Source organism: Cervus elaphus, chromosome X (genome assembly GCF_910594005.1).
Source record: "Cervus elaphus chromosome X, mCerEla1.1, whole genome shotgun sequence".
In the NCBI taxonomy this organism is placed as follows: domain Eukaryota; kingdom Metazoa; phylum Chordata; class Mammalia; order Artiodactyla; family Cervidae; genus Cervus; species Cervus elaphus.
Window position 1 is genome coordinate 46,966,859 of NC_057848.1, and position 288,358 is coordinate 47,255,216.

General features: G+C 37.9%; 2 protein-coding genes and 3 pseudogenes across 13 annotated transcripts; 2 read left to right on the forward strand and 3 right to left on the reverse strand.

Annotated features, from left to right (window-relative positions):
- Nucleotides 1-29,267: 29,267 nt before the first annotated feature.
- Nucleotides 29,268-70,638, forward strand: LOC122689327 (X-linked inhibitor of apoptosis). 5 transcript variants are annotated; one of them, XM_043895663.1, is made up of 8 exons: nucleotides 29,277-29,395; nucleotides 29,657-29,783; nucleotides 48,804-49,712; nucleotides 51,157-51,256; nucleotides 52,635-52,713; nucleotides 53,372-53,414; nucleotides 59,695-59,895; nucleotides 66,075-70,638. In XM_043895663.1, exons 3-8 carry the CDS (start codon nucleotides 48,836-48,838, stop codon nucleotides 66,266-66,268), a joined length of 1,494 nt encoding a protein of 497 aa, XP_043751598.1. In that variant the 5' UTR covers nucleotides 29,277-29,395; nucleotides 29,657-29,783; nucleotides 48,804-48,835; the 3' UTR covers nucleotides 66,269-70,638. The 5 variants fall into 5 exon arrangements, with proteins under 5 accessions (XP_043751596.1, XP_043751598.1, XP_043751594.1 ...); XM_043895661.1 differs by lacking the exon at nucleotides 29,657-29,783 and having other exon boundaries at nucleotides 29,268-29,395; XM_043895659.1 differs by lacking the exon at nucleotides 29,277-29,395 and having other exon boundaries at nucleotides 29,468-29,783; nucleotides 48,809-49,712.
- On the reverse strand, nucleotides 29,435-45,604 carry LOC122690285 (annotated as a pseudogene).
- Nucleotides 63,322-63,483, reverse strand: LOC122689328 (annotated as a pseudogene).
- A 36,236-nt stretch (nucleotides 70,639-106,874) lies between the features above and the next one.
- Nucleotides 106,875-236,231, forward strand: STAG2 (stromal antigen 2). Of its 7 annotated transcripts, XM_043895185.1 has the most exons (35): nucleotides 107,755-107,769; nucleotides 108,065-108,195; nucleotides 155,785-155,928; nucleotides 159,551-159,629; nucleotides 162,837-163,001; nucleotides 168,593-168,689; nucleotides 172,922-172,998; nucleotides 174,793-174,997; nucleotides 176,943-177,094; nucleotides 179,363-179,436; nucleotides 180,559-180,682; nucleotides 181,456-181,554; nucleotides 181,652-181,731; nucleotides 186,320-186,427; nucleotides 187,304-187,415; nucleotides 196,886-197,003; nucleotides 197,426-197,529; nucleotides 198,495-198,587; nucleotides 198,727-198,816; nucleotides 199,386-199,589; nucleotides 201,713-201,783; nucleotides 202,107-202,194; nucleotides 202,287-202,367; nucleotides 204,184-204,276; nucleotides 206,270-206,444; nucleotides 210,727-210,866; nucleotides 213,770-213,871; nucleotides 216,329-216,477; nucleotides 218,088-218,216; nucleotides 221,772-221,995; nucleotides 224,851-225,040; nucleotides 225,131-225,241; nucleotides 228,576-228,702; nucleotides 229,667-229,744; nucleotides 234,302-236,231. In XM_043895185.1, the coding sequence occupies exons 3-35, from the start codon at nucleotides 155,885-155,887 to the stop codon at nucleotides 234,323-234,325; spliced, it is 3,807 nt and encodes a 1,268-aa protein (XP_043751120.1). In that variant the 5' UTR covers nucleotides 107,755-107,769; nucleotides 108,065-108,195; nucleotides 155,785-155,884; the 3' UTR covers nucleotides 234,326-236,231. The 7 variants fall into 7 exon arrangements, with proteins under 7 accessions (XP_043751117.1, XP_043751123.1, XP_043751119.1 ...); XM_043895182.1 differs by lacking the exons at nucleotides 107,755-107,769; nucleotides 108,065-108,195 and adding an exon at nucleotides 106,875-107,191; XM_043895184.1 differs by lacking the exon at nucleotides 108,065-108,195 and having other exon boundaries at nucleotides 107,633-107,769.
- A 13,353-nt stretch (nucleotides 236,232-249,584) lies between these two features.
- LOC122690733 lies at nucleotides 249,585-250,655 on the reverse strand (annotated as a pseudogene). Its single transcript, XR_006340088.1, has 2 exons — nucleotides 250,121-250,655; nucleotides 249,585-249,936 (listed from the first exon to the last, which is right to left on the reverse strand). The product of XR_006340088.1 is annotated as a 40S ribosomal protein S4, X isoform-like (transcript).
- Between the last annotated feature and the right edge of the window lie 37,703 nt (nucleotides 250,656-288,358).

A 288,358-nucleotide genomic window follows, 5' to 3' on the forward strand; every position in this document is an offset into this window, starting at 1 on the left:
GGGCTCTCTCATCGTTTACCAAGCTCTGTGCAAGGATCTATGTTGAGGTCTGATTGGGGTGGCCCTTCTCAGAGTGTCCTGAGTAATGACTTGGGCATGACTCATGTTCTGATGTTTCCTGCCATGCCAAATGGGGGTGTGTGGACTTAGCCCTATAAACCCTCTGAGGTTGTATTGTCTGTCTGGCTCTTGTTCTTGTTTGGATTCCAATCTGGCCCTCAGTGTGTTATGCTTTGGTATGAGAATGGGTTCTGGCCTGGCAGATGGCTATTACATGGAGGTCTGGTTCTCAAGTAAGAGCTGGCTCCTTGTCTGAGCCTGGTGTGTGGGTCTGAGCAGTGAGCAGTGATCTGAGCAGGACAATGTCAAGATGTATTGAAGACTGAATGGGTTTCATGAGATACGGCTGTCCCCACATGTGGTGAAAGGTGATCTATGTATGTAGTGTGGCCAGCACACAAGCTTTCACTTCGGCTTGTGGAGTAGTGCTGGGAACACTTGCATGGACTGCCTGCCAATGTATTGGCTAGCAGTGAGATACAGAGAGAAGTTGGCCCTAAAGGGTTATTAAGCTCTGTTATGTATGTCAGCCTTGGTCTGAGTTTGGGTGGGGGAAGGCCTCGTGGTTTTTTAGCTATAGGTTCAGCCCCAGGAAGGGGACATATTATAATATAGGAAGTCCCCTATATACATTCCAACAGGGCATTCATAAGTCCATTTGTTCATAAGTCCAACAAAGTTAGCCTAGGTACCCAACTAACACAATTGTATTAACCCAACTAACAAAGTTAGCCTAGGTAACCAACTAACACAATAGCATTGTACTGTAATAGGTTTCTAATACATTTCACACAAACAGGACATAAAAAGCAAACAAAAAATAAAACACTTTTAATCTTATAGGACCTTGAAAAGTACAATAGTGCAGTACAACAGTCATACAGGGGCTGGCATGGAGTGAACAGGCAAGAAGAGTCACTGACTTCAGGAGGGAGAGGAGGTGGGAGATGGCAGAGCTGGAGGATCATCAGCAACAGGAGAGGGAGGGCAAGCTGCAATTTCACTCATGCCTGATGTTGGTGGAACGCATGTTTACATCTTTCAAAGTTCGAAACTTGAAGGTTCGTATGTAGAGGACTTCCTGTATGATGAGTGGTGGCAGGATATGGGTCCCTTGTCTGGGTGGATGCTACACATCCCATCAGCAGTATGACCAATGTGCCCATTTCTGATGGAAGAGCATAAACTACTCCTCCACAGAGCAGGTTCATTTTGAAGCAACTATGGTTTTCACACACAATACTTCATTCTTCCTATATCAGTCAGATCAACAGCTTTAACTTGCAAGTCAGGCTGTCTTCCCCAACATTCATTCTGCCCGGGTACTAAGAAGTCTGGATAACGAACAAGTAGTGAGGACCTTCCCTTTCACAGTTCTCATGAACTCTTTACCTTTCCTCTTTGTCTTCTCTACCAGTCACTCCTGTGACATCCCCAGTGGTATTTTTGGAAACCCAGAGTACACTTATTGTCCTGGTGGTACCAGCTCTCAAGAGAGTACATTTCGCTTGTGTGCTGGATTGAATAGTGTCCCCCCCCCCAAATTCATATCCATCTGAAACCTGTGAATGTGATGTCATTTGGAAATAGGGTCTTTGCAGAGGTAATCAAGTTTAGATGAGGTCATACTGAGTTAGGATAGGCCGTAAATCCAATATGATGAGTGTCTTTATAGGAAGAGATGTTTTGGGCACAGACACAGAGAGGAGAATGCCATGTGAAGACAGAGACTGGAAAGATGCATCACAAGCCAAGGAATGCTGACAACCATCGGGAGTTAAGAGACCAGGAAGGGTACTTCCCCAGAGCCTTTGTAGGGAGTGTGGCTCTGCTGGCACCTTGATTTCAGACTTCCAGCCTCCAGAACTGTTGGAGAATAAATGTTATTTAAAACCACTCAGTGGAGAAGGAAATGGCAACCCACTCCAGTATTCTTGCCTGGAAAATCCCATGGACAGAGGAGCCTGGTGGGCTATAGTCCTTGGGGTCACAAAGAGTCGGACACGACTGAGTGACTAACACTATGCAAACATAGCACTTAACTTTATGAAGGGGACTTTTAGCTGACATGGGAAGGAATGAAGTAGAAAATGTGTACAATTGGCCCTCTTCATCCACAGGCTCCACATCTGCGAATTCAACCTATGGCAGATCTACATATGCAGGATCCCATGGATTTCATGCATATGGAGCAAAAAATATATAAGTGGGCCTGTAAATGTTAGCTTCCCAGATGGCACTAGTGGTGGAGAGCCTGCCTGCAATGCAGGAGATATAAGAGACACAGGTTGGACCCCGGGTCAGGAGGGTCCCCTGGGGGAGGGTGTTCTTGCCTGAAGAGTCCCGTGGAGAGAGGAGCCCAGCGGGCTATGGTCCATGGGGCTGCACAGAATCGGACACAACTGAAGTGTCTTAGCATGCACGCATAGATATTAGCAGCTCTACCATCCAATAAAGGATGCTACTACTTGAAGCTAGAACTAGTGTCTGTGCTCAAAATGAAGTTTTCTGCAATAAATTTGCAGTTTCCTTTAAGGTTTCCCCGCCCCCCCCCCCCAAGAAGCCTAGACATTAGGGATGGAACTAATTTGTTCATGGGAAAAAAATAATAAAGTGCTTTCACTGCCTGCTGTGAAAAAAAAAAGAAAAGAAAAGAAAAACACTTAGTTTCAGGTAACTTGTTACAGCAGCCATAAGAAACTGACATGTTGTTTCTATTTCTTTTCCCTTAGCCACTGCCTAAATGGCAAGGATTTCTTTTATTTAATTATTTTTGGGTGCACTGGGTCTGTGTTCCTCTGCAAAGGCTTTCTCTAGTTGTGGTGTGCGGGCGTCTCATTGCGGTGGCTTGTCTTGTGGAGCACAGGCTCTGGGCTCACAGACTCAGTGCTTGTGACACGTGGGCTTAGTTGCTCTGTTGCTTGTGGGATCTTCCCACACCAGGGATCGAACCCATGTCCCCTGCATTGGCAGGTGGATTCTTAAGCACTGGATCACCAGAGAAGTCCTGAGGATTTCTTTTAATTTCTCTAGTTATGCTCCTCTTTGGACTGTGCTGTGCTGTACTTAGTCGCTCAGTCATGTCCAAATCTTTGCAACCCCATGGACTGTAGCCCGCCAGTTTCCTCTCTCCTCTTTAGACAAGTGAGTATAATTTAACCATCTGGATTTCATCAAACATCTACATCTGTTAAGCAACTGGGACTGCTAAAATATTACCAGTGCATGTTAGCCAAAAAAGTGAAAGTGAAAAGAAAGTGAAAATCACTGAGTTGTGTCCAACTCTGCAACCCCATGGACTATACAGTCCATGGAATTCTCCAGGCCAAAATACTGGAGTGGGTAGCCTTTCCCTTCTCCAGGAGATCTTCCCGCCCTAGGAATAGAACCGGGGTCTCCTGCATTGCAGGCAGATTCTTTACCAGCTGAGCTACCAGGGAATCCCTATTTTAAATAGGATTGATATTGCTTTTATAGAGTAACAAATGAATTTGAAAATTTACCACCGATTTAAAGCACAGGAAATCTTTTTTTTCTAAGAGAGAAAGTATTTAAAAAATTCCTGGGGGGTTGGATGCATGAGACAAGTGCTCGGGGCTGGTGCACTGGGAAGACCCAGAGGGATGGGATGGGGAGGGAGGGGGGAGGGGGGATCAGGATGGGGAATACATGTAAATCCATGGCTGATTCATGTCAATGTATGGGGAAAACCACTACAATATTGTAAAGTAATTAGCCTCCAACTAATAAAAACAAATGAAAAAAAAATTCCTGGGGAAGTGTCTTGCATCAATCCTGCTTGCTCTGGTTTCTCCTCTTATTGATTTTAATAGCATAGTTTTAATCCATTTTCTGTAAATAAATTCACTTCTTATTTTAGAGAGTTACTATGTTCTCATTTAGAATTAAATTTCTAGCAATTACTTACTTGGATTTTAGGTATTATATTTGATGGAGAGGAACCAGATATATAACTTATTCTTCCATCTCCTTCTTTTCTTTTTTATAGTTATTTTCTAGCCTACAAAACATTCTCCCTTTTTTTGCTTCATTCCATATCAAACACTCCAACAATATGCCTTCTACTACCCTAAATTTCCCCCTTCTCATCTCCTTTTGCCAGTCCCCTGCCCTGTCCCAATTTCTCTACTCCCTCTTCGTACCTACTAAGCGCTGTTAAAGAAACTGTCTAAATCATACTACCTGGATTCTATACAAAGTCAGGCTCCAAGATGCCCTAATGGGTCTTAATGAATGGCCTTTGGAGTCCAACTCGGGAAAGGTATAACCTTTGGGTCTAAGGCAACCCCCTGGCTAACAAATGGTTTGTCAGGATCCCTACCTCACTTCGGGCTTCCCAAGTGGCACTAGTGGTAAAGAACATGCCTTCCAGTGCAGGAGACATAAGAGATGCCGATTCCATCCCTGGGTCGGGAACATCTCCTGGAGGAGGGCATGGCAACCCACTCCAGTATTCTTGCCTGGAGAATCCCATGGACAGAGGAGCCTGGTGGGCTACGGTCCATAGGGTCACAAAGAGTTGGACACAACTGAAGCGACTTAGCACGAACATGCCTCACTTAAAAGTCACTGCTTAAGTTATGCGATGTGACGAATCCTCAGTTTATCCCCTGGGCTTTAGTAGCTTGCTTGTCTCTCCTTACTCAGATCCTAGTTACCTATCTGTTCACTAATCCATCGCTGAGTGCTGAACCTTGCCCAATATTTATCAGTTGCCTTGACTACTGCCGTGCCCAGCCAGGACTTTGACTTTTCCACAAGGAGCTTTTTAAAACATCAAATTATCACACACACAAAAAAAACAAACATCAAATTATCAAGCCACACACTGTGCTAAATGACTCACATCCACTATCAATGTTTTTTTTTTTTTTGGCTGCCCTGGCTGGCATGCAGTGTCTTAGTTCCCAGATCAGGAATTGAACCTGCATTCCCCTGCAGTGGAAACACAATATCGTAAGCACTGGACTGCCAAGGAGGTCCCTCACATCCACTATCTTGTTTAATGCTCACAACACTCATGTGAGGTATGAATTACCCCCCAACCTTCAGCCAATGACTGTGCCTTCCATTACACAGAAAAGATTGAGGACATCCACATAAGCTTCCCCAATTTCCTTCTTCTTGACCTCAAAGTCTCTCATTCTCTAGATCTTCAACTGCTTTCCTTCCTTTACTTCCATGATGAAAACATGCCAACTGGGGAGAGGCAGAAACAGAGGGGCAACTGAGAGATAGAAATGGTCAATCCACGGTCTCAAGGAATACAGACCTTCATGGAGTCCATGAAGATCAGCAAAGATGTCTAAAAGGAAGCACCAAGAGCCTGCCGAGGAGGTTCAGAAAGCTGTCATCTAAGGAGATTTTGAAATCGGAAGACAAGGAAAGAGCTCAATAAGGTTTGGTGGATTAAGAGTGTAGCATTTCTTGTGGGGCACCTACTGACTTCTGAAAACACCCTTCTTTTTCATGTGGAGTCAGCCAATGTGTAGAGACTTTCAGTCTTCACCTTTTTCAAGGCACTACTTGCCAACTTAATCACTCAGATGGTTTTGATTGTATCTCTGCAACTACCACTTCTACCTTGATAGCTCCAGACCTTCATGAGTTTCCCCATAATGATTCCAAAAGTCCAAGTTCCCCTCTGTAGTCAAGCACCTCAGCCTGCCTTAGCTTTGAGGAAAGTCAATAAAACCCTCTTTACAGCCAATCATATTTGGCCACCATCCAAGATGAAGCCCCTGATCATCTATTCTCTCTCTTCCTTTAATCTCCATCCTGCTCTGTACTTCCGTGAAAGTGAAAGCCATTCGGTCGTGTCTGAGTCTTTGCGACCCCTTGGACTATACAGTCCATGGAATTCTCCAGGCCAGAATATTGGAGTGGGTAACCTTTCCCTTCTCCAGGGGATCTTCCCAACCCAGGGATCGAACCAGGGTCTCCCGCATGGCAGGCAGATTCTTTACCAGCTGAGCTATCAGGGAAGCCCTCTGTACTTAGGTACTGCCCAAATTCCCACCACACTTCTCCCACCCAGACCTTTCCACTTGGCCCTAGGGAATTCTCATTCAAAGATAGACAGACTCTCTTCCAGGGGAACTCTCCCACTTTCTGGCCTTGAATTAAACATGGTCCTCCCCGCAAGATACCACTTCCATTGCACCTCCCTCCAGTGAACAATGCTCGTTCCTTTATTATTCACATATTACAGTTGGTATTCTCCTATGTCATCACTGCTTCCAAGCCCATAACTCTTTCAACATTGCTTCCTTAAAGTTTATACCATCCATTTTCTCTTCTTCATTGCCATAGTCTAATAGCTTCCTGGCCAGCCTCTCTCTCTCTCTCTGTCTCTCTCATTGGTTGAATATGTTGACACTTGACTCACAGTCTTCCTCTGTAACAAACTGGCTACCAACTTGGGCAACTTCAGTGTTCCTATCAACAAGCATCCATCTTAGGCACCTAGTGTTTTTTGGGGAGGGGTGATTCTAAAAAAACAGCATTTGAACAGCCTCAGCTGACTAAACTTTGTGGTTTCTTGATGGTTACTCAATATGAAATGTCTCCATTTGGACAGAAACTCAGCCTTGTTCAGGACAGAGAGTGCAGGATGATTGTAGTTGAGTAGAGTTTCAATAGATCTGAATTTTTCTCTGAAGCAGACTCAGTCTCCGAGTATATGAGATGGTGAGGTTTCTGGGGAAAGCAAGAGTTGCAGCAGACTGAATCTAGGCTTATCTGGTGGGTGGCACAATATTCAGATCACTCTATTACAAGAGACTACCCTCTCAATTAAAGCTTCATGACGTTGATAAGTAAAAAATGTGATTTCAGTAAATATTTCCTGAGCCTCTGCTATGACCCAGGAGCTGAGAAAAGAAAAATGGAGAAAAAAAATCCTGACCCCATTGCTTACATCGGTTCATAAATGCTTAGCATAAATCACTCATATGTCAAATTGAAATAGTGCTATGCACTTCACAGAATTGTTGTGACTTTTAAATGAGATAATTCATATGAGGCAGATAGCTCAATAAATGCTAAGTAAATGGTAAAAGCATGGGGCTCCTGTGAACTCTTCTGCACCTCCTGAGTGTGACCACCAGGTGTCAGCCTCCCCTAGCTAAACCCTAGCAGGCCAAAGGTGACCCGGTCATCTACCCTCTCCAAGAGGAGAGGAAGGCACAAAGGACTTGACAACTATTTGCTCCTCACCTATTCCTGATCAGAGCTACTTAGGTGCAGAAATTTCTTAGTACTGATTTCAGGTGAGGACTTGGGTGTCCACAGAGTAAACCCAGTTGGAAGGGTTCTACAGTCTCCCTAGGCACCACAAGGTGGAAATGACCAAGATCTGGTCAAGGAGAAACAGAAAAAGGACATTAAAGGCAAAGAGGGGGCAAAGCCAAGCCAATTCAGGAAAAGGCTAAGGAGAGAATGAAATCGGAGGATGAAGTGACAGACAGAGTGGGAAAGATAAAACTTTTCTTATTCCATCACCTCTCCAGGGCCTTGCCAAAGCCCTCCAGCATTTAAGCCACCAGCAACCCGAAACTCCCACCTCCCAGGCTCCTGCCACACGTCAAATCCCTTTTAAATCCTTGTAATCCCACTGATTCTCTAGCTGGCTTTCTCTCGGATATATTTCAGAGAGGAGCTTTCCAGTCCCTGGCAAAGAACTCATCATTCTTTTTGAGCCCCTGTAGTTTCTACTTTGTATCTGAGCTGCCATATTTTCCAGACTTCCCTGTTCTCCTCATTAGAAACTATATTTCCATTTTTTGAAAGAAGCTTTCTTCCTCCTTACAATAGCCTCTTTGACTTTGCCAGTTAACCAAGTTGCATATTTTGTTTCCCCAGTGCCTAGTATTTTTGATCGTTGGCATATATTTGCTCAGGCTTCCAATACTGTATTTTTTAAATAGCCCACAGGCTTCCTGTGGTGTATTGACTTTTTGAATGTTAGTCTTAATTTTTCCTGATGTCCTGTAACATGTGGCATACCCAAACAGGAATAGGCCTTGTTCAGACACCATCCCGAAGCAGAACTGTTGACTTGGTGTGCTCTCTGTGGACAGAAACTGGCCTGCAACTGGTTTTCAGGTCCAACCACCAGTTAAGAGCTCTTTCCTTCACATAGAAAGAGGTCTTTGCTCAGGAATTTCTTAAGGGGAAAAAAAAAAAAAAACCTAAGGAATGAATTGAGAAAATCGAACCTATACTCTATGTAAAAAATTTGAGAGCGATATATGTGTGCCAGTTGCTCAGTCGTGTCCAACTCTTCGTGACCCCATGAACTGAAGCCCACCAGGCTCCTCTGTCCATGGAATTTCTCCAGGCAAGAATATTGGAGTGAGTTGCCATTCCCTTCTCTGGGGAATCTTCCTGAGCCAGGGATCGAACCCAGGTCTCCTGAATTGCAGGCAGACTCTTTACCGTCTGAGCCACCAGGGAAAAATAAAATCTAAAGTATACTGCATTTAATGTAAAGACAAACTTGTGAACTACCTCTAATTCCTTGTCTCCCTTAGCAGTGTTGGCAAAGGAAAGTGAATCCATTTCTATGGCAACACAAGGATTCTAGGAACTAACGTATCCAGTTACCTGAAAAACCTCAACTTGGATTTCCTCCAAATCATGATCAATCCAGGTCATTGCCAGATCACTTAAAAGAGGCCTGGGACCTTCCACTCACCCAACTGCTACTGTTTCTATCCATTGTCAATAGGGAAATAGCCTTATTAGGGAAATAACTCTGCTATGGTGACATTGCACGTAACCGCATAGGCAAGGGCTTGGACTATCTGAGCTTTGGCAGAATGCCTTTTATCCTCCTGGAACACAGGAGGATAGGAGGCCTGTAAGGAGCTCCTACAAAGCCATCTCCCACTGGCCTGCCTACCCACTGTGGGAGGCTGTCATGAGATTGTTTCTCATGCCCACCCTGGTTCTGATGATGTATGGAGCTTTCTGTCTTACACCTTCATAACACACCTACAAGAATATAAAACCCCAAGTGACGCCTCGGCTCCTCGGGACAACTTGTTCTAGTGTTGTCCTTTCTAGTGGGAGGGAAGGATCACAGAGAACTGGCACCTTAGGCTTATCCTTTTTGCTATCTACTTAAGGAGTAAAATGTCTAAATCTAGAAATGACTCGCTGGAGCTTATCAGCAAATAAATCTGGCCTTGGTCTTGGCTTGTCTCTTGTGTGAGCTTGACAAGTCTTGAGCCATTGCACACAACTAAGCTGTGACTGTTCCAAAAGTATGTGGGTTGAGGCCACAGCTGATTCCATTGATAAGATCTGAGTCCTCCTACTTGCTGGAGGCTCTTGCTGTTTCTAACACTAAGTGTGTGTGTGTTCAGTTGTGTCCGACTCTGCAACCTCATGGACTATAGCCTGCCAGGCTCCTCTGTCCATGGAATTCACCAGGCAAGAATATTAGAGTGGGTTGCCGTGCCCTCCTCCAGGAGATCTTCCCGACTCCAGGGATCGGACCCTCATCTCCTATATCTCCTGCATTGGCAGGCAGATACTTTATCTTTGGGAAGCCAGAAATTTGACACTCCTCCCCGTCAGGGAGTCAGACCCCAGTTTCCCACATGACAGATGGGGATACTCACCACTATACTAATGAGGAGTGGGGCTACAAATAGATCCCCTTCTGTACACCTCAGCTAAGATGGCCTTCGAGACACAATAACATCTCCAGCATTTTTTTTCTTATTTTTAAAAATGGAGATGTAATTTACATAAAATTATAGATTTTATTTTTAATGAAGGGTTTGTATTTTTATTTACTTCTTTTTTTAATATTTATTTATTTGGCTGTGTTGGATCTTAGTTGCATCATGTGGGATCTTTCTTTGCTGCACAAGGACTCTCCAGGTGTGGCACTCAGGTTTAGCTGCTCTGAGGCATGTGGGATCTTAGTTCCCCCACCAGGGTTGGAACCCACATCCCCTGCACTGCAAGGCAGATTCTTAACCACTGGACCACCAGGAAAGTCCCTTAATATACATTTCAAGTGTATTTCTTGATGAGTTTTTGACAAATATATATACCCACATAAGAATCTCTGCTGTCAAGATATAGAACATTTTTATCACCTCAAAAAATCCCCACTCAAACTTGCAAATAGTAGATAAATAAGTCCTAGAGATCTAATCCACAGCATAGTGATTATAGTCATCAATACTGTATTATAAACTGTGAAATTGCTATGAGACTAGATTTTAATTGTTCTCACAACAAGAAAGAAAGAATAATTATGACATAGAGGAGTTAGCTAACACTACGGTGGTAATCATATTAAAACATATAAATGTACCAAATGACATATTATACACCTTAAACTTACACATTATATGACAACTATATCTCAAATTTTTAAAGTTCCCACTTGCCCATTTCCAGTCAATTACCACCACTATCCCCCAAGGGGCAACCACTGTTTTGATTTCCATTTATAAATGTTTCATATATTGGAGTAATGATAATCCTAGGTTGGCCAAAAAGTTCATTTGGGTTTTTCACACACATCTGGGGCTTCCCTATTGGCTCAGACAGTAAAGAGTCCACCTGCAGTGCAGAAGACATGAATTCAATCCCTCGGTTGGGAAGATCCCCTGGAGAAGGAAATGGCTACCCATTCCAGTATTCTTGCCTGGATGATCCCATGGACAGAGGAGCCTGGTGTCCATGGGGTTGCAAAGAGTCAGACCTGACTGAGTGACTAAGCAGGCAATAAAAGCATCTAATAATAAATATTTCATATAAATGGACTTATAATTTATGAACTCTTGTATATGGTTTCTTTTGCGCAACTTTATGTTTCTGAGATTCTACAGGTTGTTGTATATATCAGCAGTTTCTTATTTTTAATTGCTGAGTAGCATTCCATTGAATGGATGGGCCACAGTTTCTTTATCCATTCACCCAATGATGGACAATTGAGTTGTTTATTAACAAAATGGCTTTGATTATTTGCATATAATTCAACATTGTTTTGAATCCTGGAGAAATGCCCATATCTTCTTTTCCTTTTATTGTAGAATACTTCAAACATTCAAACAAATATAGAGAATAGTAAAATAATAATAAGATATCTCTGTAACCCTCCATTCATTTTTTTCCCCTTTTATATAGACTTTATTTTTTAGAGCAGTTGTAGGTTCCCAGAAAAATGAGCAGAAAGTACAGCATTCTTGTATACCCCTTGCCCCATGGATACATAGCTTTGCCTGTTATCAACATCTCTCACCAGGGCAGTACATTTATTACAACTGATGAACCTACATTGACACAGTACAGTCCCCCAAAGTCCATAGTTTACATTAGAATTCACTCCTGGTGTTGTACATTGTATGTGTGTGTGTGCTCAGTCACTCAGTTGTGTCCAACTCTTCGAAACCCAATGGACTGTAGCCCACCAGGCTCCTCTGTCCATGGAATTTTCCAGGCAAGAATCCTGGAGCAGGTTGCCATTTCCTGGTCTAGGGGATCTTCCTGACCCAGCAAATAAACCTGCATCTCCTGCATTGGCAGGTGGATTTTTTTTTTTTTTTTTACCACTGAGCCACCTGGGAAGCTCTATACATTGTATAGAGTTGAACAAACGTATAATGACATATACATACGTATATCACCTTGTTCTGTCAACTGAGAGAGCTTAATAGCAATGAGAATCCAGTAGCAACAAGAACATCTAACACCCAGATCTTGGTTTCTAATACCAATAAAAGCAAGGAGGGCTCCATAGAGAAATGACTAATTCTAGAATTGGGCCAAGAAATATACAAGAAGAACCTGGATCATCTTGTAGTGCCAGAAAGTAAGGACATGGTAGAAAAAAAAACACACACAAAGAAACAAAGAACCTATGCAATGATGATAAAGTGAAAGAAGTCGCTCGGTCGTGTCCGACTCTTTGCGACCCCATGGACTGTAGCTCGCCAGGCTCCTCCTTCCATGGGATTTTCCAGGCAAAAGTACTGGAGTGGGTTGCCATTTCCGTCTCCAGAGGATCTTCCCGACCCAGGGATCAAACCTTATAATGCGGGTCTCCCGCATTATAGGCAGACGCTTTACTGCCTGAGCCACCAGGGAAGTCTTTGGCCTCTGGCTATGATGACGCAATGATGCAATGATGATGAAGGTATACTAAAGGGACACAGGAGTCAGATAAATGAATTCCCTTTAGCCAAATCGAGAACAATTTGAGCAACCAAATAAAGTGGTATTTATCCATTAGTCTATACTGATATAAATAAATGATTGAATAAATAAATAAATGGAGGAGAAGGACTAAATATCACATGCAGAAAATTTCAAATAATTTGTGTAGGTATTCCACCCTCACAGAGATAGAGCATGACTACCTACTCCTTATTGTGGGCTAAGCATAATGACAACCTTCCAAAGAGTACACTATGGAAAAGGTCTCAAACGAGTAACTTTACAGTGAAGTAATCTGAAAAATACTACCTCAGCCAGGTGATCAAGATCAGCATCAGCAGTGCTAAGTCGTGTTGATAATGTGTTCCCTTCAGATGGCGTGATGAGAATAAGACTTTACCTTTATGTCCTTCCTCCTCAAAATACATAACCCCAGTTTAATCATGAGAAAAATATCAGACAAATCCCAATTGAGGAACATTCTACAAAATACCTGAACAGTACTCCTCAAAACAGTACTGTACCAGTACTCCTCAAAAGTAAGAAAAGTTTAGGAAAATATCATAGGTAAGAAGATTATAAGCAGACCTGACAACTAAAGGTAATGTGGTAAACTAGATGGGTTCCTGGAAGAGTAAAAGGACATTAGGTAAAAACTAAGGAAATCTGAATGAGATATGTACTTATTTAATAATAATGTACCAGTGTTGATTCATTACTTGTGACAAATGTACCTACAAGAACTTAATAATAGGGGAAACTGAATGTGTACTAGTATATGTTACCTCTTTGTATTGTGTTTGAAATTTTTCTTTAAATCTAAAGCAGTTCTAAAATAAAATGTTTACTCTTTAAAAATGTTGCAAATCCAGTTGTAGGAACATTCTGCAGAACCAATTTGCCTATTGTATAGCACAGGGAATATAACTGATATTTTATAGTAACTAAATGGAGTATAATCTATGTAAATATTGAATCACAGTATTGTACATCTGAAACCAATAAAATATTGTAAATCAACTATACTTCAATAGAAATAAATAGATAAAAATAAATAAAGTCTCTAAAATCTAAAAATAAACAAAAACAAATTTGCCTAGACTCTTCAAAAAAGTCAATGTTATGAAAGGCACAAAAAAGGTAGTGGAACTTTACTAGATTAGAGACTAGAGGAAATGACAACCAAATATAATGTGTGACATTTGAGTGGATTCTAGATGGAGTTTAAAATAACACTAAAGGACATTATTACAATAATTGGAGAAATTTTAATACGGATGGTAAATGAGATAATAGTAGGATGACAAGCATTAAAATGCCCTGAATGTGATCAGTATATTGTGGCTATGTAGAAGAATGCCTTTACTTTAGGAAATACATGCTGAAGTGTTTAGGAATTAAGTGCAATTTGCTCTCAAATGACTCAGAAAAGGAGTACTGTATATTTACACATAGATAAAGCAACTGTGGCAACATGCTTACAATTGATAAGGGGTGTGTTCCACTCTTCTTGCAACTTAGTATTTTAAAGGTTTCAAAATAAAAAATTAGGAGGGATAATCATGTTGCAAAGAATATTTTTGCACATATCTTCTTGGGCACATGAAACTCTAGGTTATACTTAGAAGTAGACTTTCTGAGTCATAAATATGAGCATCTGTAGCTTTACTAGATTTTGCTTAATTACTTTCCAAAGTGGTTGTCTCAACTTATATTTCCTTTACATTTCACTACATCTTCACACAACACTGTCAGTTCTCATTTATACCAATCTGATGGGTGTAAGTGTCATATTATTGCTTTTCCCCCAACATTTTGTTATAAAAAAATTAAACACATAGTAAAGATTTTTTTTTTAAAATATGCAGTGAATCCGGGTGGTGGCTATATGGGCATTTTGTCCTAGTTGCTTTATCACATATCTATCCATCCCTCTATCCATAATTCAATGTATCATATTTTATAACATATTTAGAAGAAAATCGAACACATCAGTATACTTCACTCATAAACATGTCAGCATGCATATCATTAATGAGAATTCATATTTGCTTATATATTCTTAAGGTAAAATTTATTTACTGTGGAATGTTCAAACCAGAATAATATATTCACTGAGTTCTAACAAATGTATATACACCTGTGTGACCCAAACCTCCATCGAAATATAGAACAGTATCGTCATCCCTAGGAAGTTCCATAATTCCCCTCCAAGTCAATCCCTGGTCCCACTCCCACCAGGTAACACTATTCTGTTTTCGTTTTCATGATAGATTAGTTTTTAATCTGTTCTAAATATAATAGGTACTCTTTTGTGGAAAATCTCCTTCAGTCAGCATGATGTTTGTGAGATCCACCCAGGTTGCTGTATCTGTCACTAGTTTGCTCCTTTTTATTGCTGAGTAGAATTCCATTGTATGCCACAGCTTGTTTATCCATTTTTCTGGTGATGGACAATTTGTGTCTTCTCTGTGTTTGGCTTTATAAATAAGGCTGCTAAGAACATTCTTGCCAAGTCTGTTTGTGGACATATCTTTTCATCTCTCTTGGGCTCTTATTGTTTTAATCTGCATGTCTCTGATTACTAATGAAATTGAATATATTTTCATATTAAGCATCTTTCATTTTATACATTATCTACTTGTATGATTTGTTCATTTTTCTGTTGAGCTGTTTGTCCTTAATTTTTTAATTAATTTTTATTGGAGTATAGTTGCTCTACAATATTGTTAGTTTCTGCTGTATAGCAAAGTGAATCAGCTACATACATACATATATCCCCTCTGTTTTGGACTTTCCTTCCCATTTAAGTCACCACAGAGCATTTTTTTTTTTTAAGAAATTCTTCATTTGGATGATAATTTTGTGTCTCTTACATGTTGCAAATATCTTGTCTTTCCATTTTGTTTATGGGATGTATTCTTATGCAGAAGTTTTAAATTTTAATATAGCCAAATTTAAAACTTTTTCCTTTACATTTAATACTTTATCCATCTTGTCTATGACACTGATCTTTGGTCTAACGTACATATTCCCTGGGGCTTCCCAGGTGGCGATAGTGGTAAAGAACTCACCTGCCAATGCAGGAGATGTAAGAGATGTGGGTTCGATCAGTGGGTCGGGAAGATCCCCTGCAGAAGGGAATGGCAACCCATTCCAGTATTCTTGCCTGGAGAGTCCCATGGACAGAGGAATCCAGTGGGCTACAGTCTATGGGGTCACAAGGAGCTGGACATGACTGAAGTGAGTTAGTACACAAGCACACTCACATTCCCTAGGGGTATGTGAAAACTTTAATGTATTTAATATGGATGACTTTGAAGGAATGGATTTCTAGATATTCAACTTACATAGTTATTCTTTCTTAAAACTGAAATATTTCAGAATACCTGTGTAGTGGCCTCATTCTGGGTCTCTTTATTTGTCTTTCCTTTCACAAAAGCCTGTATTCATTTTCCCTAACCTGAATTTAATATTATTCATTGTCCCAAGTAGAAAACCTCTGGTGAGTCAAACAAAGAGGCAAATCAAAATATTTGTGTTAAAAAAATATATATATATAAAGAATATATATATATATATATATATATACACACACACACATACATATATGTGAAATTATAGAACAGGGAAAATAAATTCACAGTGAAAGCAATCAGAACAGTGGTTGCTTTTGGGGTGGGATTGAAGATTGACTGCCTCAAACAAACAAAACCACAAAAGCAAATAATATTCATGTTGAAGTATTAAGGGCTAAAGTGTAGAAATGCCTGAAACTTATTAATATTTTTGAAATGCATTAAAAACATAAGATGGATTAATGGACGGATAGAGGGCTGGGTAGATGGAAAGACTATTGTTGTTCAGTCACTAAGTTGTGTCTGACTCTTTGTGACTCCCTGGACTGTAGCATGCCAGGCTACCCTGTCCTTCACTATCTCCTGGAGTTTGCTCAAACTCATGTCTACTGATGGAAAGATAGGTAATAAAGAAAATGTAGCAAAATGCTAATTACAGTATCTAGGTGCCAAGAATATGGATTCAGTTCAGTCGCTCAGTCGTGTCTGACTCTTTGTGACCCCATGAACCACAGCACACCAGGCCTCCCTGTCCATCACCAACTCCCGGAGTCCACCCAAACCCATGTCCATTGTGTCAGTGATGCCATCCAACCATCTCATCCTCTGTTATCCCCTTCTCCTCCTGCCCACAATCTTTCGAGCAACAGGGTCTTTTCAAATGAGTCAGCTCTTCACATCAGGTGGCCAAAGGATTGGAGTTTCAGCTTCAACATCAGTCCTTCCAATGAACACCCAGGACTGATTTCCTTTAGGATGGACTGATTGGATCTCCTTTCAGTCCAAGGGACTCTCAGGAGTCTTCTCCAATACCACAGTTCAAAAGCATCAATTCTTTGGCACTCAGCTTTCTTTATAGTCCAACTCTCACATCCATACATGACTACTGGAAAAACCAAGAATGTGGATACTTGTGTACAATTCTATCAACTTCTCTTTCTGTATAATTTATTTTTTTGGCTGAGCCATGCAGCATGTGGGAACTTTGTTCTCCAGTCAAGGATCGAACTCACACCCCATGCATTGGAAGAGCAGAGTCTTAACCACTGGACCACCAGAGAAGTCCCCTCTATTTGCTTTTAAATTTCCATAATAACATATTAGAGGAGAGGAATAACATGTAAAAAACTACTGATGTTCAAGAATTCTCCTCTAATCAAACTTTTGTGTCTTTCGCTGCTCCTAAGAGGTCGATGAGAACAAAGCAAGAAGAAAAAAAAAAAAAAAAAAGAACAAAGCAAGAAGAGTTTGGGTAAGAAACACTGAAGATGGTAATGCCTTATTTCATCTAGGCAACATCTATCTTAGAATTAGAATTCAGAAATGAGATAGTTTTTACAAGGAATGCATTAACACATTTTTATTTGAGTTTCAAACAGACTTTTTAAAACAAAATAAGTCTCATTTGACTTTTTTTTTAATAGAACTGATGCTAACAATTAGAATATATGGTGGGCATTTTACGTAAACTGCATAAACTTAAATCAGCAGCTCCCACAAGTTTTGAAGAAAATAAATTTAAAGCACAAGATAAAGCAGAATCATTTTATTTTAAAATACTATATTAACAAAAATTCGTTCAAATTAACAGTATTTTCGTTTTCCAACCCTTTCTGAACATATCAGGCTAAATAAGTTTCCTCTAAGCAAAAAAGCAAATAGCTGTAGTTATCTAAAAAGTCATCTAAAAAGTCTTTTTGGTATAGCTAGTAGAAATTTAGAAAGTGAATGGCTCTAGTAAAAGAGTAATAAATCCGTTTGCAAATCAGGTGGTTTCCAATCCTTTGCTTCCAACAAATTTGAAGGAAAATCTAATTAGGAAGTCAGACAGCAGATCATAAAAAGACATTTCTGATAGATCACTATGTGATTCTGGCAAACAACTCAGAGTTCAAATAATCAAATTACATTGCTATTACTATACTATTAGTCCTTATATTCCTATATTCTTATATGTTTGAGCAAGTTTCTCAGAGTGTCTATCTATAAAAATAAAAACATTTTGGTTGCCATTTCCTTCTCCAGGGGATCTTCCCAACCCAGGGATCGAACCCGGGTCTCCCACATTGCAGGAAGACGCTTTACCATCTGAGCCACCAGGGAAATAAAAATAAAACAGAATTGAAACTGAATTCTCATTCTAGCAAGAAGTAGTATTCATCCATACATACATGAGAGGAAAAAAACCCAGCTCATTCAAGAGTGCATTTTCATATTGGACTTTTTATGTTTTCAATTCATCAAAATGTCTAAAATATTCATGTTTTGAGAAATTTCATACCAATAATAATGGTTGTGAGTGAAAGTCGCTCACTGACTTTTTTCAGATACGAAAAGTTGTATCTGACTCTTTGCAACCCCATAGACTATACAGTCCATGGAATTCTCCAGGCCAGGATATTGGAGTGGGTAGCCATTCCCTTCTCCAGGGCATCTTCCCAACCCAGGGATCAAACCCAGGTCTCCCACATTGCAGGTGGATTCTTTACCAGCTGAGCCACAAGGGAAGCCCTAATAATGATGGTTACAATAACTCAATCCAGAGAATCATTTTTTTTATTATTACTTTTTTGGGGGCCACGTGGCATGGCTTGCAGGATTGTAGTTCCTTGACCAGGGATCGATCGAACTCATTCTGTTGCAGTGGAAGCCAGGAATCTTAATCATTGGACCACTAGGGAAGTTCCTCACAGAAATTTCTAATAGTTAAAAACTTATAGGACATAGCCTAAAATTTTATTTTATATACACATTTTTTTGCTGCAAAGAAAATAAGGTAATCAAAAAAAGACTTGTAAGCAAAAAATATATCACATTAAGATAAAATTCTATGAGAAAAGTGGAATGGAAAAATGAAGTGAAGACAAAAATAGATATAAATTTTCTGTTAGAGAAGCACTTATTCCTTTAATTTTCGTGACAATGAGTATGAAATCACCATAGTATTTAGATTGCATCTAAAATAACCACGGATTTATTTTTTAATGCCAACATTTAGAATACATTGGAAATTATATCCTTTGTAATTATTTTAACTTTATAATGAAAACATTTTTCTGTCACGTTAAGCACATGAAAGAAGATGCATAATTTTTCAAAATTCTTTTAGAGATATGAGAGCAAAAAACACAAAAATCACTAGTCTAAAAAATCTTTTTCTACCCTATGGTGCACTTATAATCTCTTAAATTTTCTATAAAAATGTAAAAGCTTTGCTTCTTATATTTATATCTCTAATCAATTTGGAATTGATTTTTTTGTAGAATGTCAAGTAGAGAAATATATTTTTCCCAAAAACAAAGCCCTGGTAGGCACAGCATCATTTCTTGACTGGTCGATTTATTCTTTCCTCACTTATTTGTAATGCCACCTTGGTCGTATATCAAGTTTCCATACAGAAACATGTGGGTCTATTTCAGCCATTTCTTTCTATTTCATTGGACTCTTTGCCTCTGTGTGAACCACATCACATTGTCTAAATCACTATAGCCTTTACAATAAGTCTTGATATCTAGAAGGGCAAGTCCCCACAAGTTTTTCTTCCTCAAAAGTGTCTTAGCTACTCTTTGCTGTTTGATTTTCCATATGAGTTTTAGAATTAGTTTGCCAAATTCCATTAAAATTTCTGTTGGAATTTTTATTGGGAAATGCACAGGATCTAAATTTAGATTCATTTGGGAAAATTATCTTCATGATACTGAATTTTCCAATCCATGAATTTTGTGGTGGCAAAGACAGCTAGTTGTCTGCCCAAAATTCATTCTCTTTTCCTTCCTAACAGAACTCTGATTTATTTTGGGTGGAAATGTACCCAGATAAAAGAACACATGTTTCACTCTCCCTTGCAGCTAGGAATATTCAAAGAAGTGTAAGTGCAAGTCCCATAAGGTTTCTGGGAAGGGTCTTTAAAGGGACCTAGCTCAGATGGGAAGACATGACTCAAACTCAGCTTCTGCCTTCTTCCTCTCACAAATATCCCATTTTCACAACTCTTGAAACCATGCCATTACACTCCATTCACACCACCACTGCCTCTGCTGGGACCTTCCTCATTTCCTGATTACTGCATTCACTCGCCTCCTAAGTCATCTCACCACCACTTCCCTCTGCCCCACCCATCCTCTACTTTACTATACCAGGGTGATTTTTCTAAAACCCACTTCTCATCATTTCACTACCCTATTTAAAACTTTCTTGATGGTTCTGTTGCCTCCAGAAGTGGTTCTCAAACCTGGCTGGAAAGCAGATTTGGAAAGCACCAAAATCAACTGGAAAGCAGGGGGAAACTTTACATCCTTCCCAAACATAGCCCAGGGCTTCCCCGTTGGCTCAATGGTAAAGAATCCGCCTGCTAAGCAGAAGACATGGGTTTGATCCCTGGGTTGGAAAGATCTTCTGGGGGAGGAAATGGCAACCCATTCCAGTATTCTTGCCTGGGAAATCCCACGTACAGGGGAGCCTGCAGACTACAGTCCATGGGGTCGCAAAGAGTTGGACACGACTTAGCAACTAAACACACACACACACACACACACACACACACACACACACACACACACACACACACACACACACACAGAGCCCACATTCACTGACTATGAATCACAGGAGGAAGGTGTGTCCCTTGCAAATCAGTAGTTTCAAAAAGTTCTTCAGATGATTCCAATGCATCACCCTGTTTGGGAACCACTGACTTACATGATAGAAGCCAAATTATTCAATGTGCTGCAAGGTGTTAGGGATTGAACTGTGACTCCCCAAAATTCGTATGTTGTAGTCCTAACCCCCCAGTACTCAGAATATGACTGTATTTGGAGATAGGGTCTTTGAAGAGGTAATTAAGTTAAAATGAGGTGGTTAGGGTGGGCCCAAGTAAAATATGACTGAAATCTTTATGAGGAGAGTAGGAAAAAAAAAAAAGAGGAGAGTAGGATACAGACACACCAAGGGGGAAGACCATGTGGAGATACAGGGAGAAGAAGGCCATCTGCAAGCCAAGAGGAGAAGTTTCAGAAGCAACGGAACCTGCCGCCATCTTCATCTCGGACTTCCAGCCTCCAGTACTGTGAGGAAGTGCACTTCTGGTATGTAGGCCACCTAGTCTGTGGTATTTTGCTATGGCAGCCTGAGCAGACAAAAACACAAGGGTTTAATCCTGGCCCTGGCTACCTCTCTAGAGCCTCACTCTGTCAGGCTCCATCATCACCTACCCAACACCTCCACCACTTACGAGTTTTGAGACCTTGGGCAACCTAACCTCTCCGTACCCACTTTTCTTATCTGTGAAATGATCATTTATGTAAATGCATTTAACACAATGTGAACATATAAAAGGCTTCCCAGTTGGTACAGTGGTAAAAAAAATCCTCTTGCCAATGCAGGAAATGCAAGAGACATGGGTTCTACCTCTGGGTCAGGAAGATCCCCTAGAGAAGGCTACCCATTCCAGTATTCTTGCCTGGGAAATCCCATGGACAGAGAAGCCTGGTAGGCTACTGTCTGTGGGGTCGCAAGGAGTTGGACACGACTGAGCGACCAAGCAGGCACACATGAACATATAAAATATTCAATAAATAGTTAGTGGCTACATTCTAGCCTAAAAGAATCTAGCCATTCTCTAGATGGATGCTGTCTGGTTTTGCTTCTGTGACTTAGCACATGCAGACATGTCTGCTTAGAATGTCTTTCTCTCACTGCTTCATCTAGCTGTCTCCTGGTTGTCCTTTGAAACTGAATTCCTGGTGCAGCCAGCTCTTCCCCATGTCCAGACCCTGTGCTTGCCTCTGCTAGGTGAGAAGCCACTGCAGGGTCTCAAGGTGGAGGACCGACCTGGTCTGGCTAATTAACTTCTACATGCCAGGTACCATTCTAGGTTCTGAGTCAAAACGAGCATAAAAAGAACTCTTAGCTCATAGGGTTAGTGAGAGGATTAGAAGAGATAAAGTGTGCCAAGCACTTAAGACAGTGCCTGACATATGGCAAACACTCAGCAAATGCTATTATTATCTATCTATATTCAGTACACTACCTCACATCCACTGACGTCTTTGGCCTCTTGCTCAGTCTTACACTCTAAACACAAATCCCACAACTGCCCTGGTGATGACCCCTGCAAGAGGCTAGCCTCTCTCCAGGACCTCAACTCCAGTAGCTTTCAACTTTCACCTCTATCCTACTCCAGGCATACTGTGACAACGTCCTGACCTCGACTTTGTTGTTAGATTTTTGCAGACTGAATATTAGATAAACATATGAATAGATTCATATATAGAAAGCTCAGGTGGAATTTTCCATTAGCTTAAGACTGTGCTCTTGTTTCAAACAAACAAGCCTCTTCTCTATGACTGGGTCCCCGGCAGACGAAGGCAGAGAAGGGGAAGGGAAGACTGGTTGGAGATGCTGGTTTTGCCAGCACAAGATAAGGGCAAATCACCTTTATGACTCCTCAAAGAGAGGAAATTACAGTCCCAGTCTTAGTGAAAACAAGGAGCGAACAAGAAGTTAGTGATCAAGAAACCGGAGCAAAAGTCAGGAGACTGAGGGCAGTTACGGCTAATAGATACTGTCCAACATGAATGACCTTCACAAAAGCTTTTTTCTGAGGATGAGTCAAGAGTAATCCTATGCGGGTATGTTGCAGAGAAGAACCAATTCTGACTCCATGCTGGAACTGTTTCTTTGACTTGCTTTCATTGCTCCTATTACTACAATCATACACAATGGCCTGCCTCAAAGGACCCTGCCCCTCTGCCTGACTGTTTAAAGTGTCTTTGTTCAGCTCATAGAGAGATAATCTGGCCTTGCCCATTTGTGAGTGGCTGCAAGAAAGAAGAGATTAACACACCTCTTCCAAAAGCTGCCCCTTCCTGGAGATGTTTTGCAAGACTGAAGACCCTTTTTACTTGACTTCCCCACTGTCTCTCCCCCTCTATTCTGCCTTTTGACTTTAGTTCCTCATTGTTTTTCTCTCTCTCGCTCTATAAAAGAAGCTGGCATCCAGACCCCAACAAGATGGTTACTTTGAGACATTGCTCTGCCATGTTCTCAGTCAGCCGACTTTCCAAATAAATTCGTATTCCTTACCTCAACACCTCATCTCTCAGATTCATTGGCCTGTGGTGTGGTGAGCAGAGAGTTTGGACTTGGTAACAGTTATACATTCCTTCCTGCCAGAAACTGCTACATAAAATTGATGGCTCCAAGGGCAAGGCTCACCCCACCTCCTTTCACTCAAGGTAATTCTCTTCTGTATCTATTTTATTTATTTGGACAATCACTTATAACTTCATTTGCAAAAAGTATTCTAGTGCTAAAGGCTTCCCTGGTGGCTCAGTGGTAAAGAATCTGACTGTCGATGCAAGAGATGTAGGTTTGCTTCCAGGGTTGGGAAGACCCTCTGGAGAAGGAAATGGCAACCAACTCCAGTTTTCTTCCTGCAAGATCCCATGGACAGAGGAGTCTGGGCTGCTAGAGTCCATGGGATGCAAAGAGTTGAACATGACTGACTGAGCACACATAGCACACACATTCTAGCACTAAACCTTTGCCGTTTCCCTCAGTAGATAACTACATAGTTTACTTTCCACAGAAGCCAGCTGCCATTGACGTATGGTGATCATTCTCAACATTCCTCTCACCTTATCTACATCTCATGACTTGAGCCTCTTAGCATGTATCCTTTTTCCTCTTCAAGGCTAAGGCCATTACTCATGGTTGATCCCATATCTTTCTCATTTCCTCTGAGTTTTTGTGCCATCAAATTTCCTTTTTCCTATTATGTTAAACCATATTAAATTGCTGTTTGGGACATTTACCAATGGTGGAATATTGGCAATTTCATATAGTTCAGACTAATATAGCTTTGTTCTTTCCCTCTCTAAATTTTCCTTCTCCTCAACCAAAAACAATAACAACAACAAAAAATCCTTGGACAGGTTAGAGTAACCTCTCCATGGATTGTGGTTTTTCTAACTTCACACCTGTATGTGTCCCTAAATATAAAACCTAGATTATTATACCCCAGGTATATCTGCCTTTGGTGTTCACATCTCCCAACTGACAACGCACCCAAGTATTTACCAAGGGTCTGGCATGTTTATGAAATTTTTGTTCACTCATTCCACAAATATATTCTGCATATCTACACTGTTGCAGACACTATTCTAAGCACTTGGAAAATCAGTGAACAAAACAAAGACCTTTGTTCTCTTAGAGCCTATATTCTAGCAGGGGTGGGAGGAAGGGAACATGCAATAAACATAATCAGTAAGATAACCAAATAGCATGTTAGAAAGTAAAAGATGCCAGAGGTAAAAAGACAAAATAGAGAAGGGAAGGGAGACAGGGAATACTAAGAGGAGAAGTTATAATTTATTTGTTAAAATATAGTTGATTTAGAATATTGTCTTAGTTTAAAGTGTACAGCATAGTAATTCATTGTTTTGTTTTTTACAAATTCTATTCCATTATGGGTTATAAGATTACTCAAAAACTTCCTGTGCCATATAGTAAATTCTTGTTGCTTACCTATTTTATGTATAGTAATTTGTATCTATTAATCCCATGCCCCTAATTTGTCCCTTCTCCCCTTCCTCTCCCCTTTGATAACCATAAATTTGTAAGTCCATTTCTATTTTGTATATAGATTGATTTGTATTATTTTCTAGATTCCACATATAAGTCATATCACATATTATATCATTTGTCTTTGTCTGGCTTACTTCACTTAGTATGATCATCTCTAGGTCAGTCCATGTTACTGCAAATGGCAATATTTCATTCTTTTATTCCATTATATGTATACCACATCTTCTTAATCTAATCATCTGTTGATGGACACTTGCATTGCTTCCATGTCCTGAATATTGTAAAAAATGCTTCTATAAACATAGAGGTGCATGTATCTTTTCAAATTAGTGTTTTTGTTTTCTCTGGATATGTCTCCAGGAGTTAGATGGCTGAATTATGCAGTAGTTGTATTTTTAGGTTTATTTTATTTATTTTTTTTGCCATGCCACAAGGCTTGAGGGATTTAATTCCCTCACCAGGAATTGAACCCAGGCCACTGCAGTGAAAGTACTATGTCCTAACCACTGGACCACCAGAGAGTTCCCTATTTTTAGTTTTTTAAGTATACTCCATACTATTTTCCACAGTGGCTGCACCAATTTACATTCCCAACAATGTGTGAGGGTTCCCTTTTCTCTACATCCTCTCCAACATTTGTTATTTGTAGACTTTTTGATCATAAACATCCTGACCAGTGTGAGGTGTTAACTCATTGTGGTTTTGATTTGCACTTCTCTAACAACGAGTGATGTTTAGCATCTTTTCAGGTGCTTGCTAGCCATCTGTATGTCAAAAAATTCTAATTTTTAATGTGGTGGCTATGGTAGGTCTTACTGAGAAAGTGACAACCAAGCGAAGACTTTAAGGGAATGAAGGATAGCCATGGAGATATCAGAGGGAAGTGTTTCAGGTAGAGTAAAGAGCAAGTGTAATGATCCTGAGGCAGGAAAGCTAATGGGGCAAGAGAATAGAGTAGTAGGATATGAGGACATAAAGGTAGGAAGGATCCTAATTGTGTAGGGCTTTTGTATTTGTTATACTGTTGTTGTTCAGTCGCTCAATCATGTCTGACTCTTTGTGACCCCATGGACTGCAGCACACCAGACTTCCCTGTCCTTCACTATCTCCCGGAGTTTGCTCAAACTCATGTCCATCGAGTTGGTGATACCATCCAACCATCTCATCCTCTGTCCCCCCTTCTCTTCTTGCCCTCAGTCTTTTCCAGCATCAGAGTCTTTTCCAATGAGTAGGCTCTTCACATCACGTGGCAAAATTATTGGAGCTTCAGCTTCAGCATCAGTCCTTCCAATGAGTATTCAGGGTTGATTTCCTTTAGGACTGACTGGTTTGATCTTGCTGTCCAAGGGACTCTCAAGAGTCTTCTCCAGCACCACAGTTCGAAAGCATCAAACTGCCTAGTGACAAATTGTCCTAAAATTTTGTTTTTTAAAACAAAACACAGGAATTCAAGAGTGGCATGGCTGGCAGGTTCTGGCTCTGAGGTTTTGTCTGGAAGAATCCTCCTCCAAGGTGGCTTACTCATGTGGTTGGTTGGCAAGCTGGTGCTTGTTTTGGGTGGGAGTGGAGGAGATGAGAAGGGGAGGACTCAGCCTTTTGCCACGTGGGTCTCTCTAAATGCTGTTTGAGTATTCTTATGACATGGCAGCTGGCTTCCTCCAGAGCAACCAATCCAAGAGACAGCAAGGCAGAAATCACAATGCCCCTTATGACATAGCCTTTGTGATACACTCTCACTCCCACTGTATTCTATTGGTTACACAGATGAGCCCTAGTTCATTGTAGATGAGACTACCCAAGCATGTGAAGAGCAAGAGGTAAAGATTATTGGATATCATCTTAGTGGCTGGCTACCACAGCCTTTGTAGGCCATTATAAATCTGTGGTTTTTACTTTGAGTGAAACAGGGAATGAATAGAGGGATGTGAGCAGAGAAATACAATAATCTGACTTCTTGGGATAATACTTTCAAGAAAGATCAAAGGATCATTTGAGGATGCAGGTAATACTTAATGATCTCCCCTTGACATGAAACATTTTCATTCAGAACCTCTCAACTCACTACACTAACCTGTAAGGGAGCCCACGTTTGTGAAACATGATTCATCTGTCAGTTTAATTCATCTGTCTGTCCCTACAGCATATTTGTTGGTCCCTAACAGAAGCAGAAGATATTAAAAAGAGGTGGCAAGAATGAACAGAAAAACTACAAAAAAAGATCTTAATGGCTCAGATATCCATGATGATGTGATCACGCCCCTAGAGCCAGACAACCTGGGGTGCAAAGTCAAGTGGGCCTTAGGAAGCATCACTATGAACAAAGCTAGGGGAGGTGATGGAATTCCAGTTGAGCTATTTCAAATCCTAAAAGATGATGCTGTGAAAGTGCTGCACTTAATATGCCAACAAATTTGGAAAACTCAGCAGTGGCCACAGGACTGGAAAAGGTCAATTTTTCTTTCCAATCCCAAAGAAAGGTGATGCCAAAGAATGTTCAAACTACCACACAATTGCACTCATCTCACAGCTAGCAAAGTAATGCTCAAAATTCTCCAAGCCAGGCTTCAACAGTACATGAACTGAGAACTTCAGATGTTCAAGCTGGTTTTAGAAAAGGCAGAGGAACCAGAGATCAAATTGTCCAAATCCGTTGGATCATGGAAAAGCAAGAGAATTTCATTGACTACACCAAAGCCTTTGACTGTGTGGATCATAACAAACTGTGGAAAGTTCTGAAACAGATGGGAATACCATACCACCTGACCTGCCTCTTGAGAAATCTGTATGCAGGTCAAGAAGCAACAGTTAGAACCAGACATGAAACAACAGACTGGTTTCAAATTGGGAAAGGAAAAGGTCAAGGCTGTATATTGTCACCTTGCTTATTTAACTTATATACAGAGTACATCATGTGAAATGCCGGACTGGATGAGGCACAAGCTGGAATCAAGATTACTGGGAGAAATATCAGTAACCTCAGATATGCAGATGAAACCCACCTTTGTGGCAGAACATGAAGAGGAACTAAACAGCCTCTTGATGAAGGTGGAAGAGGAGAGTGAAAAAGCTGGCTTAAAACTCAACATTCAAAAAACAAAGATCATGGTATCTGGTCCCCTCACTTCATGGCAAATAGATGGGGAAACAATGGAAACAGTGGCAGACTTTATTTTCTTGGGCTCCAAAATCACTGCAGATGGTGACTGCAGCCATGAAATTAAAAGACGCTTGCTCCTTGAAGAAAAGCTATGACCAACCTAGATAGCATATCAAAAAGCAGAGACATTACTTTGCCAACAAAGGTCCATCTAGTCAAAGCTATGGTTTTTCCAGTAGTCATGTGTGGATGTGAGAGTTTGACCATAAAGAAAGTTGAGCTCCGAAGAATTGATGCTTTTGAACTGTGGTGTTGGAGAAGACTCCTGCGAGTCCCTTGGACTGCAAGGAAATCAAACCAGTCAATCCTAAAGGAAATCAGTCCTGAATATTTATTGGAAGGACTGATGCTGAAGCTGAAACTGAACCTCCAATACTTTGTCCACCTGTTGTGAAGAACTGACTCATTGGAAAATACCCTGATACTGGGGGAAAAATGAAGGCAGGAAGAGAAGGGGACGATAGAGAATGAGCGGGTTGGATGTCATCATCAACTCAACGGACATGAGTTTGAGCAAGCTCCCGGAGTTGGTGATGGACAGGGAAGCTTGATGTGCCACAGTTCACGGGGTCGCAAAGAGTTGGACACGACTGAGCAACTGAACTGAGCAACATATTTGCAATAAGTCTAGGTTATGATCAGGAATTTATGTACATAGATTTCTTTTGTTTTTCTTCCTTTGGCTTTCCTTCTTCCCTGTTCATTTTCCCTTCATCTCCCAATCCCTTTCCCACTCCCTTTGAAACCATTTATCTCAGATCAGGACTTGCACTCATGTGCTGGTATTTGAAACCAGCCAAAACCCAAGGTACCTGGTTTCAGAACCTAATGAAGCTCAGGTTCTTGATGTCTCATCACAGAAAGAATTCAGTGCGAGACACAAGTGATAGGTAAGATGCAGATTTGTTCAGATTCAGAGAGAAGCCCACTCCACAGACAAGAGTTTGGGCCATTGCAGATGGGGGTGCGGCCACAAAATGTGTCTTGGTTAGTTTTTATGGGCTGGGTATGTTAATGAGAGGGAAGATTATTCCAGCTATTTTGGGGAAGGGGAAGAGATTTCTAGGAATTCGGCCACAGCCCACTTCTTGGTCTCATGGCACTGTCATGGCACCTCTGGGTATGTCATTTAGTTTGCTGATTGAGGATCAGCCTAGTTGAACTCAACAGTTCTACTATCTTAGACCCATTTGATTCTAATCAGTTTATGTTATCTAATCAGCCTCTTTCAAAGACTGTGCCCTGCCCCTTTCCCTCCTGTTATGCTATCGTCTTTTTCCTTTCACCTCCAGTTCTTGAACACAGGTCATATTCTACTCCCAGTTGCCTTGTTTATTAGTTGAGTGCTATTGGGGCACTTAGCATCTCTGGGCCTCAATTTCCCCTCTTAAAAATTGGTTTACCAAGAGAGTGCCTCCCTTCGAGGATTGTCAAAATTACAACAAAGAAGTCACACGCCAAGCACATTAAGTGGTCCCCAGCAGGAACTGGACATGTTCGCTCTCTTTATCTTTTCAGCCTTTTACCTCTATTACTCCTTCACTCCAGGGCTCAGCAGGTAAAATCCGTGGGAAAAATACCTCGAGGCCAAAAGAGGAAACACTGGAGCTGGGGGCGGGGACTACGAGGTGTGCACTGCGCGTGCGCGCCCTCCCTGTCAGGTTCTGGTTTCTAGGCGGGCGTGGGGGGCGGGGCAGGTGGGGTAAATAGGGCTCCGTTTGTGACGGTTGCCCCCGCTAGCCCGGGGGTGTGGCGGGACCTCGGCGGAGCCGCGGGCGGGCTGGCTCAGCGCAAATCGAGGGCTGGAGGGGTAAGTTGGAAAATGGCGGAGGGGGAAGAAGGAGGGGCTTCACTGAGCAGGAGGCTGGCCTCGCGGCGGGGGGCGGAGGCCCGAAGACTTTGAGGGGCTCGGCGGCGCGGCTGGGGCGGGAGACGGCCGGGCCGCGCCGCGCCGCGTGCCTTGTCTCTTTGAGGCCTTGGCGTGGAGGCACTTTGGATTCCGCGACTCGTGGTTCCTCCGCGCGGTGGGCGGGCGAGGGAGGGAAACGAAGGGACTTCCGTTTCCTTCTAGGCTGGGGCCTGGCCGCAGAGAGGAGTTGGCACTTCCAGATTGGGGCTTGGGCCGCCCCTCCTCCGGGACCCTCCCCTCGGCACCGCGCGGGGCGCCTCGGGCGATCTAGGCCGGCTCTCCTGGCGCGGTGGGTACTGCCCGGACGGGCTTCCGCCTCCCTCCCCTTTCCTGTCCTCCCCTCCCCTCTCCTCCTCTCTCCTCGTCTCTTCTCCCCTCCTTCTCCTTGGGCCCCGCGCTGCGAGGGAGGGCAGGAGGGCAGCCCCTGCCGGGCGCCAGTGGCCTGCCCGGGGTACGTGCCCAGGTTCCCGGGTCTGGCGAAGAAAGGCGTGGGTGGCTTCAGGCCGCCGGCGTGCCTCCTCAAACCCCGTGACCCCTAAGGTAAAGCGAGTCAAAGAACTTTTTTAAAAAAATGATCAAAGGGGGCCCCCCGCCCCCCGCCATCTGGTGCCTGTGCCAGGTATGGAGCTGGGTGGAGTGTGTCTGGTAAGGGCGTGTGAACAGAAAGAATAGAAGCCAAAGACCTTCCGGAAGAGGAAATTAGCTAGTAATTCTTTCCAACCTTTGTCACCTCCCCAGCATATTCTGTGAGTAAAACAAAATTCAGTCTAACTTTCAGTTTCATTATTTTAACTCCATAATACACTTAATTGTTTTCTCATCGGGAGGAGGGAGAGTGGTTATTGCTGACACTAAGCAACAGCCCTCTCCGCCTCCAAAAAAAGAAAAACGTCAATCAAAGCTTTGTGAAAAACCTATCAGGTTTTAATAATCTACTACTTTGTTTTCGGATATAATTGCATCACTACTTATGTCACAAATATGCTACCATGATAGTTAATGACAGAGAAATGTACTCTTGTAAGGTCGGAGGTTTGTTTCTATAGTGTTTCTTTCTTTTCTCTTTTTTTTACTTAACATTTGTTATATCCAGTTCAAGAGAATACTGTGACAGCCATCTTAGAATTAGCACACTTTAGAACTGGAAGGGGTCTTAGTCCACCCATGATACTTAGAAAAGCAGAAACTAAGGCATAGGAAGATTTCATGGCTTGCCTAATGCTAGTCGATTCCTTACTGTTGCTCTTTCTGTGCAACTGCTCCACTTAGCCTCCAGTCAAAAAAATGAAGATGTATTCAGTGCACATTTCTGAAGCATATACCACTTTGTGCCATACAGTGTGCTACCTACTTAAAGTGTATTTAGCATGCTTATGAAGCCAGTGCTTGTTGTATTTTTCTTCATCATTCAAGAAGTGATAATAGGTTAAAAAGATTTATACATACACACACGTCTAGATGTATGTGCTCAGAAAAGTTCATGAAGGATGTACAAGGAAAATGGAGGTTGGAGAGAGGGTTTTTATTTTGCACCTCACGTGTGACCTAATGTACTGTTTGAATTTCTCACCGTGAACAAGTATTGATTTTAAAGCTAAAAACAAGTTTTAAAGTTTGCACACATACGTATATCAGTATAAACAAGTATCAATGGTATGGGTATATATATTTATATACCTATATGTATTTATGTATCAGTGATTTGTAAAATCCAGAGAGGCTCATGTCAGCCCAACTGGCAAAGCAGGCCTGATTATCTGATGCTCATATTTCATCTTTGGTTTTCTCCTATTGCTCCTAATGTAAGAGGGTAACAATATTGTATTTTATTAGTCTTTATATAGTTTTGGAAAATGTGCTAAGCTTTTAATTATTGAATAATTAACAAATTATAACATTCAGGATATCAAATTTGACACAAAAAATTCTGAATGTAGAAATCTTTGTAAAAGTCATATAAAAAAATTAAGACAGTAAAGGTCCCTGGTAATTAGTAGTTCAGCTCTTTTATTACCAGGTTAAGACACAAGAAAAAAAGTGAGAAAAAGAAAAAAAAAAGAAAAAAAGTGAATTGCCCAAGGTCATAGATCTAATTATTAACAGAGCTTGGACTAGAGTCTAGGTCCTAGTCCAGTGCACCTTGTACTACACCTGTAATTTTATTGCTTTCTAGTGCGTTCGATGAGTCCAACAAGGGGAAGAAGGGAATACTGACTAAAAGTCAGGTCCATTTCACTAGATAAGAATTACTGTAGTTAATGACTCAGTTAACTTGTATAGAGCTTGAAATATTTAACTAACATAAATGTTCCCTTGTATTTGGTTGTAAACATTAACTTGTATAGTGCTTGAAATATTTCACTAACATAAATGTTCCCTTGTATTTGGTTATAAACATTAACTCATTTAGTAAATTGTTTGTGTATATTATAAATGCTTAGAGACTCCAAGTGTGAAATAATGATATTTTCCTGTTTTTGTTTGGTCTCATATTTAAATCTGGTAGCTGGTACTAACAGATTAAAAAAACAGCGCTGATTTATTAAAAAGAAAAAAAACTTACTGAGCACCTACAATATATGCCAGGTATTGTACTATGTGGTAGAATCCCAAAGATGAATATGGCAAAATAGATGCCCTTGTTCTCTTGAGGATGGGAGATTATCATGAGCTGTCATGTCTCAAACTTTGTGGTCCAATCTGGTAATAGTATTACAGAAGGTAATCTGTAGCACTGTTAAAGGTCATTGTGTGAGTAGATTTGAGGAGATAAAAACAGTAGTGGTAAAATAAATTGATACTGAGTTGAACAAATATTATTTTCACATCTTAGAAGTCATGTGGTACAGTGGAAAGAGCCTTAGATTGAAAGCCTGAGTTCCTATGTTGACTTTGTTTCTGATTAGCTGAGGGATTGTGAGCGAATCATTCAACCTCTTTGCCTCCTTGTTTCTTTTTCATAAATTTTAAAGTATATTTGTTCCACTTAATTCAAAGCATGAAAAGAGCATTTGGAATATTATCTATTATAAGAGAAATGTATCTGCCTTAAGAACTTGGGGCCAAACTTAAGTTATATGTTTATCTACTCTGCATATACTTAGTAGGTTCTCCTTTGTGTGATAAAAGCATATTTATGTCCATTTTGTAGGATTTGGCATGGACCTTTATTTTTAATTATGATATAGTTGTAGCTGTGCTATTTGATACATTTGGGGATTTGATTTGGTATAATTGGTACCCAGTCTTTGTTATGGATACATGTGATTCACTGTCATTCTGATCTGCTTCTATAATACATGAATATTTTCAAGAATATGGGTTGAGGTAAAACGCGAGGTTTACCTGCATTGACTGGGAATAACTTGAACTCAGATGGTCAGACGGAGGTTGAACTGAGTGAGTTAAAGCTAATGTCCTAAACTGGGCAAAGCTGGTGCCACTGTGTATTCTCTGGTATATCTGTAAATTCTTATATATGGTTTGAACTTTTATGCTTATTCCTGTAATGATTTTGTTGACCTCATAACAGACTTCTCAGCATATATTGCTATGTGATGTGCCTTTTGTGGCTCCACCTATTTTTTCAAGCCTTGAAAGGGCCCAGAGCCTAACATTTTTTACCTTACTGGACTACCCTTTCTACAAATAATCCCGATAGTAATTTCCTTATACCTTTTGTTATTGTTTAGTTGCTCAGTCACGTCTGACTCTTTGCAACCCGATGGACTGTAGCCCGCCAGGCTTCTCTGTCCATAAAATTCTCCAGACAAGAATACTGGAGTGGGTAGCCATCCATTCCCTTCTTCAGGGGATCTTCCTGACCCAGTGATTGAACCCACGTCTCCTGCATTGGCAGGTGGATTCTTTACCATTGAGCCACGAGGGAAGCCTCCTTATACCTAGATTGGTCATAATCACTGGGTATGCATTTTTACTGTCATTTACTGGCCACATGATTTTTGATGAGTAACAACCAGTCAGAAAATCACTGTTTTCCAATATTTCAAATGGGTGTAGGATGTGTAGGTTAAATTAGCTACCACACATGAAAAAATTGTAGATTGTAAAGCACATTACATATTTTAGTTATTATCAGAGGTAACATGCTAGAAAAGGATGGGCTGTGGAATCACACAAGTTCCTGGTTAAATTCTGACCTTTGAAACAAATAAGATTAGAAACTTAGTTTCAATTCAGCATGTTTTAGTAGATTAGAGAAAATGCATATAGTTAAAATGATGGGATAGAGGGAAATGAAAATTGGTTTATAGTGTTTAAAACACATGGAGCATTCATTAAATATGTTGTACTGTTTTAATGTGGCTTGTCACTGTAGTAACGTTTCCTTCATTTTGTGTCATTTTTTAACTTAATCCCAATGGAAGACAAACCTACTAAATGTTTGCTTAGAGACAACAGAGTGGCTTTTAGAAAGAGTACAGAATTTTTGCTGGGAAAAAGAAAAGATGTTGCCCTTTATCAAGAACTTAATTCGGCACTTGCTTGTGATCCCAACATGATCATGGAAGAGAATACTTAATCCTGAGAAAGACTTAAGGTAGTTACTATCCATTCACCAAGTCATTTATCAGAAGAACCTCAGAACGGCATTTGTGGAACCATCTGATTTTTTTCCAGTACCGCATCCTGATCACTCTGTCAGCATAGGTTATCTGAGCGAGTATCAAATAGAATAAGGTCTGATTACTGTGGGCTTCGTCAAATCATTTAATTTCCTTATGCTTTAATTTCCTTATCTGAAAATGAAAAAGTGATTTCTATTATCCTGCTAGCACAAACATAAGTAAATTATGTTGAGTAAGTTTTGCTCTTGGATGTCAGCAAATATAATGATTTTACTTTTCCGTGTTCTTGATTCTGAGCTGCCCTTTTGTAAAAATTATTTCAGGGAAATTTTTGGCTGAAGATCAGGGGAGACTGCTTTCTTACCAGTGCCCAAAATTATTTTCTTAAGGTATTGAGTGAACAAGTTTAGAACTCCAGCAGTAGATATCACTCAGACATTTTTCAGTGAAATCTTTTATTTTCAACTCAAGTTAACAATAAGCAGTCAGGTATTATTATTACCAATGTTTCTCATCCTTCTCTGCTAATGATTTACTGCTACCCAGGCAGTGGACCAAAAGATGTGTTCATGCCAACCACTTGTACATAACCTGGTTACTGCTTTTATCTCTGGGAGTTGACCTGTATCTTCTCTTTTTTTTTTTTGGCCTTGCCACAGCATGCAGGATCTTAGTTCCCCAACCAGGGATCAAACTTTGCCATCTGCTGTGGGACCCTGGACTCTTAACCACTAGACCACCAGGAAAGGACCCTTTGTTTTAACTTGATAATTGACAATAATATTACAAAGTAGCAAGTTGACAAATTCTCAGAATAGGCAAAAAGATAAGGACTTAAGAATAGGTTCTTCCCTCTCCTTGTTACAAGTTATAAAAATTATTTTCTGTGAAAAAAGAGCCAAAACCTTGCAATAGCAGGCCCCACTAACGATAGCTTACCAGGCCATTTTATTCACAGATGAAGGAAACATTGTCATATGGCAGATAGCCAAATAACACCCCCAGCCTGCTGGGCACAATTGTATAAAGGACCTTGACTAATCAGGAGTCCAACTGCTTTTTTCTTTTAATTAGAATCTATTTGCTGGATAAAATTTAGAAAATTAAGAGAATCCTAAAGAAGAAAATTAAAGTCAGTAATCTCGGTACCCAGAAATAATAACCACAGTAGAGTTTTAATGTGTAATTTAACCTAAATCTTTATATATCGCTCTGTCGTGTCCGACTCTGTGACCGCATGGACTGTAGCCTGCCAATCTCCTCTGTCCATGGAATTCTCCAGACCAGAATACTGGAGTAGATAACCATTCCCTTCTCCAGGGTATCTTCCCAACCCAGGGATCAAACCCAGGTCTCCCACATTGCAGGCGAATTCTTTACTAACTGAGCCACCAGGGAAGGCCCTTATACATTGGTATTTTTTATAATTGGGATTATACTAGATAATATTGTTTTATAACCAGCTTTTTTCACTTAATACAGCATCATGAACACATATTTGTGTCCTTTATTAGTAGTCTACAACTTAAGATTTTAAAGGTTGCCTAGTCTCTACATTAAAAAAGTGTTGTCCTCTTTTGTTGGAAATGAGGTTTTTTTAAAAAATAAATATTGCTGTATTGAACATCCTCATATACATATTTTTTAAAAACATCCTTGATCATTTCCTTAGTGTTAATGCTTTAGTACTAGAATGGCTGGTTCAGAAAGTAACCATATATTTAAAACTTTTAGAATGTATTGTCCGATTGCTCTCTAGAAAAGGTGTACCAGTTTTTAGTTCCACCAACAAGAATGACTGTTGTCCTTTATCATCTCATCCGCTGGATTTTTATTGTTAGTGATGGCAGTCTCTGCCAGAATGTACAAAAATGGTATCTTTTGAAATGTTTATTTCTTTGATCACTCATGTTATTTAACATCTTTGCATGTTTGTTCGCCATTAGTATTTGCTACTTATAAATTTGTTTTCTATTGAGATGTTCTTTTTTTTTCCATATATTAATAAGAGCTTTCAAGCTTTAAGACTATTCCTAGTCGAAAACAAAATAGATAAAAAATAAGTGGTGATAGGACACACTGCTGTGTGAGATCACTTTAATGTTGATGTTAAAAACAAACAGGGGAGGGGCGATCAGGATGGGGAACACATGTAAATCCATGGCTGATTCATGTCAATGTATGACAAAAAACCACTACAATATTGTAAAGTAATTAACCTCCAACTAATAAAAATAAATGGAAAAAAAAAAACAAACCACCAAACAAACAGGAACTTCCCTGGTGGCCCAGTGGTTAAGACTCCACAATCCCAGTGCAGGGGGGCAGTGGGTTCAATCCCAGGTCAGGAACCTAAGATCCTGCATGTCACACAGTATTGCCAACATTTTTAAAAATGCAAATGAACAGGAGGACATTAAGTCCAACATATTTTATAGTAGTAAAAACTTGTTAGCTTTAGAAAAGCCTGGCAGTGAAGGTGCGTAACTGTGTGTGTGTGTGTGTTAACATTTGTGTTTTTTAAAATGCTGTAACACATCTCCGGAGGTATGTAGGAGAAACTGGTAAGAGTGATTGTTTCTAGGAAGGGAACTGGAGGTTTAAGGTACAGGGGTGGAATGGATGCAACTTTTGTACCTCTTGAATTTTATCATGTGTGTATTTTCTCTTTTTAAAAATATACATCTAAAATTCATGTTCAGCATATGAAATTGTGAGGTTATGATACATTCATATAGTCAGATACTAGTCATCCAGTTAAAATAATGTTCTAATCTATATAAAAATTGATGTGAAAAAAAATTGATGTGGAGAGATGCTTATGATATATTTTTAAGTAGAAAAAAGCAAATTATAAAAATACCATATAAGTCCTCTTTAGAAATATTTATAATGTGCATGTATACATGTACGCAGAAAAGGGTCTTAAAGGATAAACATATTAAAGTATTCATAGTCTGAATAATAGGCCTCTTTTTTCCCCTCTTTTAAAAAGGAAAATCCTTGTTTGTATTAAATATTGGGTTGGTATCCATCATGAGATTTTGTCTTTCTGCCTATTCCGATTTTAGCATAGGTTTTTTTTATCTATTAATAGGCTCTGAATATGCATAAACAGTATTAATCTATGCTGTGGATCTACAGTTTGGGCTATAGATGGTTTGTTTTTGAATCAAAGACTTGATTAACAAGCACTGTAAATTGTCTTAAGTACTGAACAGTTTTCAGCAACATGGAAGAGGTGATACTAGTGATTTTGAACCTTCTTATGATATTAAGTGAATTCTTGAGCCCCAAATCTGTGTATTCTTCATTCAAAAAAAAAAACATTCTTTGAGGGAGCACAGTCCCATGATTTATTGAAGAAAAGATGATGGAATACCTTACTGTGGGTCCATTCTGAGAGAACTATACCTGTGGAGTTAATTATTATAAATAATTTAGCAAAGATTGGAGGTCTAGGCTCAAATTTAAGTATTACTATGACTTTCTAAATTAAGTGTAGAACATGTAATTGATACTCCCTTTGTTGATTCTCAGCATGGCCTTTGCGGTATTTACAGAAGTAGGCTTCATGATCAAGCATATATTGTAGTCAGCAGTATTAATAAGTTGATGTTATTGACTGAGCTTATGGGCTAAGTGCTCCTTAATGCCATTCAGTTATTTGAATGCTCTAGTGCTTAATTTTAGGGAGAGAACTTTTGATTTGATTAAATGTAATTAACCTCAAAAATGTTCTATTGACCATTTAACTTAAATGAAAATATGCTTCATGGTTTGAGAACCTAGTAGTATAAATTAACAATTTGACTAAAAGTTGAATTTTTGTGTAAATGTATCATAATATAAAAACTGAATTTTAAAAATCTGGTTTTTTAAAATACACCCTTTTGTTGAGGGCAAGTAGATTTTTAAAACTCAGCTTTTTAATACTATGTTATATTTATGTAGATACCTCTTTTTAGATACTACAATTTTGTAAATCAAAATGCTATTTCTAAACAGGGAACTAACTTAATACTTTAAGATCATTATAAGAGGGATTGACCTCCACTGGGTCAGGGAGAATGTTGCTAGTTTGATGAGATCTCTATGCTGGATCTTCTATAGGGGCAAGAAACAACTGATGAAAAAAATCTTACAATATTTCTACACATAATGAGCAAAGAGAGAATCTTAAGACAAATTTTAAATTATGATGGTGTTTTGGGTTAGCACACATAAGATTTTTATTGTATTACTATGAAAAATTTTATGAATCTTATATTTTTAAAATGTGATTTGAGTTGTACTGTTTACATAATATGCATATATTTCCTATTTTGGTCACATTTCCTGGTCACAGTGGCATATTAACAATTTTTACTACTTGCAGTGATTTCAAGAGTCCATTGGAGGTGGTGGGTAGAATGTGTAATAGTACCAGCTGTGACCAAATAGAGGTGGTTCAACATTCATTCTTTTGCCCAACATTGATTAAGCACTACTGTGTCACTCATTGCTTTAGGAATTGGGAATACAAATGTGATAGGGCAGAGCCCTTGCCATAAAGGACCTTCATTCTAACAATATAGTTACACTTATAAACATACACTGGAGAAGGCAATGGCACCCCACTCCAGTACTCTTGCCTGGAAAATCCCATGGACAGAGGAGCCTGGTAGGCTGCAGTCCATGGGGTCGCTAAGAGTCGGGCATGACTGAGCGACTTCACTTTCACGCATTGGAGAAGGAAATGGCAACCCACTCCAGTGTTCTTGCCTGGAGAATCCCAGGGACAGAGGAGCCTAGTGGGCTGCCATCTGTGGGGTCGCACAGAGTTGGACACGACTGAAGTGACTTAGCAGCAGCAGCATAAACATACACATATGCAGTCATTATTCAGTCTTGTTCTAGTACAACTTGGGTCTTCAGCAAATTATTTAGAGGATATGCTGAGGGCACAAAGAGTAGTCATTCCCTACTAGGGTTTTCAGTGGATGAATCAGCAAAGGTGTCATAGATGAAATTCTAAAAACATATGTCTTCTGAGTTTTAAACAGGTGTGTGTGTGTGCGTGCGCGCACGCTCAGTTGTGTCTGACTGTGTCACCCTATGGACTGTAGCTCACCAGGCTTCTCTGTCCATGGAGTTCTCCAGGCAAGAATACTAGAATGGATTGCCATGCCCTCCTCCAGGAGATCTCCCTGATGCAGGATCAAACCCGCATCTTTACATGTCTCCTGCATTGGCAGGCGGGTTCTTTACCACTGTGCCACCTGGGAGACCTTTAAACAGATGCCCTTATTCAATTACATAATGTGTTTCAGTTGGCATGGTAGTACTGCAGTGGGAGCTAATAGGGTTATATTGCTTGCTTACAGTTTTTCATGTTTATAACATCATTGTTTTAGTTTCTTTGGGCTGCCATAATAATGTACCACAAACTGAGTGACTTAAAACAGCAGAAATTTAGGGACTTCCCTGGTGGTCCAGTGGTTAAGACTCCGAGCTTCCACTGTAGGGGGAACTAAGTCCTTGTTTGAGGAACTAAGATCCTACATGCTATGTGACCAGAAAGAAAGAAGGAAATTTATTTTTGCACAGTTCTGGTAACTAGAAGTCTGAAATCAAGGTGTTGGCAGGGCCATGCTGTCCCTGAAGCTCTGGGGAGAACCTATTCCATGCCTTTCTCTTAGCTTCTGGTATTGCTGTCGACCCTTGATGTTTTCCTTGGCTTGTCAGTACATTAAGACTCCAGTCTCTGCCTCTGTCTTCACATGGCCATCTTCCTTGTGTTTCTTCTCCGTTTTCAACAAGAATATCAGTCATATTGGATGACGGCACCCTAATGACCTCATCTTAACTTGATTGTTTCTGCATGGACCCTATATCCAAATAAGGTCACATTCCTAACCAGTGGCTTAGGGCTTCAAAATATCTTTGAGGGGGCACAATTCAACCCATAATAACCACTTAATTCCTTTTTACTGTGCCACATCAATATAGTTACTTAAGAAATGCTTTTTTATGATGAGGTTAACAAGGCCCTTGGTTGCAGGGATAATATTAAGTATTTTTAGTTCATTAAATGAGCCTATAGTGATTGATGAATTTCTCCCAGAGACCAGAAGGGTGAAACACAGGCAGGCTGTAGAGATCTCTGAGCTCAATAAAAAAAAGATGAAAGTTTTTGCTGCTTATTTGTTAAGGAACAGCAAACAAACAGTGATTTGTTATTCAGGTGCTCCTTTGACTTTAAAAGATTTAATACGTATTTGTAATAGTTAATTTTCAGTCATCAGAGATAGTTCCCTAGTATATTATCTTAAATAATTAAATTTATGTAAATCTTCAAAGCTACTTTCTTCATTGTCTTGTACACACATGAAACTGCTTGTTAATTTTTTTCTAAGGTGCTGTGGTAACTGAAACTCATCATATTATGGAATAGATTTTTTAAATTACTTTTGCCATAGTAATTGCCTACCAAATAGAATTCAGTTTAAGAAATTACTGTTAATCTTCATTTCAAGTAAGACAGATTTTTATTAGTAAGCTTAATACTTAAATACATTTTGGAGTAGTGTTCTGGTATTTATTTTTTGTTTGTTTTTTTCATTTATTTTTATTAGTTGGAGTGTTCTGGTATTTAATATCACAAAAGTATTTCCCTGCATGGGATTTTTTTCAATTAATCAAAAATTTATTTCATTTTTTTTACCATTTAGAGAAGCTATCTTTCAAAAGGGAATCATTTGATTCTTCATTGTTTTAATAGCACACAACTGTCATAAACATGTCCATACTAGCCTTATTTTGAGATGAATTGTTAAATAGCTTTGGGGGGAATTATTCATAGACCACAGGGAACTTTGTAATATTCTTAATTTCTATGTGCCTGCATTATTACAGTGCTTACGCACACTGTACAATGATAAATACCAAAGAAATCAGGCAAAGAATGAAAATTGGCAGCCTCACCCTGACTTGTCATAAGTGGATGTGGGGGAAATAAATAGCCCAATAAAAATAATATAGGTAGACTTTACTTGTCAATGGTAAATACCACAGCTTTCTCTTAAAGTGTAGGCAATGTTCCTAGAATAATCCCACTGAAGAAAATCCAAAATCTTTACATAAAAAAGTGCACAAGTTTGTCCTATGTGTAAAAGTCTTTAAGTGCATTTTATATCCAAAACAATTTGCACTACTTGAATACAGATCTTCCTCAACTTATAATGAGGTTGCATCCCAATAAAACCATCCTAAGTTGAAAGTATCATAAGCCAAAGATGTATTTTATACATCTAACTTACCAAATGTCATAGCTTAGCCTGTCCTACCTTAAATGTGCTCAGAACACTTACATTAGCCTACAGTTGGGGAAAATAATCTAACACAAAGCCTATTTTATAATAAAATGTGGAATGTCTCATGTAATTTATTGAATACTGTACTGAAAGTGAAAAATGGAATGTTTGTATGGGTAGAATTATGAGTCTATCAGTTGACCTTCGTGATTGCCTGAACTGACTGGGAGCTGCAAGTTGCCCTGCTGCCCAGTATCACTAGAGAGTATCAGACTGCACTAGCGCAGGAAAAGATCTGAATGTGTATCACTTTCACACCATTATAAAGTGGAAGAATCATGTCAAACCATTGTAAGTGGGGGCCATTTGTACCTTAAAAAAGTTCAGAAGCCTACCAACATATATATAGTAGCACACACCCAAAACAAAAGGAATGCTTTTCCAGTGAGATTGGGAATGAGGATAAGAATTAAAAAAGAGCATCTCCTGTATTACCGGAGTCAATAAAATTAGCTGATTATATAATCTATAGGATAGACAAGCATCAATGTGAAAAACTCACAGAATTTCATAATTCAGGAACATAGCTTCAGTGCTTCATAATGTAGAAAGAAGCTCCTAAGAATAGCCAATTGGTTTGATTTCTTAGAAGTCAGAAAAAATGCATTTCAGAAAAGGATTTGTAACAGATAACAGCAAACTAACACAATATTGTAAAGCAATTATCCTCCAATTAAAAATATAATAAAATTAGCACAAGAACAACATTAAGAAATAAAAATACTGGGGGGATTCTGCAGTGGTCCAGTGATTAGGACTCTGCGCTCTCACTGCCCAGGGCCCAAATTCAATCCCTGGTCAGGGAACTATGATTCCCCAAGCCTGGGGAATGGCCACACCTCCTCCCCCCCAAATACTGGGTACACAGGAACTGAGGTCCTCAGAGTACCAAAAATATCTAAAGAGAATCAGACTTCACATTAGAATTTAAAGAATGTAGTTACAGGAAAAACTAACTGGAATCTTTGTAATAGGTTAAATATTTAACTCTTTCGAACAGAAATAGTCCTCTCACATAGTTCTAAAAATGTACTGTAGCATCTAGTTTTCTATATCAAAAGCACATAATTTCATTAGCTGAGCTCCTGTTGTTTTAGACTTAAAATCACCTCTGATCCACCAAAGTTTGTACTAACAGTTACCAAACTAATTAACATTTAAACAGCTTTATTGAGATGCAATTCACATACTATAATATTAATTTTGAAGTGTACAGTTCAGTGATTTTAATGATCAGAGTTGTACAACCACCATTGCAGTCTCAGTTCAGTCACTCAGTGCAACCCCATGCACGCCAGGCCTCCCTGTCCATCAACAACTCCCGGAGCTTGCTTAAACTCATGTCCATCGAGTCGGTGATGCCATCCAACCATCTCATCCTCTGTCATCCCCTTCTTCTCCTGCCTTCAATCTTTCCCAGCCTCAGGGTCGTTTCCAATGAGTCAGTTCTTTGCATCAGGTGGCCAAAGTATTGGAGCTTCAACATCAGTCCTTCCAATGAATATTCAAGACTGATTTCCTTAGTATTGACTGGTTGGATCTCCTTGCAGTCCAAGAGACTCTCAAGAGTGTTCTCCAACACCACAGTTCAGAAGCATCAGTTCTTTGGCACTCAGCTTTCTTTACAGTCCAACTCTCACATCCATACATGACTACTTGAAAAACCATAGCTTTGACTAGATGGACCTTTGTTAGCAAAGTAATGTCCCTGCTTTTTAATGTGCTGTCTAGATTGGTCATAACTTTCCTTCCAAGAAGCAAGCGTCTTTTAATTTCATGGCTGCAGTCACCAACTGCAGTGATTTTGGAGCCCCCCCACCCAAAAAATTAGTCTAATTTAGAATATTTTAATTACTCCACAAAGAAACCCAGTAACCATTTGCATATTTCTGATTCTCCTCCTCACCCAGCTGTAAGCAACCACTAATCTATTTTCTCGTTCTATTTATTTTAAGAAATTTTAAACCTACATTATTGTTCTCATGCCTTTTCCAGGTCATTGGCTCAGAGGTCTAAACGTTCTTAAATTAGCCAAATTTACAAGTCAGACATCCTCACTCAGAAAACATTCAGCATTCAAATGATGGTTTCGTGATGTTCCATCTTATAAGTTTTTGATCTGGAACATGTGTTTCAAATTCTGTCCGCACCACTTTCTAGGAGTGCTAAACTCATTTAATTAAAAGGAATAAAACCATTCTGTCCAAACTCAAAACTGAGTTTGTTCTATTTGGGTTAACCATTTCCAGGCTTTCAATAATAAGAACAGCTTTAGGAATCTAGCATGGTACACCACTATCTTCAATAATAATGTCTTCATCGTTTGGCTCAGTATTTTGGTTCAATCTGCTGTGGATAGCCAAGAAAGCTATTACAAGTAAATTGGCCAGAGCTGCCAGAAGTCCTACTGTTCCTAACATTGTTCTCCTGTTTACTTGTCTTGCTATCATGATGAAGTTGTGACTGTTTGTAGTCATCCTGTTATTTGATCAAAACTCTTCGCTGGGGAATTCCCTTGCAGTCCAGTGGTTAGGACTCCATGCTGCCACTGCAGGGGGCACTGGTTCGATCCCTGGTCAGGGAACTAAGGTCCCATGTACCATGCAGCCAAAAAGAAAAACCTGAATCATTGTGCTGTACATCTGAAACTAACACGACATTGTAAATCAACTATACTTCAATAAAATTAAAAAAATAAAGCTCTTCTCTGAAGCTTCTATACCACTAACCTAAAACGTCATTAGCAGGTGATAGTCCTGTGCTGTGAGCCAGACCTCCTGGAACAAGCCAGGGTATAACGATCCATGGGACCCACTCTAAGCCATATAGTGTCTCCTTTAAGCTCAAACCATCCCAGCTATAGAGCACCAGAGAATGGTCAGTGTTGTGTTTATAAAGATGAACTAGTCCTATGATGTGTTTCTGGGGGAATATCCACATCTGTAATGGAAGATACATCTTAAGTCTTGGTGCATACCAATGACTAGATCTGGCTTTTTTCTTTGGTTGATGGAACATACGTTAAAACATTTTCCTTCTTCATTAGCATGTCAGTACCAAAGGTACTGTTTGCTTCTTTCTGTTTTTCTGTATAAAAATCCTAAGCAGCAGGTTGGTTGTTGAAATCGCTTTGTGATAATTATCATCTTTATATATAGATGGTAAGTCTCCCTGGTATAGGCTAATAAAATGTCATCATTAGGTATCTTAAGAACATGTTGCAGTAATCCATGAAACTCCGCAAAATGTCCAAGTTTTGCTCTTTGTGTTGAAAACGGACAAAATTTGGTGCCAGCCTGCTCTTCTCCAGGCTGCCTGGGCGGCTGCGGTCAGGCTGAGTGCAGGAGCTCCAGCCCAGGAGTCCGCCACTCCCCAGAGGCACCTGCAGAGGAGGCTTGGGTCTCAGTGCTGGGCTCCGCAGGGCGGCTGGGGCCGCCTGTCCCTGTGGTGGCTGGAGGCACAACTCCGTCCTCCCTCCCTCTGCTTTGGTGCGTGCAGAGCCCTGGCGGAGGGCGATGAGGGGGCAACCAACCCATCTGCCTCTTTTCTCTCAGCTGCGTCCCCCACAACCAGGCCTGTGGTGCCAACCAGAGAGAAGTTAGGCGAAAATATTATCGGATACATTTTGGAGAAAAAGATCACCTTAAAATATTTTATGCATATATTAAAAATTACCTCCAGGTGTTGTTCATGAGTATGTATTTTTGCACAGCTGCAGTCTGATATACATCCTACTTTATATCCTTTACCTGTGTAAAATAACCTTTATTCTGTATATTTGACAACTTTAATAATAAAAACCTGAGGGAAATAGAAACTCTTGTATTGTGTGCAGATACCAGGTAGGTAGGTTTTCTGTTTTTCCCTCCCCTCCAACTCCCCATAGTCCCACATTATTGCTAGAGTAGCAGTCAATCTCCTCTCTTTGGCACATGCCTATGGCTATCTTTACCCAGTTGACTAGGCTAAATATATATATGTATGTGTGAGTATAAATATGCATACATATAATATACATGTTTGTATACATATGTGTGCACACATGTATATGTATGGGTATATGTATATTTTATGTATGTACAGGTATATGTATGTGTATTTTGTGTATGTATATGTATAGGTGTATGTATATTTTAAACACATCTCACCATGTTGAAATCTTCCATACCCCTTGTATAAACATATACCACTGCCTGCTGATTCTTTTTATGCTAATGTTGGCTTTCAGAGTGCCATTTTTCTTAACCACTGTTCCTGCAAGGTTCCTGACTGCCTAGCCCCTTTATGTCAAAGCTTTCTCGGACATCTTTCTCTCTGTGTAAGAGAGAAAGTAAGAGTGCCTTCTTACTTTCTGCTTACCCAGTTCGGAGTCAAATTTTGCTTTCACAAAGAAGCCTTAAATTATCTCAGCATACTTTATTGCACTCAGCCCTTTTCACATCCAAAACCTTCTCATTCATACCTCACTTTCTCTCTATTCACAATTCCTCTGCTCCACATATACTTATTTTCTAAATATCATCTTTCCCACCTTCATTTCACTTAAATCCAGTTTTTAAAAATCATCTCTCTTCCCTTTCTTTTGGTACTTTTTTCCAATCTCAAGGTTTCTGTCTTTTGTCAGTTTTTCTCCTTTTTAACTCTTAACCTTTCTGGTAGTGGTTTTCTCACTCTTCTACAAAAGCCCCCACTCTGATAATGTATATGCAGTGTTCAGTTGAGTGGCTCTGAATAAATACCTGCTTTTCAAACAAGAGAAATCTAAACTATTAGCATGGAAATAACCCCTGGGAAGATAAGGTCTCCACTTAAAAGCTTCAAATAGAAATTCTCCTGCTGGTGTTGAATGATGGAGCTTTATCTAATAGTATCTGAAATAGAATGACTACTTGAACCACACAAAATATTCACCATTATGAAATGAAAATAGATCATTGGTTTTACATTTCTGTCTGTTTTGACTGACCTGAGAAACAAAACTTACCACCTCAGAGAAGATAACTTTCGTATGTCTGAGATTGTATTCAGCATTAATTCTTCAGGATAATTATAGACTTAGAAATGCTTAATCCTGTCTCCTGGTCCATGCCAAAGTCCCTTCCAGTGATGAGAGGAACTCAAAATCTACAAGGCAACCCAATCCATTTTATACTGATATTGATTGTTGTAACTATTCATCCATCCCTGTACTGGGTTAAAATGTATTGACTGTAATACATATTAGCTAACTCTAATTTTGCCCTCAAGGTAAATAGAATTTGGATCCCTTTTCTACATGACAGCCTTTTAGATCTCTCAAGGTAGTTATTCTGTCCTCTCCACCGCTTTCCCTACAATTTTCTTTTCCCTTGGAGATAAATACTTGACTCTTTCAACTATTTCTCATAGGATACCACTTTCATCATCTTGATTGCTCTCTATGGATGTTGTATTTTGTTAATGTCCCTTCTAAAATGTTCAGAACTAAAAATAATACTCAGTATGTAGCTGAATTGAATCTGAATATTGCACATCTGGACATGAATGCAGACTGAAGTTGTTTCAAGTGTTTTAGCTGCCATGTAATGTTGGCTCATGATGAATTTGTAATTAACTAAAATCCCAAGATTTTAATCTGGAGATTTCCCTTCGTATGACTTCTTTCCAAACCAGGATTCCATCTTCCTTTAGGTGTACAACAGATTTTTAAAGTCAGAATGTAAGGCTTTACACATATCCCAATTTTATCTCATTAGCCTGTCAGCTTCCCTTGGTTTATTTGAATTTTGATTTTTATTGTCAAGCTTATGCTGATTTAAGAGTCTTAAAGCTATCTGGGAAACAGTCAAAAGTCGTGGAGACTATCTTCCAAAAATTGTTGTATGCACATATATCTCAGCTCTTGAGGTGTATATGAATTAATATAATATCTTCCAGACCCAGGGATCAAACCCAGGTCTCCTGCATTGCAAACAGATTCTTTACCGTCTGAGCTACCAGGGAAGCCCTGTATGAATTAGTGCCAGTGTAAATTAAGTCCAGGAGGACTGAAGTCCACTGCCAGCCTGCAAGACAGAAGCCTTGTGTTGAACATTAACTCCAAGAGAGATGAAGTTCAAAACATACTGTGCCAACATAATGCCAAAAGAGCTGTTAGTTCTTCCCAAGAAATCAGTTACTATATATATATATAAAGTAGAAACAGTCATTGTGACCATTCCTTTATTTTGCCTTTGACAGGCATATACAGGGCACTGTATCATGAATAAAGTGAGATTCTGAAGAACCAGGTTTGCCTGGGGCAACTCTGATCTGTACCTCTTGTCCCAATGTAATTACTAGTAACATCATTCACTTTTAAAAGAGTTCAGGTTTAGAGGATAAATTATTTTGGCCACTCTTCTCATAACCCAACCAGTTCATTTTAGTATTTTATCTTGGTTAAATATTACAGAGCTGTAATTTGGCAGCTCTAATGAGGCTGCAGTCGTATTTCTTTTCCATTTGAACAGATTGTTCCTTGTCCGTGGGCAATTTTTTTTTCTTTTTTTTTTAACACGTATTCCCCATCCCGATCCCCCCTCCCACCTCCCTCTCCACCCGATTCTTCTGGGTCTTCCCAGTGCACCAGGCCCAAGCACTTGTCTCATGCATCCCACCTGGGCTGGTGATCTGTTTCACCGTCCGTGGGCAATTGATAGCAAAAGTAACTGCAATTAAGCTCTACATGTGTTTAGTATTTTTCGTGAATCACCCTCTAGAGGGCACTGTTACATACATTTGAAATGATCCAGTTCCAACAAAAGTGGACTCTTATTTTACCTGAAAATCATAAACACTTGATGCTCTTAAAGAACACATTGGAACCAATGTTGTGAGTAAAACTTATCTTTTGCAAAGCAGTAGAGAAATATTAAAAATTACTTCATTAACATTCTGAGCATTTTTTTTCATTGTAAAAACTGAATTTTGATGCCTTGAATATACAGTGATTCATTATAACAATTATGCATGGACTAAAGAATCTGCATATTTTATGCTTTCATGTTTTTCCTAATTAATGATTTTACATGGTTAATAATTTCAACATATTCTGCATCACATAGTTTCATGTTTATATAAAATAAGCACTATAAAATGAATAGTTCTGATCTACTTGTTTAAATATTACTTTCCTTTAAAAGAGAAAACAAAAATGCTGGTTTTTACTTTATGACCTGAATCATGTGATAATGTATTCATAGAATTCTAGTATTTATAATGTTTCTTAGAGATGGTGTGATTACTTTTAAGTCATTAGTGGATAATTTGTTAGCTCCTAATAATCAAAAGTATATTGCCTGTGTTTCACATTTTAGATTTCCTAATGTAATGTTCTCTTTTTAGAAAAGGTGGACAAGTCCTATTTTCAAGAGAAGATGACTTTTAACAATTTTGAAGGATCTAAAACTTGTGTACCTGCAGACATCAATAACGATGAAGAATTTGTAGAAGAGTTTAATAGGTTAAAAACTTTTGCTAATTTTCCAAGTAGTAGTCCTGTTTCAGCCTCAACGCTAGCACGAGCTGGTTTTCTGTATACTGGGGAAGGAGACACCGTGCGGTGCTTTAGTTGTCATGCAGCAGTAGATAGATGGCAATATGGAGACTCAGCAATTGGAAGACACAGGAAAGTATCCCCAAACTGCAGATTTATCAATGGCTTTTATTTTGAAAACAATGCTGCACAGCCTACATTTTCTGGTGTCCAAAATGGTCAGTACAAAGCTGAAAACTATCTGGGAAACAGAAATCATTTTGTTTTAGAAAGGCCACCTGAGACTCATGCACAGTATCTTTTGAGAACTGGACAGGTTGTAGATTTATCAGACACCGTATACCCAAGGAACCCTGCCATGTGTAGTGAAGAAGCTAGATTAAAGTCATTTCAGAACTGGCCAAACTATGCCCACTTAACCCCAAGAGAGTTAGCTCGTGCTGGACTCTACTACACAGGTATTGACGATCAAGTACAGTGCTTTTGTTGTGGTGGGAAGTTGAAAAATTGGGAACCTTGTGATCGTGCATGGTCAGAACACAGGCGACATTTTCCTAATTGCTTCTTTGTTTTGGGCCGGAATATGAATATGCAAAGTGAATCCGATATCATGAGTTCTGATAGGAATTTCCCAAATTCAACAAATGCTCCAAGAAATCCAGCCATGGCAGATTACGAAGCACGGATCATTACATTTGGGACGTGGATGTACTCAATTAACAAGGAGCAGCTTGCAAGAGCTGGATTTTATGCTTTAGGTAAACTTTATTATAAAACTAGGCTAATAAATAACTTTCCAACTGTCTCAGGGCTCCTAAAAAGTAAATAGGTGCCATTTGCCCCCCAAACTGGTAATATTTAGGTGTAAGCTGGCATGGTTAATTTATGTTAGTATTCTGTGAACTCTTATGTTGAATCTGTAATATACCACAGGAATTTATGTGGAAAAGACTACCATGTTATGAGTAATATGTATCTTTGTGTAACTGTCTTTTGGAGAAGAATGACATGCAAAAGATGATAGATATCCCTGCTAGAAGAATAGGTCTGATAGTAATACTGACTATAATTTATTGCACAGCTGTATGTGCTCAGTAGATGTATTACATGCATTTTCTCTGTGCCTCACAACAGCCCTGTAAGAAGAGTTAACATTAGAGAGTTTACCTTGGCTGATGTTAAAAGTGATACCTGCCTTTTGTACATAGACTATATACTTGAAAGCAGCCCTATATATTTGAAAGATGTCTTATTGCTTAAAATGAGCACTTTTCAAATGGACTGCTGTAGACATGTCAGTTGGAGAAGGAAATGGCAACCCACTCCAGTATTCTTGCCTGGAAAATCCCAGGCTTTTTACAGAAGAGCCTGGTGGGCTACAGTTCATGGGGTCGCAAAGAGTCAGACATGACTGAGTCAGCACAGACATGTAAGTAGGGAAGGAAAGGCCATCAGTGTGATGGCTTCCAGGAATATTCAGAAAAATTATACCATTATGTATCTAACCCATTTACTTTAAAATTGAATAATGCCCCAAACCAAAATATGGAGTATTTCTATATTTTATTTACTTAGTATCATATGACAGTCTTGAAAGTTTATTGTCATATAGCTATAACCTTAGAGAAATTTATCCTGTAATTTCATTATATTCAACTTTATTATTAAAGTTCTATAGTTTGAAAAAGTAAGTGTAGTATTGATGACCCCAAATGACATGTTGTTAATAAAGTAATTACAAAGTTTTTACATAAAAATTGGGGAATTTTTATCTCCTGTAAGTGTTAGTCGCTCAGTCATGCCCCACTCTTTGTGACCCTATGGACTGCAGCCCACCAGGCTCCTCTGTCCATGAGATTTTCCAGGCAAGGATCCTGGAGTGGGTTGCCATTTCCTTCTCCAGGGGATCTTCCCAACCCAGGGATCAAACCCGGGTCTCCTGCACTGCAGGCGGATACTTTACCGACTGAGCTACAAGGGAAGCCTCCTGTAAAATACCTCAAATTGAATCAGTAAATTTAGTGTGTGTTTCCTCCTCAAATGATCTTATCTATTACTTAGGTGTGAATTCAGATGTCTGCTTTTAAGGTGTGAGCTTTTCATGTAATTTAGAAATGCTTAATTTGATAGTATTTAAAAGGCTATTCTTGTGTGAGGTTGTAATTGCACAAATACATGTGTTTTTACTTGTGTGTTTCTTAGGTGAAGGTGATAAAGTAAAGTGTTTTCACTGTGGAGGAGGGCTAACTGATTGGAAACCCACTGAAGACCCTTGGGAACAACATGCTAAGTGGTTTCCAGGGTAAGATATTTAAATGTTCATTACGTGACAGGCAGATTGGCCAGTGCATGTGCAGCGGGAAGACTTGAATAACTTTTCACCTCAACTATTTTTACCTTCACCAATGGCTTGAAATTCACACCATGTTTATAAAAACGGGGTCAACTACTTTATATACATTAAAAAAAACACCTAAGCCTTTTCCAGTGACCAAAACATTCATCATTTATATATCATACCTGTGACATTCAGATGATGCTGAATTAGGAATATATGCTTTTATTGTTGTTGGAAGTAGGCTCTTTAATGATGGGCATGAGAGCCCATGTTATCAAGGAGATTCCTTAAGAACCCATCACACCCCCTAGCAAATATTACTGAATCTCACTGATTCTAAGACATACAGTTGTTCACATTTTCAGCTCTGAAGTCAGGACACATCTGGTGGTGGGTCATAATTTAATTGGCAGTGGTGATACACAGTATAGTAGTATACATGTATGCATATTACACATAGTATAATCATGCTGCTTACGGTCAGTGGCATCTTAGAATGATGGCATATTCTAAGTGTCTCTCTGCCATCTTGCCTCTTTAAGGCACACAGATGTGTAGTGTACAGTGATGTGAATTTTTGGCCTACAAAATAGTACAACTTAAAACTTCAGAATGATTTGGAAGTAAGTCTTAACCTTAAACACTCTTGAAAGGCTGAAAGCCTAAAAGATTCCTTTAAAATGTATAATTGGTTAATCTCTAAATTAAACTCGTTAAGATGAACTATTTAAGACTTGTTTTTAAATGTCAAGGTGCTAGTTTAATAACTTGTTTAAAAGCTGAACGTTCTCAAGTTGATATTTTTGCTCTACTAATATTAGCAAGGAGATCCAACCAGTCCATCCTAAAGGAGATCAGTCCTGGGTGTTCATTGGAAGGACTGATGGTGAAGCTGAAACTCCAATACTTTGGCCACCTCATGCGAAGAGTTGACTCATTGGAAAAGACCCTGATGCTGGGAGGGATTGGGGGCAGGAGGAGAAGGGGATGACAGAGGATGAGATGGCTGGATGGCATCACCCACTCAATGGACATGAGTTTGAGTAAACTCCGGGAGTTGGTGATGGACAGGGAGGCCTGGCGTGCTGCGATTCATGAGGTCGCAAAGAGTCACGACTGAGTGACTGAACTGAACTGAACATTAGCATATTAAGATAACAAAGGGAACATTTTTTAACATTAAAATGATAGTTGGATAGTGAATTGAGTAGCATTTTATTTTGTGGATCTTTAGAAATATTAAAAAGCAAGTTAATAGAATTAAGATGATTAAGATTCTATCTTTACTTATACTTTACTAATTGATGAGCTACTAAAGTTTAACCTTCTTTTATTTGTTTAGCTGTAAATATCTGTTAGAAGAGAAGGGACAAGAATATGTAAACAATATTCATTTAACCCATTCAATTGAGGAGTCTCTGGTAAGTCACATATTGTAGAATACACATTTTCAAATATTATGTAATTTATTTTGCGCATTTCTTGGTGTAAAATTCACAGTATAGTATTTTAAATTAATAATGTATGATGAGCCTAAATGGGAGATCTTGAAGAGTGCTTGTTTTTCTCAAGCTGAAGCAAATTTGTGAAAAGGAGATCAGGATGAACCGAATTAAGTATCACTGTAGGCGAAAACGGACTTGAAGAACTAAAACACTTAAATCCCTCAGCCTTCTGAAATTAGACTTGTATAATGTGTTTTGTACTGATAGTTTTTAACTTTTCACAGACAGTATTTAAAATCTCAAAAACATACCTAAATTGATAGTGTGGCCTGGGGTGGTTAAGGCATCAGTACTTTGTGGAAAGAGCTCTGGACTAGAATGGGACACAAGAGTTGCCATTATGGCCCTGCCATGAACTGTTTAATCTCCCTGAGCCTCAGCTTCTTGTCTGTAAAGTGAGTGGACTGGAATCTTTTAACTTCCAGCTTCATCAGGCTATGCCTCTTGTGAATATTCATATGTTGAATTGGAATAAAGCTAATTTATAAATTCATGATAAACATAATTTTTCAAATTGAGGTAATTGCCTTCTACCAAAAAGAATTCTAACTTATAATTCTTATTTGTATTTTAGGCGGGAACTGCTGAAAATGCACCATTGTTAACTAAAAGAATTGGTAAATATACTTTTTAAAATATTTTAATTTCATTGCCAATTTGTTGCAGTTATTATTTATAAGGTAGAAAGGTAAGCCGATTTTTTCCAGGTATTTTTTTTGAGATAAGATTGCTATAAACTTAAGAATTAATGAAGTGCCTATACATTTCAGTTCAGTCGCTCAGTCATGTCTGACTCTTTGCGACCTCATGAAGCACAGCACGCCAGGCCTCCCTGTCCATCACCAACTCCCAGAATCCACCCAAACCCATGTCCATCAAGTCAATGATGCCATCCAACCATCTCATCCTCTGTCGTCCCCTTCTCCTCCTGTCTTCAATCTTTCCCAGCATCAGGGTCTTTTCAAATGAGTCAGCTCTTCCCATCAGGTGGCCAAAGTATTGGAGTTCCACCTTCAACATCAGACCTACCAATAAACAGCCAGGACTGATCTCCTTTAGGATGGACTGGTTAGATCTCCTTGCAGTCCAAGGGACTCTCAACGGTCTTCTCCAACACCACAGTTTAAAAGCATCAGTTCTTTGACACTCAGCTTTCTTTATTGTCCAACTCTCACCACCATACATGACCACTGGAAAAACCATAGCCTTGACTAGATGGACCTTTGTTGGCAAAGTAATGTCTCTGCTTTTCAATATGCTGTCTAGGTTGGTCATAACTTTCCTTCCAAGGAGTAAGCGTCTTTTATTTTATTTTTTTTTCATTTATTTTTATTAGTTGGAGGCTAATTACTTTACAATATTGTAGTGGGTTTTGTCATACACTGACACGAATCAGCCATGGTTTTACATGTATTATAAGCGTCTTTTAATTTCACGACTGCAGTCACCATCTGCAGTGAATTTGGAGCCCAGAAAAATAAAGTCAGCTACTGTTTCCACTGTTTCCCCATCTATCTGCCATGAAGTGATGGGACCGGATGCCATGATCTTAGTTTTCTGAATGTTGAGCTTTAAGCCAACTTTTTCACTCTCCTCTTTCACCTTCATCAAAAGGCTCTTTAGTTCTTCCTTACTTTCTGCCATAAGGATGGTGTCATCTGCATATCTGAGGTTATTGATATTTCTCCTGGCAGTCTTGATTCCAGCTTGTGCTTCTTCCAGCCTAGCGTTTCTCATGATGTACTCTGCATAGCAGTTAAATAAGCAGGATGATAATACACTGCCTTGACATACTCCTTTTCCTATTTGGAACCAGTCTGTTGTTCCATGTCCAGTTCTAACTGTTGCTTCCTGACCTGCATACAGGTTTCTCAAGAGGCAGGGCAGGTGGTCTGGTATGCCCGTCTCTTTCAGAATTTTCCACAGTTTATTGTGATCCACACAGTCAAAGGCTTTGGAATAGTCAATAAAGCAGAAATAGATGTTTTTCTGGAACTCTCTTGCTTTTTCGATGATCCAGCGAATGTTGGCAATTTGATCTCTGGTTCCTCTGCCTTTTCTAAAACCAGCTTGAACATCTGGAAGTTCACAGTTCACGTATTGCTGAAGCCTGGCTTGGAGAATTTTAAGCATTACTTTACTATCATGTGAGATGAGTGCAATTGTGCTGTAGTTTGAGCATTCTTTGGCAGTGCCTTTCTTTGAGATTGGAACGAAAATTGACCTTTTCCAGTCCTGTGGCCACTGCTGAGTTTTCCAAATGTGCTGGCATATTGAGTGCAGCACTTTCACAGCATCATCTTTCAGGATTTGAAATAGCTCAACTGGAATTCCATCACCTCCCCTAGCTTTGTTCGTAGTGATGCTTCCTAAGGCCCACTTGACTTCACATTCCAGGATGTCTGGTTCTAGGTGAATGATCACACCATTGTGATTATCTGGGTCGTGAAGATCTTTTTTGTACAGTTCTTGCTGTGTATTCTTGCCACCTCTTCTTAATATCTTCTGCTTCTGTTGGGTCCCTACCATTTCTGTCCTTTATTGAGCCCATCTTTGCATGAAAGATTCCCTTGTTATCTCTAATTTTCTTGAAGAGATCTCTAGTCTTTCCTATTCTATTGTTTTCCTCTATTTCTTTGCATTGATTGCCGAGGAAGACTTTCTTATCTCTGCTTGTTCTTCTTTGGAACTCTGCATTCAAATGGGTATATCTTTCCTTTTCTCCTTTGCCTTTAGCTTCCCATCTTTTCACAGCTATTTGCAAGGCCTCCTGAGACAGCCATTTCGCTTTTTTGCATTTCTTTTTCTTGGGAACGATCTTGATTCCTGTCTCCTGTACAGTGTCACAAACCTCCATCCATAGTTCATTGGGCACTCTGTCTATCAGATCTAGTCCCTTAAATCTATTTCTCACTTCTACTGTATAGCATAAGGGATTTGATTTAGGTCATACCTGAATGGTCTAGTGGTTTTCTCCACTTTCTTCAATTTCAGCCTGAATTTGGCAATAAGGAGTTCGTGATCCGAGCCACAGTCAGCTCCCAGTCTGTTTTTTTCTGACTGTATAGAGCTTCTCCGTCTTTGGCTGCAAAGAATATAATCAATCTGATTTCAGTATTGACCATCTGGTGATGTCCATGTGTAGAGTCTTCTCCTGTGTTGTTGAAAGAGGGTGTTTGCTATGACCAGTGCCTTCTCTTGGCAGAACTCTATTAGCCTTTGCCCTGCTTCATTCTGTACTCCAAGGTCAAATTTGCCTGTTATTCCAGGTGTTTCTTGACTTCCCACTTTTGCATTCCAGTCCCCTATAATGAAAAGGACGTCTTTTTTGGATGTTAGTTCTAGAAGGTCTTGTAGGTCTTCATAGAGCTGTTCAACTTCAGCTTTTCGGCATTACTGATCGGGGCACAGACTTGAATTACCGTGACATTGAATGATTTGCCTTGGAAACGAACAGAGATCATTCTGTCGTTTTTGAGATTGCATCCAAGTACTGCATTTTGGACTGTCTTGTTGACTATGATGGCTACTCCATTTCTTCTAAGGGATTCCTGCCCACAGTAGTAGATATAATGGTCATCTGAGTTAAATTCACCCATTCCATTCCGTCTTAGTTCACTGATTCCTAGAATGTCTACATTCACTCTTCTCATCTCCTGTTTGACCACTTCCAATTTTCCTTGATTCATGGACCTAACATTCCAGGTTCCTATGCAATATTGCTCTTTACAGCATCAAATCTTGCTTCTATCACCAGTCCCATTCACAACCGGTTGGCCTTAGGAAGTATCACTATGAACAAAGCTAGTGGAGGTGATGGAATTCCTGTTGAGCTATTTCAAATCCTAAAAAATGATGCTGTGAAAGTGCTGCACTCAATATGTCAGCAAATTTGGAAAACTCAGCAGTGGCCACAGGACTGGAAAAGATCAGTTTTCATTCTAATCCCAAAGAAAGGCAATGCCAAAGAATGCTCAAACTACTGCACAATTGCACTCATCTCGCATGCTAGTAAAATAATGCTTAAAATTCTCCAAGCCAGGCTTCAGCAATACGTGAACTGTGAACTTCCAGATGTTCAAACTGGTTTTATGTACGGGGAACATTCGTTCAGAGGTTGAACAGATTTTCCAAGTTCGAGAGGAACAACTGTAGGCTGTACATTTTCATTTCTGTTAAAATCCCCCAAAAAAGAGTTAAGTGAATTTTTGTCAACAGAGTTTCTTTGGTTAGCCAAGATCATGAATCCAGTGTCCTGTTGACATGCTGTTACCATGATCAGCCCTAACCTACCTGTTCCTTATTGGATGCCTCTTTTTGCCTTCCCCAGCTTCTTCATAAAGGGATGTGGTTTGGTTTGTTTATATCCTATTGCCTTGTTAGAAAGGTAGAGATATTTTTTTAATCACAAAGATTGTTTACTCATCATAGACATCTTTACAAACTAAAAGTGTGCAAAGAAAGATGTTAAACAAGAATGATATTATTATCCAACTTTTCAGAGAGGTTAAGTGACCAGCCCACAGTTGCATTAGTGGTCTTCAGAATCCTACATCACACTACAGACCTCATTCTCAACCTAGTCATCGTGTTTTAAATATAATAGTTTAGTTTTAAAATATGTCTGGTGATTCCCCATTCCCTATACTCATGTTGTTGTTGTTAATTACTAAGTTGTGTCTAACTGTTTTGCGACCCCATGGACTGTAGCCCACCAGTCTCCTCTGTCCATGGGATTTCCCAGGCAAGAGTAGTGGAGTGGGTTGCCATTTCCTTCAGGGGATCTTCCTGACCCAGGGATCAAACCCACATCTCCTGCATTGGCAGGCATGTTCTTTACCACTGAGCCACCAGGGAAGCCCTCCCTATACTTAAAGTATCATCTATTTAGTATCTTAAAGATTAAAAGACAAAAAAAAAAAAAGATTAGAAGACAAGAGAATACTATATATGTACATATATATGCTTTTGACTGAGACTCTTGCTCTGGTTTAGGATTAGTGTTTTTAGTTGATTTGCATTTCCCTGATATCTAACAATGTGGGGCATTTTTTTCATATGCTTTTGGGCCATTTGTATGTCTTCTTTGGAAAAATGTTCATCTCCTTTGCCTTTTTTTTAGTTGGATTACTTGATTTTTTATTATGGACTTGTAATAGTTCTTTATATATTTTAGTTTTTTATACATATAAGTCCCATGTCAAGTATATGATTTGCAAATATTTTCTCCCATTCCATAGGTTGTCTTTTCACTTTCTTGTTAGTGTCCTTAAGAGTTTTATGCTTTTAGCTCTTAAATTCAGGTCTGTGATCCATTTTGAGTTAATATTTTGTATATGGTATGAGGGAGAGGTTCATCTAACCATCACCCAGATCAAGATACAGAACATCTCTACCACCCTGGAAAGCTCCTTCAGGCTCCTTCACAATTGATATTTACCCTCAAGTTATATCCTGACTTCTATTACCATAGATTAGATTTGAACATCTTAAAAATGTAATCATGCAATATGTACTCCATTGTCTCTGGTTCATCATTATGTTGATGTTTTGCTTATCATGTCTATGTGATTGATCCATGTTGTCTGTGGCAGTACTTCATTCTTCTTCCTTGCTGTTTAGTATTTGAATATACCACAATTTACTTATCCATTCACCTGATAAATGACACTTGAGTTGTTTCCAGTTTGGGGCTGTTATAAATAACACTGCTATGAATATTCTTGTGTATGTCTTTTGTGGGTATATGTACTCATTTTTAATACTGAAGAGTGGATAATTCCTGAAGGCCTAGTGGTTAGGACTTGGCACTTTCACTGCTGGGGGGTGGGGGAGGGAGGAGGGCATGTTCAATCCCTGGTCAGGAAACTAAGATCCCTCAAGCTGCACAGCTTGGAAAAGAAAAAAGGAAAAAAAAAATACCCAAGAGTGAAAGTGATGAGTCAGAGGATAGAAGTCTCTTTTAGCACATCACTACACAATCTGGTAAGATTAGTTTTCGTCAGGCAGACAAAAGATTAAGAACTTTGCCCAGGGAGGAGAGTGAACAAAGACATGAAGTCAAAGCAGAGAGACTGTCTCCTCCTGGAACTAGAAGTAATTCCTTTGATTTACACCTAGGAATTGGAAGGCCAAGAGCTCTACTAAGCTCTTCCCAGGTGGCTCAGTTGGTAAAGAATCCACCTGCCAATGCAGGAGATGCAGGTTGGATCTCTGGGTCAGGAAGGTCCCCTGGAGAAGGGCATGGCAACCCACTCCAGTATTCTTGCCTGGGAAATCCCATAGACAGAGGAGCCTGGCAGGCTGCAGTCCATGGAGTTGCAAAGAGTGGACACGACTTAGCGACTAAACACCACCACCACCACCACAGTCTGTAGTCCTACCTTGAGTGTCCTTAAAGTGAGTTTGTATTAGGTTTCTTGCCTTATCTAGTCCACCCCACTCAACTGCAGAAACTAAGTCTGAGAGATAGGAAACTGATACATTGAAGGTCACAGACTGGAACTTCTTCTATTTGCCATGATTTTTTCAAAATAATTGTGGTGACTTGGTAAAGACGTCCACAGTTTCAGAATTTTTGAAGCACTTAACCCTTTTTGTACCTGTTTTACCTTGTCTTGTACTGTTTATCATAGTCTTTAAAGCACCTAATCTCAATTCCTAATACTACAAATACATACTCATTGTACTTTCAACTATTTTAAGATTCTGAAAGTGATTCTTCAGTGCCTAAATATTTCTAAATCCTGTTCCCAAAGCAGCTTTGGTTTGCTGGTTTGGTTTTGATTTTTTTGCTCGTTGCTTAAATTTTTCTTCTTAATGATACTCTGCTATTGAGTTGTGTTAATGAAAATAATTAAAGTCTGTGATTTTTTTCCTCACCAATTTTCATTTCAGATGATACAATATTCCAAAATCCCATGGTACAAGAAGCTATACGAATGGGATTCAGTTTCAAGGACATTAAGAAAACAATGGAGGGGAAAATTCAGACATCTGGGAGCAACTATAAATCACTTGAGGTTCTGGTTGCAGATCTAGTGAATGCTCAGAAAGACAATACACAAGATGAATCAAGTCAGACTTCATTACAGAAAGGTATGCATGCCTGTGTTGTAAAAGCAAGACACACCTAGTATTTCATTATGGATAGTATCTTATATGACTATGTGGCCCATGTATTTCCCCTTGGATAAATGTTTTTTTAAACTTTTTATTATGAAAGATGTCAAACATACTCAAAAGTGGAGAGAACAGTATAATGAACCCTCAGATACCCATCAGCCAGCTTCAATAATTGTCAACACTTTTTCAATCTTGCTTCCTTTCTTCCCCCAACTTTGTTTTTTGCTGTAGTATTTCAGAGTAAATCCCAGACATCCTGTATACCACTTGCCTATAAATACTTCAATAACTAGGGACTTTTTTTTTTTTTTAACATGACCTTAATACTGTGTGTTAATCTGCTCAGACTGTTATAACAATACCATAGACTGGGTGGCTTAGACAGCAGACATTTGTTTCTCATACTTCTGGAGGCTGGGAAGTCCAAGGTGCAGGCAGATTTGGTTCCTGGTGAAAACTCTCTTCTAGGCTGGCAGATGGCTGCCTTCTCTGTGTCCTCGCTTGGCCAAGAGAGATAGCATTCTGCTTTCTGTTCCTCTTATAAGAACATTGATCCCATCATGGAGTCCCATCATCATGACCCCATGTAAACCAAATCACCTTTCGAAGGCCCTACCTCTAAGCACCATCACATAGAGTGTGAGGGCTTCAACGTGAGTTTTGGAGAGAAAGACATTTAGCCCATAATATACTATTGTCACACTTAACAGAATTAACAGTAATCCCATAATATCATCTGAAATTCAGTTGATTTTAATTTTCCTCATCATCTTAAAATGTTTTTACATTTGATTTGTTCTGATCAGGATCCAAATAAGATCTACTGATCTATTAATTTTTAAAAGTGTAAGTTTATGCTCTATTTTAGGTAAAGAACAACAAAGGCTAACTTTTATCATTTCGTGTAGATTCTAAGTTTTGTAGTTGAAACTGCTTGGATTTAAGAGTGTTTTGCAACTTTCCACATGATATAAATATGTAAAAGGGTCATACTGCTAAATAGAGCTTGAATTAAATGCATTTTAATACTGTGATTCATATACAAAGTGTGTTGAATAATGTAGAAGTATATAATCATTCTCTAGCTTTTGACCACCTCTACCAAAAAATCAGAATTCTCCAAGTGCTAATGAACTTAAAAGTTCACTTATTTTGCTCTTTACATTCAAGACCCTTTTGATCTTTAAGTTATTTCAGATGCTTTTGAAACATTATTCAGATAATCAACTAAGTCATAAAGCAGTATAATATTGATGAGTTTTAAATTACTCTAGTTGGTGTAGAAGATTCAGCAGAAAGTAGACTACTCTTTTCCTTAAAGATACATTTATTTAAAACCTATAATAGCTCCTCTTGTCTTGGCGATGGTGAAACAAATCATTTACTTTGTGATACAAGTGACTGTGTCATTTTCCCCTGCATCTTCACCACATCTCAAACTTAATTTAAGTTTGACAGTAAGGTGTTAGTTTTTATACCTGAAGGTGTTTACAGCAGAAAGACTTAGTGGGTTGCAGTAGGAAGAGAACAAAGGACAGGGTGCATCGGGGGATGTCTCTATTCAACAGGAGTTTGTGGGAGGTTCTCATCATTACTGAGATTACAAGCCGGGGTCGTGTGGGAAAGAGGGCCTAAGTTAATGCCAGTTCTCAAGGGCACACGTTAGAATTCATCAGTTGACGTCTCCTTAGTCTCACAAAATTGAGAGGCAGGTCATTGATACAGGCAAGCTTTTCATGAGGGGGCTGCTGTCTATTTCTCCTCCCAAAAGCTGATGAGGAAAACTGGCACTAAGATCTTTTAATTCTGTACAAAATAGAGGGTGGGCCTAATTGAAGTAAAAGCAGATGAAATTTATTAGAAAAAAATATAATGTTATTGTTACTCACTAAGAAATCCTAGATTCAATACTAGCTTTTATACCATTGTCTCTGTAACAGAGAATACCCCAGTCTTCTAAAGTGAAGTTGCTCAGTCGTGTCCGACTCTTTGTGACCCCATGGACTGTAGCCTACCAGGCTCCTCCGTCCATGGAATTTTCCAGGCAAGAGTACTGGAGTGGGTTGTAAAGATAGTACCAAATTAGTATCTTTTCCCCTTTCTTTTTAAAAATGGCATTGTATGATATAAAGCCCTTTACTTCATGTGTGTGGTAAGACACTTATTTTAATCCTTACATATATATGATAGAACGTAATGTAAAAATCAAATAACCCATGCACATTTCTTATCAGTCTGTCTTTCCACATAGATCTGCTCTGATTGGAACATGAATAACATCAGTTTATTCTACAAGTGGTTTATATTAATGTAGTAAAAATATTAGCAGATACCATGAAAAATTATCTAGCTATTGCCTTTATTGCTATGTGCCAGGTACCTCCCAACCTAGAAGAGGGTTTTGTGGCACGTAGAAGGGGAAGGGTGGCTCAGGAAAAGATGTAGAACCCAGTGGTTACTCTTTAGGCTAGAGTGAAGTAAAAAACTCTTAGTCTGGAAAAAAATGCCCAGAGCATCACCATCTCAAGTAAGTGTCTGTATGCACTGTAATATGGAACTGTAAACAATCAGAACCAATCAGAACCAAAGGAACCTTAAAGATCCTATAATAGTTTTCATTACTTCAGAGAAAACTGAGGTGCTGATGAACTGTTACTCAAGATCACACAGATAGTTGGGAATAAAATTCCGGTTTCCTGACTTACGATCCAGTGTTGTTGTTTTTGTTTTTTTTTTTTAATTGTGGGTAATTCCCTGGTGGTCCTATGGTTAGGACTTGACACTTTTAGTACCAAAGACCCAGGTTCAATCCCTGGTCCAGGAGGTAAGATCCCACAAGTCACGTGGTGTGGCAAAAAAAAAGATAAATGCACATAAAATTTACCCTCTGAGCCATTTTTAAGTGTACAGTTCAGTAGTTTTAAGTACATTCACATTGTTGTGCAGTCAATCTCCAGAGTTCTTTTCATCTACAAAACTGAAACTCTTTATCTATTAAACAGCTTCCATTTTCCCGTTCCCCTGGCAGCCACCATTCTGCTTTCTGTCTCTGTAAATTTGACTACTGTAGGTATCTGATTCAATGTCCTTTTTTATTCATTGTAGCATCACATGCAAAAGTAATGTGTAAATTAATTGTTTTCTTCTTCATAATTTTTTTTTGGATTACAAAGGTACTTTTATAAAACACTTCAAAGGGGTAGTCCCCTCACCCCCAGGACTGGCCTGGGGGAGAGAGACTACCTGAGAGGAGGGAACCCCAAAAGAGACCTGCTGTGGACTCCGGGCAAAAGGAATGCCTGGGTACTGGGGGCTGTGAGCGTGACAGGAGGAAGTGTAGTGGGACAGGCTCCAGGCACACAGGCGAAGTGCGAGAAGATTGGACAAAAAGCCACAAAGTTACCTGGGTTGCTTCTTTTCATTTGCCTTTTTCAGCTTTTGCTGCCTGATCTCCGAGTCCTTCTGCTTGTGGACCACAGCAGAAAGCTTGTCATCTCAGTGTTTTCTCTTAACCAAGTCACTCTGCTTTTCCATATTCCTCTGGCAGGCTGGCTTTCGCTGGTTACCACAGTCTTGGTGATGGCAGAAATATACACTATTCTGACTTTTTTGGTCAGATGCATCCATATAATATAAATCAGTTTATAATGCCATCCCTTTACTTTTGTTTTTTTGCTTTGCCCCGAATGCCTTTTTCCTGTTTGTATACCTAATCTTATTCCCCATTGCACCCCCTATTCCCTAAACCCATTTCTTGAATTTGTCCTTCAAGGCTCAGCTCAAAGGTCACTCTTTGAAGTTTCCCCAAAGACCCATAGCACACTTCGCAGCGTCCTCTTCTCTACTCTCTCTGTTAAAGAATTTGTAACGTTGTTTTGGAACTTTTTCTGTCCCCTCCTATCTGTTAGGCTTCTTGAGGACAGGCAGTTTATCTTTCTTATCTCTATGTTCCATATTTGAGTTTTGAATTATGCCCAGGAGGTTGCCTTTTAAGAAAAAAAGGGATCAAATAATCCTTTTCTCCATGACTAGCCAAGAAAACCTTACTGAAGCAATTCTGGTATCTTTTTCCCGGTTAAAACCTTTCACTGGCTCTGGGGCCCTCGGTGTCAAGTCCAAACCCCTTTACATGGGTTACCAGATCCTTCATGACCAGGCTCCTGCTAACCTTCTCCAGCCTCATGCTATAGTCTCATGCTAGTTCCCCTTTACATTCTCTTCCCAAACCTTACCTGTGCACCTGCAGGCCTCATTCTGTTTCTCTCCTTGGAGCCTGCCTATATCATTTCCTCTGCCCAGAGCCCTCTTCTCCCACTGCTCTTGTCCCCCAAGGTCTAAGGCCTTCTTCCTCTCTTAGTTTACTCCTACTTATCCTTTAGGACCCAATTTAGGTATAATTTTTTTCTGGAAGGCCTTCCCTCTGTGTTTGTGTACATGGATACACAGCCTTCCTACATTCTTCATAACATATTGTAATTACTTTAATCATTACATTGTATTATAATTTCCTGCCTGCTTGTGTTCCTGACTTGTCTATGAATAGATTAGGAGCCCAGGATCCATATATGTGTTAATCTATCTCTAATGCCTAGAACCTAGCTAAGTGTTCCATAAGCATTTGTTGAATAAAATTAAACCACTATTTCCCAAACTTGTTTTCAAAATAGTGTTCCCCAGAATGTTAAGAGATGTCATGAAAAAGGAGCTCTGTAGTTAAATAGGGAATGCATTTTGAATTTCTAAGAGGGCATATATGCTTTATTATACTGCCCTCAACTTGATAGCCATGGTTCAGAAATGCCAGTGTGCTCAACACCAGAAATATTAGATTGAGTGAATGGGGCCCAGGAATCTATTGTTTTTTTTTTTAATGCCCCTAGTCATTCTCATGTGAAGCTAAATTTGGAAACCACTGGTATACAGTGATCACAAAGATTGTTAAAATATGTAATACATTTGGAATCATGCCTAGCACATAGTAGAAGTGCTGTATTACTTTTTTTTTTTTTTTATAGGAAAGACTTTTAATACCAAGAGTAAGAAGGGATAGTGCCTACTAGACAACCAAGTAGTCCTTCTCTAGGCTACAACCCCGTACCCCCATAGTCCCCACTATCACCCAAGGGAGGAAGCCAGGGGAGTAGCAGGGTCTGGAGACTTGTCAAGGTGCATCCTCAGACTTCTGAGCACAGGAATGGCCTGGCAGGTGGTGGTCCAAAAGGCAGGCAGGGAGGAAGGAAGGGGTGTCTTGCATTACTTTTAACTGCTGCTATTACTGATGTTGTTGTCATAGTTATATATGATTGTGAAACATATTCTTGTGCCACATTTGTTAACATTTCTCAAAACTAAGTTTGACAAAGGCTGAATTAAACAAGAACTTCAGTGCCACCTGTATATTGATAACGCCCAGGTTTCTATCTTTAGCCCTGATTTCTTCTGACCTTAAGACTTAACTCTCCGATCACCTACTGGACATTTTTATATGGATGCCCTGCAAACACTTCAGAAATATCTTAAAAATCCCAAACCTGCACCTCCATTTTTATTTCCTGTTGGCACTACCATCCCCTTGTCAGCCATGCTAGAAATCTTTTTTTTTTTTCATGCTAGAAATCTTGAAATCAACTTTATTTCCTTTTTCTTCCTCACCCTTCACATCTAATCACTAAATCCTACTTGTCCTATTTCATAAGTGGCCCTCCACTTCCATCTCTCCATTTCTGGAATAAGCCGTGCCCTTTCAATATGCTGCTACTTTTACCTAACCCTTGCTTCTCTGCTTAGCAAATTGCTGTTTTTAAATGTCACTCTTCCATTTCCCCCCTTCCCCACCCAACAGCCACCAACCTGTGAAACCTTCCCCACCTAACCTGAACAGAACTTGTTCTGTTGCCTTGTCCCAGAGCACTTTGTCTGTAACTTTATTACAGCACTTATCACTCTGTACTTTGTGCTTACTTCTGTAGCTTCAGCTCACATCCTTCTCTCCCACTAGCCTGTGAACTGCTTAAGAGTAGATGCCATGTGTGAGTTATCCCATCTCCTGACACTTGACCAGCGTTCAGCACATAGTAGGGGTTCACACTGTTTCAGTGAATTTAACCAACTCAGAAAGTCTAAAATTAACACGTTTTTTTCTCTTTGTACAGACATTAGTACTGAAGAGCAGCTAAGGCTCCTGCAAGAGGAGAAGGTTTGCAAAATCTGTATGGATAGAAATATTGCTGTCGTCTTTATTCCTTGTGGACATCTGGTCACTTGTAAACAGTGTGCTGAAGCACTTGACAAGTGTCCCATGTGCTACACAGTCATTACTTTCAAGCAAAAAATTTTCATGTCATAATCTAACTACAGTAGGCGTCTTATGTTCTTATTACCCTGATTGAATGTGTGATGTGAACCAACTTGAAGAAATCAGCATTGAATTCCATTAGCATTTGCTGCAAAGTAGGAAGAAAATGTAAACTGCGATGTTATAGTTGGCAGTCTAAATTTTGAATTTCTGGATTTTTCAGGATGTTAACTGTATTAGCTGTTCTATTTTTTTCCCACTGTTATTTAATTGAAACCCTAGACTAAGAAGCATCATATTGTAACTGATCACAATGTGTGTTTTATAGTACACTTAGTTTTCTAAATGTAAGTGAATTAATCAATTGAATTTTTCATTCATTTTGGATAGGCTTAACAAATAGAGCATTCTGTATGAATGTGGAGATTAGAGTTAATCTCCCCAATCACATAATTTGTTTTGTGTGAAAAAGGAATGAACTGTTCCACACTGGTGGAAAGATGGAGATGATTTTTAGATGTTTGTGTTTTAGGATTTTGTCTATTTTCTTTTAAATTATATGCATGTACTTGGGTGGATGATTTTTTTTAATGATTTTGCCATTGTTAAAAGGGTATTTAATGATTGAATACCATTTAGCCTACATGTACTGACATAAAAAGACATCAGAGGTATATCAAGTGGCAAAACACTATGTGTAGAATGAGCCAAGTGAAGGTGTGTGTATTTTATATACGTATAGAACAGAAGATTGGAAAGATAGGCACCAAACTGTTAAATGTGGTTTCTCTTGAAAGGGGGTGGGGGGATGGGTCCCAGAGGGGCTTTATAAGGGCCTTTCACTTTCTACTTTTTTCATTTTGTTCTGTTTGAATTTTTTATAAGTATTATTACTTTTGTAATCAAAATTTTTAGAAAGTATTTTACTGATTTAAAGGCTTAGGCATGTTCAAACGCCTGCAAAACTACTTATTGCTCAGCTTTAGTTTTCCTAATCCAAGAAGGCAGGGCAGTTAACCTTTTTGGTGCCAATGTGAAATTTAAATGTTTATATGTTTTTCCTGCTTTGTGGATGAAAAATATTTCTGAGTGGTAGTTTTCTGACAGGTAGACCATGTCTTCTCTTGTTTCAAAATAAATATTCCTGATTTTGTAAAATGAAATATAAAATATGTCTCAGATCTTCCAATTAATTAGTAAGGATTCATCTTTAATCCTTGCTAGTTTAAGCCTGCCTAAGTCACTTTACTAAAAGATCTTTGTTAACCCAGTATTTTAAACATCTGTCAGCTTATGTAGGTAAAAGTAGAAGCATGTTTGTACACTGCTCGTAGTTATAGTAACAGCTTTCCATGTTGAGATTCTCATATCTTGTATCTTAAAGTTTCATGTGAATTTTTACCGTTAGGATGCTTAAGATGTATATAGGATAAAATGTCAAGTCTTCACCTAAGTTTTTTGTTTTCTTGTCTAGTAATAGTAGCAGATACTTCTGGAATGTTCTCCCAAGATCCTTAAAAACTTCTTGGAAACTATAAAATACTGACAAGAAAAGAAGAATAGTTTTTTGACTATTAAAGAGAAAATAAAGCTTGAGTAAGAATCAATATAGGTTAAAAAGATAAAAGTTTAAAAACGCCTCATAGAACACCCAGGCAAAGATCCTCACAACAACCTGTTGTAGAGGTGAGTGAGGCATTTTACTGTAGAGAAAAGTTTGAGAGTAAAACTGTCAGTAGTTATATTTTTTTGTATTTTCTAAGAGAAAGAGTATTGTTACGTTCTCTTAACCTCTGTTAATTACTACTTTGATATTCATTTAAAGCATTACAAATTTAAATGAGAATTTTTAAAGTCAAATAATGACCGTCCTGTTTTTGTTTTACTATGTAAATCCTCAGTTCTTTACTTTTGGACTTCCTTCCACTTAGATTTAGTTATATATTCATTAAAAGTTAAACTTTATATGTATAATCTAAGCTTTAAATTTAAACAAATTACAAGGGGAGAAAAGTGTTAAAGGTTTAAAAATGTGTTTTCCAGGACACGTCAGCTCCAAGTCAGGTAGTTGGTTCAATCTAGTTGTTGTCCAAGGACTGAATTGCTTTAACATAAGGTTTTCCAGTTCTGGGAGCCTCAGTTCTTTAAAACTCTTAAAACTTGTATGTTTAGACTTAAGCAAGACCTTTTTTCTCCCCATGAGCTGTGAAATTTAATGCATGAAGCTGATGTGGCTAACAAGTTTATTTTAAGAATTGTTTAGAAATGCTGTTGCTTCAGCGCTCCAACTTCTAATCAAATTTTTAAAGACTTACCAATGTTTGCCTGTGTTTGCACTATGAAAAGCACTGGATCCTTCCCATCTCTTTGTACAAAGAATGATCACTTGCAAGGTCAAAAATACAGCCAGAAAAAAAAATACAGCCAGATCCAAATCTCAGCCTCCCCCTTCCCCAAATAGTTCTCAGTATCTCCATGTAGACTTCCTTTTCTGTATAAAGTTCACTCTAAGATTTCAAAGGCACCGCCTATTTTACTACATCTTAGTCATGTGAAGTCAAGTTTTATAATAAATAGTTGTCTTTATTCATAATAATCTGGTGTGTTGATCAAAAGCCTTGTCTTAATTTTTGAGAAATGAGTTTAGTGTTTATAAATTCCAGTTTATTAAGTAATGGCTTTGTATTACCTTTCCTCCTAGATTTTCATTTATTTTCCCTTGGGTTAGGGGCTAAGATGGAGTAGGGTGGGTGTAGTGAATGTATGTGATGTGATTTGGCCCTGTGTATTACAATCTTTTGTTGTTTTATCATTTAAATGTTGGTAGTTTTCTTCTTGGTTTTCATTTTAGTGGATAAAATTGGTATTTTGAATGGAGACTACCACCACAGCATTAGTTCCACATATTGTACCCTTTAGACTGAAATCATTGTTTTATTTCCTGATTACCCAGTTGGTTGAATATGGGGGAAAGGGGTGGAGGGATTGGAGAAATAGGATAGGTTGTATATTGTTTCCATTAGAGAAAGAAGAAAATGGGATGGAATATTTGACAGATATGGTTTTTAGCCACATCTGGTTTAGAAAAGAGGAAAAGAGGTAACCATTTCTTCATCTGTGAATTGCAAATAGTACCTGTCTTACAAAATTATAAGGGTTGAAGGAGACCGTATGTGTAAAATACTTGTTATAAATGTTAATTCCCTTCCTGACACTTTTTTACCTTCCATGGATTTGCCTTGACTCTGGAAATTAGGGCTAAAACTTAGATAATAACTCTTTCACTGACTCTTAATTCATCTTTCTCATTGTTTGTCATAGTTAAGATGCAAATTACAGTACACAAGTAGGTCAAATCCTTAAAAATATTTAAATTCCTTTTTTAAAAACTTGAAAAAATATTACCAAATTTAGTTGAGCTTTTCTAATAGAAACAATTGGCTTAGTCCCACTTTTATAATCAGTTTCAGTTTGACTTAGCACAGTGTGCATTTCACTTGCAGCATAACAGAATCATAGGATGTCAGCTAGAAGTGACCTTAGAGAGTATCTAATTCATCCCCCCCTTTTTTTTCTCTTCTCTTCTTTTTTTTGGCATTTATTTATATTAGTTGGAGGCTAATTACTTTACAATATTGTAGTGGTTTTTGCCATACAAAGATGAACCATCTGAGGCTCAAAGGTGAAATGATTTGTTCAAAGCTCCATAGCTAATTAGTGATAGCCCAGACTGGGACATATTTTGACGGTGAAAAACTTCAAGCTACCTCTCTAGGGAGGTCTCAAATGTTTATTTTTTCAACTATTCTTTGTTCTATACCATAAAATTCACTACATATTAAATGACACTTTATAACTAATACAGTAGGACAATCTTAAATACATATGGCTTCAAATTGTACAATACTGCATTAATGTTTTGGTGGTAAGATTCTATTTTGAAGTCTAAAGTTTGTAGAAATGCGTATAGATTTTTTTTCATTTACTACATTCTTCTTGTGTATCATTAATTGTGTATCATTGTGTTTGTGTATCATTTAAAATTACTGTGTAAGTATATTTTGTCATTCTGTCTATGCTTAGCAACAAATTTGCACTTTTTATTTGATGTAGCAAAGGCTTTAATGTAATTTTTGTTAGAAGATTTTGCATTACCTTTATACTTTATATCTAACCTGACAGAGTGACTGATTCTTATGTCATTGTAATACTGTTGTGAATAATCACGTGAAATGTGTGAGATAGAGTACTATATTTGTGCATATAATTTTATGGCTGTTTTCATTTAGTAGAAACCTTTCCATCAGTATGGAAAACTAAGAAAATTGCTTTCTACTGTATAATCTGGCAGTCATCATAGATTAAAGCTTATTTTTCTGTGAATAAAAGCTTATCCAATAAAGCACTATTCTTTAAGATGATATCTTATTACTTTGTATTTGTTTCACATCCTCAAAAAAAAAAATAAAATAGCCCTCTTAAAAATATTAATACTAAAATGTAACCTCCCAAATATATCCTATGCCATTATGGGGCCAGACATTAAGGTACACATCAAGTCATGTGATATTAAAAAAAAGACATCTGCTTTCACATTAGTTTATAGAATTCTATAAGTACATGAAAAGTTTATTTTTAGTTTTGTGTAAAAATATGAAACTCCCTCTCCACAAAGATTGGCCTGGTTGACTCAAGAGATACTACAGTCACCTTAACAAGGCTTGAATAAGCAAGAGACCTAAAAAGCCACTACCCCTTTGAGGCAGGCAGCAGAGAAGAATTTTTGTGAGTCTACAGAAGCAGCTGCCCAGAGTTTCAGAAACTGCAAGCAAATCTGGTAGGATAAAAAGCAAGGGAATTAAAAAAAAAAACAAGGGAATTGTAATTATCCTTCAATAAAAAACTAATTAGGAAAAAAGTGAGGGAATAAAGGCTTCTCAAAGGGAGAGGGAAATTTAGAAAAGGGCATTTCAAGTGCTATTTCCCCTACCCCTTCCTACCCACAATGGAGGTTCCTAAATTGAGAGTTGTATTTTAGGCCTAGTCTGTATTATTTAGTTTTACTAAGCTGTGTCTGACTCTTTCTTACAGACTCTATGGACTGTAGCCCACCAGGCTTCTGTCCATGGGATTTCCCAGGCAAGAATACTGCAGTGGGTTGCCATTTCCTTCTCCATGGGATCTTCCCAACCCAGGGATCGAACCCATGTCTCCTGCATTGGCAGGTGGGTTCTTTACCACTGAGCCACCAGGGAAGCCCCATCTGTATAGTGACTGATTATCAAATTCCTGACTGTTACCACTGTTATCTGAGATACCATAAGACTGTTGTAAATGTAGTCCACATTTCTTACATGTCAGCTATACTTTCAATGAATATTGATGAAGATGTGAATTTTCAAAGCTTTCTCTTACAAAAATTTTCAAACTTACATAAAAGTAGAAATGAAAATATAATGAACTTCCTAATCATCATTCAGCTTCAACAAATAATATTTTGCCAGTCTTGTTTCATCTAGGACTCTCCCTCCCTTTATTTTTAAAATTTATTTATTGTTGATATATTTTAAAGTAAATCCTAGACATTATGTTATTTCTCCTATAATTATCTTGTTATATACCTATACAGGATTAGAACACTTTTTAAATTGTGAAGTTTTAACTTTGTGAAGTTTAAATTTGTGAAGTTTTCACAAAAAGTTTAACACTATTACTGCTAAATTTTAATGGACATCTAAACAAGAATTAAGATCAACTTTATTCTCCTGTCTCCCCTATTTGAAGATTAAGGTAAATAAACATGCTCAAAACTGATATAATTTAAAAAATACTTTTAGGGAGTTCCATGGTGGTCCTGTGGTTAAGACTCCGTACTTTCATTATGGCCAGGGTGCAGTCTCTGGTTGGGGAGCTAAGATTCTGCAAGCCATGTAGCATGACCAAACAAAAAGAACTTTTTTTAATGATGTTCTCACTATTTCATTTGTAGTTTGCTTATAGATTATAGAGTAAATGTGATACTTATTAGAAGTTGGTAGGCTAGTTTGCAACAATGTAGATGGACCTAGAGAGTATTATACTTAGTGACATAAGTCGAGAAAGAAAAACACTGGATGATATCACTCACATGTAGAATCTAAAAAATAAAATGAATGTATATAACAACAGAAACAGACTAAGAGATATAGAGAACAAACTAGGGGAGAGGGAGGGTGTAAGGGGCAAGACAGGGGTATGGGATTAAGAGATACAAACCAGTGTGTATAAAATAAATAAGCAGCAAGGAATATTATACAGCACAGGGAAATATAGCCATTGTTTTTTAATAACTAAATGGGGTATAATCTATAAAAATATTGAATCATGGTGTTGTAACTTGAAACTAATATTGTAAGTCAGCTATACTTCTATTTAAACATTTTAAAATTATAATTACAATAAAGGTAAGCTAACTGTGTGGTGTATGGATACCTAGTGATTCTCAAAATGTGGTCTGGGGACCAGCAGCATCTGCATCACCTAGGAACTTGTTAGAAATACAAATTATTGGGACTTCCCTGGCAGTTAAGACTCTGCACTTCCAATGCAGGACGTGCGGATTCAATCCTTGGTTGGGTAAATAAGATCCCACATGCTGCGTGGTGTGGCCAAAAAAAGGAAAAAAAAAGTGAATTAATCGGCTCCAGCCTGAACCTAGTGAATCTGAAACTCTGGGGTGTAACCCAGCAATCAGTGTTTTAAAAAACCCTCTAGGTGGTTCTGATGAGGCTACAGTTTGAAAATGACTGGGATGTAGTATGAGGTCCAAATCCAGAAATAGTTAAATGGCTGAAACCTGTAAATCAAACTGTTCTGTGCAGATGACTGTAATCATCACCTTTTTTCTCCTAACTCTTTGTGGATCCAGTCCTGTATTTTCTCCTGCTACCAAAATGTGAAGACATAAGATGTAACATCATGAAAGTCCCTTCTGATTCGACTTTTCAACAAAATTTCCTTGCATATAGTACTCTTTTGAATTTGATAATGAAAGTCATTCTTCAGCCCTTACACTGCCAAGTTCAGAATAGAATAGGGACACATTGATCACGTTAAACTATCCTCCAATCAAGCAGTGAAAGGGTTAAGTATTTCAAGTCTCACTTATAAGCACTAGTGTGACAGCAATCAGTTGAGGTTGTACAGAACAGACCTGCACTTCTAGAAAGAGCCAAATCTTCAGTGAAATGTAAGCAGTTAACCTACAACTGATAGAGTTGGAAGTGGTCAGCCTTGCTAACTCATAATAACTAGCAGTTCTGAATTCTTTTTTAGGTCTGAAGATTTTAAAGTAACTGTGGCACAAAAGAACTGAAGAAAATTCTTGTGGTGGCCTTAGGTCTCTAAAGGTTTTCAGAGTTGCATAAATCCACACTAAGGTCAATATTGGCCTCTAACCATAACCAAAATAAAAATCTTAAGGTAGGTAAGGCTAGATGAAAGTCAGACTTAGTTTTCTTTTCCTACAAACTACTAATTTGCTTGTAACAAATACGTCCATAACCTAGCCATTTAGCTTTGTATAGGATTTGGTCTATTTAGATTTTTCCCCCCAATCTTACTCTGTTTAATTTTATATTTCCAAGACCCTATATGCACCATAACTAATGACTATAGCATAAGAAACCTTTTGCATGGGCCTCTGCTTGTTAACAATAATGCTTATTAACTTTAGGTTTACGAATAAATATTAGAAGAATACTGGTTCAAAACAAATAAGGAATAAGAACACAAGATAAACCAAACTTTATTTCCCCCTTTTATCTTCCCAGAAGAATTTAAATATTCAAAAAACAACTAGGGTATAACTAATTGAAGTAATAATATTTAAGGGCTTCCCTGGTGGTTCAGCGGTAAAGAATCCAGCTGCCAATGCAAAAGACGTTGGTTGAATCCCTGGGTTGAAAAGATCCCCCAGAGAAGAAAATGGCAATCCACTCCAGTATTCTTGCCAGGGAAATCCATGGACAGAGGAGCCTGGTGGGTTATAGTCCCTGGGATCACAAAAGAATCGGACAAGACTTAAGTGACCAAACAACAACAAATAGTATTTAAACAATGATCTTGCTTCAAAATCTGATTCTTGTTTCTAATTTATATTCCCCAAACATTTTTTACATACAAAATTATAAATGTCATTTGTTACAAAAACTTTTATATTGAGAGGTTTTTTTTTTAAGTCTGTTCATTATGTTTCTTTAACTTTATTCCGTTACTAGGTACTAGAGACTTCTTTTTAATTCCATTAGCTTAAATAAGGGGCTTTGCATTTTTGGCTAAAGCATTAAGAATGTATTTTCTCATTAAATATTGGAATTTTATTTGGCAGTGGTTAGGCTCTCCTTCTGCCAGATTACTGACTATTGGACTGAGGAAAAGAAAACACATGAGTAGGTTCATGAACAATTACTGATGTTTCAGAGAAACTTAAAAACAAAGACCCCAAATCTCTCCCATAAAATTAATCTGAAGTAGAGAAAAACTTGCTGAAAATATTTTATTTTTCATTAAATTAACATTTTGTAGGGATTTCCTAGCAGAAATTTAACAAAGGTCTGTATTAATCATTAAGAGAACTTACATGAAAAAAACTTGTTCTTCTTTCAACTAGATTTTTGTTTATTATTTGACTACTAAAAAGAATGTACTCTACTGTACTTATGGCTTTGTTGGTCTTCTACTGTAAATATTTCAGATACATTATATTCTTATGTGAGCTATAAGAATTAAGTAAAAAGACCTATACTTAGGATGAGTTATAAATCAATATTTGGTCATTTGTACAGAATGAAATGTAACAAAAATATTAACACATGGGAATAAGAATCCCTACTCTGCCTACCTCAAAGGATTGTTGCAAGGATTATATGAGTAAATGTACATGAAAGAGCTTCAAAAAGTATAAACTATATAAGCTCAAGGAATCAGTCCTCTAATTAGAGTTTATTGGACTAATTATGGGTTGTTGTTGTTTAGTCACTCAGTCGTGTCTGACTCTTTTGTGACCCCATGGACTGTAACCCACCAGGCTGTGTGCATGGGATTTCCCAGGCAAGAGTACTGGAGTGGGTTATCATTTCCTTCTCCAGGGGATCTTCCTGACCCAGGGATCAAACCCAAGTCTCCTGTATTGGCAGGTCAGTTCTTTACCACTAAGCCACCTAGAAAGCCCAATTATGGATTAGTTTCACACACAAATGAAACAGTTGTGAAATAGTATCTGATTAATTAAGGATGTATAGTGATAAAATTCATTTATACAGTTTCTTGGCCATTTCCATGGCCCTTAAAATTTTTTACATGTATTATCTGTTTACTTTCCACTCTCTACATGGTTACTCCTGTGTTTAAATCAGAAGTGTATAGGTAATGGTGCAGAGATAATTGGATAAATTGTTGCTATGTACAGTTGTAGAAATTGTGTTCATAAACCCTGCCATTCAAGTGGCCCTTAAATGGATTTACCTGGGCAATCAGGTCAGCTCTGCTTTGTAACATATGAGAATAAAACTATATAAAACAGATAAATTCAGGGAGGATGAAATAATTGGTCTGGTACTGTTGCACTATGCCATTGTGTCTCTCATTCATTATATTCAGAACATCTCTATAATTTACATCTGAAGAACCCCAGACATAGAGGTTACATGACTCACCTAAATCATATGGTGAATCACCAGTCGAGCTGTGCTTATAGGCAGTGAAAATGTTTCTGGTTAATTTTTGACATGAATTAGCTAAATTGGCTGCCTTACTGTCTGAACATTGAGTGTAAATATCCAAATCCAGGCTCTCTCTCTTTTTTTTTTTTGTACAGCAAGACCTGGCTGGCCATATGATACCAAACTACAAAGCCCAATAGAAGTAATAAATAGGTATATGTGGTCCTTAGCATGTCTACTCAACTAGAATTTAAAAATTAAAGTAATTCTAAAACACAAAATTGATAACTATGTTTCGGCTGTTTAGAAATTGAAAAGGAGGAAGAGAACTTTTCACTATGTTACCAAGGCCAACTTGGAGTTCAGGAATTGTGTCTCCCTAATCACTATGTTCCCAATGACTAGCATGCTGTCTGGTCCATTAATAAGCAGAGTTAATTTCTTCAGTACATAGATGTATGAGTGAAGGAATGAATGAACAAGTTTATAAATGAGCAGTGTGGGAAAGCCTACTCATGTGAAAGCTGTGCATTGACAAAGATAATGCAATTTGGAACCAGTACTGATTTTCTACAGATTTCATTTTTTTTAATGCACCAACATTAAACCTTACTATGGGACTTCCCTGGTGGCACACTGGATAAGAATCCGCCTGCCAATGCAGGGAACATGGGTTTGATCCATGGGCGAAGATGATCCCACATGCCACGGAGCAACTAAGCCCGTGTGCCATAACTACTGAGCCCAGCTCTAGAGTCTGTGAGCTGCAAATACTGAGCCTGTGTGCCTCAACTACTGCAGTCCATGCATGAAAGCAGGTGCTTGGCAACAAAAGCCACTACGATGAAAAGCCTGCACACCTCAACGAAGAGTAGCCCACACTCACCACAAATAGAGAAAGTCCATGTAAAAGCAATGAAGACCCAGCACAGCCAAAAATAAATACATTTTAAAAACACCTACTATGTGCCAGGCTCTGTACTAGATACTAGGGAATCCATTCTATCACTGAAGGGCAGTCAGTTCAGTCGCTCAGTTGTATCCAACTCTTTGTGACCCCATGAACTGCATGCCAGGCTTCCCTGTCCATCACCAACTCCCAGAGCTTGCTCAAATTCACGTCCATCAAGTCAGTGATGAGATCCAACCATCTCATCCTCTGTCGTCCTCTTCTCCTCCTGCCTTCAATCTTTTCCAGCATCAGAGTCTTTTCCGATGAGTCAGTTCTTTGCATCAGGTGGCCAAAGTATTGGAGTTTCAGCTTCAGCATTAGTCCTTCCAATAAATATTCAAGACTTTAGGATTGACTGGTTTGATCTCCTTGCAGTCCAAGGGACTCTCAAAGAGTCTTCTCCAACACCACAGTTCAAAAAAGGACCCATTCTTCAGCACTCAGTGTTCTTCATGGTCAACTCTCACATCCATACTTGACTCCTGGAAAAACCATAGCTTTGATTAGATGGACCTTTATCAGCAAACTAAAGTCTCCGCTTGTTAATATTCTGTCTAGGTTCGTCATAGCTTTCCTTCCAAGGAGCAAGCGTCTTTTAATTTCATGGCTGCAGTCACCATCTGCTGTGATTTTGGAGCCCCCCAAAATAAAGTCTGTCACTGTTTCCACTGTTTCCCCATCTATCTGCCTTGAAGTGATGGGACTGGATGCCATGATCTTTGTTTTTGAATGTAGAGTTTTAAGCCAACTTTTTCACTCTCCTCTTTCACTTTCATCAAGAGGCTCTTCCTCTTTGTTTTCTGCCATAAGGGTGGTGTCATTTGCATATCTGAGGTTACTGATACTTCTCCCAGCAACCTTTATTCCAGCTTGTGCTTCATTTAGCACAAGGAGTATGTCAACGCTGTATATTGTCACCTTGCTTATTCAACTTATATGCAGAGTACATTATGTGAAATGCCGGGCTGGATGAAGAAGGGCAATAGGAACTGTATCTAATTCAAACTCTTTGGGGAGGATGATGGGGGGCAGTTTTCTGGAAGAGGGGACCCTTTGTCAAGTAGGTGGTGAAAGGGATTTCTGCCTTGGAAAGAAGCATGTGCAGAGCTCAGAATCAAGAAAATCTGACATGTCTGAAGGCTAAAAATGGAGGTTTTGAATGAAAGGTCTAAAGGCATTTACTGGGACTCCTCAAGGTCATCTTATGTGCACTAAGTCTCCTTGGGTACACATTTAGGGTAAATTTGGTTTCTCTTACCCTTTACAAGAATGTTCAGACTACCGCACAATTACACTCATCTCACATTCTAGCAAAGTAATGCCCAAAATTCTCTAAGCTAGGCTTCAACAGTACGTGAACTGTGAACTTCCAGATGTTCAAGCTGGTTTTAGAAAAGGCAGAGGAACCAGAGATCAAATTGCCAACATCCACTGGATCATCGATAAAGCAAGAGAGTTCCAGCAAAACATCTACTTCTGCTTTATTGACTATGCCAAAGCCTTTGACTGTGTGGGTCACAACAAACAGTGGAAAATTCTTCAAGAGATGGGAACACCAGACCACCTTTACCTGCCTCCTGAGAAATCTGTATTCAGGTCAAGAAGCAACAGTTAGCACTGGACATGGAACAACAGACTGGTTTCAAATCGGGAAAGGAGTACGTCAAGGCTGTATATTGTCACCCTGCTTATTTAACTTCGATGCAGAGTACATCATGAGAAACACTGGGCTGGGTGAAGCACAAGCTGGAATCAAGATTGCCAGGAGAAATATCAATAACCTCAGATATGCAGATGACACCACCCTTATGGCAGAAAGCGAAGAAAAACTAAAGAGCCTCTTGATGAAAGTGAAAGAGGAGAGTGAAAAAGTTGGCTTAAAACTCAACATCCAGAAAACTAAAATCATGACATCCAGTCCCATCATTTCATGGCAAAGAGATGGGGAAACAAAGGAAACAGTGACAGACTTTCTTTTGGGGGGCTCAAAATCACTGCAGATGGTGACTGCAGCCATGAAATTAAAAGATGCTTGCTCCTTGAAAGAAAAGTTATGACCAACCTAGACATCATATTAAAAAGCAGAGACATTACTTTGCCAACAAAGGTCTGTCTAGTCAAAGCTATGGTTTTTCCAGTAGTCATGTATGAATGTGAGAGTTGGACCATAAAGAAAGCTGAGCGCCGAAAAATTGATGCTTTTGAACTGTGGTGTTGGAGAAGACTGTTGAGAGTCCCTTGGACTGCAAGGAGATCCAGCCAGTCCATCCTAAAGGAAATCAGTCCTGAATATCCATCGGAAGGACTGATGCTGAAGCTGAAGCTCTAATACTTTGGCCACCTGATGCGCAGAACTGACTCATTGGAAAAGACCCTGATGCTGGGAAAGATTGAAGGCAGGAGGAGAAGGGGACAACAGAGGATGAGATGGTTGGACAGCACCACCAACTCGATGGACATGAGTTTGAGTAAGCTCTGGCAGTTGGCGATGGACAGGGAAGCCTGGTGTTCTGCAGTCCACGGGGTCGCAAAGAGTTGGACACGACTGAGCAACTGAACTGAAGTGAACTTACCCCTTACAAATTAGAGAAATTTAAGATGGTCTGATGGGTTTTGAATTTCTGAAGCAGGAAACCAGTAAGTTATTTTCTAAAGCAGGTTTTGTGAAGTCTGTTGGGGGATTAGGGAAAGGCTATTCATTCACCAGGGAATCTTTTTAAGCCTTTGCTGGGGCAGGGTGGTATATACAAGGTTCACACAAGTTTCTTTTTGTTTGAAATATATATTCAAATTAAGCCACCTTTTTTAATGAAAGGTGTATTAATTGCTTGCAGTGTACACAAATTCTAGGAGAAAGTGACAGAAGAAAATAAGATCCAGTCTGGGTCCTACTGGAGTTTATAGTCTTGGTAGCAGAAAGAGATTTACATTCATCATTCACAAGGTATTCCCCCATTGCAAACATAATGCAGGAACCATTGGTAACCACAGTGTTGTTTAACTCAAAACAAATCAAAGGAACAAAAGAGTATAAATATAGGGTGATACAGAGCTAGATTGCTAGACTAACATTATTACAGGAACAAAGAAGGACAAATGAGGGTGTGACCCAATAATTGGAGCAGGTTTCATCAAAGTGGTGCAACCAAAGCTACAGGATCTGAGATGGTTGAAGACTGTTCAGATACTAAAACTTTATGATTGTATGTAATATATTTATTGCTGTTTTGTTTTTCTATCCAAGGTTGATGGAAGACAACAGAACCCACTTGGGCTGTTATACTATAGACTTCTCTGCGTGTTCTGGCATGTATCTTGAATATTATTTTAATATATTTCCATACACATTCAAGTAGATAATGATTCTTTGAACAGCATTTTATCTTAAAAGGAATTCGGCCTCCTTTGCTTCCAAACAAAAATTAAAAGCCAAGATTCCCCCAAAGCCCCACTCAAGCATTCCCTCTTCATTTGGAAATAGTTAATTAATTCAAATGACAAATCAGGAACCAGAGCAGCTCAGCAGGTGACTCATGGTGTGATTGGAAGGGCCTGGTACCCTTTCTATCTCAATTTCTTCATCTGTCTGTAGGAAATAATAGTCTCCCAGAGGTGTTATGAAAAATAATTAAAGTTGGTAGTGTGCTTTGAGATCCATGAATGAACTGCGCTTTCAAAAGGCAAAATTACACACTGCAGTGATTCTCAGACTGCCTTCCTCTACTCACTATTTCATAGGTATTAATATTAGTAATGACCCAGTTAGGTAGGTTTTCCTTGTTCTCAAGTTGCTACTACATTTTTTGGCCACTGATACCAGTTGCCTTTAAAATGAATGCAACCCAGAGTAGTAGTAAGAATCACTAATCCTTTGGCTTTAGTAGTGTTAAAGTCTTTGGGGGAGTTTAGTTTTCCAGATCATTCTCTACCTTCATTCTCAATCTTTCCACTTCAGTTAGCTCACTTATTGCCGCTCTGATGCCAGTCCCAAAAGGTTGTACAAGATCAATTCAATAGCTTCACTGAAACCAAACAGGAGGTCCCTCTTTGCTTTGCTTAATATTTAATAATTTCTTCTTTGCTGTTCTTATTCCTCTTCCTTCCCTCCTCCCCTCTCCCCCATTTTAATTGGCCTGTTGGAAACACCCAGCAGGTGAAATTCTTTAGATGATTCCAGAGCAGGAGAAGAAAAGAGATGTGGAAATCCAAATGTTGACTGTTGAGTAGGGTGTGGAAAGGGGCTGGGATTGGCTAAACAGAAAACAAGGGGGGAGATGGAGATGGGAGTAAGATGTTGGGACAACATCTGAGTCTAACTGGGTAGTGAGGAGAAACCTAGAACAGCAAAGCCAGCTGAGAACACATGAGAAAAGAGTCATTGGCCCCTAACTTGGGCAGCCTTCCAACAAACTCCTTTTGCCATTTTGTCACTTGAGAGAAGGAAGCAAGAGAATGTAGTATCTCTCCACATCACAGGAAAAACAACGTCAAGCTTATACTTTGTAATGACCATGGATTCACGGTGACATCATGTTCAAAGGAAAGCACACTTCTTCTGAACATGTGGTTCCGAGATGGAATATGAAATGGAATATGAGACTTTTAGTATAAATCAAACTTTTTTCTTAAGCTCCTTTTGAATTCTGTCATTTATCAATATAAGTGACTATTTCAGCATATGGATCTCAGGCAAAAGTTTTCTTTCATTCCCCCAACCCTAAAGTTCTGTCTGTACTATCCAGAGTGCGGGGTGAGCGGAGGGATAGGCAGAGTTTCCTTTAATACAAACCATGACTTGAAACAGTGGCCCATACTAAAAAGCTTCAGCTACCCTCACTAAATTAAAACTTTACCAGAGTAAAATATCTAGAGAGTGGGTCGATTTTACTCTTTTACTTTTCTGGTAGAAAATATTTTCCTTCAAATGGAGTAAAAAACACAAGGAGGGCTTTTACTGTTCTTGCAATACTGTAGCACTGCATACGTTTCTCACTGTAAGTGCAGAAAACTTTTGAAAAGTATCTATTTATATAACATTTTGGAAATGACAAAATGTAAGAAATGGAGGACAGATTAATCTGACCACCTAGCCAGTGCTTTTCCAAAAAAGGAAGTGTAAGAATATGTAAAGGTCATTGAATTAAAAATCAAAAGGAATAGATTTTATTAGTAGCTCTGACATTGTATATTTTGAAAAGATGCTAGATACAGACATTTTTTACATGATGAGGAAGGGAGCTCACAGGGAGGTGGGTATAGTTATAAAACGGTAACCCCAGGAACCCTTGTGGTATTGAACTTTCTGTATCTTGACTGTGGTGGTAGATACATGAATCTACATGCACACCCACACATATATATCAATTACTACAGTTAAAACTGGAGAAATCAGAATAAGACCAGTGGATTATATCAACATCAGTATTCAGATTGTGGTATAATACTACAGTTTTACAAGATGTTACCATTGTGAGGACCTGGGCAAAATGTAAAAGGGATCTCTCTGTATTATTTCATACAATTGTAGCAAGTATACAATTATCTCAATAACATTTTCAATTTTTAAAAAGCTACTAGGACCTTTCTAGGCCCCACTCAAATAGCATAGGCAAGGAGACAAACTACCCATGGCTGAGACCAAGAGAAGAAAGCTGGACCCTGAAGACTGAGTGACCCCAGAACCAGAGTTTGATAAATCAGAAAAGAAAAAAAGGTTTTTGATGGCAACTTAATTAACATTCCATGTAAAGGATTTAGGCTACAAATTAGAAAAAAAAAGATGCTGAATTGTATAATATTTGTTTCTTTTGAAAGTTGGTCTAACATATGAACTTCAAAAGACAATTGTAGACAAGGATCTACTGTATAGCACAGGGAACTATACTCAATATATTGTAGTAGCCTATAATGGAAAATAACCTGATAAAAATATATTTTTATATGTATAGTATACACACATATGTATAACTGAATCACTTTGGTATATATGTGAAACATTATAAATCAAATATATTTCAATTTAAAAAAACAAATGACTGTACTTCCTAATGCCTATTTAATTATTTTATTTTCAAATTGTATTTTTATGAAAAAGGATGAGGAAATCATGCTGATGTTTGGGCAGAAATTTGTCTTAATCCCGGTGCCATCACTGTGAAATGGCTGCTTCAGATTTGCTTGGAGAAATGAATAAATCTTATAAAGGTTAAATCTTCACACTAAGCATATCAGGTGTCAGGAAGTGTTGTAGATACAGATTTTGGGGGGGGAAATGAAGAAAAATATTAAGTCTAGGTTTTGAATATATATTTGAACCAAAAAGGTGGCAGTAGACAACACTAAAGTGAAATGAAAAAGACTCTAGTTGTAGTCATTGATATTCTCTGTTAGATAATTATTATCCTGAGGGAATAAAAGAGGAAAAACTGGCTTAACCCATCTGTTTAAGTATTAAAGGCTTCTCCAATTAAATGATCCTGTGTGAGTCAATAATGAGGTAATTCAGATAGGATCAAACTAATAAACACCTTGATATAGAACTGAAAAGAATTCCGGGTCAAAGTCAAATCTCTACCCAGTATTCTATTGGTATAAAAATACAAGACTAGGTGTGGCTGAACAAGAGTGAATAATGTATATGCTGGAAGTTCAGCTACTGTGCAGATATTCCTGGCAAATAACAGCATTCTTTCAAACAACGTCCTGAAAGCTCAACGGGATGATATTTTCCATCCCCACAAAGACTTGAAGGATATCATCCAAGCAAAAAGGAAAATAATTTCCTGGAGGCTGAGTTAGGGATCTCAGTGCCAGCGTGGAATAGGAGAGAGCTTATAACTTAGCAGACACAAGATCAAGATTACCACGTTGGGGAAAACATGGGAGAAAGGAAAGGGTTGCTCTCCTAGAGGTTTGCAAAGACACATGAGCAAAATGGAACTGTGAGCGAGGTACATGATCAAAGAATTAAAGGGCTATCCAGTGAATTTTAAAGAGACCAGAAGAAAAACTGGGTGGAAGGAATTGAAAACAAAAAAAGTAGTCTGAAGAGTTCCAGATCCCGAGGCTGCAGATATTACCACAGAAGTGATTCCAAGACCTCCAAATGGCTGAGAAATCATACAGGAATGAACTGGTCCTCAGCCATAAGAAGAAAGTGAAAGAAAAATAATAAGGGCTTAAAAATGAGGATTTCAGAAAAGTATTACATAGTAACTGCAAAGGGAATCTGGACATATATAATTTGGCTTTTTTTGGAGCAAAGTTTACTTTGACATTCAAGTATTCCAGGTGGTATCTTACCAAATCTGATGGCATAAAGCCAATCACACAGTTTCATGGCTACTTAAAAATCTAGAGTCTATTATTTCAGAAACAAATAAAGGATCTTGATGGCAACTGTTTCTGTAAATACAGTATTGTCTTAGATAATAATAATTAAATGAAAACCTCTGCTTGTCTGAGCTAAGCATGCTGTGTTGTAATTTCCTACTGCCCATCAATTTCACCCAAATAGACTACAGCCTTCTTGATGTAAGAACTGTGGCTTATTTTTTTCTGAATCCCAAGTGCCTGGCATATTTCAGGAACTCAATAAATGTTTGCTTCTTTAATAAGTGAACAGAAAAGCGAATTTAGCAAAAATGAAAGGTAATGTTAAGCTAACCACTGGGTAGGCAGCTGAGTTTTGAAAGTGCTTCTTAGTAATCTCTCCATGATGACATTGAAGAAACTAGATAACAACTTAACAATTTCTTGGAGCAGGTTTGGAAGAAAACAGTTCACAAAGGAAGGGAAGGATACAAGAGAAGCCCAATTCCTGAGTGAGGTTCGAAGATACGGTAACATTAAACTGCAACTGATAACAAGACTTTTCCCTTCCAGACACATCCAGCTTCTCCCTTTCAGGAGCGACTCCCTGCCATGCACTGCCTATCTTCCTTTAACCACACAACACCACTTGACCTCCCTGAGACAGGCTGTGCACTTTGACTCCTATGCGCCTTTGCTCATTATATTCACTCGGCCCAGAAGGCTACTCTTTCCTCCATTATCTTCCTGGAAGATTCCTGTTCACCTTCCCATTGACAGTGTGTTACACTTAAGTATTGTTGTATAACAACACTCCCCGCTGCCCGCCGCCACTAAACTGCGTGGCTTAAAACAACCTGATTTCTTATTGCAATTCTTTGGGTTGGCTGGGCAGTTCTGTTGGTCCCTTTCAGGCTCACTTGTCTGGCCACAGTCAGCTGGTGGGTCATCTGGGGACTGGGCTCAGCTGGGACATGCGCACACCTGGTCCTCTCATCCCCCACTGCCTCTCTCTCCACATAGCCTCGTTCCAGCAGAATAGCCTGGGCTTTTTTTCCATGGCAACTGGGTTCCAACAGCAAAAGCAGAAACTGCTAGTTCTCTTAAGGCCTGCCTAGGCTCAGAAATCCCAGAATGTCACTTCTGCTGCATTTCACTGGTCAAAGCAAGTTACATGGTCAGCCCAGATGCAATGGGGAAAGGAAATAGACTTCAACTTCTTGATAGGAGGTGTTATAGGATCACATTGTGAAGGGACGTGAGCACAGGGAGGTATAATTCGTTGGAAACCATTTTAAACTATCATACAGCTGAAATGTCACCTCTTCATCCATCATTTTGAAACATATATATTTCTCTACATCTATATAGATAGATGTAGAGAAATCACATTATCTCATTATTTGTGTCTATGTCTGTTTGAAGGAGGCAGGGGTTTAGGAAAACAGTGGTTGGAATGGACCACTTTCTGTAATCTGACTGGGAAAAGTTATACTCATGAGATACAGTTGGAAATATAATTGGAGCCAGATCATAAGGGACCTTGAATGCTGTACTAAGGAGTTTAGATTTTATTTTTGCAAGCACTCAGAACTGCAGTCAAGAAAATCTCTCCTCAAACTGCTTCTCCTGTATTTCCTAGCTGGTGAATGGTAGAAAGAAGGACTCACATTTTCTACCTATCTTATCCATGTGACATCCAAGTGCTGCTACTTCTTATGATTCCTAAATATCTCTTGACTCTGTCTCATGCTCTCATCTACATTGCCATAGCTTAGTCCAGGGCCTCCCTCACCATTTCTCCTTTGAAATACTGTCACAGCCTATTAACTAGTTTCCCTGACACCAGTCTTGCCCCCTTGTCCATCCTCCATGATTCTACCAAAATCATCTGCTCATTTTACCCCCTCATTATAAGCCTTCATGGATTTCTTTAGCTCTCAAGATAAACTTCAAAGTCTTAGGCACTGATTACAAGCCCCCCCGCCCCACCCCTGATTCGGTTCCTGTCTAATTTCACTCTACTACCCCATGCCCTTGCCCTTTAGGACACCAAACTTCTCGACTTATGCCAGATTCCCTTATGTCTTGGTGCCTTTGTCCATGCTATACTCTGTCAAAAACCACTGTCCCCTTCTCTGTTGGGTAACTCCCAGTTTTCTTTCAAGATTCAATCTCTAGGACTACTGCCCAAACCCCTCCCCAATCTGCATTAGGTGCCACTTTTCTATGTTGTGATAATACCCAGTGCTTATGGCTATCAGAATAATACTATTTATTGATGACTCATGTGGTGTTAGTAGTAAAGAATCCGCCTGCCAGTGCAGGAGACGTAATGAGATGTGGGTTTGATCCCTGGGTCGGTAAGATCCCCTGGAGGAGGGCATGGCAACCCTCTCCAGTATTCTTGCCTGGAAAATCCCATGGACAGAGGTGCCTGGCGGGTTACAGTCCATGGGGTCGCAAAGAGTCGGACACGACTGAGCGACTTAGCAAAGCAAAGCAAGCATGTGAATAACTCAGTTCTCATACCAACTGCATGAAGCAGTGACAGTAAATGACAGACCTGAGATATGAACCCTGATGGCCCAAGGACCTACTGTTGAAACCACTATACTATTTTCTTGTTCAGGGACAACACTCAGCCCTCTGTCCTGTAACCATCAATTTACCTGTAGGTCTCCCCCACCAATTGTGAGTTTCTCGAGAACAGAAATTATGTCACATTTATCTTTTTATCCTCAGAAACTAACAGTGCCTGCCACACAATAGGCACTTTAAAAATATGTGTTGGATGGATGGATAGACAAATGAACGAATGAATGACTCCTGAAATTTGTGAGTGCTTCCTCTTGCTCTGTTGTTTTAGCCATTTTTTAAAAGATTAAAACATTGTTTATAGAACTAGAAAAATACTTCGATAAAAACCTGAATTATATTAAGAAAAGATCAGAGAACTGCTCATAGGTGACAAATTTTCTGTGTACTGATGTTCTGTCAGCAGTTTAAGAAATGCAAGCAAAAAAAAAACAAACAAACAAAAAAAAAGAAATGCAAGCAAAATCACTTTATTAAGAGAAAATATACAATAGTTGAATAAAAAAGGTGCTAGATAACAACAAGATTTTAATTCTTCCTTCAACTCCTCCCCATTAAGGTAAGACATGAAATGAAACCTACTATTAACGTTAACTAGAGAGGGACACAAAGTCTGCCTAAAATGATATAAGCTTGACCAGAATGAAGGTATTAATAATGCATAGACATATAATAATATACTGAAAGGTCTTGGTTGTAGTGGAAAGTATATACATTTTGCATCCTATAAATATGAGCTTGAATCCTGCCCTGGCACTCTCTGTGAAAGTCACTGTGAGGTTCACTCTCTGAACCTCAGTTTTCTCATCTGTAATATGGAGATGATAATGTCTACCTTAGAGGGACGTTATGAGGTTTTACAGATAAGGTATCATGCCTAGCCAGTGCTTGACATAGAATGAAAGTGAAAGCTTCTCAGTCGTGTCCGACTCTTTGTGACCCCATGGACTATACAGTTCATGGAATTCTCGAGGCCAGAATACTGGAGTGGGTAGCCTTTCCCTTCTCCAGGGGATCTTCCCAACCCAGGGATCGAAACCGGGTCTCTTGCATCGCAGGTGGATTATTTACCAGCTGAGCCACCAGGGAAGCCCAACATAGAATGGGTGGTCAATAAACGGTAGTTTTTCTTATTATTTATATGGTCTTTTATATGCCTCAAATACATACATATGGTTGCAAAGTGAGTTAGGGACAGAGAAAGAAAATGTGTCCCTAAAGCCTGCAGTATACTATGGAAAAAGCACTGGCCTTGAAGTCAAACAGACTTGGGGTTGAATCCTGGCTTGTCCATTTCAGAGTTTTGTGACATGCGACAAATTCCCTTAAACCTCTCTGAGCCTCAGTTTCCATAGCTGTAAAATAGGGATAATAGAAAAAAAAAATAGGGAAAATAGGTACCTACTTATAGAATGAAGGATTTGGTTCACTTACGCGTGTGTGCTAAGTCACTTCAGTTATGTCTAACTCTTTGCGACCCCATGAACTGTAGCCCGCCAGGCTTCTCTGTTCATGGGGATTCTCCAGGCAACAATACTAGAGTGGGTTGCCATTCCCTTCTCCAGGGAATCTTCCCAACTCAGGGATTGAATCCCGGTCTCCCGCATTGTAGGCAGACTCTTTACTGCTGAGCCACCGGGGAAGCCCTGGTTCCCTTATACCCAGGACTAAAAACCAATTTAAAAATTAGTATTTCAGTTCATGAACTCTGAAAAAACAAAGCTCATACTGATGAATGACAACCCAACTTAGGAGTCACAGGCATCAAAAGGCTCAAATAATCTGATGTGATCCCAAGACTTTAAGAAGAAATTTTTGTGAAAAGAATATGAAATACTCTAGAAAATGTAAAATAAGAATCTACCTACTTCTTCCTAGGGTGACTTCAACAGTGCCTGGATACTGAAAACATGGGTCTCTCGATGAGTTCACTGAAAAAATTAGGTCCTAGACTTGCAGAATCCTGAATTAAGGTGATTCTCTCTAAAGTACAGCTACTCTGAAAAACCCTGTTTTGCTGGAGAGCTGGCCTCTTGCCATAGTATATCTCAAGAATCTTTATCAAAAAGCAACAATTCATAAGATTACACACAAACCAAAAAAACTAGCTTAAAACTTTACAATCAGTTTTCATTACACTAGTCAAGTGTTCTCCCATCAAGAGAATTACATGCATTACTCTTCTAGGCAGAGAAATACACCCACGTGTACACAAAGATGTTTACTATAAAACTGTTAATAGTGACAAATCAGGAACAACCTCAATGTACATCAATAGAAGAATGACTCAATGAAACATAGTTTATTCGTTCAATTGAACACTATCCAGATGTCAAAATCATGAACCAGCATGTATCAACAAGGACAAATCTCAAAAACATATGTGAACGAAAACCACAAGTCACAAAAGGATATGTACAATCTGGTACCATTTATGTCAAATACTACAATACAATACTACATATTTTTTCCTACCTATTAAGGTAAAAAAGTATTTAAAAGATTTATCTGGAAGAATGAGCTTCAAACTCAAAAATAGTTATCTATGAGAAGAGGGGAAGAGAACAAGTTGGGGAGGTGGCCAAGGGGACTGAGACAATCAATTTTATGTGTCAATTTAACAAGGCCATGGGGTTCCCAGTAACTTGTCTAAGATTATTCTGGGTGTGTCTGTGAGGATGTTTTGATATGAGATTAACATTTGAATCAGTTAAACTGAGCCAAGCAGATTGCCTTCTTTAATGTGGGTGGTCTTCACCAAATCAGTTGAAGTCCTGAATAGAATAAAAAGGCAGACCCTCCCTCCTGCCTCATTGTTTGAGCTGCTCAAACTGAAACATCAGTTCTTCTTGGGTCTCCAAGCCTATTTGCTCTCGGATTGGAACCAGACGGTTGGCCAGCTTTCCCACGGCAGATCTTGGGTTTCTCAACCTCTTTAACTGTGTTTGAGTCAATTGCTTATAATCAATCTTTCTTTCTCCACACATGCAAATATATATAGATTCAGATATGGACTCTGTCGGTTCTGTTTCTCTGGAGAACACTAACTAATGCAAGCATTTTACCTTTATCTTTTAAAAGAAATAATTTTATTTATAAATTTATTTATTTTTGGCAGTGGGTCTTCATTGCTGCATGGGCTTTCTCGAGTTGCAGGGGGCAGGGCCTACTCTTTAGTTGTGGTGTGAGGGCTTCTCTTGTTGTGGACCCTGGGCTCTAGGGAGCGTGGGCTTCAGTAGTTGTGGTGAGTGGGCTCTGTAGTTGCAGCTTTCGGGCTCTAGAGTTCAGGCTCAGTAGTTGCGGAGCATGGGGCTTAACTGCTCCAAGGCAGGTGGGATCTTCACAGACCAGGGATCGAACCCGTGTCTCCTGCATTGGTAGGTGGATTCTTTACCATTAAGCCACTAGGGAAGTCCTTACCTTTATCTTTTTAATGTTCTGATTTTTTTTTTTTAATGTTCTGATTTTTTAAAAGGAGAATAGACTCATGTATTGTGTTTATTATTAACTTTATCTTCAAAGAACCAAAGTATGTCAAGCCTGTATTATTATTCCTAGTTAACAGATAATGAAACTGAAAGGTTAAATGATGGGCACAGTCATTCCCTTTAGCTCCCCAACCCGCCTCCCCACAGTTCGCACTTGCAAAGACAGATGCAACATTATAAAATAATAGTATTTGGAGCTCTTTGTTAGAAATTGAAGGTATTACCATTTCTTGATTTTTCCTTCTCACTTTCTTTTCTCAGATCTTCCACACCAAAGGGGTGAGCTCACACACATAAAGGAAGAGAGAGGAGGCAACAAATGTCTCATACACATGATAATTAAACTCATGTTACTTTTAAGTTTTGAGGATGTGTCAAAAGTTGTCTGACCCCCAGGGTGTAGAGTGAATACTGCTTTGGGAATCATTGACAAACAGTGCTTCAGAAACTTAATTCATGGGCACAGTAGCTAGACAACAGCAATCGCGGTGGAAAATTCCTCTCACTCCCAGGTTAAAGGACGGGGATGACTTCTCTGGACAGGAAGAGTGTGCTTTGAAATATGTAAATAAGAGGAAGGCAGAAAAAATTTACAAAGGGGAAAAGACTACACCAATATTTATAAAATATCCGCTCTCTTGACCTTCTTGTCTGTGTTTCTAGGGGACGATATATTGACGTGAAATCTGAGGGATTTTCTGTTTTACTAAAAAGCGGAAAATAGGAATAAAGGTGTTTCTTTCTGTTGTTAACAAACACAGAAATCTTCTTTCCACCAAATTAAGAAATAGCTACCTCATCTTAGATCTTAGGAGGTCTCGTGGAACTACTTGAATGTGTATAAACAGGGAGACAGAACTGTCTCTCTTCTCTGCCTCGAGCCAAATCAATGACTTGACCTTTAAATTAAACTGTGGGATTAGTTGTTACACAAATAAAATGTCCTATTATTCAAATAGAATTATGCACCTTTTCAAACCTGATCTTTTACCAGGATACTTCTGAAAGCTGTTTTCAGCATTCTTCCTTTTCCTTCATTAAGTATAACTTTCTTTAAACAACATAATTTAAATGTATAAACAATGGTATTGCATTCCAAAATGGTTATGTGGATTTCCGGTTTGAATTTGGACATGGTCTCTCAAGAGGTTGTATATGTTGTGCTTATATGAATCTATGCAAACAGTATTTTGTTGTGAAGTTTTCATTACTTTTATTTGTAAAAACTAATCTTTTAAAGATTGCATTCCTGAGCTTTTATTAAATATCCAAGTGCATTTCAACTGAAATGAAAAAGGGCTTCTGAATTTCACAGAATCTTTATTTCACATTATTTGTGTAAATATTTAAAATTACAATCAAGATTGTTTATTACACTGGAGATCCAAGACACATACTCCAGCTTCATAATATACCTTTTCATTTCTGTTTAAAAACTTCTGTTTTAAAAATTGTGAAATGTTTTACAAATAAAGGTATATAGAGAGAATAAAATTATAAGCTTCATAGAGAATAATATGATAAGCTCCATTGTACTCACAGCCCAGGATTGTCAAATCTTATATGTTTCCTGTATTTACTAAATATCTTTTTTTTTTCTAGAAATAAGACTTCATGGATATAGCTGAAGTTTTCTGTTTCTATTCATTTCCCCTGTCTCCCTTTCTCAGAAGGAGCCAAATTCATGTATGATGGCTTTCATTTCCATGCATGCTTTCACATTTTTATCACATATGTGTCTATCCATAAACTGCATAGAACATTACTTTGCATATTTTAAGTTTTATAAAATGGTATCATATAATCAATAGTAGTGCAGTGAATAAGAGCACAAACTTTGGAGCCAAAGGTGGACTAGAATATCTGCTGTATATGGTGCCAGCTGTGTGACCTTCAAAAAATTACTTAATCTTTCTGTGCCTCATTTTTGTATCTATAAAATGGATATTCATAATAATATCTATTCATAATAAGGTTGTTTTAAAGATTAAAAGAGTTGATATATACAAAGCACTTAGAACATAATAAGCTAAGCATGATGTGTTAGTTATTATTCTGTACCTTGCTTTTTTTTACTATAACATTTTTGAGATTTACCCATGTTGATATATGTAGCATTAGTTCATTTTCACCACTGCATAGTATTTCATCATAATGAATATACTGCAATATGTATACTCTTCTGTGATAGACCTTTAGGTTGTTCCATTATAAAAGGCACTGCAAAGAACATTCTTGTACATTTCTTCTTGTGTACGTATATGAGAGAATTTCTCTAGATTCCTCCATTTTAAAATTAACTACATTTAAGACCGAGAGGAATCGGGTGGAGAGGGATGTGGGAGGGGGGATCGGGATGGGGAATACGTGTAAATCTATGGCTGATTCATATCAATGTATGACAAAAAAATAAATAAATAAACAAAAATTTAAAAAAATAAATAAATAAAAATAAATAAAATAAAATTAACTATATTTAGAAAGATACATGGCTCTGATTTCTTTTTCACAGGCAAAGGAACTATGTATCTTATCCATTCCAGTGTCTTCAAAATCAATAGTGCTTATGACTTTCTAAACATTTGCAGCTATCTTCAGCATTGGATCACAATTTGGCTGAAATAATGATATCAAAACAGCAAATACTGGCCTCATTAATTTTTGATTGCCTTTTATTTTTAACATAGTGCTATCTACAAACTGAAGGCTAAAACCTGATTTCAGATCAAACAGCATGTCATTTTTTAACTATGTATAAAAAAATCTAAAAAAAAAAATCTGATCAATGTACTTCACAGGTCTTGAGGTCTATATCACAACAGTTGCAGCTAATGAATATCTTTTCAAACTCTGACTGTTTTGTTATTTCTTCTTGGGATATGACTGAATTGGTCAAGTGGGTGTTTTATTGGTCTTAACTTACTGAATGGTAGGCTGTAAACCTTAAAAATGTTTCAACAACTCATAAAGGAATAAATACCCCAGTTAAAAGTCTCTGATGATTGGGATCTTAGACTACTAACCTCATTAAGTTACATCTGGTAGTCCTTTTGAAAAAATATTCAAATTTTATCATTTTGTCTTTCTGAAAATTGTAAGAAAGTATTTTTTAAAAATAGGGACAAACAACTTCTGATAGCCATTAGTTTTTGCATTTTCTTGTGCTACTAATTAATACACTTCTCCTTCAAGAATATCTAAATGGCTATACTGTTTTGCCCTGCAAAGTGACTTTAAATTGATTCTCAAAGTGTTCTATAAACCATATTTAAATCTGAAAGAATAAAACCTCAGTAAAGACTCCAAGGCTGATCTCATTTTATAATTTGGCACCTAGACATTTGGATGTCCCACCCACTGGGAAACAAGTCATCTACTTTCATTGTTGATGGCCAGCTCTTCATTTATAGCACTAAGATAACAAATGTCAGGTTTTATGGCTTTGTAAATAAATCAAAAGGCATCTTTGAAATAAAAAAAGAGTATATGAAAGGCATTCCAAACTAATGGATATATCGAGTGCTTATTGAGTACCAAATTTTATTTATCAAGGATCTACTGTGCTAGATAGATGTTCCTACTCTCTGAGGCAGTAAACATACTACATTTGGTCAGGAAGCAGAAGATTATGATCTAATATTTAAGTCTTGCCTGGCGAGTGTATGCTCTAATGGTGTAGAGAAATAGCTCAGGGTTTTGGCATGAGAGGAGGCTGCTGCTCCTCACTCTGTCACCGGATATTCTGTTATACTGGGAATGCTAATCTCTTGGTCTTCAGTTTCTCCTTTGAAAAATGAGGGCATTAGTCTGGATGCTCTTCTATGCATCTTTTGCACAATTCTATGAACTGTAAAGAAGGGACCGATGAGGACTGTGGTATTCAAGAGAGACCTTATGGAGAACATGAAGCTTCACAAAGTCCCAGGAAGAAGACAGATGCTTGGGAGGCAAGCAGTGTTTGGGCATAACTAAATTGATTCCTGGGCTTCTCAGGTGGCTCAGTGGTAAAGAATCTACCTGTCAATGCAGGAGACACAAGAGACACAGGTTTGATCCCTGGGTGGGGAAGATCACCTGGAGAAGGAAATGGCAACCCACTCCAGTATTCTTGCCTGGGAAACCCCATGGACAGAGGAGCCTGGCGGGCTATAGTCCGTGAGGTCACAAAAGAGCTGGACGTGACTTAGCAACTAAACAGCAAAAAATTGATTCCTACTGTTAGATACGTGATTGCTTTTAGTTTACAGTGTACAATAAGTAACTACAAAACTAAGATAATATATATATTTACCTACTTTTTTTGGCAAGATAAGTTTGAAAGATATTTTCAGGTGATTAGAGGATGACATATTGAGAATATTATTTATTATTGAGTATTTAGCAGCACTAGATCTTTTTGAATATATCAACTCAGGTCAAAGGAAAAATAGGACAACCCATCAATTATAATAACAAAAAAACTGCATGAATCTAGACATTATTTTTGACTTTGATCCATGGCTAATATGTTTTGATGACTGGCTCTTCAGGGGGAAAAAACAGCCCTGATCTATAGCATTTGAGGCTTCCCTGGTGAGAAGTCCATGGGTCGCAAAGAGTCGAACACGACTGAGTGACTAGGCATAGCATAGCATTTGCTGATTTTCATGGTGTAAATGCTCTCACCGGCTTCCCTTGTAGCTCAGTCGGTAAAGGATCTGCCTGCAGTGCAGGAGACCTGGGTTCCATCCCTGGGTTGGGAAGATCGCCTGGAGAAGGAAATGGCAACCCACTCCAGTATCCTTGCCTGGAAAATCTCATGGACAGAGGAGCCTGGTGGGCTGCAGTCCATGGGGTCTCAAAGAATCGGACATGACTGAGCGACTAACACACACAAATGCTCTCACCATGGCTGATTTCAAGCCCCCAGTGTGAGGTCACTAACTGGAGTATACCATCAGCTCCTGTGAGCCGGTGCTTGCAGGTTTCAGCACACTATCACAATATATAATGTGTATATAAAGAATACATTTACCTTTCTTTCTGAACCATTTGAGTATAAATTGCTGATGTAATGCCCCCTTTACCCTTAAATACTCCAGGGTATCTGTTAAGAATAAAGACATTCACTTGAGTAACTATAACACAATGATCAAAATCAGGAAATTAACACTGATACAAAATTATTATATACACTACTACACTGTATTCAAATGTTGCGAATTGTCTCAAAAATGCCCTCTATAGCTTTTGAAAAAAAAAGTTTGGTCTAATATCTAATGCAGTATTGTCTATATTTGGAGGATAAAATGTATTTTCTCAGAAGTTTCTATCTGTAGCCCTCTTTCACTTTGCAAATCTGCCTTCATTCTTTCTTCACACCTCTTAATCTTTCCACAAGCAGTTCTAGCACTAATTTCTAGAGTCTAACATTAGACGTCTTATCAGCATGTAACAGTAAACTTGCTACCAATGATAGACATCAAATGCTGACAGTGGTTCTAGAGTTTAAATTTTACTGAATGTTGGTAGTTACTAATAAGAAACAGTGTACTTAAATTCAAAGGGTCATCTTTGTTGGTTTTTTTAGATTTGTTCTTAATTTAATTAATTTTTTATTGAAGTACAGTTGATCTGCAATGTTGTGTTAATTATTTCTATACAGCAGTGATTCAGTCATACATATATATATATATATTCTTTTTAAAATATTCTTTTCCATTATGGTTTACCATCATCTTTGTTGTTATTAATGTTAATGTCCCTTTTTGTTCAGTTCAGTTCAGTCACTCAGTCATGTCCGACTCTTTGCAACCCCATGGACTGCAGCACGCCAGGCCTCCCTGTCCATCACCAACTCCCGCAGTTTACCCAAACTCATGTCCATTGAGTAGGTGATGCCATCCAACCATCTCATCCTCTGTCGTCCCCTTCTCCTCCCGCCTTCAATCTTTCCCAGCATCAGGGTCTTTTCATTTAGTTATTAATATAACCTTGGCTTTATAAATTTGCATGCATGCCAATCACAGACAATCTTATTGGAGGTTCTGGGCAATGCTAAATTTAACCAAATAACTTTCAGCACTATAAGGAAATAGCTAAAAATGTTTATTTGGGGTGTTTATATGCGTGTGTTGTTCTGCTAACAACAATGCTTCTGCTTTCAAAAACTACTGTTATTTCTATCAGAATGAGTACCCAGCAACAGTTCTACAATGGCAACAAACAAAATGAGGACTAACGTAACCATTAAATGTGTTTGGGTTTGAAATGATAAATGTCTCCTGAAGGTACTGAAAACTCCTGCCTCACAATAGCACCTTTAAAGTAATCCAGAAGTTTGAGTAGATAGGTCTGCCTGTGTCAGGAAAAGTCTTTTGTTGTTGTTGTTTATTAAATGTTGGCACTTAACACTAAGGCAAACCTGTCATCTGTCTATGTAAACAAATCCTATGACGTGGTGAGCTACTTAATACAAATAACTAGGATCAGTGCCAGCATTAAGTGATGGAAGAATTAGCTACTGATGTGAATGAGTTATTTTGGCTACTATTTCTCAAATGATTTAAGCAGAAGGTACTTTCTTTCCTTGAAATGTCCAAATAGTCATACCAAGTTTCAATTTTGCTTCCATGGAGATCTGGCCATTCAGTGAAGGCTGTGTCTCTGTATGCAAAAAGAAAAAGAAAGAAAGAAAAGAAACAGAGGAAAATTGAATGGATTATCAAATAGAGACAAAACAAAGATGTTCACTGTAATCATCATCTTATTTCAAGCTATTAATAAAAAGCATATATACCCTGTCTAAACCTGGACTATGTTTCCAGTGCCACTAAGATCCCACATACCTCATCATCTCTCAGATTGTCTAACCCTTTCCAATCTGTCTCCCAGAGACAACTTTCTCTAATATAAAATGAGCACATGTCTTCCATGACTTCCCACTGCCTATAGGATACCAGGCTTCTTCCTTAGCAAGGCATTCCAAGGATCCTCTGGGATCAGGCTCCTGCCTAGGACTCCAGCACAAACTTCTCCAGCTCTCCTTTTAATAGAGTTTGTTGGGTTGAGTGCCTGCTCACTCATGTCCAACTTTGAGAGCCCATGGACTGTAGCCCGCAGGCTCTGCTGTCCATGGGATTCTTCAGGCAAGCATACTGGAGTGGGTTGTGATTTCCTACTTCAGGGGATCTTCCTCACCCAGGGAACAAACCGGCCTATCTGGCATCTCCTACACTGGCAGGTGGATTCTTTACCAATTGAGCCACTTGGGAAGTCCTTACTAGAGCTCTTGGTCTTCCAATTCCTAGGTGTAAATCAAAGTAACTACTTCTAGTTCCAGGAGGAGAGGGTCTCTCTGGTTTGACTTCCATGCCTTTGTTCACCCTCCTCTGTGGACAAAGCTCTTAATCTTTTGTTTGCCTGATGAATACTAATCTTACCTTGTTTACAAACCCTCTTCTGACTCCTGCCCACATTCACCTTTGTACACACATTCTACTTTGTCAATCTTCTATAATAGCACCTATAACACTTGATTGATTTATTTGATCCTATCTTTTCGTAATAGGTTGCAAGCTCTTTGAGGTCAAGGACCATGAATTATTCATGTTTATATCATCAGCTCCTAGCCTATTTTGTGTCTGGCACATAGGAGGTACTCAGTAAACACTGTTGAATGAAGAACAATTCCAACTAGAATTACCTAGATAGCTCATGGTCCAGTAGGAAGCCACTAGCCACAAGTGGGCAATGACATTTTAATTAAATAAAATAAAAAATTCAGTTCCTCAGATGTACTAGCCACGTTTCATGTGCTCAGTAGCTATTTGTGGCTATCATACTGGACCGCACAGATTATGAAACTGCCATTATCGCAAAAAGTTCTAATACATAGTGTTGATCTAGATAATTCTTTATTCTCCCATTTCAGTTTAATAAACTTTGATCTACTATATGCTAACATTTGTGCCAGGCATAGTGATTATAGCAAATGTGAACAAAACATGAATACTATCACTATTATTTAGAAGGCATTCAAAATCTGGTAGGGAGGAGCCTTACAAAATGAGAGAGATCATTTCCACATTGGGACATCAGGGGAGGTTTTATGGAGATTTTTCTCATTTAAACTGGGCATTTAAAGATGAAGAGAGGGAATTCCCTAGTGGTACAGTGGTTAAGACTTGGCAATTTCACTGCTGTGGGCCTGGGTTCAATCCCTGCTCTCGAAACTAAGATCATGAACACTGCAAAAGAAAGAGAAGAAAAACATGAAGAGAATTGAATGAGGCAAATCTTGGGAAAGGAGAGAAAATAGTGTGAGAAAAGGTTTAGGTGGGACAGCACTAGGAAAATGGGAAATAATTTTGTTTGCTTAGAATCTATGGTATATGATATGAAGGTTCCTCAAAAACTTAAAAATAGAACTACCGTATGATCTGGGCTTCCCTGGTGGCTCAGTCAATAAATAATTCGCCTGCAATGTGGGAGACCTGGGTTCGATCCCTGGGTTGGGAAGATCCCCTGGAGGAGGGCATGGCAACCCACTGCAGCACTCTTGCCTGGAGAATCCCATGGACAGAGGAGCCTGGTGGGGGTGGGTGGGGGTGGTGGCTATAGTCCATAGGGTTGCAAAGAGTTGGACATGACTGAGTGACTTCACTTTCACTTTATCTCATTCCAGGCTCCCTACTAAGTGCTGGGGTTAAAACAGTGACTTATATAGACACTGCCCCAGCAAAGTTCATAGTTATGCATGATGAGATTTGGATAATACTGTGGAAAGCACTTTGTTGTTCAATTGCTCAGTCATGTCCGACTCTTTGCAATCCCATGGACTGCAGCACACTGGGCTTCTCTATCCTTCACTATCTCCCAGAGTTTGCTCAACCTCATGTCCATTGAGTCGATGATGCCATCCAACCATCTCATCCTCTGTTGTCCCCTTCTCCTGCCCTCAATCTTTCCCAGCATCAGGGTCTTTTCCAAAGAGTTGGCTCTTTGCATCAGGTGGCCAACATATTGGAACTTCAGCTTCAGCATCCGTCCTTCCAGTGAATATTTAGGGTTGATTTCCTTTAGGATTTCCTTTAGGATTGATCTCCTTGTTGTCCAAGGGACTCTTAAGAGTCTCCTCCAGTACCAAAGTTCGAAAGCATCAATTCTTTCACGCTCAGCCTTCTTTATGGTCCAACTCTCACATCCATACATGAGTACTGACAAAAGCCATACCTTTGACTATACCCAGATGGTATAGAACCTGTCTGCAGTGCGGGAGACCCAGGTTTGATCCCTGGGTCGGGAAGATCCCCTGGAGAAGGAAATGGTAACCCACTCGAGTATTCTTGCCTGGAAAATCCCATGGATGGAGGAGCCTGGCAGGCTACAGTCCATGGGGTTGCCAAGAGTCGGACATGACTGAGCGACTTCACTTTCTTTAGCTATACGGACCTTTGTTGGCAAAGTGATGTCTCTGCTTTTTAATACACTGTCGAGGTTTGTCATAGCTTTTCTTCCAAGGAGCAAGCATCTTTTAATTTCATGGCTGAAGTCACCATCCACAGTGATTGTGAAGCCCAAGAAAATAAAGTCTGTCACCATTTCCATTTTTTTCCCTACCTACTTTGCCATGAAGTGATGGGACCAGATGCCATGATTTTAGTTTTTTGAATGTTGAGTTTTAAGCCAGGCTTTTCACTCTCCTCTTTTGCCTTCATCAAAAGGCTCTTTAGTTCCTCTTTACTTTCTGTCATTAGGGTGATTTCATCTGCATATCTGCTGCTGCTGCATATCTGAGGTTATTCATATTTCTCCTGGCAATATTGATTCCAGCTTGTGCTTCATCAAGTCTAGCATTTCACATGCTATATTCTGCATATTAGTTAAATAAGCAGGGTGACACTATACAGCCTTGATGTACTCCTTTCCCAATTTGGAACCAGTCATGTGTTCCATGTCCGGTTCTAACTGTTGCTTCTTGATCTACATACAGGTTGTTCAGGAAGCAGGTAAGGTGGTCTGGTATGCCCACCTCTTTAAGAATTTTCCACAGTTTGTTGTGATTCACACAATCAACAGCTTTAGTGTAGTCAATGAAGCAGAAGTAGATGTTTTCCTGAAATTCTCTTGCTTTTTCTATGATCTAATGGATGTTGGCAATTTGATCTCTGGTTCCTCTGCCGCTTCTAAATCTAGGTTGTATATCTGGAAGTTCTCAGTTCATGTACTGTTGAAGCCTAGCTTGAAGGATTTCGAGCATTATCTTGCTACCATGTGAAAGGAGAGCAATTGTACAGTAGTTTAACACTCTTTGGCATTGCCCTTCTTTCGAATTGGAATGAAAACTGATGTTTTCCAGTCCTGCAGCCACTGCTGAGTCTTCCCAATTTGCTGGCATACTGAGTGCAGCACCTGAGCAGCATCATCTTTTAGGATTTGAAATAGCTCTTTTGGAATTCCACCACCTCCACACTAGCTTCCTTCGTAGTGAGGCTTCCTAAGGCCCACTTGACTTCGCACTCCAGAATGTCTGGCTCTAGGGGAATGATCACAGCATTGTAGTTATGTGGGTCATTAATACCTTTTTTGTACTGTTTTTTTATGTATTCTTGCCAGATTTTCTTAATCTGTCAGGTCCTTGCTGTTTCCATCCTTTACTGTGCCCATCTTTGCACGAAATGTTCCCTTGGTATCTCTAATTTTCTTGAAGAGATCTTTAGTCTTTCCCATTCTATTGTTTTCTTCTATTTCTTTGCATTGTTCACTTAAGAAGTCTTTCTTATCTCTACTGGAAGGCACTAAATTACCCTAACGAGTTTGTACTTTGTTCCTCAGGCTCTCACACTCAAAGTGTGGACTTTAGACACCTGTGGGCTAGGCTTGAATTGGGAGTTTGTGAGAAAAGTAGAATCTGAGGTTCCACCCTAGCCTCAGGCTCACTGAATCAGGATTTGCATTTTAGCAAGATTCCCCAGTTAATCTTAAACATATTAGTGTTAGAGGAACACTGTAGGCCAGCTGAGCCAATAAGAGTGTGTGTTAGTCATGCAGTCGTTTCCGAGTCTTTGTGACCCCATGTCCACCAGGTTCCTCTGTCCATGGAATTCTCCAGGCAAGAATACTGGAGTGGGATGCCATTTCCTTCTCCAGGGAAACTCCCTGACCCAGGGATTGCAGGCAGACTTTTTATCAACTGAGCCACTGGGGAGACCTCCAATAAGAAAGTATATAAGTGAATGAGTTAGAGTACAACAGAGCAAGAAAGTAAGCATAAAAGTAAGGAAGTAAGTGAAAGTCGCTCAGGCATGTCCGACTCTTTGCCACCCTAGAATTCTCTAGGCCAGAATACTGGAGTGGGTAGCCTTTCCTTTCTCCAGGGGATCTTCCCAACCCAGGGATCTTCCCACCCACATTGCAGGTGGATTCTTTACCAGCTGAGCCACAAGGGAAGCCCAAGGAAGTAAGGTAGTGTTCTAACCAGGACTGGGTTGGATGCAAAACAGATTGGACATAGGATTATCACAGCTCAGAGGAGAAGCAGGAGAGGTTGGATGTGAGAGATTGATCTTTTGTATACAGTTACATAGCTTCAGTTCCATTAACTGATACTGGAAATATTGTATGTTATTCAAAGTAAGGAAAAAATCAGCAAATTCATTAAGATGATATTTGAGATATCTTAGTAGTTACCAGCTATTATATAATAAGCCTTATATTTTAGATAAGCCTTATTGGTATGTCTAGTTCCTGTTGATGCCACAGTCCATGGTCTTCTCTGAGTATCAAAGTATCAGGCCCTTAATCATACAAGTTCATACAATATTGAAGATAAGGACTTCAGAAATTAAATAGTTATACCCCAGTTCACAAAAAGTTGATCAGTAAATGAGAAATTGAATCTATTAACTTATAACAGAGTAATCACCTTTCTACTAACCAGTGATTTTTTCTTTTATTATCAGCATTAAATTTTTTAGTGCAAGGTTTTATTTTGAAACAGTTTAGAGCTTACAAGAAGTGGCAAAAATAATACAGAGAATTCCATGTACACTTCACACAGCTTTTCCCAATGATAACAGCTTACATAACCATAGTCTGTTGTCAAAACCAGGAAATCCACATTGACATAACACTATTAACTCAAGTACAGACGTTATTCAGAATTCACCAGTTCTTTATACAGTTGTATGCATATCTGTGTGCAGTTCTATAAAATTTTACCACGTGTAAATTTAAGTTAACATCACTGCACTCGGGATACACAACTGTTCAATTACTACAAAGAAACTCTCTCCCATTACTCCTTAAGTCACTCCTTACCCTTTTCCCTAAAGGAAATGGCAACCCACTCCAGTATTCTTGCCTGGAAAATTCCATGGACAGAGGAGCCTGGTAGGCTACAGTCCATGGGGTCGCAAAGAGTCGGACACGACTGAGCAACTTCACAACCCTTGGATACCACTAATCTGTTCTCCATCACTATTCACCATAGTGTGTGACTCTCTTTTTCCTCTAAGCATAATACCTTTGAGGTCCATCCAAGTTGTTGTGTGTATCAGTAGCTCCTTTTCATTCCTGAGTAGTATTCTATGATATAAATGTACCATAGTTTGTTTACCATTTACCAGTTTATGGACATTTGGGTTAATTCCTGGTTTTGCTATTAAATGTAAATTTTCCATAAACATTTATGTATAGGTTTTTGTGTAAACAAAGTTTTCATTTCTCTGGGATAAATGGTCAGGAGTAAGATCGCTGGGTCATAGGGTAAGTGTGTGTTTAACCTTATAAGAAAGTGCCAAACTGTTTTCTGGAGTAACCAGTATAAGACCTTAAAAATTATGTAAGTAATATATGCTCAGTTTAAAAAAAAAAGTAAGATAACTATGTATAAAGTGAAAAGTTAAATTACAAGCCTTGGAATCCTATACCACCTATTTCCTGAGAGGTAACTGTTGTTAGGTTTCCTGTATGTTCTTTGAGAATGTTTTATGCCTATACAAGCACATATATTTATTTATAAATACACATTCACAAATGGGACCACACTATAAAAGCTATTTGCAACCTGATTTTTTTTCATTTAACTTATCCTAGGCATATTTGTGTATCAGTAGATAAATACATACTTAATTGCTTTAAAGGTGGGCATAGAACCCCATTGTAGGGATGTATGATAATTTACTCAATCAGTTCCCTAATGACACCATTTCTATCATCGTCAGTTTCTCTTTATTACAAAACTATAATAAAAATCTACGTGTATCTTTCTGTAACTTGCATGAGCATATCTGTATGATAGATTCCTAGGAATGGAAATTCTAGGTCAATTTTACATGTTATGAGTTTTTTTTTTTTTAACAATTTACACTCCCACCAATGGTATATGAGAATTCTTAGTTCTTCACCAACATTGAGTATTATCAGAATTTAAAATCTATGCCAATCTTGTACAAGTGGTATTGAATTTTTATGTCTTTAGTGGTAAATGAAGTTGAGCACTGTATTATCTGTTTTATTATTTATTAGCCATTTCTGCATTTATTGTCCAATAAGTTGACTGTTTATATCCTTTGTTCAGTTTTCTACTGGAATATGTTTATCTTATTGATTTGTGAGAGTTCTTTGTATATTAAGGAAATTAGCCTTTTTCATTCATGTAGCAAATATTTCTTCACAACTTATAGTTTGTCTTTTGCCTTGTTTATGGTATATTAATACATAATTTAAAATTCCTGTGAATGCAAGCTTATTCATCTTTAAACTTTTGGACTTTAGGTCACATATATGTATGCTGTGTAAAGTAGGAGACTATTTGGAAAACCTAATTATAATCAGAAGCTTGCTCTATTTACATGGAGTCAGAACAAAAGAATTGTGGTATGCTTTATTCAGACCCGTGATAAGATGGGAGGATCATCTCTGCTACACAGCGGGGTATGCATTACTAAAGACCAAAATATTTTTGCATCACATAGTGTTTTCCTCCTCACACAGTATCAAATATTCTAACCATTAAATTTTACTTTTTCAGTATTTATCAGGCACCAAATGCTTCTGCCATTACAATATTATCTCATGAAGGACATGCTACAAATAATGAAGATTAAAAGCTTATTTTGCATCAGTTACATATTTCACATGATGACAGTTTCTCACTTTGTCTTCAGATTCTAAGGGTGTACTCCGCCGTCTTTCAGTACCCTAGGAAATAAACTCCACTTCTCAGGATAGGACTGGGGCCCGCAGCACTGTGATTTGCATATATTGAAGGCTTAATAAATATATTTTCTGAACAAACTCTAGAAAAAAGAGGGGCTACGGTGAAACATTCTTGAATATTGGTGTATATCTGCTATAAAATTTATTTCTGATGTTACACCAGTTAGTTATTAATCTTCCTCAGTGGTATTTTTTTTACAAAATGAAAGTAAGTTTACTAAACAGAGGAACTTTTCAATTTTGTTCAAAGTATAAAATTGTTTAAAGAAGTCTCAATTGCTACATAGACAATCAGCTGAGGATGTAAATTTATAAAATAAATGAAAAACTATTTGTACCGTGTACTATAAATGTGATGTTTGGAGCAGAAAATCAGTAATTTACAGCTAATACTAAAGCAGGAAATAATTTAATATCAATTGATACTAAATTGGCACAAGTGAACTAAATTAATGTAAAATGATTTGGTACAGAGCCCATTTTTTCTATTACTTTGAGTGGAATTTTGCATTAACTTATATAACTGTAAATTTTCCACAACTCCCTATTTAATGTTCTAGCTGCATCCTTCTTTAACTTTAATCTATTAAAAACTGTATAGCATTCCATCAAAGATGGTCTATAAAAGAAATGGAAATTTATTTTGAATAGTATTCCACTCCACAAAGTTCTAGAGGTAAGTAAAAATGTTTCAGGTTTTATTGTTACCAATATTTAGATGTTTAACTTTTATTGTCCAGTCGATTAAATATACCATAACTCTTTTTTTGAAGTTGCAGGGAAAAAAAAAACCCAACAAAACCCAATGACCACACAGGATAGGAGAGAAACTAAGACAGGCGTGACAGGGATGTAATTGAAGGACTGAAAATAACCATCAGTTTGCATTAGGAAATGCTTTAGAAGCTCTATCCGGTGAATTCCCCCACCATTTACACGGGGCTTGCATTATTTCTCCTTTGGAAAATGTGTCTTGTTATTAAATACATTTTTTCCTTCTGTTTGAAATCTAATTTAATATTATAGGACTAGCTTAATGAAACATTAAAAAAAAAAAAGCAGCAGCAGAAACAAAGAGCTCTTCTTAACACTATTGTGTGAATCTGTAACAGCCCGAGAAACACAGTGATCGGTCACGTCTCCCCGACCTGAAGCGGCGCTACGACCGGGACAGGCCCTCCCGGAGCTGACTCCCCCTCCTACCCAGAGAGCTCGCGGCGGTCGGAGGTCCCGGACGCTGGATGCGAGACAAAAAACAAATACAACAGGGTGATAGAGCCTTCGAGTTAACTGGGTCGGAGGAGCGATAAGGGGATCTCTTCGCATTTCAAACATCTTGAGGGAAGGGCGAGGAGGCAAGATAAGAAGGAACCCAAAATTCTTAACTAAGTCGCGAGGCCGCCTCCGCCCACGCTTCCAGGAAGACGGTGGATGAGCGGGGGAGGCGGGGAAGACCAGGGAGGTGCTCCCCGACTCCTTCTGCCCGCATTTCGATTTCCCTCCCCGCCGCTCCGTCCCGGGCCTCCCCTCCTCCCCGGGAGTGCAGAATAAATTGGTGGAGCGCGGGGCCTAACCTAGTAGCCCAGTTCCCTAAGTCTCTCAGACCCTGGAGACAGACCGAGCACGTTTTCTGCGAGACGGTAATAGTGGTCTAAAGAAAAAGAATAGTGTTTTTTTCCCCCTCCAGTGCCAGGTCTTCCCGGTGGAGAATCCGCTCGTTTTCTCTCCACACCCGAAGCCCAAAGCGAGCAAAACAAAACAAAAACTCAAAAAAACAATCCCCCTTAAATCACTTCGGATCAGGTGCCCGAGTTGCACGAGTTTACTTCTTTCGGGGGGAAGGAGTAGGGGGCGCGGGGAAGCGAGGGGCCGGGATCTAGGGCCGAAGGCCCCCTCGCTGGGGCGTGTCACAGCAGGGGACCTCGAAGGCTGACGCCCGACTGGGCTGCCACCTCGGGCGGCACAGCGTGGGGAGGAGGGGGCCGGGGCACCAGTTCCCGGCGAGCCCAGTTTCCGATTTCCCACAGCGCGGGAGCTCCTCCGGACATTCCTCCCGCCCTCCCCTCGACCCCCCAATAAAGAAAGAGGAAACGCGGCGCGACCGGCTGCGCGGCGGAAGCGCTGCTCAACGAATGAGTAAGTCAGGCGCGGGCACGGCACCTTGTTTACCCCACTCGGCGGCGCGCCCCTACGGGCGCCTCGCTGAAAGGCGGCGTCGGAGACGCTGAACCCGGGAGGCAGTCGACCCCGATTGGCTGGTGATTGGGAGGAGGACGCTGGGTGGGAGGGCAGGGGGCCAGGCGTTGCAGTGGCCACTCTCTGCCGCTAGATGACGCTCCCTCCCAACGGGAGCCGGGCGCGGGTTCGCGGCCGACAGATGGCGCCTGCGCGTTCCATTCGCCTCCAAGTCGCCGAAGAGCGAACACCCCAAACAATCCCGAAGCGCCACCAAAAAAAAAAAAAAAAAAAAGAGAGAGAGAGAGAAAAAAAAAAAAAAAAAAAAAACCCGCCGGATCCGACCGCCACTTTCAAAACCCCCCACCGCTCTAGAACCGCGGGAGCTTCCGTCCCTGAGTAGAATTCAAGGGTGTAAAAGAAGAGGAAGGGAAAAATATCTTGTACCAGCCCAGGGGTGAAGAAGCCCCCGGCCTGAGAAAGCAGGAAGGAGGAGTGGGGGAGGCGAACAGTCTCGTTGCTGCCTCTGTGTACGCTGAGGGGGGAGGTAAGTTATAAAATGGCGGAGGCGAAGCTTCTAGAAGTTTGGAGGGGCACCCGGAGGGCGCGGGGCCCACCGTGAGGCGCGTGTGGTTGAAATAGGGCGCGAGAGAGGAGTTGGGAGGGAAAGACACTGGGCACTCTTGCCGTTTAATTTCTTCTCTTATTCCTTCACCCCCAGCGGGGTCCGCTGTGGAGCGGGCGGCCAAGTGAAGCCGGGGAGAAGCCTCCTCGTCCCCGCGTAACCCCCGGCCCTTCTTTCTCCCCTCTTTCCCCAAGTCGCTCCCTCAACACTACCAAGGAACTTCCAACCCCCTCCCTCTCCTCCCTACCTCCTACTCCTAGAGTGGCTTTCTACCGCAGGACTCTTCTTTTCGACTACCCTCGCTGAAGGTTTTCTCTTCCTTCCCTCGCCCCGCTCTCCCTCGGGGCCTCTACGGAGACCCCCCCCCCCCGCCCCAATGGGTGGCCCAAAATGGAGAACGCGGAGCAGCGCAAGATGGAGGCTCTGGTTCTCGATGTAGCGTTAGATTTAGGTGCCTTTGCTCCGGCAGGCTCTTAAGCCGGGGAGAGCCCGAACTGGAGGTGGGGTGGGGTGCGAGCCGTAGTGGGGGGGAGGCAGGCCGGGCGGCCGCGGGCGGGATGGGGGAAGAGCGCGGCATCGCGGCGAGGGGAAGGAAGAGAGCAAAATGGTGGTGCTGGGAGCCTAGGGGGGAGGGGAGGCGAGGAGGCTCGCTTGTGTATATTTGGGCCTCGGACCGAGGGAGGCGAGGGAAAATCTACTCTGATCACACCCTTCCCTCGTGCCCCCTCCCTTCTCCCTTCCCCTCCTTCCTTTCCTCCCTCCCTCCCCTCCCTCCCTCTCTTCCTCCCTTCCTAGAGAGGGAACAACATTCATGTGACGGGCCCCTCTGCTTCTCCCCCGCCCCGTCATCTCCAGCGCGTGGTGGGGGAACTGCCGGGGAAAGCGATTGGCATCGATCTCTCCATCCTTTCCGAGGCCCGACTTCGGTCAGTTTTCTTCGGGCAACAATTTGCTAAAGAGGTTGGGGTCTGGCGGTGTTGGCCCCCGCGTGCAGACCTTGCCCCGAAGGGGGCCCTGCCTGCCTGGCATGGGAGGAGGGGGGAAGGGCGGGAGTGGAAGGCTGTTTGTTGGGGGGTTTTGGCGCCACTTTTGTTTTAGTTTTAGTGCTGCTTTTCGTTCCCACCCCCACCCGCACTGTCTTTCTCAAGGCACGAACTGAACTGATCCTTGCCCCAGGTAGGCAGCTTCTGCTTTTTCCCTCCACACTTTTATTCTTGCTTGGGGTTGACTTTCTTTTTTCTTCTCTCCCGTACCCGGCGATCAGTGGACGGCGATTTTAGGACGGAAAGGGTCGGATGGGCCATGGGAGAGAGAAGGTGTGGGAAACAGCATCAAGTAGTTCCGTAAAACTTTGAGCCCCGTTCCCATTTTCTTCTGGCCTACATTCGAAACGTATTGTTGATTTCTGCCCCCCTTTTTTCCCCCGTCGCGAGAATGTCTTGTTTTCCCTTTAGTTTTTTTTTTTATAAACCGCTGTACTTTCGACATTTAGTTTCCGCTCCTCCTCGGTGTATATGTCATTTTATTTTTAATCCTGAACTGTAATGGGCTTTATCGTGTGATTTTTCATGCTGCAGTGTCCAGCTTTAATTTTTAGTATTGCATTAGTAGTTTCATCTGGTTTGTGAGACTTTCTTCGCCGTGGCCTAGAAATGTTTTATATGTTGTTGCCTACCGCCCCCCGCTTCCCTCTCCCTCCTCCTTTCTCTTGGATGTAGTTTTTTAATTGAGGGTCATGGTATTTGATTAAATGGTTATTTACAGTTTACGTGCTGTATCTATTAAAAACTTTTGATCTGTAGGGTTAGATTTAAGTAAACGAAAAGCTCGTGTTGGTTTGAGATGGTGCCTTAAAATGCGCGGGCCGTCCCCCCCCCCCGCCCCCGTAAAGCCTCATCTTCCCCTCGCACGGGAGTGTAAATTCCATACCCCTTTTCTCCCACGGACCGCCGTATTTCACGGCAGCCACACCCTGTATTTGTCTCTGTGGATTGGACTCATTATCAGCTTAATTTAGTGACTCTTAAACCACCATGATGGGACTTGCTTAAGCACGAAGCTTCTTTTCCTGTTTAGTCCTAGTGGTTAGTGTCGAAAGAGGAATAATCGAGGTTTCTTGATGAAACCTGGTGCGGTCCAACCTCTGCCTTTTTTCTGTTGTCTTTTTTCCTACTCCGGGCTGTTGGCGGTGTCAGCACCGCTGCTGGGGGCGGGGGTGGAGGGGAGAAAGAGTCGGGTTACCGAAGTGCGTCATTCCTGGCTCTAGCAGGGCCTGCTCGGGAGCTGCTGGTGTTTGTTACTGTCCTCGCAGCACTTTCCTGCCAACCTTCTCTCTCTGCGTATTGGTTGGGAGCAAAAGCAGGAGGCGGTCTCCTAATTCTATCCGGAGCCTAGCGCGTTGCATTTAAGGGTATATGTGAACTTATTAAAAAAAAAAATCGGCCCTGTAAAGTGCATACATTTCTCTTTAATGAGATAGAATTTAGATAGTTTAGATTTGCTTTTATATATTTTCCAACGAAAGGTGGGGTTAATTTTGAGCATTTTAAATCTCTTACGTTAAAATGCCTGTTTTTTTTTTTTTCCCTACGCTGATATCAATCTATAATTAGGAATCCGAAGGGCCAGTTAAGGCATAACTGTTCAGCGGTTTTTCGAGTGATTGAATTGTAGTTTTATGACACATTATGTTAAATAGTGTGCTTTTTCTCGTTTTGAGCTAAGGTGCTACGTGAATGCAAGCTAATTGTTCATGTTTAAGTTCATTTTCATCACATATTCCTGTTTACCCTTTTAGATGTAATTTTAAATGTGTCCTTTGGATCTTCCTGACTTCATTAGATTCTTAAAGATGGTTATTTCCCTTTTTAAAAAAATCTGAATTTAAAGAAAATTTTCCAACCTAACTAACAAGGAGTTGTATGGGGTAGCTGTACAGTTAGTTACATTGCTAAATTCTGACTTCTTGCTAGTTTTTGATACTTTTATTATCTTTCGATTTTTCTCTGTACTTAGTACAGTGTCTTCCTCAATTATTTTCTGAAGATAATTGGGGGAGAGGTGGGAGGTAGAGATGAAACAAAAGTGGCCTTGAGTTGGTGGTTGTAGCTGGGTGATGAGTACGGGAGAGCTCATTGTACTCTTATTCTCCCTACTTTCTCGTGCACTTGAATGTTTCCATAATTAGAAAATTTTGAAGAAGAAATTCAAATTATCTTGCAATTTTGGTGTAATGACTTAAGTTTATATTTACATATTATTTGCATGAGAAACTTGGCCTTGTGTATAAGTAATTACACAATGTCTGACTTACAAACTCAAAAAATATTTAAATTGAACCAGTATAGAATAAACAAGATAAATGCTTACAAACTGATTGAACTTTAAAGATTTGTAACTTAGTCTGAATTTGGTCTACTTTTAGTTTCTTTTTTAATCCTTTGAAAATAGGAAAATTCCATGAGCAAATTTTGTAAATTCTGCTTGGTGTCTATTTCATTAAGTTGGAGTTCCAGTGAGTCAGTATGAAAGGGATTTACTATTAATAGGAGGGGCTTTGGCAGTTGGAATAAGTGACAGTGGAAGAGATTTGGGTGCCCTAGGGAGCATTCCTGGTAAGAAGATCGAGGTAGGAGTTGAATTCTGTTCCAGTATTTGGTGTTTAATGAATGGGTAGAGAAGAGGATTGAAAAATAAATGTACTTATTAGCTATTCTTTCCCACTGTGAAATAACTATAGCTATAGCATTTTAAGGTATCAGACTGGCAGTGGGGGTGGGGTGGGGTTTTAAAAAATTGATCTGAAAATGAATGTTTACATATAAAATGAGTTAAAGCTCCCCTCCCCCCACTTTTCCTGGTGGCTTATACGGTAAAGAATCTGCCTGCAATGCAAGACTTGGGTTCGATCTCTGAGTTGGGAAGATCCCCTCGAGAAGGGAATGGCTACCCACTCCAGTATTTTTTCCTGGAGTATTCCATGGACAGAGGAACCTGGCAGGCTACAGTCCGTGGGGTTGCAGAGAGGGACAGGACTGACACTTTCACTTTTCCCGCCACTTTTAGCCATTTGGTGCTATATATAGTTAAAAATTCATGTGTAAAATATTTTAATGTTTTATGTTAAGAACATCTGACCACTGCCCATCAACAGTAAAAATGCATTGACATTAAAACCCTCAGTCTCCTTAGTGTATTTGTAAATTGCTCCTACAAAGAATTTGTAAATTATTTGAAATTAAGCACCTTATTTTCTGCAATTTTGTGTTATTCAGTGGCAGGTTTTTTCACCCTATAAGATGTATTTTTGAATGTATGTCAAAGCTTTAAAGGGAACCCAAAATAACGGATATTTGATTTTTCTATTTGGTGATGTGTGTTCCCTAATCATATATTTAAGCAAAAATTACCCTAGGCTGGGGACAGACATTTCATAATTGTTAATATTAGTCTGTTTGTATATTTACATATTCATCATTTTAGCCTTAGAAAGATGTTGAGAGAAGACAGTATATATTTTGAACTCTAATTTGTATGCAAATAATTTAAATAGATGATGAGGATTGTGACTTGATTTATTTTATTGTGGTGAAGCAAGAGCTAAACTACTAAAGCAACAAATTATGAGTTTGGCAACTTTGAAATCTGTTTATAGTTTTTTTTTTTTTTTAAGTCCAAGCACTCAAGATTTTAATGAAATTAAATTATACGTGATTTTTTCATTGTTTTCTTTTTCAACCTTAATGAGAATCTGTGAATTAAAATGGGTGGGTTAGGGTGGGAGACAGGCTTAGACTTAAATTATCCTTTGGGAATATAGGGTTCAGTGTGAAAATATGCCTTGGACAGTTTAGTAATGCTTAATATTCTGCATGTTTAACTGATGCCATCCGCAGTCATGTGTGCGAAGGGAGTAAACAGTGAATAGCATATTTCTGCTTTGGGTTCTTTATAATAGATGGAGGTCTTCAGTTTTTGATGCTACAGTTTTGAGCTTAAAATTTACATTAGATGGACACAGTGATCTTTTACATATCACTGGGATAAGGTTCATATCTCTTTAATGTTGTGACCTTTTTGTGTCTCACATATTAAAAAACTGGTCTTGTGTTAGTACTTTGACATTACTGTTAGATTATTCAAAAACCTGAACACACCAGTTCATTGTGTAATGGAGCACTATCCTGTAACTATTTTGGGAGTTGGGGAGCATAGCAAAGACAAGGGATAGTCCAGGTTATCTACGGGTGTCAGTATATATTGAAACATTACCAATTATTAGAGAGTAAAGACGAAACTTTAAAGAATCAGATTATTTTAAAAGTTCTTTACATGTATTTTAGTTTTGTAATTTCTACATTTGGTACATATTTAGGACTTGTAATTTGTGGTTCAGTACTCTTCCTGTATAATAATTTTCTATATCTCTGGCTATCATGAGTGGTGGTTATCGCATGTTCTCTTTGGCAAAGATATGTGAGAAAGCAAAATTGTCAGCTTTTTTTTTTTTTTCCCCAGTCTCCTGAGTCACCTGCTTTGTATTTAATTTAACCAGATTTTATGTTTTGTCAGTATGAGAGGTGTTGCTTGGTGGAGTCTTAATTTTTATGTGTGTTAGTCACTCAGTCGTGTCCGACTCTTTGTGACCCCATGGACTGTAGCCCATTAGGCGCCTCTGTTCATGGAATTCTTCAGGGAAGAATACTGGAGTGGGTGGCCATTTCCTTTTCCAGGGGATCTTCCCGACCCAGGGATTGAACACCGCTCTCCCGCATTGCAGGCAGATTCTTTACCTACTGAGCCACTAGGGAAGCCCTTTTTGTGTGTGTACATTTTAAAAAACTACATCTCTTTACCAACTATGGTAATCTGCTACCTGAACTGTATTTTTAATGTATGCTTGCTATAGTTCTATCTTTGGTAATAACCAGAGGAAAACAAGTCTTTACCTATGGTTAGTCTAGTCTGGATATTATTGAAATTGGTTTAAGCCCCACCCTCTCCCCTTAAGCCCCACTCTCTCCCTGAAACGAGGGGATGGTGAATAATGTTGATGGTCTGATCTTTTTTGTAATTTTAATTGGAAAATACAGGACTAGGCTTGATGAGACAAACTAGAGAGATTTCTATAAATTCTGGATAATCTAATGTACAACTCCAAGAATATAAATATATATATATATACTACATATTCCTAAAATACTGTTGAACATTGTTGGAAGAGAAAAAAGGAAGTCCTGTTTACACTTTTGCATGGATAACCTGGGATTTGTTGTAATGGGATTTGACCTATAACTTGTTGAGTCCTGAGCTCTTCTAAGAAACTCTTCATTTAGTTGCTACTTGAATGACTTAAATGCCAATAATTGTACTATGTGTTTTAACATGTATTGTTTAAAACTTCTCAGCTACCTTGCAAGATAGATGGTTGTCATTTTACAGATGGAGAAATTGAGGCTCTGGGAGAATAAATGACTTGTCACAAAATAATAATTGACAATCTGAATTCATACCCAAAGTAGTCTGGCCTCAAAACCTTTGTACTTTTTTGTTAAGCTCAATAGTTTCTCTTAACTTGGTTAGGTCTTGGGATATCTATCACCAGAAAGCATGTATCTTTTCAGTGTTATGAAATGAGTTTTTTAAATGTATCATACAGGGTAAATGCAGGTTTTTTTAATACAGGATTTGATGAGTTGCTGCCTGATGAAGGGTCTACATTGTGTTTTATACTGAAAGGTTAAATAGTTAAATAAATCTGAGCTTTAGATTTGAGTATGCTCATTATGCGGAGGTTTGTGGGATAATTTTTTTTTATTATTATTTTAGATGAGATGTGTTGAATTGTATTCTTGATGGGGGGTGTGTCATACTATGTATACAGAATAGTTTCACTAATATTTTTTTCTTCTCTCATTTAGTCTCCATATAGAATGGAAGCTAAATGTGTCTGAGAATAGTTCCCCAGTCATTCAGCATGTTTATCATGTGCTTTAAAATGAGAATTTAGGTGACTCTCATAATTTACTGCTCTGCTTGGTTATGTAGGGGAAAGTTGTTGTTATTTAATGTTATCTTAAAATATTTTCTTCTAAGTATTAATACCTTCTCTGTTTCTACTTTTTTTTGTTTCTACTTTTTATTCTAGTTTATCTTTCCACTTAATTAAAATTTCTTGTTCTTATTTTTTTAATCAGGTAATAGTTAATATTGCTGCCCTGAGTTACTTCGTTCAGTAGTGATCAGAATCTTGGTCTCAGTTTTCTTTGCTTTTCCTCTTTCTCCTTCCTGCTTTTCATAAGCTATAACTGGAACTTTTCTAATCTGAAGGAATGCTAGATATTGTATGTCTGGCCTAAGGTAAATTAGTGGAGATGTGGTAAAACTGAATATATGAGTGCTTTTCACAGCCATAAGTCAGATTTGTATATTTTATGTTAATTATTTTCTTAATGATTGTAGGAAGTATTTTTCCAGGTGATAGTTTTCTACCCAGACTCAATATTGAGTCTTTTCATCCATATTTTCCCCTTTGTAGTCCCAAGGACCACTGGTGTTCTACCACAGAATTATGCCCCAAGGTGTCCATTGTGTATAATGAAGTAGTTTCTCCCCTTGCATCCAGAAAGATGCTAGCTCTGTACTATTCTTGGGAGAATTCAGGAAATTGTCACTCAAATCATTTTCTGAGTTCTGTGGTTAATAACATGAGGAATCCTGATTGAGAAAGGCTCCTAGAATATTAAGGGACTTGGTTTAGTGCTAAACAAGGTTTTACTTTTCATGGTTACTTTCCTGTCAGTAACCCTAATATAGCCTCTACAAAATAAAATATGATAAAGTATATTTGATAAAATATGAATGCAGTTGATACTGTTGCCATCTTTGGGATAAATTGGTTAGTGTTGATTTTAGGCAGTTAGTGCTACTTGGTTTTAAAGAATTGAATATTGAATGTGGGAAGTTAAATGCATAGTTTTCACTTGTAAAAAGGAATATTGGAGGAGCTCTGTTCATTATATTATTCAAAATCTTTTGTAAGAAGTCTTTGACAGTGACTAACATTAACAGTAGCTAACACTAACTGTACTCTTACTATGTGCCACACACTGTTCCAAGTACTTTATGTGTATTAGCTCATTTAGTCTTCTAATCCTCTGAGGTACGATGACCATATGATTTATTGTTCAAACCAGCATACTGTTGAGAGTGAAGAGTGAAAGGGGCAATAAATGGACGGCATGCTAGGATAATTGTATAAAGTAGGACTGTCCCAGAGTAACTAGGATGTATGATGACCCTGATTATCACCCCTGCCCTCCCCACCCCCCCCTTCAGAAGAGGAAACCAAAAAGGTAGGAGGCCAAATAACTTGCCCAGTTATTGAGTGGTCGGAAGAGATTCGAAACCTCTCGGAGATTTCTTTGGGCAGGAATGTGAATGTGGGCATTTAAACTGCCTTATTTTAGAGTTTATTTTTTACTCTTTTGGAGGAGTTTTTATCAGTATGGGGTCCACAGTAAAAGACAGGATATAGTGTTTTTAAAACCCAGTAGAATTTCCAGTTGGCTCTTTTCAAATGACAGTGCAGACGACTGTGTTAATGTTGAAGAGCAACTTCTCTGAGTGAGGTCCTCCTAAATAAAAGCAGAAAACTCGAAGACAACTACTTTTACTGTTTACATCTGTTTGTTTTTCTTACGTTGTTTAGACTCCATTTACCGGTTTCTTAGGAGGAAATGTGAATTGTATGATATTTCACAGGGGTTCTTAGATGGAAAATTTCTTAGAAGATAGCTGAAGGAGATACAGTTTTGTGACTAAGGAGAAGTAGTATTAGAAAAGAAAGAAAAGGGTCTAGTTTAGAGACTTGTTTGAGGTTCAACTGATTCTGTACCATATTTTGAAAATTAAGTCTTGTAGATTAATGTGTCACTTCATAAAATTAATACTTCTCTTTTATTTTTGATAACTTTTGCAGTTGCTTTGTATTCCCAGTCTGTTTATGTTTGTGGTACATCCCCTCCAAAAAAGAATACTATAGGTGAATTCAAACCTTTGGAGAAATGATTTCAGCATAATGGCAGATTTTACTATTTTGTAAACTAAGGTTTCTTTTCCCTCTTTTTCTTCTTCTAGTGAGAGTGAGTAGTAGACAGCTGATCTTAAGAGGACTTTGCATTTTATTTTCATACTTAGCTGTTATTTTAATATTTCATTGAGGAATTTGTTTTTTTTCCCCTTAGCTAGTTCACTTTTGAAAGTTTTGTTGGTGTCACTATATAAACAACTGAGAGGTTATTAAGTAGGTCTATTCAGTTTTTGCTTCCCTGGTGGCTCAGAAGGTAAAGTGTCTGCCTGCAGTGTGGGAGACCCCGGTTTGATCCCTGGGTTGGGAAGATCCCCTGGAGAAGGAAATGGCAACCCACTCCAGTAGCCTTGCCTGGAAAATCCCATGGACAGAGGAGCCTGGTAAGCTACAGTCCATGGGGTCGCAAAGGGTCGGACACGACTGAGCGACTTCACTTTCATTCAGTTTTTTAGGGCTTCCCAGGTGGCACAGTGGTAAAGAATCTGCCTGCCAATGCAGGAAGAAAGGAAGACTCAGATTCAATCCCTGGATCGGGAAGATCCCCTAGAGAAGGGAATGGCAACCCACTCCAGTATTCTTGCCTGGAGAATCCCATGGACAGAGGAGTCTGGCGGGCTGCAGTCCATGGGGTCGCAAAGAGTCAGACACAAGTGAAGCAACTGAGCATGCACGGATTCAGTTTTCAAAGTCATTTGTTTAGTTCACTAAAAGCCATCATGAAGTTGGAAGGAGGGGGACTGCACTTCTGACAAGGGGAAGGAATTCGTGGACCTCATAGTGACTGGTAGACAAAAGGTTATTTTGTGGATGTGATTTATTACATAAAATTAATACAGATGGTGTTTTAAAAAAGTTATTATGGGGTTTTATAATCTGGGGCCACGGATAAGGTAGAGGTATAAGACCCCTGTGAAATTAATGTACAAAATGTATGTGAAGTGAAAGTCACTCAGTTGTGTGCATCTCTTTGCAACCCCATGGACCCCAGTCCGTGGAATTCTCCAGGCCAGAATACTGGAGTGGGTAGCCTTTCCCTTCTCCAGGGGATCTTCCAACCCAAGGATCGAACCCAGGTCTCCTGCATTGCAGGCAGATTCTTTACTAGCTGAGCCACCAGGGAAGCCCAACAAAATGTATAGCTATGCATTTATTCAAGTTCTCAGGAGTTCGTTTGTTGTATCAACTGGTAGATAAAGTGCCTTCAGGGATGGGATATACAGTTGTAAACTACAAAGTCTGCTCTCAGCATTGTCATTTGGGTTTTATCACCCCAAAATGCTCAAAAATAACCCTTTTTGAAAACATTGTGTACTGGAATTACTATATATTAAGGAATACTATGTTAAAACCGGTAGCTATCAATGCAGTTTTGATAGTGTCCTTAATTTAAGATTAGTGACAAGTATTTAAAAATAAGGACTACTCTGAAAAGCTTTGGGGGAAAATAACAATTGAAGACTGTTGTTAGAGCACTGGAATGCTTCAGTCTTTAGTGGTTGTTAATAAACTAAGTTAAAAGAGTCCATGATCATCTCCTATAACCAGTCACTGTTATCTAAAGGTTGAGACCTTCTGATTGATAGTGTGCTTCTGTGTAAAAAAAAAGAGGCAATCAGCAATCACTCTGTTATATGGGACTCTTGTGTGTCTTTATTTCAAGTTCTAAATGCTTGTTTTTTAATAGGAATTTAAATTTATCTATGCTTGTTTTGCATTTTGACTTTGGATTCTTTGTTGGAGTGTTAGCTTGAAATGTCTTCGTCACAGTATATGATGCTCATTAAATTCATTCTCTACATATATATGATGATGCAGGTTTGGTATATTTAAGGTAGAATTTCCATTTCAGGATTCTGATGTATGATACACTCTTCTTGGATTTCTAACCTTTTTGTCTTCAAAAGGAAGAATTTTCCCACTCTCCACCAAGGTATCTCTCGCCTGGTACCTAATTTGCAAACGGTACGATGATTAGAATGTTACTACAAAGAACACAGTTAATATCCTCTTACTGAAAAAGGCCTTTTTTTGTGGCTTACAGAAGTAGTATTAAAGATAGTTAGGAATATGAACCTTGGAGAATTTCCCTTCTATGTTAAAGAAGTAGAGAAAATGTAGGAAATATTAGCAAAGCCATAATATTTTTCCTTTGGGATATGTCCCTCCCTGTTTCCACCACTCATTCAGGCCAAAAGACATTCCTTAGACTTTATTCCTGGCAGGAGAATTGAGGAAGTGGTGGTAGCTATGGCTGGCAGGGAAGCAGAAACTTGAAGGTATGTTTTTCAAAAGCAAATTTTCAATGACAAATGGATTTTTCCAGCTTGAGTATATGTACTTTCTGGAGTTTTGATTACATGTGTCAGTGGATAAAGTGCTACTATTCATTGAGGAATATTCAGTAGTTGCATTCATATTTGGATGTTCTAAATATACTTAAATTTCATAGGGGTTATGTGGACAATACAGGATTGTATTAGAAAAGATCGTTTAGTAGGGAAATAGTTCGTAAATCTTCGAAGTTAGACAGGAACAGTTATCCAGGTTGCTGCAGAAAAGGAGCAAACGTCACATGAGAGATGATTATTGTATGTATAAATACGTAGTGCTTATATGTACAATATTGGTGAATATCCAGATTTATTTCCTTTTATTTAGCTTTGCTGGGTCTTCATTGTGGCATGCGAGATCTTTTTAGTTGTGGCATGTGAACTTTAGGTTGCAGCATATGGGATCTAGTTCCTTGACCAGAGATTGAACCTGGGCCCTCTGCATTGGAAGTGCACAGACTTAGCCATTGGACCACCAGGGATGTCCCTCAGTTTCTTTCTTATAAGTAGTTTACCTTTTTCAGACAAGGAATTATGTTTTTATGTGATTTTGAATTGTCCCATTGTGTAATATGTATACAGATTCTCAGATGGTAATTAAAACCTTGGGTTTTCTAGAAATGTAAACTTGCATTGAAATCACATTATTAATACCTCATTTTAAAAAGTTCTCATGTTGAGAAAAAAAGTTCTCATGTTGAAAGAGTAGTAGTCAGTCTTCTCTAGTTGGCTTTGCATTAATGATAAACTTTATATGTCTGCAGGATATTATTTATAGAATCTATTACATGGCAAGGCTCCCTAACATTTAATCATTTTTATTTCTTAAAAAGACATGTGTGAGGTAGTTGGTGGTATTTTCATTTATTGAGGTTCAAAATGGTTAAGTGACCTGCCCAAGTTCACTCCGTTCGTTCGTGAGTGGCAGTGCCTGCTTTTGAATCCAGTTTTGCCTGTTTCTAGCACACTTCTTTACATGGTGATACACTGCCTCCCAGTGGGATGATTTATGGACTTGTGTAGTGATAACTTTTGGGGGGGAGATGAGGGAGGGGGCAGGAATCTTAAATTGATGAGACTGAGGAAGTTAAACTTGAAGTAGTCAGAAAATGTTCGGAAATTAGGTAGGAGAAGCCTTATTTTCTACCAACAGCTGATAGGGAATAAATTACTTTCAATCTGAAGTTACATGTGATGTGTTTCATGTTTTATAATAAGCATCAAATAACACCTGAAAGAGTGTTGAGTGGGGGAGGATGATAAATTTTGTTATATTTAATTTGTTGTAATTCTCAGTAAAATGACATCTGATTAAGAAATTAAACTTCTTGTAAAATAAACTATGAAACAAAATGTTATCCAAAGCATCATTGGCATATGCCTCACTGGTAGTGTTCCTACTAAAGGACAGTGGTAAATTGGTCTAAATCCAAGTAACATCATGATGCTACTTTTGTGATCTTCTGTCTTTTTCTTCTGTTTTTCATTTTTCTCCAGTACTTCGTTTTTGTTATTTTTCTATCTCCAATATCTTTATAGTTTCTAAAATCCTCCATTGAAAGTAAAACTGTTTTGATGATTTCTTTTTTACTTTTTTTTTCTATTTACTTTCATGCTACTACTGCTAATACAATGTAACTCTATATGCTAGGCACTGAAATAAAAGTGATTTAAAAAATAGACCCATTTTATTCTTCCAACAACTCTATGAGGTAGGTACTATTACTGTATCCTGTTGACAGGTGAGAAAACAGAGGTGCAGAACAAAAAGGTAAAATTGCCCAAGGACACATACGTAGGAAAGTGGTGGAGACTTGATGTGACACCCAGGCGAACTGGTTAGAGTCCCATGTTCTAGCTCTACAGTACCATACTGCTGACTCTTGACAGTAATGTGAATGGTTTCCTCATCTTGGCAGTGTATTTATTTTAAGCCCTCTCTTTAATTGTGAAGTATGTTTGTTCATCCTAATAGGAATTTTAGAGGTCAACAGAGGATTGGACAAATCTCTGATCTTCAGGTTTCCTGGCTATAAAATGAGTAATCCTCTCTGCCATATTCTGTTATGGGGATTAGATAACAATACTTTTCTGAGTGTTTTCTGTATGCCAGACAATAGGCTAAGGGTTTTGCTGCCATGATAGGCCCCCAGATAATTGTAATGTTTTCAGTTACTGAGTACATTCTATATGTCAGATACTTGATGTAGTATATGACTTTTACATTTTAATCTTGTATAGGGGATATTGTACTCATTTTACAGAAAACTGAGGCCTAAAGAAATTGAATAATTTCCCCAGCTATACCTTATGGCCTTTGTATTTGCTTGCTGGTTCCTGTCTTGTGTGGTTGCTCATTTCTTCAGGACATTTTGCTCAAGTAATTAGTCTTTCAGTGAAATATTCCTTGGCTGTAGCGTGTAAAGTATCTTTTGCCCCCAACACGCCCTTTGTCCTTACTCTGTTGTATTTCTCTGCTGTATTACAGTTTCTCTGTTGTATTTCTTCGTTATCAAACATAGTTTTATGTGGGTTGTCTCTTTCTCCACCTTACCATGTAAACTAAGTGAAGGCAAAGATATTTGTCTTGTTCATTACCTTAACTCCAGCACCTGGAATAGTGCTTGGGACATAATAGGTTGTATAATATTTGTTGAGTGGATGCACTGTGTGGTATCCTGAGACTCACTAGACTTACTTGAAAGCTGACCCAGAATTAGACTGATTTAATCTTAATAGACAAGATAGACATTTCCTGGAACAGAGAAGTGATAAGGATTGTGCTTGGACCTGTTTCTGGGTGGGAATGGGAAGGCAGTTGTGTCTCATGTTGTAATTTTCAGAAGTCTGTTCTCATGAATTGCCTTGAATTCCTGGAGGAGTATATGCCCTCGGGTCAGCTTCTAGGTTCTCTGAAGCCTTTTTCTCTTTTAATAGAGGTCTACTTTCTAGCTTCTTCTGACTGTCTTAACTTTCAACCCCTCATTTTGCCTAACGATTTGTTCATTGACTACTTATAGTGTATTTGTGATGTGCACAATATGGAGCTAGATAAGTTGGCTTCATACAGGAGAATTCCTAGCTTTGCCACAATATGTACGTACATACGTGTGTGTAGGGTTAAAAAAGGAAAACAAAACTGCCATGTATTGAAACTTTAAATTATTGTTTTAGTTATAATTTCATAGCAAGTTAACATTATTTTGTAGTATCTTGGAATTCACACTTCTTTCCTTCTACTTCTTATAAAATTTATTGTAATAATTATGTACTTAGAACATGGTAGTGGTAATGCTGTGCTATGCTCTTGCATTTGAATGGTAGTTAATTTTTGAGAGAAACAAAATTGTATTTTTAGATACTTCCACCTTAAGCTGATATTAGTGCAACTGGAGGTCAGGAGATATGAGTAAGAGGTAGACCTTAGGGATCCCTATGCATAGTGTACATTGGTCTTTAGTGGGGAGAAGTTATAAATAAAGAGGAGCAGAAGGCCAAGAGTTAAAACCTTATTAATTGGGCAGGAGGACCACCCACATAGGAGAAAATCTAGGAAAATGTACCATAAAATCCATAAGCATCTCAAATTTGAAAAGAATCCAGATGGTGTGTTCTCCCATGTGGGAGATGCTTTAAAATTGTATACAATATAAAAACTGTTGTTTCAATTATGTAAAGTTGAAATTATCTTTAAACCTGATATTTGTAATTGTTCAGTCACTAAGTCATGTTCAACTCTTTGCGACCCCATGGACTTCAGCATACTAGGCTTCCCTGTCCTTCACTATCTGCTGGAGTTTGCTCACACTTATGTCCACTGAGTTGATGATGGCCTCTGTTGCCCCCTTATGTCCTCTGTCGCCTCCTTCTGCTCCTGCCCTCAATCTTTCCCAGCACCAGTTCAGTTCAGTTGCTCAGTTGTTTCTGACTCTTTGCGACCCCATGAACCACAGCATGCCAGGCCTCCCTGTCCATCACCAACTCGCGGAGTCCACCCAAACCCTTGTCCATTGAGTCAGTGATGCCATCCAACCATCTTATCCTCTGTCGTCCCCTTCTCCTCCTGCCCTCAATCTTTTCCAGCATCAGGGTCTTTTCAAATGAGTCAGCTCCTTGCATCAGGTGGCCAAAGGATTGGAGTTTCAGCTTCAACATCAGTCCCTCCAATGAACACCCAGGACTGATCTTTAGGATGGACTGGTTGGATCTCCTTGCAGTCCGAGGGACTCTCAAGAGTCTTCTCCAACACCACAGTTCAAAAGCATCAATTCTTTGGTGCTCAGCTTTCTTTATAGTCCAACTCTCACATCCATATGTGACCACTGGAAAAACCATAGCCTTGACTAGATTGACCTTTGTTAGCAAAGTAATGTTTCTGTTTTTTAATATGCTGTCTAGGTTGGTCATAACTTTCCTTCCAAGGAGTAAGCATCTTTTAATTTCATGGCTGCAATAACCATCTGCAATGATGTTGGAGCCCAAAAAATAGTCAGCCACTGTTTCCACTGTTTCCGCATCTATTTGCCATGAAGTGATGGGACTGGATGCCATGATCTTAGTTTTCTAAATGTTTAGCTTTAAGCCAACTTTTTCACTCTCCTCTTTCACTTTATTTATTAATTTATTTTTTTCCTCTTTCACTTTAATCAAGAGGCTCTTTAGTTCTTCTTCACTTTCTGCCAGAAGGGTGGTATCATCTGCATATCTGAGGTTATTGATATTTCTCCCGGCAATCTTGATTCCAGCTTGTGCTTCCTCCAGCCCAGCGTTTCTCATGATGTACTCTGCATGTAAGTTAAATAAGCAGGGTGACAATATACAGCCTTGACGTACTCCTTTTCCTATTTGGAACCAGTCTGTTGTTTCATGTCCAGTTCTAACTGTTGCTTCCTGACCTGCATACAGGTTTCTCAAGAGGCAGGTCAGGTGGTCTGGTATTCCCATCTCTTTCAGAATTTTCCACAGTTTATTGTGATCCACACAGTCAAAGGCTTTGGCATAGTCAATAAAGCAGAAGTAGATGTTTTCCTGGAGCTCTTGCTTTTTTGATGATCCAGCGGATGTTGGCCATTTGATCTCTGGTTCCTCTGCCTTTTCTAAAGCCAGCTTGAACATCTGGAAGTTCACGGTTCACATATTGCTGAAGCCTGGCTTGGAGAATTTTGAGCATTACTTTACTAGTGTGTGAGACGAGTGTAATTGTGCATGATATTTTGAGCATTCTTTGGCATTGCCTTTCTTTGGGATTGGAATGAAAACTGACCTTTTCCAGTCCTGTGGCCACTGCTGAGTTTTCCAAATTAGCTGACATATTGAGTGCAGCACTTTCACAGCATCATCTTTCAGGATTTGAAATAGCTCAGCTGGAATTCCATCACCTCCACTAGCATTGTTCATAGTGATGCCTTCTAAGGCCCACTTGACTTCACATTCCAGGATGTCTGTCTCTAGGTGAGTGATCACACCATCGCGATTATCTGGGTTGTGAAGATCTTTTTTGTACAGTTCTGTGTATTCTTGCCACCTCTTCTTAATATCTTCTGCTTCTGTTAGGTCTGTACCATTTCTGTCCTTTATTGAGCCCATCTTTGCATGAAAGGTTCCCTTGTTATCCCTGATTTTCTTGAAGGGATCTCTAGTCTTTCCTGTTGTGTTTTTTCCCTCTATTTCTTTGCATTGATCACTGAGAAAGGCTTTCTTATCTCTCCGTGCTATTCTTTGAAACTGCATTCAAATGGGTATATCTTTCCTTTTCTCCTTTGCTTTTCCGCTTCCTGTGTTTTCACAGCTATTTGCAAGGCCTCCTGAGACAGCCATTTCACTTTTTTGCATTTCTTTTTCTTGGGGATGGTCTTGATCCCTGTCTCCTGTACAGTGTCACGAACCTCCATCCATAGTTCATCTGGCACAATGTCTATCAGATCTAGTCCCTTAAATCTATTTCTCACTTCTACTGTATAGTCATAAGGGATTTGATTTAGGTCATACCTGAATGGTCTAGTGGTTTTCCCCACTTCCTTCAATTCAAGTCTGAATTTGGCAATAAGGAGTTCATGATCTGAGCCACAGGCAGCCCCCTGTCTTGTTTTTACTGACTGTATAGAGCTTCTCCATCTTTGGCTGCAAAGAATATAATCAGTCTGATTTCGGTGTTGACCATCTGGTGATGTCCATTTGTAGAGTCTTCTCATGTGTTGTTGAAAGAGGGTGTTTGCTATGACCAGCCCATTCTCTTGGCAGAACTCTATTAGCCTTTGCCCTGCTTCATTCTGTACTCCAAGGCCAAATTTGCCTGTTACTCCAGGTGTTTCTTGACTTCCTACTTTTGCATTCCAGTCCCCTATAATGAAAAGGACATCTTTTTTTGGGTATTAGTTCTAGAAGGTCTTGTAGGTCTTCATAGAACCGTTCCACTCAGCTTCTTCAGCGTTACTGGTCGGGGTATAAACTTGGATTACTGTGGTATTGAATGGTTTGCCTTGAAAACGAACAGAGATCATTCTGTTGTTTTTGAGATTGCATCCAAGTACTGCATTTTGGACTCTTGTGTTGACTATGCTGGCTACTCCATTTCTTCTAAGGGAATGATTCCTGCCCACAGTAGTAGATATAATGGTCATCTGAGTTAAATTCACCCATTCCAGCATCAGTGCTGATTCCCGGCATTAGTCTTTTCCAATGATTCAGCTCTTTGCATCAGGTTGCTGAAATATTGGAGTTTCAGCATCAGTCCTTCCACATTTTGGCTGTTGTGAATAATGCTGCCATGGACATGGTGTACAAAAACCTGTTTGAGTCTCTGCTTTAAATTCTTTCGTGTATATACTGAGAATTGGAATTGCTCCACGAATATTTGAGTGTCTGTGTGGTATGCATTGTCCTCAGCACTGCGGATATCAGTGAAAAGAAAAGCCTGGTCCCTGCCCTCAGAATTTATGGTCTAGTAGGGAGAAAATATATTAAATAAACAGTTACAATTAAGTATGGTAAGTGTTACAAAAGTATGGCGCAAGATAGTGGAGGACAGAGGAGCCTGGCCTGCTACGGTCCATGGGGTCCTAAAGACTCAGACAAGAGCAAGTACAGACTGCCATGTGTATATTTTGTGTGGTTGTAATAATGCATATACTGTTAAAGTAAAAAGGATACAGACATTAAATGCTTCTTCATATTGATATCCTTGACAACCTCTCAGTCCCCCACCGACCACCACATGGAAATCATTTTTGTCTCTCCCCTCCTCATTTAAAAATTTAATGCATCTGGAATATATTTTTGACTCTCAAGTGAGGTAGGGCTATTGTGATGTTGTGATTTATAAGGAATATGTATATTTGGTCTTCTTTCCCATTTCTGGCACAGAGCTCCCCAAGCCCTTGGAATTTTCTCAGTGTTTAGAGTGGTAGAGGTATTTTTTGTTATATTAATAAGGTAACTTTTAGAAAGCACCCTCGGGTAGGGCCAGTCCTGGTGGCTCAGACAGTAAAGAATCTGCCTGCAATGGTTACTAGTGAAACCAACTGTGATTAAAGGGTTAGAACTTTCAGCCCCCATATGCACCCCAACTCTGAGGAGGAAAGAGGAGCTGGACTTGGAATGCAGTCACAGTTGGACAGTCATTTAATCAATCCCGAACTCTCCCCAGAACCCCAAAATGAAAGGGTTCAGACAGCTTCTGGTTTGCTGAACATGTGAAGATTTGGAGAGAATGGCAAGCTCTAAGAGCGCTTGGAAGCTTCCTCGCCCTTTACCCATGCCCTGTGTCTCATCTGGCTGTTCCTGAGTTACATCCTTTTACAGTAAACGATATGTAGGGTCACAAAAGAGTTGGACATGACTTAGCGACTAAACAGCAACAATAAGAAACTTAAGTAAAATGTTTCTGAGTTTTGTGAGCCTTCATGGCAAATTAATTGAACCCAAAGAGGAGTTCTTAGTGTGACAAAACACACAGCCTAAAAATTGAGAATTATTTTTTGTTTGAAGGAATTTCTGAGGACTTAAACCCAGAAGGCATCATCCCAGAGTTCTGAGGGACTGCTCCAAAGAGGTGAGGAGCCAGGGTAAATAAAAGTTTTGCCACAAAAAAACAGGTAGTTAGAATATCAAAAGATTACTGTCAAAGAAAACTAGACATCTCAAATTAATGAATTTAGTGCTTTTCTTGTATGGGAAGATGCAAGAGTCTGGGCTCACTGAAATCATTACTTTGATATGCACCTCAGTTATCTGGGGATGCTGTTCTGTTCTTTCCCATGCTCAGTCCCCTCGGGGTCTACCATTGTGTGGTGGCTGCAGTGGCTGAGGGCTGGGCAGCCTGTTTTGTCTCCATCCTGAGTTCCCTCAGGGCTCACCATGGGGCAGGCTAGTGGCTGATGACAGGATGGCCGTAGCATCCTTTGTTTGCTGATGAGGCAGGTGGCATTTTTCATTCACACTGAAAGTTAAAGTCACTCAGTTGTGTCCACTGTTTGCTACCCCATGGACTATACAATCCATGGAATTCTCCAGGCCAGAATACTGGAGTGGGTAGCCTTTCCCTTCTCTAGGGGAATCTTCCCAATCCAGGGATCGAACCCAGGTCTCCCGTGTTGCAGGTGGATTCTTTACCAGCTGAGCCACCAGGGAAGCCCAAGAATACTGGAGTGGGTAGCCTGTCCCTTCTCCAGCAGATCTTCCTGACCCAGGAATCGAACCGGGGTCTCCTGCATTGCAGGTGGATTCTTTACCAGCTGAGCTACCAGGGAAGCAGGAACCTCTGTTTTATAGCCAGTGGGTTGGAAGTAAGGAAACAACCTGGACTTGTAACTGCTCTCTGAAGTGGAGTTGGGCAAGGGCAGTCCTGTAGGACTGAATCCTTAAATCTGTGAAATCTGATGCTGTCTTGGGGTAGATAGTGTCAGAATTGAGTTGAATTGTAGAGCACCCAGCTGGTGTCTAAAGAATCCTTGGTGCTATAAGAATTATCCCCTCCCTTCCCTGCAACACAACTTTGAGATTGGGTCTCAGAACCAATTTAGCTATACACATTTGCCATACCGTGAACCACCTAATTATTTTCCTTGCTGTACATTTGTCTCTTTCTGCCTGTTTTAGAAGGTACAGCTTCTATGAGTAACTTTGTTTTTTTCCCCTATCTAGTTATGTCCAGAAGTGGGATCATGCTGTTAATCAGTATTCCTTGTAACTGAAGGTGTGGTGTTTTCCAGTAGGGTTGTACCCACCTTACAGGCCTACTGTTGCTGTCATATGTGGTAATCACATCATTTGTGCTTTGGAGATGTTATTTTAAGCAGTTTTACCAGTGGTATTTCAGATTCTTTTAATTTGCGTTTCTTTGATTACTACCTAGAATGAACATTTCCCCTTATTTTTGAGCAAGGTATTTTGTATGTGACAGACAACACTTAAGTTTAACCTGAGGGCCTTTTTAATTATGAGTATACAGTAGTTTCTGGTTAATTACTGGTAGTGATGGTTTTTAGTATTAAGTAGATCTATCTAATTATTTTAAATTGGATTTGTGTATTATTTCGTAATGTCTGTTCACCTTATTCAGTGGTGTTAGTTCATTTCAATTTACAAACAGCAGTTGCTTAGGAAACCTGCAATAATCTATTCATCCACTTGTCTAGCCCTGTAGCTTAAGTTGCATTCATCGGACACTTTGTGGATGAGCTGTGCTCACGTGTTTTGTAAATAGAGTATGAGAGAACCAGTGGGAAAAGCCCAGATTTTTTTTCTCACTGTAGTGTAATCTTTTTAGCAATGAAGCCTACAGTGAAATTAAATTTTTATTAGTAGTTCAGCCAGTTTCTTGATAGTAATGATTATTTTTAGTCATGAGCAGGGTAGATAAACTGGAATTGGCTGTTCAACATCATTCTTTCAAAAAAAAATTACATGATTGTATTAATGGTTGTAACACTAGTAGTCAGTTCATAGACTACTTCCAGGTAGGAAGTTCATAGTCTTCCTCTAGGACTGAGAATTTTTCAGTGCTGTGGCATTAGGAAACCAATGTTAAGAGATACCTTTTAGATATCTGGGAATGTTCTAGACTATCTAACTTAGATTAGAGTGACTAAAGATACATTTTTTGGGGGGGCAGATCTTAGTACCCAGACCAGGGATTGAACCTGTGCCTCCTGTATTGGAAGCTCTGGGTCTTAACCACTGTACCACCAGGGAAGTCTCACATTAGCAGCTTCATAATGAAAAAATGTTCAGGTCTAGGAGAGAAGTTCAGGGTAAGTGGAAATATAGAATAGTTAATTTTCAAGCTTTATTTTTTTGAGATTAGGACTTAACTTTAGTTTTAGGAACCTAAAATGTATTATTTATAGTTTAGTTAAAATGATCATGGATGTTACATTGTGTTTAAATGTATTGAATGGATCTCTGCTCTCCTGTCAACACAATCACCTTGTTTTACTTTCCTGGTAGTTTTACCACTGCTTGGTATTTTCTTTTTTTTTTTTTTATTATTTTTTTTTAAATTTTTTTTTTGGTATTTTCGAATTTCTTTTTGGTCTCTTTCTCCTACTAGAATTTAAGCACCATGGAAGAAGGGACTTTACTGTTTAATGCTATAACTTCAGTGTTTCTAACTGTACATGGTACATAGTAGATCCTTAGGAAATACTTGTTGAATGAATGGATAAACTCACTAATTTAACTGGATATGATTGAAATATTTAGAAATAAATTCAGTCCTAGTTATGAATGTAACTAAACTTCTGAACTTAAATACCTCACGTTTTTTCAGTTTTAAAATCAGTTTGAGAAATGGGGAGAAAGATCTCAGAGACTTGTCAGTGTTACTCTAGAATATAAGAAATTAGAAGTAAAGTTAAAAAGACATCAGTCTCCAAAGTTCATTAAGTAAATCTTTTGCTCTGTGTAACTATATCTGTGGCTTCCCAGGTGGCTCAGTGGTAAAGAATCTGCCTGACAATGCAGGAGATGTGAGTTTGATCCCTGGGTCAGGAAGAGCCCCTGGAGGAAGGCATGGCACCCCACTCCAGTTTTCTTGCCTGGAGAATCCCATGGACAGAGGAGCCTGTTGGGCTACAGTCCATGGGATTGCAAAGAGTCGACACAACTGAGTGTGAACACACACACACAAAACAATGTCTGAACTTATTATCTGACCTATGACTATTCGCATACATTCTTACCAGTTTTATCTTCACAAGTTAAGACAAGCTTTTGCTCTTAAGTATCTGATCGGTGTATCTCTCAAACTTAGACAAGATTCTTTTTACAATTTACTGAAATTAAGAAATCTGAAGGAGGTGAGAAGAGTAGTTAGCAACTATATTGCTTTTTTGCCACCATCTTGTAGGAGGATTGGAGGTAATGTTTGCTTTTACTGTGTTCTCTGGTGTTGAACCTGTTCAGTCACTCAGTCGTGTCCGACTCTTTGCGACCCCATGAACCGCAGCATCCCAGGCCTTCCTGTCCATCACCAACTCCCAGGGTCCACCCAAACCCATGTCCATTGAATCGGTGATGCCATCTAACCATCTTATCCTCTGTCGTCCCCTTCTCCTGCCCGCAATCTTTCCCAGCATCAGGGTCTTTTCAAATGAGTCAACTCCTTGCATCAGGTGGCCAAAGGATTGGAGTTTCAGCTTCAACGTCAGTCCCTCCAATGAACACCCAGGACTGATCTCCTTTAGGATGGACTGGTTGGATCTCCTTGCAGTCCAAGGGACTCTCAAGAGTCTTCTCCAACACCACAGTTCAAAAGCATCAATTCTTTGGTGCTCAGCTTTCTTTATAGTCCAACTCTCACATTCATACGTGACCACTGGAAAAACCATAGCCTTGACTAGACGAACCTTTGTTGGCAAAGTAATGTCTCTGCTTTTTAATATGCTATCTAGGTTGGTCATAACTTTCCTCCCAAGAAGTAAGCATCTTTTAATTTCATGGCTGCAGTCACCATCTGCAGTGATTCTGGAGCCCAAAAAATTGTCAGCCACTGTTTCCGCATCTATTTGCCATGAAGCGATGGGACCAGATGCCATGATCTTAGTTTTCTGAATGTTGAGCTTTAAGCCAACTTTTTCACTCTCCTCTTTCACTTTCATCAAGAGACTCTTTAGTTCTTCACTTTCTGCCATAAGGGTGGTATCATCTGCATATCTGAGGTTATTGATATTTCTCCCGGCAATCTTGATTCCAGCTTGTGCTTCCTCCAGCCCAGCGTTTCTCATGATGTACCCTGCATGTTAGTTAAATAAGCAGGGTGACAATATACAGCCTTGACATACTCCTTTTCCTATTTGGAGCCAGTCTGTTGTTCCATGTCCAGTTCTAACTGTTGCTTCCTGACCTGCATACAGGTTTCTCAAGAGGCAGGTCAGGTGGTCTGGTATTCCCATCTCTTTCAGAATTTTCCACAGTTCTTTGTGACCCACACAGTCAAAGGCTTTGGCATAGTCAATAAAGCAGAAATAGATGTTTTCCTGGAACTCTCTTGCTTTTTCGATGATCCAGTGAATGTTGGCCATTTGATCTCTGGTTCCTCTGCCTTTTCTAAAACCAGCTTGAACATCCAAATTCTGAGTGTGTTGCTTCGTATGTGTGTTAGTCAAATGTAACAGTAGTGATGATCCATCATAGTTTTAGAGCATTGTAGAGTTTATATAACACTGTCACTCTGTTCTCATAATAATTGTTTAGGGAGGAAGGTCTTATGGTATTCATGCTATTTTACAAATGAGGAATTAGCCTTTTAGAGAAGCCTAACAACATAGCTACACAACATAGCTACAACATAATCACACAACTAGAATTAGTAAAATAAACACTAGAACATACATATTGTGTTTCTTGGTTCTGTGTGCTTTAGAACCTAGAATTTTAGATCGGGAAGAAGTCTTAAAGGCTCTACATACATGTGTGTGTTATATGTATATATATATATGTTATATATATATATATATTATATATATAGTGTTAATGGATATATATATATATAATGGTTTAACATTACAATGTTAATGGATGTGTACATATATATATAATGATTTAATATTATAAAACTGATGTGCCAGGATTCTAACCCAGATCTCAGATCAGATCTGTATTGTTTCGAGTCTTCCCTGTCTTTGATTTTGGAGATGTGTATGCTACTAGATGAACTGATATGAATATGGCTGATAAACAAAGGTGTTTGGGTTTCTTAATAGTTTCCTGATTCATATCTATATTTGTAATGATGAATAGCTTCCCAAAACATTTTTTAAAATAATTTTATTCATTTATTTTTGGCTGTGCTGGCTCTTTTTTGCTACTTGAGCTAATCACTAGTTGCAGTGTGCAGTGAAGCACAGGCTCCAGGGCTGAGGTCTGAGTAGTTGCGGTCTTGGGCTCTAGAGCACAGACTCAATAGTTGGGGTCCATCGGCTCAGTTGCTCTGGGGCACATGGGATCTTCCTGGACCAGGGATTGAACCTGAATCTCCTGCGTTGGCAGCCAGATTCTTTACCACTCAGCCATCAGGGAAACCCCTTCCCCAAACATTTAAATGTATTTTGAGGCAGCTTGAGATAGTGGAAAAGAACATAATAAGCCTTAGATCTTAGCCCATTTAAGTTGGAATTCTGTGGCTTCTTTCCTCATTAACTCTGTGACCTTGTGGAAATTACCTAACTTCATTTTCTCATCTATAAAATGGGCAGAATATCACCTACCTTGAAATAATCAAGGACAGTGTAGTATGTTAAGTTTCTGACACATGGAATATGCTTGATAATGTTAACCTTGCTTTTTTAACATTGATGCAAATTGATAAGAACAACTATTATGATCTTAAATGTTATTGTATATGAAGTTTTCAATATTATTACTACTACCTGTTGATTCTTACTGAGTGCCAGGCACTAATCTAAGTGCTTGATAAATCTGTCATTTTAAATCCTTCAGCAGGAATCATGTAAAGCATTGGTGCAAATCTCCTCACTGTATAAATAGCAGAAAATTGTAGGCATATGTCTTATCTCTAACCAAGAGCCCTAAAATAAATGTTGATTTACTTGGATCTAATAATGATTAAAATAGGGAATAATTCAACATGAAGTATATACACAGGAAGCAGTGTTGGTTATTGTAATGAAATACTGGGGTCAGTCTTAATGTCCAGTAATAAATAAGGAGGTTATAGTATATGACATATGGTGGGATTTCATGAAACTATTAGTGGTATTCATTACAAATATTACAGAAATGGTAGAAATCTATACAGAGATTAAAATTATGCACAGTTACATTCATTCTGTGGTTATAGTTTTGAAAATTTTACACAGACATTCATGCATGCACATACAGACAAAACCTGGGAAGAAATGAAAAAATGATTTATTAAGATAATGGTTGCTATATGATTATTGTGTTAAAGGTAATTTCATGTGTAATTTTGTGGGAACCAAGGTTATATGTTTTCTGTGTAGTGTGCGCTGAAAGATACTGCCCTTAAAACATTCAGGGGGGTTGAGCTAGGTGACATGGTCCAATATAATGTTTCTTATACTTTGGGGACACTTTAATCTCAATTATTGGCTTTTTATTCTTTTAGTAAACTCAGCACACATTATCATCAATTTGTTGCATTTTGCTATGGAATTTTAGTTTTTTTTTTTCTTCTTCTTCTTCTGAAACAGGATGGCTACCACAAGTGATATATATGACTGCTTTTTTACCTTAATGGATTTATTTGAGAATCTTCAAGTTCTTGTGCTTTAAGCCCCAAGATAGATGTCCCATTGCTTTATTATGAGGGAAACCTTCTATTGTAATCTTCTGTTATGCCCATTACTTTTTGTGTAGCTTGTCTTGTCAATCAGCAGAGTAAATACTTTACTGCTCTCTGCCTTCTGAATTACTTCATATATTTTATGGTTGATATATTTTATGGTATGTGTGTTCTTTTCTGTTTCATTGCTTCCATTAAAAAGACTGGTTTAGGTGTTAGTTTAATTCCTTCTCTTTTCCATTTATCTGTGAGTGCTATAAGACACAGTGTACCATTGATTCTTGCATTTCTCATTTATATTCTGATTTTAAAACAAGCTTGTTAGAAAGAATTAGCCTGGGTAAATAGCATGATGGTCTTGGTGTTTGAAAAGTTACTAGAATGTTGCTATTTCCGTGTTTCAGTCATGTTCCAGTTCAGAGTGTTGTTAAGTTGGTTCTGTGTGTCTCTCAGTGTGTGCTTGTCCCTCATTTATTTTAAATTAATCTTCAGAAGAGTATGTCTGCAAGTGAAACCATGAGAGTTCTTTGTACTGTAGTTCTTTGGAATGCTTGCCTCTTGGGTTGTTGTTTTATAGAAGTTGTATCCAGAAAACTTACGGGCTCTGTAGCATGGTCCTCATGTCTTCAAAGGATTTTTAAAAAATGTTTAGAGCAAACTACTTCATTTTTTTTTTTTTAGCAAACTACTTCAAAAGAAGAAAAAAGCTTTATTATTACTTGTATAAAAGTAATGATCCCTACTCATGGTAAAAATTCAGTATAAAAGGGGTATAAAGTGAAAATTTCTGGTCGCTCCATTCCCAGTTTTCAGAGGTAACCACTGCTGAGAGTTTCTTTGGATTCTTCCAGAGATTTTCTAAGCATGAACACATTGGATCATACTTAAATGTATTGGTTTGTAACTTGTTTTCACTTGATACTATTACATTTTATAATATCAGCACATTTTTTAGAAGTGTGTACTTTGTATTAATGAATCTTATTCTCCTGCCTTTTAAAAATGTAAAATTTTTCTGGGCATAGGGCACACATAAACTTTAGTGTTTTTTCTTCTAGAAAAAGTGGTATTGTAATTATTTCTCTAATAAGTTAGCTTAGACTTTTCTTGTTGTGTGGGAAGTTCATGGGGCTGTGATTGAGGGCATATTTATGTCAAAAGAATAGACTTTGCAGTTGTCCCTTGGTTTTCATGGGAAGTTGGTTCTAGGATCTGCTGTGCATACCAAAATCTGAGACTGCATGAATACCATGGTTAGCCTTCTGTATCTCTGGTTCCGCTTCTGCAGTCGGCCAAGTGTGGATCATGTAGTAATGTAGTATTTATTGGAAAAAAAATCTGCATAGAAGTGGGCCCAGGTAGTTCAAACCTGTATTGTTCAAGGGTCAACTGTATCTTTTCAGAGTGAATTGTATATAAGATGCAGTTTTGGTCCTCAGAGTCAGCAGTCAATACAGAAGGTGGTTAAGGAAACAAAGACATTAAAAATACAGGGTCATTATTGTAATGATGGAGGCTTGTGTATAGGAAGAGAAAGAGGTAGTGATTATCTGGGAGACTTCAAAGGAGTGTGCCTTACAGAGGGGAGGGTGCTGATTGAGGTTCCGAAGGAGCTGGCTAGGACTTTCAAAACCAACCCCCACCCCATACAGTGCAGTAGTATTCAACTGCTCACAGTTCCCTTCAGTTCAGTTCGGCTGCTCAGTCGTGTCCAACTCTTTGCAACCCCATGCATGCAGCACGTCAGGCTTTCCTGTCCGTCACCAACTCCCGGAACTTATTCAAACTCATGTCCATCCAGTCAGTGATGCCATCCAGCCATCTCATCCTCTGCCATCCCCTTCTCCCGCCTTCAATTTTTCCCAGCATCAGGGTGTTTTCCGATGAGTCAGTTCTTTGCATCAGGTGGCCAAAGTACTGGAGTTTCAGCTTCAGCATCAGTCCTTCCCTTAGCATACGTTAGTTCCCTTAACATACCACTATGTTCGTGGCTTCCCAGGTGGCGCTAGTGGTAAAGAACCGGCCTGTCGATGCAGGAGAAAGAGACGCAGGTTTGATCCCTGGGTCGGGAAGATAGATCCCTTGGTGGAGCGCACGGCAACCCACTCCAGTATTCTGGCCTGGAGAATCCTATGGGTGGGCTGCAGTCCTTAGGGTCACACAGAGTTGGACACGACTGACGCGACTCGGCACTTGGCACAGGTGGCTCAGTGGGTAAAAAATCTGCCTGCAGTGCAGGAGACGTGGGTTCTATCCCGGTCGGGAAGATCCCCTGGAGGAGGTTATGGCACCCCACTCCAGTATCCTTGCCTGGAGAGCCCCATGGGCAGAAGAACCCGGTGGGCTACAGTCCATAGGGTTGCAAAAAGTTGGGCAGGACTGAAGCAGGTGAGCACACATGCATGCCACAGTGTTAGATGCCTGCACGTTCCTTGGCTTGAGCCGTTTCTAATGCCTAGAAGGCTCCTGCACACGCCTGCCAGCTTTCTGTGCGTGTCATTCTAGACTGAGAGTTGAATCACCTGAAGAACATATCTGATCCCCCCTTTCCCAGTTGAGAACCACTTCTCTGTGCCTTGGAGCTTCCTGTGCATGTTTATGCCAGTGTATTTTCTTATTCTTTTTTATTTTTTTCACTGTGTCATGTGGCTTGTGGGATCTTAGTTCCCTAACCAGATGTTGAACCCAGGCCCTCAGCAGTGAAAGTGAGGAGCCCTAACCATTGGACTGCCAGGGGGTTCCCATTGCTTGTGTACTTTCAGTGTACTCAATTACAATTGCTTTTGTGACACCTTCACTGTATTGTAAACTCATGGGGAGTCAGCTATGTTTCATTCATTTCCAGCATTTTATTATGAAAAATTTCCAGCATATGTAATTGTAATAGCAGTCACCTAGATAACCAGGGCTTCCCTGGTGGCTCAGTCGGTGAAGGATCTGCCTGCAATGCAGGAGACGCCGGTTCAATCCCTGGGTTGGAAAGATCCCCTGGAGGAGGAAATGGCAACCAACTCTAGTATTCTTACCTGGGAAATCTCACGGACAGAGGAGCCTGGCAGGCCAGAGTCCTTGGGATTGCAAACAGTTGGACATGACTGAAGTGACTGAGTATGCACACACCTGCCTACATAGCCATCACCTACATTCTACCTTTAACATTTTGATGTATTTGCTTTGTCAAATATCCACCCAACCATTGCTCCCTTCTATCTATTGATTATCCTTTTTTATTTTAGATGATTTTCAACCTGCAGGCATTAGTGCTTTTCACCTCTATAGACTTCAGCCTGAAGGTCATTAAATGGAGTTCATGTTTTACTCATTATTATCCTTTTCTTTACATTTTAAAAATTGTGCCTGTTATTTTTATCATCAGGGCTATCTCAGTGCTAGTACTGAGGTTCTTCAGTTCAGTGGCTCAGTCGTGTCCGACTCTTTGTGACCCCATGAACCACAGCACGCCAGGCCTCCCTGTTCATCACCAACACCTGGAGTCCACCCAAACCCATGTCCGCTGAATCAGTGATGCCATCTAACCATCTCATCCTCTGTCGTCCCCTTCTCCTCCTGCCCTCAATCTTTTCCAGCATCAGGGTCTTTTTAAATGAGTCAGCTCTTTGCATCAGGTGGCCAAAGGATTGGAGTTTCAGCTTCAACATCAGTCCCTCCAATGAACACCCAGGACTGATCTCCTTTAGGATGGACTGGTTGGATCTCCTTGCAGTCCAAGGGACTCTCAAGAGTCTTCTCCAACACCACAGTTCAAAAGCATCAATTCTTTGGTGCTCAGCTTTCTTTATAGTCCAACTCTCACATTCATACGTGACCACTGGAAAAACCATAGCCTTGACTAGATGGACCTTTGTTGGCAAAGTAATGTCTCTGCTTTTTAATATGCTGTCTAGGTTGGTCATAACTTTCCTCCCAAGGAGTAAGCGTCTTTTAATTTCATGGCTGCAATCACCATCTGCAGTGATTTTGGAGCCCAGAAAAATAAAGTCAGCCACTGTTTCCACTGTTTTCCCCATCTATCTGCCATGAAGTGATGGGACTGGATGCCATGATCTTAGTTTTCTGAATGTTGAGCTTTAAGCCAACTTTTTCACTCTCCTCTTTCACTTTCATCAAGAGACTCTTTAGTTCTTCTTCAGTTCCTGCCATAAGGGTGGTGTCATCTGCATATCTGAGGTTATTGATATTTCTCCCGGCAATCTTGATTCCAGCTTGTGCTTCCTCCAGCCCAGCGTTTCTCATGATGTACTCTGCATGTAAGTTAAATAAGCAGGGTGACAATATACAGCCTTGACGTACTCCTTTTCCTATTTGGAACCAGTCTGTTGTTCCATGTCCAGTTCTAACTGTTGCTTCCTGACCTGCATACAGGTTTCTCAAGAGGCAGGTCAGGTGGTATGATATTCCCATCTCTTTCAGAATTTTCCACAGTTTATTGTGACCCACACAGTCAAAGGCTTTGGCATAGTCAATAAAGCAGAAATAGATGTTTTCTTGGAACTCTTGCTTTTTCGATGATCCAGCGGATGTTGGCCATTTGATCTCTGGTTCCTCTGCCTTTTCTAAAACCAGCTTGAACATCTGGAAGTTCACGGTTCATGTATTGCTGAAACCTGGCTTGGAGAATTTTAAGCATTACTTTACTAGCTTGTGAGAAGTAATATAATAATTAAAATCCTTAGTTTTGTGCATTTGACTATAAGTGTATTTCATTTGAAAGAAGCAATTCATTAAGAGCTGGAGTAGAAAGAATTTAATAGAATAAGGATAATTATCATGGTTATTAGAATGATTTATTGTTTAAAGGCTGAACTAAATGCTAGGTAAAAAGAAAAGGTTAGAAGGGATAGTTTGACTGGGAGGATACCAAGAACTGACCTTACTAGGATTTTAATTGAGCCTTACTGATGCTGAGTTGAGTAGCGGGGGGCAGTTGTGGTTAGGCTGGGGAAGCAGAGGTGAGAATGAGCGCCTTTCATGGAATGCTGAAACAGACATTGTGATTGCAGCTGTAGGTTCAATTTCAGTAATAAAAAAAGCGTTGGTTTGTGCTCTCGGAGGATCTGGTCAGGATTGGGAGGGGTCTTGATAGTGTTAAAATATGACATGTCCAAAGAGGCTATTTTGTATTTTTCTTAAAACTCACAGTTTAAAAAAATACTCTCTTTATCTAGTACTTTTTTCCTCCAATTGAACAAACTTGGGTTATTCAGAATTTCTAGAACCTGGCAGCTCCTGGTGTTTTTGTAAAAGATAGAAATTGGAAAGAAGATCCCAGTAGCAAATTGAAGTCTATATGGAATAAACTTTGTGAAGAGTTTCAACCGTGGTTAGCTTAAACTTGGGCAGCATCTTATTTAGGAAAGTCACGTTTTTCTGTCTTGTGGAAGGAAGAGTGGTATGGTGACCACTGGTGGCTTAGACTTTGGGCAGCATCTTAAGGACAGTCTGGGGGAAATGCATCATTAGGCTATGAGTTTCTGGCATTTGAGTGAACAACGGTTCAGATGATTAAGTGGCCTAAGAAGGAAGAAGGAAGTGTGTTTGCTTTTCTTCCCTAACTATTCATACCTTCTCTGTCGTAAAACTGTGTCAGTCTGTGTATCAGAAGTTGCTGATTCCATAACTTACAGCATCTTTTCTTAAAGTGGGATATGGACCCACCTACATAGGGGATTTGTGGATAATACAAGATGCCTGATACTTGTGTATAACAGAGTCCCTAGTTGTGGGTCCTGTGACCCTGCATTTAAACAAGTGTTTATATGATTCTTATGCCTACTGGAATTTAAGAGAACCACTTTCTTATAGATACGGTTTTCCATCATTTATTACGTGATTGCCTATATGTATGATGATAGAGCTATTGTTCCCCCTCGGGGACATACAATTACAAGCAACATGTGCTTATTTACTTTATAGGATTGATGGTAAAGTGCAGCTTTGGGGGATTTTCTGCTGCTCAAGATTTAGCTGGAGAACATTTTGTATACATAGAAGTAAGGAAAAATTGCTGTTTTTATTGCATGTATTGAACAACACGTGTAAGATATTTCAGGGGTTTTCTATGTGGTAGTTTCAGACATTTATATAAATATAGAGGAGGGAAACTGACACCTCTTTTGTAGTTGAAATTGGCTGATTCTCAAATCCTTAAGGGCTTCCCCGGTGGCTCAGCGGTAAAGAACTTGCCTGCAATGCAGGAGATGTGGTTCGATCCCTGGGTCAGGAAGCTCCTCTGGAGAAGGAAATAACAACCCACTCCAGTATTCTTGCCTGGAGAATTCTATGGACAGAGAAGCCTGGCGGGCTACAGTCCTTGGGATTGCAGAAGAGTCAGACACGACTTAGCGACTAAACAGCAAGTCTTCAAGAGTATTGAACAGCTAATATGTGGATGATCCTAACAGGACACCCATCTATTTGTGAAGCAAATATGCAGAAGGCAGCTAGGAGTTTTATTAGCTGTGTGACATTGTGCAAGTTTTCATAACCTTTTAGAAAAGAATGTTTAGGGGAAGTCGATGGTGTATTATGGAAACCATTTTATTAAGTATTTCAATACGTCTTGGCATGATAGTGTGAGGACGTTTTTCTTCCTCTTTGAAAACATTTATTTGTTTGTGGCTGTGCTTGGGCTTTCTGTAGTTGCCCGCGAGCAGGGGCTACTCTCCAGTTCCAGTGCACGGACTCTAGGGCACATGGGCTCAGTAGTTGTGGTTCACAGGGTTAGTTGCCCCGTGGCATGTGGGATCTTCCCAGACCTGGGATTGAACCCATCTCCCCTGCATTGGCAGGTGGATTCTTAACCACTGGACCACCAGGGAAATCCAGGACTTTTTTTTCCTTGCGGATTAATATAGAGGCAGCAAGGAGGATAGAAAAAGCCCTCTGTAAACTGAATTCCTCTTCTTTAAAAAACATACTTAAGAGGTGTTAGTTGCTCATTTGTGTCACGACTCTTTGCGACGCTGTGGACTATAGCCCATCAGTCTCCTCTGTCCATTGGATTCCCTGGTGGCTGAGATGCTAAAAATCTGCCTGCAATGAAGGTTTGATTCCTGGGTGGGGAAGATCCCCTGGAGAAGGGAATGGCTACCCACTCCAGTATTCTTGCCTGGCGAATCCCATGGACAGAGGAGACTGATGGACTACAGGGAAGTCGCAGAGAGTCAAACACAGCTGAGCGACTAACACACTAAACATACTTGGAGACAGATAAAATATACAAATCACAAAAAATGTGTAAGAGTGGGTAGGTAGTGCATCAGAGAAGCCTGGAGAATAGTGAGCTATTTAGCCTGAGGAGGTTGGATGATCTGAGAAGTCTCAAGTGCAAAAGATAATAACATCCTTTGTGTGTGGCAATGGCAGTAGATAAGGAGGTGAGCAAGCTTGAAGATAAAAGCGCTCGTGGACATGGTCAGATTAAGAGAGATTGTAGGGCTGTATGTAGTAACTATTGCGCAAAGACGCCATTATAGTAGGAAGTGATCTCTCTCCTTGGAAGTAGGGGAGAGAATGTTTTGCTTTTTGAAGTCAGCAAGAAAGAGATCATCATCAGCCTGTTAGGAATGTGGGCAAATGATATGAGCAGAGAGAGTATGGAAAAGACAGTAAGAATGACCATAAGGAAATAAGAGAAGTGCAAATTAAAACTAGAAGTATCAGGGACTTTCCTGGTGGTCCACTCGCTAAGACTGCATACTCCCAATGCAGGGGGCCTGGGTACAGTCCCCTGGTCAGTGAACTGGATCCCACTAAAGATGCCACAATGAAGATTGAAGATCCCACGTGCTGCAAATAAAACTTGGCACAGCCAAATAAAAAAATTAAATAAAATTTAAAAGAATTACAAGTATTGCTTCTTAGCCAGACCTATTTGGTTCCTGATTTTTAATATTAACAGCAAGAGTTCAGATAATGATAAATGCCTGGATAACGACAAATACTGCGTTATCCAAGTCTTTTGGTTTACAAGTTTTGAATAATGATGGATTTATTGAAAACGTATGTTGGGTTTCTGAGTTTGTGTAGGGAGATTCACTTGAATAATGATTTTTCATTTTAGCAGATTGAAAAAACTTGAAAGTCTTGACAGTGCTTTAGATGTACAGAAACATACCCAGGCATAGGTTGGTTACTGGTGGAAGTACAAATTGGTGTAACCTTTGTGTATGGAGACCAATTTTGATGTTATTTGTTAATATTACAAATGCATATGGCTTTTGGCCAAAATCGCCAATCATGTGCCAGTTGGTATGAAGGACAGTTTATGTTTTAGTTGACTAAAATGACCAGAGCAACATGGAATTAAATAGTTTAAGTGGTTAAAGAATAGTTTTGGTGTTCTAGTGTAGATTTTGAGGAAATTAATTGGAAGAAAGCATTTGGGTGATGAAGGGGGGACAAGCAACACTGATGGACACAGGTTAAAAATTTTTTTTTATTAAGATAGTCATTTGCATAAAATCCAAGTCACTCTTTTTAGTGTATAGTTCTGTGAGTTTTAGCAAATGAATATAGTTGTATAACCATGATCACAGCAACATACATTGCACGCGTACATGTTCAGTTGTGTCCAACTCTTTTGCGACCCCATGGACTGTAGCCTACCAGGCTCTTCTGTCCATAAAATTTTCCAGGCAAGAATACTGGAGTGGGTTGCCATTCCTTCTCCAGGGGATCTTCCTGACCCAGGGATTGAACTTCCCTCTTGCATTTCTTGCATTGGCAGGCAGATTCTTTACCACTGTACCACCTGGGAAGCAACATATATTACAGTTCCACTATTTCTACCCCCAAATCCCTCCAGTACTCCTTGGTGGATATTGGTCTTTCTCCCCAGTCTAAGCCCCTCCACTGATCTGTTTTCCATCCATAGATTTTTTTTTTTTGCCTTTTCCAGACGGTCTTATAAATGGAATCATATCTAAGTAGCCTGTTGAGTTTGACTGCTTTCACTTAGAATACATTTGAGTTTCAGCTGACTCAGTTATATCAGAAGTTTGTTCTTTTTACTACTGAGTAGTAGTCATTCCATTTTGTGGATGTAACCTAATATACTTATCCTATTCACCAGTTGAAGACATTTGGGTTGCTTTCTGCCTTTTGGGGATTACAAATAAAGCTACCTAATTTTATAGTTTAAGGTTTTTACATTTGAGTCTAGGATTCATTTTGAGTTAATTTTTGTATACGTGCAAGTATGGATTAAGGAATTTTTTTGGCATATGGATATGCAGTCGTTTGAAAAGACAGTCTGTCTTTGTTGAAATGCCTTGGTACCTCTTTCAAAAACTGTGTGACCCTAGTGTGTGGCTCTATTTCAGGTCACTATTCTGTTGATCTGTCATAATCACCATCTACAATGTCTTGGTTACTGTAGCTTTATGGTAGGCCTTGATATAGTGTGTAGTGTGAGTCTTCCAAATACGTTCTTTTTCAAAATTGCTTTGGCTGTTCTGATTCTTTTACTTTTTCACCTAAGAATCCGTTTGTTGATTTTGGAGGAGGGGCAAGCTTTGCTAGGATTTTGATTAGACATTTTAAAGTGTTATTTTGGTATAATTAATACTAGAGTCATTGGAAGTTGGGAAAATAGGAGAGAGGTCCCATGTATCCTTCATTCATTTTCCACTGGTGAAACATCTTGCATAACTCCAGTACAATAGCAAGACAAAGAAATGGACATTGGTACAATCCACAGTTTATTCAGATTTTACAAGTTATATGTGTGCTTTTTTGTAAGATTGTTTTTGTGTGTTTATAATTCTATGCAATTTAACACACGTATTTGTTGTTCAGTTGCTCAGTTGTGACTCTTTGTGCAACCCCATGGACTGCAGCATGCCAGGCTTCCCTGTCCTTCACCATCTCCCGGAGCTTGCTCAAACTCATATCCATTGAGTCAGTGATGCCATCCAACCATCTCATCCTCTTATCATCCCCTTCTCCTGCCTTCAGTCTTTCCCAGCATCAGGGTCTTTTCCAATGAGTTGACTTTTCACATCAGGTGGCCAAAGTATTGGAACTTCAGCTTCAGCATGAGTCCTTCCGGTGAATAATCAGGGTTGATTTCCTTTAGGATTGACTGGTTTGTGACCACCACCATCAAGATACAGATCTGTTCCATCATCACAAAGATCCCTCATACTACTTACTTTCCTGCTGCCTCACCTCCTAATCCCTGTCAGCACTAATCTGTTCTCTGTAATTTTGTCATTTTTGGAGACTGTTCCGTAAATGGAAATCATGCAATATATACTGTTTGAAATTGACTCCCCCCTCCCCACACTCAAAGTACCTTTGAGATTCATCCAGGTTGTTATTCCTTTCTATTGCTGAGCCATATTTCATGGTTTGAACATACCACAGTTTATTTAATAACCATTAGTGAATGGATTAAGGATATTTGGGTTTGTATTAGTTTGCTTGGGCTGCTATTACAAAGCACCACAAACTGCGTGGTTTAAACAACAAATTTATTGTTTCACAGTTCTGGAGGGTAGAAATCCAGGATCAAAGTATCAGTCAAATTGGTTCCTCCTGGAGGCAATGAGAGAGAATACATTCCATACCTCTTCCCTAGCTTCTGGTGGTTTGCTGGAAATCTTTAGGTTTTCTTGGTTTATAGAAGCATCACCCTGATCTCCACCTTCATCTTTCTACGAGGTTTTCACTTCGTATGTTTGTCTTCAAGTTTCCCCTTTTTATAAGAATACCAGTCATACTGGATTAGAGCTCATCCTGAGGACCTCATTTTAAATTGATAACTTTTGTAAAGACCAAGTAAGGTCATATTTCAAGGCACTGGGGGGTAGGACTTGAAAATAGGAGTTTGGGGAGGACACAATTCAACCTATAACAGAGTTATTTTCAATTTTTAGCTATTACAAATAAAGCTGTACGTGTTTATTCATGTACATTTGTGTACATGTTTTTGTGTGGACATAGATTTTCATTTCTTGGGATAAATGCTCACGAGTAAGTTTGCTGATTTTTATGGGAAATGCGTGTATGGTTTTAATGAAATTTTTTATTGATACAATTTACATATAACATTGAGTAAGTTGAAGGTATATAGTGTGCTGATTTGATGCATTTTTATATTGCAAATATGATTACCACAGTAGCTTTAGCTAACACTTCAATTCTGTCACATAATTATCATTTCTTTTTTGTGGTGAACTGTTTAGGTTTTAGAAGAAATTGCCAAACTCCTTACCAGAGTAAAGAGGTAGCTGAGACTAGCTTGCATTGTTCAACCGAGTACTTCTAATTTTTTTTAAAGCTAATATTTCTTTGTTTTGCCATAAAGATACCAGCTTTAGTTCCTTTTTACTGTATAAATAGACAAAAAATTGTCAAAATACAGTATTCTAAGTATCAGTTGTGTTTTCTGTTTTTTTTGTTTGTTTTCTTCAGATCTGTCTTAATTTATAAAACTACTTTTTGAAAGCTATCAGTTAGGTTGTATAGTATGCTTGTTCAGTAGAAAGGAGTTCTCAAGTGATTGGTAAAATCTTTTTTTTTTTTTTATTAGTTGGAGGCTAATTACTTCACAACATTTCAGTGGGTTTTGTCATACATTGATATGAATCAGCCATGGATTTACATGTATTCCCCATCCCGATCCCCCCTCCCACCTCCCTCTCCACCCGATTCCTCTGGGTCTTCCCAGTGCACCAGGCCCGAGCACTTGTCTCATGCATCCCACCTGGGCTGGTGATCTGTTTCACCATAGATAGTATACATGCTGTTCTTTTGAAATATCCCACCCTCACATTCTCCCACAGAGTTCAAAATGGTAAAATCTTATGAATATTTGATACAAGAGAAACTTGCTTGATAAAAGGATTTAAGTAAGTTTCTATTGTGATTTAAAGAAACATAAAATTTACCATCTTAACCATTTTTAGGTGGACCGTTTAGCAGTGTAAAGTAAATTGACATTACTATGAAACTAATCTCCAGACCTTTTTCATCTTGCAATTCTGAAACTATACCCATTAAACAAAACCTCCCTCCTCCCTGCCCCTCCCCAAAGAAAAACCTAGTAACCACCATTCTACTTTCTGTTTCTGTGAATTTGATACTTTAGATACCTCATGTAAGTAGGATCATACATATTTGTCTTTTTGTGACTAACTGGCTTTTTTTATTTACAATAATGTCTTGAAGGTTCATCTACATTGTAGCATGTGACAGGACTTCCTTTTTTGTTAAGGATGAATAATATTCCATTGTATGTGTATGCCATATTTGTTTATTTAGTCAGTTGTTGATGGACAGGTGGGCTTCTTGGATGTTGTGAATTTCCTGCTATGAATATGGGTGTGCAAATATCTCTTGGCGACCCAACTTTCAAATATTTGGTATACATGCTTGGAAGTAAGAGATTCGCTGAAGTATATGGCAGTTCTATTTAAAAATTTTTGAGGTACCTCTGTATTTTCCATAATAGTTGCACAATTTTATAATCCTACCAACAGTGCACAAGTGTTCAATTTTTTCCACATCGTTGCAGGCACTTACTATTTTCTTTTTTTTTTTTTATTCCAGCCATCCCAGAACATGTGAAGTGGTATTTCACTGTAGTTTGATTTGGTTTCAATTCAGATCCTTTGTCCATTTTTAAGATTTGTGTTACTTGATTTTTTTGTTGAGTTCCAGAAATTCTTTGTATATTCTGGGTATTGACCTCTTATCAGATATGATTTGCAAATATTTTCTCTCATTCTGTAGGTTACCTTTTCGCTCTGTTGATTGTGTCCTTTTATGTGTAAATATTTTGATGAAGTCTCATTTGTGCTTTTGGTGTCATATTTAAGAAATCATTGCCAAGTCCAGTGTTACGAAGCTTTTCCCCTGTGTTTTATTCTAGGAGTTTTATAGTTTTAGGTCTTAAATTTAGATCTTTAATCCATTTTGAATTAATTTTTGTATATGGTGTGAGAGATGAATGATCCAACTTCATCCTTTTGCATATGGATATCCAGTTTTCACAGCACAATTTTATGAAGCAAAACCCCATGGAATGGTCGTGGCACCCTTGTCAAAAATCATTTGAGTGTGTGTTCAAGGGTTAATTTCTGGCCTCTTGCATCCATTTCATTCGTCTGTATATCTGTCTTTATGGCAATATTTCTACCTTTGTGATATGTTTTGAAGTCAGGAAGTGTGTTTCCTCAAGGTTGTTTTCTTTTTCCCTAAACTTTTTGTTTTTTGGACTCCCTTGAATTTTTCTATTTCTACCCAAAAAGACTTGGGATTTTGATAGGGATTGCTTTGAATCTGTATATTGTTTTGGGTAGTATGGGCATCTTAATATTAAGTCTTCTAATCATTAAACATAGAGTGTCTTTCCATTTTCTTGTGTGACTTAAAGCTTTAATTTCATTCTGCAATGTTTTATAAATTTCAGTGTTTAAGTCCCCTACGTCGTTGGTAGGTTTGTTCCTAAGTCTTCATTTTGGTGCTATTGTAAATGGAATAGTTTTCCTTTTTGGATTGTTAATTTTTGGTGTGTAGAAGGACAACTGACTTGTGTGTGTTGGCTTTATGTCCTGCAACTTTGCTGAATTTGTTTATTCTAACAGTTTTTTTGGTGGTGGGATGAAATCTTTAGAATTTTCTACATGTGAGACCATTTCATCCATGAATAGATAATTTTGCTTCTTTCTTTCTGATATGGATGGGTTATATTTCTTTTTCTTGCCTAATTGTTTTGGATTGGACTTCAGTACTATGTTGAATAGAAGTGGAGAGAGAGGCCATCATTGCCTTGTTCCTGATCTTACAGGGAAAGCTTTTAGTCTTTTACCATTAGGTATGATATTAGCTGCAGGCTTTTCATCAGTATTCTTTATTATTTTGAGGTTATTGTTACTGTTGTTTAGTTGCTAAGTTGTCTCCGACTCTTTTGTGATGCCATGAACGGTAGCCCACTGGGCTCCTCTGTCCATGGGATTATGTTGAGGTACCTTTCTTCATTGTCTAGTTTGTTGAGTGTTTTTATCATGAAAAGATGTTGAATCTTATCAAATACTTTCTCTATATTAGTTGAGATGATCACGAGGGGTTTTTGCTCTTCCTTCTGTTAATATGGTACATTACAGTGATTGATTTTCATGTGCTGAAGCAGCCTTGCTTTCTGGGAATAAATCCTACTGTGGTCATGGTGTCTATTACTTTTAATGTGCTATTGAATTTGGCATGCTAATATTTTGTTGATGATTTTTGTGTTGGTGTTCATCAGGGATATTGGTCTGTCATTTTTTGTAGCATCTTTATTTGGCTTAGATTTAAAATTTTTTTTTTTTTGCTCTTATTTTTTTTTTTATTCTTTTTTTTATATTTTATTTATTTATTTATTTATTTTTGGTCATACATTGATATGAATCAGCCATAGATTTAATTTTTAAAAAGTAATTTACATGTTTTAATCTTCATTTAGGAAAGGTTAAGTTTAGAAAGAATTAAAATAATTTTGGAGTACAATATATGTGTGACTCTCCCATCATTGTCATTGTGTAGAATTAGCAACCTTTTATATTGGAAATGGGAAGTACCTATACTATGTTTATAAACTTTAGTGTGAAAACATTTGATTTCTGAACTTTAATATGAATATAATTCAAGCCTATGAATTATATGCTCTGGATGTTAGTAGGGAAGGTTAGTGGTTTATATCAAGTGGATGCTAATGTTAGATATTTTAATAAGGTGTTAACCTAATGAAAAGTGTAAGGGACAAGAAATATTAAATATGTAGCATATATATAATGTTTGTGATCATAAAAAATGAACCAAAAATATTGTGCTTGGTAGTAGTAACTGCAATTCTAAATTTTAAGACTAAATTTCCTACTGTTCTCTATAAAGTGATTTATTTTACACTGTTTTCTTTAACTGAACTGTATCTCAGTTGCAGTTGTATCTCTATTTCATATGGATTACTAATAAATGCTCAAGATTTCATTTAGATATGTTAGTGCCTTGAATAAATGTGAAAGTTTTTGATGTAACTAGAGAGCATATGAAATAAAAATGTGAATTTCCCTCAAAATCTGGGTGGGTTATCTTGTCTTTATCTGCTTTGTTTTGACATCTGCTATTGCTTGAGATATGTCAGTGAGCCAGTAGTACCCTCTATGAAGTGGGTTTGCTGGTAATACTCCATGGTGTTTATATCATGCTGTATGCCATTTACAAGTGTTAACACATGAAATTAGCTGGTTGCTGTAAATTTGATTTTCAGATCTAGACATTCGTTTATACCAGCTAATTTTGTCTCACCTCTGAAATGTTGAAAGCCACTGCACCCTCTAGTAATTGCTGTTGTTTAACTCATGATGACTTAACATACAGAAAGTTATGTCAGTGGGGCACATATTTTAAATTAGTACAGAAGACGATAAATGCTGGTATTAATATTCAAGTATAAGTGCGATGAAGAGTGAACATTGACAATACTTTAAAAAGTGATTCATGGTCTAGCTGTTGACCTTGCAGACTGAGGTATGATTTTTAAGGTGACAGTATTTGATAAAACAAATATTTACCTGTTTTGATATCTGTTTTGTGATAGGGCCAGATACTGTCTAGTCAACTGCAGCTGGTTAGGCAAACTGGGGAATTAGCAGTCTTGGAGTTAAGAGAGCTGATATGTGCCCACTATATCAGGTGTGATATGGTATCTGGTGTCTAGCAGCAATCATTGCAAGGATGGAGACAGATGAGAGGAGGACAGTATTGTGGCATTTAGATTAGGGCAAGCAGAGAGACACACACAGGCTTTTTGAGGTTGGTTCGAGGCAGGATTCCAGTTCCTGGGATGGAGCTGGTAGATACAGGAAGAACAAGGCAGAGTACTGATCCTTGGATGCCTCAGGCACAGGGCACGACTGAGTACAGCGTGATGGAGTAGTGGGTCTGCAGGAGTAAGGGAGAAGCCTTTTCTCATCCCCCTCCCCCACCCCCACCATGGTAGCACTCCTTTATTGTGAAGTTAACCATTGTGTGCTAAATTTCTACAGAAATCAGAACTGATGGTCAAGAACTGGGGCAAGCTGAATAGATTGGGCCAGGTGATCCTAATTGTGGTTAGGATTTGAGTCACATTTGCAAAGTATTGGGGAATGTGGGTAGACAAGGAAATAAGATTGCTGAGCATCTACTATCATACATTTAAAAATAGGAGGGGAACAGGTGGATGTTTCCAGTTCTGTCTGGCTTAGTTTCTGGCAGTGTATAGTGATGCCAAATCTGTGTAGACTGTGCCCCAGCTTGCTCCTGCCCCTCTTCCTGAAAGTAAAAGTTGCTTTTGAAGTATTGTGGCGTTAGATGTGTTCACTTTGTCCACTTAGTTATTTCAGAAAGTTTCTGGTTTTTTTTTTTTTTTTTTTTTTACTTTTGGTCTTCCCTTCCTTCTATATATTACTTTTTAAGTTCATAAGAGGAGATATATGACCTTTCCTATAGTTAGGAAATGTAGACAAGATTATTAATTCTCTTATGTATTTTGATTTCTTCTAGTCATACCTTCTCCAGATTACCTGTTCCTACTCTGAAACAGGTGCTACCATTAGAAATTCTTTAGGACTCCTTTGCAGTTTGTGGAAAGGAAAATATATTTGTAAATGATAATATGTGGTAGGTGTAATATGAGTATGCTATCAACAAACATTTAGGTTAAAATTGTGTTGCTGGCCTGAGTATACATGATCATTGCTTGACTGTCATTCTTTTCACTCTGAAGTTTACTCAGAAGGCTATTAGCAGAAATTGTGGCTCTGACGGTTAAGAAGTCCCCTGCAATGCAGGAGATGCTGGTTCGATTGCTGAGTCGGGAAGATCCTCTGGAGAAGGGAATGGCTACCTACTCAAGTATTCTTGCATGGCAATTCCTTGGACAGAGGAGCCTGGCGGGCTACAGTCCATGGGGTCACAGAGTCAGATACGGCTGAGAATGCACACATTTATATGCAGGGAGATAAACAGAGGGAAGAAAAACATCTTTTTGAGTAAGGCGAAATCTTTTTTAAAGGTTACTAATCATCAAAGGGGCAATAGTAGATTTTGTCTTTTGAAGGCAGGTATTTATGTCTAATTTAATTTTTTTGGTGAGCTTTTCATTTCTTGCCCTATGTATTCAATGTTGCCATGTATCATTTGACATGAGGAATGATAGTGACTTTCCTGTTTTGATTAAATATACTACTCCAGGAACTAGTCTCCAGCCTTTCACAATCTCATTCTAAAAGACAGACTTCTTTCTGCTATCTCCCAAGAAAAGTAGATAAGCCAATAAAAGGAACATACCTTTGGGTTTTTTCGGGAATTCATATAAAAGTTTCTGTTCTCTGCTAATCTTGAATAGGTGAACATAATAAAGATAATTTTATTTTAGAAGTCAGGATTTCTTATAGATGCTTAACTTTATAACATTATGTACCTGAAATATGAATAAATCAGGTTTTAGCAGCAGAGATAGTTTTGCAGTTCCTCAGATAGTTCAGATATTAAGAGAAGACATTGATAAATAAATTTCCACCCTCATAGTTTACTTTTTTTCTTACTAACAATAACATCACAATTAAAAATTTTAGGTTATTCACATTTTCACCACTCTGATACATCAGCTGTTTTCCTTTGTGTTGTTATTTGGTTAATATTGTAGCCTAATACAAGACTTTTAAGTTGTCAAACTTTACCCATGTTGCTGCACAGTCATAAAAGTACTTTCATTGTATAAATATTAATTACATTTTTGTACTATAAGTTAGTTCATGGCTGGACATTTAGGTAGTCCCTATTTTTAAGTGTTTGTATTATAATGATGGTGACATTTCAGAAGGGTATATACATTTCCAAGATGTGATCCTTACAGATAGAAGAATGTAATAACCCCTTTTGGGCGAGTGTTAAGGGGGTAATGTGTATACGGTGTATGTGCTGAATTTGCTAGCTTTTAGCAGTTATTTCTGCATTTTCAGGGAGAGAATTAACACACCAGCTACTTTCAGTGCTCTTCCCACTCCCCAGTAATATGTGGATTTTGAGGGACCTTGTTAGTGATGACTTTGTTTTGTAGCTTTTATTTTCTATCTTGAGACCCCTTGGGATTGAATCATTCTTTTATAAAAAGAGTTCTTATTTAAGGTTTTTAAACAATATCAAAGAAAAGCAGATTTTGTGTGTGTGTGTGTATTTTTTTACTCTTTCAGGCATGGGTGGGTAGTTTTAATCATTTAAGTCATTATTTGGAGTTTGGAGTTAAGGATGCAAGCATGGGGCTTCCCTGGTGGCTCAGACGGTAAAGCGTCTGCCTGCAATGGAGGAGACCCAGGTTCGATCCCTGGGTCGGGAAGATCCCCTGGAGAAGGAAATGGCAAACCACTCCAGTACTCTTGCCTGGAAAATTCCATGGACTGAGGAGCCTGGTAGGCTACAGTCCATGGGGTCTCAAAGAGTCGGACACGACTGAGTGACTTCACTCACTCACTCAAGGATGCAAGCATACTTATATATTTAATATGTATTTGTGTCTATGTGCTAGAGTAGTAGTTATCCAACAGGTTTTCAGAAGTGGAAGAAGAAAGTTTTCGTTATTAAATTAATTAACCTAAGCATATTTAATATTGATAACTTGAAAAGTATAGTAATCAAATTTCAGCTTTTTAGGTCTCTGTTTATATCAAAAGCAGTACTACTGAGAGCGTTTACTTGAATTTAATGTATAGAATAAAAAAATATATATATATAATCACCCATTACTTTTTCACCTAGTAATTATATATTAATATACTCAATAAATCTTTAATGGCAGTGTATTATGCACTTGAGCCTAAGGAGGTGGTTTTACTTTAAAGTATATTATTCAACCTATCAACAAATGTGTTTGCTTAGGTTTCAGTAAGAAGCAGCAGAATCTAGTTGTTGTTGGTTGTATTTTTTTCCCAAAAGGAAAATAGTGATTGAGAGTTGAAGCAAATTTCATTTCTATGATTTATCCTCCAAAGCTGTTAGAATGTTAACTCTCTTATAGTAGCTACAGAGAATTGGTACAAATACTAAAAATCTCAAGAGTTTTTCTTTGACATTAGGTGAGAGCTCCACCTTGTGATCTTTGAGCATATTTCTTAAAAATTAATAACCTACATACAGTAGGCCTGAAATGTTGTGGTGGGTTTAACTATTAAACTTGCACTTTTATTTGAGCTTTATGTATTCTTACAATTTCTGGATTCCCAATTTAGGTCAAATGGCATTAAGTACACTTAAAGACTGTGAATTTTTTAATGAAAATCTTTGAGGGAGGCAAATTGTACTTCTATATAGCAATACACATTTAAAATAAAAAGGGGAAAATTCTAAGTTCTTCCTGCAGATAAAGTTTATATTTTTGAAAGAAAAGTAAAAGCTCAGGATACATGGAGTTTAATATTATGTTTAATAGTAAGTGGCAGTAGAGGTAGGTGCTTTCTCTTAGAGATAAATATATTTTCACATTTATTGTTACAGGTAGTTCTATAAGGGCAAGGATCATTGATCCCCTGTTCATCACTGTGCGCCTAGTGATCACCATTACATTTGACACATGGTAGATACTTTTCCTTGGATGGATGGATTTTTTTTAATATTTAGAAACTTTAAAAACCAGGTGTTTCACTGGGGTAGAGAGTTGGCTAGTTAATGGTTGTTTCTAAACCTATAAGACCCTGGGAAAATGCTTCTTTTTAAAATACAGATACTTTGTCTAGGAGATTTACATCTTTATAAATTCTGTTTTTCTTTTGTGTTTGCTTTGGTTTCTAATTACCAAATATGTGTTAGTATCGCCCTACTTTGAGCAAAATAATTTGACCTGGCAAGACTTCTTATACACTAGAAACTAATTTTATGTTATTTAGAGGAATATAGTATATCATACAATACCTGTTTTATTTAGTGAAGTGAAAGTGTTAGTCGCTAATGTGTGGTCTGACTCTTTGCGATCCCATGTACAGTAGCCTGCCAAGGCTCCTCTGTCCTTGGGATTTGCCAGGCCAGAATACTGGAGTGGGTAGCCATTCCCTTCTTGAGGGTATCTTCTGAGCCAGGGATTGAACCTGGGTCTCCTGCATTGCAGGCAGATTCTTTGCCATCTGAGCCACCAGGGAAGCCCGTTTTATTTAGTGCTGTCTGCTTTTCAGAGCTGATTCATTCTTTATGTCCCTTGGGAGCATACATTTATGAACTGTCTTTAAAGTCTGCTTAAAAACTGTGTATTAATATTTAGGGAATGCACGAAGTTTGGTTTTATAAAGCGCTCAGACAAAGGGGTGGGGGCAGCTAGGGAGACAGACACAGCAAGTCTTTATTTCCATTTTGCCATCTAGATGATGTGTTGATTAGAACTGATTAACTCTATACCTCTCCAACTTACTAAATAAAAATCAAAATAGTTTTCCTTTTTAAAAATAGTTTTCTTTCTAAAATAAGTTGGGGGCTGCCCTGGTGGCTCAGTCAGTGGTAAAGAATCCACCTACTATTGCAGGAGACATGGGTTCGATCCTTGATCTGGGAAGATCCCATATGACACAGAGCAACTAAGCCCATCTGCCACAATTACTGAGCCTGCACTCTAGAGCCCGCATGCTGCAAATACTGAAGTCCATGTGCCTAGAGCCGGTGCTCTGTAACAAGAGAAGCTACTGCAGTGAGAAGCTCCTGCTTGCTGCAACTAGAGAAGAAAGCCATGCATCGGTGAAGACCCAGCCCAGCTCAAAATAAATAAATAAAGTAATAAAATAAGTTGGGATTTTTAGGAGGCTGGAGTGTATCCTATATGTGATGACAAGTCTCAACTCTGATATACTACTTATAGTTCTTAGGTTACAATAAAAAATAAAACCAGATTAACAATTAGTGGTCTTGAAGGGTAACAATCCTGGGATCATGATTTAGTGTGAGAAGACCATTCTACCAGTCATACCTAATAAAGATTTTACAATATGAGTATTCTTCAGAGAAAAAGAAAACTCAAAGTGGTGGTATAGACAACCCTTGATTAGGGTCTGTTTTGTGTATTATTGATCCTTGTTTCTCCTCTTCATTATTCTGCTGTTCATAGTAGCTTAATTAGAGTGAGCAAGGAAATGCAGTGTTTTGAATGTTGTTATATTAATTACATACTAATAGCCATTTATGATGTGTTTTAGAGATTTAAAATTAATGGAAAAATTGATCAGTTTCCATTTAGAAGATCATTCATGAGAAGAACTTCTCATCACTATGTGGTATTTGAAGATTTATTAATTAATTGGATATGTTTAGTCTTTAGGTGGCCACCAAGTATGATTCGCTTGGAAATAAAAGCATAAAGTTTTAAAACAAAGTTATACATAAGATTAAGAGCTTCAGACCCAGCCTATTTTCTCTGTTATAGGCTTGTCATTTGCTTTTTTAGACTACCCTCCTATTGAGGAATTGCATCTTCCTATGGCCAGGCTTAATTTGGTCACAAATGCATTCATCTGTTGTTCATATGACATTACTGGTGTTAAGTTCCTTGAAGGAATAGATCAGTCTGGGCTAACATTTTTTCCGTTTTCCTGTTAAATGCAGGTGGTATTATCATGAAGCAGTTAGTTATTAAAAAACAGGCTTTGGATTGCTATTTTTCTGTGATAGAATAATCTGTTTTAAAAATGTTTCAAAATTATATCTTAGATTTTTAAAATTAGCTCCTTTTAACTATACATCATAAGCAAAAGCTAGAGAATTTTTAGGCATTTTGTATTACGGTTTAAACTTGTCAGAAAGATTTTACAATGAGTAAAAGTCACATTCTGTTTCTAGTTAGGGCATCTATTTTTTTTTCTTCTTAGTTCTGCCATTTTATTGCTACCAGCCCATCTCCCTCCACACTCCTGCACACATGCTCAGTCATGTAACCCCATGGACTGCAGCCCGCCAGACTCCTCTGTCCATGGACTTTTCCAGGCAAGAATACTGGAGTGGGTTGCCATTTCCTTCTTTAGGCATCTATCTTTTTTAAGCCATGCTAGAGAATTATAACAAATTCTAAAAAATAATTGTAATAGAAGCTTTTTTCTTTGTATTTGTTGTTACTATTGTGGGGCTACAACAGTTGTAACAAATCCATATCTAGACAAAGCAGTCAAATGCAAAGGATAGAAATCCTTATTTACTAAAACAGTTTAGCAGACACTTGGAAATTTAGTTTTTGGGTAGATACCCTTCCCAACATTTTTGGTGTGTTTATAATAAATATGGCATTTCTTCTCCCCACCCCCTATCATTTTTAAAGGAATTGTCTGCCTTAGAAGAAAGAAGCAAACCATCATTTTACCCACATAAATATATGAATACATTTCTGACATTGGGGCGTTACAGAAGATGATAAAGAAATGATAGCAGCTCCAGAAATACCAACTGATTTTAATCTACTTCAGTAAGTATATTGTGATAATTTCTAAATACTTGTTTTTTTCCACAAAATGGGAACTGTATTAACTTCAGTTAAAGTTACTTCTGCTTGAGAAGATACAGTGTTTCAGTATAACATAGCATGCATACTTTGAAATAGTTTATACCAATGCTTACTGGGCTCTGTAATAGTAATTCCATGTCTTTTTTTTTGTAGTGTGCTTATTTTGTAATTTAGATACTGGAAAATTTATTATTTTTACTGTTCAGTTCTTCGAGTCCATACTTGGTTTTACAATAACAACTGTTTTGAAGGGAGTGTCATGAAATTCTTAAAATGTTACGTGTCCTCATTAGTAAGGAATATATACCATGCAATAGTATTTAGGATGTAATATCAGATTGTCAGATTTCTTTTTAAGATCAAGTGACAGACTGAAACAGATGTAGGAGGTTAGGACATGCTCTCCTTTTTTTCCCCAGAAATAAATTACATGCTCATTGGTTCATAAAGTTATTTCAACATAGGTATTTTCTTTACCTTTGTCTTAAAAACTACCTATATGCCTTCTTCAACTTTTATTCTCATTACTCTTTAGTGTTTCATGTAGGAAAGAATTTGAGCTACTATTTGCAATAGTGATTTTCATTCTAAGCTCCAGTTTCATGAGATGCCTAAGAGTGAACCTTTAAACTGCTCGTGGACCCTATTAACTTTACACACACATATACCACACTATGTTTGTTATTAGGATCTTTATAAGACTTGATTTTAAAACAGATCCTGGTTGCTAAACATTTTGAAAACGACAGACATCCTTGTACATAATGGTGGCTGGTGTCTGCTTTTGATATTTTATAGATTTTTATTTTAAAAATACTGTTATCATTTTCAGACTATTGAGTCTACTAGGATATTACCAGTATTTCAAAGCATGTTTTTTAATATGATTTTAGTCCCAGTTTGTATTGACTCTTCTTAGTTTCTTGAGGAAAGCTTCTTGCTTTTCTTTTAGTTTCTTTGAGGGAGGATATGGGATAATCTTAAAAAAATTAATTCTTGGTTTGATTATTATAGTATTATCTTATGAAGTTTCTCAAATATGCTAATACAGTAGAGATAATTTTAAAAGTTTTTGTTATAGAGTATTGACTACTACAATATCTCAAGTAATTAGGACCTGAAATAGGATAATCAGTTCAGTTCAGTTGCTCAGTCGTGTCTGACTCTTTGCAACTCCATAGACTGCAGCATGCCAGGCTTCCCTGTCCTTCACCAACTCCCAGAGCTTGCTCAAACTCATGTCCATCGAGTTGGTGATGCCATCCAACCATCTCATCCTCTGCCGTCCCCTTCTCCTGCCTTCAATCTTGCCCAACATCAGAGTCTTTTCCAGTGAGTCAGTTTTTCGCATCAGGTGGAAATAGGATAATAGATAAGAGGAAATTGCTGTTGTGGAGGTAAACTAGGCAGTATTTGATTGGGTATGTGAGGTTGGGGCAGGGCAAAGAGAAATGAGTGGAAGATTCATTCCTGTGACAGATGACTAATTGAAGTTTCAGGCCACTAAAAGGTTAACCCAGTATACTCTGTGAACACATTAGCATGTTGTAATTTCACCTAGGATAGATTTTTGTTGTTGGTTTGATCTTAAAAACAAAGGGAAGCCAGAGAGAAAGACAGACTCAGAAGAATATTTCTTCTCTAGTTTGGGATTTTTTTTAGACTGTCACCTGATTACTCCAGTTTTCTTCAGAAGGTTTTCCAGTTAGTAATTAAACCTGTAGTGGCTCATTCTTTTAGTTGGGATAGCCTGGAGATGAGAATTAAGAGTGTGATTGAGCCATTGATTACTCTTCGGTCATTGGAATATTGGCAAAGACTAGTGATTGCTGACTTAGGGCATTTGCTGAGCTTTCTAAGGGAGCTAGTGTCCCACAGATGTCTTGGGGAAGAAAAAAGTATTACACACCAAGATGTTTAAAAACATTTTCAATTTTTTTTTTTGTAAAGCCATTTAGGCATGTGGGAAGATTATTGATGACAACAGTCTTAACATGTAAGAGGTGTGAGTTTCAGGGTTAATATTAAGTAGTCATTCTGGTTTTAGTGCATTAACTATGGGAAATGGTGTTTATTACAGGCTATTTTCCTCGCAGCATTGTAGGACATAGTTAGGATTGCCAGTATCTTCAATACATTGCTTACATAACTTTGTAGGTAAGTGCTATAAATAGTAATTTTTTACCCCTGCTAGCATCTTAGCCATTATTTTACATTTATAAAAAGTATTCCTAACTCACAGCCTCTGGACAACTGGTTATTATAGCAATAAAAGTGGAAATAGAAGAAGTTTAGAGAAGACTAGCCTTTCACTTGGATTCTATTTATTTTAAAAACAAAACGGATAATAGTTTTACACATTTAAAATGGTACAACTTTTATCTTTTATGTGTTTTTCAATTCTAAAAGCCGTTGTGAGTGACCCAAATACCAAGTGTGCCTTGGTTTAAGCATTTAAGGGTGGGTATGTTACTACTATTTAGATAGATGGTCCCAGTTTTACATATATAGGAAGCATCACCCATGTATATTTAAATTGATTTACTTCCATTATCCCTTGGGCTTCCCTCGTAGCTAAGTCGGTAAAGAGTCTGCCTGCAATGCAGGAGACCCGGCTTCCATCCCTGGGTCAGGAAGATCCCCTGGAGAAGGAAGTGGCAACCCACTCCAGTATTCTTGCCTGGAGAATCCCATGGACAGAGGAGCCTGGCAGGCTACAGTCTATGGGGTTGCAAGAGTCTGACATGACTGAGCCAAGCACATATGCACACTTCCATTACACCCTAGAAAATACAGATTATACACAACACCCCTTCTACTCCAAAATGAGGGGCAAAATGAGAACTATAAATTGGCATCTTAGAGATTAAAGAGACTTCAGAGATTTCCTTTTTTCCTGCATAAATATTATTTGTAGATGTGAAGATTGAGAGGTTGTCAGTTGTTCAGGGTCACACAGTTTCCTAGTACTGTATTAACTAGAAACAGTTCTCTCGACTAGCTCACTACCTTTTTACTTTATAAAAGATTTTGATCAGTTAGCATACTTCCCTACTCTGTTTCAAATGATTTAGTTTGTAAAAATGTTTATGTATAATCTTTCAGAAATACATGTTACACTTAGATTTATAAATATTTTGGGATGATGTAGGAAAGGTCATAAGAGCCTTAATATTGCTAAAATTACCTAATAAAAATTATCTCATATCTAGTGCTAAAATACAATTTTACCTGCATACCATGATCTCTGAATCAAAAATGAAACCAGCCATTCTAATAGAACAGCACAGTTCCTAGAGTTAAAGTTTGAGAGCCTCTGTTTTCGTTTTTATACTCTGGTTAAAAGTTAACAAGATAAATGTGTAGACATTTGTGTTTTAGATTAATGTTTTTGTGATATATAATTTTATATGTTTGGTAATACGCTATGATATGATACTTTGGAAAAGCATCTTAATTACATTTAATGCTAATGTAGTCTTGTAATGAGTTATCCTTTCTTTTAGAAAATATGGCAAAATTTAGAAACTCCATTTACATTTCTAAGACAGCTTTTAAATAATTGCTTATCTTTTTGTCGTAGGGAGTCAGAAACACACTTTTCTTCTGACACAGATTTTGAAGACATTGAAGGAAAAAACCAAAAGCAAGGCAAAGGAAAAGTACGTACAGAATATGTGTCTTTAATTTGGTTCTTAAGGTCATACTTAGACATATGAATATATGTATGTGTGTGTGTATATATATATATAGTATTTTTAGTTATGTCTCAGGTGTTGTTTTCTTGTAAAAATGCTTTTTTCTACTGATAAGTATGGTAAACCTTTGAACACATGTGGTTTCTTTGACTTCTAGATCAAAATACCTTTTGATTCTCTACTTCTACTACTATAAAGTTGGAATTACTAAGTCATTATTTCCAGTAGTTTATTTTATAAAGCATTGTATGCCAAGCAAAATACGATATTCTATTGGTTTTATTTTTATTGACACGAGTAGTCCAATATAAAGCAAATTGGTAAATTTCTTTTTCCAAAGCACCCTAAAAATGTAGCCTACGAGGTTTACTATTGACAATGACTCTTTATGAATAATGTCAAGGATAAAAATGAACAAAGTGAAGTTCTGAGTCAATAGAATGCAAGTTTAGAGTATGAGTGGATAGCCTGAGAGATGTGGATAACTTAGTGAATGGTTAAATTATTTTGGAAAGTACCTTCGACTCTGTGCATGTGTAAATACGTTGTGCAAAAGATGACTCTTTGTTCAGCATTTTCTTTGCCAAAATGAATTTTGGATTTATATTTTCTCATGACACATTTACTTAAAAATGTCTAAATAATGCTGACATGTATGATGAACAGCGTAAAAATTTCTCATTTTAAATATGTAAACATTTTGATGAACATACACACATATATAAACATGCACGTAGAATTTTACTTAAATGGAATCAAACTATGCAAACTGTTTCATTTGCTTTTAAAACTTAATGGTATGTTGTCAGAAGCTTTCCGATCAGTGAATTTTTCCTCTCTGTAATTTTTGATGGTGTCATAGTATCACATTTTTTTAAAAAAAATTTATTTATTTGACTGCGCAGGGTCTCAGTTGTGGCATGTGGGATCTAACTCCCTGACCAGGGATCCAATCTGGGTCCCCTGCATTGGGAGCTCGAAGTCCCAACCACTGGACCACCAGGGAAGTCCCATAGTATCATATTTTATATATGGAACATAATTTATTTAACTAGTCCTTGGAATACCTTTTTAGAGTGCACATAATCCTTGTGTTTCATATTTCCTATGCACTCTTAGTCTCTTAAAAAGTAGTAGTATGAGAGAGAACATGTGAATGAATATACATGTTAACTCATGACTATCCAAATACAGCCATAACTCTAGTGGGTAGTTTACAGTTATTCATTAGAAAGTTATTTTTTATTGGTTCTGCAGCCATCTTTCAAAACCGAAATTCTGCTTTTGGCTTTGATTTAATTTGCAAATTGGGATAAGACTTACAGTGGCATCTGAATAGAGTAGCCACTGCCCTTGGTTATTAGGGGGTCAGATCAAAGATTTATTGTAACAATAATCATATTTTGACCCTATACTATGTATGTTTGATGCACTGTGCTAATAATTTTACCTGTTATCTAACATTTGAACAACCCCGTAGATTAGAAAACTTCTTTATTTTTATAGACAGTAAACTGAGGTCTAGAGAAGCTTAATGGTTGAGGAATTGAGCCCACATTTGTTAAAAGATGGTACTCTTAATTCACTATAATATATACTACCTCATAGTCTTTTCTTAATAGGTTTTTCCCCCTACAAGATTAGCTTGTTTACTTCTTGTACTTCCCAATATTGTCTGCTTTTGCACGTTGTTTTTTGTAGCACAGCGTATCCATTGAACCATTTTAATTGTACTAGTTTTTCATACCAACAGGGAATATTGAGGCATGTGATAGATAAATTGCAAATATATAGCTCTATGTTAATTAACATGAACATTTTATACTTTTCTAGTGTACACTTTGTAGTTGAGCTTTTCTTTTACCATTATCTCTGAAATTTTTTTTTTTTTGCTGGGGAAGCCTTTCTTTCTTCAATTAGGAATTAGTGACTTAGGTTCACAAAGACTGAAGATCATTAATAAAATAAGGTAAATTAACAAGTAGTATCTCTCATTGGTTAGGAAGGGGATTTGAAGTAGTTCTTAAGAGTAGGGTGGTTTTAGATTTTTGAAGGAGAAAGAACCCTTTATAGAACAAAGCATGGAAATACACAGTCAGTGGAAGTGAATTTGTAGACCTGGCTATAGACCAGTGATTTGCAAAGTATGGCCTGTTTTTGTACTACCCGTGAGTTAAGAATGGTTTTAACATTTTTTAAGGATAGTAAAGGTAAAGAATATGTGACAGAGACAGTATGTGGCCTGCAGAGCCTTAAAAGTATTTACTATCTGATGCTTTTACAGAAAGTTTGCTGACTGTTGCTCTAGATCACAGAAATGTGTAGATCTAGAAGAGACCCTCAATCCTCTGTTCTAATCTGTAAAGATTTTAATACAGCTCTGGCATTTTAGAAATGAGAACTCTGAGTTGGGGAGTGACTTTTTAAAAATAATGTATAAATGCTATTGGAGGTGTTTTATATCTGAGGCATGTGGGCAACCATTTCACTGATTATGAAGTCTCCACACCCAGCATTGACAACTTTCTTATAAAGGGGCTTCACTTCCACAGTATTTGTTAATTGAATTTTCATGATAAATAAGTGTTGAAGGGAGGGCCCAGGACAAGAATGAGATTGATATACCCATTCGTACTGCTTAGAATTGTCAATTGAGTGCAGTGATTTATAAGACTAACAATAGACATCAAGTTAAAATGTTGAACTAATTACAAGTTAATTATTTCACAGAGTTTTGTTATTGCTGCTGCCCACTACAGTCTGTACCCGAAAGCAACAATCCTATGAAGTAGGCACTTTTATCTTTTTTTACTTTTATTCTCATTTTGCAAATTAGAAAATCTCTCTGAAGCACAGTGTGGTTAAGTAACGTGCCAAAGATCCCTCAGCTAACAGGAGTAGAAATTTGGGACCCAGTAGTCTGTTAAATCTACAGAGACTGTGCTCCAAATTGCAGTGTTACATGAGGTATATGGCAGTATAAGTGAAAAAAATCGGTACAACAAAGAGGCTGTCATAACCATATAATTTCACTGTGACATGTGTATGGCACTCTGCTTTAGGTCAGGTTTGAGTATTTTATAATTATGCACCCTATCAGCTGCTTCTGTAGCTTTATTTTGAACTCTTAAGGATAAGGATGTAACTTAATCAATTTGTATCTTTATGCAGACTTGTAAAAAAGGGAAAAAAGGCCCAGGAGAGAAGGGCAAAGGTGGAAATGGAGGAGGAAAACCTCCTTCTGGTCCAAACCGAATGAATGGTCATCATCAACAGAATGGAGTGGAAAACATGATGTTGTTTGAAGTTGTTAAAATGGGCAAGAGTGCTATGCAGGTAATGTTTATTGTGTTCTTCCCAGTTCATTTGTACATTGTGAACTTTAGCGAGTTATATAAAATATATCCCTGATTTTTCTAATATGTAAAAAAACTTTTTCACGCTGCTGCTGCTGCTGCTAAGTTGCTTCAGTCATGTCTTACTGTTCGACCCCATAGACGGCAGCCCACCAGGCTCCGCCGGCCCTGGGATTCTCCAGGCAAGAACACTGGAGTGGGGTGCCATTGCCTTCTCCATGTAAAAAAATTTTTTCACACTACTTACTATAAAAAAGCAACAAACTAGTCAGGAAACTAGGAATCTGTCAGTTCAGGCATAAGACCTTTAAACTGTGTCTTGAGTCGTTTTCTTCTGTATTATTTTTTTAATGGCATCTCACAAAAAATTATTTGGTCAAAAAATATGCTGCTATAAACCCTGACTGGGATGTTTCAATTTCCCCTGAATTTATATAGTGGCTGTTAAAACATGAAATTCTTTACACATACAGAATTCTTGGTTGAGTGACCTAATGTAGTCACTATCCACTTGAGTGAATTATTTTGATCACTGTTGTCTATTGCAGATTTTATTACTTGTGCTGTTTCTTAGCACAGGAGTACAAAGTTAGAGTCACCCATGTCAAATTATCCTAATTTTGTTTCTTCATAATTTTATGACAACAGAAACTTTTTGGCTTTATACCCATATGGTTTTTAAAAATTGAATCAACACTATACTCAATATACATATTTAATGAAATTATTATAAAATATTAATTGAAACTAATAAATAAAATTTTTTTACATGTAAGGGATTGTTAGCTTTCGAACCATCACCGATTGTATAGTGCAGTGTAGTTTCTTGAATTTGAATTAACTCATTTATTCATATATGGTTAGCTTTCATATAGTTGTAATTAGGATGTGGATTTTATTTCTTGTTTAACATTTTAAATTATTGTTTTGTGTACACATTAAAAAAATAATGTCTTATATTACTGTGCTATGGTTTATTTAGTCATTCCCTGATTTCAAAAATTACCTTCCTCTCTCTAGTTCCCATTTTGGATTAATTTTATTAAAGAGATAAATTATCTCTGTCATACTGTATACCATTTTGTTACTTTCCTTTTTATATTTATATTACACTTTTTGTCTGTAATATTTTGTTCTAAGTGGTTAAATGCATTAATCTTTTTTCCCAATATTTTGTCATTTTTGTTACCATCAGAAATCTCAACTTATATCTACACTCATTAGGCTATTCTATTTTTGTCTAGTTTGTAAGTGGGTTTTTTTTTTATTAACTTTTTGGCACATCATAAATTTTTAATAGAAAATGTGAAGACTTAGCTTTATATTTCTTTTTGTTAATGGTATATCAGTGTTTAAAGAGCAAACACTTTCCTTATTTTTGTGTTGCTTATGGTTTGTCATATGTTAAGATTGTACCTTTATGCCATTTGTCTTCTAAATGTGCTTTCCGCCTTAAAAGCAGTATATCCACAGTATCCATTGACTTCCCTGAATCATCTCTCCACCTCTAGTTTGTTTTGTGTACTCCCACTTGTGTTATCTTTCTAACACCAGATTTGATCAAGAAAGTCTCCTGTTTACAAACTTCGAAGAGTTCTTCCTTATCTAAAAGTTCAACCCTGATTTCCTTATGGCATACTTGCTGTTCTCTAGCCACCATATGTTGTCTGCCTCTAGACCTTCTTTTTGTTTTTCTGACTGCCTGAAATAGTCTTATTTTTCTCCCTTCCATATCACACAGGATTGACTAATTCAGATATCACTCTTTTAGCAGGGAACATTCGTGGATTCTGTCTCCTTCTTCCCTTGAATGTATTTCTTACTCTTCTCTTTTCAGTATATTACAGTTATGCACATGTCTGAATTTGCTTCTAGATTGTTAATGCCTAGATCGGGGACTGTGTATTATTCATTTTTTTGTATCCCCAGGATATCCCTATTTCGGTAATTATAAGTGAGAGTGAATAAGTACAGGACTCACTGTCAGTTTTAAAATAGTTCTTTAAAAAGAAGAAATCATGCTTGTGCCCCTAGTTCTATTAGATAATAGATAATTGAATTTTATTGAATGAGTTTTCAGTATACAATTTGATGGTTAAATTTTTAAATATATTTCATTGTGATAGCTTGTATTATTTACTATTTGTATTTTATTTGTATTTATTACAGTGGCCTTATATAAATTCTAGTATAAATTCTACTTTGAGCTTCGTGAATAACTTTTTGATGAGACGTGGTGATAATTTTGTAAGATTTCATTAAATACTTTTGTATCCTTACTGGTGAGAACAGCCCTTGTTCTAGTTATCAGTTGCTGCATAACAAACACCCCAAACTAAGTGATGTAAAAGAACAACCATTTTTTTATATGATGCTTAGTGATTCTGTGGATCTAGAATTCATACAGAGGTGCGTAGGGTTGTCTCTTCTATGCATCCATCCATGATGCCTGGGGTCTTAGGTGAGATAGCTTTAATGCCTGGAGGTGACAAAAGCAGGGACTGTGATCATCTGGAGACTTCTTTATTCATGTTTGGTGCCTAGTCAGGAGTGACTGGAAGGCTGGGCTCACCTAGAACTGTTACCTTAAGTACCTACAAATGGTCCTTCCATGTGACTTTGGCTTCTTACTTTACTGTAAGAAGTAGCTTCTGGGTTAGAGAGACTGTACTGAGAGGAAGTGTCTAGTTCTATAGGGCTGCGAGAACCCAGTGCAGAAGTTGAAGAGCCTTCTATGACCTAATCTTGGAAGCATCATTTTTACCGCACTCTGTTCTAGAGAAGGGGACATAGACTTCACTTCTTTTTGAGGAGCAATGTCAAACAACTTGGGGCCATGTTTTCAAACTTCCATAGTCACATAATATATTCTCTTGATATTTATTGCTTGTATCATATTTGAGAATCATCTTAAAAATGTTTCTTTCATAAATTGAGTTGGTTGACATACACAAGCTGCTGTAAAGTATAGAAAAAGACGAAAATCTAGAAATTAAGCATTTTTTTTTAGAAAACGTCCAGTCAGTCTCCATGAGCCAGATAATTCTTAAATAATATTTCCTTTTTCTTTTTTTGTACATCAAGTTGTATGTATTTTATTCATTCAGTTTATACTCAGATTCCATATGTATTTAACTTAAAACACTTTCCTTCCTGAGTTTTTATTTTTATATTAGCTGTTTTTTATCACCCTAATTTTAAAATTTTGTTTATTTAAAAATTGTTTTTATCTGTCTTGTGGTTTCCTCTTCTGTCCACAAAGGAATATAGTACTGCTTTTATTTATTTTCTGAGCTGTGCAGCATGCGGGGTCTTAGTTCCCCAACCAAGAGTCAAACCTGCTCCTACTGCAGTTGAAGTGCAGAGTCTTAACCACTGGACTGTCAGGGAGGTCTCAGTACTACTACTATTTTTTAGTTCTCTTCTTCTTTTTTTTTTTTTTAAATTACTGTATTGAGATATACTTCAGAAACCATGAAATTCACTCTTACAAAGTGTATGTTGAATGGTTTTTAGTACATTCACAAGAGTTGTGCAGCCATCACCACAATCTGATTTTAGAATTTTTTCCATCCCCAGGAAAAAAACCTCATGCCATTAGCAGTCACTTTCTCCTCACCTGACTGCAAGTCTAGGCAACCATGAATCTACTTTCTATAAATTTGCCTATTCTGGATATTTCATATAAATGAAGTCATACAAATAATGATTGGTTTTTTGTGGCTTCTTTGGTTTAGCATAATGTTTTTAAGGTTCATCCATGGTGTGGCATGTGTTATAACTTCATTATTTTTAATTGCCAAATAATATATTCCATTGTATGAATAGACCATATTTTGTTTATCTGTTCATCTCTTGATGTACCTGTAGTTTGTTTTTACCTTTTGACTTTTTTGAATAATGCTGTTATATGATTATTACTGAATAAGGTTTTGTTTGGATGTTTGTTTTTATTTCTCTTGGGTAATATACCTAGGAGTTGAGTTGCAAGGTCGTTTAACTCTTTAACCTTTTGAGGAGCTGCCGAACTGTGTTTTTCAATGTGACAGCACCATTTTACATTTTTACTAGCAGTGGTTTAGCATTCCGTTTCTCCAAATTCTTGCTAGCGTTTGTTATTGTCTATACTTGTTTATTATAGCCATCTTAGTGGGAGTGAAGTGGTATCTTCTTGTGGTTTTGATTTCTGTTTCCTTTGTGGCCAATTGCATTGATCATCTTTGCATGTGCTATATAGGCCATTTGTGTATCTTTTATATAGCACTTATTCCATCCTTTGCCTGTATTTTTAATTGGATTATTTGGCTTTTAAAATTACAGAATTACAGTTCTTTATCTTTCTGGGCACAAATTCCATATCAGATACATGATTTGCAAATATTTCCCCCCATTCTGTGAGTTATCTTTTCACTTTCTTTTTTTTTTTTTTCTTTTCACTTTATTAATGGATTCCTTTCAAGAGCAAAGTTTTAATTTTGGATAAGTCAAACTTATTCTTTCTTTCGTCTTGTGCCTTTGGTCTAATATTTAAGAAGGGTTTGCCTAACATGGTTATGAAATTTTTCTTCTGTGCTTTATAGTTTTAGCTCTTACATTTAGGTCTTTGACCCATTTTCAGTAAAAGTATTGTGTATGATGTAAGATAGGGTCCAACTTCATTGTTTTGCTTACAGATGTCCAGTTGTCCCAGCACCATTTGTTGAAGAGACTAGTTTTTCTGTGTTGAATTGGGTTAACATCCTTGTCAAAAATCAAATGACTATCAGTCTAAGGATTTATTTCTGGACTTTAAATTTTATTTCAGTAATGTTCGTAACTGTCCTTATGCCAGTAGCTTTGAGGTAGGTTTTAAAATCATGAAGTGTGAGTCCTCCGACATTGTTCTCTTTTCAAGACTATTTTGACTGTTCCGTATACCTTGCATCACCCTAAGGATATTAGGATCAACTTTCCAGTTTCTGCTAAGAAGTTAGCTGGCATTTTGATAGGGGTGGCATTGAGTCTGTAAATCAGTTTGGAGGGTGCTGTCATCTAACAACATTAGGTCTCCAGATTCATGAACTATCTTTCTTTTGATGCTTATTTAGCCTTCGATTTCCGTCTTTTCTTAATATGAGATTATTAGCACTCAAGAAAAAGTGTTATTTTATTTGCATTTCCTCATTGACCCAGGCATTTACTTCTTTTTAAAAATTTTGTAAAGTTTTCATTGCACTGGCATTGTAAATATTTAGATACTACTTAGTACAATATTTTTGTCAGCTATTTTAATATTTTCTAAGATGTCTATAATATCACTAATAAATTTCAGTTTATAGAGTTGGGTCCTATAGTTTTCAGATTCCCTTTCATTCAAAAGTTAAGGAAGGTGGATCATCATCATGTATAATCAGGTGATGGATTTACTGAATTTGATTTCATTTTATTGTTATAATGTAAATTTTGGTGTACAAATATGTATTTATTGAAGTAATGTGATGCCACTTAATGTTGGATCTTAATGACTTTGATCTGAATTAAATCTTAGAATGTTAGAAAAAGCTAATGTTTTTTCTCCCCTTCTTGCTGTAGTCGGTGGTAGATGACTGGATAGAGTCATACAAGCATGACCGAGATATAGCACTTCTTGACCTCATCAACTTTTTTATTCAGTGTTCAGGCTGTAAAGGTAAGATATATTTATTTTGGAATCAGAATGTTCTCAAATGTTATCTTTTTTGTTTCATCTGAAGATTATTAACACTTTGTGTGGAAAATACTGCCAAGATACTGAGTTATTTGCATTATAACTATACAAAATATGTAAAGAAAAAAGAGTAAAGAACAAAGAGAGGAAGTCTGTTGAGACTGTTGTTTTCTATGTGAAAGTTAATGAAGAACTTGGCAATTTATAATGTTATGTTACTTTTATTAGATATATTTCCCACTTTCAGCATCTGGTTTTAGGAACAAAGAAATGGATTAAGAAGGGAGGAAGAAGATAATGAAGAGATACAAGTTCAAGTGGCAGGGAATTATAAAGTGTAGGGAGTTAAAAAGTGCCATGAATAACAGTAAGAAAGTAAGTAGGTAGGTAAGTAAGTAACTAAGTAAGTTAAGTAAGGTATTGGTGAAATTTCCAGATTCTTTCCCCTAAAAGAGAATCTCTGGAGTGGGGTCTTGTTTAAAGTGTTTATACTTTATTTAAAAAGATTTTGAATTAAAAGTATGGAAAATATAAAATGTAGAAATGTCTTTCCTGAGACAAAAACTTACAGCGCACACATTTGGCCAGAGGGACACAACTGTGTAAGTTGGGTAGTCATATACCCTGATCTGATTCAGTAAATGAAGTCGTCAAGATCATGGGCAGGTTCTGACCTATTCTGTCTCCCTAAACTTGGCCCGTCCTTGAAATTCTACAAGAAAGATGCACAGGCAAATAAATGTTAGAGTTTTCCAAGGCTATTCTTTTTTAAAATGAAAATGGCATCAAAAACATGGGCATTAGAAGTCAGGAGGATGGAAGATTGCTTAAAAATAGATCTAAAAATTGAAGATGCTAAAGAATGATTTAAACAGATCTGAAGAAAAGATCCCAAGAAGCAATCTACTCATTTAATTCCATAAAACTTCTTTGAAAATCCTGTCATTGGAATTGGAAAACAAGTAACATTATAAGAACTGATGCATTTTATGGGGTTGGTCACAACTTTCAGTGCAGTCTTCATATTAAATGTTATATGTGAGGCCTGATAGACAAATTTATTAACTTCTTGAATCTATGGTCTTCATAATGCCATTAATGTAGTCAGTTTTTAGAACTTTTTAAAAAATGTCTGAACTTTAGAGTACAGAGAGTTACCTAGTTTACTCAACTTCTTAGCTAAAGATATCTGTATATCAGTATTAGAAAATTCTACTGAATCTGCTCAGAGGAAGTGTTGTGGTAATGACAGTATGATAAACCAGATAAACTCTTTAGAAAATGAGATATGTTGATATTATTTTTATTTTGCCCATGTCCATTCCGTCTTTCTGGAGTAGAAGGATACAAGTACCCGCTTGTTGTGTTATGTAATTAAGGGCCATGTCCTTTCTCTTTAGATTTTTTGAAATGGAAGGTTGATGACAAAACAACTGAACAGGTGCCAGAAATAATTTGATGAGTTGAAATTCAGTCTTAGTTGATTGATTATAGTTTCCTGATTAGGTTTCTAAATAAACAGTTTTAAAACAAAGCCATAGAGCGTTTTCCCTTTATCAGCTACATTCCTTTTCTGGCCTCATTGTATTTGTAAATAAGGAAGTTAACCATTCGACAGTTGGATATACCTTATCATAAATCAGGTTGTGAAGATTTTTAAAAATTGAAGGTGTTGAAAACGTAAACACCACTATAATACTTATTTTAGAATCATGGAAGCGTCATAAAGAGGAATTTACCATGTATTCAAAGTTAAGGTCATGACGTACTTAAACATACTCAAAAAATATTTTGATGGAATTCCTTTTTAAATGAATTAGACACATATTTAAGTATACACAGTGTACTTTAACCTATTCCTGTGGGTCTAGGATTGTTATTATGAGCGTCAGTTATTTTACTGTAGTTAATGCTTTTTACAGCTATTGAGGTAGGTGGAGAGATGTTTGGCCCCATACTGAGTGGCTCCAGACTGCTCTGTGGTTGGTGATTCTGCAGCCAATGTTGTTTCCTTTTTTCTTTCTTTCAGCTGTCACTTTTCAGTTTACCAGTTTTTAAATAACTAGCTTCATGTCCCCCACACTTTTAAGGCAGTGGGATCTGGCCTGGTGTCCTGATGGCTCCTTCATACCTGCCTCAGGAGCTATTATATGCATGGAGTTTGTGACAGCCACTTTATTTTCTCTTTATATTTGAGTTTATGACTGTTACATGGTTTATGAGATGCGAGGAGGAGCTTTAGAAGTTTGTCAAGCTGTATGCATTATGTTTACTTTGACATATCTAAATGTTTATTTCATATAAATTATTTCAGGGATTGAGTTACTTGTTCTCTAGGATTGCCAAATTTACAGTATTTGGGTATAAAGTATGGAAAGTTTTTGAGATATATTCATGGCTCTAAATAAAAATTAAAAACCCCTTCAAAACATTTTTGAGAATGTGCTTCTTTAGCTGGAGAAATCACGCTTTCTTCCAAATTTGTTATTATTTGTAAACAACCATTTGTTTTTTTAAGGTGGTAAGTAAGGGTTCTTTTACAGTACCAGTAGAAATTGATCTCACCTGGGACTGGGCAACATGATGTTGACTAATAATCTCATAGAAATTATTTATAACTTCTCTTTGCTTTAGCATCAGTTTTCTCATTTGTAAAGCCAGGATTATAGTACCTGCTATACAGGCTTGTTTTCAGGGCTTAAGTGGCCGGTAAATAGGAGGCTCAGTGGATGTTAGTTCATGTGCTAGTTCTGCTGGCTTTGTTGGACTACTGGAAGGTCTTAAATTGCATGCCTATAGAGAAGGAGCTCACATAGTTGTTGCTCTTTCAGATTAGGGGTTGGAAAGACAGTATGATGTTTTGTTGCTGTTTTTAGTTTTATATATACACACATGCACACATATACAAAACAGAGTTTGGTCAATTGAAATACATCTATCAATTATATCTAATTTTTATAATAAATCTCGTCTTCCTGTACCAAGACATTATTTTATTTTTATTGTTTGGCCACACCTTGCACCATGCTGTCTCTTACTTTCCTGTCCAGAGATCGAACCTGTGCCCCCTGTATTGGGAGCACATAGTCGGAACTACTGGACTGCCAGGGGAGTCCCAAGACATTCTTTTAGATATTAGTATATTTATAGTATTCATAGTGATTAGACTGCCAAAGTATAAATAATAGAGAAATGTAGATTAAGAAATTCACTTTTTATGGTTACTCTTTTTTTGTGTGTGTGATACCCTATCAATGAAAATTCATGTATGACTTCTTGCATTGTCTCCTACTCATAATTTTTTCTAGAAATTCCTTTTCTGATATTTGGCGTATACCTGGCTAACTTTTACTACTTGTCTTTTATTTTTGAAATATATTAATATTTGATTTACAGTGTTGTGTAATTTCAGGTGTACGACAAAGTGGTACAGTTATACTACTTCTCATAATGTGTATTCTTTCTCCCCTCCTCTCCCATCCTCCTTTAGAAGGAAGTGTCCAGTATCAGATTCCTTCTCTGTGAAACACCTACTTACTCAAATCTTAATTCTTTCTTTTTTTAAGCCTATCTTGATTTTTCCACTCATTAGGGCATTTACTATGTACTACCTTTAACACTTTATCCCTGCCCATCGCCCCCCCCCCCTCCCCCCCCCTTATTCTTTGTTTAAGCTTAGAACTAGGTTACAGACTTCTGGATGAACAGGAACTACAACTTACTACTTTTGTTTATTTGAAGTCCTTTGAGGTGGATGGTGGGATACAGTTGCCTTACATACAGTTGTGCTTAATAAAGAAACCTGCCTAAAGTGAATTCTTCCTATTACTCTTTCCCTTATTTTCTTCAGGTTCATCCTCAGGGCTTTAAATGTTATCCTAGATGGCTGCCTCATCATTGATGACATATGCTTTATATTAAAGAGTTTAGCCAGTATACATATTCTAGGAGTAAAGTGAGTTGGATAGAAATGGCTAAGGCTGATTGTTTCATGAAAAGGAAGAGAGAGACCTGTGAGAAGTGCGGGCCTGTTTTCTTGTATATGTTGAGAGTGGTGTTTGTGCTTTACAGGATTGAGTAGCATGGTGAAGATGACGTGATGGAGAAGTACACCTTATTGTGCGACTGTAGACATTTTAGTGTTAGAGATGGACTTAGAAGTTCTCTATTGTTTTATTTACCATGTATTAACTTCTTACACTTGGAAATTTCAGGTGTTGTCACAGCAGAAATGTTTAGACATATGCAAAACTCTGAAATAATTCGAAAAATGACTGAAGAGTTTGATGAGGTAAGTTAATACCCTAAATGTTGTGATAATTTTATGTACCTTGATCTTCAGAATATTAAATTTTGAATATTAGTGTTGTAGATAAGAGCTTTGGTAGTAGAAATCCAGTTAAATGATGGCCATGTGACCTTGGGCAAATTGTTGTCTTAGCATAAGTTTCATCATCTGTAAAATGGAGCTAAAAATACTTAATAGGGCTCTTAAGAAGACTGAATGCAATAATGTTTGAAAACTTCCTTAGCATTTTACAGTGTCTGGCACATAGTAAGAACTAAATGGTGGCTCTTTTGTTAAAAAATTAAAATTTCAACAGAGAATAAAAATTAAGTGCCCATGAACATGTGTAAGCTTAGGCAAAGATAAATGCTTGCAGGTATATTTTATTGTTTAAAGTCTTATTTATGTTTTACATGTGAATAATAAGAACAGTACAAATACATAATAAATAGTAGCTTAGACCTTAGTTGATTATCACAGTGATGTCTTTGAAGTGTTATTGCCAATAAAGACAGATTTACTATAATATAAACTCCTTCGAGGCAGGGATTTTTGTTTGTTTTGTTCACAGCTGTATTCAAGCACCAGTAGTTTTTACTGTTCAAAACTTTTCACTGTGAATTTTCAAGTAGAAAGCCTTTCTCATTTGAGTTTTATATGATTTTTTTTTTACCTTATTCAGATGAAGGAGCTTTCAACTATCTTTCTGGAAACAAGAATTGTTAAAATGGCTTTGATGATCACTAAGTGCTATTAATCAGTCTCTAAGTCGTTGAGATGTAATTATGAGGAATGGTGTTATTTTAACCTTATGATATTAAATGTTTTAGTGAGAACTTTGTTCTCAATAGCTATTTGAAATAAGATTCCTGAAATAAGATTTGAAGATATCAGCAAACCAAGTTGGTAACAACAATTAAGATGCTACCTTTCAGTATAGTGCTAAATGAGCCAATCAGAAAATGGAAGAAAACCTTTTTGTGGAGCATTAGGACCTTATTCTCAGATGAGACATAGTTCAACTTGTGTATGGCATTAATTAAAATTTTAAAATATATGGCTCTAATGACAAAATTTAATTGTTAAAAAATTTACTAAACCATAATGACCTGAGGACATTCTTGTCAGAAACTTCTATGTAGTATTGGTCTCTGCATTTATTCTTAAGAATTGTTTGTTTTTAATGATTTATAGAGGACCTCAGTGTATCTTTGTTGGTGAATGCCCCATCTTACATATAGGAATACTTGAGTACCTGTCTTTACAGGTCATTCTAGCTTGTTTTCACTTAAAAAAATTACTGTTTACATCTGCTGAGTATTTGATGTCCTGAAGCTAATAAAAACTTACATTGTAATCCTTCGATTATTTATAAGTCATACATGAATCTATTAGACTGGCTGAGAATATGATTTCATCATGTTGAATCGTTAAAACAGGGAACTTTGGTTTGATTTTTGCTCGGTTTTGTTTTAAAGAAATTTAGTGACTGTATCTTTGCTTCTCAGAATAAATTTTATTTGATGGGAGAGGCTTTTTATTTTGGTATGTAAATAGAATATATTTTCATTGGTTAGAGTGAATTCAGACTATCCATTTTGATCTTAAATAAAAGACCAGATGTGTTCAAAGGTATCTCTACCTTTACATATTATTCTTGTGCCTACTTTGAGGATTTACTATAGAAGAAGAGATAAAGGAGCCTTTTCAGCTTCTGCCTAGAGTATTTCAAAAACAAGTAAAAGTTATTAAATTATGTGTTTTAAGTGAAATTGTTGTTTAAAATGTCTGTTTTAGGATAGTGGAGATTATCCGCTTACCATGGCTGGTCCTCAGTGGAAGAAGTTCAAATCCAGTTTCTGTGAATTCATTGGCGTATTAGTACGGCAGTGTCAATATAGTATCATATACGATGAATACATGATGGATACAGTCATTTCACTTCTTACAGGATTGTCTGACTCACAAGTCAGAGCATTTCGACATACAAGCACCCTGGCAGGTCAGTATTCAGAAATCTTTTTGAGCATTTTCTTAGGTTAGAGATGAAAATGGTTTTCATTAAAAGGAATGAAATAATGGTGACAAATTAATTTTATTTATTAAGTAGCCCCTAAGAGGACATTCTCCTCTTTCCTCCAATCCCAAGAATTATGGAGAATGGAATGATAATTTTGGTTCTCTGAAGACATACTATAATTTTCTTGTGATAAACCTACTTGATTCCTATCCACCTCTTCTCCCTTTCTGTGGCATAGTAATCTGTTGGGTCTCGAAATATGTTTTATCAGGGAAGGCATCAAATTTGGGGAGCAGTGATTTTGGATATATAGTTCTAAATTACCTGTGTGCATAGTCACTACTAGCATAATCCCTCCCAGTATGATTGTCCCTACAGGATGATGCTTATTTAACCACATCAGAAAAGTTGATTTTTCTTATGCTTCTGAGTAACTTTAGGCTGAGTCAATTTTTCTGTGATCTTTATATGAAATAAGTTACATTTTTAAGGCTCACATGATTAATTCTAGAACAGTGATTTTTGCTGTTGATGTTGACAAAATGTCCCGGTTTCTCTTTTGTGCTAAAGGTAAAATTGTTCATATACTGTTATTGAATATGTGTCTTTTGATATGAGTATGAGTAAATTGACCAGGCATTAATTGTTAAGTATTCTATGCATTAATGATAGAATATTTTGATTTCTACAAAAATTTTTCATTCTCTAAATGTGGGGATATTTTTCCTTTAGAGTATTTCCCTAAAGAATTAAAGCTGTGATTAAAGATGTCCTTTTGCTCAGCCCTCCATTAAAAAAAAATGTGGACAATCTCCCTGTAGGTTTTTAGATTTGAGGTCACAAATTATGAATGTGATTGATCTGTGTACTTAGGTAGCTTTGATGTTAAGAACTTGAATGGTTAAAGTAAATTAAAAACATGTATAATGGGCAAGGTGAGTAATTTTAGATCAGAATGAGAAAATGGTTTGCTGAGGGTATACAGTAGCTCAGAGCAGAAGATTGGGAATCTCTTTTAAAGAGAGCTAGTAGCCACAAATTAAGGTTTAGTTTTGTGGTGTTCTGTCATGCAGTGAATCAGGCTTGAGAAGTAGTCTGACCTAAGCTAAAAAAAAGCATAATATGTTCAGATACTTCAGTTAATAAGTTTGAAATCACAGGCAGTGAGTCTTGTCTCAGTAGCAAGAGTTCAATAACAGAAGGTAGAGATCTGGAGAAACTGATACAAAGCACTTTATTGAGTGACATTTTACTGTTTTTACTTTTGACTTTTTATCTTGATCTGTCCTTCATAATTGCATCATTGTCTTTATGATGCTATATAATAAGAGTAAAATTAAAGGAAATCAAATACTGATAAAACTGTCCAACATTTCTACACACTGTACTTTGATAAAAAGCACTTACGGGAAAAAAAAAAAGCACTTCCGTTCCCTCCCCCTTCGGCTACTGGATAGCTAAGTGACTGCTGCATTAGTCACAATTCATTTAGAAGGTAAATCATGGTCTCTTGAAAAGGTCGTTGTCGGGGACCTATCATTGAACAGTGGGCATAGTCTAGAGTAATACTATCTAGTTTTGAATCTTGTTTTAGCTATGTATATGAACTGTGTAGTTTGAGGCAGATTTCTTAAGCTCCCTGAACTTCAGATTCTTCATGAATGAAATGAGGATAATACTTAACTTTGAGGGCTGTTGTAAGGATTAGGAGTTAATCCATGAGAAATACTTAACATAGGCAACTGACTGACATATAGTAAGTATTCGATACACATTAGCTGTTGTTGTACTATTGTTGTTATTTGTAGCAGCTGTATTTTTCTATTAGAAGTGGAACAGCCCATCTTGTTTTTAATTTTTCTTAAGTAGATCATAACTTGTAAATTTTTCTGTGAGACTAATTTCAACATTTTCCATTTAAAAATAGCTATGAAGTTGATGACAGCTTTGGTGAATGTGGCACTAAATCTTAGCATTAATATGGATAATACACAAAGACAGTATGAGGCAGAACGGAATAAAATGATTGGAAAACGAGCCAATGAGAGGCTAGAACTCCTGCTACAGAAGCGGAAAGAGGTACACTCTTGTATTGAATGTTTAAGCTGTTAATCTGTGACCAACTTAGTCACCATTAATTATGATATATAACTTTGCTAGTTCATCAGATAAAATTTTTTGAAAAATTTAAACAATATGTTTAAAGTTGTTTATACATCTAACTTATTTTTATTGACTGTCCATGCCAACAGTACCTTCTGTATATATTTCCTTTCTGTGTGGACTAGGATTAAGAGTTGAATGCTTCAAGTAAGGAGTCCTGGGCCAGTTGGACAAGTTGTCTTATGCTTTATTGTTAATCATTTCTACTGTGAATCTCCTAACTCTTCCCTCAATTTATTGTCGGGATCAAATGAGGTTTCACTTACGTAAAATCCCTTTGAAAAATAGGGATAAGCTACTTATGGTGTCATAACCTGTGGTTTTGGTATGTGTGTGTCGTTTTTTTTTTTTTTTTGTAGTGTAAGAGACCCTTGAATAACATTAATGACTGACCACTAAGTTCAACTTTGAATGAGGAAAATGTTTTTTCAGTTCTATGCTAAAACATAATTAATAAAATCTTTTGGTATTGGCTTTTTTTTTTTTGGCCATGCCATGCAGCTTGTGGGATCTTAGTTTTCTGACAGGGATTGAACCCAGGCCCCAGCAGTGAAAGTGCTGAGTACTAACCACTGTATCACGAGGGGATTCCCTCGATGTTGTGTTTTTTACTTAAATCCCTTCTTCATTGGTAATATAATATTTTGCTATCTGATATTGGGAATGTTTATTTTTATTTTGAATAGGCAAAGTCTGATGTTTCAAAAATATTGCTAATGTAGTTGAGCTAAAATATTTGCCGTGGGATATTTGCCATGGTATTCCATAAATTACTTGATTCTGACATTTTGTGGGGGTGATTGTAGTAACTCTAATTTAAAAGTTGGTTATTTCTGAGATAGCCAATAACTTTTAAAAATGCCCCTTGCCTAAGAAAAGCCAGAAAAATCTTGCCCACATTTCCCCCATGCCTAAATTCCTCTTCTTTTTCATATATATTTGAACCTTGAACAACATATGTTTGAATTGTGCAGATCCATTTACACATGGATTTTTTTTTAGTAGTAAATATTATAGTTCTTATATGATCCATGGTTGGTTGAATCTTTGGTTGTGAAACCTTGTATGTGCAGAAACCGTGGATACAGTGAAACTGCATATACAGAGGGCCACCTATAAGTTTTACTTAGATTTTCAACTGTGCAGAGGGTCAGCAGCCCTAACCCCTGCATTGTTTAAGGATTAACTGTAGTTGAAATGAAGAATTGACCTTTTTGCCCTTTAATTTAGTTAATAAATTGCATTGGATGTGTTATTAGCTGAACATAATGCATAAAATTATGGCCTTACTCTGAACATAGCATGAATGGATATAAAAGGGTTTTGAGTTTAAAATTCTTCTATCATATAAGATATTAATACTTCTAGGTTGGGTTAAGTTTTTAAACATGTTGAAAGCCCTCCTGTGCCTTTGGTTGTGCTAATGAATACAAGTGCATGCCCTGTTAGCATTATTTGGAAATGTGAGATTATACTCATGAAAAGAAAAAAAGCGCTTTACGAAACACAGAACATAATTCTGAAAGCTAATTGATACTTAGAGTGTGAAAGATTTTTCTTGTAATTCTCAAGCTCTGAATCAATTTTCTCTTAACTCTAAAGCTCTGAATTGAAAATATATGGAAGTAAATAAGTCATCCAAGATTTGAAATGTTCAGTTGATTATTTCAAGTGAGCCTTGTTTCCCTCAAAAATATTTAGCAAGAAGACAAATTTTTTGCCAAGTTATTTTACTCAACTTTTTTTGTTCTTTGATCAGGCGTTAGATAACATGAGTTAATTTTCAGATGCTAAAGACCAAGATAATGAATCTTTGTTCTTTTTTGATATGAACATATATTTTATTTAATAGATAAGTAATATAATAAACTACTTAAAAGATTTCTTTACATTAATTTATACAATAGAAATATGTGACCATCTGAAAAAATTAGTCAACCAGCTAAACATTAGCAGTGACATTAACAACAGTGTACAAATATTCCAGGTATCAAGGGAGTTTAGCTACCTTTTATGCAACAGCTTTTAGTTTTTCTATGTGGACACTTTTCATTTAGTGAAATTAAAAATTGCATGAAAATATCAAAACTCTGGAGAAACCTACGTTTGTGTTTGTACCAACTTTTACATGTTCTTTTGATTGTTTTCTATTACAATTGCAAAGAAATGATATGTTCTTTTCAGCTTCAAGAAAATCAAGATGAAATAGAAAATATGATGAATGCAATATTTAAGGGAGTGTTTGTACATAGATACCGGTAAGTCAGGACAGTTTTTTCTATGTAACTCTTATTCTCTTCAAGTTTGGTTATTTAGTGGTTGAGGCAATATAAATTTAGTGGTAACAGTGTTAAGAGTAAGATCAGTGTTAGAATCTAAGGTCTTCCACTGATTGGTACACTCTAGGCAAGTTACTTAACTGCTCTGCACTTTATTTTCTATCTGAAAAATGGGGGAATGTTGTGATTGACTTGTAGATGCCCAGAAAATGGAAGCTACTATTGTTACTAGGAGTGAGGGTACAGAACACTTAATTGCTTTTGTATGTACTGTGTTAGCAGAGACTGTACTTTTTGATAACTGATTCTTTGCTCTTCGATTTGAATATCAGTGGGAAAATTTGGGTAGATTTAAGTGAATTGTTGCCCTTATTTTGAATGAGCAGAGGAAAGAAATAGGTGGTCTTACCACCATTTCTGCTGTAACCTGTTCTTTAAATATTGGTGGCATTTTTATTTAATTTTGTCATTTTCTTAATTTGGCAGTTACTACATCAGGTTAATACTTCCTTTGTAGTATCCTTTTGTCTATTCTTATCTTTTTATTTCTACTGTCACCATTACCATAGTCTATTCCTTCATCATTCTAGAGATTATTGCAGTTGTCTTAAAATGTTCTTTTGTTGAATCATTCCTCTACCCAAAAGCGTTGAATGACTTACCAGTACCTACAGGATGAATTGGGAATAATTTAGTATGATGTTCAAATACAAATTGAGCTTGGCCTGAGTATTAGGTGTAACTAATTCTCACCTGGAAGATACGCTGTAACCAGGCTAATGTTCCGACTGTCTTCTGAATACACCATGTCCAGCAGGTGTGAATAAAGGCTAGGGTATGACATGATAGAGAAGGTGGGGGTTGGATTTTGTTTGTAGGTTTATTTAACTTTAAATATTTATTTGGTGATAATTGTACTTCAGCAACTAGACTGTAAGCTCTTGGCATTTAGGGGCCATGCTTCAATTCTTGTAAATCCCCAGTAATACTTAAGGTAGTGGTATGTTCATGGTAGGTATGAAGTATTGGCATTGCATAAAGAATCCACAAGTCCTGTGGTATACTGACACTAATATGCATAATTTTCTTTCTTCCATACAGTGATGCAATAGCTGAAATCCGAGCTATTTGCATTGAAGAAATTGGCATTTGGATGAAAATGTATAGTGATGCCTTTCTTAATGACAGTTATTTAAAATACGTTGGTTGGACTATGCATGATAAAGTAAGATATATATAGTGTTTTTCTTTCTACACATAGGCATAGCTGTGTGCTACTCTCATTCATAGTATATCTGCATATACATATAACTGGGAGCACATTCCTGTAGACTTCTCTCCTTTATTCTTTTCTGTCTGTTCCATGAAAATATGGTCTCTATCACATAAAGTACCCTAGATTTTTGAATATTGGGCACTGATTTAGCCTTCGATCATGAAACAATTTTTGTACTGAAACAATAGGATCATGTAGGTGATGGTGGTTAGTGGTAAAACATTTAGTAGTAAGAAGAATTCTTACTCTGTTAATATATAAGTGCTATGGCATAAATTTCTTTAATTTTGATCCTCTTGATAAACATATATCTTAGCCAGATTATAAATTACCACTTGGCCTCTGACCTTTTTAATTTTTTTTATTAATCTGCCTTTCCCTTAGGCTGTCTCTTCACCTAGCCTTGATCTTTGTATATATCCCTTACAAATATTATTTTCTATAAAGGAAAACTTACTGTAAAATATGCTACTATCATCTTTCACAATAGCATTGCTCCGAAAAAATTTTCAAAATATTTTCATTTGACCTACAGTAATAGTAACCCAAAGGTATTTAGTCTTAAACGAATGTATTGATTCCTGTTTTTGCATTGTCAAGGATGAGAGTTTCTGAAGAAATACCATAGTATAGAACATATTTAAAGTAGAAGATGTATACTTGTGTGATCAGGTTGAAAATATGCAAAGTTTTAATGCATTTTCTCCTCTCATTTAATTCAGCAAGGTGAGGTAAGACTCAAATGTCTCACTGCTCTACAAGGACTTTATTATAACAAAGAACTTAATTCCAAACTGGAGCTATTTACCAGTCGGTTCAAGGTTAGTATTACTCTTAAGTATTTAACATTTACCTGTTATTTTCAAGTATTTTTCTCTTGGTTTCCCTTTAAGAATATTTTATTTTTTTCATCCTTAGGATAGAATTGTTTCTATGACCCTTGACAAAGAATATGATGTTGCAGTACAAGCAATAAAATTACTCACTCTTGTTTTACAGTAAGTATGTATTTACTGCATATTGCTGATGTCTACATATCTTAAAAATACATTAGCATACTTGGTTTAAATTTATCTATGTCTAAATTTCAATAACTTGGAGTTTTACAGCAAGAAGTTTAGTTTTCTCATGTAAAGTTGAGAAGATAGGAAGAGAGGACCGTTGAACTAGAAAATTCTAACTGAACTGGGAATTCATGTGTTTGCATTCTCTTGCCTAGTTTTCTTTAGTTGCTCTTGAAATTAAGTTAAACACTCGAGTGTGTTAAATATGTGTATTGTATTTTGTCACACTTTTAGAAATTAGTATTTACTGAAACTTTCTGTAAACAATCTGAATTTAAAAACATTATGTTAAAATTGATGCAATTTTAGGATTGATGCAATTCACTTTTCCCCCTTTTAAAAAGATTGTGGTGATACATATAACAATTAAACATATTTAAACATATTTAAACCATTTAAACATATTTCAGTGTACAGATCAGTGGAATTAAGTACATTCATATTGCTGTGCAGCCATCATCACCATTATCCATTTCCATATTGTTTTTATCATTTCATACTGATACTCTGTAGAGGACTGCACAGTATGATTTTGCATCGTATTGTCTACTTTTCATCTCTGAATTTGACTCTTTTAGGTACCTCACATAAGTGAAAGTACATAATATTTGACCTTTTATATCAGGCGTGTTTTACTTAGCATGATGTCCCAGAGTTCATCCATGTTATGTCATATATCAGAATTTCATTCCTTTTTGACACTCAGTATACCACATTTTATATATTCATCCATCAGTGGACATTTAGGTTTTTAACATGATCCGGATAGTTGCTAAGGGCTTTTTATTTTATTTTTTTATTTTATATTGGGGTATACCCATTTAACGAATGATGTTGTGATAGTTTGAGGTGAACAGGGAAGGGATTCAGCCATACATATACATGTATCCTTTCTCCCCCAAACTCCCCTCCCATCCAGGCTGCCACATAACACTGAGCAGAGTTCCCTCTGCTATTTGGTAGGTCCTTGTTGGTTATCCAGTTTTAAAAACAAAAGTCTGTACATGTCCATCCTGAATTGCCTGTCACAAAGGGCCTTTTAACAACATTCTAATTCTGATACTCATATGAGTATCAGTAAGTCATCATGTAAGAGTAGCCAGCAAAATTCTGATAAAAACTAATGAGAGATGACTGCCCACTATGATTTTAAGTCAAAATTGTAAAAGAACATTGACTTTATTATTATTAATACTACTTTTTAAAAATTGAAGTATAATTGATTTACTATATTGTGTTAGTTCAGGTGTATACCAAAGTGATTCAGTTATACATTTATGTAGTAGGTCCTTGCTGGTTATCTGTTTTATATGTAACTGTGTATGTGTTAATCCCAAACTCCTATTTTATCTCTCCCTCTCCTCACCCTAGTAACTTTTAAGTTTTGGTACTGGTGTGTAAACAGACAGAAATGAGTGACACAGAATAAAGAATAGAGACAAACTTAAATGTACCTAGGAACCTAGTGTAGGGTAAGGGTGGTTTTATATCAAAATAAATGATTTTATGACACTTAGATTCTATTTGGGAGAAAATTAAATTGGATTCATATTTCATTCCTTATACAGAAATAATTTCAGGATGGATGAAATGTCTAAATGTAAAAAAAAAAAAGAAAAGAAATGTCTAAATGTAAATAAATGAAATCATTAAAAATGTTAGATGAAAACTGAGAAGATTAAACATTTTAATTTTATATGTAAACTGGCAGTATCTTTCTAAGAATGGCATGAAACCTAGACATTAAAAAATTACTGTATTTTAACTACATAAAAAACTACAAATATGTATATGCCATAATGTAAACTCAGAAAACAAATGACAGACTGGGCAGAAGATTTGCACTGTAGGAGTCACTTTCAATAAATCAGTAAAAAAACAGAAACCCAGTAGTAAAAGAGTCAAAAGTTAGGAACCATGTTACTGACAGAAAAGAAAATAAAAAATTAAACATACAAAAAGATGTTTGGTCATACTTAGAGACATGTATATTAAAATGAGACTTTTTTTAACCTACTTTTTTTCAAAGATTAATGTGTTTGATAATACACTAGTTGCATAAGGCTATGCAGAAACAAACCCATAAACTTTACTGATTGGACTATAAATTGGTATAGCATCTTTGGAGAAAAGTGTGAAAGTGAAGTCGCTCAGTTGTGTCCGACTCTTTGCGACCCCAGGGACTGTAGCCTACCAGCCTCCTCCGTCCATGGAATTTTCCAGGCAAGAGTACTGGAGTGGGTTGCCATTTCCTCTCCAAGGGATCTTCCCGACCCAGGGATTGAATCCGGGTCTCCCACATTGCAGGCAGACACTTTACCATCTGAGCCACCTGGGAAGCCCTGGTGAAAAAAGCTTGGTGGTATCCAAGATTTAAAATGTTCTCATTCTATGATATAGTACTGTTTGTAATAGAATATTGGAAATATTCTAGATGATTATCAGTAGAGGAAGAATTAATATATAAGATAACAGCTAATACAAGCGCCTTATAGGGGTTATCTCATTTAATGCAGCAGTCCGTTGTGAGGAGTGTGGTTGTCAACCCCATTTGTATGAAATGGACTACAGTGCAGTTATTAAAATGAAAGCAGCTCTACCTCCTAATTTAAATTGGTAGGTTGAGATTAACCCTGTTATATATAAAATAGATAATCAATAGACCTACTGTATAGCACAGGGAACTTTGCTCAGTACTCTGTAATAACCTTTATGGGAAAAGGAATCTGAAAAAGAATAAGTATGTGTATATGTATAACTAAATCATGTTGCTGCACACTTGAAACTAATGTAACATCCATAGTAAATCAACTATATTCCAATATGAAATAAAAATTAAAAATCAGAAAAAAACAAGGTAGATCTATATACACTGATGTTTTCTGAGAAATCACTTAACTGGGGGGATTTTGAGCAGTCTTAACTATTGCATTTTTCTTTGGGTTTAAAAATTATAAATTATTATATATGCATATGTTATAAAACTGTCCTGAATTAAATAAGAAAATAGTAGTACTCTACTTAATTGCTATAGCTTCTCCCCTCTTCCTCTGTAATACTGTGTGGACACCCTTTTTTGTAGATTCAGCCATGTATATACCTAATAACTGAAACTTGCGTAAACATTCCTTATGGGTTAAAATTAGTGAACTACCTCAAATTTGCTGTAGTTTGATTTGATTCAATATGTGTGTGTATTTATGTGTAGTTATAAAATGGCAAAAAATGGTTTTTCAACAAATGATCCAGTATTATACATTGAGGTAAAGTGCTTTTGAAACTTTTAACATTTTGGTTTCATTTTTCCCTCAAAGAAGTAATATTTCCTTAGACATCAGACTTCTGGAAACCTTGTGCACAGCAGAAAACCAAAAAGACTCTGAGCTCTGTCTAATATCTTTAGGCTTTTTTTTCCAATGGTGGTCCTAGGATTCCAAATTTGCATATAATAGTAAAAAAAAAAAAAAAGGGTAGATTGTTTACCTCACAGCAGACTAAAAGCATATTAGGGGGAAAGAGAGGTGCCAGAGGCCAGAACTTCAAACACAGGGTCTTGGTTTGGAAAACTCAGCAAGGTTTACCCTGGGGTTCTGTGGTTGATGGGCCTAATAATGACTTTGATTTACCAAAATTTGTTAGGTTTACTTGCTTCTCTTAAAGTAAGATCAATAAAACGAGCACTATATTTTAGTGAGTTGTTTTTTTTTAATGATAAATTGTAATTAAATGTCTTTGGCACTTAAATTTTATTATTTGGAAAAATTCTTTTGCGTTGTTTTATATGATGTTTAGTACATGGTGAATGAAGTGTTATTCTTCATCATTGTGAGGTAACTGGGGTGTTAATATATTTTAATGTTGCAAAATTGTATCCTTAATATTGCCATGAAATAACATGCAAAGTGTTTTCTTTGATTATTAACTAAGCTCCAAGTGTCTCAAATGGTAAAGAATCTGCCTGCCAATGTAGGAGACAGAGGCAAGAGACGCCAGTTTGATCCCTGGGTGGGGAAGATCCCTTGGAGGAGGAAATGGCAACCCACTCCAGTATTCTTGCCTGGAGAATTCCATGGACAGAAGAATCTGGTGGGCTACAGCCCATGGGATTCCAGAGTCGGACATGACTGAGCACACACGCACACACTGAGCATGCCACTACTTTATTTTCTATGTTAGTTTATATTATTTTGTCTTCATTTCCCTTTAGCACACTTGTCACATAGTTATTTCTCTTGATATATATTTCTTTATGCCCGATATTCACCCTAATTTTAGGTCTTACTTGTTGATCTTGGGTGTTCACAAAATACTCAGCTCTTTTGTCAGAGGATGCTTTTGCTAATAGATGATAATCAAGTAAGCTTGATTTCTGCTTGAAACAACTTCTTAATGACCATTTTTTAAAACACAAGTTTAAAAGCGAAAATGTACTATTTTTTAGTGAATGAGTATGAATTTTTGTACCAGTAAACTTAAAATTACAACATTGTTTTGAAAACTGCTATTGCTTATTTGTTTTCAGGAGTAGTGAAGAAGTTCTTACTGCAGAAGATTGTGAAAATGTCTATCATCTGGTTTATTCAGCTCATCGGCCAGTAGCAGTAGCAGCAGGAGAATTTCTGTACAAAAAGTAAATCTGCGTTTCTATTGTTCATTTTCTAAAGTCACTTTAATGGCAGTAATTTACTGTGTTATAAAATATATATAAATATGACTTGTTAAAAATTTATTCAGTACAGGTCTTAAGCCTATTTTTATGTATTTTAAAGTTTTTTGAATATAATAAAAGTACTTTGATAACAGTTTGATATAAGAACCACAAGAATCCTTTAGTCTCTTAACATTTATATTGCTATTTAACACTTCAGATTAGGTAGTAGCGGTGTGAATATCTGATCACCGAAAATATTCAGCAGATATCATGTAATGCTTTTAAAGAAAACGGAAACATATGGACTAAACTATACCTTTGTAAGATTTTATTAAAATGCTCATTTGAGGTAACAGGTTTATTAAGAGTACATAATACAAAGTATTTATGTTACAATTTTTTATTCATTGTTATCCAGTGATAACTTTTTTGTTGTTTATAAGAATGACCATGATGTCCATAGAAAAAGGCCACTAAGCTCAGACTTTGGGATAATTGTGCAGGAAGGATAGGAGGAAAAGATATGTCATTTTTAAGCAGAAGAATATTTGTAATATATGTGCATAAATGGTATAGGTTAGTTATTGTGTTACTTTTGTAAAAAGAAATAATTACATAACATGCCATAAGATATTCAAAAAGAAATCATTCAGAAACATTTAGAAGTACCATCAAGTGTGAAATGGAAAAGGTTTATAGCAGTTACTTGGATATAATGTTGGACAGTACTGTACCTACCTGGCTCCAATTTATTCCTCTGTTAGTTGCTTAAAGATGGAATCCAGACAGGTTTTTTAAATTTCTTAATTAAGAAATATTTTTGTTTGTTTTAAAAGTATTTTGCATTGATCTTAGGCTCTTTAGTCGTCGAGATCCAGAGGAGGATGGAATGATGAAAAGAAGGGGACGACAGGGTCCAAATGCCAACCTTGTTAAGACATTGGTGTTTTTCTTTCTGGAAAGTGAGGTTAGTTGATGTTGTTCATTTTATACTTACGTTCAAAACAGTTCGGAGATGGGGTTAAAATTATGTAAATCTTAAAATCTTCCAAATATCACAGTAAGTGTTGGATGGATAACATAGAGTTCTACCAATTTATGTTAGTAAGATACTCAAATAATATGACTTATATGTAGTGCTAAGAGCATAAATTTTGGAGCTAGAAAGACCTGATTATCGATTTGACTTCTCTACTTCATGTTAATATAACCTTGATTCAGTTACTTAACCTTTCTTAAGCCCATTTTCCTTTTAAATGTGTGGATAACAATTTCTTAGATAACACTGAGATAACCCATATAAAACTATTAGCACAGATCTAGCATTTTGTTAGTTCCCAATATTTGGTACCTGTGATGATGATTGTTGTTGTTTTCTAGTATAGAGAAATACAGTTGGGTTTTGCATATTGACCTCTTACTGCAGTTTTGCTAAATTCACTTTTAAAGTAAGTTTTTACTAAAATTCTTAGGATTTTCTATAATATGCAACCAAGTCATTTGCAAGTAGTGATAATTTTACTTTTTCCTTTCCTACATTTTTGCCGTTTGTTTCCCCAGCCTTATTGTACCGGCTAGGGCATTGAGTAGAATGTTGAATAGAAATGGTGAGAGAGGATAGATTTGGATTGTTCCTGATCTTAAGGGAAAAGCATCCAGTATTTCAGCATTAATTATGTTTTTAGTTACAGGTGTTGTGTAGCTGCTTATTATATTGAGGATGTTTCCTCCTACCCCTTCTTTTGCTGAGAAGTTTTTTTAAAATTTTGTTGAAACATAATTGATTCAGCAAAGTGACTCAGTTTATATACACAGACACACATATATACTTTTCACATTTTTTTCATTATGGTTTATCAAAAGATATTGAATATACTTCCCTGTGCTGTACTAGAACCTTCTTTTTTACCCCTCTTATATATAATGGCTTGCATCTGCTAATCCCAAGCACCAAGTTCTTCTCTTCCCCACCTCTTCCTCTGCCTTGGCAACCACAAGTCTATTCTCTATGTCTGTAAGTCTGTTTTTGTTTTGTAGATAAGTTTGTGTCATATTTTAGATTCTACATATACGTGATACCATATGGTATTTGTCTTTTTCTTTCTGACTTTGCTTAGTATGCTAACCTCTGGGTCCATCCATGTTGTTGCAAATGGCATTATTTCATTATCTTAACAACTGGACTGCTAGGGAGGTCCCTATACCACGGCTTCCATTCATCTGTTGATGGACATTTAATTTGTTTCCATATCTTGGCAATTGAAAATAGTGCTGCTATGAACATAGGGGTGCATTCATCTTTTCAAATTATAGTTTTCTCTGGGTATATGCCCAGGAGTGGGATTGCTGAATTATATGGCAACTCTATTTTTAGTTTTTTGAGGAACCTCCATACTGTTCTCTATATTGACTGCACCAATTTACATTTTCACCAATAATGTAGGAGGGTTCCCTTTTCTCCACATCCTTTTCAGCTTTTTATTATTTGTAGACATGGTCATTCTGACCAGTGTGAGGTGGTACCTCATTATAGTTTTGATTTGCATTTCTCAAATAATTAGCAACGATAAGCTTCTTTTCCTGTGCCTTTTGGCCATCTGTATGTTTTTGGAGAAATGTCTGTTTAGATCTTATGTCCATTTTTTTTTTTTTTCCATTTTTTGATTAGATTGTTTTTTGTTTTGTTTTTTTTTGATATTGAGTTGTATGAGTTGTTTGTATATTCTGTCAATTAAGCCCTTGTCCATCACATTGTTTGCAAATGTATTCTCCCAGTCATTAGGTTATCTTTTCATTTTGTTTATGCTTTCCTTTGCTATGCAAAAGCTTATAAGTTTGAATAGGTTGCATTTGTTTGTTTTTGTTTTTATTTCTTTTGCCTTGAGAGAGTGAACTAAGAACACATGGCTATGATTTATGTCAGAGAATGTTTTCTTCTAGGAGTTTTATGTTGTCCTATCTTATATTTAAGTCTTTAAGCCATTTTGAGTTTATTTCTGTGTGTGGTGAGAGGGTGTGTTCTAGCTTCTTTGGTTTACTTGAGGCTGTCCAGCTTTCCCAACACCACTAGCTGAAGAGACTATCTTTTTTCCATTGTATATTCTATTCTCATTTGTCAAAGATTGATTGTCCATAAGTGTGTGGGTGCTGAGAAGTTTTATCATGAGTGGATGTTGACTTCTGTCCAGTGCTTTTTCTTTATCTTTTATTTTATCTTTCATTACATTAATGTGGTAAATTATATTGATTGGTTTTTTGAATGTTGACTCAACCTTGCATTCCTAGGATAACCTAACCTCTATTTAGTTGTGATCTGTTACCCTTTTTATATACTGTTGGTTTCAGTTCACTGATTTTTTGGAGAATGTTTTCTCCATGTTCATGCAGTGTGTTGGTATCTGTGTGTATTTAAATGTCTTTGATGGGTTTTGGTATCATGGTAATGCTTGTCTCCTAAAATGAGTTGGATAGCTGTTCAGTTCAGTTCAGTCAAGTCACTCAGTCGTGTCCGACTCTTTGTGACCCCATGAATCGCAGCACACCAGGCCTCCCTGTCCATCACTAGGACAGGGAGTTTACTCAAACTGGAGTAAACGCAAACTCCTGGAGTTTACTCAAACTCATGTCTTTCGAGTTGGTGGTGCCATCCAGCCATCTCATCCTCTGCCGTCCCCTTCTCCTCCTGCCCCCAATCCCTCCCAGCATCGGGGTCTTTTCTAATGAGTCAACTGTTCACATGAGGTGGCCAAAGTATTGGAGTTTCAGCTTCAGCATCAGTCCTTCCAATGAACACCCAGGACTGATCTCCTTTAGGATGGACTGGTTGGATCTCCTTGCAGTCCAAGGGACTCTCAAGAGTCTTCTCCAACACCACAGTTCAAAAGCATCAATTCTTCGGTGCTCAGCTTTCTTCACAGTCCAACTCGCACATCCATACATGACCACTGGAAAAGCCATAGCCTTGACCAGATGGACCTTTGTTGACAAAGTAATGTCTCTGCTTTTTAATATGCTGTCTAGGTTGGTCATAACTTTCCTTCCAAGGAGTAAGCTTTTAATTTCATGGCTGCAGTCACCATCTGCAGTGATTTTGGAGCCCAAGAAAATAAAGTCTGCCACTGTTTCCACTGTTTGCCCATCTATTTGCCATGAAGTGATGGGACCAGATGCCATGATCTTAAGTGTTCTGAATGTTGAGCTTTAAGCCAGATTTTTCACTCTCCTCTTTCACTTTCATCAAGAGGCTTTTTAGTTCCTCTTCACTTTCCTGCCATAAGAGTGGTGTCATCTGCATATGTAAGGTTATTGATATTTCTCCTGGCAATCTTGATTCCAGCTTGTGCTTCTTCCAGCCCAGCATTTCTCATGATGTACTCTGCATATAAGATAAATAAGCAGGGTGACAATATACAGCCTTGACCTACTCCTTTTTCTATTTGGAACCAGTCTGTTTGTTGTTCCATGTCCAGTTCTAACTGTTGCTTCCTGACCTGCATACAGGTTTCTCAAGAGGCAGGTCAGGTGGTCTGGTATTGTAGGGCCCTTTAAAGCTTCACACACTGAAGAGAAATTATTTACTTATATTGTGAATTGATAAAGTGAAAAGTGAAAGAGAAGTCACTCAGTCGTGTCCAACTCTTTGCGACCCCATGCCTACCAGGTTCCTCCGTCCATGGGATTTTCCAGGCAAGAGTACTGGAGTTGGTTGCCATTTCCTTCTTCCGGGGATCTTCCTGACCCAGGGATTGAACCCAGGTCTCCCTCATTGTAGGCAGATGCTTTTACCATCTGAGCCACCAGGGAAGTCAATGAATTGATAAGTAATCATGTATTTTATGTTTTACATAATCATTACCACTCCCGTTATGTTACAATATATTTGTAGTGTATAACTGAGAGGAGTTCACTTATGTAATACAATTGCCACCTCCCCCCCATCTCTGCATTCTGTATCCGCAGATTCAGCCAACGGGATTCAACCAATAGTGGACAGAAAATATTTTTTTAAAAATTCTAGAAGTTTGAAAAAACCAAACTTAAATTTGTCATGTACTTCAACTATTCACATAGTATTTGCATTGTATTACGTATTATAAGTTATCTAGAGTTGATTTAAAGTATATGAAAGGATGAGAGTAGGTTATGTGTAAATACTCTACCATTTTACATCACTGGGCTTCCTTTGTGGCTCAGCTGGTAAAGGATGCGCCTGCAATGCGAGAGACCTGGGTTTGATCCTTGGGTTGGGAAGATCCACTGGAGAAGGGAAACGCTACCCATTCCACTATTCTGGCCTGGAGAATTCCATGAACTGTAAAGTCCATGGGGTTGCAGAGAGGCGGACATGACTGAGCGACTTTCACTTTCACTTCACTTTATATCATTAACTTGAGCATCCTTGGAAAATCTATGTGTGGTCTTGGAAGTAGTCCCCCTCAGGTACCAAGTGATGACTTTTTTTTTTTTTACAAATAAATAATACAGATATTTATTAGAGATTATCTAGCTTACTTTCAATATACTAACATTAAAAGAAAAGAGAAATAGACTGGAGAGTACATCACCAAATTTGGTTTTGACTCAAGAGTCCTGTGTCACAGCACATCTGGGGTCCCCATTGGGAGAGGGTCCCAGGCTGCTTTTATAATCCCAGGATGGATGCAAACTGATACCTTCATCAGTCTGTGACCAAATTGCAAGCCTGGTTTTATGTTAATGATGTTTGTTTTGTCTTGTGAAACTGCTGCTAAGCCTGGGGCTTGGTTGGCTTTCTTATCTATGGTGCTGCAAGTCTAGCACTCACAGCAGGCAGTCACTCAGTCAGTCCCAGTCAGGGTGATGTCCGGGCAGGTTAGAAGCAAGGTCAGAGGCCTGCTCTGCTTTGTCTCTGAAGCCTAAACAAGACTATTCATTTCATTTCCCTAAAAGTCCCCAGGACTGTTTAGGCTGAAGAACACAGGAACAAGGCAAAGTAACACAAGCAGTCTTATTAATTCTGTAAGTAACAATGTAGAACATCTTGTAGGTTTTAGTGAGAATAGTCTATTTATAGTATTTGATGGAGCGTTTCAATAAGCAGAGTTCTCCAACTTGAGAAGTTGGTCCATACAGCAGTCCTTCTGTAGCCTTGTCATAGTTCTGTCAGTAAATGGGTGCAGTTATCCAAGTCTAGATAATTTAACCACCTTTGCAAGAGGCTATGATTTTATGCTTCTGTTGGCCAGCAGTAGGGCAGGGGAGGTTGTGTTGGGTATTGGGCAGGTGATATTTTTGTATTACCATTTGGAGATCCATTTGCTGCATTCTCAAGGAAACACATTTAACAAGAGGGTTAAAGATGCATAAAAGTAGAAGAACTGTCAAGGTGCCTAGAAGAAAGGCTAGCCAGGAGAAATAGGACCAGACATTGGCCCATGATGTCAGTGTTTCTGTAGGTATGAGAAGATGCAAGAATTCGTGCTCATAAAAAAGAAAAAATCTTTGCCTGAAAACATCTGACTATCTGAAGGCCTGTTCTGTCCGTTTTTCCCAGAGCACAGATTGAGTGTCTAATTTCTGATATCCATCCTGAATTCCTTTTAAGAGGTGTTGAAATTCAGCAGTTGTAGTGGCCATGATTTAATCTTTTCAGAGGTAGTCTGCAAGAGCCAGTTTCCAGTTGGCAGGGCCCCTTCATCGCCACAGATTTGACCATACTTTGGGGGGCATTTCATGGCTGTTGCGTTCCATGGTGCTAGAAAGGCTCAATACCAGGTCTGGCGAAGATTCCATTGATAAGCCACTCTGTGCTGTCATTGGACTAGGCCCTGTGAATAGCAAAAGTCTCCAGACCATTCCTGTCTTGCTAACCTCTTGATCCAGGAAGATGTTCCCTCTTGTTGCCTCTTCCCATATCTAGAGTTACATTATTGTGATCATTGATCTTCTGTGGAACTATATATATCATTATTTTATCAGTGGCTCAGTCACATACTTGGAAATGTAAAAGACAACAATTTTGTGAAACAGGCAACATAGAAAATAATACAACTAGCCGTTATTAGTAAGGTCACAAGCAAGAATTTAAGTCAAGAACTTTCATTAGGTATAGCTCAGTGTACCCGAGGTCATCTGACTTAGTTAAATGATTATATCCAGGTGTTAATCCCCTGGTTGTACATCATGGAGCATTTAATCTTTATCTAAAGCTTGACTGCTGATATAAGCTTTAGAAACAAAATTAGAGTGTCCTTTTAACAACTTAATTAAATTTTTAGTAATATAACAACAAGGAACTATCTCAGAAGTGAGGAACAAAACTAGGATTTAATGTTCAGTGAAATATAAACATTAACCCTTCAGCCAGGGAATACTTTATCCCATCAAATAAAAATGAGGTTTGTCAGGGAGCCAGGAAAAGCCAAGTGGCAGTCTTGGATTTCCCTTAGCCCTGACTGTTTGATTTACAGCTGTTGCTTACCCATTTTAAATTCCCCAATTTAGGAGTAGACTATTTGCCATGTTTTAAGGGCATCAGGATCGCAGTAGTTTGACAGTGAGGGGTTAATTTTGTAGAAGCAGAAGAAGCTTTATCTACATGTACTATAATCTTCATAGAGAATGCTTACTTTACCAAAATAACAAAAGATTTTTAAAACAAATGTAAATCACTTAAAGGCAAAGAAATTCACAATCTCTTATCAGTGACTCAGACATGTCTTAATTAGATTAGCAAACAAGCATTAATACTAGATATTTAATATTGAATATGTCACAGTTCACGTGAAGCTGAAATTCATTTAGGTTAATTTCTCTTGTAATTGTTTGATTTGTAAGCGCTTACTTTTCTTTAAGTCAGTTGAATTAGAGCTCATTTACAAATTAACCTCATATTATCCAAAAACAAAGATACACACTGAGGCATAGATAAATCCAGACAGACAGACAGGATCTCATAGTTTTCCACTTGAGATTTAAAATGTCTCTTTGACTCTTTTCTGTCTTTCTTTTTTTCTTTTTTTAACCTTGGCTTGAAATTTCCATTTGCCCAAAGCTGAGGTCTCAGGCACAGTGGGCTCTGTATTTCAAGGACATGTGCTGTCCTAAATTGCTTCTGTTCTCTCAAACTCTTTGTGACCCCATGGACTGTAGCCCACCAGGGCTCCAATTGTAAGTTAAATTCGTCTGCCCAGGGGATCCCTTGAGGGGATCTTCCAAACCCTGTGATTGAACCCTTGTCTCTTGCATATCCTGCATTGGCAGACAGATTATTTACTGCTAGTACCATCTGGAAAGCCCAGGCAAAGGTTAACTTCAAGCTTTTTTCTAGGCAGACCTTTGTAAAAAGCTAGCTGTTTTTAATTGCATATGTAAAAAGAACTGGTTTTGCAGTTTCAAAAAAAAAAAAGGAAAAAAGTCATTTTAACCAGTTTTCTCCAGAGTCTAAAGAATACCATGGCCATCCTGTGCCAAAAAGTCATCTTGCCTTTCTGTTCAGTTCGGTCGAGTCTGACTCTTTGCGACCGCATGGACTGCAGCACGCCAGGCCTCCCTGTCCATCACCAACTCCCCGAGTTTACTCAGACTCATGTCCACTGTGTCGGTGATGCCTCTGTTGTCCCCTTATCCCCTTTCCCAGCATCAGGGTCTTTTCCAATGAGTCAGTTCTTCACATCAGGTGGCCAAAGTATTGGAGTTAAAGCTTCAGCATCAGTCCTTCCAGTGAATATTTAGGCCTGATTTCCTTTAAGATGGACTGGTTGGATCTCCTTGCAGTCCAAGGGACTCTCAAGAGTCTTCTCCAACACCACAGTTCAAAAGCATCAATTTTTCGGCACTCAGCTTTCTTCACAGTCCAACTCTCACATCCATACATGACCACTGGAAAAACCATAGCCTTGACTAGATGGACCTTTGTTGGTAAAGTAATGTCTCTGCTTTTTAATAAGCTGTCTAGGTTGGTCATAACTTTTCTTCCAAGGAGCAAGTGTCTTTAATTTCATGGCTGCAGTCACCATCTGCAGTGATTTTGGAGCCCAAGAAAATAAAGTCTGCCACTGTTTCCCCATCTATTTGCCCTGTAGTGATAGACCAGATGCCATGATCTTGGTTTTCTGAATGTTGAGTTTTAAGCCAACTTTTTCACTCTCTTCTTTCACTTTCATCAAGAGGCTCTTTAGTTCTTCGCTTTCTGCCATAAGGGTGGTGTCATCTGCATATCTGAGGTTATTGATATTTCTCCTGGCAATCTTTTGTTTCTGTATCCATAGTTTTATAGCTAAAATATTGACCAAATAGTGCTCAAGTTGACTCTGAACAGGGCAGGAAAAAAATAATTGCTAAAGTGGGGGAAGGAGCGGAGGAAGTTGGGCTTACCCTCTCCCCACTGATAGATTGGAAAAGTTAGAAGGGGATTAGCTGATGGAGAAGGAGACAGAGGCAGATGGAGGGGTGTAAGGCAGCAACAGGGCAAAGAAAGGCAAAAGAAAGGGGAGTGGGGGACACTGGGAGAGCCGACTTGAATAGTGATTTGATTAACTAAAATATAAGTTTGGCATTGTAACATGGACAGTTGTCCTCAAAAATCACGTAATTCCTTTTCCAATTATGTCTAACTTCTCATTAGACTATTTAAATTTATGTACCTTACGGTAGGGAGATGACCATCCAGCCTCTCACCTAGCGCGGCACATTCTTAACCTTTCTCAATCAGGACAAGCCACAAAATTTAAGGTTCCAATTCTCACACCGTTCAGTGAATACCGTTCACTAGCTAACGAGCAATAAGGTGAATCTTCCAATCTGGGAATAAAAACTTCATCAACCTTAATCTCTTTTCCTTAAAGAGTGGCATTTTGTCTCACAAATCCTGCTCACAGCGCCAATTAATGTTTTGCAGAAAGTTTACACTTTCGTTTCAGGTTCAAAGGATTTGTTAACAAAATAAGCCACTCGTTATATACAAATAAATAATACAGATATTTATGAAAGAACTATCCAGCTTACTTTCAATATACTAACATTAAAAGAAAAGAGAAATAGAAAGAGCAGAAAGTATATCACCAAATTGGGCTTTGACCAACATTCAGACTTAAACAGCGCTGGGAAGTCCCGTGTCACAGCACATCTGGAGTCCCGTTTGGGAAAGGGTCCCAGGGAGTGCGTTCACTTCGTGGGGAGACTTCAAACAAGATGACTGTTTTGAGTCAGGTAATAACTAAATGCATGCATATAGTCTCTTCAAAAACAATTTTCGTATTAATGATTATTGTGAGAAATGGTAATACCTAACAGTGTTTACTTACACTTAGCAAGCTAAGGCAATTCTTCTCTTTCCTTTCTTCCACTTGACATTAAAAAACATTGTTGTTTGTGTATGGTGCCAACAAAGCTTCCATTCTTTTGATTAAGGCTAGTATGATATTTGTCTAAGAGCACATTGTTCTTTTTAAATTTTAGTTACATGAGCATGCAGCATACCTTGTGGATAGTATGTGGGACTGTGCTACTGAGCTGCTGAAAGACTGGGAATGTATGAATAGCTTGTTGCTGGAGGAGCCACTTAGTGGAGAGGAAGGTAAGGATGTTTAATTATGGTATTTTTGTTGTCTAGGCAATTTTGAAAACAGATTTTACTTATTCCATTTATTTATCTCTTAGCATTAAAATAGTTGATTCAAAGTCTTTGGGTAATTTTGTTTTCATACACATGAATATTAGAAAGGTATAGTTCCTGTCAACATTTATTATGTTTTATTGTATTTTATTTTTTTGCATCTGTTCATATTTTCATTTCTCAAATTGTGGACTGGTAGTTTACAAATTTATAATGTTTAGTAAGTTTTAACTTGTTCTGGTCCTTTTTGTGATATAGTAATAGGATTTTCCCTAGTACATTAGGTCAGATTCTGTCACAAGCACAAGAACTGTTATGTAATGATTATAAATGGCATATAGAGAAAAAAATAGGTTAACTCTTTCTGATTATTTTTTTCCCAGCACTAACAGACAGACAAGAGAGTGCTCTGATTGAAATAATGCTTTGTACCATTAGACAAGCTGCTGAATGTCATCCTCCTGTGGGGAGAGGGACAGGAAAAAGGGTACGCCACCATATTTTCAGTATTCTAAATTATATGTCTCTTTTTAAATATTTTTTTATAGTTCTTATTTGTGGCTATATAATCAAATCTTTGAATCTTAAATTTTGTTTTTTCGGTGATCTTTGCTTATAAATATGTTAGAAGTAAATTTTAAAGCATTAGCAGTTTGGGAAGTCTGCTTTCCTTCTATAAGATACTTTGTTAGTTTACTACAGTGATTGTCAGTCCTTGTAAAGATTGCTTGCTATGCATCATTTTAGAATGATGTATTTGTCAGTTTTGATTTATTTACAAATTGACTTTCTGCTAATAAAAGTAAGATCGTCATCCATTAAAATGGGAGAAATATCTGTTTCCTGGGACTAAATTTTATTGCATTATTTCAAAGTTCACATGTATTGTAGACCAACAGTTTCACAGGCTTTCAAACTTTGTGATGCACAAAAATAATCTTTATATTGTGACCTAGTACACATCTATATATGTGTTTCTGTATATAACTGAAACAGTTATACAGTATAAGTTAAAATATTGCAACTTATGTGATGCAGTCAATTCTTTTTGTTGTTGTTGTTCTTTTTCAATTACTAGTAGTTAATTACATTGAATTCATAACCCATGGGTCATGGCACAACTTACAGTTGACTGAAATCCTACTCACTTCCATGACTATATAAGCTAATGAACTGTATTTCCTAGCTGCTTTTCTTTTCATCCAAAGTTAGGGTAGGTTAGTCTAATGTGGTATTGATTTTGTCTCTAGAACTATTCAAAGATTTTTAAAAAAACAATGTGCAGGCTATTCTCTTTGTTACTTACTGGATTTCAAGTTTTATAGTAGAAGTTTTTGTATCCATCATTTAAAATGTCATTTTATTACTTATTTTTAATATTTTAACTTGAGCACCTAACAGTGTCAATGGGCTTACTAATAAATACTTGGAAACTTTGTTGTGTTTCCTTAGGTGCTTACAGCAAAGGAGAAGAAGACCCAGTTGGATGACAGGACAAAAATCACTGAACTTTTTGCTGTGGCCCTTCCTCAGTTATTAGCTAAGGTAAGTTTGTGTCAGTATCAAGAGTGTTGTTAAGAAATTACAGGGTTTGTTTGGAAATGCCATACAGAATTTTCTACTTATCATAATATTTCCTTACCATTATTGTGATGTTTTTGACATGATTTTTTTTATTTCAAAGTACTCTATAGATGCTGAAAAGGTGACTAACTTGTTGCAGTTGCCGCAGTACTTTGATTTGGAAATATATACCACTGGACGATTAGAAAAGGTAGGGTGTTTCTGTGTATAATAAACCTTGAAGAAAAATTGTTAATATAGTTCATCCCATCATATTGCTTATTTATATTTTTTGAAATTTTTTATAGCATTTAATATAAAGGAAAGCCTGTATCTTGTATGCCTTACATATTTTAGATAAGTTGGATTTAGAGAATGGCACTAATGAGGTTTCCCTTTGATTCATGTTGATAGCAATACCCTCCTTCCTAGACATTACGTTACTGTGTCACTGACCATTTATGGAGATTGGAGGTGGGTAACTGGATAAGAACAATTGCAAAATGAAACAGCTAATATTCATTGAATGCATTTACTATGTTCCAGGAACATGTATATTTATATGTATTAACATCTTACCAAAGCCCTGGGAGATAGGTAATATTATTCCTGTTGAAGTAGGGGAAGTAAGTTTGGGTGGGTTAGTGCATTTTTTTACTTTGACTAGAAAAACTTAAAATGTATGTGCTGTATTTGAAGCTTTTCACCCCAGTTGTACAGTCATTTTATTCCTGTCATCATACATACCTTAGTTTTAATGAAGAAACTTTGATTTTGCAGCATTTGGATGCCTTATTACGACAGATCCGGAATATTGTAGAGAAGCACACAGATACAGATGTTTTGGAAGCATGTTCTAAAACTTACCATGCACTCTGTAATGAAGAGTTCACAATTTTCAACAGAGTAGATATTTCAAGAAGTCAACTGATAGATGAGTTGGCAGATAAATTTAACCGGCTTCTTGAAGATTTTCTGCAAGAGGTATGTATTACAAGTATTTTGTCAGTTGTCCCCCACTGTGGCCCCACCCCCCACCCTTTCCATAACTAGGTCAGTCACAGTCTTGGTGATAGTCTTTAGTAGTATGTTGAAAAGACATTCAGACTTTCTGTTCTGTGATTCTGTTTTTTCTCCATCAAGAGAGGGAGGTAGCAAGAATCTGTAACTTAAGAGATGGTGAAAGCAAAATTAGCACCTTTCCTTATTTTTTTTAATTTAAAGAAATGATCTGAAAAGTTTCCAGGAAGTTTCCAGGCTTTAGTTGAACAGGAGGCTGTTACGGAACAGGGAACAGAAAAGTTGAGCTAGATTGTTTCCATGTAACCTCAAAAATTGAGTTATTTCTTAATGGTTTGGAAGTTGATTTATTTATGGTCTTTGATATTACAAAGCCTTGATAAATTACAGCAGCTGTTCATTTTGGTGTTTCATTGTTCAGTTCTATTTCCAAAGAAGCTTAAGCATGATATTCAAATACATTTGTATTTTTATTGTGATTTTTATCTTTTCTGGGAAGATATACTCAACAGTTTAGTTTATTTGCATAAAGTAAAAACTCATGATTCTCAGGTTATTGCATTTAGGTTTTTCCACATCACGTTTGCCATAAATTCTGCAAAAATGATACAGACTTTTGTAATTTCCAGTTATTTTGTTTAACAGTTAGTTCCTAAACTTTCTTATTTCTCTGTGTAACATTTCATGCTTACTAAGTTTTGTTTAATTGGAGGTTTGTGTAATATGTTGATGTATGATGATTACATTTTTAGTTAAAAATTTTAATGGCTCTACCCTTGGCTGGATATGATTCTTTTTTTTAAAAAAAAGGTTTATATTGGAGTGTAGCTGATGAACAATGTTGTGTTAGTTTTAGGTGGACAACAAAGAGACTTAGGCATACATATACATTATTCATTCTCCCTCCAAACACCCCTCCCATCCATGCTGCCACATAACATTGAGTAGAGTTCCACATGCTATCCAGTAGTACCTATACAGTTAGCCATTTTAAATATAGCAGTGTGTACCTGTCCATCCCAAACTCCCTACCTATCCTTTCCCTCCATCCTTCTCCCACCTGGCAATCATAAGTTTGTTCTTTTAGTCTGTTTCTGTTTTTTAATAAGTTCATTCGTATCATTTCTTTTTAGACTCTGCACATAAGGGATGTCATACATTTCTCCTTCTCTTTCTGACTTATTTTACTCAGCATGACAATATCTAGGTCCATCCATGTTGCTGTAAATGGCATTACTTCACTCTTTTTAATGGCTGAGTAATATTCCATTGTATATACGTACCACATCTTCTTTATCCATTCCTCTGTCTGATGGACATTTAGGTTGCTTCTGTGTCTTGGCTACTGTCAACAGTGCTGCAACGAACATTGGGGTGCATATATCCTTTTGGACCGTGTATTTCTCTGGGTACCTTCCCAGGAGTGGGATTGCTGGATCATATGGTAGCTCTACTTTTAGTTTTTTTTAGGAACCTTCTTACTGTTCTCCATAGTGGCTATACCAGGTTTCGTCCCACAAAGAGTTCCCACAAAGATTCCCTTCTCTCCACACCCTCTCCAGCCTTTACTGTTTATAGATTTTTTTTGATGGCAGCCATTTTGACTGAGGTGAAGTGATACCTCATTATAGTTTTGATTTGCATTCCTCTTAATTATTAACAATGTTGAGAATCTTTTCATGTGCCTCTTGGCCATCTGTATGTCTTCTTTGGAGAAATGTCTGTTTAGTTTTTTTGCCTGTTTTTTGATTCAGTTGTTTGTTTTGATGATGTTAAACATCACAAGCTGTTTGTAATTTTAGAGACTAACGCCTTGTTGATCACATTATTTGCAAATATTTTCTCCAGTCTGTGGGTGGTGTTTTGTTTATTGTTTCCTTTGCTAGGCAAAAGCTTTTGATTTTAAATAGGTCTCCTTTGTTTATTTTTGTTTTTATTTTCATTATTCTGGGAGATGGGTTGAAAAAGATACTACTGTGATCTTTTATGTTATACTTTCTTTTTAGGGTGGTACATAAATGTAATAGCTTAAGATTTTTCACTTCTGTAATTATTAATGTTTGATATGGTATAATTAACATTTATAGGGTGAAGAACCTGATGAAGATGATGCATATCAGGTATTGTCAACATTGAAGCGAATCACTGCTTTTCATAAGTAAGTTGAATCTTAAAGTTTCTGATTTTTTAAAACTTACCAAATCAGAACCAACTTACATGTTTTGGGATTATAATGTCATAATTTTTGCTGGGTTTCTTGTGCTTTTGGGGGAAAAGTGTTTGGAATCATACTTTAAATATGAGAAACAAAAAAAATTTTCAACTAATATACTTTTTTAAAGTACACATTTTTTTGTTCTTGTGGGTACATGTTAGGAAGTTTACTACATTTTACTTTAACAGTATTCTGTTAGCAGTCAAGTCCAGAACAGATGTGATTAAGCTTAAATTTTTAATATAACTTAATTCTTTTCTTTACAGTGCCCATGATCTTTCAAAGTGGGATTTGTTTGCTTGTAATTACAAACTATTGAAAACCGGAATTGAAAATGGAGACATGCCTGAACAGGTTTTTATTTATTTACAAGTTATATATTTCACTTTGAGAATGAAGATGTGTGACTTTTAAAATTTAATTGTGTTCTTTTTGTTCCTTTATAGATTGTTATTCACGCACTGCAGTGTACTCACTATGTAATCCTTTGGCAGCTTGCAAAGATAACTGAAAGCAGCTCTACAAAGGTTTGTGGTGGTTCAGTGGCGTCTTTATTAAATATTACTAAGTTTTCAGCAAACTTAAACATAAGACCGATTATTTCAATAAAGTTTTGCTTATCTTCTATTTAGGCATGTATACTTTTGAAAATAGTTACTTGTAGTTTGATATATATTCTGTGAAAGAACATTAAACATTTGTTTAGAGAATGGATTTAAAATAAAAAGTCACATTTGTAGGTGGCATAATTTATGGATTTCCACATCATTCTCAAAAGTTCTGGATGCATGAACAACTATAGACTTTGTAAATCATGACCAAGAACCTTCAAAACATACAGATACAACTATTGAGTTCCATAAGTTAATTATTACAAGCTACCTGTCCCTAGATCTTATGCCTTGGTATTGTTTGGGGATCATCTTATTCATACTCGGATCTCTCTACTGATGTTCCAAATTCATGAAAAATTATTTTGTGGTTGAGTGCAGTATGCCAGCTACTAGGTCATAGAACTTTCAACATTTTATCCATAATTGTAATCATTGATGTGTTTAGTAATGGAACTAAACAGTACTGACTTTTTCATTTGTAAATTAGAAATTTAAACATCATACTTGTTGCAGTAGATATTGCCTTAAATATTATTTGAGCACATTTTTATAAACATTAAGTAATTTCTGTAAGATGTAGAGTTAGTTGTTTGTAGTTATTTTCCTCAAGAAGGAATCCTCTCGATGTTTGTTTTACATAAAATCACAGAATAACTTTAAAAATATTTTGAGGTTTTTAAGTACATGATGCTGTTATATCTACAAATGGATATTTGCCCCTGGCAAAGAACAATATAGTACTATTAAAATAGTGTACTTTTTGTCAGACACTCAAAAACTTTATTTAATTCAGTGTCAAACTTGTAGTAGGTCCAGTGACTATGTATTAGCAGATATGATTGCTCACCTAAATCAAACGCATTGAGTTAAAAATTAACATGGGAAAAAGGTAATATGTTTAGTAGAGGGAAAAAAGGGTAAAAATGAAAGTTATTATATACAGAATTATTATGCTGAACTTGGTTGAGTTTTCTTTACCAAAGCAATCTCCAAGTTAAACCTGTTTTTTTAACTTGTCTATTACATACACTGAATGTGTACTGATATTCTGTCGTTTGGCATTCAGTATCAGGAGATTGGCAAAGGTAATGCCTCAAATAAATTAGTGTGTATGATCTTTATAGAGTGTTTTTCTGTTTTAAATTAATTGGTAAATATTTATAAAAAGAAAAAAACTTCTTTAAAAAAATCTAGAAAAAGATTCATCCTTTAGTGTAGGTTTACTAGAGACTTAAGTTTTTTTTTTTTTTCTTAAGTGGAGTAATACCATGAAACTAATTTTTGTTAGGCCCCTCTCTGTTTTTAAAAGCACAGTCAGTATCCTACAAATGAAAGATACTGTCCCCCTTTTTAAAAATCATTTAATTTATTCCATTCATCACTTGGCTGGCCATCAAATTACAAAGCAAGGATGGAGCGTAAATCCTATTAAACATTCTGAAGCAGTGGGTTTATATGGATAGCCATATATAGTCATATAAGTCTTTTCTCATTCTAAAGATCATTTAGGATTTTATCCGTTAATATACTTGGTATTTTTAAGGTGCAATTTGTTGAGATTTTAAAAGTGGTTTTTGTTTTTCTTTTTGATAAATGCTAAGGAAGAATTTAATGTACAGAGTTAGCACAATTAAATATATGATGATCTTTATGTAATTTAAAATATCTTAAATACTGAATGAGTTTTTAATACAGTATTTTAAAATGTTATTGTTAAATTTTTTTCAAGGAGGACTTGCTGCGTTTAAAGAAACAGATGAGGGTATTCTGTCAAATTTGTCAGCATTACCTGACCAATGTGAATACTACTGTTAAAGAACAGGTTAGTAACTATTATAGATAGCAGTCTTTTGTAAGCAACCCTGAACAAATATTTGAAGTAATATAGAAAATTTAAGTAATACTAAAATTGGGCAAACTAGAAATATCTTGTATTTGTGTATATACCATGCTCAAAAAATAGATTAAGTAATATTAAGTCCATTTGGAGCATTATTGATTATTATCATATTGCAGTCATTCTGTGTTACTGTTTCTTTATGCCACACTTGGTAAACAAACCCATATATACAAAGTAGGTGTTTGCAGTTATGTAAGTTATTCCTGAAAGCAACAGGTATAGCAAGTCTGCCTCAGGGAGGTCAAGGTCCATCCGATTTTGTTATCTCTGAGAATATTATCAGATCTTGGCATTCCTGCCTGTCCTGATTCTATAAAGTTTTTTTTATTATGTGGACTCTGTCTGAAATAAAAATTTTAATCACGTCCCTGTCTTCAAAGTGTTACCTTCCCATCTCATATGCCCTCTTAATTCCAATCTTGCCAACTTTCTCATTCTGAAAATGCATTGTTACCTGGTGCCATGGGTAGTTTTCCCATCTGTAAAATAAATTCTGATCCTGGGACCAAGAGCCTATTTAGTTTTGAATTGTAACAATAAAGGACTTGGGACTTTAATTTTCTTCTCTACAATTCTGATAAGAGGTACAGAATTTTAGAAGGTATCAGTAGTAAAATGATTTTATAGTTAAAATCTTATAATAGAATTTTAATGAAGTAATGTATGTGTGTGTGTGCGCATGTACGTGCACTCAGTTGCTCAGTCATATCTGACTCTTGGCAACGCCATGGACTGTAGCCCGCCAGGGTCCTCTGTCCATGGGATTTTCCAGGCAAGAGTACTAGAGGGGATTAGCCATTTCCTCCTCCAGTGGATCTTCCCAACCCAGGGATCGAACCTGTGTCTCCTGCAGTGGCAGGCGGATTCTTTACCACTGCATCATCTGGGATGCCCTTTTAGTGAAGTATACACTGATCCAAACTTAATATGTGAACTATTGATATATTTTCATAGGCCACCAAGATATTCAGCTTAATATTCCTTATTTCACTTAATTCCTTATGGATTATTGTGTGTAATCTCCGTTATGTATAATCAGATTTTTAAGACTTGGAGATTAACTATTTGGTTATTAAATAACCTGTGTATTACTATTCTTCCTAACAGCCTCCAGGGATATGTCCTGGTTAGCTCACAAGACCTGCCAGTTCACCTAATTAGTAAATGTCACCGTGCTTACCACTTTGTATACTTACTGTGTATGTTGCAAAAATTTGTAAACTCAAATATCCTGATAGGTATAAATTATTTCCGTAGTAGTAAAATGAGAGGAAGAGACCAAAAGAAGAGATAAAAGCATAAGAGGAAAAAAATAAATGTGGTTAGTTCCAAAAGGGCAAAGCTGTTATTAAGATCTGCTTTGCCTGGTGATTAGTTTGCAGGCCCATACTTGGTTATGTTTTTTCTACTTAATCACCACACATACTGACAATAAGATTTTGTGATCTCTCTTCTAAGAGATCTTCTAGGAGATATCCATCTTCTTGGTTTAAGTGTTTTTCTTCATAGAAGAAAAGAATGATATCAAGTTTATACATTCATATTTGAGAATATATATCGAGATATTGTGGTTTAGTGTGGGATTTGAAGTCAGAAGACATGCGATTGAGTTCTGACTGCATGTTTTGATGATATTAACATATTGTACAAATCACTTAAAAGTTACTGAAAATTAAAAAAAAGTTTGTGAAATTACCTTGCATTTAGTAGATCACAGTGCACATATCAGTAGTTATTGTTGCAAAAGTTTCATTCTTAAAGTCTTAGGAAAGTCTTACCAGTCATTGCTTTACTGAGTTTCAAATGCAGAAAGTGGGATTTTATTTCTATGTTAAATATGTAAGTTATTTGTGGCAGTTTGTGAAAAACTTTGGTTTATGGCATGCTATTCCCCCCCCCCTTTTTTTTATAATAGGCCTTCACTATTCTATGTGATATTTTGATGATCTTCAGCCATCAGATTATGTCAGGAGGGCGCGACATGTTAGAGCCATTAGTTTACACCCCTGATTCTTCATTGCAGTCTGAGTTGCTCAGCTTTATTCTGGATCATGTCTTCATCGAACAGGATGATGACAATAACAGTGCAGGTAATTTTATTGCCATCTTTTTGTTAAATTTGTGTATCTACCATAAATCAAATTTAGCAACAGTATAAAATGTTATACTACTATTTCATATTTTATTCTTAAACATGAAAGGCAGGTACATTTTCCAGTGCATTTTGTATTCATTCCTTGTAACATAAAGACAATGAAATATCATTTCTCACTAGTTGTGAGTTTGTTTTTCTAATTTGTAGCTACCTACAGAACTGTATGAGTTAATTACATTGTGCAAAGTGACTAGTGTAGTGCCTGGGCATGTAGGTAGGTGATCAATAAAATTTACTTCACTTTCCCCTTAATCATTGGTAACGCCAATATTCAAGTAACTAGAGCAGAGAAAAAAATGTTAAAGTGACATTTTTGTTACATACTTTCATAGCATCATTTTTCTGTTAAAGTGTGAGGCAATACAGAATGTTACATGTAAACAGTCAGATGAACCTAGGTATTGTTACTGTTTGTACTCTGATTGCATACACGGATGCCTTACTTGGGCTTCCATCATAGCTCAATTGGTAAAGAATCTGCCTGCAGTGCAGGAGACCCGGGTTTGTTTCCTGGGTGGGGAAGGTCCCCTGGAGAATGAAATGGCAACCCACTCCAGTATTCTTGCCTGGAGATCTCTTGGACAGAGGAGCCTGGCAGGCTACAGTCTATGGGGCGCAAGAGTCGGACACAACTTGGCGACTAAACCACCACCACCATGCCTTACTGGAACAAGAAATTGTGGAAAAACAGATAACGTTTGGTGACTTCTTTCTGGGTTTTCAATTTGAAGTTAAGCCCGGAGGATATATAACATCAATATTTTGTTCTCAAGTATCACAAACTTAACTCGAACAGGATTGAGAAATCAGAATAGGCAAAACAGATGTAAAAAAATCCATGTATTAAAGTTTATATACTTAGAATTTTCCACTGTTCACTTTCAGCTCTTGTTTTAGTTATACTTTATTTTTAACATTCATTTGATATTTATTAGACAGCAGGCAGTATACTAAGATGCTGTGAATACTTTTTAAAAATAAGATATAGTCTTGTAAGAATTGAAGTAGAAAAGACATTTCTAAAGACAATTATCATGTAACTTGATAAATAGTAGAGACATGTACAAAGTGTTATGGACATTTAGAGAATGTTCTTACTGTTCTGTCAGAGTCAAAACACCATTGAAACAGGCTAACATCTGAAATGGATCCTAAAAGATGAGTTGGAGTTTTTAGAACTTCTATCAATAAACATATATTCCAAACACTGATACAAAATCAGTTTTTGTCTATGACCCTTTTGTTAGGTGCAGACTACCTCCAATTCATTTAGACCATAGGAAACAGGAATGAGAATAAGCTTGCCAATACTCCTGAATTTTCTGGGAGGTTCCTGGAATTACACTCTGCTTTACCTCCTTGGACTGTGTTTTTCTATTTACACTTTAAAAATGAAATGTATTCCAGTTCTATGGAAAAGAATAAAATATAACACATTTATATAGACCAACCACCAACATTTGTTAAATTTTGCCTTGTTTCAGATTTGTTTTTTAAAGGAATAAAATATAGATAAAAAAGAAGTCCTTGTTTGTATCCCTCCCCAATCCCCATTATTGTTTTTCCCTAGAAATAACTGCTATCTTGAATTTGGTGTTTATTGTGCCTTTGCATTTTAATTCTATTTTACCAAGAGTTTATGTGTCTTTTACGAAAATATTGTTTATTTTCTGTTGCTAGCTTCCACATAAATGGTATCATGTTGAACATTTAGTTTACATCTTGGTTTTTTGAATTAGCATTATTTTTGAAATTTATCAGTGTTGACATGTGGTTATAGTTTATTCATCCTGACTGCTGAATATTGTGTGATATGAATTAACCATATGTTATCCATTTTCATATTGACGAACATCTAGTTTTTTTTTTCCATTTTTTCCTTTATTATAAATAATATTGCAAAAATGTTTTTATAATTATCTCCTGAGCATATGTGCAGATGCTTTTCTAGTATACAGGCATACCTCCTTTTATTGCACGTTCATAGATAATGTGTAGTTTTACAAATTGAAGGCTTGTGACAACTTTGTATCAGGTAAGTCTATGGATGCCATTTTTCCAACATTTGTTCACTTCATGTTTTTATGTCATATTTTGGCAATTTTTGCACATTTCAGATTTTTCCCTTATTTATCATGGTGATTTGTGATCAGCGATCTTTGTTGTTACTGTTGCAATTTACATGAAAGCTTATATAATGATTAGCATTTTTTAGCAATGAAGTGTTTTTAAATTAAGGTACATACATGTTATTAGACATAATGCTATTCATTACTTAGTAAGACTTAGTATAGTATAAACATAACTCTTATATGAACTGGGAAACCAAAAAATTCATGTGATTCATCCTAGTGTGGTATTCACTTCATGGTGGTCTAATCAAACCTGCAGTATCTCTGAGGTGTGCTTGTGTATGCTGCTGCTGCTAAGTCACTTCAGTCGTGTCCGACTCTGTGTGATCCCATAGACGGCAGCCCACCAGGCTCCCCGTCCCTGGGATTCTCTAGGCAAGAACACGAGTGGGTTGCCATTTCCTTCTCCAATGTGTGAAAGTGAAAGTGAAGTTGCTCAGTCATGTTTCTTAGTGACCCCATGGACCGCAGCCTACCAGCCTCCTCCATCCATGGGATTTTCCAGGCAAGAGTACCGGAGTTGGGTGCCATTGCCTTCTCCGGTGCTTGTGTATACCTGAGTGGAATTGCTAGAGTATATAGTCTATGTGCATTTTAAACTTGACCACATGTTGCCAGATTATTCTCCAAAGTGGTTTTATTCTTTTACCCTCCCACCAGCAACATATGATAGTTTCCATTGCTTTTCATACTCATCTAACCCCTGATATTATAGACCCATGGTTATTTGATTTGTTAGCCCACATCATATTAGAAGGGGAGAGTAAAATAGGGAATGCTTCTAGAGGTGCTGACAACATATAATAATGGCAACTGACATCTATGAAAGGCCCAGTGTGTTAGATACTTCTCTAACATTCTTTAATCCCTACAGGAGAAAAAAGTAGCTAATTTTTGATAAGAAGTGAAGAAAACTTTCAAAAGGACTCAAAAAAAACTCTTAATATCTAAGTAACTTAGTCTGTAGGGGGAGTAAGTCTTACCTCCCTCCAGTTCCTGAGAGCAGTACCAAACAATGATTGGAACAGTATTGTATAGAAATCCATTTATAATCACAGAGTCATTAAGAAAAAGTTAGCTTGTATGTTCAATGTACTCTTTAAAAAGAATAAACAGTACATTTTAGGTTTCTAAGAAAATGACTTTGGCATTCTGGAATAGGCAATTTTGATAACAAACTTTTTGGATGATCTGTCTTAAATTCCTAGTCTCAACACTTGGTTTTTATTTACGAGCAATTATCAAGGATTATCAGAGGGTGAAGTAAATACTTTCTTAAAAAGAGTTCTTATTTTTTTTTTAAGAGTTCTTATTTTATACACAATATAAGTAATTTCATTTATAAAATTTGTCAAGAGAAAAATTCTTTGCATAGCTTATTATGTAAAAGATGTCATCACAATTTTATTTACAGGATCAAATTGAAAATCCTTTGGCAATACTTGGTGGCTGTAGTCTGGCTTTCTCAACTATAAATTTGGAAATAATTTTGTCCTTTTGATAACTAAATATCAAAATCTCACATAATTAACCAGAGGAGAAATATGTGAAGTTCCCTTAGAAAAAATGACTTCTCGGCCAGTGTAACTGAATATCTGTAATATGTATAAAGGAAGTATCTGTCAATGGAAGTTGGGCTCTAGGTGAGGTGGGGTCATCTTTAGAAGGGATAGGACAATTTCTAAGGTTGTCTGCTCCTAGGGAAGAAAAGCCTTACCCAACAGATAGTGAATATGCAGGTCTCATTGTCAAACAACCCTATTAGGGAAGTAGATCAATGGGTTAGACATGCTTGTATGTTAGGCAAGCTTAGCCCAACTTCACTAAGCATCAGTTCCTTTGACTCACCCCACTTGTTCCTGTTCCATGTTCATCAAACAGCCTTCTGATTTGACATCACAAAAATTTTTTCTATTGGAATAAATGGGCTGGTCATTCATGAAGATATTGAGTGGTTATAATTTTATTTTATTTAAATGTTTTTTTCTTTATTTTTCACATTCTCCAAAATAAAAATAAAGTTATTTATATATATATATTGAAATAAAATACAGATGGCTAAATGTTTGAAACTTTTTCCCCCAGATGGTCAGCAGGAGGATGAAGCCAGTAAAATTGAAGCTCTGCACAAAAGGAGAAATTTACTTGCAGCATTTTGTAAGCTAATTGTATATACTGTGGTGGAGATGAATACAGCTGCAGATATCTTCAAGCAGTATATGAAGGTAAAATTGAAAAGTGGATAGCAAGATATTTTTATATTGCTTTTATGTTTGGTTACCATTGAATTTTTTAATAGTTAAGTTACTTTTGTAGTGTAAAAGAAATCTCTTAAAATATTTAACATTTTCAGTAACATTTTCTCATACCTCCACTCCTCTATGGATGGACATTTTGGGTTTATTGAGTTCATTTGTGTTTGGAATATTGCAAACAGCTTGTCTTAACTGTCACTTAATAGAAATTGCATTTGTGATTTAATTTAAAACAACAGAATGGTGTCACTCCCCTGCTTGATGTAACATAAAAAAATGTTCTAGGAGTTAGAGAATTAGATAATATAGTTTCAACTTGGTTACTATGCAGCTTGTGACCTTGATAACTCACTACCTTTTATATCCTGCCTTTCTTTATCTGTTGCACTGTGATAGTTAAAAGTTTCTTAAGCTCTGAAAATCTGACTAGGTTCACAGTAGGTTATTCACAAGCATCATAAATATAGGTGAGATTCTTTAACTTTTAAGTAGTAGTAGAAAGGATATTACTGATTGTACTAACAGAACGTGACTAAATATGGCATGATAATTTTTCTGTAATCCTTTTTCAAGTAAAATCTAATTATAAATGTAAAATTTTTAAGCCTTTGCTTTTACAGAATAAAATATGTAATACATTTATCAAAACCTAGTTAATTCTTCTTTGGAATAGTTTCCTAGGTGATAGAAGCCTTAATAAAGTACTTTGAAACTTATTTGGCATGATACTTGTTAGATTTTTTTTTTTAAACTGGTGGTTTTTGAAGTCACTTTGCAAGTTTTAAACTTTTAGACATAGGTATTCTAGATTAAAGTCAGTTTTGTTAGTCATGTAGGGGCGTGGTTATCCTGTTATCTCTGGTAGTTATGTAAAATCTTAAATTAGAATAAAAAATCATGTGCAGTGTGTGATTTAAATGCCACATACAGTAACTTTGGGGATTCCCTGGTGGCTTAGACAATAGAGTCTGGTCTGCCTGTAATGCAGGAGACCTGGATTCAATCTCTGGATCGGGAAGATCCCCGGGAGAAGGAAATGGCAACCCACTCCAGTATTCTTGCCTGGAAAATCCCATGGATGGAGGAGCCTGGCAGGCTACAGTCCATGGGGTCGCAAAGAGTCGGACACGACTGAGCAACTTCACTGCACAGTAACTTTTCTTTTAAATATTGTTAACAGACTGTTAGTTTCTATAAGGGAATTAATAAATTTGGAAACTGCTCATGAAATACATGCCATTAGCAATGAATAAGTTATGAAAGTAACTGTGATAATATTCATTGACTTAATATTAGGTTGGTGAAAAAGTAATTGCGGTTTCGGACCGTGAATTTTAAATCATTATATCTAGGCTCAAACACATATTAATCAAAATAGGAACCATTAGAGTCAACACATTTTTGCCAACGAGAAATAAGTTTGTTTATTCCTGTAGCATAAAAATCCATGCTTTGGGATTTGACGAACTCTTAGAAAGCATTTTCTGCCTCCTGCTGGTCGTGGAAGCGTTTTTCCTGCCAAAAATCGAGATGCTTGAAGAAGTGGTAGTCAGTTGGCAAGAGTTCAGGCGAATATGGTCGATGAGGCAAAACTTCATAGCCCAATTCATTCAATTTTTTTTTTTATGCATTCAATTTTTGAGCTGTTGGTTGTGTGACGAGGGGTCAGGCATTGTCATGGAGAAGAATTGGGCCCTTTCTGTTGATCAGTGCCGGCTACAGGCGGTGCAGTTTTCAGTGCATCTCATCAGTTGCTGAGCATACTTCTCAGATGTGATGGTTTTGCCAGGATTCAGAAAGCTGTAGTGGATCAGACTGGCCACACACCACCAAACAGTGACCATGAATTTTTTGGTGCAAGTTTGGCTTTCAGAAGTGCTTCGGAGTGTCTCAGTCCAGCCACTGAGCTGGTCGTTGCTGTTTGTCTCATAAATCCACTTTTCATTGGATGTCACAATCTGATCAAGAAATGGTTTGTTGTTGTGTAGAATAAGAGAATACAATAGACACTTCAAAACGATGATTTTTTTGATTTTCAGTCAGCTCATGAGGCACCCACTTGTCGAGCTGTTTCACCTTTCCAATTTGCTTTCAATGCCAAATGACCATAGAATGGTCGATGTCGAGTTGTCGGGCAGCTTCTTGGGTAGTTGTAAAAGGATCAGCTTCGATGATGGCTCTCAATTGGTTGTTGTCAACTTCTGAAGGCCGGCCACTGTGCTCCTCATCTTCTAGGCTCTTGTCTTTGCAAAACTTCTTGAACTACCACTGCACTGTATATTGGTTCGCAGTTCCTGGGCCAGATGCATTGTTGATGTTGTGAGTTGTCTCCGCTGCTTCATGGCTTGTTTTGAACTCGAATAAGAAAATCGCTTGACTTTACTTTTTGTCTTAACATCATTTCCCTACTCTAAAATAAATATAAAATAAATGGCAAGTAACAACTCATTGGCAAAAATACACAAACTGAGAAATGTGCATTAAAATGATATATAACAACCACATTTATTTAAGAGTGTACTCTAATATCAAATAGCAAAGTTCAGAAGTGCAAAACCGCAGTTACTTTTGCACCAACCTAATAGTTCTGAAAATCTGAATACTTAATTATTTTTATACACTATACCTCCTTAAAATCAACTCTAGAACTTAATGTGAATTAGATCTTAACTGTCTGATATTTCTGAATTTACCAATGTTAGAGTTTGTGCTTAAAGATCATAAAGTTTCAGTAACATTCTTACATGTCTTTCAAGTCATAATTTTAGCCAAATACATTCTTGTAATATGTTTATGTGCCTAACCTAAAATTAGTCTTATTGTCCAACAGTTTTAAGAGACAAAGCTCTAATTTATTCAAATTTCTTTTCTAGTATTATAATGACTATGGTGATATCATCAAAGAAACAATGAGTAAAACAAGACAGATAGACAAAATTCAGTGTGCAAAGACCCTTATTCTCAGTTTGCAACAGGTAAGACATGAGTACCATGGTTAGGCTAACATAATAAGCACTTACTGGTTTTCAAGGTAACAGTCAAAAACTGGACAAAGGACGCAATAGATAGTTCGTAAAAGTGGAAATGGAAAATACACAGTCTCACTGGTAAACATTGAGCAAGTGAGATCATTTTTTTGCCTCTAGACTGGCAAGATTGGCAAAACCTATAGCTGCCTAAGATATGGGAGAAACAGGTTTTGTCAGCATTATATATTGGCTCAACCTTCCTGGTAGGCAGTTTGCCAATACGTGTCAAAATTTATAATGTGTATGTCATTGAGGCAGCAATTCTACTTTTAGAATTTTGTCCACAGTGGTAATAGGATAAGTTTGCAAAAATGAGTATACAAGATCGTACATTGCAAAGTTATTTATAATAGCAAGAAATTAGAAATAATCCAAATGTCAGTCAATAGGATATTAGATGAATATATTGTGTAGTACATCTCCACAGTGGCTATTGGGTAGCACTTAAAACTAGTGTAAGTTGATATTAATTTGAGATCTCTACCGTATTTGAGAATAAGAAGATTCCAGTATAGCATCACTATAAAATTGTGCCTATCTCTGTGTCCCTGGAGAAGGGAAAGGCTACCCACTCTAGTATTCTGGCCCGGAGAATTCCATGGACTGTATAGTCCATGGAGTTGCAAAGAGTCAGACTTGATTGAGTGACTTTCACTTTCACTGTGTCTGTTTGGAAAAAATAATCACCAAAATGTTAGCCGTGGTTAACTTGCTTTGGTAGGTTTCAGGTGAATTTTACTTTATTCTTTACCCATTTGCAGATGTATTTTAATGAGCACTTATCAATCATAGTGGAAATACACTAGTCATTTTCATTTTGGCAGTGGCATGGCAAGTTTAATTAGGCAAAAATCATTTGCTTAGTATTCTTTGGTCTGTCAAAACCAAATGCATGTAAATCATAACCAAACCCATTTCACTTTGATAAAGTTTCTTGCTTTTTAGAAACATAGGTGTGAAAGTTCTTAGCTTCATTTGCATATTGGATATTCTTTATTAAAAGATTTTAAAGGCTGCATTTAAATAACTTTTGTTATAAAATAATAACTGTAGAAAGTTTACAAAGTATTTTAGGAAAACTAGAAAAAATATACCTTATCTTTAATTTTTTTCACTTGACAATGTTTTCATTTTTAATCATCTTTCTAAAATCTTTTTAACACCTGTGTTAAATCTTATTTTATGAAAATAAAAAATGTGCATTCTGTCTTAATATCCTTAATTTTTCATATTAATAAATCCTAAACACTTTCATGCCATTAAATACTTTCCTCTGCTCTTTTTTGGCTGCTCTGTGTGGCATGTGGGATCTTAGGTCTCTTAGCAGGGATGGAATCCGTGCCCCCTGCGTTGGGAGTGTAGAGTCTTAACCACTGGCCTGCCAGGGAAGTCCTTCCTCTGCATTTTTAATGATTGTGTAGTATTCCATTTTATAGAGGGACTATAATTTAACCAAGAACTCTTGTTTGATGTTGGGGGTATTTTTTTGTTTGTTTGTTTGTTTTAAACAATTCTTTCCTTTATAAATAGCACTAAAACAAACATTTTTGTACCTATGTATTGCACATAAATATTACTGTTATTCTTTTTGGATATAGTCTGATAATAACAATTGCTTAGTCAAAGAGCATGAAAATTCTAAAGCTTTTGCTACACATTGCCAGATTGCTGTGTAGAAAGAAAGGTTATCTCAGTTTATGTTCCCAGATCAGTGCCCATTGCACTGTATTCTTTTTTTAAAATTTACTTATTTTTAATTGAAGGATAATTGCAATATTGTATTGGTTTCTGCCATACATCATCATGCATCAGCCAGCCCTTCCTCTTGAACCTCCCTTCACCTCCTACCCCATCCCACCCTCTAGGTTGTCCCAGAGCCTGGTTTGAGTTCCCTGAGTCATCCTGCAAACTCCCACTGGCTATCTTGAGTAGTAGCCATAACTACTATAGGAATGCACTGTATTCTTAAGTAGTAGCCATTATCTGTTAAAAAATCTTGGCAGTTTGATAGTTGAAAAAATTATATTTTGTTTTGCTTACTTTTTGATCCATCATTTAAGTGTCAATAAGAACATAGATGCCTAATAACTTAGTTGGTTTCCTTTTTATTTATATTTTTATATGCTATTATAATATCCAATTATAGTGACAGAAAAAAATTCTGTCATAACTAATCTAAGAAGTTTCTAATGTCAGTAATTACCTCTACTTTGAATATGTGAAGTGGTGCGATTTTGGGCATTTGTATCATATTTTAAAAAATCCATGCTTTAGAGTGAAGTATAATGCTTTATTTATAGAACATCAAGTATATATTAAATATAAAATATGATATTTTAAAATCAGTAATAATCTTTAATTATTAAAAACTTTAACATGCTTTCTTTCTTTCTTTCCAAACAGCTTTTTAATGAAATGATACAGGAAAATGGCTATAATTTTGATAGGTCATCCTCAACTTTTAGCGGCATTAAAGAACTTGCTCGACGTTTTGCTTTAACTTTTGGACTCGATCAGTTGAAAACTAGAGAGGCCATTGCTATGCTACACAAGTAATTTCCAAATTTTATTCAGCTTCTCTGTGTTTTAATCATGCAGGTTTTTTTGTATATTGCTTTTTTGTTTAGAATAACCAATTCAGTTGATGCCTTATTACTTGTTTGCAAATCTGTAGTATATCTCCTTTCTTAAGAACCAGTTACAGTGCTGTCTCTGTTAACACATGAATTGGGACTAAAATACCTTTCGTAGAAAAGTCTTTGCTTTAATTAAAGCCATACAAAATCTTTATGAATTATGTGAAGAAAACATATATTTGTTAGGTATTATAAAATCTCTTGTAGCAGTTTTGTCATGATCTCATGTCTGGGTAGAAGAATTTGATTACTTTGTTTCAAGTTTCTGTTCTCTTCTATTACCTTTTCTCTTATTTTGAGCCACAGTCTTTATTTTATCTGCATGTTTTCTTTGCCTTATCAAAATTGGAAATCATCTGATTTTATTTTAGGCATGTAATTTAGTGATCAATTAATTATACTTTTATGTATATTTTAGATCTCTAACATAACCAGTATGTGGATATTAATACCCTTTATGTCTTTATTGTGGATAAAGAGCCTTGCCTTTGGAAAGATCTAGAGGCTTGGGCTCTGTTTCATTGAAAGCTCTCTGTTTTGTGTCTTTTTAAAATTTGTATTGTTTACTTAGTTATGAAAGTGTTAAATGCCTCCTTTCAGAAATAATTCTGCTGTTTTAAGTTAGTCCTATGCTTTCCTCAACTTTAATTTACTCCCACCCTTTTTCATTTGGCTCTGAAAGTTTCAGATTTCTTTTTATGCCTTTCAATACTTTGGTTGTGAATTTTAGGTAATACTTAAAGACCACACATGCAGTAATTATTCTGAGAAGTAATAGATTATTTACGTCATATATGTGTAATGTTGGGTAGTTGTCTTAATTAATAGAGGTATTTATTATTAAATAAATACAGGTAAAATTGGCCCCGAGTTGAGTATAATTTTTGAACTTTACTCTTTAGTGAGTCATTACAAATAGTCTGTAATCATTATTTTTAAGTTGATTTTATAGTTGATCTCCTTTATGTCTTGAAATATACAGAAAATGTAATGATCATTATGTGAAAGGATTTGGATTATTTTTTATGGAAAAGAAAACTGAGGGCAGAATGTAGATATGCCAGATCACATTTGTAATAAAGACCAGCTTGGGGGAGGGGAAGTGTCTATGTCTGTGTCTGTTTTGTTTTAAAGAACCAGGTAGGGTATGTGTATGTCTGTGTGTCTGTTCTGTTTCACAGAAAGTAACAGTTCAGAGTTCCTGGGCAGTCTGGTGTTTAGCACTTTCACTGCTAGGGCGGGAGCAACTAAGATCTACAATTAGTGTAGCATGCCTGCCCCCACCCCCACCCCCCCAATAAAAAACAAATTTAAAAAATCCACCCAAAACAAAATAACGGTGTCATAAAATGTAAATATATTTGCTCATTCTCTGTAGACTCCTTATTGTCCCTCTTCCTCGGATTAAACACACGAGAAAGGAAGCATCTTTTGTAGTGGAGTGAAGGTATAGAGAGAAATTTTCTAGGTTATTAAATTTTCTATTGTAGTTATTTAAATATTTATCTTTTTTGTTTTTGTTGCAGAGATGGCATAGAATTTGCTTTTAAAGAACCTAATCCACAAGGAGAGAGCCATCCACCTTTAAATTTGGCATTTCTTGATATTCTCAGTGAATTTTCTTCTAAACTACTCCGACAAGACAAAAGAACAGTGTATGTATTTACTAGAAATACTCTTAATTTTGCTTTGGAATTCTTAAAGATTTGTTATAATTGGTTTCTCTTTCAGATTTGTAGGATTTCATTAATGCACAAAAACTTTATGCTTCAGAAGTTTTATAAATTAAAGATTACAACTATGTTTTATGCATAATATTACATTTTAATTCTTTGAGTTCTTTTTACAGTGTAGCTGTATCTTTAAAGGTGTAACTGGATTGCTTTTTGTATTCTTATGAGTTCTTTGCTCAGCCTAACTAAGGAAGAAGCATTTAGCAGACAATAATATTGCTGATCCATCTGTGTCTTTGTCTGTGTCCTGAGCTGTGACTACACTGGAAAGTAGAAGTCTCCCTCTTTTATCTTCATACTTTAACTACAAGTCCTGTTCTCAACAGGCCATTTAAACAGAATACTTTTATGGTTTGGTCTTCTAAAATGATGACTTACATTCTAAGAGAGCCCAACAAGTGGAATTAAAGTCTCAAAATCTTCTTTCATCCCTTCCTCCCAGACCTCCCAACCCCGGGCTTTGAGGTATAAAAAGACAGAAAAATATGAATAACTCCTAGTATAAGTAATGTCTTCCTAAAGCCCACCAGTATTTTGCATTTAAAGATTATAGAGATCTTATATGAAATTCTAAAGCAGACAAAACTAATCTGTATTGATAGAATTCACCATAGTGGTACTTGTTGGAGTTGGAAAGACTGAATGGGAAAGGGGATACAGGGTACTTTCTGGGGTCATGGGAATATCCTGTATCTTGATAGGTGTATGGGTTACATGACTGCATTCATTTACAGAGGTGATCCAACTTTTAATTTCTGTGCACTTTATTATATATAAATTGATCCCAATTTAAAATTGCATTGAGGAATTCGTAGTCCAGTGGTTAGACTCTGTGCTTTCACTGCTGAGGGCCTGGATTCAATCCCTGCCTGGGAAACTAAGGTCCCCCAAGCTGCGTGATGGTAGGCAAAAAAATAATTGCATTGATACTATTAATTAGATAAATAAAAATTAAAACAATTAAATAATTTCTCACTTAGTAGATTAGCACAACTTTAAGAAGTCTGATAGTGCCAAGGATGTGGAGCAATAAAGACTTAAACATTGCTGGTACAAGACCACTTTGGAGATATCTGGTAGTATGTAGTAAAGTTTAAGATTCTCCCTACATCATGATCCAGTAATGCTGTTCAAAGGTAGATACATTAGAGGAACTCTTACACATATATGTAAAGAGAACTATAAATGATTTGATTGTTGGGGACTTCCCTGGCGGTCCAGTGATTAAGAATCCTGTTTCCAATGCAGGAGTCACAGGTTCTATCCCTTGTCAGGGAACTAAGATCCCACATGTGCTAATATGTTTAGTTGCTCAGTCGTGTCCAACTCTTTGTGACCCCATGTTCTGTAGCCCACCAGGCGCCTCTGTCCATGAGATTTTCCAGGCACGAATACTGGAGTGGGTTGCCATGCCCTCCTACAGGGGATCTTCCCAACCCAGGGATTAAACCCAGGTCTCCCACATTTATGGCCAAAAAGAAAAAAAAAATGACTGTTGCATTGTTTGAATAGGGGAAAGCGCAAAACTAAATATCTATCCACTAGAAAATGAGATCAATAAATTAATATACAATGGAATACTATACAGTGGTCAAAATTGTTAGATATTTTTAAGTAAATATAAATCCTTAATTTTATTAAAAGCCCATCTAATTGTTCTAATTTCTAGTAGTCCTACATGTCATATATGAAAGTAACTCAGTCGTGTCCGACTCTTTGCAACCCCATGGAGTATACAGTTCATGGAATTCTCCAGGCCAGGATACTGGAGTGGGTAGCCTTTCCCTTCTCCAGATGTCATGAATGACTTTTATTCTTAGTTCATTTGATTGAATTGGGATTGAAAAGATTCACACAATCCAATTGATCTACTTTAAAAATTTTTTCAAGTTTATTGAGCTGTAATTGGCAAATAAATTTGTAATGTATTGAAAGTATACAACATGATTTCATATATGTTGTCTAAGGAGTCCCATAATCAAGTTAATTAATGTATTTATCACCTCACATTATTTACCCTTTTTTTGATCAGAACACTGAAGCTCTACTCCTTTAGCATATTTCAGTTATACAGTATTATATATTTACAAATATCATCAACCTTAACCACCATGTTACATATTAGATCCTGAGATCTCATTCATCTTTTCAAAATTGTTTTTCTGACTTCATGGAGATATAGTTGACATATAACACTGTGTAAGTTTGAGGTGTGCAACATGTTGATTTGATACACATATTGGAAAATGATTACCACCTTAGTGTTAGCTGATACCAGTCTTCCAGAATGGTTAGATTTTAAATTAAAGTGTTGTGTGCAAAAAGCTAAGTACAAAATGGTGCTGTGTTTTCAGACAAGTATTAAAACATTATAAATGGGGACAAAAACAGGAAATTCAGGTTAATGGCAACCTCTGTGGCTGGAAAGAGGCAAAAAGGCAATAGCATCAGAGAGGGCTACTTATCTGGAATGTTCTTTTAGGCTATGTGGTGGATACATAGTTGTAAATCTCTCTACTAGTAAGTATATTTTGGCTCAGACTGCACATCTTGTCACAGACAGTTAATAGTTCTCTGACTGATAGCCAGCTTACAAAGGCCACGCTTTGAGGAGTACTGTACTACCATGTGTAGGGCTTCCCCAGTGGCTCAGCGGTAAAGACTCCTCCTGCAGTGTGGGAGACACAGGTTCGATCCTTGGATCCTTTCTCTCCTTATTTATGATACGGGGAGAATATCTCCCTCACGAGATTGTAAGAATAAAGTTAAAGAGCCTAAGAGGAAAATGCCTAGCACACAGTAGTCACACAAATGTTAGTTGATTTTTAATTGCTATATTATATGTAAGTCATGGAATCCTTGTGATACTTGGATCCACGGATAGATGTATGACTTCCATTATGCTGAAAATATTTTGCAGGTAGGGACCATATCAGATTTACCTTTGCGTCTGTCCCCATTGCCTGAGACATAGATGCTCAACAAATAATAAACCAAAATGCTGTGAATTATTTCCTTTATTGTGAGAATCTTCATAGAGACAAAATTGTTCATCACTGTACTGATGAGGCTTAGAATAAGTAGTGAAGTAATATACCCACACTCACACAGCTAGGGGTTGGTAGGACTGGGACTAGAACTCAATGTAATCTTGTGTAATCTTTAAATACAATCCTCTTTCCAAAAATATGACTCAGATTTGTTCTTCTAACAGAGGACCTGTAAAGTTAGGATAGAACAGAGACATTTTGAGAAAGAGAACACTAATATCCTGCAGTTGTTAGTGGAATGCTTTCAGGAAATGTAGACCCATCAACCATTATTTTCATTCTCATTTACTTTTTATTTAACTCTAGTTAATCATTGTGTGTTCCATATTAATGTGTAAGCCTTAAGATTATTAGGAATAAGCAAAAAGAAAAAAAAAGCTATGGCAATTTAATGTATCAAAGCTAATGATTTCTACTCCTTTTTAAGGTATGTTTACTTGGAAAAGTTCATGACCTTTCAAATGTCACTCCGAAGAGAAGACGTGTGGCTTCCACTAATGTCATACCGAAATTCTTTGCTAGCTGGTGGTGATGATGACACCATGTCAGTTATTAGTGGAATTAGTAGTCGGGGGTCAACTGTGCGGAGTAAAAAATCCAAACCATCTACAGGGAAACGGAAAGTGGTTGAAGGCATGCAGCTCGCACTCAGTAAGCATATAGTTTATTTTCTTTATGTTTGTCCTTTATGTTTCCCATAGGTCACCGCCTTTTTAAATTCAAGGTATGTGTTGTTAAATGCACACTGTTTGCTCCAGTTATGTGTAAAATGTACTGTTTTAAGCATTTTGCATATGTGAATTTGATTCTTACAATTCTTTAGGTACATTCTTATTTTTCACTTGTAGGAAACTAGTACAGAGAAGTTGATTAACTTAGGTCACACTGATATTAAGTAGCAGAGCCAGGCAGTCTCACTCTTGAGCATCTACTTTTTTTTTTTTTTCCTGTATTAAATTTATTTAAGATATACACACGTCCCCTCCCTCTTAAACCTCCCTCCCACCCCATAGAGCATCTACTTTTAAATCACTGCACTATACTCTATGTATACGGATATGGACTCAATATGTTAGAACTAATCATTACCTAAGAGATCAGATCATCCAGTTTAAGTGGCGCAGCAGATTCAGAGAGGTTCCAACTTTGGAATTTCTATGAAGAGATCATTAATCATAAAGAATTTGATAGAAATACAAGTTGCTGTCTATAATCTTAGAGTTAAGAATATATTATGACGCTTGAATCTCTTGGACTCTTAGTACTCCAGGGTTGGTTCTTTATTTCCTTTCTTTAAGATACTTTAAACAAATTAGTATAGTTGCCAAAATTTGTTCCAGCTATTATTCCTGAGTAACAAACTACCCCCAAAACTTAAACGATATAACCGGGACATAATGTCTGGTGCTTTCACTAGGAATAAATACTCCAAGGCTGGGACTGGAATCATATGGAGACATCTTCACTTATAGATGTATCTGATGCTGACTGTCAGCTGGGACCTCAGCTAGATTGTCTGCCAGAACACCTTACATGTGACCTTTCCATGTGACTATTTGGCTTCCTCACAGTGTGTGATTTGGCTTCAAGAACAGGTGTCTCAAGAGACAACTCTGGACACTGCCATTTTCTAAGGCCAGAAACTGGCATAGCATAGTTTTCATCATGGTCTGTGGACCAAGCAATCACAGGGCACAGATTCAAGGGAATGGGACATCATTCCCCACCTGTTAATGTGACGCGTGTCAGAGGTTTGGGGGCTATATTTTTTCTAACTTATTTTCCTAGGAGCCATGGTTTTAAATTGCCACATGGATTAATGGTTTTAGTAATTTTTTGGTCCAGTAACACAGAGCATAAACTTGTAACTTACACAGCCTTAGATTTAGACTTGATTGGTCATATAGTACCAATGTCCCAGTCTGTGGAGAAATCTCTCTTACACAGTATCCCTGACCAGTTAAAATACTTGGGCTTGATAAAAAGTTAAAATTTCCTTTCTTTAGATAGAAAAGTTATCAAATTAAAAGATGTGTTCACTGAATACCACTAAATTTTAAAAAGTTTTTCTTATCTAAACCTCTTAATTCACCTGGTCTAACATAGTTAGCCTCCTCAGTGGCCAGCTCGCTCACTAGTCTTCATATTCTTAAGTCTATCCTCCATATTACCACCATATTCTTTGTCTAAAACATGTAACTCACCACATTGCTTCCATAGAACCTTTAGTAGTAGTTCTTGTCACCTTAGTGTAGCTTATAAAACTTTGCATAAGTTGATTCCTGCCTCTTTATTCAGCCTTACCTTTTGCCATCTACTCCAGGAGTACTAAACTCTTAAAATATCTACAAATTAGTATGATTCAGTCATTGTTGTTTCATGCCTCAGTGCTTTTGCTTAGGTTCTCCCCATTTTTGGAGATGTCACAGTTCACATAATATCCACTCTAGTCAGAAGTAACTTCTGGGTAGCTGGGCTCTGATCTTTTTCATCATTCCCATTCTCCCTGTGCTTCCCTCTTTTAGCACTTACCACACTGTGTCATGGTTTCCCTGGTGGCTCAGCAGTAAAGAATCTGCCTGCAGTGCAGGAGACACAGGTTCAATCCCTGGGTCAGGAAGATCCCCTGGAAGGAGAGCATGGCAACCCACTCCAGTATTCTTGCCTGGGGAATCCCATGGACAGAGGAGCCTGGCAGACTGTAGTCCATGGGGTCGCAAAGAGTTGGACATGACTGAAGCGACTGAGCATGCATGCACACTGTGTTATAATTGCCTATATTTTCTTTACCAGGGCTTCCCTGGTAGCTCAGCTGGTAAATAATCTGCCTGCAATGCAGGACACCCCGGTTCAATTCCTGAGTTGGGAATATCCCCTGGAGAGGGATAGGCTACCTACTCCGGTATTCTTGGGCTTCCCTGGTGACTCAGATGGTTCAAAAATCCTCCTGCAATGCGGGAGACCTGGGTTCAATCCCTGGATTCATTCCCCTGGAGAAGGGGATGGCTACCCACTCCAGTATTCTTGCCTGGAGAATTCCGTGGACGGAGGGGCCTAGCAGACTACAGTCCATGGGGTTGCAAAGAGTTAGACACGATTGAGCAACTTTCACTTTCTTTCACTTTCTTTTTCCACAACTGGACTGTCAAGGCATGGCAGGGACTGCATCTTACATACCTTTGTATCCCTCTGTTCCAAGCTCTAGCATGTGTAAAGAAGCAGATGTTTGTTGACCTGCACAGGTTGTATTAGACATTTCCCTGGTGGTTCAGATGGTAAGGAATCTGCCTGCAATGCAGGAGCCCTGGGTTCGATCCCTGGATCAGGAAGATCCCCTGCAGAAGGGAATGACTACCCATTCCAGTATTCTTGCCTGGGAAATCCCATGGACAGAGGAGCCGAGTGGGCTATAGTCCATGGGGTCACACAGAGTCGGACATGACTGAGCAACTAACACTTTATTTAGTCAAAATTAGTGACTGAACTTCATTGCTATTACTTTTCAGCCGAAGAAAGCAGTAGTAGCGACAGTATGTGGCTAAGCAGAGAACAAACACTGCACACCCCAGTTATGATGCAGACACCACAACTCACCTCAACGATTATGAGAGAGCCCAAAAGATTACGACCTGAGGATAGTTTCATGAGTGTCTATCCAATGCAGACTGAACATCATCAAACTCCTCTTGATTATAAGTAAGTACATTTGATCATTTTCTGTACTATAACTTTATTAATTACATAGAAAAAAGTTAAGTTAAAAGAAGAATAAAATTCTCCTTGAAGCACGCAGGTAACATGGATGTTAGCTCAAAGACAACAAGAGGAAGCAAGGCAGCAGCAGGAGAGAGCAGCAATGAGCTATGTTAAACTGCGAACTAATCTTCAGCATGCCATGTAAGTGAGAGTGCCTTATTGTCTGAGTCTAGGAAGTTCACTAATTCATTTTGACATATTTTATTGTGTGCCTTATCTAAAAATTTCAGCAAACTCTCTAGAGTAACTAAGCTGAAATAATCAAGGAGCTAAAAATTGGTCTTTCCAACAGAAACAAAAAAAACTTCTAAAGTTAAATATTAACTAGTTAGGTAAAGGACTGATATTAGGTTGATCTGTTGGAAAAGTTTAACTATGAATCCTTGTTTATTTTGGTACACAGAACTATAGCTAAAAATTCAGTTTTGTTACATCTTAATTGATCCCCACCTTAGTTCAGGCCCTCATCTCTCACCTGAACTATTGCATTAGCTTTCTAATTCATGTTCTTCCCTCAGATCTATTTATCCTCTCACCAAACCCCTTCCCTCACTCCCCTCACCACCACTCCATCATTCACGTTGCCATCAAGAATTGCTATTCTAGAATAAAAATCTGATCATGTAGCTCTCTTCCTTAAAACCATTCTATGGATCCCCATTGCCTGCAAGATACAGTTCAAACTCCTTAGCTCATGGCATGCAAAATCTTTCTAAATATGGCCCCTGCCTACATTTTAGTATCATATCCTATTCCCTGGCAGCTGGTAAAATCATCATAAAAGGATAAGCTCAGGTGTCACCTTATGTGAAGCTGTGGTGTCATCTATGCTCCCATAACACTATGTATGTTCCTATTTCTTATAGCACTTACCACATTGTATTGTAATTTGTTTATGAATTTGTCCCTTTCTCTAGACTGTGAGCTCCTTAAGGGCAGGGACCTCTTTCTTTCTCTTTTCTAAATTGAAAAGTATAGTTGATGTACAATATTATATGTTGCAGGTATACAGTTTAGTGATTCACAGTTTTTAAGGTTTTACTCCATTTATAGTTATTATAAAATATTGGCATTTCCCTGTGTTGTACAGTATATCCTTGTATCTTATTTTATACTTAATAGTTTGTACCTCTTAATAGGGACTGCTTTCATTTCCTGTTAGTGCTTGGCACATTAAAAAAGTACTAAGTTAAATGTTCATTGAATGAATAAATGTCCAATGCTAAAAAAACTGCAGTTTAATTTTCAGATCTTTGTTTTTACTGGAATCTGTATGAGAGTTTTATAAGTCCTTATTAGCTTTGGCTCCAAGAGAAATGGCATATAAGCAGTCTTTAGATGACTGGTACGAAGGGGGAAGATCTGATGGTTTTGATTAAGTTTTTTAGTTTGAAAACTTTGTATTTGTAACATAATGTGGTATATGTTTTAATGCTGGAGATAGTGATTGTTACCTTATTTTTTTAATTTCTATTTTGTTTCAACTTTGTTGGTTTTTGAATGATGAGAATTTGACCTATTTTTCTTAAGAACTGATCATTTACCTCATGAGTAGTAGTCTATTTAAATTCACTTTAGTTGTCTGTAGTGGTCTTAAAAACCTCAAACAGACAAGGTATACCTTATTACATCTGTAGATTCTGATCCTGTTATGTCTACTATATTCATCCTCTATACTATCCCTTGATTCTGTCCCCTATTCTGTTTCTATAGCCACATTCCCTTTAACATAGGTTCTTATTTCATGCTGAATTCAACAAGTGATTTCTCAGCTTCTCACTAGTTACCAGTCCAAACACTCCAGAATTCTGCCAGGCACTAATTTGGTCCATATGTCTCCCTTAAAACTTTCCACCAGTGCCCACGATCTTCCACAGCATCTCATTATCATTCTTTTGTTTGTAGATTAATTGATTAATTTTTTTCTTCAAGTTTTATGGGGATATAATTGGCATACAACACTGTATTAAGGTGTCCAGCATGATGATGCATCTTACATACATCATGAAGTGATTACCACAATAAGTTTAGTAAACATCCATCATCTCATATAGCTGTAGTTAGTTTTTATTCTTCTTAGAGATAAACTTCCCTAGGTGACAAATTATTCCAGTTAAATAATTATTATCAGAAGAGTCTTTTGGTTGTATCATAAGTAGTCTATCACCTGAGACTTTAAAATATTTTTGTTTTATAATAATTGTTCTGTAATGGTGTCTGGCCTATAACTGAAATACCTTCAAATTCTGTCTCTTAGTTTATATCACATTTATCTTTCAAAAGCAGAATGAGTTTCTGATTTTATATAACACATGGTCCCCAAAGCACACATACCCCTTCACAGTTGTTTCCACCAAATACAGTAAAATTGTCATTTATCATTTACTGTCCAGAACTCTTGAGAAACAGGGACCATCGTTAACATATTTGTCCACATAGCCTGAACTAGATATCATGTCTTGTGATCTTTGTCTTTTAAGACTCAACATAGTTTTGTGTAAATTGTAAGCAGGCATTCAATAAATAATTGATTGAGGGGAGGTGGAATCTTTACCTGAGTGAGCAAAGACAGAAATATTATCCAAACTGGGGAACAACGAGTCACCCTCAATTTCACTTACGTTGATTCCTTTATGCTGATATGGACTAATTTGTGAACTTGAAATTTGAGTTTTTTCCTTATAATTATGTGATAGTAGAATTTTTGTTCTTAATTTTTATTTAACTTTTCTATATAGGTCTCAGTTTTGAGTTTCATAGGATACAGAGTGCAAGTTTCACCATAAATGTTGCTCATTTCTTCCTGAAGCAGAATTAATCTCTTCTTTCAGTATATCTTTATAGCGCTTAATGCATATTTCTCTTGCAATATTTATCACTTTGTCATAATTAATCGTGTTTCCCATAGTAGACTGTGAGCTCCTTGAGGGCAGGAATCATGTCTTACTCATCTTTTATTTTGCATCCATAGGACACAGTCAAAGCCTAGCACATAGTAGGCACTATGTGAATGAGTGAGTGAGTGCCTGGTACATTTTAGGTACTGAGTGAATGTGAGTGATGGGTAAATTAACATTATATGTTCATGAAAATACATGTATTCTGAAAAAGTCATTTCTTTGGTCTCTTGTTTTATACTTGTTTATTAATTTGTACCCTGCCTACTTTCAAAAAGGATTTGAGGTATCTTGTCTGCTCCCATGTGCTACATTGAGCTTTTAAATGGGATATCAGAACTATCAAGCTAAATGTTTTGAAGTAATGTAGAATAAACATAACTCCTTAGCATTTTCAGACAAGTGAACATTGGGGTTTTGACATCATTGATGACATGATCAATGCCTAGTCATTTTCCCTGACCTTTAATTCCATCATTTTCCATTACATTTGAATAGAGAAAGCCACATAGTTGCTGCCAATGTATTACTAAGTTGTGACTTTGGTTGAGATCTTGACCTTTTTTGTATTTCTCTAGTCGGCGTGGTACAAGCTTAATGGAAGATGATGAAGAGCCAATTGTTGAAGATGTTATGATGTCCTCAGAAGGGAGGATTGAAGATCTTAATGAGGGGATGGATTTTGACACCATGGATATAGACTTGGTAAGATACAATGATTCTGTAAGGTTTTAAATTTAAATGTTTTTTGGAAATTAAATTGGATATTATTAGAGGAGATAAATACTTGCCATAAAAGTAAGTTTTGCAAAATTATTAAATAAAATAGTTGCCAGGAGTTTAGTTATGTGAGAAGGGATTGAGGAAGAGGGTGGGTTTGGTGAGGGTGTTAGATCCTAATTTAGATGGTAAACTTTCAGACTAATTTAGGAATATATAAAGGATATATTTTGCTTAATAGTATAATATGACCTTATAATTTACCATCTATTTACCATTTATCAAACCAATATTTTATAAACATGATCTACTTTTTTACTGAGGTCAGTTTCCATATCACAAAGTACTGATTAAATACTTAGACTTGGAAGTTGAATATATATGATGGTATATTCTCTGATAATAACATCATACATACAATTAGGGCTTTATTATATACAAAATGATTCCATGTATGTCATTTTGCTACACAGCTCATTCAGCTTTGTGAGGTAGGTTGAAAGGATTGAGGATATTGAAGCTTAGACACCCTATCCAAAGAGACAAAACTAGTAAGCAGTAAAGCTGAGACTCATAAGCCAGGTCTTCTATTTCTCAGTATACTTGGTGTATTCTCCTTAAAGGGAAGAGATAATTAAATATGGCTTCTCTTCAGAATAGTGTAATTCAGTGCCTTGAAAGGAAAGTGAGTTGAGAGAGACATTTCTAAGATAAGACAAAAAAAATTTGTTTTCTAGTTTTCATCCATAAGAATAATTTTCCATGAATGAACTGCTTTTGCATTTTTAAACAATATGTAGTTTGAATAGATAGTACTTGAAGTATTGTAGGGTGCCATTGCAACTACATAGGTCTCGTGAACACTTAATTAATTTCAAGATTTTCAGTTACTATTTGGCTTATTACAGATATGGCAATTGTCAACTTCCCTCATTTTTTTCCCCTTTAGCCACCATCAAAGAACAGACGAGAGAGAACAGAACTGAAGCCTGATTTCTTTGATCCAGCTTCAATTATGGATGAATCAGTAGGTTTAATTTAAATATGCCTCAAGATTGTAAAATCAAAAGTAATAGGCAGTCTCTGAGTTTGAGGTTGAAGAGCTTGGACAATACATTGAGAATGGATAAAAACAACTGGACAGAAGGAAAAGAGACAGGCAGGAGGGATTTCGGAGTAGAGTTGAGAAGGGGTCATGCAGTGGTGGTAACAGATTCAAGGTGTCTTTGAATCCCTGGCCAACTGGGGCTTAAGTGTTGTGTTAAGGAATTTGGACTTTTCCTGTAGGCTTGAGTTATACCTGATGAAGGATTTTGAATGGGGGGGGGCGGGCATGATCAGAATTGTGTTTCAGAAATATTTCTTGAATAGGATGAATTAGAAGAAAAATAACCATGATAGTCATAATATGAAGACATGGTGAAAAATAGAACTTGAACAAAGGCTTTGGTAGTAAAGAGAAGGGAGTTGAGATAATTGGTTATTGTTAGTTGTCAGTTCTGTTTCTTCTGTCAGTCCCTGTTGCCATATTCTCCCTGAGAATGCCACGGTTCAAATCTGTAGTTCTCTCAGACACACTGTGCTCTCACAACTCCATGACCTTGTAAAAGCTTTTCTGTCAGAATTGCCCATTTCCTTTTCCAATTAGTGAATTCTTTCTTTCAGTAGTCAGTTCTGACATTACCTGTGGAGTTTTTCCTAACTTTTTAGATAGATACTTTATTCTCAGCTCCCATAACACTTGTACACACTTCTGTTTTGATAACTACCAGATTGATGTAGTGAAATAGGATATTACATTTTGCTCAATGATTGAACTCCAGGCAGTGATGATTTTATTCATTTTGAGAGTTTTGCCCAGCATAGAGGTGTTTAGCTTTATTTGTCAGCTTACTAAATTGGTTAAATGCCAGTCTAGCTCACTTTTTAGCATCTACCCATTTATGCTGCTTCTTCCTAACACCTGCTGTCTCAGGTGACTGTTGTATCATCCTCCAAGGCCTGCCTTCTATGCCTGTGTTTTTGCCGTTCTCTCCTGGCCCTCTCTTGCCTCATAATCTGCTGTCAGATAGCTCTTGGAAGAATTTTAACAAATGAACTCATGCTAACATACTTAAATTAATAGAGCTAGTTATTTGAGCTAAAAGATAACGTTTCATAGATCAGGTATAGAAATCTTTGGACAAGGCACCTTGGGATCCTTGAAATCAGTGTTTGTCAATCTCTAAGGGACATATAAATCATGTAGAGATCTTATTAAAATGTAGGTTCTGCTTCAGTAGGTCTTAAGTGTGGTCTAATATTCTGCATTTCTAATAAGACCATAATTTGAGTAGCGTAGGTGACCTCTGCCTACCCATAAGTCTATAGTTTAAGTGTATATTGAAGTATGTGGTTTCCCTGATAATCTAGGAGTATGTATCTTCCAGTTTGTTAAATAAAACATTTAGGTAGTGATTGTGATGAGGAATAAAAGAGAATCTTTCCAAGCATATGTGATGAAATGCATTAATTTAGCAGTTTAGTGAGTTGGAAATTGGTGCTAAAATGAATAAAATGCTCTCCCTGCTCTCAAGGGATTTGTATTCTAGTCCACCTCTACTATCACTTTGAGATGAAAAGGAATGGAAGCTAGTATTTGAAAACTTGTGTGCCTGACATTGTGCCAGGCACAATTTAGTGGGATCCCACTTTTAAACTCAAGCAAACTTGGGCTGTAGAGGTGGTTTCAGTGACTTGCTGAGGGTTATACAACTTTAGTGTCAGAGTAGTAATTTGATCTGAGTTCCTTTTGGTTTAAAAATCTTGTGCTGCCTCTGCTGTGTACTTCCCAGAACTAAAATCAGACTTTACCTCAAAGAAGTACCAAGAAAAATTTTTTAGAAATTGTAATGATTAACTACAGTCAAAATTGATATGGGCAGTTAGAGATCACCTTATTTTTTCATTTGTTCATCTAAAATCAGGAAACCTTTAGGCATTTGTCCTTAGTCACTTACTATTGAATAGATTTGCCAAATGATGCTCTTCACCTTTTTTTCTCTACAGTAATGGAACAGCATTGTATATGTATTTATATTTTTGACATTTAACATTTAGGGAAAACTATAATCTGAGTGAAGCCAAAATAGGGACCTAATAATTGTTATTTATAGAAAAATGATGGCATTCTTGTGTTTATTGCATATGTAACAACTTAGAGGATGGGTAGTTTTGCTGCTTTTCCTAAAATTAGGAAAAGGAGCACATGCATCTATACCTGTAGTTCTATACTATTACCACATGATGGCAGCAGTCACATAACTGAGTGCTCAGTATCTTTAACAGTTCAGGTATCTTTAGAAGTCTTCGACCACATATGTATTGTAATACTATTACTACTAGTTTGTTTTAAAATTACATTAAACTTTTTCTCATTATCTCAACAGTAACTTAAATGGAATAACAAAATTTTAAATGTAAAAATCTGCGTTAGATTACATCTTTTTTTATTCAACCCTGTGATAATAGTCAACAAGACAATAATAAAATTAGGACTGTAGATTCTTTTATACCCAATTCTAAGATTCACTAATTTTATGTGAAGTAACCCAAAGCATCCTAGTATAGATACTTTAGATTATTACTAAATAAATCCTAAATATATTTTCTGTAACATGTTATCAGTGTGATTCAGAAGTGGCATTATGAAAATTCTGAGCAGATCAGTTTGGGGTTGCATATAATATTCTAGATTTATGATTTATTTGGTTTCATATTTGGTAACAGTGTCAACATTGGTATATGGTTGCTTTCTGCTATTAGTGGGCCAGTATTGCCTCGACGCACCAAAGCTGGCTGTTGGTACTTTTAAAGTATTGCTTAAGTGGTTATTAATGTTGACACCAGAAACAGGTAGCTTATGTTACCAGATAAAGAGACTATCACTAATGTCCTTCTTCTGTGTTGAGATTCTTTTATTAGAATTATCTGTAGTATAAAATTGGTAAAGGAAGGGTTTGGTATAATGGAGCTAATTTAATGTTCTAGTAGAAGAATCTCCTTTATAATCTTGTCTGTACAAACCCAGGAGGAGGGGAAAAAAAGATCTGTTCAGGCTATTTCTAGGTAGATACTTGGTTTGGAAAGAACTTGAGTTCATGCCACACTCTACATTAAAACTGTCAATTAAGATTTTATCCTTTCTTTCATCATTAGATCTTCCATTACCCAGAGTCAGAGTATTATGGCTAGAAGGGATTTTTAAACATTGCCTATCACCTAGGCCTCTTTGGAAACATTCTAACCACCCAGACTCTGACTCTTGAAGCTAAAAAGGAGAACACTTAACCTTGGGGGGTGGGGTGGGCAAGGGGCGAGTAGTGGTGTTGGTTTTGATGGATGACTGGTAAGAATGGGGTACATTAATCCTCTATTGTTCTCCTTACTGGGGATTCCAAACACTTTACTTGATGATTTGCTACATGGAGGCTGCAATCAGATAGATATTTGTTTCCTGGTCTGAAAATACATAGCTCCTTCAATTCAGATCAAAACAATTCTGAGTTCTATGACTTTTGTTAAAGTGAGATTTAATTTACAAGTAAATGCCCTTTGTAATCCCAGTCTTAGATCATTACCTCTGGCTTTAATTATCAGTTTTTCACTAGCTCATTATAGTATTTTAAAAATATTACTCAATTGTCATAATAAGTGCTGGAAATTTAATTGAAGAGCCCAACTTTTAGTATATACAACTAAAAGTTGTAGCTTATTCTTGCTTAACAAACAAGAGGGAGTTGCTCCATTCATTACCTGCTTTTACTTTTTTAAGTTAGTGACAATGATTAGATTTTACCTAGCATTGTTTCCCCAGCTGAAATATAATGGAGTGAAATATAACTGGAGTGGGTTGCCATTTCCTTCTCCAGAGTTCCCAATCCAGGAACCAAACCCTGGTCTCCTGAATTGCAGGCATATTCTTTACCAGCTGAGCTACGAGGGAAGCCCCAAAATGTAATGAAAAGCATCAATACAACTTTTTGCTCAGATTTTACTTTTGCTTACTTGACTTTTTAAAATTAGTAGACCTGTTCACTCAGTCCAGCTTTTCAAAAGAATGCTTCCTGTTTTCTACATATTTATATTGTTCTTGGATGTTTTTGGTCTGTGTGTTCAAAAGACTTTAAAAATGATACCCACTTCACAGTGCAAATGACTGAGTTTGCCAGACATTGTTGTGCCAGAAGTGTATGTCAAGAAGCACATTTACTTTTTCATTCAATATATGTTGGGTGCCTGTGTTCAGGGCATTATCTAGGCATTAGGGGTGTGTATAAACATATAAATGAGACATGATTTATGCTTTTAGTTATATTTATGAGGTAGGTAGGATTGTGATTAGGCCTGATGTTATTTCATAATTCTATGTTAATGGTAATTATAATTTTAGAATTATATATCTGAAAAGAGGGGGATTTTTCAAAGTGACTTTTAGCATGTTATTAAACTTAATATTGCCAAGTATTGATGTAATATATTTTACAAAGAAATGAATGACAATTTTAACAAGATTTTTTTTTTCCCTCTCCCTCTCTCTCATTAGGTTCTTGGGGTGTCAATGTTTTAATACCAGTACACAATTAAGTCTGTGGTGAAGTCATTTTCTAAGTGGAAGAGGAAATTTTAAAATAAAGTGTGGTAGATACAGTGAAATTCTGTACAGATTTTTCTCTAAGGAGAATATGACGTGCTTATACTTACCAAGATCAAGTGCATTTGAGGGGCAGTTTTGTTTGCCTGGAAAAAGTAAAGGACAAGTAAACAATTTGATGATAAGCTACAGTTTTTCTTAGAAAGTAAATATTTTATTTATGCGCTGTTAGTTGGCTTTTGAATCAATTATTTCATGCTTTTTTTAAAGAAACTATAACAATCTGAAGAGGCATTTGGTACAGACGTGAATCCTCTTACATTTATTTACTGGGTGTACTAAGTAATGATGACCTCTGCTGGATTTCTGTTTACATCCAAGAAACAAAGTTAAGGATGAATTTATTCCCCCGCCCTGAAATTATAGGATAGAATTGTTTTTAGCATTCTAAATTTAAATGCTTGAAACATCAATCAACGAGGCTTTCTTTTAAATATTGTAATTGTGGAGAAAAGTAAACTTATAAGCAGAACTTTTACAATTTTTTCATCTAAAATGTATTTTAAGATATTTTTAAAATCCAAGAGCTTCTCTATACTTTTCAGAAATACCCAGATGCAGTGAACTGCCAGAAGGTAACCAGTCTCAACCATGCTTATCCCATTATCAACCCTGAAAGTTTGCTTGTCCTTTAAGATAAAAATGTAATGTTGTGATATTCCTTCCAGTAGTGCCACTGTATTTTGTCTCCAAATAAAAGAAGCTTATTGTAGTATGTTTGCAGAAAAATTCTAAACAAAAATTATACAGCTTATTAGAGTGTGGGAATAGGGATCTAAATTTTAAATAAAATTATATATATATATAAATTGGTGCTGATTTTATAATTGCGCAGTTTGTTTAGTTTTTTCTTACTTTTAAATTCCAACTTAAAATTATGAGGTTTCAGAAATATATTGAAAGTTTAACAATGTTTAAAAATAGAAAAGCATGAGTGTTCATGCTTTAAAATGATTTTTAAATTTGTATTTTATATTGTTTTATCTATCTGTCTTTGCAAGCAGTCTTCAGGTTAAAGATACTTCTAACAGGTTACAGTACATTTCCTCTGTATGTAAATTAGATGGGATAATAGAATTCATAACCCATAATATTCTTTGAAAGCTAAGCTTTAAACTTCATTTTATGTCCTTTCACAAATGAATTAGTTTAAAACAGAAAGTGGCTACTTGCCATTTTGACATCAACTCATTTTGCGAGGCTTAGGCAGCTAGACATCGTTTAAAACAAAATATTAACTTATATTACATGTGTATCTATCTTTTGTCAGTCGTCTCTCAGTTCTTGAGGTATATTATTTTAATCATTCCATGCCTTAATATGCTTGCAATACAAGAATATCTTCAGATGGGTGAATACCAAAAGGCTTCCAGTTCTTAAGAGTCAGAAACCAACAAGCATTGGGCTGTGGTAGCCAAAAACCATAGGTTAGCTAAAAGATCATGATAAAATACAATTATTTTATTAAATCATGGTTAATAACAAATGAAATCAAGACATGTCTAACAGATTTTCCATCAACAAATATTGTTACGTGCAAAAGTATTGCCTATGTTGTTTTTCACACCACTGCATTTACTAGAACTGCTGAGAGGACTGTATATATGATTTTAAACCTAAGTTGATTTTTTTTTCTCACTCTTGAAAGGAGTACTTCTTTGTGAAAGCAGTTCTTACAGCTTTGTTTTCAACCAGCTAAAAATGTTTTATATATTACTCTAACCTGTTGTCCTCCACATTCTATTGTCCTAATTGTACTGTTTTCTGATTTGTATTTATGTCTTGAGACAGTAACTTTTTGAATAAAAATAAACCTACAGTATGTTGTATGTTCTATCTTTTGTACTTGAAAGAGGAGGGTGGCTATAAGCGGTTAGAAAGTGTACCTATTATCACATCTTTTAACATGTTTGGGTGGGAATAATTTATAGAAAATACTGCCATTTTATATTTTTAATAAATCATATGTATTTTAAAATGAGACTAAATCCCTAATTGGGTTATTACTTTAAAGTAGAAACCTATGACCATTATTACTTTATTTATCTGGTATGAGTTAAATGCTCATTTAAATACCTGCATTGTTCATCCAGGATACATTTGAGTGCCCACTGTGTGCTGAGGCATGTGTTAGAGATCTAACAGCAAACAAAATAGACGAGGCCCCTCCTCCATAGATCTAGTGGGGCAGACAAATATGGAAAGAATCAAATCAAATAATTAAGCTTATTATGTAATTAGTGCTAGGAAGGAAACCAGCAGAGTGTGCTGAGCTATAGAGAGACTGAGAGAGAGAAGTGTGTGTGTGTGTGTGTGTGTGTGTGTGTGTGTGTGTAAAACCTCCCTTAGGTAATGGATTGATGTTTGGAGGTAAGTGAAAGCCCATTTTTGAGAAAGAATATACTAATTGAATTCCTATTGAAGACTCTTAATGTTCAGCATGTTAAGATTTGCATTGTTCTCTTTCTTTTTTAAAAAAATTTTTGGCCGTGCTGCACAGCTTGCGGGATCTTCATTCCCTGGCCAGGGAGTAAACCCACACCATGGCAGTGAAAGTGCCAAGTCCTAACCACTGGACCACCAGGGAATTCCCTGCATTGTATTCTTCTTTTTTCCAGCTTTATTGAATTGTAATTAACATACAATACTATCTTAAGTGTAAAGTGTACAGCATGAATATTTGGTACATATGCATAAATTGTGAAATTTACAATAAGATTAGTTAACATGTGTCACCTCATAATAATTGCCATTTTTTTGTGTATATGGTGAGAACATTTAAGATCTACTCTGTTAACAACATTCACATATACAAAACAGTATTATTAACTATAGTCACCTCCCTGCATTGTATTCTTAAAAATGATTCATATCAATGTAGCACTAGCACACTGGTCATTTAGGCTAATTTGTTGATCATATTATAAGCCCAGTCTTCTGCCATTGGTGATGCAGAACTGAACATAATAAATGTTAGTTAATAGCTAGGCACTGTTTGAAGTGGTTTACATGCAATATCTTATGAAGGATCACAATGGGTGACACATTATCATGCCCCCTCTCCCTCCCCCTTCTCCTTTTTATTTATTTTTTTAATCAAGAGGCAGGAAAACAAGGCACAAAAAACACCTTGGGCAAGGTTATATGGCTAGTAATTGATGGGGTTGCCACTCAAGCAGTCTGGCTGCATGAAGTCCTGGCAGCATTGAAACGATTCGATACATAAGGATAACACAGATAATGGCATAAATATAAAATGGCACATTACTCCTTGTTCCATGGTGAGGAAATGGAACTTCTTTAAGGAGTCTGACTGGCTATAGAACTGAGTAGTATGACTCAACATAGTCCTATAATATGCTACCAAGCTGACTTCTGTAAAGAGTATGAATTAAATGAGTCTATCAATAGTTACTAATTAATAGTTTTTAAAGGTGAGCGACTGGGGAGGAGGAATAGGATTAACCAGAAGGGATAGCTTCAAAATCTTTGCAAAAAGGAAGTTTGTAAGGGTTCAGAGAGATGAGTTCAGGTCAGATAGATTTTTCAGGAAGCTGTAATGATTCAGCAGAAGAAAAGGAGACAAAAAACTAGAAGTTCACTAAGCATCACTTCAGGTCAACAAATCTTACTATCTACTTACTATGTGCCTGGCCTTGTGCTAGCTGCTGAGACCAATAAGACAGGCTTTGTTTTCAAGTTAATTATCGTTCTGCTGGGAGTTGGTATGCAGATTCAGAACTAAAAAATGGGGGTGAGTTCATTGTTTTACTGGGTGTTATGGGAGCCCAGAGGAGGGGCACTTAACTGTGGATGCCCTCTGGGAGGCTTCATGTAAAGCTGACACTTGAATATTTTCCCCAGCATTTTACTATTTATTCTTCACAGCAATGCTGAATTTTACAGCAAACATTTTACATTCTTGCTTTGCCATATATCCATGTATTAATGTCCTTTTTATGTTAATTTAGAAGTAAATTGCAAACATGTACACTATGCCCTAAATATTTCGGCATTTATCATTAAGAGTTTAATATTTGCCATGTTTTCCTTTTGGTGTAAAATTTATGTGTGATAAGATTCACAAGTTGTAAGTATATATTTGGTGACTTGTAACAAATGCTTGCAGCTGTCTAACCCAAACCCCTATTGAAGGTACTGAGCATAACCATTAGTCCAGAAACTGTACTGCTTACCAAATCAATCTCTGCTTTCATCCCTTCTCTCTACAGAAGCAACAACTGTTGTTTATCTTTCCACCATAGATAAAACTTGACTGTTCTAGAACTAGATATGAATGGTATCATACAGTATGCTTTTGTATAAGGTTTCTTTCAGCCTGTTTTCAAGATTTATCCATATTGTGTGTTGTGTTGTGCTATGCTTAGTCGCCCAGTCATGTCCGACTCTGCGACCCCATGGACTGTAGCCCAACATGCTCCTCTGTCCATGGGATTCTCCAGGCAAAAATATTGGAGTGGGTTGCCATGCCCTCCTCCAGGGAATCTTCCCAACCCCGAGATCGATCACAGGTCTGCCGCATTGCAGGCGGATTCTTCACTGTCTGAGCCACCAGGGAAGCCCATCCATATTGTGTGTATCAACAGAGCTTATTTGTTCAATAGTTAGTGGACATCTGGGTTGTTTCCACTTTTTGACTGTTACGAATAAAGCTGCTGCTTGAGTTGGATTTTAAAAGCTGAAAGGTGAAATGGGGGCAGAGTGACCAAGGCCAAGAATTTCAGGCAAAGGGGACAGCATAAATGACCATAATGGACAACTTTGTAAGCCATCTATACTTCAGATTTTTAAAAATCATCATCATGGATATAAGAACTATTTAGTAACCACTTAGGGGTGGGTAGGGCAAACTGGAAGATAGTTGGCTACCCACTACGTCACATCAGCTTTAAAAAAAAAGAAAAAGGGTATATTCACAGTTGTACCTTTAGTCACTTCAGTATTAAATGCAGTGTTCTCAGAATTGGCAAATGTCCAAGATAATAAGTAGTAGGGCACCTTTAAATGAGTTGTAATAAATTGATTTGTATACTAATATGCATGTTAGACACATTAAGCCTTACTCTACCATTGAGAAAAATAGTATATTTCCTACAGCCTCAGTTGTGTAGTTGTATTAAATTCCGAAGAAGTAGGTTCCTCAGTAGAAGTCAGTTTGGGGCTGATAGTGCAAACGTAAAATGAAGTCAGCTATGTTTACTCACTTTTTACCTCTTCCATCTCAGGTTCAGGATAGGCGGGAGGAGTTCAGTGAATCTTTGGCAAGTTAGCTTTTAAATAATTTTGTAGTACTTATAGCAAAATTATAGCCAATTTTGAAGAAGTAGCAGCCAATATTTGTTGGATGTTTACTGTGTGCCAAACTATTCAAAGCACTTCACTGGTAGTTGATTATTGCCGAAAATTTCTAGTTCATAAGGAAACGGCAGCCCACCAGGCTCCGCTGTCCCTGGGATTCTCCAGGCAAGAACACTGGAGTGGGTTGCCATTTCCTTCTCCAATGCATGAAAGTGAAAAGTGAAAGCGAAGCCACTCAGTCGTGTCCGACTCGCAGTGACCCCAGGGACTGCAGGCTACCAGGCTTCTCCGTCCATGGGATTTTCCAGGCAAGAGTACTGGAGTGGGTTGCCATTGCCTTCTCCACTATCATTCCTAACAACGTGCAAACATTTCCCATCTTCAAAGCTAGGGGAAAAAACATTCCCTTGATTAAACATCTCCCTTTAGCCACTGTCCTATTTGTCTCCTTTGGCTGCCTGGACTTTTCCCATTCTCTCTCTCCCTTACGTCGCCCGCCCTCACCCCCCAACACTTTTTTCTACCATTTATTTAATTTATTTGGCTGTGCTGGGTCTTAGTTGCGGCATACAGGATCTTTAGTTGCAACATGTGGAATCTGGTCACTGACCAGGAATGGAACGTGGGCCCCCTGCATGGGGAGCTTGGAGTCTTAGCTATTGGACCACCAATGAAAATCCTTCCCCCTCATAGTGACCTTCATTTGCCAAGTTTCCTTGCCAATATCCTGTCTAACCTATCTACAGAGTTAATTCCCTCCTCCAAATCAGTTTCTCACTCTGCCCCAGCCTAACTCATTGATGGCAGGCTGAGAATTGTGCCCTTTTGGTGGAGTTCTGGCAAGACTTCGGCAACCCATCTCTCAGGAAACTGACAGAAGGGTGTTCCCATGTGACTTTCCCAAAGCCTATACAACAGCGATTGCTTTGTAACTGTTATATGAAGTTCCCAACCTCCAGAGCCGTCATGGTCTGGCTTAGGCCACATGGAAACTTCCCTGTGGTTTCCTGGCTTTCCTTGTTAGTAAAGCAATCAACTTCATCATCTCGTCCTTTGCAAACAGCTTTGGTAGTGAGTTGAGAGAAGTTTGGATGGGTTATTAAGATTAAGCTTTGAGCAGAGTGTGGTGTTCAATTTCACGCCTGCCAAAACCTGTTTGGGTCAGATTCATTTTCTGATTGTAAATATCTTGGGATCAGTGTCCTTTGTACCAAGTTTCAGTATAAGTGTAGACATATGTAACAGGCCCTTCCACAGCAGTTAACGGTTTATCTGGCATTTCTTAGTTTAGCACCTTCAAAAGCCTTTTCTTAAGAACTGTCTGCTTTGAGAGCTGCAGTGGCCTCTATATTAACTTCAGAAGGCTAAGCTGTTGTAAGAAGAAACTCAACAGAAATTTAGTGATTTAATACATAAATTTTCTCCTGCTGGTAGCAATTCAGGACAGCTTTTCCAAATTGGCAGGTGCTTTTTCTCTATAAGGTTGTTGAAAGACATAGGCAGGCTACTCTACCATCTTTAATACATGGCTCCCAAGGTGGTTTGGTCATCACCACTGTAGCCCACAGGAGGTGGGGAAAGACCATGGTTGAGTGCATGTGGAGATTTTCAAGGGCCAGGCCTGAAAATCACACACATCGCCGCTTCTGTTCACATTTCATTGAAGAGAACTCAGTTATATGGCCACACCTAACTTGCAAGGGGGCTGGAAGATGTAGCTTGGCCATGTGTCCGGGAAGAAGGGAGGAATGGATTTTGACTGACCACTGGCAGTCTCTGCCTCAGCCTTCCCCCTCTGGGCATCCATGTTTAGCCCTCTTGCCATTTTTAGGACACACTTGCCCTTTCCCCCAAAGGAACAATCCAAAGTCCTATCCAGTTACTAACTCAAAATAATGCATTATGCTCAGTCTTCTCCATCGGGTCCAGATATAGATGGACACCTCGAATACCCAGTATACAATAGTGCAGAATGGACAGAATAACCATAATGACCCACATTCAGAAAAGGATGGCAGTGGAGCAAGTCCTTGGGTCAGACTCTTGCTCTGCTCTCTGGATGGAATTTCCTTATCCTTTGTTTTTCTTATCCTCCTTCTGGAAGTTTTTCCTTGTTCTTTATCTTCCATGGCCACCTCTGAATCGGGCAATGCTAAATAGTTGATTTTGTTCGGCAGCATCCCACTTTAATGTATCTGGTCTGTATTAGTTGGTGTAGGATATGCTGCTGTTACGGAGAAGGAAATGGCAATCCACTCCAGTACTCTTGCCTGGAAAATCCCATGGACAGAGGATCCTGGTAGGCTACAGCCCATGGGGTTGCAAAGAGTTGGACACGACTGAGCGACTTCACTTTCACTTTCACATGCTGCTGTTAAGATCCAACGATGGCTCCTATACAGTGGCTTACGTAAGAGGCTTTTTTCCTGCCTTTCTATAGTCCAGGGTAGCTGTTCTAGGTCAGGATGTCACTCCTATGTGTTTATCCAGGCTGACAGAAGTTCTGTCATTAATCTATAGATCTTGTTCAAATTTTTCTTACTGTCTAACTAATATTCACTATATCAATAGAACAAAAATATCTGGTCCAAAAGTAATTCATGATGATGTAGTGAAGTTCATTGTCACGTCTCTTTAGTCTCTTGTAATCCAGAAACATCCCTAGTCTTTGTCTTTAATGACATGGACATTTTTGAAGAGTACAAGTCAGCCATTTTATGGAATGTTCTCAATTTGCCCTTGTCTAATATTTTCTCATGATTAGGTTCAGGCAATGCATTTTGGGCAGGAGTGTGTGTGTGTGTGTGTGTACGCGTGCATGCACATGCACGCACATGCTTAGTCACTCAGTAGTGTCTGACTCTTTGCAATCGCATGTGGGCTGTAGCCTGCCAGACTCCTTTGTTCATGGGATTCTCCAGGCAAGTATACTGGAGTGGGCAACCATTTCCTTCTCCGGGGATCTTCCCTACCCAGAGATCGAACCCAGGTCTCTGCAGGCAGATTCTTTCCCGTCTGAGCCACTAGGGAAGCCCTTGGCCAGGAATACCACAGAAGTAGTGTTGTGGCCTTGGTGCATTGTATTGGACTGTTGATTTCTCCCGCTATTGGTAATTTTAACTTTATTTGGTTGAAGTGATACTGGGTTTCTCCACTATGAAGTTACTATTTTTGTTTTGTAATTAATAAGTATTTTGTGGGGAGGTACTTCCAGTCTATGTAAGTATCCTGTAACTCATCAGCTTTTTTGTACCTGAATCGACTATTAGTGTTTCTATCAGTATGGACTCAGGAATATTTGTTGTAACCTATGGTCATCAGTTATTAATATGGTTATTTTGTTGACCAAATTGTCACAGATTTGTCCACTGACAGTCCTTTCAAGTTGGCTCCTGTGTCTTTTGCTATGTTCCCTTCATTCTTTGATCATTTCATTACTTTTTGGTACCATGTGATATTCCAGGCTCATTTTGTATGGCCCGTGTCCAGCCTTGGAATTAGCCATTTCTCCAAGAAGTCCCAGTTCCTTTTATTGAAGAATGGTATTTATTTTAAAATTTATTTATTTTTGGCTGCACTGAGTCTTCATTGCTGCACACGGGCTTTCTCTAGTTATGGCGAGAGGGGAGTACTCTTCATGATGTGTGGACTTGTTGCAGTGGCTTCCCTTGTTGCAGAGCACAGGCTGTAGAGTGCCCTGGCTTCAGTAGTTGCAGCTCACAGTCTTAGTTGCCCCATAGCATGTGGAATCTTCCCCGACCAGGGATTGAACCCGTGTCCCCTCCATCAGCAGGCAGATTCTTAAACACTGGACCACCAGGGAAGTCCAAAGAATGATATTTAGAAACCAGGATATGGGATCTACTTGTATTCATTAATACTAGGTGGTGATTGCTTCTAGAGGTCTTCTTGGAGAGCAGGGCTGGGAAATATATACATTTGCATACTTCTATATCTGTATGTACATTCTATGCCATTCTCCTCCCCTGCCATTGCCACCATAATGTGATTATGTTAGACATTTGACATACAGTTACATTCATTTGCTTCTGTTTATATTGCATTTGTGGGCTTCCTGGTGGCGCAGTGGTAAGGAATCCACCTGCCAATGCAGGAGCTGCAGAAGCCGTGGGTTCTATCCCTGGGTCAGGAAGATCCCTTGGAGGAGGAAATGGCAACCCACTCCAGTGTTCTGGCCTGGAAAATTCCATGGAGAGAGGAGCCTGGCAGGCGACAGCCCATAGGGTTACAAAGAGTTGGACACAACTGAGCGACTGAGCTTGCATATTGCACTTAGGGGGCATTCTCAATCCTTAGCAATTTTATTTATTTTTGAACATATGAAGCATTATTAATATGATTCCAAAAGCCAAAACCATATAGAAGTGTATACTTAGAGAAGTCTCACTCCCACCCCTGATTCCTTCTATCCTATTCACATTCACCTTTTTTCCATCCTGTTTCCACTCACCTCATGTAGGTAAGCAGTCTTTTTAAGTTTCTGACTTATATTTCCTGTGTTACCTTTTGTAACACAAGCAGATAAATGGGTATTTTATTTTCCTTTCTTCCTTATTCTTTTGTACTCTTTTTCATTTAATTTTTCCCAGAAATAACTCCATACCATTCTTTCTTACAGTTACATAATACTCCATTATGTAGGTATGTTATGGTTTAACTGCCCTCCTATGTATGAGCATTCAGGTTGTTTTCATTGTTTTGCATTCACACACACACACAAAAAGGTACAATGAATAACTGCATGTATATATATTTTTATATTGTTGAGAGTGTATCTTCAAAGTAAATTCCTAGGACTGGAAACGCTGGTTCAAGGGGTAAATGCCTGTGTATTTTTTGTTAGTTATTGCCAAATTCCCTCTCCATGAGGGTTCTACCAATTTGCGTTCCCACAAGCACATAGTACTGAATGTGTGAATGTGAGTGCCTATTTCTCTACAACCTCACCAACAGACTGTGTTCCCTTACTTTTAAATTTTTGCCAATCTGATAGCTGAGAAATAGTATCAGTGTAGTTTCAATTAGGATTTCTATTATTAAGTGGGGAAGTGACTTAGCAGCACAACAGAACATTTTATTCTTTAAGGGCCATTTTTTATTTATTTTTGGTTGCACTGGGTCTTCATTGTTGCACATAGGCTTTCTCTATTTGTGGCAAGTGGGGACTACTTTCTAGTTGCGGTGCACAGGCTTCTCATTGTGGTGGCTTTTCTTGTTGCAGAGCACGGGCTCTAGGTACTTGGACTTCAGTAGTTGTGGCTCACGGGCTCAGCAGTTGCTGTGTGCAGCTCTCGGGAACATGGGCTTCAGTAGTTGTGGCCCTTAGGCTTAGTAGTTGTGGCTCGCAGGCCCTAGAGCATGGGTTTAGTTACTCCACAGCAGTGGAATCTTCCCAGACCAATGATTGAACCCATGTTCCCTGCACTGGGGACGCCAGGGAAGTCCTGCTAATTTTTTAAATCAAGTTTAAGTGATATTGTTGCAAATAGTTTCCTCCAGCTTGTTACCATCTTTGACTTTGCTTATGTGATATTTTATGTGGTCAAATGTATCAATCTTTTATTGTATCTGGATTTGGAGTCATTGTTAGAAAACTCTTCCCTACACGCAGGACATACAGGCATTCACCAAAATTTTCTTCTAGTACTTATATAGTTTAATGTATTTCTTCAGATCTCCAATCCATGTGAAGTTTATTCTTGTGTGTGATGTGACATATGAATCTAATTTTACCTTTTTTCCAAATAGCTTTCCTGCATTGTTTATTAAAAGTTCAGTTTTGCCCCCCACTGATTTTTGATGTCACCTTTATCATACATTAAATTTCTCTATGTACTTGATTTATATTTCTGGACTTCTATTTCACTGGTCTATTATCTATTCAGGTGAGCAGTACCACACTATTTTATGTATAAAGGCTTTGTAGTGTGCTTTAATACCCTGTATGTAATTTCCTTTTCAGTATTTTTCTAGCTGTTGGTGCGTGTTTGTTTGTCCATATACATAGTATCAACTTGTCTCCCTCCATTTAAAAGTTTTTTTAATATTTTATTGGGTTAAATTTAAAAATTAATATGAGGAGAACTGACTTCTTTATGATGCTAAGCTGTTTCATTCAAGAACAGGGGGATCTTTTCATTTGTTCAAGTCTACTTTTTGTCTTTTAGGAGAGAGAGACTAGGTTGTTCACCAGTTGTACATGGTTTTGGAAGATCACTTAATTTACCATTGTTTTAAAAAAATATGTACAATTTTACAGAAACAGACTCATAGGCTTAGAGAATGAACTTATGGTTGCCAGTGGGAAGGGTGGGGAGAAAGGATAGTTAGGGAGTTTGGGATTGACAGGTACACACTGCTATATTTAAAATGGATAAGCAACAAGGACCTACTGTACAGCACATGGAACTCTGCAGAATATTATGTGGCAGCCTGGATGGGAGGGGAGTTTAGGGGAGAATGGATACTGTATATGTATGGCTGAGTCCCTTTGCTATCTACCTGAAACGATCACAGCATTGTTAATCACCATATTCCAATATAAAATAAAAAGTTTTAAAAATATGTACAGTTTTAATTCAAAAGTTTAAGTAACAAAAGGAACAAGAACACCACTGATGGCTTATTCACTTCCTGTATGACAGAACTCCTCGAACCTAAATCAATGCAATCTGTTTAAATAAGATTTTGCCTTGTTAAATAATTGGTAGTGGGGCTGCATTCGGATAGCTATTTAATTTTTGTGACTTATAGAGTGGCAGAGCTGGAAAGAACCTCAGAAATTTCTAATCCAACTCACCTCTTCTACAAAGAAGAAAGCATGCCTAGGGAATAACAAAGCAGTTTAAGGGCAAACCCACATTTTCCAGATGCATTTATGTGCATGCTCAGTCGTGTCCAACTCTTAGCGACCTTATGGACTGTAGCCCGCCAGGCTCCTCTGTCCATGGGATTTCCCAGGCAAGAATACTGGAGTGTGTTGCCATTTCCTCCTCCAGGGGATGGATCTTCCCCACCTAGGGATCGAACCCGCCTCTCCTGCATCAGCAGGTGGATTTTTTACCACTGCGTCACTTGGGAATCCCTTTGTCCCCCCAGCTACCTGTCTCTTGTTTTTCTCACTCCCAGGAATTTTCAAGCATTTTAGAACTATCCTGTAAAATGAAATTTTACATGAAACCCCTATATACAAATGGGTTAAAATAACAAATGAGTTCCATAGGTAGTTTAAATCTGTTTGATAGAAAATATAACTGAAGAACCTCTAGTGTTTCTAGGATCCCATTTTAGAAAATGTGGATAAAGACAACATGATTTTTTATTGCTGTCTTAGTAACTTACAATTTTACATCTCTGCCTTGAAGGCAGTTATTAAAATTTAAAAGACTATGTGTATGGTCCTCTTGTTCAACTGACTTCTAGTTTGCTTTCTCTCAATACTCAAGGCCCTGTTTCTGTGAGTCATGACTTGTAGAGGAGGCTAAATGTCCATTAATGTTTATACCCTATGTTGTCCAAACAAGTGTAATACAACGATATAAAAATAAGCAAGTAACCAGGACAAAAGATAATTAAAAGTAAAAATCAAGATCCTGGATACCTGCTAGAAGTGGGCCATAAATTTGTTTCCAAGTTTTCTAAAGGTGAACACCAAAAGTGAAAAGATTGCCACAGTGTCTCTAAGCATCTAAGTTTTTCAGATTAAGCCGAACTCATGCATTCTTATTGATAGAATCCTGGGCAATAAATTTACTTACTGTCAAAAATCTCACATTTCTAGTATATTTCTTATGACATCTCTCAGTGTATGCTATTAGTGTAATGCTAAAAGTTGTTTCAGGAAATTCCCTGATGTCCAGTGGTTCTGACTCTGGTGCTTACACTTCTGGGGTTCCAGGTTCAATCCCTGGTCAGGGAAATAAGATCCCATAAGCCACATGGCAGAGCTAAAAAAAAAAAAAATGTAGTTCCACAGCAGCATTATTCACAATAGCCAGAAAGTAGATAAAAGCCAAGTAGCAACCAAATGATGAATGAATGAATAAAATGAGGTATGTCCACAAATGGAATATTATTCATCCATAAAAAAGGAATGAAGTAATGATACATGTTGCAACATGGATGAATCTTGAAAATATTATGCTTAGTGAAAGACTCTAGTCAAAAAAGGCCATATATTGGGTGATTCCATTTATGAACTGTTTAGAAAAGACAAATCTATAAGAGAAAAGGGCTTCCCTGAGGCTCAGATGGTAAAGAACCCGTGTGCCAATGCCGGAGATGTAAGAGACACGGGTTTGATCCCTGGGTCAGGAAGATCCCCTGGAGAAGGAAATGGGAACCCACTACAGTATTGTCTGGGAAATCTCATGGCAGAGGAGCCTGATGGGCTATAGTCCATAGGGGTTGCAAAAAGTCGGACACGACTGAACAGCTAACACTTTCACATAAGAGAAAAGAGATAAATGGTTTGCAGTGGATGATGATGGTAATTGGTATGGGGAAAGAGGGTATGACAGCTAATGAATATGGGATTTTTGGGGGGAGGGGTGATGAAAATGTTCCAAATAATAACTGTGCTGATGGTTACACAACTTTCTGAATATACTAAAAAAACATTGACTTGTACACTTTAAAAAGAATTTTATGGTATGTAAATTATATCTCAATTTTTAAAAAAACAGTTATGTCAGGGACAATTTTGTCCAGGGATACAGTTTTATTGTATTCAGGGATACATTTTTATCCAGGGATAAATTTTAGAACAGAGAAGTGGATGGACTTAACAGCCTTCAGGCAATCCTCCATAAAATTTGATTTCTCTCAGAGTTTTTGATAAGTTGGGCAACTGTGGGTTTGAGGGTATGCTGTCTGACAAATCCTTAGAGCACAGCTATTCTGTGTTTCCTAAAGTACAGAGCCATGTGTTTTAAAAGTCAATCTGAGTAGAAGATGAGCCAAACAAGAACCCATCCTGGAGTAGAAAGCCAAGGCCCTTCAATGGATGGAGAGGGAGGCAGGAGGGGGGATCGGGATGGGGAACACATGTAAATCCATGGCTGATTCATGTCACTGTATGGCAAAAACCACTACAATATTGTAAAGTAATTAGCCTCCAACTAATAAAAATAAATGAAAAAAATATAAAAAATAAATTTAAAAATGTGAAGGCAGGCCAAGGGAATACACACTGTCAGAGCCAAAATAACTCTCGAGAAGTAAGTTGGGATTTGCTTTAGCACACAGATGAATCAAACCCCCAAATTCTAAACTAGAGAGCAATGCTATAGCAATTTTAGGCTGGAAAGTAACCAAATCCGTCATGAAAAAGAACAGCAGGAAAGATTTGGATTTGGACAATGCTACTTCCTGATGGGCCAGCCACCGAGGAGGAACTAGTTGTAAAAGGTATGCCCAGGTAACCAAAAGAATTGACTTACTGTATACGATTGTTTGTCCTGTATAGCCGACTCACGTTGTTGTGCAGCAGAAACTAACACAGCCCTGTAAAGCAACTACACATGTGTGTGTGCTAAGTGACTAAGTCGTGTCCAACTCTTTGTGACCCTATGGACCGTAGCCCACAAGTCTCCTCTGTCCATGGGATTCTCCAGGCAAGAATACTGGAGTGGGTAGCCATACCCTCCTCCAGGGGATCTTCCTGACCCTGGGATGGAACCTGTGTCTCTTCTGTCTCCTGCATTGGCAGGTGGGTTCTTTACCACTCGCGCCACCTGGAAAGCAACTATACGCCAATTAGAAAAAAATTGTTGATGCTGAGCTTGACAAATGTTGGGGAATGTCTACCCAAAATGGCGACTGTAATTTTCTTTCATTTTTTTTTTTCACTTTGTATTATCTTTAATTAAGTACAAAGACTTTTCCAATCACATCATGTAGAGATCATTTTATCCACTTCTCTGTTTGGCTGCCAATCTCTTGTCTCTCTCCTCAGCAATGGTAAGGCGAGTACCCTTTCCACGGGGAAGTGAGATCCACGGTTTGTTGCCTTTGCCAATAATGAAAATGTTTGAGAGCCATGTGGCAAAGCTGTTGCCGTTCACATCTTTCACATGAACTACATCAAAAGAACCTGGATGTCTCTCCCGGTTTGTAATCACACCAATTCTTCCCAGGTTAGCACCTCCAGTCGTTGAAGTGAAGTGAAGTGAAGTGAAGTGAAGTCGCTCAGTCGTGTCCGACTCTTTTCGACCCTATGGACTGTGGCCCACCAGGCTCCTTGGTCCATGGGATTTTCCAGGCAAGAATACTGGAGTGGGCTGCCATTTCCTTCTCCAGGGGATCTTCCCGAACCAGGGATCGAACCCGGGTCTCCTGCACTGCAGACAGATGCTTTACCGTCTGAGCCACACCAGTGTCAAATTTGATGAAATCAGTAATCTTGCCAGTCCCCAAGTCAATCTGATTGGTGTCATTCACCTTGATGAGGGGATCAGGGTAACGGATGGTACGAGCATCATGGGTTACCAGATGAGGGATTCCTTTTGTCCCCACAAATATCTTTCTTACTTTGCACAATTTATACTTGGCCTCCTCAGGTGTAATATGATGAACAGCAAAGCAACCCTTGGTGTCATAGATCAAATGGAAATTCTCTCCAATCTTATCAGTGCTGATGACATCCATAAAACCAGCAGGGTAGGTTATATCTGTGCGGACTTTGCCTTCGATCTTAATGAAATGCTGCATGCAAATCTTCTTTACTTCATCTCCTGTTAGGGCACACTTAAGTCTATTCCTTAGGAAAATGATTAGGGGAGACATTCCCTTAGCTTGTGGGGGCTGGTAGATGGAAGAGGGGCAAACACACCAGTCAGTTTATCCAGCATCCAATGTTTTGGAGCTGCTACACATTTCAGGGACATCTTGGGACCCCAAGCCATGGCTGTGCTAGGCACGAAAATAGGTGACTGTGATTTTCTAAGGGTTGGTTTGAAGCCTTCTATTATTGTCACTCCTGGTTTTTGACAATAAAACTTCTGCATGTGGGAAAGGGTAAGACATCTATCTTCTTTTTTCAAAGTGATATTAAGTTATGAATGTACCCCTAAACTGAGGAGGAACTAGAACACACGCCCATTGGATGAATCAGAAAATTGATAGCGGATTAAGTGAAATACTCCTAGTGACTCTGAGGTTCTGGTTTACTTGGTGACTAGGGGTGCACTGAATATACATTTAGGCAAAATGCTAAATGGCCACATCTTAAAGTCAATATTTTCCTGAAGCTGAGGCCAAAGATAACACTATCATATTAATGGAAAAAACATCTGGAATAGAAGAGTAAATTCAAAACATTATTGGAAAATGATTATAAATATTTGTTTACAAATGAGGTTTTCACATTATAAATTTTGACGTTATGATGCAGGAACACTAATTTCTCAGCACTGTCAGTTCTGTGCATTGCTTGAAGAAAGTTAAGAATAGTTTTTGATAGACTTTATGTTTTAGAGTAGTTTCAGGTTCACAGCAAAACTAAGTGGAAGATACAGAGATTTTTTAATATCCCTTCTGCCTCCTCACGTGGATAGCCTCCCCCATTATCCACACTCTGCACCCACAGTGGTACATTTGTTAAAAATCAGTCAACCTATATTGATACACGATTATCATCCAAAGTCCATAGTTTACATTAGAGTTCACTCTTGGTCTTGTACATTCTATGTATAATGTATAATGACAAATGTATAATGACACATATCCATCATTAAAATATCAAAGAGAAAAAAAAATATCAAAGAGAGTATTTTCACTGCCCTAAAAATTATCTGAGCTCCTCATTCATTCCTCCTTATTCATTCTATTCATCCCTCACTCCGACCCCAACCCCAGGCAACCAGTGATCTTTTTACTGTCTCCATAGTTTTGCCTTTTCCAGAATGTCATATAGTTGGAATCCTACAACACATAGCCTTTTCAGATTGACTTCTTTCACTTACTAACATGCATTTTAAGATTCTCCCATGTCTTCTTATGGCTTGATAGCTTATTTCTTTTTATCACTAAGTAGTATTCCATTGTCTAAATGTACCAGTTTATCTATTCACCTGCTACAAGATATTGTGGTTGCTTCCAAGTTTTGGAAATTATGAATAAATCTTCTATAAACATCTGCGTGCAGGTCTTTATATGGACCTAGGTTTTCAGCTTCTTTTGATAAATACCAAGGAGCATGATTGCTGAACTATATGTATTTTTAGTTTTTACTGTTTATTTTATTTTTTTTTTTTTTGTATTTTTAGTTTTTAAAGGAACCACCAAACTGTCTCCCAAAGTGGCTATACCATTTTGCATTCCCACCAGCAATGATTGAGAATGCCTGTTGCTCCACATCCTTGCCAGCAACTGGTGTTGTCTGTGTTCTGGATTTTGGCCATTCTAATTGGTGTGTACTGGTATCTCATTAGTATTTTAATTTGCATTTCCATGATGACATATGATGTGTAACATCTTTTCATATGCTTATTTGCCATCTGTATATCTTCTTTGGTGAGGTGACTGTTAAGGTCTTTGGCTCATTTTTTTAAATCAGGCTTTTTGTTTTCTTACAGTTTCATTTTAAGACTTTATGTTGGATAACTTAAATCCTTTATCAAATATGTGTTTTGCAAATATTTTTTCCCAGTCTGTGGATCAACTATTCATACTCTTGACAGTGTCTTTTGCAGAGCAGCAAAGTATTAATTTCAATCAAGTCCAATTTACTAATCCTTCCTTTTATGAATTGCGCCTTTGGTGTTTTATCTAAAGAGTCACTTTCAAATCCAAGATCATCTAGATTTTCTCCTATGTTATATTCTAGGAGTTTTATAGTTTTACATTCTACTTTTAGATCTGTGATTCATTTTGAGCTAGTTTCTTGAAGAGTGTAAGCTCTGTTTCTAGATTCTTTCTTTGTGTGTGGATGTCCAATTGTTTCAGCACTATTTATTGAAGAGAATATTTTTGTTCCACTGATTTCCCTTTGCTCCTTTATCAACGATCAGCTGACTATTTTATGTAGCTCAATTCCTGGAGTCTCTATTCTGTTCCATTGATCCATTTGTCTATTCTTTCACCAATACCACACTATCTGGCTTTTAGTCAGTCTTGAAGTTGGTACTGTTAGTTCTCCAACATTTTTTTCTCCTTCAATAGTGTTGACTATTCTGGGTTTGTCTCCTTTCCATAAACTTTAGAATCAATTTGTTGATATCCACAAAATAACTTGTTGGGGTTTTAATTGGTTACATTGAATCTGTAGATCAAGTTGTGAAGAACTGATGACAATATTGAGTCTTCCTATACATTAATATGGAATATCTTTCCATTTATTTAGTTCTTTGATTTCTATCATCAGAGCTTTATAGTTTTCCTCATATAGATCTTGTGCATATTTTGTTAGACTTATAACTAAGTTTTACATTTCTGGTGTGGTAACGTAAATGACATTGCATTTAAAATTTCAAATTCCAAAAAAAATAAAATAAAATTTCAAATTCCACTTATTCATTGCTGGTATATAGGAAAGAAATTGACTTCTTTTGTATTCTAACCTTGTATCCAGCAACCTTGCTATAATTGCTTACTAATTCTAGGAGTTCTTTTCTTTTTTTTTTTTTGGTCTATACATTCAGATTTTCTACGTAGACAATCATGTCATCTGGAACAAAGATAATTTTATTTCTTCCTTTCCAGTCTGTATACCTATTATTTCCTTTCCTTGTCTTAATACATTTGCTAGGACTTATGATGTTAAAAAACAGAGGCGAGGGAGACATCTTGCCTTGTTCCTGTTCTTAGTGGGAAAGCTCTAAGCTGCTCACCATTAAGTGTGTTATTAGCTATAGGTTTTTTGTAGATATTCTTTCTACAAAAGTTGAAGAAAGTTTCCCTGCGTTGTTAGTTTGCTGAGTTTTTTATCATGCATGGGTGTTGTTGTTAAGTCACTCAGTAATGTCCGACTCTGTGACCCCATGGACTGCAGCATGCTAGGCTTCTCTGTCTTTCACCATCTCCCAGAGCTTGCTCAAAGCAATGTCCTTTGAGTCAGGGATGTCATCCAGTCGTCTCATCCTCTGTCATCCCCTTCTCCTCCTGCCTTCAATCTTTCCCAGCATCAGGGTCTTTTCTAACAAGTCAGCTCTTCACATCAGGTAGCCAAAGTACTGAAGCTTCAGCTTCAGCATCAGTCCTTCCAATGAATATTCAGGATTGATCTCCTTTAGAATTGACTGATTTGATCTCCTTGCAGCCCAAGGGATTCTCAAGAGTCTTCTCCAACACCACAGTTCAAAAGCATCAATTCTTCAACACTCCTCCTTCTTCATGGTCCAACTGGATTTTGTCAAATGCTTTTTCTTCATCTGTTGGTATTATCATGTGATTTTTCTTCTTTAGCCTGTTGATGTGATGGGTTAAATAACTGATTTTTGAATGTTAAACCAGCTTTGCATACCTGGGATAAATCCCACTTGGCTGTGGTGTATAATTTATTTTGTATATTGTTGGATTTGATTTGCTAATTTTTTGTTGAGGATTTTTGCATCTATGCTCATGAGAGCTACTGGTCTATACTTTTCTTTTAATATCTTTGTCTGGTTTCGATATTAGGGTAATGCTCCTAACGCTGGTAATGCTGGGACTTCCCTGGTGGCTCAGAGGGTAAAAGCGTCTGCCTACAACGTGAGAGACCCAGGTTCGATCCCTGGGTCGGGAAGATCCCCTGGAGTGTAGGAAATGGCAATGGACTCCACTACTCTTGCCTTGAAAATTCCATGGGCAGAGGAGCCTGGTAGGCTACAGTCCATGGTGTCCCAAAGAGTTGGACACGATTGAACGACTACACTTTCTTTTCTTTGGTCTCACAGAATGAATTAGGAAGTATTTCCTCTGTTTCTATCTTCTGAAAGAGATTGCAGAGAATTGGTATTAAATATTTGATAGAATTCATCTGGGCCTAGTTAATAATAACCTAATTAATAAAGGTTATTAATTATTGTTTCAATTTCATTAACAGATATAGGCCTATTCAGATTGTCTATTTCTTCTTAATGTAAGTTTTCATAAATTGTATCTTTCACAGAATTGGTCCACTTCATCTAGGTTATCACATTTGTTAACATAGAGTTGTTGGTAGTATGTCTTTCTTTATTACCCTTTTAATGGCTATCAGATCTATGGTCCCTTCTTTTATTCCAGATATTAGTAATTTGTATGCTCTCTCTTTTTTTCTTAATTAGCCTGGCTAGAGGCTTATCACTTTCATTGATCTTTTCAAGGAACCAGCTTTTGGTTTCAGTAATTTTTTTTATTGATTTCCTGTTTTCAATCTCATTGATTTCTGCTCTAATTCTTATTTTTTTCTCTTCTGTTAACTTTGGGTTTAATTTGCTTTTGTTTTTCTAGTATGCTAAAGTGGAAGCTTAGATTATTGATTTTACCTCTTTCTTTTTTTCTAATATATGCGTTCAATACTGTAATTTAATACTGTAGTCTAAGCACTGCCTTTACTGCATCTTACAAATTTTGATAAGTTAAATTTTCTTTTTAATTAAGTTCAATATATCTTCAAATTTCTATTGAGATTTTTGAGATTCTTTGACCCATGTGCTATTTGGAAATGGGTTGTATTTTGGAATTTTCCATTTACCTTTTTTTGTTGTTGTTATTGATTTTTACCTTAATTCCATTGTAGTCTGAAAGCATACATTGTATGGTTTCTATTCTATTAATATTAAGGTGTGGTTTTTGGCCCAGAATGTGGTCTATCTTGGTAAATGTTCCTTGTGAGCTTGAGAATAATGTGTATTCTGCTATTGTTTGATGAAGTAGTCTGTAGATGTCCCTTATATCTAGCTGATAGATGGTGTTCTTGAATCTAACTTTGTTCTTACTGATTTTTTGCCTGCTGGATCCATATCTGGTATAAGGGTGTTGATGGCTCCAGTTATGATAATGGGTTCATCTTTTTCTTTGTGCAATTTTATCTGTTTTTGCCTCACTGGTTTGATGCTGCATTGTTGAGAACATACACATTAAGGATTATTATATCTTTTTAGAGAATTGACCCCTTTATCATTATGTAATGCCCCTCTTTATCCCTGATAACCTTCCTTGGTCTAATATCTGCTTTGTCTGAAATTAATATAGCTACTTCTACTTTCTTTTGATTAGTGTTAGCAAGGTATATCTTTCTCTTTCCATTTACTTTTAAAAAAATTAATTTATTTAATTTAATTGGAGACTAATTATTTTACAATATTCCATTTACTTTTAATTAATATGTGTTTTCATATTTAAAGTGGGCTTCTTGTGGACAATGTATAGTGTTGGGTCTTATTTTTTATCTATTCTGACAATCTCTGTCTTTTAGTTGTTGCATTTAGACTCAGTATTCAAAGTGATTATTGATATAGTTAGATTGCGTGTGTGCTAAGTCGCTTCAATCATGTCTGACTGTGCGATCCTATGGACTGTAGCCTGCTAGGCTCTTCTGTCCAGGCAAGAAAACTGGACTGGGTTGTCATGCCCTTCTCCAGGGGATCTTCCCAACCCAGGGATTGAGCCCAGGTCTCCTGCATTGCAGGCATATTCTTTACCATCCAAGCCACTATAGTTAGATTAACAGCCACCGTATTTGTTATTGCTTTTTACTGGTTGTCATTGTTCTTTGTTTCTACTTTTGTCTTCTAATTTTTTGGGCTTTTGTGGTTTTCTTTGAACATTTTATATAATTCCGTTTTCTCTCCTTTCTTAGCTTATCAGTTATGCTTTTTTTAACTTTTAAATTTATTTATTTATATATTTTTGGCTGTGCTGGCTCTTTGTTGCTGCATGAGCTTTCTCTAGTTGCGGGGTCTACTTTCTAGTTGCGGTGTGCAGGCTTCTCATTGCAATGGCTTCTATTGTTGTGGAGCACAGGCTCTAGGGCACACAGGCTTCAATAGTTGTGATGCATGGCATGTCGGATCTTCCCAGACCAGGGAGGGATCGAACCCGAGTCTGCTGCATTGGCAGGTGGATTCTTTACCACTAAGCCACAGGGAAGCCCCAGTTATACTTTTTTTTAAAACTTTTTTCAGTGGTTTCCCTAGAGTTTGCAATATACATTTATGATGAATCCAAGTCCACTTCACTTTAAAATAAGATTATACTGCTTTATAGGTAGTATAAATATCTTATAATAACAAAGCAATACTAATACACTCCTCTTGTCTTCCATATTATTGGTGTCATTTATCTCACTTATACATAAACATATATGTATCTCATTTTATTGCTCCTTGCTTCATTACACTTCATAGATATTGTATATTTTACAAATTGAAGATTTGTGGCAAGTCTTCACTGAGCAAGTCTATGGCACCATTTTCCCAATAGCATGTGTTTGTTTTGTCTCTGTGTCACATTTTGGTATCACAATATTTCAAGTTTTTTCCATTATTATTATACTTGTTAAAATGATCTGTGATCAGCGATCTTTGATGTAACTACTATGAGTTCCTAATGACTCAGATGATGATTAGCATTTTTTAGTAATGAAATATTTTTAAAGTATGTATACTGTTTTTCTAAGACATGATGCTTTTATACACTTAATAGTGCAGTATAGTGTGAACATAACTTTTAATTTTTTTTAGTGTTTATTTGGCTTCACCAGGTCATAATTGTGGCATGCAGGATCTTTAGCTGTGGCATATGAACTCTTAGTTGTGGCATGTGGGATGTAGTTCCCTGACCAGAGATTGAACCCAGGCCCCCTGCATTGGGCGTGTAGAGTCTTAGCTACTGGACCACTAGAGAAGTCCCAAGCTTTTATTTTTTAACATAAATTTTATATGCACTGGGAAAACAAAATATTTCTGTGACTAGCTTTATTGCAATATCTGCTTTATTGTGGTAGTGTAGAATTGAACCCACAGTATGTCTGAGGTGTGCCTGTATATACACACACACACAGGCATAATAGTTGAATACAGTGTTGCTATTATAAAGAATAATAAAAATTAAAGTTTTAATTTTACCTTCAATTATTCCTTTTCTGGTGTTCTTCTTTTCTTTATATTGATCTGAGTTTTTAACCTATATAGTTTTCCTTTTCTTTAAAGAACTTCTTTTAACATTTCTTGCAAGGCAGGTATACTGGCAATAAATTCCCTGAATTTTTGTTTGTTTGAGAAAGCTCAATTTCTCTTTCACTTTTTTTGTTGTTGTTGCACCATGTGGCATGTGAAATCTTAGTTCTCTGACCAGGGATTGAACCCATGCCCCTTGCAGCAGAAGCATGGAGTCTTAACCACTGGACAACCAGGGAAGCCCCTCTTTCACCTTTGAAGGATTACTTTTGCAGAGTACAGAATTCTAGATTGGTGGTTTATTTTTTTTTTCCACGCAACACTTTATTCATTCTCTTCTTGCTTGCAAGGTTTCTGAGAAGTTGGGTGTAAATCTTATCTTTACTTCTCTATAGGTAAAGTATTTTTCCCATTAATTTCTTTCAAGAGTTTTTTTCCTTTAATTTTGTGTGATTTGGAAATAATATGCTTAGGTATAGTTTTTTGAGCATTTATCCTGTTTGATGTTTTCTAAGATTCCTGGGTCTGTAGTTTTGTGTCTAATACAGATGCACATAAAGTCTCAGTGATTATTGTTTCAGATATTTCTTTTGCTCCTTTCTTTCTTCTCCTTCTGGTATTCCCATTATACAAATATTACATCTCTTGTAGTTGTTCCACAGTTCTTGGATATTGAAGCAGTTTGATCTTTTTTTCTGTTTGCTTTTCAGTTTTGGAGATTTCTATTGAGATATCCTCAAGCTTAGAGATTCTTTTCTCAGCCAAGTCTAGTCTACTAAGAAGCCCATCAAAAGGACTCTTCATTTTTGTTAGTGTTTTTGATCTCTAGCATTTTTTTTTTTGGTTCTTTCTTTATTTACATTGCCCATCTGTTCTTGCATACTGTCTACTTTATCCATTAGAGCCCTTAGTATATTAATCATAGTTGTTTTAAATTGCTGGTCTGATAATTCCTACTTCCCTGCCATATCTGAGTTTAATTATGATTCTTGCTCTATCTTTTCAAGCTGTATTTGCTCTTTAGTGTCTTGTAATTTTTTTCTTGATAGGCAGGTGTGATGTACTAAGTAAAAGGAACTGCTGTAAATAGGCCTTTAAGTGGTGTGGTGATAGGGTGTGGGGGAAGAGGAAGCATTCTGTAGTCCTGTATTAGATCTGTGAAAGAAGAATGCTGCCTGCCATATCAGTTAACAGAAGATGCCACCAAGCCATCAGCCACTGCAGCCACCCCCAACTGTGTACCCTGAGAGGATTCAGGATGGAGAAAAGCAAGACACTGGCCCTTAAGGTACACATCAAAGGAACGATATCAATGAACCCAGACTCTCGCATTTCCCCATACTTAGAAAAGCACTAAATTCATTAACTTGAGATGTTTGGTTTTCTTTAATTTTTTAAAAAAATTATTTATTTATTTTATTTTTGGTTGCACTCGGTCTTCTTTGTTGCACACAGACTTTCTGTAGTTGCAGCGAGTGAGGGTTACTCTTCATTGTGGTGCACGGGCTTCTCACTGTAGTGGCTTCTCTTATTGCAGAGCACAGGCCTAGGGCATTCAGGCTTTAGTAGTTGCAGCATGGGCATCAGTAGTTGTGACTCATGGGCTCAGTAGCTGTGGTATACCAGCTTAGCTGCTCCACAGCATGGGAACCTTCCCAGACCAGGGATCTAACCCATGCCCCCTGCATTGGCAGGTGAACCCTTTTTTTTTTAATCTAATAAAGTTTAATATTTGATATATTTCTTCTTACATACAGTCAATCTTCCATTTGATAATTCATAAAGATGTTTTATGTTGACATTTAAGCAGTGAATTTGCTTCCCAGTTCCTCAGGAACCAGGCTTATACTCAGGTTTAATATGTTCAACATAGTACAGAGTACACTGTGTATTTTTGGTGCATCTCTGTAAGATTCACCAAGTTTAACATGTGTCCTTATTCTCAGTACACTTTCCATTCTTAAGAGTCTTTCTTGTCTCTTTTTTCCCCCTATATTTAATCTTACACATGATCAGTTTAATGCATTATCAGTAATGGTTATAATGCATAAGACAAAAGGTATTCCATGCTAGAAATAGCATGCTTGTATAGTGAGACAATAAGGTCTCTCACTGTTTCCATTGTTTCCCAATCTATTTGTCATGGAGTGATGGGACTGGATGCCATTATCTTCGTTTTTTGAATGCTGAGTTTTAAGCCATCTTTTTCACGCTCCTCTTTCACTTTCATCAAGAGGCTCTTTAGTTCTTCTCTTTCTGCCATAAGGGTGGTGTCATCTGCATATCTGAGGTTATTGATATTTCTTCCGGCAATCTTGATTCCAGCTTGTGCTTCAATCAGCCCAGCATTATGGCAACCCACTCCAGTATTCTTGCCTGGAAAATCCCATGGACGGAGGAGCCTGGTAGGCTACAGTCCACGGGGTCGCAAAAAGTCGGACACGACTGAGCAACTTCACTTTCGCTTTCACTCTGCATATAAGTTAAATAAGCAGGGTGACAATATACAGCCTTGACGTACTCCTTTCCTAATTTGGAACCAGTCTGTTGTTCCATGTCCAGTTCTAGTCGTTACTTCTTGACCAGCAGGTGGACTCTTATCCATTGTACCACCAGGGAAATCCTGTCTGGTTTTCTTTAATTAACAGTAATCTTTTGATGTTCCAACTACCAGGTTTTTGTTGCAAAAGTCCTATTTATCCTGGCTCCTCCCTTACCTCTTCAGAGCAGTCCCTCAGAGCTATCTGAGAGGCTGTCTTCCAGGTTTAAGTCCTCAGAAGTTCATTAAAATAACACATAATTCTCAACTTCTAGGTTGTACATTTTTTTTTTAGTTGACAGATCTCAGACTCTAAGCAAGCCTGTCCCTGTGGACTGTGAACTTCACACATCCTTCTCAGTTTTTTCCTACCCCCTCAGTGGGACAAGATGGCATGAGTGGACTGGAGTTGGATATTTCCTTTTTTCCAGGTGGAAGGCTAGAGTTGGCTATATTTGAATATTTTCTTTCCCCAAGTCAGTTAGGCTCTGATAAAACCCCAGCAAGCTAGGCTTTGGTTAAATAGCTTTTCCTGAGGGCAGAGCTTGTTAAGAACAGTATACTCCAGTGTATTTCCTTTTCCTCTCCCCTTGCTGGAAGCAGGAGGGGATTGTTCTCTGACATTCACTGTAAGAACATGATAGAGATCCAGTCTCACAAAAGCCTGGGGGACTCCTGATGGCTGGGTCTCCCTGCAGTTTTAAACTCCCAGATTGTCCACAGTGAACCTTCAGTCATTGGTCAGTTACAGTTCAGGTTTCCCTGCCCAGCACTAGTTCTCTGCCCTGCTGGGCCCAGACTAAATTGCCAACCCAAAGAATTGTGAACCAAATAAATGATGTTTATATTATTAAGCCAGTAAGTTTGGGGGCAGTTTTTTTTTCTAACATAGAAATAGAAAACTGATTCTGTAAATAAGTAAAACAAAAGCATAAATCCATTGTACTATCTAATTTTTAAAAATTCCAAGTGTTTTCTGCAGGTCCAAGTGTATGATGCACAAAATTTTTAAAATAGCACATCTAATAGTACCACTAATCATTTTGTGCACAGTAAATATAATTCAGAAAAAAAGTTTTCCACTAATTTAATTTAGATCATGAACTTCTTATTGCCAGATTCAGACTTAAATTGAAGAAAGTGAGGAAAACCACTAGACCATTCAGGTATGACCTAAATCAAATCCCTTATGACTATACAGTGGAAGTGAGAAATAGATTTAAGGGACTAGATCTGATAGACAGCGTGCCTGATGAACTATGGACGGAGGTTCATGACATTATACAGGAGACAGGGATCAAGACCATCCACAAGGAAAAGAAATGCAAAAAAGCAAAATGGCTGTCTGAGGAGGCCTTACAAATAGCTGTGAAAAGAAGAGAAGCAAAAAGCAAAGGAGAAAAGGAAAGATATTCCCATTTGAATGCAGAGTTCCAAAGAATAGCAAGGAGAGACAAAAAAGCCTTCCTCAGTAATCAGTGCAAAGAAATAGAGGAAAATAATAGAATGGGAAAGACGAAAGATCTCTTCAAGATGATTAGAGATATTAAGGAAATATTCCATGCAAAGATGGGCTCAATAAAGGACAGAAATGGTATGGACCTAACAGAAGCAGAAGATATTAAGAAGAGGTGGCAAGAATACACAGAAGAACTCTACGAAAAAGATCTTCCCAACCCAGATAATCACGATGGTGTGATCACTCACCTAGAGCCAGACATCCTGGAAAGTGAAGTCAAGTGAGCCGTAGGAAGCATCACTATGAACAAAGCTAGTTACGAACAAAGCTAGTTACGAACAAAGCAAGTGGAGGTGATGGAATTCCAGTTGAGCTATTTCAAATCCTCAAAGATGATGCTGTGAAAGTGCTGCACTCAATATGCCAGCAAATTTGGAAAACTCAGCACTGGCCACAGGACTGGAAAAGGTCAGTTTTCATTCCAATCCCTAAGAAAGGCAATGCCAAAGAATGCTCAAACTACTGCACAATTGCACTCATCTCACATGCTAGTAAAGTAATGCTCAAAATTCTCCAAGCCAGGCTTCAGCAATACATGAACCATGAACTTTCAGATGTTCAAGGTGGTTTTAGAAAAGGCAGAGGAATCAGAGATCAAATTGTCAACATCCGCTGGATCATTGAAAAAGCAAGAGAGTTCCAGAAAAACATCTATTTCTGCTTTATTGACTACGCCAAAGTCTTCGACTGTGTGGATCACCATAAAGTGTGGAAACTTCTGAAAGAGATGGGAATACCAGACCACCTGACCTGCCTCTTGAGAAACCTGTATGCAGGTCAGGAAGCAACAGTTAGAACTGGACACGGAACAACAGACTGGTTCCACATCGGGAAAGGAGTATGTCAAAGCTGTATATTGTCACCCTGCTTATTTAACTTATATGCAGAGTACATCATGAGAAATGCGGGGCTGGAGGAAGCACAAGCTGGAATCAAGATTGCCAGGAGAAATATCAATAACCTCAGATATGCAGATGACACCACCGTTATGGCAGAAAGTGAAGAAGAACTAAAGAGCCTCCTGATGAAAGTGAAAGAGGAGAGTGAAAAAGTTGGCTTAAAGCTCAACATTCAGAAAACTAAGATCATGGCATGCAGTCCCATCACTTCATGGCAAATAGATGGGGACACAGTGGCTGACTTTATTTTTGGGGGGCTCCAAAATCACTGCAAATGGTGACTGCAGCCATGAAATTAAAAGATGCATATTCCTTGTAAGGAAAGTTATGACCAATCTAGACAGCATATTAAAAAGCTGAGACATTACTTTGCCAACAAAGGTCCATCTAATCGAGGCTATGGTTTTTTCAGTAGTCATGTATGGATGTGAGAGTTGGACCATAAAGAAAGCTGAGCGCTGAAGAATTGATGCTTTTGAACTGTGGTGTTGGAGAAGACTCTTGAGAGTCCCTTGGACTGCAAGGAGATCCAACCAGTCCATCCTGAGGGAGATCAGTCCTGGGTGTTCATTGGAAGGACTGATGTTGAAGCTGAAACTCCAATACTTTGGCCACCTAATGCGAAGAGCTGACTCATTTGAAAAGACCCGGATGCTCGAAAGATTGTGGGCAGGAAGAGAAGGGGACGACAGAGGATGATATGGTTGGATGGCATCACCGACTCGGTGGACATGAGTTTGGTGATGGACAGGGAGGCCTGGCATGCTGTGGTCCATGGGGTCGCAAAGAGCCGGACACGTCTGAGTGACTGAACTGAACCAATTTAATTTCTAGCAAGAACTTTCTACCTGGAATTTATAGCTTGAACAAACTTCAAAATCCTTCCATTTCAACTACTGAAAATAGTTGCCTGTCAAATGCATCATTTCAACAAGTTTTGTTTAGATTTTTGAACTCCATAGATCTAAAACTATGAGGAAGTAATTTAAAGCATTCCTGTAAAGTCTACTGTCTTGAAGTTTGCCTAGTGAGAATCAGTCTTTGGCTATCTCACTTATCTCTATTCCCAGCTTCTCTTTATAGTCATTACGTTCTCTGTTACTGCATTTGAATAAAACATAATTTATCATGGATGTTGTGCATGATTTTGAAAATTTTCTTCCTTATAAAATTTTGAGATAGAAAAGTTGACATTTAGATTTTTAAAAAAATATTTTATTTATTTTTGGCTGCCGCTGGGTCTTCATAGCCGTGTGTAGGCTTTCTGTAGTTGTCGTGAGTGAGGGCTACTCTCTAGTGGCAGAGCATGGGCTTCTCATTGGGGTGGCTTCTCTTGGGCTTCCCAGGTGGCGCTAGTGGTAAAGAACCTGCCTGCCAATGCAGGAGGCTTAAGAGAAGCAGGTTCGATCCCTGGGTTGGGAAGATCCTTGGAGGAGGGTGTGGCAACCCACTCCAGTCTTCTTGCCTGGAGAATCCCATGGACAGAGGAGCCTGGTGGGCTACAGTCCATGGGGTCACAAAGAGTCAGACATGACTGAGAGACTAAGCACAGCACACTCTTGTTTACAGAGCATGGACTCTAGAGTGCAGGCTCAATATTTATGGGGCACGGGCTTAGTTGGTCTGTGTCACAGGGAATCTTCCTGGATCAGGGATCAAGGCCATGGCCCCCACATTGGCAGGTGGATTCTTAACCACTGGAGCACCAGGGAAGTTTGACATTTAGCTTTTATTACAGCTTCATAAACTATGAAGGGTTTTCAAATAAGGCTTTTTCTTAAAACACTCATTATAATTAAAAAACTACAAATCAAATATAGTCCTTTGAAGTTTTTGCTTACTGTTATGAATGCTAATACAAAAAATAACAAAGTTTGGAATATGGTATCTAAGTTTTTGTCTTATATTTAATTTAAAAATTATTGGCTCAAAGAATTTAATGATGCTCTTCACAGCACTGCTTATAATAGCCAGGACATGGAAGCAATCTAGATGCCCATCAGCAGATGAATGGATAAGAAAGCTATGGTACATATACACAATGGAATATTACTCAGCCATTAAAAAGAATACATTTGAATCAGTTCTAATGAGATGGATGAAACTGGAGCCCATTATACAGAGTGAAGTAAGCCAGAAAGATAAACACCAATGCAGTATACTAATGCATATATATGGAATTTAAAAAGATGGTAATGATAACCCTATATGCAAGACAGAAAAAGAGACACAGATGTATAGAACAGACTTTTGGACTCTGTGGGAGAAGGCGAGGGTGGGATGATCTGAGAGAATAGCATTGCAATATGTATATTATCAAGGGTGAAACAGATCGCCAGCCCAGGTTGGATGCATGAGACAAGTGCTCAGGGCTGGTGCACTGGGAAGACCCAGAAGGAAGAGATGGGGAGGGAGGTGCGAGGGGGGATCGGGATGGGGAACACATGTAAATCCATGGCTGATTCATGTCAATGTATGGCAAAAACCACTACAATATTGTAAAGTAATCAGCCTCCAACTAATGAATGAAAAAAAAAAGAAAAAAAAATTTAACGATGCTCTTAAATGGATTTGATCACTTCATGTTTTCTTAATAATTGTGTTGACTTTTTATATTTCCCTATTTAACTGTAAGTTCCTAATAATTATCTTTACACATAAAATAAAAGTTTTCATAGTCATCAATAAGTATCATAGCATTTTACTCCTGACATGATAAATAGGCATTTATACTTCAAATGGGGCTTCCCTAGTGGCTCAGCTGGTAAAGAATCAGCCTGCAATGCGGGATACCTGGGTTCAATCCCTGGCTTGGGAAGATCCCCTGGAGAAGGGAAAGGCTACCCACTCAAGTATTCTGACCTGGAGAATTCCATGGGCTGTATAGTCCTTGGGGTCACAAAGAGTTGGACACGACTGAGCAACTTTCACTTTCATTTTTCATTTCAAATGACTGAGAGATTTCAACATATAAAACACATAGGGAAATTTTTCACTCCAACTGATATCTAGAATGCTTACCTATATTTGAAAATAAATGTTCAGATATTAAAAATAAATGCAGGTGACATTCTTTGTTCATTTTTCTGACATTTGGAGACTGATTATAAATGATTCCATTCTGCAATTGCTCCAGGATGGCACCAGTGACATTGAGGTAGACACTTGGCCTTTAACGGAATGAAGCCATAGCTGAGAGATTTTGGTTAAATACTTCAATACATTCCTACAAGTGACATTCAGTTATTTCCGTGTTCCAGAACTTTCCTGGATTATGAATTTGGAAAAGTTCTGGGATGGTTTTTATGCATAGCTGTACACAGAGGAACACCATAAAATCCTGCTTCATTCAGCTCCACTTCCACATAGCATCATGTATTTTCACTAACACCTCATACCTACCCCCAAGAAACTGAAATCTCTTCCATTTGTGAGCTGAGTCCTTTTAAGATTAATAGGGGGACAGTAAGTAGGGAGTGCACCTGTAGTGGGGGAAAGAGATATCTTAGAAAAGATGAATGAACTTGACTAGCAGAGAATATGAGAAGAACCAGAGAGGACTCTGGTTTTCTTTAGAAGGCTACAGAGGTAGGGCATCCTTTGAATTATGAAATGATTGCTGGAGGCTACTCATTGTTTCTAAATTCCCCATTGGTGTGGGTGTGAAAATTGTTAGGTTTTAAGGAAAACACTGTTTGATGGAAGAAGCCACATTAAATGTTAGAGAAAGTTCCTGAAGCAGGATCTCAGGAGCAGGAAGAAGGAAAAAAACAAAAACAATGGAATGATGATATTCTCTGAAACCAGCAAACATTCTTACTCTGTAGACTTTCCAGTTTGATGCCTTTATGGTTTTGTAAAGAGCAAGAATCATTGTTACTTGCTCAGTCGTATCCGACTCTGTGACCCATTAACTGTATCCCACCAGGCTCCTCTGTCCATGGAATTTTCCAGGCAAGAATACTGGAGTGGGTTGCCATTTCCTTCTCCCGGCTCAGGGATTGAACTGGGCTCTCCCACATTGCAGGCAGGCTCTTTACCGTCTGAGCTACCAGGGAAGCCCATAATAAAGGGTGTCCTGAATAAAAGATGGGTTTCCCTCAAGTTCCTGGATGTCTATGGTGGATTAAAAGGAAGGCCTGCTGAATTCAGTGCTGTGTCTTGGATTGGATCCTGGAACAGAAAAAGGACATTAGTGGAAAAAAACTGGTGAAATCTAAATCTAGAGGTTAGTTAATAGTAATGTACCTATGTTGGTTTTTTGGTTTTGATGAATACACCATGGTCATATAAAATGTTAATCTTGGCGGAAAGAGTGGAGCTAAGTTGCTTCAGTTGTATCTGACTCTTTGAGACCCCATGGACTGCAGCCCACCAGGCTCCTTTGTCCATGGGAATCTCCAGGCAAGAATACTGGAGTGGGTTGCCATTTCCACCTCCAGGGGATCTTCCCCACTCAGGGATCGAACCGACAGCTCCTGTGGCTCCTGCATTGCAGGCAGATTCTTTACTGCTGAGCCACCAGGGAAGCCCCTAAACTTACTAAAAGCATGTAAAAATAACTAAAGCTGGGGGTAAAAAAAAAGGAAGCGTTCAGTTTGAAAGAAGGATGCTGGGTTTTGGTGGAGAACTGTTGCCTTAGGGGCAAGACAAACCTAACAGAGAAGGTCAAATTAGAAAGATGAAAGGACTGCTTCAGATATGAACTATTAACCACAATTAAGGAAAAGAAGTAGGCAGACTCGCATCAGGGTACTTAGTATAAATTTTACAGAAAATACGGAAAATATCTCAATAGAAATGTTTATTATAATGAAATAGTAATGGTTGACCTAATACAAACCCATTCTCTAACACAGGTTATCCTTTAGTCATTAGCCAATGTTCAATTTCACAGGAACTGATAGTTGCCACCTTTGGTGAGAGTTATAGATAGAGTTCTTCCCTGTAAATGCGAGCTGCAGTTAATCCCTAAATTTTGAGTGAGATGTTCAATTTTTTTTCTTCTTAGCATGTTGCTTTCTAGTGTCAAATTCTTTTTTTTTAAATATTTATTCATTTATTTATCTGGCTGTACCATGCCTTAATTGTGCCACACAGGATCTTTAGTTGCAGCATGTGGGACCTAGTTCCCTGACCAGGGATCGAACCCAGACCCCCTGCATTGAGAGCACAGAATCTTAGCCACTGGACCACCAGAGAAGTCCCTGTACTGTCAAATTCTGCATTTAAAAAATTAAACAGCTTTAAACGTGATTATAAATTATATCCACTTAAAAAAAAACACATAATACAAGAAACATGCTTTGGTAATGAGACTAGGCCTTCTTCATGTCCCCTGAGTCTGTAAATGATGACTGGATCTTAGAGCACAACTTCTTGGATTTCTGAATGCTTACAATGCATGTAACAAGTCACACGCCATCCCACCACCTGTCCAGCTCTCTATTGCGAGGTGTGTAAATTGTGCCAGTCAACCAGTTTAGTTGCCTCATTCCCTTTTGGTAGACTTGGATACTGGGAGGTGAATTGGGTAAGATTTTGGTTTTACATAGTAAATAGTGTCTTAAGCCAGCTTAAGCCAAAAACCTATAAATTGTCATTTACAAAAAGGAACTGGTGGAGGCCTCATGGTATCTACAGGCAAGAATGCAGTTGGCTTTCAGGCAGAAACTAGAACCAGGAACCAGAAGGCCAGCAAAGAACCCAAGAAGCATCTTCTCTGTTGGCCTCTCACCTTTGCTTCTGTCTCTTCACAGAATGACTTTCTTGGCTCCTCTATCTACACAGTGACTGGTTGGCTGATTCTAGGCCCCATGAAAAATTCCCTGGAGAGAAGATCTGATTGGCTAACTCTGGCAGACACAAGCCCTAGTCTAATAAAAAACCATGGAGACAGAGTCACATGGTGTAAACATGGCTTCCTATCCATATAAGTAGAAGAATAGTACTGAAAGAAGCAAGTGCTGTAAGCCGTGCAGACACCTCAGGGGTTATCTACCATGGGAAATGGCAAGGACCATAGTACAGAGCAGAAAGAGGAGATTTAATTGCTGTGTGAAACACACAAACCAGGTGATATTGAACATTCTCTTAAAGTTAAGCATCAAGTGTTGCTTCAGTTCCTAAAAGAACATTGAACATTTCCTCTGCATAGGTTTGACTAAGTACCATGGGCAGAAAAGAAGTATTAGATATGGTCTCAGCCCTCACTTGAGTTATGAAGATGTGTCATCTAGTATGAAGACTGTAGGGGCTATGGAAGGGCATATAGTTACAAGTCCAACTACTGTGTCTCAGCAAGGAAGTTGTTTGAAGACATGTGTGCAGCAGGGATCTAATTAAGCCCAGCGCCTCCAAGTCCTGCCCCACCACAGATGGACCAAAAGAATCTCATCTCCCCTGGTCATTTTTATGAACACTGCCCCACAAATTCCTTTTGTAAAAGCGTATGCTATCTGGAGTACCCTACAGTGCAACTCAATATTGTATGATGTACTGAAATACTGTATGATCAAGCATTTATACCTTAGCATAGATTGGTTTATCTTCTCCTAAGACTGGTAAACTTGGATGAGAAATCAGAAAAGATCTTCGTATAGAGTATGGGCAATAACCCCCTTTGGAGGTCTATGGAGGTGAATGATGAGGTATAGAATGAGATGGTGAGAGGCTCCTGGAAGTTACCTCACTTAGTTCAGGTTGTTGCCACGAGTTCTGAAGGCTCCCCTAACTTCAGTTCCCAGAAAGCTTCAGCAAAAATCTTAATGGCAAAGATTAAATCCTCTGTTTTCTTTTTCCTAATTTTTATTTTATATGATCCTCTGTTTTCTTTTCAAAGTCCTGTAAAAGCTTATACTCATACCAACTTTCTTCATTCTTGTGGAATCCTATAAATAAATCTTCAGTTGACTGAAGGATCAAGATTAAGGAATATACTGAGGAAAAGACATTGTAACTGCATCAGAAGAGCCAGTCATCTGTGTGGCCTTTTCCTCCTACCCCAAAATAGCTCTCTGACAGGCCTGATGCCAGGAAATTTCTTATTAGATTCATTCCTTTGGAGTATTATTAACCGAGCCTGGCCAAGATGGTGTTCAATAGTATTTGTTGTAAGATATGTTGGCTCAGATGGTTAAGAATCTGCCTGCCAGTGTGGGAGACCCAAGTTTGATCCCTGGGTTACAAAGATCCCCTGGAGAAGGGAATGACTACCCACTCCAGTATTCTTGCCTGGAGAATTCCATGGACAGAGGAGCCTGGTGAGCTCCAATCCATGGGGTCACAAAGAGTTGGACATAATTGAGCAACTAACACTTTCACTTTCACTTTTTTCTTCATGGTGATGACATCAAGGATTAGCATGAATGTCTCTCAGTTTAGTGAGATCAGATTACCCATATAAAAGATGCTGTGTGGGAGAAAGCTGGTAAAATATAAATCATGATTCTATTTATTCTGTGACATGTAAACATAGGACATTTTAAAAGACCAAGATGGACGGTAAAAACAGACTATGAGCACCATGTCAGAGAGAGGCTTACCACTACCACATCACGTTTCTTCCCTTCTCACCAGTGACATCCTAGCCACCTGCTGATTGATGTCTGCTGATAAGACCAGTGGTGGAGGCTGAACAGCTCTGCCAAAGTGAAATATACAAAGCTACTGCTCGTCCCTCCTAAGTTGTTCCAAACAAATCATCAGAGCGTGGAAATAACTCAGTGGCTAGATTTCCTGCGTTGACTTGGTTCAAAGCAATTTATCCAGATAAACCTTCCTATTTCCTCCATCATTCTGGGAAAAATACCACCAGAAAAGGTCATGAAAAGTAAATATACTAGGTGTTCAGGAAGTCTCTATATATTCCACTTCTAAGAAATATGTTTAAGAGAAACAAAATGAATTATGGAGTTTTCACTGCTGGTTTTGACACAAATCAACCCTATCTTCATCACCTAGTAATAACCTCACCTTCTTTTGTTTCTATAAAATTAGATAATGGTTGGATATGGTAGAATGTATGCTGATAAATCAAGAGGAAAAATTTTAAAGTGAAATATTGAGATTGAAAAATTATGTGGAGAAAAAGTTGACAGAATTCAAGTCATTTTATAATACAATTGACTCCAAGAACTGTGTGTCTAAAGAAGATTAAAATGACTGGTCCCTGGAGAGAGGGGATTTGAATGCATAAGCACATTTCTATGTCAGCCATATTTTTGGTAAAATTTTGAGAAGACTTTAAAGCTCACATTTGCTATTAAAATTTTTATTTTTTAGAAATGTATTGATAGTTCATGCAAATAAAGGTCTCTATGGGCCCTAATGAGCATTATTTTATGAGAGAAACTGTCTCTAGTTTCAAAATTATACCATAAAGTGCCTATCAGTATAAGATAAACAGCTCAAAATATTTTTTGGCTGCACCACATGGCGTGGGGGGATCTTAGTTGCCCAACCAGAGATTGAACCCATGTCCCCTACCTTGAAAGCACAGAGTCTTAACTGCTGGACTGTCAGGGAAGTACCTTCATTATTTTTTAATATCTGTCCAATCAAAGCAGCACCATATCTGACTAAATTCCATTATGACAATTTCAATAACCTATTACAGTATTGATACCCTGCTGCTTTTAGCAATGAATTCAGAAAAATATATACGGAAATAGAATCCTATTACCCTCCACTGGAGGCTTCTGCAGTGGACTCAGCAGTAAAGAATCTGACTGCAATGCAGGAGACAGAGGAGATGCGGGTTCAATTCCTGGGTCAGGAAGATCTCCTGGAGGAGGGCATGACACTCCACTCCAATATTCTTGCCTGGAGAATCCCATGGATAGAGGAGCCTGGTGGGCTACAGTCCATAGGGTCACAGAGTCAGACACGACTGAGGCAACTGAGCATGCTCGCACACACCCTCCACTGACATTGTCTGATATGTTTCTGCTGCTTTAAGGAGACTACTCATTTTCTCCTTCTCCCTTTTCCTCTTTTGTCCATCCTCACCCCTGTCCAGTTCAGTAAAGTGTACTAGATCAATGGGATGGAGTGGGAATGAGTGCTATATTGGTTAGAATAAACTTTTTTCTGAAAAATTGCTGAATGCAAACCACCTCAAGGCAGTGTAAAAACACCAATAACAATGGAAATATTGCATGATTTGAATTAACTCTTTCATGCGACAAACATTAGTTGAACATCTGTGTGCTCGTTGTTTTAGGCATTGAAAATACAAATATGAATAAGATAGTCCTGAGTCAAAGAGTTCACTCTTTAAGGGACAAGCATCATGAAATGGATGGAGTGACAAGCAATTTATATGTATGACTGGGTGGAAAAGGATTGACTAGGACTTTGCCAGGTGGACAAAGAAGAGAAGAGCTTCCAGGCAGAATGAATAGCAAGTACAAGACAAGAATATGTGAAGTGACAAGATGTTTGGGGAACTTATAGGCAAATGGTGATGGGAGGAGAGGATGAAAAGTGGCCAGAGATGATGTTGGAAAGGAATAAGAGTTAAATCACAAAAGGGCTTTGTATACCACTGATCACTAGAGAGGTGTTTTTTCTTGTTGGTCAAAGATTGTACACATAGCTTCGATGAAATATCCTTGAACCATGTATTACTTTGCTTGGTCTTAGAGATACCATGATATCAGAAAGGAATATTCAGAGTGGTGAGCAGAAATAACTGAAAAAATAGAACTTCATTTAAAATTCCTAAATTAGAATAAAGTGTTCAGAAAAAGATTCAAATCTCTTTGGAAATTAATTATATGGTACAAGTAGGAAATGATGTTGGAACAATTAGTTAACCTTTGGTGGGGGGAAGCTGAACCCTACTTCATTCCTTATACTGAATAAATTCCAGATGGAGCAAATATTTAAAATGAAAATGAAAATATTAGAAGAAAATATAAGTAAACATTTTGTTAATCTTGAGATGGGGAAGATATTATAAAGGAGTATCCTAAACTCAGAAACAATAAAAAGATTGAGAAATATGGCTACATAAAAATGTATAGCTTCCTAATAGCCCATGAAAACTAAAATAAAAACAATGATCTGTGGAAAATATTTGTAACGTTTATGATAAAAGGAAATTTTACCTAATATATAAAGAGCTCTTTTAAATCCAGAGAAAAAGCCCAACACAAGAATTAGAAAATGAAAAAAAAAAAAGAATTAGAAAATGGCCAATGGATGTTGATAATCTAATTAGATTCTCTATAATCAGATAACTTTGTCATGTATTATAAATGTTAAAAACTCAACTAAAAATCCTCTAATACTTTACTTCTTTAATCTCCTTTGTTTTTCTGGACAAAGATTGACTCTTCTCAAATATGTATACCTGAATCTCTGTTCAGACGAATATTTCACCTTCTTTATTTTAACTGCCCTTATTTTCAGAATGTATACTTGAGCCACTCTTCAAATGTACATTAACCTTTTGAAATATGTCTACATATGAGCACAATGGCTTCCCTTTCCTGTGAATCTCAAAAGAACACCTGAAAAGATATGAGGATAGATCTTTGTACCCACTTGAAAAGAAATGTAGAACTGATGTGCTAAGATCTGAGAGTGTGACAGTTGCTGAATTCTGGCTGGTTTCACTCAATCCCTCTCATTTCTTCTTGCCTGCTAATCCATGACAAAAGGCATACTGCAAAATTTCCAAGATGGTTTTATTTCCACAACTTATATGAAAGAATAATTTGTTAAAACAACCCCAAATGACCCATAGACACAGAAAAATGCTCAGCCTTACTAGTAATCAAAGAGATAAAAATTAATACAACACTGAGATCACTTAGATGGACATCATCTTAGATTGATAAAAATTGAGAAGATTGATAATCATATTGACTTGCAGGTAGAAAAACAGGGCCTTTGCGGCTGCATCTAACTTGACAGTTTCCTGAACTTAGAATCTGAGAGTGAGCGGTTCCCTTCCCATGCCTTCCATCCCAGAAGGCTCTGTGCGCTTTTCCCAGCTCTGCATGCCTAAGGAGCAGGTGTTGTGAAGACATAAAAGATCCTGTCATCTCTTTACCCAGAGTAATAACCATCTCCACATCTCTCCTCTGAGAGAGAGGTACTCTTCAAGAGATTCTGCCTGAATGAATGTGATCCAACAGAATTTTCTCTATCTCCTCTACGGGGAAGAAGATGGCAGTTTTTTATTTAAGAAAATAGTGATTTTTTCAAGTTACTCTTTTCACCTGGCACCCTACTACAAAAAAGAGCTTCCTGCCAGTTTTAGTGTGCAATAGTTCTGCAGAGACTGAGCAACTCTTGGTACCCTGACTGAACCAAGTTTCTAGACCTCCAGAAGTGAGGATCAGATACTAGACTATTGTGAAACCCACCCAGGCAACTGCCCCTATGAGAAAACAGCAAAACTCTTTTTATCCATTCCTTTAGGAAATATATATTATGTACTGACCACATGCTAGGCTCTGTTGCAAGCATTGGGAAATACTGCAATGAGCAGTAGCAGTTGTGGTGTATGGCTTAGTTGATCTGTGGCATGTGGAATCTTCCCGGATCAGGGATCAAACCCATGTTTTTGGTGTACACCAAAAACCTAACACAACATTGTAAATTAACTATATTTCAATTTAAAAAAAAAGAGTAAAGGTGTCTTCCTCCAAAAGAGGATATAGATTTGTTTTGTTAGGCACTGGGGATACCAGCAACACAGCACTGTTTTAAGTCTAGTTAAAGGATTGAAGTTCTCTGAATGACCCAGAGAGTCAGAGTTGGGCTGTAACCCCATGTAAGGACTGTCCAAATTCAGGTTCACCGTTTTCCTGAGGGTGTAGCATTTTGGGGTCCAAGCTTGCTATGGGGAGAGTCTCCTGTCTGTGAGAGCTCTGGGCTTTAACTTCTGACCAGCTGCCACTTGTTCTGTGAGTTTCCAAAGTGAAAATTAGAAACTTTTGGAACTGTCAAAAAACCCCAGAAAAAAAGTTCCTTTTGTTCTATTCAACTCTCTAGTGAATATTTTCCCTTCACTACTGGCCTGGTAATTCCCCATGGTCTTATTGTGTCTTTTGTGCTTTTAAGGTGGTCATTTTTATATTTTTATGCAGGGTTTTCAGTTGTTTTCAGTAGGAAGATTGTTCAAATAATCTAGCCCTCAATGACCAGAATTAGGAAGCTAGCATTTAATTCCATCCCATTTTATTTTTATTTATTTTTTTCCATTTTATTTTTAATCTCTTCTGCAAGATGAAAGCCATTCCTGTCTGTTCTTTCAGGCTCAATTTCTCATCTCTTGTACGTGATCACTCAAACACATATTTCCACAAGAATAAGCAGTAGTTATAAGGCAAAGGACAGTCCCCCAGGGCAAAAGAAAACAATCTACGGAAACATAAGGTAACTCTAGTTCAACTACACCCAACAAGTTTTGGAACAATTCATATTACTAAATGGGCTTCCCAGGTGGTGCAATGGTAAAGAATCCACCTGCCAGTGCAAGAGACTGAGGAGACGTGTGTTTGATCCCTGGGTTGGGAAGAGCCCCTGGAGGAGGGCATGGCAATCCACTCCAGTATTCTTTCCTGGATAATCCCATGGATAGAGGAGCCTGGCAGGCTATAGTCCATGGGGTCATGAAGAGTTGGACATGCCTGAGCAACTGAGCACACATATTACCAAACAAAAGTCAGTTCATCAGTCTAAAAACATCTTCATTCAAGTTGCTTCATTGTTTCCTTCAAGAACAAAGCATCATTATTTACTTTGCATGTATGGGACTGAAGGGGTCCAAACACACAAAGTAAGGGTTCTCCCCAACCTCTCCCCCAAAAGGAGCAATGTGAACTAAAGATGAATTCATATTTCTGCTTCCTGAGCTCTGGGCTTGTATTTTGTAAAGAACAACCTTCTCAACTTTTAGCCACCAATATTTCCCCAAAATTCCTAGGCCTCACAATTCATTCTAGGTACCTTGTTAACTTTCCATCATAAGAGGCAGATTCCAACTGACTCTCTCCTTCATCTTCCATGTTCCCTTGGAGTTTAAATGGAACAAAAGTTGATAACCTACAATGATGCCTTTCATAAAAGCTGCCTATTGCTTCATAGGTCTTGCCAACACATTTGCTTATAAAAAAACAGGCACCTCTGTGGCAATATTTTATTCCAATGATGCTTTTTCCATTCTACCAGTACATGCCAGAAATGCAATCGTTTTGGTCCATTGCCCTTAGTACAATGGAGTCAATTGTTCAGCTTTACATTTTTTGGTCTTGTGTTTTGGCTGACTAAGAAGCCCAAGCTGAGGTATTTTAACACATCAAAGAGACACTGAATAGGAAGAATAATGAATGAGGAAGAATATGAGTAAGGAAGAGCATGGTACTTTAAGGGGCTCACTATTGGTTTTTAAATTAGAAAATTAGTGATCACTGTCCAGCAAGTTTTCACTTATTATTTGATATAAGTACAGGATGTTTCAAAGAAGCATCTTAAAATATCAAGTTTTAGAACAATTTAACATGAGGAAGTTTGTATAGTGGGTATAGATGGGAAATGGAGGGAGAGTGTCTGTGTGTGATAGATAATCTATTAGAAAAAAAAAGATGCAGGGAGGAGGGAAGGGTGTTAGCTGTTTCTTAGGCAGAGGAGAAGAATGGACAATTTAATTAAAGCTGGCCACCTGCCTCCTCCTGTGCCTCCAAGTTTGTCAGGACAATTAGTTGAGGATATTCTAGGTTATGATATGGTAAATAACTCCCAATGTTACTGCCTTAATTCAACAGAGATGTATTTGTCCCTCATGTCCAAGGTAGGTCTGAGGGACTTCCTAGTGCAATTATACCTCTGTGTAACTATTCCATCCAGGCTGATGGTGACTTTGCCATCCGATAATTGTATCCTCTTAAACATCTGGTTGTTTTAAACTTAGCTGATGTAACATGAGAAGAGAGAGAGTTTAAGGATCTTGCACAAGCAATTAAATACTCTCTTCCAGAAGTGATACATATCACTTCAGCCTGCAAACCACTGGCCAAACTTGTCATGTGGCCCTGACCAAGTTCATGATGGATGGATAAGTATAATTTGCTATGTGCCTGGAAGGCGAGGAGAGTCAGACATCATTGAGTGTGGAAAGTCTGTGCTACAGAGGTGCACAGCAAAGACTCCTTCTCTGTCTTGTAAGTTATTGTGCCATAAAACTTAGGTGGAAATATATGATTCTTAGCCACAGAATACAAGCCTGTCAGATGCATGGCTGTGGCACATGGTGGAGAAGAAGGAGCCATTTGTCTTTAGAAAAACTCACTCCATAATTTAAAAAGGTATTTGTACCCCAATGTTCACTGCAGCACTACTTACAATAGCCAGGACATGGAAGCAACCTAAATGTCCATCAACAGAGAAATGGATAAAGAAGATGTGGTACCTATATACAATGGAATATTACTCAGCCATAAAAAGGAATGAAATTGGGTCATTTGTAAAGACATGGATGGATCTGAAGACTGTCATACAGAGTGAAGTAAGTCGGAGAGAGAAAAATAAATATATATTAACACATATATGTGGAATTTACAAACGTGGTACAAACGAATCTATTTGCAAATCAGAAATAGAGACACAGACATAGAGAATGAACGTATGGAAACCAAGGGAGGAAGATGGGGTGGGATGAACTGGGAAATTGGGATTAACATATATATACTACTATGTATAAAATAAATAACTAACGAAAACCTACTGTATAGCACAGGGAACTTTATTCAATGCTCTGTATTGACCCAAATGGGAAGGAAATCCCCCAAAAGAGGGGATATACATACACATGGGCTTCCCTGATGGCTCAGTGGGTAAAGAATCTGCCTGCAATGAAGGAGACATGGGAGGCGCAGGTTCGATCCCTGGGTTGGGAAGATCCCCTGGAGAAGGGAATGGCAACACACTCCAGTATTCTTGCCTGGGAAATCCCACAGACAGAGGAGCCTGGCAGGCTACAGTCCATGGGGTCTCAAAGAGTTGGACACGACTAAGGTCATAATTTGCTGTATAGCAGAAATTAAGACAACATTGTAAAGAAACTATGCTATGAAAAATTAAAACAAACAAACAAACACCTCATTCCCATTCCTACTGCCATTAGGGTAAAGTCCAAGTTCTAATTCCAGGGCCCGCAAGGCTCTCCACTACCTTGTTAAAACAAAGGAAAGCTCCAGGCCCAAAATGGTGTCACTGTACTGAAGGCCCATGATAGCAAGCCTAGATTTAATACCTAACATATTGTAGTTTTGACCTTCAGCAGAAATGTAATCTTCATCACCCAGCCTGGAATTTTCTGGTCAGCACTGATAAGGTCACCTGCTGTGGGCTGTCTCCATCCCCCAGAGAAAAGACAGTGTACTTGTCTTCCTTACCAGGATGTGAGCTCTATAAGGGCAGAGACCACATCTGTCTTATCCAGTGTCCAGCACATGACTTAGCAATTAATGGGTGTTCATAAATGTTTGTGAATGAATTACTAACTAAAGTGATGAATGAACCTCAGACATTTTGTATCTTCTGATATCAGGATTCTCCTAGTACCTCAGCAGCGCCCCCCAAAATTGTTATTTTTTCCCAGGAAGGAACTTCCATTGATTTTCTCGTTTAATTTGACCCATACATGCAGCATCATCTTCCAGATACACGCAGGACAAAGCAGTCAAGTTCACTGGATGGAGAATGAGGCAACAGGGTGGTGGCGGTTCTTGTGTTCCCTGTGGGTTAGCAGTGTTGTCCATGTAGTTGAAGGCTATGTTTTTTCATACTTGTAATGAAAATCTTTCAGACAGTTTCAACACCATGTAATATATATTATCATAAGGTTATGTGCAGGAATCACTTTCTAGTAGAGTTATTCACTTATACTACCTCCAGCGTTTCCTCAGGAATCACTTTTTAGTATAGTTTATTCACTTATACTACCTCCAGCATTTCCTCTTCATTTTTGGGTGCTTAGTGTCATGGCCATTGCCTCTTGCCTCATAGAGAGTTTTAAAAAGAGAACTGTGCTATGTTAGTTCCAGGTGCACAATATAATGATTTGTACAATTTTTCTTAATACCACATCTGTCTTAAGTGGAATGCCAATTCCATGAGGACTGGTGCCAAGTTTTCTACTATTTTTGGAGGCCTCCAACTTTGCTGGCCCAGTGCTTAACATTAGCTGAGCAGCATCCCCAAGGGGTGATTGAAAGTTTGTGTGCAGGGAGATCGAATGCTTCATTCAACTTGCCATGCCAGAGGTAGCAAAACTTGGCTGTGCCTTGGTTACTGATAATTTTGAGGCCCATTGGCAAAGATAATAGGACCCAAAGCGTGCTCTTTGCCTTTGTTCCATGGCAGTGTGGGGCGTCTCCTTGAGGACAGGCATGGCTGTATGCAAATATTGGGTTACTGTTATAACAACTTTGGTGTGGGAATAAAGTTTCTTCCCAGGTCTTTGTTATTCATTTTAATGTGTAAACGTGTCAACTAGTGAGTCTCCTTGGAAAATCCCACCAGCCACTTCTGAAGAGAAAAGGGGGCACTTTATATCTGGAGGAAGAGATTCCTCTTGTCACGGTCTTGTGGAGTTCTTACTCTGTATAATTAATGTCACAGTTTTTATTGTACTGTGCCTTTAAGTCTTCTCGAGTGTAGCTAACCACAAACTCTCTACAACTCACCCTAGAGAACCTATGGTTTCATTTATATGTTATGTGCTAGAAACACTGAGATAGGTGATGTACAGTAAGAATTCAAAGGTTTGTAATAAGAGTTAACCTAAGTTTCAACACAAGGGTTGCAGAGTTCTTTAGTAAATTATCTCTAAATAAACATTTAGCTGTGTTAAAAGAAATCAAAGTTTTAAGGAGATTCTAAGCTGAATCCTTTTGTAAATTAAAGAATTCATGCACTGTGAATAACTAACCCAGACTTGATCTAGTTTAATAATTAGCATTTTTCCTACTGGATTTTCTAAGGTCAGGTATAATAATCCTGAGAAATTACTTACTCATGTCATTATTCTTTGTAAGCTCTAACTACCCACTCTTTAACATGTACCTTGTAAACCAATGTTGTAAACATTAGTGCCATTAACTGAGTTTTTCTGGTTCTCTGTGGCACATGGTAGGATTTTACTTCTTGGCCTCTTTGAGGTTAGGTGGGGCCAAGTGAGTTGTGAGTAGTTACAAACTGTGGAAAATTCTGAAAGAGATGGGAATACCAGACCACCTGACCTGCCTCTTGAGAAATCTGTATGCAGGTCAGGAAGCAACAGTTAGAACTGGACATGGAAAAACAGACTAGTTCCAAATCGGGAAAGGAGTACGTCAAGGTTGTATATTGTCACCCTGCTTATTTAACTTATATGCAGAGTACATCATGAGAAACGCGGGGCTGGCACAAGCTGGAATCAAGATTGCCGGGAGAAATATCAATAACCTGAGATATGCAGATGACACCACTCTTATGGCAGAAAGTGAAGAGGAACTAAAGAGCCTCTTGATGAAAGTGAAAGAGGAGAGTGAAAAATTTGGCTTAAAGCTCAACATTTAGAAAACTAAGATCATGGCATCTGGTCCCATTACTTCATGGCAAATAGATGGGGAAACAGTGGAAATAGTGGGTGACTTTATTTTTCTGGGCTCCAAATCACTGCAGATGGTGACTGCAGCCATGAAATTAAAAGATGCATACTCAATGGAAGGAAAGTTATGACCAACCTAGACAGCATATTAAGAAGCAGAGACGTCACTTTGTTAACAAAGGTCCACCTAGTTAAGGCTGTGGTTTTTCCAGTGGTCATGTATGTATGTGAGAGTTGGACTATAAAGAAGGCTGAGCACCGAAGAATTGATGCTTTTGAACTGTGGTGTTGGAGAAGACTCTTGAGAGTCCCTTGAACTGCAAGGAGATCCAACCAGTTCATCCTAAAGGAGATCAGTCCTGGGTGTTCATTGGAAGGACTGATGTTGAAGCTGAAACTCCAATACTTTGGCCACCTGATGCAAAGAGCTGACTCATTTGAAAAGACACTGATGCTGGGAAAGATTGAGGGCAGGAGGAGAAAGGGATGACAGAGGATGAGATGGTTGGATGGTATCGCCGACACAATGGACATGGGTTTGGGTGGACTCTGGGAGTTGGTGATGGACAGGGAGGCCTGGTGTGCTGCGGTTCATGGGGTCGCAAAGAGCTGAACACGACTGAACGACTGAACTGACTGACTGACTATGTACTGAATGTTTGTGTCACCTCAAAATTCATATATTGAGGCCTTAATCCCCAGTGTGATGGTATTAGATGGCAGGGCCTTTGGGAGGTCATTAGGTCATGAGAGCAGAGCTCTTATGAATAGGATTAGTGCCCTTATAAGAGGAGACATGAAAAAATAAAATTAAGGGCAAAGTAAGGAATGACTAAAAGGAAGAAGAAAATAAGAGGCACAAGAGAGATGCTCTTGGGACTTCCCTGGTGGTCCAGGTTAAGACTCCATGCTTCCACTGCAGGTGACTTCCATTCCTGGTCTGGGAACTAACATCCCACATGCCACACATGGGGCTTTCCATGTGGTGCTAGTGGTAAAGAATCCATCTGCCAACGCAGGAGACACAGGAGACCCAGGTTCCACCCCTGAGTCAGGAAGATCCCCTGGAGGAGGAAATGGCAACCCACTCCAGTATTCCTGCCTGGAGAATCCCATGAACAGAGGACCCTGGTAGGCTACAGTTCATGGGGTCACAAAGAGTTAGATGACTGAGCAACTAAACAACAACAACAACACTAACATTGCACATGCAGGTGTGGCCTAAAAAAAAGAGAGAGAGAGACTCTCTCTCTCCGTCCCATGTAAGGACACAGTGAGAAGGAGGCCATCTGCAAGCCAAGAAGAGAATTCTCATCAGCAACTAAATTAGGTGGCACCTTGAACTTGGACTCCCCAGCCCCTAGAACTGTGAGAAATACATTTCTGTTAAGCTACCCAGTCAATGGTATTGTGTTAGAGCTGCCCAAGCTGACTAAGACAATGGTAATGATATGCCACTTCTAGACCAGAGCACTTAGTTACTGATGGTAGGACTCTGGAGCTTTCTCTTTCCATCACACTGGGTCCATGAGCGATAATCATGAGCAGAGAGCCCGCCAACTCATGACAGATATGAAACAAGAGTGAGAAATGAGTATTTGTTATTTTAAGCCACTGAGATTTGAGGGTTATTACCCCAGTAGATCTAGCTTATTTAGCTGACAGCAAGAGGTAGAAAAGTAAACATTCCAAGAGAAGCAGCAATGAGAAATAGAGGTAGTGAGCAATAGACAGCTAATGGTATTTGTGTCCCTTTGGCCAGTCATCACTAAGGGCAACTCCATCCCTGTCATTTATGCATTTTTGGTTCTTGAGTCAACAAAGGTACTCCCCCATCCCCATTGCTTATTTGGCTCAGGCTAGTTTGAGTTGAACTTCTACCACTTACAACTAAATGATTCCTGATTAACAAAGTGGTTTTTTAAGCAACACTCTTTATTCTTTTCTGTTTTAAAAGAATTATTTATTTGGCTTTACCAGGTCTCAATTGCAGCATGTGGGATCAAGTTCCCTGACCAGAGATCAAACCCAGGTCCCCTACATTGGGAGCACAGAGTCTTAGCTGCTGGACCACCAAGGAAGTCCTTATTTATTTATTTGGCTATGCCAGGTCTTAGTTGTGGCATGTGAGATCTTTTTTTTTTTTTTTTTAGTTGCAGCATGTCAACTCTTAGTCGTGACATGAAGGATCTAGTTCCCTGACCAAGGTTCGAACCCTGGCCTTCTGCATTGGGAGTGCGGAGTCTTAGCCACTGGACCACCATAGAAGTCCCTCTTTTTCTTATCTTAACATGACTTTATCTCAGTGTTTCCCAACTCTTGCACCTCATGACACAGATGGAAAGTGATAACATTTGTATGGCACCTGGGGGTAAACTGGAAGGAATTTGTGGGTGTCTATATGGGACTCATTGACAACATTCATTAGTTTTTTATATCATATAATTATGATAAGGAAAATAAATAGAAAAATTTAGTTCAGTTCAGTCGCTCAGTCATGTCCGACTCTTTGCGACCCCATGAACCGCAGCACACCAGGCCTCCCTGTCCATCACCAACTCCCAGAGTCCACCCAAACCCATGTCCATTGTGTTGGCGATGCCATCCAACCATCTCATCCTTTGTCGTCCCCTTCTTCTCCTGCCCTCAATCTTTCCCAGCATCAGGGTCTTTTCAAATGAGTCAGCTCTTCAAGAAAACATTAAATATTCATGTCAAACTTACCAGTTGACTGTTTTAAAAAGTGTTTCATAAAATCTTGAGGTTGCTTCCTTCAATGTAACATTTTACATCTGCTATTGTGCTTGAATGGATTACACATGATTCCCTATCAAGATTTTAGTGATGACTCTTGGAATGCTTCCAGGTCACCATTGACAAGCAACTTTGTTCCCATGAGTAAGTGATAAATACAGGTTGTGTTGTACAGCCATCCCCAAATTTACAACAGTTGAAAATATATTTAGAGTCCAACAGCTTTTCATTTTCTCTCATTGATAAACACTATGATGAAATATCTTGCAATGACACAAATGAGTTTCAATACCAAACGAAGCTTTTCATGTCAAACACAGTATTTTGAAATCATGATAATGTGACAATTTGCAGGACACACATGTGGTCATATGTGGCTAACTTCTGTGCAACTGAAAAGGGTGTATCAGATGTTAAGTATGTGACATGTGAAGATACAGAGTTGAGTCTGGTACCTGGCACTGTGCCCCCAGCAGTTCTCCACCTCACTCTCTCCCCGAACTTCCTTCAAATGCCCGTCTTAGTGGTGGACCACTTCCTTGGGAACACTCATCAGGAAGCAGTGGAACAGTAGGGCCGGAAGTGCCCTGAGTGCTGGCTGCCCATGAAGACTGTAGGGCAAAATTCCAGATTTTGTTCTACAGGCTCTGTCTTCTGAAGAAAACAAAACAACAACAACAAAAAACCCCTTATCTAGTCTGCTAGCCGCTGGTGGTGACTGGCCTGGGGTCTCTGGCTCCCCCAAGCCCTGTTTGATTGCCCCAAGTCCTAAGATCAAAAATTCTTGCCCACTTCTCATCCACTGACAGCAGCCAGTATGTCAAGGCCCATTGGTTGGGAAGCTCTCCTTTATCTTTCACTAGGACTAGCAAGAGGATGTGAGGAAGTCTCACCATTTTAGGCCTTCTGAAGAGGGGGATCCCCTTGCATTGTCACTCTCTCTCAACCTCTCTCTCTTTCAAGTCCCCCCCAGTATTTGTTCTGAAGTCCCTCCAGTATTTTAAACCTCTTCCTTGGGAAACTAAACTCATCTCCTTAAGAGAAAGAGTTGCAGAGAGTTCAGGTTTCTTCATCTGCATGCAGATGGAGGCTTGCTCCTATTCCAGCTTGACAGGCTCTGAGGCTGAGGCCTACGGGTGGCATGACCCGCCCACAGCTGAACATAACACTTCTTCTGTTACGCCCTCTGATACCCAGAGAAGTTTCTGTGCTAGCTCGGGGATGGGTGTGGACCGCTGGGCTCCTAGCAATGCCATGTTGTAGCAACAGTGACAACAGCTGAAGAAAATATTTCCTAGGTGGACTGAGCAGGCTTCCAGCTTTCTTTCCTCAAAGCCCCTTTGAGAGATGCCCCTTTGAAATGAGTATGTACCCTGGAGATTTGTCGAACTCTTACGAGAGGGCGTACCCTGGAGAAGGCAGAGGTGTGTTCTAAGAATAGGTAAAATGAGGGACTAGGGAGAATTTCATGAGAGAAGTCATAGGAATTGAGTTGTTTAACTTCAAGCTAGATAATCGGTCTATGCTTTTTCACACTTTTAAAATTTGTTCTTTTCCAAAACGTAATTGCCTTAAGTTATTATTGGCTTCTAGCACAACTGGCCTTAAGAGAGATGTGATGACATATTAAAGGAGCAGAACAAAACAAGCTGCCCTCTCCGTTCATCTTGCCTGTTGTGGACGTCAAATTTCATTGCAGACCTCATTTTCTTCAAGAAGCTAATCCCTGCTCTGTCAGCTTCTTTAATCCTGGGTGCCCTTGGACAAGTAGAACAAAATGTTTGAGTTCTTTTCCTGTTTGCTCGTCTGCTTAGAGGGGCAGGATTTAGTCTGCCAGTTGACCACTTCATGTACTGAGGAGTGCCCTGTCCTGTGCTGTGGCCTGCCTGGGGAAATGGGAAGAAAAGAGCCAAGTACAAAGGAATGTTGGAACCAGAGTCAAGGTCCTGAGAGTTGCCTTCTTTTCTTCTCCTTGGAATTATAAATATCCAAGGAGACTGGATATTTATATCCAATAAATATAAATTTATATTTATAAATGTATAAACTTACCCAGGTTAACAGCCAAGACAGTGTCTACTCTCAGCTGGGCTGGTATTCAGCTCGCCAACTGCACTCTTCATTTTTGGTTGACCCTCATGCTCCCCTAAGCAAGCTAAGCTTTTCCCACCGTAGTGTTTTGCACCCCATTGATTTCTTTGTCTTCCCCACTATCCTAAAAGCTCAGTGAGACTGGGCTTCTGTCTGCCTTGTTCTCTACCATACTTCCCATACCTGGTGTGGGCTCTGCCTGGCAGAGAGTCAGCATCCAATATATATTTATTGCATGAATTGAACCAAACTCTATTTGGCTTGATGACCTAAGCAGATTTATTCCTTTGTCTAAGCCTTATCTGTAAAATGAGGGTTGTGGGGTAGATACCCTCCAAGGTCCTTTCAAGTTCTGACATTTTAGGGTTTGCTTTCCTCAAACCTCCATCCAATCCCAGTCACATTTCTCACTGATGACTTCACCTTCCATGTTGATAATCCCTGAACAGTCCAAAGTGAGATCCTGCAATATATCATGTTTCAAAATTAGTTTGCATAGGCTGTCTCCTCCCCCTGTTATTACCTCTTGTTTCAAAGAAGAAAGCTTTCTCCTTCCAGCCAAAGTTCACTCCTTCATCCATACTCTCTACCTGTCCCTGTCATTCTCCTCTGGGTTCTTCCTTTCATCCGTTCATTCAGTGAACATTTGTTGAGTATCTTCTACAGGCCAGATGCTATGCTAGACACCTAGGATAGAACTGTTAAGTGTCTTAAGTCCTACCTTTAAAGTCTTTATACTCTTCCTCTATCACATCTCTGCAGATGCTCTCAAATCTTGATCTTCAGGTTAGATGCTTTTCCAAAGCTTCTACTTACCACCCCCACCCCCAGGCATGTTCATATGGATGTCCCATCAGTCCCTCATATCATCTATGACATATCTCAATTTAAACTCTTCTCCCTCAGGCTGTTTTCACTTCTTATTGACATTCCTGTGTTAATAATTCTATCATTATTTGCATCACGCAGATTTGAGGCCAAGAGTTATAGTTGCCTTTCTTCTTTTTACTACTTGTGATAGGTGAATAATTGCTTCTTGCGTGATGCGTGCTAAATTGCTTCAATTGTGTCCTACTCTTTGCAATCCCATGAAGTATAGCCTGACAGGCTCCTCTATCCATGGAATTCTCCAGGCAAGAATACTGGAGTGGGTTGCCATTCCCTTCTCTAGGGGATCTTCCCGAGCCAGGGATCAAACCCACATCTCTTATATCTCCTGCATTGGCAGGTGGGTTCTTTACCACCTGGGAAGCCCTAGCCACCTCCCAATCACTGTGAATGTTACCTTGTAAAGCAAAGGGATTTTCGGATGTGATTAACAATGTTGATGGGACTTCCCTGGTGATCCAGTGGCTAAGACCCTGAGCTCCCAATGCAGGGAGCCCAGGTTCCATCCCTGGTCAGGGAACTAGATCCCACATGCCACAACTAAGACCTGATGCAGCCAATTAATTAATTAGTTAATTTAAAAAATTGTGAAATGGGAAAATAATCCAGAGTGAGGGGAAGCAGCCTGATATAATCATAAGTATCCTTCAAAGAGAGAGGCTGAGGGAAATTGGAAACAAAAGAGGAGAAGGCCATGTGACTGTGGAGGCAGAGAGTGGAGTGACACAGTCACCAGGCAAGGAATGCTGACAGCCACTGGAAGCTGAAAGAGACAGGACACAGCTTCTTCCTGGGAAAATTCAGAAAGAACCAGTCCTGTGGAAGCCTTGATTTTAGACCCGTTAAGACTCCTTTTGGACTTCTAGCCTCCAGAATTGTAAGAGAATAAATTTCTGTTGTTTGCAGCCACTGCATTAGTGGTAGTTTGTGACGGCAGGAATACTATCACCGTCAGAGGTGAGCAGAACTGATGAGGGTTTTGGTCTGTCCTCGCAGGCTCCAGCATGTGCTGACGGGTTTCACTGTGTCCTCGTTCTTCCGCATTTTACATCCATCTTCCCTTGCCAGTTGGCTGCCCTGTGGATTTCAAGCTGGAATATCCAATGCAAAGACAACAGCCCTATGGGCATCCAGAGGATGCTTAACCAGCTGTCACAATTACATACCGTCACATCTCTGTAGCAAACCCATATGAAAAGTGAAGTGAAAGTCGCTCAGTCATGTCTGACTCTTTGCGACCGCATGGACTATACGATCCATGAAATTCTCTAGGTCAGAATATTGGAGTGGGTAGCCTTTCCCTTCTCCAGGGGATCATCCCAACCCAAGGATCAAACCCAGGTCTCTCACATTGCAGGCAGATTCTTTACCAGCTGAGCCACAAGGGAAGCACAAGAATACTGGAGTGGGTAGCCTTTCCCTTCTCCAGGGGATCTTCCTGATCCAGGGATTGAACCGGGGTCTCCTGCATTGCAGGCAGATTTTTTACCAACCAAGCTATTAGGGAAGCCCAGCAAACCCATATAGCCTACACATATATAGAATAGAATATATATGTACGTATAGTGGCTCCTAGTGGCTAAGGCCGCTCCTGGTGGCTCTGTTTCTTGAATTCAACCATGACTGATGCACTCTCCCTCCTGGGACCGTTTACTAGGGGACCATCCACTCACTGCGCTACAGGCTCAGTCTGTCCCAGGCTCTTGGACCCTCCCTGACCATGGGCCAGCACTATGACACTCTCCCTCAGGTCATTCGCATTGCCGGGCCAGCCCTGACCTCAGGTCCCACTTCTGATAATGGGGCAGCTCCTTCTTCTTGCGACCCAGTCTCCTTCAGGCTCCAGTTCTGATCACTGGGGCCCGAGTGAGGTACCCTTTAGCTCTCACCACGTTCCCAGTGCAGCCCACATATGAGGGACTAGGAGGAGAGAAACCAGAGGAGCTTCCGAATGGGGACTCATGAACCACTTCTGCAGAGTGTGTCATTGATTTGCACAACTCCCATTTCCTTCCGCACTTACGTGTCTCCACTTGAGTAAGATTCCTAGAAGAGGAAGTTGAATTGGTCTACCTTGGGTCACATGCTCATCGCTATGTTTAAGGAGGTGGGGGCCAGTGATGGAAAGTAAAACATCATCCTAAAAAGTGCCGGGGACGCAGATGCTGGGTGGACAGAAGTCAGCTGTTCATCACATGTCTGCCAGCTTACTTTATCCCCGGACCTTCTGC

Excerpts from the sequence above, each read along its gene's own strand:
- LOC122689327 (XM_043895661.1), top strand. The coding sequence starts at position 48,836 with ATGACTTTTAACAATTTTGAAGGATCTAAAACTTGTGTACCTGCAGAC. Across the intron at positions 51,257-52,634 it reads CATGCTAAGTGGTTTCCAGG|CTGTAAATATCTGTTAGAAG; the intron begins GTAAGATATTTA and ends TTATTTGTTTAG. Across the intron at positions 52,714-53,371 it reads ATTCAATTGAGGAGTCTCTG|GCGGGAACTGCTGAAAATGC; the intron begins GTAAGTCACATA and ends TTTGTATTTTAG.
- STAG2 (XM_043895182.1), top strand. The coding sequence starts at position 155,885 with ATGATAGCAGCTCCAGAAATACCAACTGATTTTAATCTACTTCA. Across the intron at positions 155,929-159,550 it reads ACTGATTTTAATCTACTTCA|GGAGTCAGAAACACACTTTT; the intron begins GTAAGTATATTG and ends TTTTTGTCGTAG. Across the intron at positions 163,002-168,592 it reads TGGGCAAGAGTGCTATGCAG|TCGGTGGTAGATGACTGGAT; the intron begins GTAATGTTTATT and ends TTCTTGCTGTAG.